The sequence below is a fragment of the Coturnix japonica genome, chromosome 31, assembly GCF_054131305.1.
Source record: "Coturnix japonica strain WE chromosome 31, WE-NBRP24, whole genome shotgun sequence".
NCBI lineage: Eukaryota > Metazoa > Chordata > Aves > Galliformes > Phasianidae > Coturnix > Coturnix japonica.
This window is the reverse complement of record NC_140693.1, coordinates 4,841,844-5,130,201: the sequence shown is the minus strand read 5'-3', so window position 1 is coordinate 5,130,201 and position 288,358 is coordinate 4,841,844. Positions and strand designations below refer to the sequence as shown.

General features: G+C 41.3%; 1 protein-coding gene across 1 annotated transcript; it reads right to left on the bottom strand.

The window, feature by feature from the left end:
• Positions 1 to 103,348: 103,348 nt before the first annotated feature.
• LOC146755678 (cytosolic carboxypeptidase 4-like) lies at positions 103,349 to 268,006 on the bottom strand. The gene is made up of 7 exons (XM_085525323.1): positions 267,709 to 268,006; positions 197,732 to 197,912; positions 164,205 to 164,334; positions 159,715 to 159,846; positions 156,396 to 156,572; positions 126,748 to 126,914; positions 103,349 to 103,849 (listed from the first exon to the last, which is right to left on the bottom strand). The coding sequence occupies exons 2-7, from the start codon at positions 197,887 to 197,889 to the stop codon at positions 103,846 to 103,848; spliced, it is 768 nt and encodes a 255-aa protein (XP_085381449.1). The 5' UTR covers positions 197,890 to 197,912; positions 267,709 to 268,006; the 3' UTR covers positions 103,349 to 103,845.
• Between the last annotated feature and the right edge of the window lie 20,352 nt (positions 268,007 to 288,358).

Below are 288,358 nucleotides of genomic sequence, written 5' to 3'. Positions count from 1 at the left end.
ATCCTCACTGCTTAGAATCCTCAATGCTTAGCAACCTCAATGCTTAGCATCCTCAATGCCTAGAATCCTCAATGCTTAGCTTAGAAACCTCAATGCTTAGAATCATCAATGCTTAGAATCCTCAATGCTTAGAATCCTCAATGCTTAGAATCCTCAATGCTTAGAATCCTCAATGCTTAACATCCTCAATGCTTAACTTAGAAAACTCAATGCTTATCTTCCTCAATGCTTAACAGCCTCTATGCTTAGCATCCTCAATGCTTAGCATCCTCAATGCTTAGCATCCTCATTGCTTAGAAACCTCAATGCACAGAGTCCTTAATGCTTAGAAACCTCAATACTTAGCATCCTCAGTGCTTATCTTAGAATCCTCACTTCTTAGAAACGTCAATGCTTAGAATCCTCAGTGCTTAGCATCCTCAACCCGTAGAATCCCCAATGCTTCGAAACCTCAATGCTTAGCATCCTCAATCCTTAGTATGCTCTATGCTTGGCTTAGAATCCTCAATGCTTAGAATCCTCAATGCTTAGCATCCTCAATGCTTAGCATCCTCAATGCTTAGCATCCTCATTGCTTAGCATCCTCATTGTTTGCTTAGAATCCTCAAAGCTCAGAATCCTCACTGCTTAGGAACCTCAATGCTTAGCATCCTCCATGCATTGCTTAGAAACCTCAATACGTAGAATCACCATTGCTTAGAAATTTTATTGCTCTGAAACCTCAATGCTTAGCATCCTCAATTCTTACAAACCTCAGTGCATAGAGGCCTTAATGTTTAGAACCCTCAAAGATTAGAAAACTCAATGCTTGGTTTAGAATCCCCAATGCTTAGAATCCTCAATGCCTCGCTTAGAATCCTCAATGCTTAGAATCCTCAATGCTTAGAATCCTCAGTGCTTAGCATCCTCAACGCGTAGAATCCCCAATGCTTCGAAACCTCAATGCTTAGCATCCTCAATCCTTAGTATGCTCTATGCTTAGCTTAGAATCCTCAATGCTTAGAATCCTCAATGCTTAGCATCCTCAATGCTTAGCATCCTCAATGCTTTGCTTAGAAACCTCAATGCTTAGAATCCTCAATGCTTAGAATCCTCAATGCCTAGCTTAGAATCCTCAATACTTAGAATCCTCAATGCTTAGCATCCTCAATGCTTAGCATCCTCAATGCTTAGCATCCTCAATGCTTAGAATCCTCCATGCTTAGCTTAGAAACCTCAATGCTTAGAATCCTCAATGCTTAGCATCCTCAATGCTTAGAATCCTCAATGCCTAGATTAGAATCCTCAATGCTTAGAATCCTCAATGCTTAGAAACCTCAATGCACAGAGTCCTTAATGCTTAGAAACCTCAATACTTAGCATCCTCAGTGCTTAGCTTAGAATCCTCACTGCTTAGAAACCTCAATGCTTAGAATCCTCAGTGCTTAGCATCCTCAACGCGTAGAATCCCCAATACTTAGAAACCTCAATGCTTAGCATCCTCAATCCTTAGTATGCTCTATGCTTAGCTTAGAATCCTCAATGCCTCTCTTAGAATCCTCAATGCTTAGAATCCTCAATGCTTAGAATCCTCAATGCTTAGAATCCTCAATGGTTAGAAACCTCAATGCACAGAGTCCTTAATGCTTAGAAACCTCAATACTTAGCATCCTCAGCGCTTAGCGTCGAATCCTCACTGCTTAGAAACCTGAATGCTTAGAATCCTCAATGCATAGATTACTCGATGCTTAGAATCCTCAATGCTTAGCTTAGAAACCTCAATGCTTAGAATCCTCAATGCTTAACATCCTCAATGCATATAATCCTCAATGCTTAGAATCCTCAATGCTTAGAATCCTCAATACTTAGAATCCTCAATGCACAGAGTCCTTAATGCTTAGAAACATCAATACTTATCATACTTAGTGCTTAGCTTAGAATCCTCAATGCTTAGAAACCTGAATGCTTAGAATCCTCAATGCTTAGAATCCTCAATGCACAGAGTCCTTAATGCTTACCATCCTCAATGCTTCGCATACAATCCTCAAAGCTCAGGATCCTCACTGCTTAGAAACCTCAATGCTTAGAATCCTCAGTGCTTAGCATCCTCAATGCGTAGAATCCCCAATACTTAGAAACCTCAATCCTTAGTATGCTCTATGCTTAGCTTAAAATCCTCAATGCTTAGAATCCTCAATGCTTAGCATCCTTAATGCTTAGCATACTCAATGCTTAGCATCCTCAATGCTTAGCATCCTCAATGCTTAGCATCCACAATGCCTAGCTTAGAATCCTTCATGCTTAGAATCCTCAATGCTTAGAATCCTCAATGCTTAGAATTCTCAATGCTTAGGAACCTCAATGCACAGAGTCCTTAATGCTTAGAAACCTCAATACTTAGCATCCTCAGTGCTTAGCTTAGAATCCTCCCTGCTTAGAATCTTCAATGCTTAGAATCCTCACTGCTTAGAAACCTCAATGCTTATAATCCTCAGTGCTTAGCATCCTCAATGCGTAGAATCCCCAATGCTTAGAAACCTCAATTCTTAGCATCCTCAATCCTTAGTATGCTCTATGCTTAGCTTAGAATCCTCAATGCTTAGAATCCTCAATGCTTACAAACCTCAATGCTGAGAAATTTTATTGTTTGAAACCTCATTGCTTAGCATCCCAAATGCTTACAAACCTCAATGCATAGAGGCCTTAATGCTTAGAAACCTCAAAGATTAGAAAACTCATTTCTTGGCTTAAAATCCTCAATGCTTATAATCCTCAATGCTTAGAATCCTCCATGCACAGCTTAGAATCCTCAATGCTTAGAATCCTCAATGCTTAGAATCCTCAATGCTTAGCAATCTCCATGCATTGCTTAGAATCCTCAATAGTTAGAATCCTCAATCCTTCGCATCCTCAATGCTTAGCTTAGAAACCTCAATGCTTAGAATCCTCAATGCTTAGCATCCTCATTGCTTAGCATCCTCATTGCTTAGCATCCTCATTGCTTAGCATCCTCTTTGATTAGCTTAGAATCCTCAAAGCTTAGAATCCTCACTGATTAGGAACCTCAATGCTTAGCATCCTCCATGCATTGCTTAGAAACCTCAATGATTAGAATCCTCATTGCTTAGAAATTTTATTGCTCGGAAACCTCAATGCTTAGCAACCCTAATGCTTACAAACCTCATTGCATAGAGGCCTTAATGTTTAGAAAAAACAAAGATTCGAAAACTCAATGCTGGGCTTAGAATCCTCAATGCTTAGAATCCTCAATGCTTAGCATCCTCAATGCTTAGCATCCTCAATGCTTAGAATCCTCAGTGCTTAGCATCCTCAATGCTTAGAATCCTCAATGCTTAGAATCTTCGATGCTTAGAATCCTCAAAGATTAGCATCCTCAATGCTTAGAATCCTCAATGCTTAGCTTAGAAACCTCAATGCTTAGAATCCTCAATGCTTAGAATCCTCAATGCCTAGCTTAGAATCCTCAATGCTTAGAATCCTCAATGCTTAGAAACCTGAATGCTTAGAATCCTCAATGCTTAGAATCCTCAATGCTAAGCTTAGAAACCTCAATGCTTAGAATCCTCAATGCTTAGCATCCTCAATGCTTAGAATCCTCAATGCCTATCTTAGAATCCTCAAAGCTAAGGATCCTCAATGCTTAGAAACCTCAATGCACAGAGTCCTTAATGCTTAGAAACCTCAATGCACAGAGTCCTTAATGCTTAGAAACCTCAATACTTAGCATCCTCAGTGCTTAGCTTAGAATCCTCACTGCTTAGAAACCTCAATGCTTAGAATCCTCAGTGCTTAGCATCCTCAACGCGTAGAATCCCCAATACTTAGAAACCTCAATGCTTAGCATCCTCAATCCTTAGTATGCTCTATGCTTAGCTTAGAATCCTCAATGCCTCTCTTAGAATCCTCAATGCTTAGAATCCTCAATGCTTAGAATCCTCAATGCTTAGAATCCTCAATGGTTAGAAACCTCAATGCACAGAGTCCTTAATGCTTAGAAACCTCAATACTTAGCATCCTCAGCGCTTAGCGTCGAATCCTCACTGCTTAGAAACCTGAATGCTTAGAATCCTCAATGCATAGATTACTCGATGCTTAGAATCCTCAATGCTTAGCTTAGAAACCTCAATGCTTAGAATCCTCAATGCTTAACATCCTCAATGCATATAATCCTCAATGCTTAGAATCCTCAATGCTTAGAATCCTCAATACTTAGAATCCTCAATGCACAGAGTCCTTAATGCTTAGAAACATCAATACTTATCATACTTAGTGCTTAGCTTAGAATCCTCAATGCTTAGAAACCTGAATGCTTAGAATCCTCAATGCTTAGATTCCTCGATGCTTAGAATTCTCAATGCTTAGCTTAGAAACCTCAGTGCTTAGAATCCTCAATGCTGAGAATCCTCAATGCTTAGAATCCTCAATGCTTAGAATCCTCAATGCTTAGAATCCTCAATGCTTAGAAACCTCAATGCACAGAGTCCTTAAAGCTTAGAAACCTCAATACTTAGCATCCTCAGTGCTTAGCTTAGAATCCTCACTTCTTAGAAACCTCAGTGCTTAGAATCCTCAATGCTTAGAATCCTCAATGCTTAGCATCCTTAATGCTTAGCATCCTCAATGCTTAGCATCCTCAATGCACAGAGTCCTTAATGCTTAGAAACCTCAATACATAGCATCCTCAGTGCTTAGCTTAGAATCCTCACTGCTTAGAAACCTGAATGCTTAGAATCCTCAATGCTTAGAATCCTCAATGCACAGAGTCCTTAATGCTTACCATCCTCAATGCTTCGCATACAATCCTCAAAGCTCAGGATCCTCACTGCTTAGAAACCTCAATGCTTAGAATCCTCAGTGCTTAGCATCCTCAATGCGTAGAATCCCCAATACTTAGAAACCTCAATCCTTAGTATGCTCTATGCTTAGCTTAAAATCCTCAATGCTTAGAATCCTCAATGCTTAGCATCCTTAATGCTTAGCATACTCAATGCTTAGCATCCTCAATGCTTAGCATCCTCAATGCTTAGCATCCACAATGCCTAGCTTAGAATCCTTCATGCTTAGAATCCTCAATGCTTAGAATCCTCAATGCTTAGAATTCTCAATGCTTAGGAACCTCAATGCACAGAGTCCTTAATGCTTAGAAACCTCAATACTTAGCATCCTCAGTGCTTAGCTTAGAATCCTCCCTGCTTAGAATCTTCAATGCTTAGAATCCTCACTGCTTAGAAACCTCAATGCTTATAATCCTCAGTGCTTAGCATCCTCAATGCGTAGAATCCCCAATGCTTAGAAACCTCAATTCTTAGCATCCTCAATCCTTAGTATGCTCTATGCTTAGCTTAGAATCCTCAATGCTTAGAATCCTCAATGCTTACAAACCTCAATGCTGAGAAATTTTATTGTTTGAAACCTCATTGCTTAGCATCCCAAATGCTTACAAACCTCAATGCATAGAGGCCTTAATGCTTAGAAACCTCAAAGATTAGAAAACTCATTTCTTGGCTTAAAATCCTCAATGCTTATAATCCTCAATGCTTAGAATCCTCCATGCACAGCTTAGAATCCTCAATGCTTAGAATCCTCAATGCTTAGAATCCTCAATGCTTAGCAATCTCCATGCATTGCTTAGAATCCTCAATAGTTAGAATCCTCAATCCTTCGCATCCTCAATGCTTAGCTTAGAAACCTCAATGCTTAGAATCCTCAATGCTTAGCATCCTCATTGCTTAGCATCCTCATTGCTTAGCATCCTCATTGCTTAGCATCCTCTTTGATTAGCTTAGAATCCTCAAAGCTTAGAATCCTCACTGATTAGGAACCTCAATGCTTAGCATCCTCCATGCATTGCTTAGAAACCTCAATGATTAGAATCCTCATTGCTTAGAAATTTTATTGCTCGGAAACCTCAATGCTTAGCAACCCTAATGCTTACAAACCTCATTGCATAGAGGCCTTAATGTTTAGAAAAAACAAAGATTCGAAAACTCAATGCTGGGCTTAGAATCCTCAATGCTTAGAATCCTCAATGCTTAGCATCCTCAATGCTTAGCATCCTCAATGCTTAGAATCCTCAGTGCTTAGCATCCTCAATGCTTAGAATCCTCAATGCTTAGAATCTTCGATGCTTAGAATCCTCAAAGATTAGCATCCTCAATGCTTAGAATCCTCAATGCTTAGCTTAGAAACCTCAATGCTTAGAATCCTCAATGCTTAGAATCCTCAATGCCTAGCTTAGAATCCTCAATGCTTAGAATCCTCAATGCTTAGAAACCTGAATGCTTAGAATCCTCAATGCTTAGAATCCTCAATGCTAAGCTTAGAAACCTCAATGCTTAGCATCCTCAATGCTTAGCATCCTCAATCCTTAGCATCCTCAATGCATATCTTAGAATCCTCAAAGCTAAGGATCCTCAATGCTTAGAAACCTCAATGCACAGAGTCCTTAATGCTTAGAAACCTCAATACATAGAATCCTCAGTGCTTAGCATCCTCAACGCGTAGAATGCCCAATGCTTAGAAACCTCAATGCTTAGCATCCTCAATCCTTAGTATGCTCTATGCTTAGCTTAGAATCCTCAATGCTTAGAATCCTCAATGCTGAGAAATTTTATTGTTTGAAACCTCATTGCTTAGCATCCCAAATGTTTACAAACCTCAATGCATAGAGGCCTTAATGCTTAGAAACCTCAAAGATTAGAAAACACAATGCCTGGCTTAGAATCCTCAATGCTTAGAATCCTCAATGCTTAGAATCTTCAATGCTTAGCATCCTCCATGCATTGCTTAGAATCCTAAATAGTTAGAATCCTCAATGCTTCGCATCCTCAATGCTTAGCTTAGAAACCTCAATGCTTAGAATCCTCAATGCTTAGAATCCTCAATGCTTACTTTAGAAACCTCAATGCTTAGAATCCTCACTGCTTAGAATCCTCAATGCTTAGAATCCTCAATGCCTAGATTAGAATCCTCAATGTTTAGAATCCTCAATGCTTAGAATCCTCAATGCTTAGAATCCTCAATTCTTAGAATCCTCAATGGTTAGCTTAGAAACCTCAATGCATAGAATTCTCAATGCTTAACATCCTCAATGCTTAGAATCCTCAATGCATAGCTTAGAATCCTCAATGCTTAGAATCCTCAATGCTTAGAATCCTCAATGCTTAGAATCCTCCATGCAAAGCTTAGAATCCTCAATGCTTAGAATCCTCAATGCTTAGAATCCTCAATGCTTAGAATCCTCCTTGCATTGCTTAGAATCCTCTATAGTTAGAATCCTCAATGATTCGCATCCTCAATGCTTAGCATAGAAACCTCAATACTTAGAATCCTCAATGCTTAGCATCCTCAAATCTTAGCATCCTCAATGCTTAGCATCCTCAATGCTTAGCATCCTCAATGCATAGCATCCTCAATGCTTAGCATCCTCAATGCTTAGTATGCTCTATGCTTAGAATCCTCAATGCTTAGCATCCTCAATGCTTACCATCCTAAATGCTTAGCATCCTCAATGCTTAGCGTCCTCAATCCTTAGCATCCTCAATGCTTAGAATCCTCAATGCTTAGAATCGTCAATGCTTAGAATCCTCAGTGCTTAGAATCCTCCATGCATTGCTTAGAATCCTCAATGCTTACCATCCTCAATGCTTAGCATCCTCAATGCTTAGCATCCTCAATGCTTAGCATCCTCAAAGCATAGAATCCTCAATGCTTACCATCCTCAATGCTTAGCATCCTCAATGCTTAGAATCCTCAATGCTTACCATTGTCAATGCTTAGCATCCTCAATGCTTAGCATCCTCAATGCTTAGAAACCTCAATGCTTTGCTTAGAAACCTCAATGCTTAGAATCCTCAATGCTTAGAATCCTCAATGCCTAGCTTAGAATCCTCAATGCTTAGAATCCTCAATGCTTAGCATCCTCAATGCTTAGCATCCTCAATGCTTAGCATCCCCAATACTTAGCATCCTCAATGCTTAGAATCCTCCATGCTTAGCTTAGAAACCTCAATGCTTAGAATCCACAATGCTTAGAATCCTCAATGCTTAGAATCCTCATAGCCTAGATTAGAATCCTCAATGCTTAGAATCCTCAATGCTTAGAATCCTCAATTCATAGCTTAGAATCCTAAATGCTTAGAATCCTCAATGCTTAGAATCCTCAATGCTTAGCATCCTCCATGCTTAGCATCCTCAATGCTTAGAATCCTCCATGCTTAGCTTAGAAACCTCAATGCTTAGAATCCTCAATGCTTAGAATCCTCAATGCTTAGAATCCTCAATGCCTAGATTAGAATCCTCAATGCTTAGAATCCTCAATGCTTAGAATCCTCAATGCTTAGAATCCTCAGTGCTAAGAATCCTCAATGCTTAGCATCCTCAATGCTTAGAATCCTCCATGCTTAGCTTAGAAACCTCAATGCTTAGAATCCTCAATGCTTAGAATCCTCAATGCTTAGAATCATCAATGCCTAGATTAGAATCCTCAATGCTTAGAATCCTCAATGCTTAGAATCCTCAATGCTTAGAATCCTCAATGCTTAGCATCCTCAATGCTTAGCTTAGAAAACTCAATGCTTAGAATCCTCAATGCTTAACATCCTCAATGCTTAGAATCCTCAATGCTTAGCATCCTCAATCCCTAGTATGCTCTATGCTTAGCTTAGAATCCTCAATGCTTAGAATCCTCAATGCTTTCAAACCTCAATGCTGAGAAATTTTATTGTTTGAAACCTCATTGCTTAGTATCCCTAATGCTTAGAAACCTAAATGCATAGAGGCCTTAATGCTTAGAAACCTCAAAGATTAGAAAATTCAATGCTTGGCTTAGAATCCTCATAGCTTAGAATCCTCAATGCTTAGAATCCCCCATGCTTAGAATCCTCAATGCTTAGAATCCTCAATGCTTAGCTTAGAAAACTCAATGCTTAGAATCCTCAATGCTTAGAAATCTCAATGCACAGAATCCTTAATGCTTAGAAACCTCAATACTTAGCATCCTAAGTGCTTAGCTTAGAATCCTCACTGCTTAGAAACCTGAATGCTTAGAATCCTCAATGCTTAGAATCCTCAATGCTTAGCTTAGAAACCTCAATGCTTAGAATTCTCAATGCTTAACATCCTCAATGTTTAGAATCCTCAATGCATAGCTTAGAATCCTCAATGCTTAGAATCCTCAATGCTTAGAATCCTCAATGCTTAGCATCCTCAATGCTTAGAATCCTCAATGCTTAGCATCCTCAAAGATTAGAAACCTCAATGCTTAGCATCCTCAATGCTTAGCATCCTCAATGCTTAGTATGCTCTATGCTTAGAATCCTCAATGCTTAGCATCCTCAATGCTTAGAATCCTCCTTGCATTGCTTAGAATCCTCTATAGTTAGAATCCTCAATGATTCGCATCCTCAATGCTTAGCATAGAAACCTCAATACTTAGAATCCTCAATGCTTAGCATCCTCAAATCGTAGAATCCTCAATGCTTAGCATCCTCAATGCTTAGCATCCTCAATGCATAGCATCCTCAATGCTTAGCATCCTCAATGCTTAGTATGCTCTATGCTTAGAATCCTCAATGCTTAGCATCCTCAATGCTTACCATCCTCAATGCTTAGCATCCTCAATGCTTAGCGTCCTCAATCCTTAGCATCCTCAATGCTTAGAATCCTCAATGCTTAGAATCGTCAATGCTTAGAATCCTCAATGCTTAGAATCCTCCATGCATTGCTTAGAATCCTCAATGCTTACCATCCTCAATGCTTAGCGTCCTCAATGCTTAGCATCCTCAATGCTTAGCATCCTCAAAGCATAGAATCCTCAATGCTTACCATCCTCAATGCTTAGCATCCTCAATGCTTAGCATCCTCAATGCTTACCATTGTCAATGCTTAGCATCCTCAATGCTTAGCATCCTCAATGCTTAGCATCCTCAATGCTTAGAAACCTCAATGCTTTGCTTAGAATCCTCAATGCTTAGAATCCTCAATGCTTAGAATCCTCAATGCCTAGCTTAGAATCCTCAATGCTTAGAATCCTCAATGCTTAGCATCCTCAATGCTTAGCATCCTCAATGCTTAGCATCCCCAATACTTAGCATCCTCAATGCTTAGAATCCTCTATGCTTAGCTTAGAAACCTCAATGCTTAGAATCCACAATGCTTAGAATCCTCAATGCTTAGAATCCTCATAGCCTAGATTAGAATCCTCAATGCTTAGAATCCTCAATGCTTAGAATCCTCAATTCATAGCTTAGAATCCTAAATGCTTAGAATCCTCAATGCTTAGAATCCTCAATGCTTAGCATCCTCCATGCTTAGCATCCTCAATGCTTAGAATCCTCCATGCTTAGCTTAGAAACCTCAATGCTTAGAATCCTCAATGCTTAGAATCCTCAATGCTTAGAATCCTCAATGCCTAGATTAGAATCCTCAATGCTTAGAATCCTCAATGCTTAGAATCCTCAATGCTTAGAATCCTCAGTGCTAAGAATCCTCAATGCTTAGCATCCTCAATGCTTAGCATCCTCAATGCTTTGCATCCTCAATACTTAGCATCCTCAATGCTTAGAATCCTCCATGCTTAGCTTAGAAACCTCAATGCTTAGAATCCTCAATGCTTAGAATCCTCAATGCTTAGAATCATCAATGCCTAGATTAGAATCCTCAATGCTTAGAATCCTCAATGCTTAGAATCCTCAATGCTTAGAATCCTCAATGCTTAGCATCCTCAATGCTTAACTTAGAAAACTCAATGCTTAGAATCCTCAATGCTTAACATCCTCAATGCTTAGAATCCTCAATGCTTAGCATCCTCAATCCCTAGTATGCTCTATGCTTAGCTTAGAATCCTCAATGCTTAGAATCCTCAATGCTTTCAAACCTCAATGCTGAGAAATTTTATTGTTTGAAACCTCATTGCTTAGTATCCCTAATGCTTAGAAACCTAAATGCATAGAGGCCTTAATGCTTAGAAACCTCAAAGATTAGAAAATTCAATGCTTGGCTTAGAATCCTCATAGCTTAGAATCCTCAATGCTTAGAATCCCCCATGCTTAGAATCCTCAATGCTTAGAATCCTCAATGCTTAGCTTAGAAAACTCAATGCTTAGAATCCTCAATGCTTAGAAATCTCAATGCACAGAATCCTTAATGCTTAGAAACCTCAATACTTAGCATCCTAAGTGCTTAGCTTAGAATCCTCACTGCTTAGAAACCTGAATGCTTAGAATCCTCAATGCTTAGAATCCTCAATGCTTAGCTTAGAAACCTCAATGCTTAGAATTCTCAGTGCTTAACATCCTCAATGTTTAGAATCCTCAATGCATAGCTTAGAATCCTCAATGCTTAGAATCCTCAATGCTTAGAATCCTCAATGCTTAGCATCCTCAATGCTTAGAATCCTCAATGCTTAGCATCCTCAAAGATTAGAAACCTCAATGCTTAGCATCCTCAATGCTTAGCATCCTCAATGCTTAGTATGCTCTATGCTTAGAATCCTCAATGCTTAGCATCCTCAATGCTTACCATCCTCAATGCTTAGCATCCTCAATGCTTAGCATCCTCAATGCTTAGAATCCTCAATGCTTAGCTTAGAAACCTCAATGCTTAGAATCCTCAATGCTTAGAATCCTCCATGCATTGCTTAGAATCCTCAATAGTTAGAATCCTCAATGCTTCGCATCCTCATTACATAGCTTGGAATCCTTAATGCTTAGAAACCTCAATACTTAGCATCCTCAGTGCTTAGCTTAGAATCCTCACTGCTTAGAAACCTGAATGCTTAGAATCCTCAATGATTAGAATCCTCAATGCTAAGCTTAGAAACCTCAATGCTTCGAATCCTCAATGCTAAGAATCCTCAATGCTTAGCATCCTCAATGCTTAGCATCCTCAATGCTTGGCATCCTCAATGCTTGGCATCCTCAATGCTTTGAACCCTGAATGTTTAGAAACCTCAATACTTAGAATCCTCAATGCTTAGAATCCTCAATGCATAGAATCCTGAATGCTTAGAATCCTCAATGCTTAGCTTAGAATCCTCAAAGCTACAGATCCCCAATGCTTAGAAACCTCAATGCACAGAGTCCTTAATGCTTAGAAACCTCAATACTTAGCATCCTCAGTGCTTACCTTAGAATCCTCACTGCTTAGAAACCTCAATGCTTAGAAACCTCAATGCTTAGCATCCTCAATCCTTAGTATGCTCTATGCTTAGCTTAGAATCCTCAATGCTTAGAATCCTCAATGCTTACAAACCTCAATGCTGAGAAATTTTATTGTTTGAAACCTCATTGCTTAGCATCCCAAATGCTTACAAACCTCAATGCATAGAGGCCTTAATGCTTAGAAACCTCAAAGATTAGAAAACTCATTGCTTGGCTTAAAATCCTCAATGCTTATAATCCTCAATGCTTAGAATCCTCCATGCATAGCTTAGAATCCTCAATGCTTAGAATCCTCAATGCTTAGAATCCTCAGTGCTTAGCAATCTCCATGCATTGCTTAGAATCCTCAATAGTTAGAATCCTCAATCCTTCGCATCCTCAATGCTTAGCTTAGAAACCTCAATGCTTAGAATCCTCAATGCTTAGCATCCTCAATGCTTAGCATCCTCATTGCTTAGCATCCTCATTGCTTAGCATCCTCTTTGATTAGCTTAGAATCCTCAAAGCTTAGAATCCTCACTGCTTAGGAACCTCAATGCTTAGCATTCTCCATGCATTGCTTAGAAACCTCAATGATTAGAATCCTCATTGCTTAGAAATTTTATTGCTCGGAAACCTCAATGCTTAGCAACCCTAATGCTTACAAACCTCATTCCATAGAGGCCTTAATGTTTAGAAACAACAAAGATTAGAAAACTCAATGCTTGGCTTAGAATCCTCAATGCTTAGAATCCTCAATGCTTAGCATCCTCAATGCTTAGCATTCTCAATGCTTAGAATCCTCAATGCTTAGCATCCTCAATGCTTAGAATCCTCAATGCTTAGAATCTTCGATGCTTAGAATCCTCAAAGATTAGCATCCTCAATGCTTAGCATCCTCAATGCTTAGCATCCTCAATGCTTAGAATCCTCAATGCTTAGCTTAGAAACCTCAATGCTTAGAATCCTCAATGCTTAGAATCCTCAATGCCTAGCTTAGAATCCTCAATGCTTAGAATCCTCAATGCTTAGAAACCTCAATGCACACAGTCCTTAATGCTTAGAAACCTCAATACTTAGCATCCTCAGTGCTTAGCTTAGAATCCTCACTGCTTAGAAACCTGAATGCTTAGAATCCTCAATGCTTAGAATCCTCAATGCTTAGCATCCTCAATGCTTACCATCCTCAATGCTTAGCATCCTCAATGCTTAGCATCCTCAATGCTTAGAATCCTCAATGCTTAGCTTAGAAACCTCAATGCTTAGAATCCTCAATGCTTAGAATCCTCCATGCATTGCTTAGAATCCTCAATAGTTAGAATCCTCAATGCTTCGCATCCTCATTACATAGCTTGGAATCCTTAATGCTTAGAAACCTCAATACTTAGCATCCTCAGTGCTTAGCTTAGAATCCTCACTGCTTAGAAACCTGAATGCTTAGAATCCTCAATGATTAGAATCCTCAATGCTAAGTTTAGAAACCTCAATGCTTCGAATCCTCAATGCTAAGAATCCTCAATGCTTAGCATCCTCAATGCTTAGCATCCTCAATGCTTGGCATCCTCAATGCTTGGCATCCTCAATGCTTTGAACCCTGAATGTTTAGAAACCTCAATACTTAGAATCCTCAATGCTTAGAATCCTCAATGCTTAGAATCCTGAATGCTTCGAATCCTCAATGCTTAGCTTAGAATCCTCAAAGCTACAGATCCCCAATGCTTAGAAACCTCAATGCACAGAGTCCTTAATGCTTAGAAACCTCAATACTTAGCATCCTCAGTGCTTACCTTAGAATCCTCACTGCTTAGAAACCTCAGTGCTTAGAAACCTCAATGCATAGCATCCTCAATCCTTAGTATGCTCTATGCTTAGCTTAGAAACCTCAATGCTTCGAATCCTCAATGCTAAGAATCCTCAATGCTTAGCATCCTCAATGCTTAGCATCCTCAATGCTTGGCATCCTCAATGCTTGGCATCCTCAATGCTTTGAACCCTGAATGTTTAGAAACCTCAATACTTAGAATCCTCAATGCTTAGAATCCTCAATGCTTAGAATCCTGAATGCTTAGAATCCTCAATGCTTAGCTTAGAATCCTCAAAGCTACAGATCCCCAATGCTTAGAAACCTCAATGCACAGAGTCCTTAATGCTTAGAAACCTCAATACTTAGCATCCTCAGTGCTTACCTTAGAATCCTCACTGCTTAGAAACCTGAATGCTTAGAAACCTCAATGCTTAGCATCCTCAATCCTTAGTATGCTCTATGCTTAGCTTAGAATCCTCAATGCTTAGAATCCTCAATGCTTACAAACCTCAATGCTGAGAAATTTTATTGTTTGAAACCTCATTGCTTAGCATCCCAAATGCTTACAAACCTCAATGCATAGAGGCCTTAATGCTTAGAAACCTCAAAGATTAGAAAACTCATTGCTTGGCTTAAAATCCTCAATGCTTATAATCCTCAATGCTTAGAATCCTCCATGCATAGCTTAGAATCCTCAATGCTTAGAATCCTCAATGCTTAGAATCCTCAATGCTTAGCAATCTCCATGCATTGCTTAGAATCCTCAATAGTTAGAATCCTCAATCCTTCGCATCCTCAATGCTTAGCTTAGAAACCTCAATGCTTAGAATCCTCAATGCTTAGCATCCTCAATGCTTAGCATCCTCATTGCTTAGCATCCTCATTGCTTAGCATCCTCTTTGATTAGCTTAGAATCCTCAAAGCTTAGAAACCTGAATGCTTAGAATCCTCAATGCTTAGAATCCTCAATGCTAAGCTTAGAAACCTCAATGCTTAGCATCCTCAATGCTTAGCATCCTCAATCCTTAGCATCCTCAATGCATATCTTAGAATCCTCAAAGCTAAGGATCCTCAATGCTTAGAAACCTCAATGCACAGAGTCCTTAAAGCTTAGAAACCTCAATACATAGAATCCTCAGTGCTTAGCATCCTCAACGCGTAGAATGCCCAATGCTTAGAAACCTCAATGCTTAGCATCCTCAATCCTTAGTATGCTCTATGCTTAGCTTAGAATCATCAATGCATAGAATCCTCAATGCTGAGAAATTTTATTGTTTGAAACCTCATTGCTTAGCATCCCAAATGTTTACAAACCTCAATGCATAGAGGCCTTAATGCTTAGAAACCTCAAAGATTAGAAAACTCAATGCTTGGCTTAGAATCCTCAATGCTTAGAATCCTCAATGCTTAGAATCCTCAATGCTTAGCATCCTCAATGCTTAGCTTAGAAACCTCAATGCTTAGAATCCTCAATGCTTAGAATCCTCAATGCTTACCTTAGAAACCTCAATGCTTAGAATCCTCACTGCTTAGAATCCTCAATGCTTAGAATCCTCAATGCCTAGATTAGAATCCTAAATATTTAGAATCCTCAATGCTTAGAATCCTCAATGCTTAGAATCCTCAATGCTTAGTATCCACAATGCTTAGCTTAGAAAACTCAATGCTTAGAATCCACAATGCTTAGAAACCTCAATGCACAGAATCCTTAATGCTTAGGAACCTCAATACTTAGCATCCTAAGTGCTTAGCTTAGAATCCTCACTGCTTAGAAACCTGAATGCTTAGAATCCTCAATGCTTAGAATCCTCAATGCTTAGCTTAGAAACCTCAATGCTTAGAATTCTCAATGCTTAACATCCTCAATGCTTAGAATCCTCAATGCATAGCTTAGAATACTCAATGCTTAGAATCCCCCATGCATAGCTTAGAATCCTCAATGCTTAGAATCCTCAGTGCTTAGAATCCTCAATGCTTAGAATCCTCAATGCCTAGATTAGAATCCTAAATATTTAGAATCCTCAATGCTTAGAATCCTCAATGCTTAGAATCCTCAATGCTTAGTATCCACAATGCTTAGCTTAGAAAACTCAATGCTTAGAATCCACAATGCTTAGAAACCTCAATGCACAGAATCCTTAATGCTTAGGAACCTAAATACTTAGCATCCTAAGTGCTTAGCTTAGAATCCTCACTGCTTAGAAACCTGAATGCTTAGAATCCTCAATGCTTAGAATCCTCAATGCTTAGCTTAGAAACCTCAATGCTTAGAATTCTCAATGCTTAACATCCTCAATGCTTAGAATCCTCAATGCATAGCTTAGAATACTCAATGCTTAGAATCCCCCATGCATAGCTTAGAATCCTCAATGCTTAGAATCCTCAATGCTTAGAATCCTCAATGCTTAGAATCCTCCTTGCATTGCTTAGAATCCTCAATAGTTAGAATCCTCAATGCTTCGCATCCTCAATGCTTAGCATAGAAACCTCAATACTTAGAATCCTCAATGCTTAGCATCCTCATTACATAGCTTAGAATCCTCAATGCTTAGAATCCTCAATGCTTAGCATCCTCAATGCTTAGCATCCTCAATGCTTAGCATCCTCAAAGCATAGAATCCTCAATGCTTACCATCCTCAATGCTTAGCATCCTCAATGCTTAGCATCCTCAATGCTTAGCATCCTCAATGCTTAGCATCCTCAATGCTTAGAAACCTCAATGCTTTGCTTAGAAACCTCAATGCTTAGAATCCTCAATGCTTAGAATCCTCAATGCCTAGCTTAGAATCCTCAATGCTTAGAATCCTCAATGCTTAGAATCCTCAATGCTTAGCATCCTCAATGCTTAGCATCCTCAATGCTTAGCATCCTCAATACTTAGCATCCTCAATGCTTAGAATCCTCCATGCTTAGCTTAGAAACCTCAATGCTTAGAATCCTCAATGCTTAGAATCCTCAATGCTTAGAATCCTCAATGCCTAGATTAGAATCCTCAATGCTTAGAATCCTCAATGCTTAGAATCCTCAATGCATAGCTTAGAATCCTCAATGCTTAGAATCCTCAATGCTTAGCATCCTCCATGCTTAGCATCCTCAATGCTTAGAATCCTCCATGCTTAGCTTAGAAACCTCAATGCTTAGAATCCTCAATGCTTAGAATCCTCAATGCTTAGAATCCTCAATGCCTAGATTAGAATCCTCAATGCTTAGAATCCTCAATGCTTAGAATCCTCAATGCTTAGAATCCTCAGTGCTTAGAATCCTCAATGCTTAGCATCCTCAATGCTTAGCATCCTCAATGATTTACATCCTCAATACTTAGCATCCTCAATACTTAGCATCCTCCATGCTTAGCTTAGAAACCTCAATGCTTAGAATCCTCAATGCTTAGAATCCTCAATGCTTAGAATCCTCAATGCCTAGATTAGAATCCTCCATGCTTAGAATCCTCAATGCTTAGAATCCTCAATGCTTAGAATCCTCAATGCTTAGCATCCTCAATGCTTAGCTTAGAAAACTCAATGCTTAGAATCCTCAATGCTTAACATCCTCACTGTTTAGAATCCTCAATGCATAGCTTAGAATCCTCAATGCTTAGAATCCTCCATGCTTAGCATCCTCAATCCCTAGTATGCTCTATGCTTAGCTTAGAATCCTCAATGCTTAGAATCCTCAATGCTTACAAACCTCAATGCTGAGAAATTTTATTGTTTGAAACCTCATTGCTTAGCATCCCAAATGCTTAGAAACCTAAATGCATAGAGGCCTTAATGCTTAGAAACCTCAAAGATTAGAAAATTCAATGCTTGGCTTAGAATCCTCATAGCTTAGAATCCTCAATGCTTAGAATCCTCCATGCTTAGAATCCTCAATGCTTAGAATCCTCAATGCTTAGCTTAGAAAACTCAATGCTTAGAATCCTCAATGCTTAGAAACCTCAATGCACAGAATCCTTAATGCTTAGAAACCTCAATACTTAGCATCCTAAGTGCTTAGCTTAGATTCCTCACTGCTTAGAAACCTGAATGCTTAGAATCCTCAATGCTTAGAATCCTCAATGCTAAGCTTAGAAACCTCAATGCTTAGCATCCTCAATGCTTAGCATCCTCAATCCTTAGCATCCTCAATGCATATCTTAGAATCCTCAAAGCTAAGGATCCTCAATGCTTAGAATCCTCAATGTCTAGCTTAGAATCCTCAATGCTTAGAATCCTCAATGCTTAGAAACCTCAATGCACAGAGTCCTTAATGCTTAGAAACCTCAATACTTAGCATCCTCAGTGCTTAGCTTAGAATCCTCACTGCTTAGAAACCTGAATGCTTAGAATCCTCAATGCTTAGAATCCTCAATGCTAAGCTTAGAAACCTCAATGCTTAGCATCCTCAATGCTTAGCATCCTCAATCCTTAGCATCCTCAATGCATATCTTAGAATCCTCAAAGCTAAGGATCCTCAATGCTTAGAAACCTCAATGCACAGAGTCCTTAATGCTTAGAAACCTCAATACATAGAATCCTCAGTGCTTAGCATCCTCAACGCGTAGAATGCCCAATGCTTAGAAACCTCAGTGCTTAGCATCCTCAATCCTTAGTATGCTCTATGCTTAGCTTAGAATCATCAATGCATAGAATCCTCAATGCTGAGAAATTTTATTGTTTGAAACCTCATCGCTTAGCATCCCAAATGTTTACAAACCTCAATGCATAGAGGCCTTAATGCTTAGAAACCTCAAAGATTAGAAAAATCAATGCTTGGCTTAGAATCCTCAATGCTTAGAATCCTCAATGCTTAGAATCTTCAATGCTTAGCATCCTCCATGCATTGCTTAGAATCCTCAATAGTTAGAATCCTCAATGCTTCGCATCCTCAATGCTTAGCTTAGAAACCTCAATGCTTAGAATCCTCAATGCTTACCTTAGAAACCTCAATGCTTAGAATCCTCACTGCTTAGAATCCTCAATGCTTAGAATCCTCAATGCCTAGATTAGAATCCTCAATGTTTAGAATCCTCAATGCTTAGAATCCTCAATGCTTAGAATCCTCAATGCTTAGCATCCTCAATGCTTAGCTTAGAAAACTCAATGCTTAGAATCCACAATGCTTAGAAACCTCAATGCACAGAATCCTTAATGCTTAGAAACCTCAATACTTAGCATCCTAAGTGCTTAGCTTAGAATCCTCACTGCTTACAAACCTGAATGCTTAGAATCCTCAATGCTTAGAATCCTCAATGCTTACCTTAGAAACCTCAATGCTTAGAATTCTCAATGCTTAACATCCTCAATGCTTAGAATCCTCAATGCATAGCTTAGAATCCTCAATGCTTAGAATCCTCAATGCTTAGAATCCTCAATGCTTAGAATCCTCCATGCATAGCTTAGAATCCTCAATGCTTAGAATCCTCAATGCTTAGAATCCTCAATGCTTAGAATCCTCCTTGCATTGCTTAGAATCCTCAATAGTTAGAATCCTCAATGCTTCGCATCCTCAATGCTTAGCATAGAATCCTCAGTGCTTAGCATCCTCAATGCTTAGCATCCTCATTACATAGCTTAGAATCCTCAATGCTTAGAATCCTCAGTGCTTAGCATCCTCAATGCTTAGCATCCTCAATGCTAAGCATCCTCAAAGCATAGAATCCTCAATGCTTAGCATCCTCAATGCTTAGCATCCTCAATGCTTAGCATCCTCAATGCTTAGAATCCTCAATGCTTAGCATCCTCAATGCTTAGCATCCTCAATGCTTAGCATCCTCAATGCTTAGAAACCTAAATGCTTTGCTTAGAAACCTCAATGCTTAGAATCCTCAATGCTTAGAATCCTCAATGCCTAGCTTAGAATCCTCAATGCTTAGAATCCTCAATGCTTAGAATCCTCAATGCTTAGCATCCTCAATGCTTAGCATCCTCAATGCTTAGCGTCCTCAATACTTAGCATCCTCAATGCTTAGAATCCTCCATGCTTAGCTTAGAAACCTCAATGCTTAGAATCCTTAATGCTTAGAATCCTCAATGCTTAGAATCCTCAATGCCTAGATTAGAATCCTCAATGCTTAGAATCCTCAATGCTTAGAATCCTCAATGCATAGCTTAGAATCCTCAATGCTTAGAATCCTCAATGCTTAGAATACTCAATGCTTAGCATCCTCAATGCTGAGCATCCTCAATGCTTAGAATCCTCCATGCTTAGCTTAGAAACCTCAATGCTTAGAATCCTCAATGCTTAGAATCCTCAATGCTTAGAATCCTCAATGCCTAGATTAGAATCCTCAATGCTTAGAATCCTCAGTGCTTAGAATCCTCAATGCTTAGAATCCTCAGTGCTTAGAATCCTCAATGCTTAGAATCCGCAATGCTTAGAATCCTCAATGCTTAGAATCCTCAATGCCTAGATTAGAATCCTCAATGCTTAGAATCCTCAATGCTTAGAATCCTCAATGCTTAGAATCCTCAATGCTTAGAATCCTCAATGCTTAGCATCCTCAATGCTTAGCTTAGAAAACTCAATGCTTAGAATCCTCAATGCTTAACATCCTCAATGTTTAGAATCCTCAATGCATAGCTTAGAATCCTCAATGCTTAGAATCCTCAATGCTTAGCATCCTCAATCCTTAGTATGCTCTATGCTTAGCTTAGAATCCTCAATGCTTAGAATCCTCAATGCTTACAAACCTCAATGCTGAGAAATTTTATTGTTTGAAACGTCATTGCTTAGCATCCCAAATGCTTACAAACCTCAATACATAGAGGCCTTAATGCTTAGAAACCTCAAAGATTAGAAAACTCAATGCTTGGCTTAGAATCCTCTATGCTTAGAATCCTCAATGCTTAGAATCTTCCATGCATAGCTTAGAATCCTCAATGCTTAGAATCCTCAATGCTTAGCATCCTCCATGCATTGCTTAGAATCCTCAATAGTTAGAATCCTCAATGCCTCGCATCCTCAATGCTTAGCTTAGAAACCTCAATGCTTAGAATCCTCAATGCTAAACATCCTCAATGCATAGCATCCTCATTGCTTAGCATCCTCAATGCTTAGCATCCTCAATGCTTAGCATCCTCAATGCTTAGAATCCTGAATGCTTTGCTTAGAAACCTCAATGCTTAGAATCCTCAATGCTTAGCATCCTCAATGCTTAGCATCCTCATTGCTTAGCATCCTCATTGCTTAGCATCCTCATTGCTTAGCTTAGAATCCTCAAAGCTCAGAATCCTCACTGCTTAGGAACCTCAATGCTTAGCATCCTCCATGCATTGCTTAGAATCCTCAATGCGCAGAATCCTCATTGCTTAGAAATTTTATTGCTCTGAAACCTCAATGCTTAGCAACCCAAATGCTTACAAACCTCATTGCATAGAGGCCTTAATGTTTAGAAACTACAAAGATTAGAAAACTCAATGCTTGGCTTAGAATCCTCAATGCTTAGCATCCTCAATGCTTAGCATCCTCAATGCTTAGCATCTTCAATGTTTAGAATCCTCAATGCATAGCTTAGAATCCTCAATGCTTAGAATCCTCAATGCTTAGAATCCTCAATGCTTAGCATCCTCAATGCTTAGAATCCTCAATGCTTAGCATCCTCAAAGATTAGAAACCTCAATGCTTAGCATCCTCAATGCTTAGCATCCTCAATGCTTAGTATGCTCTATGCTTAGAATCCTCAATGCTTAGCATCCTCAATGCTTACCATACTCAATGCTTAGCATCCTCAATGCTTAGCATCCTCAATGCTTAGAATCCTCAATGCTTAGCTTAGAAACCTCAATGCTTAGAATCCTCAATGCTTAGAATCCTCCATGCATTGCTTAGAATCCTCAATAGTTAGAATCCTCAATGCTTCGCATCCTCATTACATAGCTTGGAATCCTTAATGCTTAGAAACCTCAATACTTAGCATCCTCAGTGCTTAGCTTAGAATCCTCACTGCTTAGAAACCTGAATGCTTAGAATCCTCAATGATTAGAATCCTCAATGCTAAGTTTAGAAACCTCAATGCTTCGAATCCTCAATGCTAAGAATCCTCAATGCTTAGCATCCTCAATGCTTAGCATCCTCAATGCTTGGCATCCTCAATGCTTGGCATCCTCAATGCTTTGAACCCTGAATGTTTAGAAACCTCAATACTTAGAATCCTCAATGCTTAGAATCCTCAATGCTTAGAATCCTGAATGCTTAGAATCCTCAATGCTTAGCTTAGAATCCTCAAAGCTACAGATCCCCAATGCTTAGAAACCTCAATGCACAGAGTCCTTAATGCTTAGAAACCTCAATACTTAGCATCCTCAGTGCTTACCTTAGAATCCTCACTGCTTAGAAACCTCAGTGCTTAGAAACCTCAATGCATAGCATCCTCAATCCTTAGTATGCTCTATGCTTAGCTTAGAAACCTCAATGCTTCGAATCCTCAATGCTAAGAATCCTCAATGCTTAGCATCCTCAATGCTTAGCATCCTCAATGCTTGGCATCCTCAATGCTTGGCATCCTCAATGCTTTGAACCCTGAATGTTTAGAAACCTCAATACTTAGAATCCTCAATGCTTAGAATCCTCAATGCTTAGAATCCTGAATGCTTAGAATCCTCAATGCTTAGCTTAGAATCCTCAAAGCTACAGATCCCCAATGCTTAGAAACCTCAATGCACAGAGTCCTTAATGCTTAGAAACCTCAATACTTAGCATCCTCAGTGCTTACCTTAGAATCCTCACTGCTTAGAAACCTGAATGCTTAGAAACCTCAATGCTTAGCATCCTCAATCCTTAGTATGCTCTATGCTTAGCTTAGAATCCTCAATGCTTAGAATCCTCAATGCTTACAAACCTCAATGCTGAGAAATTTTATTGTTTGAAACCTCATTGCTTAGCATCCCAAATGCTTACAAACCTCAATGCATAGAGGCCTTAATGCTTAGAAACCTCAAAGATTAGAAAACTCATTGCTTGGCTTAAAATCCTCAATGCTTATAATCCTCAATGCTTAGAATCCTCCATGCATAGCTTAGAATCCTCAATGCTTAGAATCCTCAATGCTTAGAATCCTCAATGCTTAGCAATCTCCATGCATTGCTTAGAATCCTCAATAGTTAGAATCCTCAATCCTTCGCATCCTCAATGCTTAGCTTAGAAACCTCAATGCTTAGAATCCTCAATGCTTAGCATCCTCAATGCTTAGCATCCTCATTGCTTAGCATCCTCATTGCTTAGCATCCTCTTTGATTAGCTTAGAATCCTCAAAGCTTAGAAACCTGAATGCTTAGAATCCTCAATGCTTAGAATCCTCAATGCTAAGCTTAGAAACCTCAATGCTTAGCATCCTCAATGCTTAGCATCCTCAATCCTTAGCATCCTCAATGCATATCTTAGAATCCTCAAAGCTAAGGATCCTCAATGCTTAGAAACCTCAATGCACAGAGTCCTTAAAGCTTAGAAACCTCAATACATAGAATCCTCAGTGCTTAGCATCCTCAACGCGTAGAATGCCCAATGCTTAGAAACCTCAATGCTTAGCATCCTCAATCCTTAGTATGCTCTATGCTTAGCTTAGAATCATCAATGCATAGAATCCTCAATGCTGAGAAATTTTATTGTTTGAAACCTCATTGCTTAGCATCCCAAATGTTTACAAACCTCAATGCATAGAGGCCTTAATGCTTAGAAACCTCAAAGATTAGAAAACTCAATGCTTGGCTTAGAATCCTCAATGCTTAGAATCCTCAATGCTTAGAATCCTCAATGCTTAGCATCCTCAATGCTTAGCTTAGAAACCTCAATGCTTAGAATCCTCAATGCTTAGAATCCTCAATGCTTACCTTAGAAACCTCAATGCTTAGAATCCTCACTGCTTAGAATCCTCAATGCTTAGAATCCTCAATGCCTAGATTAGAATCCTAAATATTTAGAATCCTCAATGCTTAGAATCCTCAATGCTTAGAATCCTCAATGCTTAGTATCCACAATGCTTAGCTTAGAAAACTCAATGCTTAGAATCCACAATGCTTAGAAACCTCAATGCACAGAATCCTTAATGCTTAGGAACCTCAATACTTAGCATCCTAAGTGCTTAGCTTAGAATCCTCACTGCTTAGAAACATGAATGCTTAGAATCCTCAATGCTTAGAATCCTCAATGCTTAGCTTAGAAACCTCAATGCTTAGAATTCTCAATGCTTAACATCCTCAATGCTTAGAATCCTCAATGCATAGCTTAGAATACTCAATGCTTAGAATCCCCCATGCATAGCTTAGAATCCTCAATGCTTAGAATCCTCAATGCTTAGAATCCTCAATGCTTAGAATCCTCCTTGCATTGCTTAGAATCCTCAATAGATAGAATCCTCAATGCTTCGCATCCTCAATGCTTAGCATAGAAACCTCAATACTTAGAATCCTCAATGCTTAGCATCCTCATTACATAGCTTAGAATCCTCAATGCTTAGAATCCTCAATGCTTAGCATCCTCAATGCTTAGCATCCTCAATGCTTAGCATCCTCAAAGCATAGAATCCTCAATGCTTACCATCCTCAATGCTTAGCATCCTCAATGCTTAGCATCCTCAATGCTTAGCATCCTCAATGCTTAGCATCCTCAATGCTTAGAAACCTCAATGCTTTGCTTAGAAACCTCAATGCTTAGAATCCTCAATGCTTAGAATCCTCAATGCCTAGCTTAGAATCCTCAATGCTTAGAATCCTCAATGCTTAGAATCCTCAATGCTTAGCATCCTCAATGCTTAGCATCCTCAATGCTTAGCATCCTCAATACTTAGCATCCTCAATGCTTAGAATCCTCCATGCTTAGCTTAGAAACCTCAATGCTTAGAATCCTCAATGCTTAGAATCCTCAATGCTTAGAATCCTCAATGCCTAGATTAGAATCCTCAATGCTTAGAATCCTCAATGCTTAGAATCCTCAATGCATAGCTTAGAATCCTCAATGCTTAGAATCCTCAATGCTTAGCATCCTCCATGCTTAGCATCCTCAATGCTTAGAATCCTCCATGCTTAGCTTAGAAACCTCAATGCTTAGAATCCTCAATGCTTAGAATCCTCAATGCTTAGAATCCTCAATGCCTAGATTAGAATCCTCAATGCTTAGAATCCTCAATGCTTAGAATCCTCAATGCTTAGAATCCTCAGTGCTTAGAATCCTCAATGCTTAGCATCCTCAATGCTTAGCATCCTCAATGATTTACATCCTCAATACTTAGCATCCTCAATACTTAGCATCCTCCATGCTTAGCTTAGAAACCTCAATGCTTAGAATCCTCAATGCTTAGAATCCTCAATGCTTAGAATCCTCAATGCCTAGATTAGAATCCTCCATGCTTAGAATCCTCAATGCTTAGAATCCTCAATGCTTAGAATCCTCAATGCTTAGCATCCTCAATGCTTAGCTTAGAAAACTCAATGCTTAGAATCCTCAATGCTTAACATCCTCACTGTTTAGAATCCTCAATGCATAGCTTAGAATCCTCAATGCTTAGAATCCTCCATGCTTAGCATCCTCAATCCCTAGTATGCTCTATGCTTAGCTTAGAATCCTCAATGCTTAGAATCCTCAATGCTTACAAACCTCAATGCTGAGAAATTTTATTGTTTGAAACCTCATTGCTTAGCATCCCAAATGCTTAGAAACCTAAATGCATAGAGGCCTTAATGCTTAGAAACCTCAAAGATTAGAAAATTCAATGCTTGGCTTAGAATCCTCATAGCTTAGAATCCTCAATGCTTAGAATCCTCCATGCTTAGAATCCTCAATGCTTAGAATCCTCAATGCTTAGCTTAGAAAACTCAATGCTTAGAATCCTCAATGCTTAGAAACCTCAATGCACAGAATCCTTAATGCTTAGAAACCTCAATACTTAGCATCCTAAGTGCTTAGCTTAGATTCCTCACTGCTTAGAAACCTGAATGCTTAGAATCCTCAATGCTTAGAATCCTCAATGCTAAGCTTAGAAACCTCAATGCTTAGCATCCTCAATGCTTAGCATCCTCAATCCTTAGCATCCTCAATGCATATCTTAGAATCCTCAAAGCTAAGGATCCTCAATGCTTAGAATCCTCAATGTCTAGCTTAGAATCCTCAATGCTTAGAATCCTCAATGCTTAGAAACCTCAATGCACAGAGTCCTTAATGCTTAGAAACCTCAATACTTAGCATCCTCAGTGCTTAGCTTAGAATCCTCACTGCTTAGAAACCTGAATGCTTAGAATCCTCAATGCTTAGAATCCTCAATGCTAAGCTTAGAAACCTCAATGCTTAGCATCCTCAATGCTTAGCATCCTCAATCCTTAGCATCCTCAATGCATATCTTAGAATCCTCAAAGCTAAGGATCCTCAATGCTTAGAAACCTCAATGCACAGAGTCCTTAATGCTTAGAAACCTCAATACATAGAATCCTCAGTGCTTAGCATCCTCAACGCGTAGAATGCCCAATGCTTAGAAACCTCAGTGCTTAGCATCCTCAATCCTTAGTATGCTCTATGCTTAGCTTAGAATCATCAATGCATAGAATCCTCAATGCTGAGAAATTTTATTGTTTGAAACCTCATCGCTTAGCATCCCAAATGTTTACAAACCTCAATGCATAGAGGCCTTAATGCTTAGAAACCTCAAAGATTAGAAAAATCAATGCTTGGCTTAGAATCCTCAATGCTTAGAATCCTCAATGCTTAGAATCTTCAATGCTTAGCATCCTCCATGCATTGCTTAGAATCCTCAATAGTTAGAATCCTCAATGCTTCGCATCCTCAATGCTTAGCTTAGAAACCTCAATGCTTAGAATCCTCAATGCTTACCTTAGAAACCTCAATGCTTAGAATCCTCACTGCTTAGAATCCTCAATGCTTAGAATCCTCAATGCTTAGTATCCTCAATGCCTAGATTAGAATCCTCAATGTTTAGAATCCTCAATGCTTAGAATCCTCAATGCTTAGAATCCTCAATGCTTAGCATCCTCAATGCTTAGCTTAGAAAACTCAATGCTTAGAATCCACAATGCTTAGAAACCTCAATGCACAGAATCCTTAATGCTTAGAAACCTCAATACTTAGCATCCTAAGTGCTTAGCTTAGAATCCTCACTGCTTACAAACCTGAATGCTTAGAATCCTCAATGCTTAGAATCCTCAATGCTTACCTTAGAAACCTCAATGCTTAGAATTCTCAATGCTTAACATCCTCAATGCTTAGAATCCTCAATGCATAGCTTAGAATCCTCAATGCTTAGAATCCTCAATGCTTAGAATCCTCAATGCTTAGAATCCTCCATGCATAGCTTAGAATCCTCAATGCTTAGAATCCTCAATGCTTAGAATCCTCAATGCTTAGAATCCTCCTTGCATTGCTTAGAATCCTCAATAGTTAGAATCCTCAATGCTTCGCATCCTCAATGCTTAGCATAGAATCCTCAGTGCTTAGCATCCTCAATGCTTAGCATCCTCATTACATAGCTTAGAATCCTCAATGCTTAGAATCCTCAGTGCTTAGCATCCTCAATGCTTAGCATCCTCAATGCTAAGCATCCTCAAAGCATAGAATCCTCAATGCTTAGCATCCTCAATGCTTAGCATCCTCAATGCTTAGCATCCTCAATGCTTAGAATCCTCAATGCTTAGCATCCTCAATGCTTAGCATCCTCAATGCTTAGAAACCTAAATGCTTTGCTTAGAAACCTCAATGCTTAGAATCCTCAATGCTTAGAATCCTCAATGCCTAGCTTAGAATCCTCAATGCTTAGAATCCTCAATGCTTAGAATCCTCAATGCTTAGCATCCTCAATGCTTAGCATCCTCAATGCTTAGCGTCCTCAATACTTAGCATCCTCAATGCTTAGAATCCTCCATGCTTAGCTTAGAAACCTCAATGCTTAGAATCCTTAATGCTTAGAATCCTCAATGCTTAGAATCCTCAATGCCTAGATTAGAATCCTCAATGCTTAGAATCCTCAATGCTTAGAATCCTCAATGCATAGCTTAGAATCCTCAATGCTTAGAATCCTCAATGCTTAGAATACTCAATGCTTAGCATCCTCAATGCTGAGCATCCTCAATGCTTAGAATTCTCCATGCTTAGCTTAGAAACCTCAATGCTTAGAATCCTCAATGCTTAGAATCCTCAATGCCTAGATTAGAATCCTCAATGCTTAGAATCCTCAGTGCTTAGAATCCTCAATGCTTAGAATCCTCAGTGCTTAGAATCCTCAATGCTTAGAATCCGCAATGCTTAGAATCCTCAATGCTTAGAATCCTCAATGCCTAGATTAGAATCCTCAATGCTTAGAATCCTCAATGCTTAGAATCCTCAATGCTTAGAATCCTCAATGCTTAGCATCCTCAATGCTTAGCTTAGAAAACTCAATGCTTAGAATCCTCAATGCTTAACATCCTCAATGTTTAGAATCCTCAATGCATAGCTTAGAATCCTCAATGCTTAGAATCCTCAATGCTTAGCATCCTCAATCCTTAGTATGCTCTATGCTTAGCTTAGAATCCTCAATGCTTAGAATCCTCAATGCTTACAGACCTCAATGCTGAGAAATTTTATTGTTTGAAACCTCATTGCTTAGCATCCCAAATGCTTACAAACCTCAATGCATAGAGGCCTTAATGCTTAGAAACCTCAAAGATTAGAAAACTCAATGCTTGGCTTAGAATCCTCAATGCTTAGAATCCTCAATGCTTGGAATCCTCCATGCATAGCTTAGAATCCTCAATGCTTAGAATCCTCAATGCTTAGCATCCTCAAATCTTAGAATCCTCAATGCTTAGCATCCTCAATGCTTAGCATCCTCAATGCTTAGTATGCTCTATGCTTAGAATCCTCAATGCTTACCATCCTCAATGCTTAGCGTCCTCAATGCTTAGCATCCTCAATGCTTAGCATCCTCAATGCTTAGAATCCTCAATGCTTAGCATCCTCAATCCTTAGTATGCTCTATGCTTAGCTTAGAATCCTCAATGCTAAGAATCCTCAATGCTTACAAACCTCAATGCTGAGCAATTTTATTGTTTGAAACCTCATTGCTTAGCATCCCAAATGCTTAGAAACCTCAATTCATAGAGGCCTTAATGCTTAGAAACCTCAAAGATTAGAAAATTCAATGCTTCGCTTAGAATCCTCATAGCTTAGAATCCTCAATGCTTAGAATCCTCCATGCTTAGAATCCTCAATGCTTTGCATCCTCAATGCTAAGCTTAGAAAACTCAATGCTTAGAATCCTCAATGCTTAGAAACCTCAATGCACAGAATCCTTAATGCTTAGAAACCTCAATACTTAGCATCCTAAGTGCTTAGCTTAGAATCCTCACTGCTTAGAAACCTGAATGCTTAGAATCCTCAATGCTTAGAATCCTCAATGCCTAGCTTAGAATCCTCAGTGCTTAGAATCCTCAATGCTTAGAATCCTCAATGCTTAGCATCCTCAATGCTTAGCATCCTCAATGCTTAGAATCCTCCATGCTTAGCTTAGAAACCACAATGCTTAGAATCCTCAATGCTTAGAATCCTCAATGCTTAGAATCCTCAATGCCTAGATTAGAATCCTCAATGCTTAGAATCCTCAATGCTTAGAATCCTCAAGGCTTAGAATCCTCAATGCTTATCATCCTCAATGCTCAGCTTAGAAAACTCAATGCTTAGAATCCTCAATGCTTAACATCCTCAATGTTTAGAATCCTCAATGCATACCTTAGAATCCTCAATGCTTAGAATCCTCAATGCTTAGCATCCTCAATCCTTAGTATGCTCTATGCTTAGCTTAGAATCCTAAATGCTTAGAATCCTCAATGCTTACAAACCTCAATGCTGAGAAATTTTATTGTTTGAAACCTCATTGCTCAGCATCCCAAATGCTTACAAACCTCAATACTTAGAGGCCTTAATGCTTAGAAACCTCAAAGATTAGAAAACTCAATGCTTGCCTTAGAATCCTCAATGATTAGCATCCTCAATGCTTAGCATCCTCAATGCTTAGCATCCACAATGGTTACCATCCTCAATGCTTAGAATCCACAATGCTTAGAATCCTCAATGCTTAGCATCCTCAATGCTTAGCATCCTCAATGCTTAGCATCTTCAATGCCTAGAATCCTCAATGCTTAGCATCCTCAATGCTTAGCATCCTCAATGCTTAGCATCTTCAATGCCTAGAATCCTCAATGCTTAGCATCCTCAATGTATAGAATCCTCAATGCATAGCTTAGAATCCTCAATGCTTAGAATCCTCAATGCTTAGCATCCTCAATGCTTAGCATCCTCAATGCTTAGAATCCTCATTGCTTAGCATCCTCAAATCTTAGAATCCTCAATGCTTAGCATCCTCAATGCTTAGCATCCTCAATGCTTAGCATCTTCAATGCCTAGAATCCTCAATGCTTAGCATCCTCAATGCTTAGCATCCTCAATGCTTAGCATCTTCAATGCCTAGAATCCTCAATGCTTAACATCCTCAATGTATAGAATCCTCAATGCATAGCTTAGAATCCTCAATGCTTAGAATCCTCAATGCTTAGCATCCTCAATGCTTAGCATCCTCAATGCTTAGAATCCTCAATGCTTAGCATCCTCAAATCTTAGAATCCTCAATGCTTAGCATCCTCAATGCTTAGTATGCTCTATGCTTAGAATCCTCAATGCTTAGCATCCTCAATGCTTACCATCCTCAATGCTTAGCATCCTCAATACTTAGCATCCTCAATGCTTAGAATCCTCAATGCTTAGAATCCTCAATGCTTAGAATCCTCAATGCTTAGAATCCTCCATGCATTGCTTAGAATCCTCAATAGTTAGAATCCTCAATGCTTCGCATCCTCAATGCTTAGCATAGAAAACTCAATACTTAGAATCCTCAATGCTTAGCATCCTCATTACATAGCTTAGAATCCTCAATGCTTAGAATCCTCAATGCTTAGCATCCTCAATGCTTAGCATCCTCAATGCTTAGCGTCCTGAATGCTTAGCATCCTCAAAGCTTTGAATCCTCAATGCTTAGAATCCTCAATGCTTAGCATCCTCAATGCTTTGCTTAGAAACCTCAATGCTTCGAATCCACAATGCTTAGAATCCTCAATGCCTAGCTTAGAATCCTCAATGCTTAGAATCCTCAATGCTTAGAATCCTCAATGCTTAGCATCCTCAATGCTTAGCATCCTCAATGCTTAGAATCCTCCATGCTTAGCTTAGAAACCACAATGCTTAGAATCCTCAATGCTTAGAATCCTCAATGCCTAGATTAGAATCCTCAATGCTTAGAATCCTCAATGCTTAGAATCCTCAAGGCTTAGAATCCTCAATGCTTATCATCCTCAATGCTCAGCTTAGAAAACTCAATGCTTAGAATCCTCAATGCTTAACATCCTCAATGTTTAGAATCCTCAATGCATACCTTAGAATCCTCAGTGCTTAGAATCCTCAATGCTTAGCATCCTCAATCCTTAGTATGCTCTATGCTTAGCTTAGAATCCTCAATGCTTAGAATCCTCAATGCTTACAAACCTCAATGCTGAGAAATTTTATTGTTTGAAACCTCATTGCTCAGCATCCCAAATGCTTACAAACCTCAATACATAGAGGCCTTAATGCTTAGAAACCTCAAAGATTAGAAAACTCAATGCTTGCCTTAGAATCCTCAATGCTTAGCATCCTCAATGCTTAGCATCCACAATGGTTACCATCCTCAATGCTTAGAATCCACAATGCTTAGAATCCTCAATGCTTAGCATCCTCAATGCTTAGCATCCTCAATGCTTAGCATCTTCAATGCCTAGAATCCTCAATGCTTAGCATCCTCAATGCTTAGCATCCTCAATGCTTAGCATCTTCAATGCCTAGAATCCTCAATGCTTAGCATCCTCAATGCTTACCATCCTCAATGCTTAGCATCCTCAATGCTTAGCATCCTCAATGCTTAGCATCCTCAATGCTTAGAATCCTCAATGCTTAGCATCCTCAATGCTTAGCATCCTCAATGCTTAGAATCCTCAATGCTTAGAATCCTCAATGCTTAGAATCCTCAATGCTTAGAATCCTCCATGCATTGCTTAGAATCCTCAATAGTTAGAATCCTCAATGCTTCGCATCCTCAATGCTTAGCATAGAAACCTCAATACTTAGAATCCTCAATGCTTAGCATCCTCATTACATAGCTTAGAATCCTCAATGCTTAGAATCCTCAATGCTTAGCATCCTCAATGCTTAGCATCCTCAATGCTTAGCGTCCTGAATGCTTAGAATCCTCAAAGCTTAGAATCCTCAATGCTTAGAATCCTCCATGCTTAGCATCCTCAATGCTTTGCTTAGAAACCTCAATGCTTAGAATCCACAATGCTTAGAATCCTCAATGCCTAGCTTAGAATCCTCAATGCTTAGAATCCTCAATGCTTAGAATCCTCAATGCTTAGAATCCTCAATGCTTAGCATCCTCAATGCTTAGCATCCTCAGTGCTTAGAATCCTCAATGCTTAACATCCTCAATGTTTAGAATCCTCAATGCATAGCTTAGAATCCTCAATGCTTAGAATCCTCAATGCTTATAATCCTCAATGCTTATAATCCTCAATGCTTAGAATCCTCAATGCTTAGCATCCTCAATGCTTAGCTTAGAATCCTCAATGCTTAGAATCCTCAATGCTTAACATCCTCAATGTTTAGAATCCTCAATGCATAGCTTAGAATCCTCAATGCTTAGAATCCTCAATGCTTAGAATCCTCAATGCTTAGCATCCTCAATTCTTAGCATCCTCAATGCTTAGAATCCTCCATGCTTAGCTTAGAAACCACAATGCTTAGAATCCTCAATGCTTAGAATCCTCAATGCTTAGAATCCTCAATGCCTAGATTAGAATCCTCAATGCTTAGAATCCTCAAGGCTTAGAATCCTCAAGGCTTAGAATCCTCAATGCTTATCATCCTCAATGCTCAGCTTAGAAAACTCAATGCTTAGAATCCTCAATGCTTAACATCCTCAATGTTTAGAATCCTCAATGCATACCTTAGAATCCTCAATGCTTAGAATCCTCAATGCTTAGCATCCTCAATCCTTAGTATGCTCTATGCTTAGCTTAGAATCCTCAATGCTTAGAATCCTCAATGCTTACAAACCTCAATGCTGAGAAATTTTATTGTTTGAAACCTCATTGCTCAGCATCCCAAATGCTTACAAACCTCAATGCATAGAGGCCTTAATGCTTAGAAACCTCAAAGATTAGAAAACTCAATGCTTGGCTTAGAATCCTCTATGCTTAGAATCCTCAATGCTTAGAATCCTCCATGCATAGCTTAGAATCCTCAATGCTTAGAATCCTCAATGCTTAGCATCCTCAATGCTTAGCACCCTCATTGCTTAGCATCCTCAATGCTTAGCATCCTCAATGCTTAGCATCCTCAATGCTTAGCATCCTCAATGCTTAGAAACCTGAATGCTTTGCTTAGAAACCTCAATGCTTAGAATCCTCAATGCCTAGCTTAGTATCCTCAATACATAGAATCCTCAATGCTTAGCATCCTCAATGCTTAGCATCCTCAATGCTTAGCATCCTCAATGCTTAGCTTCCTCAATGCTTAGCATCATCAATACTTAGAATCCTCCATGCTCAGCTTAGAAACCTCAATGCTTAGAATCCTCAAGGCTTAGAATCCTCAATGCTTAGAATCCTCAATGCCTAGATTAGAATCCTAAATGCTTACAATCCTCAATGCTTAGAATCCTCAATGCTTAGAATACTCAATGCCTAGCTTAGAATCCTCAATGCTTAGAATCCTCAATGCTTAGCATCCTCAATGCTTAGAATCCTCAATGCTTAGCATCCTCAAATCTTAGAATCCTCAATGCTTAGCATCCTCAATGCTTAGCATCCTCAATGCTTAGTATGCTGTATGCTTAGCTTAGAATCCTCAATGCTTAGAATCCTCAATGCTTACAAACCTCAATGCTGAGAAATTTTATTGTATGAAACCTCATTGCTTAGCATCCCAAATGCTTAGAAACCTCAATGCATAGAGGCCTCAATGCTTAGAAACCTCAAAGATTAGAAAATTCAATGCTTGGCTTAGAATCCTCATAGCTTAGAATCCTCAATGCTTAGCATCCTCAATGCTTAGCTTAGAAAACTCAATGCTTACAATCCTCAATGCTTAGAAACCTCAATGCACAGAATCCTTAATGCTTAGAAACCTCAATACTTAGCATCCTAAGTGCTTAGCTTAGAATCCTCACTGCTTAGAAACCTGAATGCTTAGAATCCTCAATGCTTAGAATCCTCAATGCTTAGCTTAGAAACCTCAATGCTTAGAATTCTCAATGCTTAGAATCCTCAATGCTTAGCATCCTCAATGCTTAGAATCCTCAATGCTTAGCATCCTCAAATCTTAGAATCCTCAATGCTTAGCATCCTCAATGCTTAGCATCCTCAATGCTTAGTATGCTCTATGCTTAGAATCCTCAATGCTTAGCATCCTCAATGCTTACCATCCTCAATGCTTAGCATCCTCAATGCTTAGCATCCTCAATGCTTAGAATCCTCAATGCTTAGAATCCTCAATGCTTAGAATCCTCCATGCATTGCTTAGAATCCTCCATGCATTGCTTAGAATCCTCAATAGTTAGAATCCTCAATGCTTCGCATCCTCAATGCTTATCATAGAAACCTCAATACTTAGAATCCTCAATGCTTAGCATCCTCATTACATAGCTTAGAATCCTCAATGCTTAGAATCCTCAATGCTTAGCATCCTCAATGCTTAGCATCCTGAATGCTTAGCACCCTCAAAGCTTAGAATCCTCAATGCTTAGCATCCTCAATGCTTAGGATCCTCAATGCTTTGCTTAGAAACCTCACTGCTTAGAATACACAATGCTTAGAATCCTCAATGCCTAGCTTAGAATCCTCAATGCTTAGAATCCTCAATGCTTAGAATCCTTAATGCTTAGCATCCTCAATGCTTAGCATCCTCAATGCTTAGAATCCTCAATGCCTAGATTAGAATCCTCAATGCTTAGAATCCTCAATGCTTAGAATCCTCAATGCTTAGAATCCTCAATGCTTAGAATCCTCAATGCTTAGCATCCTCAATGCTTAGCTTAGAAAACTCAATGCTTAGAATCCTCAATGCTTAGCATCCTCAATCCTTAGTATGCTCTATGCTTAGCTTAGAATCCTCAATGCTTAGAATCCTCAATGCTTACAAACCTTAATCCTTAGTATGCTCTATGCTTAGCTTAGAATCCTCAATGCTTAGAATCCTCAATGCTTACAAACCTCAATGCTGAGAAATTTTATTGATTGAAACGTCATTGCTTAGCATCCCAAATGCTTACAAACCTCAATACATAGAGGCCTTAATGCTTAGAAACCTCAAAGATTAGAAAACTCAATGCTTGGCTTAGAATCCTCTATGCTTAGAATCCTCAATGCTTAGAATCTTCCATGCATAGCTTAGAATCCTCAATGCTTAGAATCCTCAATGCTTAGCATCCTCCATGCATTGCTTAGAATCCTCAATAGTTAGAATCCTCAATGCCTCGCATCCTCAATGCTTAGCTTAGAAACCTCAATGCTTAGAATCCTCAATGCTTAGCATCCTCAATGCTTAGCATCCTCATTGCTTAGCATCCTGAATGCTTAGCATCCTCAAAGCTTAGCATCCTCAATGCTTAGCATCCTCAATGCTTAGAAACCTGAATGCTTTGCTTAGAAACCTCAATGCTTAGAATCCTCAATGCCTAGCTTAGAATCCTCAATACTTAGAATCCTCAATGCTTAGAATCCACAATGCTTAGAATCCTCAATGCTTAGCATCCTCAATGCTTAGCATCCTCAATGCTTAGCATCCTCAATACTTAGAATCCTCCATGCTCAGCTTAGAAACCTCAATGCTTAGAATCCTCAATGCTTAGCATCCTCAATGCTTAGCATCCTCATTGCTTAGCATCCTGAATGCTTAGCATCCTCAAAGCTTAGCATCCTCAATGCTTAGCATCCTCAATGCTTAGAAACCTGAATGCTTTGCTTAGAAACCTCAATGCTTAGAATCCACAATGCTTAGCATCCTCAATGCTTAGCATCCTCAATGCTTAGCATCCTCAATGCTTAGCATCCTCAATACTTAGAATCCTCCATGCTCAGCTTAGAAACCTCAATGCTTAGAATCCTCAAGGCTTAGAATCCTCAATGCTTAGAATCCTCAATGCCTAGATTAGAATCCTAAATGCTTAGAATCCTAAATGCTTAGAATCCTCAATGCTTAGAATCCTCAATGCTTAGAATCCTCAATGCTTAGCATCCTCAATGCTTAGCATCCTCAATGCTTAGCTTAGAAAACTCAATGCTTAGAATCCTCAATGCGTAACATCCTCAATGTTTAGAATCCTCAATGCTTAGAATCCTGAATGCTTAGCATCCTAAATCCTTAGTATGCTCCATGCTTAGCTTAGAATCCTCAATGCTTTGAATCCTCAATGCTTACAGACCTCAATGCTGAGAAATTTTATTGTTTGAAACCTCACTGCTTAGCATCCCAAATGCTTACAAACCTCAATGCATAGAGGCCTTAATGCTTAGAAACCTCAAAGATTAGAAAACTCAATGTTTGGCTTAGAATCCTCAATGCTTAGAATCCTCAATGCTTAGAATCCTCCATGCATAGCTTAAAATCCTCAATGCTTAGAATCCTCAATGCTTAGAATCCTCAATGCTTAGAATCCTCCTTGCATTGCTTAGAATCCTCAATAGTTAGAATCCTCAATGCTTCGCATCCTCAATGCTTAGCATAGAAACCTCAATACTTAGAATCCTCAATGCTTAGCATCCTCAATGCTTAGAATCCTCAATGCTTAGCATCCTCAAATCTTAGAATCCTCAATGCTTAGAATCCTCAATGCTTAGCATCCTCAATGCTTAGCATACTCAATGCTTAGTATGCTCTATGCTTAGAATCCTCAATGCTTACCATCCTCAATGCTTAGCATCCTCAATGCTTATCATCCTCAATGCTTAGAATCCTCAATGCTTAGAATCCTCAATGCTTAGAATCCTCCATGCATTGCTTAGAATCCTCAATAGTTAGAATCCTCAATGCTTACCATCCTCAATGCTTAGCATAGAAACCTCAATACTTAGAATCCTCAATGCTTAGCATCCTCATTACATAGCTTAGAATCCTCAAAGCTTAGAATCCTCAATGCTTAGCATCCTCAATGCTTAGCATCCTCAATGCTTAGCATCCTCAATTCTTAGCATCCTCAAAGCTTAGAATACTCAATGCTTACCATCCTCAATGCTTAGCATCCTCAATGCTTAGCATCCTCAATGCTTAGAATCCTCAATGCTTAGCATCCTCAATGCTTAGAATCCTCAATGCTTAGCATCCTCAATGCTAAGAAACCTCAATGCTTTGCTTAGAAACCTCAATGCTTAGAATCCTCAATGCTTAGAATCCTCAATGCCTAGCTTAGAATCCTCAATGCTTAGAATCCTCAATGCTTAGCATCCTCAATGCTTAGAATCCTCAATGCTTAGCATCCTCAAATCTTAGAATCCTCAATGCTTAGCATCCTCAATGCTTAGCATCCTCAATGCTTAGCATCCTCAATGCTTAGTATGCTCTATGCTTAGCTTAGAATCCTCAATGCTTAGAATCCTCAATGCTTACAAACCTCAATGCTGAGAAATTTTGTTGTATGAAACCTCATTGCTTAGCATCCCAAATGCTTAGAAACCTCAATGCATAGAGGCCTTAATGCTTAGAAACCTCAAAGATTAGAAAATTCAATGCTTGGCTTAGAATCCTCATAGCTTAGAATCCTCAATGCTTAGAATCCTCAATGCTTAGAATCCTCAATGCCTAGCTTAGAATCCTCATTGCTTAGAATCCTCAATGCTTAGAATCCTCCATGCTTAGAATCTTCAATGCTTAGCATCCTCAATGCTTAGCTTAGAAAACTCAATGCTTAGAATCCTCAATGCTTAGAAACCTCAATGCACAGAATACTTAATGCTTAGAAACCTCAATACTTAGCATCCTAAGTGCTTAGCTTAGAATCCTCACTGCTTAGAAACCTGAATGCTTAGAATCCTCAATGCTTAGAATCCTCAATGCTTAGCTTAGAAACCTCAATGCTTAGAATTCTCAATGCTTAGAATCCTCAATGCTTAGCATCCTCAATGCTTAGAATCCTCAATGCTTAGCATCCTCAAATCTTAGAATCCTCAATGCTTAGCATCCTCAATGCTTAGCATCCTCAATGCTTAGCATCCTCAATGCTTAGTATGCTCTATGCTTAGAATCCTCAATGCTTAGCATCCTCAATGCTTACCATCCTCAATGCTTAGCATCCTCAATGCTTAGCATCCTCAATGCTTAGAATCCTCAATGCTTAGAATCCTCAATGCTTAGAATCCTCCATGCATTGCTTAGAATCCTCCATGCATTGCTTAGAATCCTCAATAGTTAGAATCCTCAATGCTTCGCATCCTCAATGCTTATCATAGAAACCTCAATACTTAGAATCCTCAATGCTTAGCATCCTCATTACATAGCTTAGAATCCTCAATGCTTAGAATCCTCAATGCTTAGCATCCTCAATGCTTAGCATCCTCAATGCTTAGCATCCTGAATGCTTAGCACCCTCAAAGCTTAGAATCCTCAATGCTTAGCATCCTCAATGCTTAGCATCCTCAATGCTTTGCATAGAAACCTCAATGCTTAGAATCCACAATGCTTAGAATCCTCAATGCCTAGCTTAGAATCCTCAATGCTTAGAATCCTCAATGCTTAGAATCCTTAATGCTTAGCATCCTCAATGCTTAGCATCCTCAATGCTTAGCATCCTCAATGCTTAGAATCCTCAATGCTTAGAATCCTCAATGCTTAGAATCCTCAATGCTTAGCATCCTCAATGCTTAGCTTAGAAAACTCAATGCTTAGAATCCTCAATGCTTAGCATCCTCAATCCTTAGTATGCTCTATGCTTAGCTTAGAATCCTCAATGCTTAGAATCCTCAATGCTTACAAACCTTAATCCTTAGTATGCTCTATGCTTAGCTTAGAATCCTCAATGCTTAGAATCCTCAATGCTTACAAACCTCAATGCTGAGAAATTTTATTGATTGAAACGTCATTGCTTAGCATCCCAAATGCTTACAAACCTCAATACATAGAGGCCTTAATGATTAGAAACCTCAAAGATTAGAAAACTCAATGCTTGGCTTAGAATCTTCTATGCTTAGATTCCTCAATGCTTAGAATCTTCCATGCATAGCTTAGAATCCTCAATGCTTAGAATCCTCAATGCTTAGCATCCTCCATGCATTGCTTAGAATCCTCAATAGTTAGAATCCTCAATGCCTCGCATCCTCAATGCTTAGCTTAGAAACCTCAATGCTTAGAATCCTCAATGCTTAGCATCCTCAATGCTTAGCATCCTCATTGCTTAGCATCCTGAATGCTTAGCATCCTCAAAGCTTAGCATCCTCAATGCTTAGCATCCTCAATGCTTAGAAACCTGAATGCTTTGCTTCGAAACCTCAATGCTTAGAATCCTCAATGCCTAGCTTAGAATCCTCAATACTTAGAATCCTCAATGCTTAGAATCCACAATGCTAAGAATCCTCAATGCTTAGCATCCTCAATGCTTAGCATCCTCAATGCTTAGCATCCTCAATGCTTAGCATCCTCAATACTTAGAATCCTCCATGCACAGCTTAGAAACCTCAATGCTTAGAATCCTCAAGGCTTAGAATCCTCAATGCTTAGAATCCTCAATGCCTAGATTAGAATCCTAAATGCTTAGAATCCTCAATGCTTAGAATCCTCAATGCTTAGAATCCTCAATTCTTAGAATCCTCAATGCTTAGCATCATCAATGCTTAGCATCCTCAATGCTTAGCTTAGAAAACTCAATGCTTAGAATCCTCAATGCGTAACATCCTCAATGTTTAGAATCCTCAATGCATAGCTTAGAATCCTCAATGCTTAGAATCCTGAATGCTTAGAATCCTAAATCCTTAGTATGCTCCATGCTTAGCTTAGAATCCTCAATGCTTTGAATCCTCAATGCTTACAGACCTCAATGCTGAGAAATTTTATTGTTTGAAACCTCACTGCTTAGCATCCCAAATGCTTACAAACCTCAATGCATAGAGGCCTTAATGCTTAGAAACCTCAAAGATTAGAAAACTCAATGCTTGGCTTAGAATCCTCAATGCTTAGAATCCTCAATGCTTAGAATCCTCCATGCATAGCTTAGAATCCTCAATGCTTAGAATCCTCAATGCTTAGAATCCTCAATGCTTAGAATCCTCCTTGCATTGCTTAGAATCCTCAATAGTTAGAATCCTCAATGCTTCGCATCCTCAATGCTTAGCATAGAAACCTCAATACTTAGAATCCTCAATGCTTAGCATCCTCAATGCTTAGAATCCTCAATGCTTAGCATCCTCAAATCTTAGAATCCTCAATGCTTAGCATCCTCAATGCTTAGCATCCTCAATGCTTAGCATCCTCAATGCTTAGTATGCTCTATGCTTAGAATCCTCAATGCTTACCATCCTCAATGCTTAGCATCCTCAATGCTTAGCATCCTCAATGCTTAGAATCGTCAATGCTTAGAATCCTCAATGCTTAGAATCCTCCATGCATTGCTTAGAATCCTCAATAGTTAGAATCCTCAATGCTTACCATCCTCAATGCTTAGCATAGAAACCTCAATACTTAGAATCCTCAATGCTTAGCATCCTCATTACATAGCTTAGAATCCTCAATGCTTAGAATCCTCAATGCTTAGCATCCTCAATGCTTAGCATCCTCAATTCTTAGCATCCTCAAAGCTTAGAATACTCAATGCTTACCATCCTCAATGCTTAGCATCCTCAATGCTTAGCATCCTCAATGCTTAGAATCCTCAATGCTTAGCATCCTCAATGCTTAGCATCCTCAATGCTTAGCATCCTCAATGCTAAGAAACCTCAATGCTTTGCTTAGAAACCTCAATGCTTAGAATCCTCAATGCTTAGAATCCTCAATGCCTAGCTTAGAATCCTCAATGCTTAGAATCCTCAATGCTTAGCATCCTCAATGCTTAGAATCCTCCATGCTTAGCATCCTCAAATCTTAGAATCCTCAATGCTTAGCATCCTCAATGCTTAGCATCCTCAATGCTTAGCATCCTCAATGCTTAGTATGCTCTATGCTTAGAATCCTCAATGCTTACCATCCTCAATGCTTAGCATCCTCAATGCTTAGCATCCTCAATGCTTAGAATCCTCAATGCTTAGAATCCTCAATGCTTAGAATCCTCCATGCATTGCTTAGAATCCTCAATAGTTAGAATCCTCAATGCTTACCATCCTCAATGCTTAGCATAGAAACCTCAATAATTAGAATCCTCAATGCTTAGCATCCTCATAACATAGCTTAGAATCCTCAATGCTTAGAATCCTCAATGCTTAGCATCCTCAATGCTTAGCATCCTCAATGCTTAGCATCCTCAATTCTTAGCATCCTCAAAGCGTAGAATACTCAATGCTTACCATCCTCAATGCTTAGCATCCTCAATGCTTAGCTTAGAAAACTCAATGCTTAGAATCCTCAATGCTTAGAAACCTCAATGCACAGAATACTTAATGCTTAGAAACCTCAATACTTAGCATCCTAAGTGCTTAGCTTAGAATCCTCACTGCTTAGAAACCTGAATGCTTAGAATCCTCAATGCTTAGAATCCTCAATGCTTAGCTTAGAAACCTCAATGCTTAGAATTCTCAATGCTTAGAATCCTCAATGCTTAGCATCCTCAATGCTTAGAATCCTCAATGCTTAGCATCCTCAAATCTTAGAATCCTCAATGCTTAGCATCCTCAATGCTTAGCATCCTCAATGCTTAGCATCCTCACTGCTTAGTATGCTCTATGCTTAGAATCCTCAATGCTTAGCATCCTCAATGCTTACCATCCTCAATGCTTAGTATCCTCAATGCTTAGCATCCTCAATGCTTAGAATCCTCAATGCTTAGAATCCTCAATGCTTAGAATCCTCCATGCATTGCTTAGAATCCTCCATGCATTGCTTAGAATCCTCAATAGTTAGAATCCTCAATGCTTCGCATCCTCAATGCTTATCATAGAAACCTCAATACTTAGAATCCTCAATGCTTAGCATCCTCATTACATAGCTTAGAATCCTCAATGCTTAGAATCCTCAATGCTTAGCATCCTCAATGCTTAGCATCCTCAATGCTTAGCATCCTGAATGCTTAGCACCCTCAAAGCTTAGAATCCTCAATGCTTAGCATCCTCAATGCTTAGCATCCTCAATGCTTTGCATAGAAACCTCAATGCTTAGAATCCACAATGCTTAGAATCCTCAATGCCTAGCTTAGAATCCTCAATGCTTAGAATCCTCAATGCTTAGAATCCTTAATGCTTAGCATCCTCAATGCTTAGCATCCTCAATGCTTAGCATCCTCAATGCTTAGAATCCTCAATGCTTAGAATCCTCAATGCTTAGAATCCTCAATGCTTAGCATCCTCAATGCTTAGCTTAGAAAACTCAATGCTTAGAATCCTCAATGCTTAGCATCCTCAATCCTTAGTATGCTCTATGCTTAGCTTAGAATCCTCAATGCTTAGAATCCTCAATGCTTACAAACCTTAATCCTTAGTATGCTCTATGCTTAGCTTAGAATCCTCAATGCTTAGAATCCTCAATGCTTACAAACCTCAATGCTGAGAAATTTTATTGATTGAAACGTCATTGCTTAGCATCCCAAATGCTTACAAACGTCAATACATAGAGGCCTTAATGATTAGAAACCTCAAAGATTAGAAAACTCAATGCTTGGCTTAGAATCTTCTATGCTTAGATTCCTCAATGCTTAGAATCTTCCATGCATAGCTTAGAATCCTCAATGCTTAGAATCCTCAATGCTTAGCATCCTCCATGCATTGCTTAGAATCCTCAATAGTTAGAATCCTCAATGCCTCGCATCCTCAATGCTTAGCTTAGAAACCTCAATGCTTAGAATCCTCAATGCTTAGCATCCTCAATGCTTAGCATCCTCATTGCTTAGCATCCTGAATGCTTAGCATCCTCAAAGCTTAGCATCCTCAATGCTTAGCATCCTCAATGCTTAGAAACCTGAATGCTTTGCTTCGAAACCTCAATGCTTAGAATCCTCAATGCCTAGCTTAGAATCCTCAATACTTAGAATCCTCAATGCTTAGAATCCACAATGCTTAGAATCCTCAATGCTTAGCATCCTCAATGCTTAGCATCCTCAATGCTTAGCATCCTCAATGCTTAGCATCCTCAATACTTAGAATCCTCCATGCACAGCTTAGAAACCTCAATGCTTAGAATCCTCAAGGCTTAGAATCCTCAATGCTTAGAATCCTCAATGCCTAGATTAGAATCCTAAATGCTTAGAATCCTCAATGCTTAGAATCCTCAATGCTTAGAATCCTCAATTCTTAGAATCCTCAATGCTTAGCATCATCAATGCTTAGCATCCTCAATGCTTAGCTTAGAAAACTCAATGCTTAGAATCCTCAATGCGTAACATCCTCAATGTTTAGAATCCTCAATGCATAGCTTAGAATCTTCAATGCTTAGAATCCTGAATGCTTAGCATCCTAAATCCTTAGTATGCTCCATGCTTAGCTTAGAATCCTCAATGCTTTGAATCCTCAATGCTTACAGACCTCAATGCTGAGAAATTTTATTGTTTGAAACCTCACTGCTTAGCATCCCAAATGCTTACAAACCTCAATGCATAGAGGCCTTAATGCTTAGAAACCTCAAAGATTAGAAAACTCAATGCTTGGCTTAGAATCCTCAATGCTTAGAATCCTCAATGCTTAGAATCCTCCATGCATAGCTTAGAATCCTCAATGCTTAGAATCCTCAATGCTTAGAATCCTCAATGCTTAGAATCCTCCTTGCATTGCTTAGAATCCTCAATAGTTAGAATCCTCAATGCTTCGCATCCTCAATGCTTAGCATAGAAACCTCAATACTTAGAATCCTCAATGCTTAGCATCCTCAATGCTTAGAATCCTCAATGCTTAGCATCCTCAAATCTTAGAATCCTCAATGCTTAGCATCCTCAATGCTTAGCATCCTCAATGCTTAGCATCCTCAATGCTTAGTATGCTCTATGCTTAGAATCCTCAATGCTTATCATCCTCAATGCTTAGCATCCTCAATGCTTAGCATCCTCAATGCTTAGAATCGTCAATGCTTAGAATCCTCAATGCTTAGAATCCTCCATGCATTGCTTAGAATCCTCAATAGTTAGAATCCTCAATGCTTACCATCCTCAATGCTTAGCATAGAAACCTCAATACTTAGAATCCTCAATGCTTAGCATCCTCATTACATAGCTTAGAATCCTCAATGCTTAGAATCCTCAATGCTTAGCATCCTCAATGCTTAGCATCCTCAATTCTTAGCATCCTCAAAGCTTAGAATACTCAATGCTTACCATCCTCAATGCTTAGCATCCTCAATGCTTAGCATCCTCAATGCTTAGAATCCTCAATGCTTAGCATCCTCAATGCTTAGCATCCTCAATGCTTAGCATCCTCAATGCTAAGAAACCTCAATGCTTTGCTTAGAAACCTCAATGCTTAGAATCCTCAATGCTTAGAATCCTCAATGCCTAGCTTAGAATCCTCAATGCTTAGAATCCTCAATGCTTAGCATCCTCAATGCTTAGAATCCTCAATGCTTAGCATCCTCAAATCTTAGAATCCTCAATGCTTAGCATCCTCAATGCTTAGCATCCTCAATGCTTAGCATCCTCAATGCTTAGTATGCTCTATGCTTAGAATCCTCAATGCTTACCATCCTCAATGCTTAGCATCCTCAATGCTTAGCATCCTCAATGCTTAGAATCCTCAATGCTTAGAATCCTCAATGCTTAGAATCCTCCATGCATTGCTTAGAATCCTCAATAGTTAGAATCCTCAATGCTTACCATCCTCAATGCTTAGCATAGAAACCTCAATACTTAGAATCCTCAATGCTTAGCATCCTCATTACATAGCTTAGAATCCTCAATGCTTAGAATCCTCAATGCTTAGCATCCTCAATGCTTAGCATCCTCAATGCTTAGCATCCTCAATGCTTAGAATCCTCAATGCTTAGCATCCTCAATGCTTAGCATCCTCAATGTTTAGCATCCTCAATGCTAAGAAACCTCAATGCTTTGCTTAGAAACCTCAATGCTTAGAATCCTCAATGCTTAGAATCCTCAATGCCTAGCTTAGAATCCTCAATGCTTAGAATCCTCAATGCTTAGCATCCTCAATGCTTAGCATCCTCAATGCTTAGCATCATCAATGCTTAGAATCCTCCATGCTTAGCTTAGAAACCTCAATGCTTAGAATCCTCAATGCTTAGAATCCTCAGTGCTTAGAATCCTCATTGCCTAGATTAGAATCCTCAGTGCTTAGAATCCTCAATGCTTAGAATCCTCAATGCTTAGAATCCTCAATGCATAGCTTAGAATCCTCAATGCTTAGAATCCGCAATGCTTAGCATCCTCAATCCTTAGTATGCTCTATGCTTAGCTTAGAATCCTCAATGCTTAGAATCCTCAATGCTTACAAACCTCAATGCTGAGAAATTTTATTGTTTGAAACCTCATTGCTTAGCATCCCAAATGCTTGCAAACCTCAATGCATAGAGGCCTTAATGCTTAGAAACCTCAAAGATTAGAAAACTCAATGCTTGGCTTAGAATCCTCAATGCTTAGAATCCTCAATGCTTAGAATCTTCCATGCATAGCTTAGAATCCTCAATGCTTAGAATCCTCAATGCTTAGCATCCTCCATGCATTGCTTAGAATCCTCAATAGTTAGAATCCTCAATGCTTCGCATCCTCAATGCTTAGCTTAGAAACCTCAATGCTTAGAATCCTCAATGCTTAGCATCCTCAATGCTTAGCATCCTCATTACTTAGCATCCTCATTGCTTAGCATCCTCATTGCTTAGCTTAGAATCCTCAAAGCTCAGAACCCTCACTGCTTAGGAACAACAATGCTTAGCATCCTCCATGCATTGCTTAGAAAACTCAATGCGCAGAATCCTCATTGCTTAGAAATTTTATTGCTCTGAAACCTCAATGCTTAGCAACCCTAATGCTTACAAACCTCATTGCATAGAGGCCTTAATGTTTAGAAACAACAAAGATTAGAAAACTCAATGCTTGGCTTAGAATCCTCAATGCTTAGCATCCTCAATGCTTAGCATCCTCAATGCTTAGCATCCTCAATGCTTAGCATCTTCAATGCCTAGAATCCTCAATGCTTAGAATCCTCAATGCTTAGCATCCTCAATGCTTAGCATCCTCAATGCTTAGTATCCTCAATGCTTAGGAACCTCAATGCTATGCTTAGAAACCTCAATGCTTAGAATCCTCAATGCTTAGAATCCTCAATGCTTAGAATCCTCAATGCTTAGCATCCTCAATGCTTAGCATCCTGAATGCTTAGCATCCTCAATACTTAGCATCCTCAATGCTTAGAATCCTCCATGCTTAGCTTAGAAACCTCAATGCTTAGAATCCTCAATGCTTAGCATCCTCAATGCTTAGAATCCTCCATGCTTAGCTTAGAATCCTCAATGCTTAGAATCCTCAATGCTTAGAATCCTCAATGCTTAGAATCCTCAATGCTTAGCATCCTCAATGCTTAGCTTAGAAAACTCAATGCTTAGAATCCTCAATGCTTAACATCCTCAATGTTTAGAATCCTCAATGCATAGCTTAGAATCCTCAATGCTTAGAATCCTCAATGCTTAGAATCCTCAATCCCTAGTATGCTCTATGCTTAGCTTAGAATCCTCAATGCTTAGAATCCTCAATGCTTACAAACCTCAATGCTGAGAAATTTTATTGTTTGAAACCTCATTGCTTAGCATCCCAAATGCTTAGAAACCTCAATGCATAGATGCCTTAATGCTTAGAAACCTCAAAGATTAGAAAATTCAATGCTTGGCTTAGAATCCTCTGTGCTTAGAATCCTCAATGCTTAGAATCCTCCATGCATAGCTTAGAATCCTCAATGCTTAGAATCCTCAATGCTTAGCATCCTCATTGCTTAGCATCCTCAATGCTTAGCATCCTCAATGCTTAGCATCCTCAATGCTTAGAAACCTGAATGCTTTGCTTAGAAACCTCAATGCTTAGAATCCTCAATGCCTAGCTTAGAATCCTCAATACTTAGAATCCTCAATGCTTAGAATCCTCAATGCTTAGCATCCTCAATGCTTAGCATCCTCAATCCTTAGCTTCCTCAATGCTTAGCATCCTCAATACTTAGAATCCTCCATGCTCAGCTTAGAAACCTCAATGCTTAGAATACACAAGGCTTAGAATCCTCAATGCTTAGAATCCTCAATGCCTAGATTAGAATCCTAAATGCTTAGAATCCTCAATGCTTAGAATCCTCCATGCTTAGAATCCTCAATGCTTAGCATCCTCAATGCTTAGCTTAGAAAACTCAATGCTTAGAATCCTCAATGCTTAACATCCTCAATGTTTAGAATCCTCAATGCATAGCTTAGAATCCTCAATGCTTAGAATCCTCAATGCTTAGCATCCTCAATCCTTAGTATGCTCTATGCTTAGCTTGGAATCCTCAATGCTTAGAATTCTCAATGCTTACAAACCTCAATGCTGAGAAATATTATTGTTTGAAACCTCATTGCTTAGCATCCCAAATGCTTACAATCCTCAATGCATAGAGGCTTTAATGCTTAGAAACCTCAAAGGTTAGAAAATTCAATGCTTGGCTTAGAATCCTCATAGCTTAGAATCCTCAATGCTTAGAATCCTCCATGCTTAGAATCCTCAATGCTTAGCATCCTCAATGCTTAGCTTAGAAAACTCAATGCTTAGAATCCTCAATGCTTAGAAACCTCAATGCACAGAATCCTTAATGCTTAGAAACCTCAATACTTAGCATCCTAAGTGCTTAGCTTAGAATCCTCACTGCTTAGAAACCTGAATGCTTAGAATCCTCAATGCTTAGAATCCTCAATGCTTAGCTTAGAAACCTCAATACTTAGAATTCTCAATGCTTAACATCCTCAATGTTTAGAATCCTCAATGCATAGCTTAGAATCCTCAATGCTTAGAATCCTCAATGCTTAGAATCCTCAATGCTTAGCATCCTCAATGCTTAGAATCCTCAATGCTTAGCATCCTCAAATCTTAGAATCCTCAATGCTTAGCATCCTCAATGCTTAGCATCCTCAATGCTTAGCATCCTCAATGCTTAGTATGCTCTATGCTTAGAATCCTCAATGCTTAGCATCCTCAATGCTTACCATCCTCAATGCTTAGAATCCTCAGTGCTTAGAATCCTCCATGCATTGCTTAGAATCCTCAATAGTTAGAATCCTCAATGCTTCGCATCCTCAATGCTTAGCATAGAAACCTCAATACTTAGAATCCTCAATGCTTAGCATCCTCATTACATAGCTTAGCATCCTCAATGCTTAGAATCCTCAATGCTTAGCATCCTCAATGCTTAGCATCCTCAATGCTTAGCATCCTGAATGCTTAGCATCCTCAAAGCTTAGAATCCTCAATGCTTACCATCCTCAATGCTTAGCATCCTCAATGCTTAGCATCCTCAATGCTTAGAATCCTCAATGCTTAGCATCCTCAATGCTTAGCATCCTCAATGTTTAGCATCCTCAATGCTTTGCTTAGAAACCTCAATGCTTAGAATCCACAATGCTTAGAATCCTCAATGCCTAGCTTAGAATCCTCAATGCTTAGAATCCTCAATGCTTAGAATCCTCAATGCTTAGCATCCTCAATGCTTAGCATCCTCCATGCTTAGCATCCTCAATACTTAGCATCCTCAATGCTTAGAATCCTCCATGCTTAGCTTAGAAACCTCAATGCTTAGAATCCTCAATGCTTAGAATCCTCAATGCTTAGAATCCTCAATGCCTAGATTAGAATCCTCAATGCTTAGAATCCTCAATGCTTAGAATCCTCAATGCTTAGAATCCTCACTGCTTAGAATCTTCAATGCTTAGAATCCTCAATGCTTAGCATCCTCAATGCTGAGCTTAAAAAACTCAATGCTTAGAATCCTCAATGCTTAACATCCTCAATGTTTAGAATCCTCAATGCATAGCTTAGAATCCTCAATGCTTAGAATCCTCAATGCTTAGCATCCTCAATCCTTAGTATGCTCTATGCTTAGCTTAGAATCTTCAATGCTTAGAATCCTCAATGCTTACAAACCTCAATGCTGAGAAATTTTATTGTTTGAAACGTCATTGCTTAGCATCCCAAATGCTTATAAACCTCAATACATAGAGGCTTAATGCTTAGAAACCTCAAAGATTAGAAAACTCAATGCTTGGCTTAGAATCCTCTATGCTTAGAATCCTCAATACTTAGAATCTTCCATGCATAGCTTAGAATCCTCAATGCTTAGAATCCTCAATGCTTAGCATCCTCAATGCTTAGCATCCTCAATGCTTAGCATCCTCAATGCTTAGCATCCTCAATGCTTAGAAACCTAAATGCTTTGCTTAGAAACCTCAATGCTTAGAATCCTCAATACTTAGAATCCTCAATGCTTAGAATCCTCAATGCTTAGAATCCTAAATGCTTAGCATCCTCAATGCTTAGCATCCTCAATGCTTAGCATCCTCAATCCTTAGTATGCTCTATGCTTAGCTTAGAATCCTCAATGCTTAGAATCCTCAATGCTTACAAACCTCAATGCTGAGAAATTTTATTGTTTGAAACCTCATTGCTTAGCATCCCAAATGCTTACAAACCTCAATGCATTGAGGCTTTAATGCTTAGAAACCTCAAAGATTAGAAAATTCAATGCTTGGCTTAGAATCCTCATAGCTTAGAATCCTCAATGCTTAGAATCCTCCATGCTTAGAATCCTCAATGCTTAGCATCCTCAATGCTTAGCTTAGAAAACTCAATGCTTAGAATCCTCAATACTTAGAAACCTCAATGCACAGAATCCTTAATGCTTAGAAACCTCAATACTTAGCATCCTAAGTGCTTAGCTTAGAATCCTCACTGCTTAGAAACCTGAATGCTTAGAATCCTCAATGCTTAGAATCCTCAATGCTTAGCTTAGAAACCTCAATGCTTAGAATTCTCAATGCTTAACATCCTCAATGTATAGAATCCTCAATGCATAGCTTAGAATCCTCAATGCTTAGAATCCTCAATGCTTAGAATCCTCAATGCTTAGCATCCTCAATGCTTAGAATCCTCAATGCTTAGCATCCTCAAATCTTAGAATCCTCAATGCTTAGCATCCTCAATGCTTAGTATGCTCTATGCTTAGAATCCTCAATGCTTACCATCCTCAATGCTTAGCATCCTCAATTCTTAGAATCCTCAATGCTTAGAATCCTCAATGCTTAGAATCCTCAATGCTTAGAATCCTCCATGCATTGCTTAGAATCCTCAATAGTTAGAATCCTCAATGCTTCGCATCCTCAATGCTTAGCATAGAAACCTCTATACTTAGAATCCTCAATGCTTAGCATCCTCATTACATAGCTTAGAATCCTCAATGCTTAGAATCCTCAATGCTTAGCATCCTCAATGCTTAGCATCCTCATTGCTTAGCATCCTCAATGCTTAGCATCCTCAATGCTTAGCATCCTCAATGCTTAGAAACCTAAATGCTTTGCTTAGAAACCTCAATGCTTAGAATCCTCAATACTTAGAATCCTCAATGCTTAGAATCCTCAATGCTTAGAATCCTAAATGCTTAGCATCCTCAATGCTTAGCATCCTCAATGCTTAGCATCCTCAATCCTTAGTATGCTCTATGCTTAGCTTAGAATCCTCAATGCTTAGAATCCTAAATGCTTACAAACCTCAATGCTGAGAAATTTTATTGTTTGAAACCTCATTGCTTAGCATCCCAAATGCTTACAAGCCTCAATGCATTGAGGCTTTAATGCTTAGAAACCTCAAAGATTAGAAAATTCAATGCTTGGCTTAGAATCCTCATAGCTTAGAATCCTCAATGCTTAGAATCCTCCATGCTTAGAATCCTCAATGCTTAGCATCCTCAATGCTTAGCTTAGAAAACTCAATGCTTAGAATCCTCAATACTTAGAAACCTCAATGCACAGAATCCTTAATGCTTAGAAACCTCAATACTTAGCATCCTAAGTGCTTAGCTTAGAATCCTCACTGCTTAGAAACCTGAATGCTTAGAATCCTCAATGCTTAGAATCCTCAATGCTTAGCTTAGAAACCTCAATGCTTAGAATTCTCAATGCTTAACATCCTCAATGTATAGAATCCTCAATGCATAGCTTAGAATCCTCAATGCTTAGAATCCTCAATGCTTAGAATCCTCAATGCTTAGCATCCTCAATGCTTAGAATCCTCAATGCTTAGCATCCTCAAATCTTAGAATCCTCAATGCTTAGCATCCTCATTGCTTAGTATGCTCTATGCTTAGAATCCTCCATGCATTGCTTAGAATCCTCAATAGTTAGAATCCTCAATGCTTCGCATCCTCAATGCTTAGCATAGAAACCTCTATACTTAGAATCCTCAATGCTTAGCATCCTCATTACATAGCTTAGAATCCTCAATGCTTAGAATCCTCAATGCTTAGCATCCTCAATGCTTAGCATCCTCGATGGTTAGCGTCCTGAATGCTTAGCATCCACAAAGCTTAGAATCCTCAATGCTTAGCATCCTCAATGTTTAGCATCCTCAATGCTTTGCTTAGAAACCTCAATGCTTAGAATCCACAATGCTTAGAATCCTCAATGCCTAGTTTAGAATCCTCAATGCTTAGAATCCTCAATGCTTAGCATCCTCATTACATAGCTTAGAATCCTCAATGCTTAGAATCCTCAATGCTTAGAATCCTCAATGCTTAGAATCCTCAATGCTTAGCTTAGAAACCACAATGCTTAGAATCCTCAATGCTTAGAATCCTCAATGCTTAGAATCCTCCATGCTTAGCTTAGAAACCACAATGCTTAGAATCCTCAATGCTTAGAATCCTCAATGCTTAGAATCCTCAATGCCTAGATTAGAATCCTCATTGCTTAGAATCCTCAATGCTTAGAATCCTCAATGCTTAGAATCCTCAATGCTTAGCATCCTCAATGCTTAGCTTAGAAAACTCAATGCTTAGAATCCTCAATGCTTAACATCCTCAATGTTTAGAATCCTCAATGCATAGCTTAGAATCCTCAATGCTTAGAATCCTCAATGCTTAGCATCCTCAATCCTTAGTATGCTCTATGCTTAGCTTAGAATCCTCAATGCTTAGAATCCTCAATGCTTACAAACCTCAATGCTGAGAAATTTTATTGTTTGAAACCTCATTGCTCAGCATCCCAAATGCTTACAAACCTCAATACATAGAGGCCTTAATGCTTAGAAACCTCAAAGATTAGAAAACTCAATGCTTGGCTTAGAATCCTCAATGCTTAGCATCCTCAATGCTTAGCATCCTCAATGCTTAGCATCTTCAATGCCTAGAATCCTCAATGCTTAGAATCCTCAATGCTTAGCATCCTCAATGCTTTGCATCCTCAATGCTTACCATCCTCAATGCTTAGAATCCTCAATGCTTAGAATCCTCAATGCTTAGCATCCTCAATGCTTAGCATCCTCAATGCTTAGCATCTTCAATGCCTAGAATCCTCAATGCTTAGCATCCTCAATGCTTAGCATCCTCAATGCTTAGCATCTTCAATGCCTAGAATCCACAATGCTTAGCATCCTCAATGCTTAGAATCCTCAAGGCTTAGAATCCACAATGCTTAGAATCCTCAATGCTTAGAATCCTCCATGCATTGCTTAGAATCCTCAATAGTTAGAATCCTCAATGCTTCGCATCCTCATTACATAGCTTAGAATCCTCAATGCTTAGAATCCTCAATGCTTAGCATCCTCAATGCTTAGCATCCTCAATGCTTAGCGTCCTGAATGCTTAGAATCCTCAAAGCTTAGAATCCTCAATGCTTAGCATCCTCAATGCTTAGCATCCTCAATGCTTTGCTTAGAAACCTCAATGCTTAGAATCCTCAATGCCTAGCTTAGAATCCTCAATGCTTAGAATCCTCAATGCTTAGAATCCTCAATGCTTAGAATCCTCAATGCTTAGCATCCTCAATGCTTAGCATCCTCAATGCTTAGAATCCTCAATGCTTAACATCCTCAATGTTTAGAATCCTCAATGCATAGCTTAGAATCCTCAATGCTTAGAATCCTCAATGCTTAGAATCCTCAATGCTTAGAATCCTCAATGCTTAGCATCCTCAATGCTTAGCTTAGAAAACTCAATGCTTAGAATCCTCAATGCTTAACATCCTCAATGTTTAGAATCCTCAATGCATAGCTTAGAATCCTCAATGCTTAGAATCCTCAATGCTTATCATCCTAAATCCTTAGTATGCTCTATGCTTAGCTTAGAATCCTCAATGCTTAGAATCCTCAATGCTTACCGACCTCAATGCTGAGAAATTTTATTGTTTGAAACCTCATTGCTTAGCATCCCAAATGCTTACAAACCTCATTGCATAGAGGCCTTAATGCTTAGAAACCTCAAAGATTAGAAAACTCAATGCTTGGCTTAGAATCCTCAATGCTTAGAATCCTCAATGCTTAGAATCCTCCAAGCATAGCTTAAAATCCTCAATGCTTAGAATCCTCAATGCTTAGCATCCTCAAATCTTAGAATCCTCAATGCATAGCATCCTCAATGCTTAGCATCCTCAATGCTTAGCATCCTCAATTCTTAGTATGCTCTATGCTTAGAATCCTCAATGCTTACCATCCTCAATGCTTAGCATCCTCAATGCTTAGCATCCTCAATGCTTAGAATCCTCAATGCTTAGAATCCTCAATGCTTAGCATCCTCCATGCATAGCTTAGAATCCTCAATGCTTAGAATCCTCAATGCTTAGCATCCTCCATGCATTGCTTACAATCCTCAATGCTTAGAATCCTCAATGCTTCGCATCCTCAATGCTTAGCATCCTCATTGCTTAGCATCCTCAATGCTTAGCATCCTCAATGCTTAGCATCCTCAATGCTTAGCATCCTCAATGCTTAGAAACCTGAATGCTTTGCTTAGAAACCTCAATGCTTAGAATCCACAATGCTTAGAATCCTCAATGCCTAGCTTAGAATCCTCAATGCTTAGAATCCTCAATGCTTAGAATCCTCAATGCTTAGCATCCTCAATGCTTAGCATCCTCAATGCTTAGCATCCTCAGTACTTAGCATCCTCAATGCTTAGAATCCTCCATGCTTAGCTTAGAAACCTCAATGCTTAGAATCCTCAATGCTTAGAATCCTCAATGCTTAGAATCCTCAATGCCTAGATTAGAATCCTCAATGCTTAGAATCCTCAATGCTTAGAATCCTCAATGCTTAGAATCCTCAATGCTTAGAATCTTCAATGCTTAGAATCCTCAATGCTTAGCATCCTCAATGCTTAGCTTAAAAAACTCAATGCTTAGAATCCTCAATGCTTAACATCCTCAATGTTTAGAATCCTCAATGCATAGCTTAGAATCCTCAATGCTTAGAATCCTCAATGCTTAGCATCCTCAATCCTTAGTATGCTCTATGCTTAGCTTAGAATCCTCAATGCTTAGAATCCTCAATGCTTACAAACCTCAATGCTGAGAAATTTTATTGTTTGAAACGTCATTGCTTAGCATCCCAAATGCTTACAAACCTCAATACATAGAGGCTTAATGCTTAGAAACCTCAAAGATTAGAAAACTCAATGCTTGGCTTAGAATCCTCTATGCTTAGAATCCTCAATGCTTAGAATCTTCCATGCATAGCTTAGAATCCTCAATGCTTAGAATCCTCAAAGCTTAGCATCCTCAATGCTTAGCATCCTCAATGCTTAGCATCCTCAATGCTTAGCATCCTCAATGCTTAGAAACCTAAATGCTTTGCTTAGAAACCTCAATGCTTAGAATCCTCAATACTTAGAATCCTCAATGCTTAGAATCCTCAATGCTTAGAATCCTAAATGCTTAGCATCCTCAATGCTTAGCATCCTCAATGCTTAGCATCCTCAATCCTTAGTATGCTCTATGCTTAGCTTAGAATCCTCAATGCTTAGAATCCTCAATGCTTACAAACCTCAATGCTGAGAAATTTTATTGTTTGAAACCTCATTGCTTAGCATCCCAAATGCTTACAAACCTCAATGCATTGAGGCTTTAATGCTTAGAAACCTCAAAAATTAGAAAATTCAATGCTTGGCTTAGAATCCTCATAGCTTAGAATCCTCAATGCTTAGAATCCTCCATGCTTAGAATCCTCAATGCTTAGCATCCTCAATGCTTAGCTTAGAAAACTCAATGCTTAGAATCCTCAATACTTAGAAACCTCAATGCACAGAATCCTTAATGCTTAGAAACCTCAATACTTAGCATCCTAAGTGCTTAGCTTAGAATCCTCACTGCTTAGAAACCTGAATGCTTAGAATCCTCAATGCTTAGAATCCTCAATGCTTAGCTTAGAAACCTCAATGCTTAGAATTCTCAATGCTTAAAATCCTCAATGTATAGAATCCTCAATGCATAGCTTAGAATCCTCAATGCTTAGAATCCTCAATGCTTAGAATCCTCAATGCTTAGCATCCTCAATGCTTAGAATCCTCAATGCTTAGCATCCTCAAATCTTAGAATCCTCAATGCTTAGCATCCTCAATGCTTAGTATGCTCTATGCTTAGAATCCTCAATGCTTACCATCCTCAATGCTTAGCATCCTCAATTCTTAGAATCCTCAATGCTTAGAATCCTCAATGCTTAGAATCCTCAATGCTTAGAATCCTCCATGCATTGCTTAGAATCCTCAATAGTTAGAATCCTCAATGCTTCGCATCCTCAATGCTTAGCATAGAAACCTCTATACTTAGAATCCTCAATGCTTAGCATCCTCATTACATAGCTTAGAATCCTCAATGCTTAGAATCCTCAATGCTTAGCATCCTCAATGCTTAGCATCCTCAATGCTTAGCATCCTCATTGCTTAGCATCTTCAATGCTTAGCATCCTCAATGCTTAGCATCCTCAATGCTTAGAAACCTAAATGCTTTGCTTAGAAACCTCAATGCTTAGAATCCTCAATGCTTAGAATCCTAAATGCTTAGCATCCTCAATGCTTAGCATCCTCAATGCTTAGCATCCTCAATCCTTAGTATGCTCTATGCTTAGCTTAGAATCCTCAATGCTTAGAATCCTCAATGCTTACAAACCTCAATGCTGAGAAATTTTATTGTTTGAAACCTCATTGCTTAGCATCCCAAATGCTTACAAACCTCAATGCATTGAGGCTTTAATGCTTAGAAACCTCAAAGATTAGAAAATTCAATGCTTGGCTTAGAATCCTCATAGCTTAGAATCCTCAATGCTTAGAATCCTCCATGCTTAGAATCCTCAATGCTTAGCATCCTCAATGCTTAGCTTAGAAAACTCAATGCTTAGAATCCTCAATACTTAGAAACCTCAATGCACAGAATCCTTAATGCTTAGAAACCTCAATACTTAGCATCCTAAGTGCTTAGCTTAGAATCCTCACTGCTTAGAAACCTGAATGCTTAGAATCCTCAATGCTTAGAATCCTCAATGCTTAGCTTAGAAACCTCAATGCTTAGAATTCTCAATGCTTAACATCCTCAATGTATAGAATCCTCAATGCATAGCTTAGAATCCTCAATGCTTAGAATCCTCAATGCTTAGAATCCTCAATGCTTAGCATCCTCAATGCTTAGAATCCTCAATGCTTAGCATCCTCAAATCTTAGAATCCTCAATGCTTAGCATCCTCAATGCTTAGTATGCTCTATGCTTAGAATCCTCAATGCTTACCATCCTCAATGCTTAGCATCCTCAATTCTTAGAATCCTCAATGCTTAGAATCCTCAATGCTTAGAATCCTCAATGCTTAGAATCCTCCATGCATTGCTTAGAATCCTCAATAGTTAGAATCCTCAATGCTTCGCATCCTCAATGCTTAGCATAGAAACCTCTATACTTAGAATCCTCAATGCTTAGCATCCTCATTACATAGCTTAGAATCCTCAATGCTTAGAATCCTCAATGCTTAGCATCCTCAATGCTTAGCATCCTCATTGCTTAGCATCCTCAATGCTTAGCATCCTCAATGCTTAGCATCCTCAATGCTTAGAAACCTAAATGCTTTGCTTAGAAACCTCAATGCTTAGAATCCTCAATACTTAGAATCCTCAATGCTTAGAATCCTCAATGCTTAGAATCCTAAATGCTTAGCATCCTCAATGCTTAGCATCCTCAATGCTTAGCATCCTCAATCCTTAGTATGCTCTATGCTTAGCTTAGAATCCTCAATGCTTAGAATCCTAAATGCTTACAAACCTCAATGCTGAGAAATTTTATTGTTTGAAACCTCATTGCTTAGCATCCCAAATGCTTACAAGCCTCAATGCATTGAGGCTTTAATGCTTAGAAACCTCAAAGATTAGAAAATTCAATGCTTGGCTTAGAATCCTCATAGCTTAGAATCCTCAATGCTTAGAATCCTCCATGCTTAGAATCCTCAATGCTTAGCATCCTCAATGCTTAGCTTAGAAAACTCAATGCTTAGAATCCTCAATACTTAGAAACCTCAATGCACAGAATCCTTAATGCTTAGAAACCTCAATACTTAGCATCCTAAGTGCTTAGCTTAGAATCCTCACTGCTTAGAAACCTGAATGCTTAGAATCCTCAATGCTTAGAATCCTCAATGCTTAGCTTAGAAACCTCAATGCTTAGAATTCTCAATGCTTAACATCCTCAATGTATAGAATCCTCAATGCATAGCTTAGAATCCTCAATGCTTAGAATCCTCAATGCTTAGAATCCTCAATGCTTAGCATCCTCAATGCTTAGAATCCTCAATGCTTAGCATCCTCAAATCTTAGAATCCTCAATGCTTAGCATCCTCATTGCTTAGTATGCTCTATGCTTAGAATCCTCAATGCTTACCATCCTCAATGCTTAGCATCCTCAATTCTTAGAATCCTCAATGCTTAGAATCCTCAATGCTTAGAATCCTCAATGCTTAGAATCCTCCATGCATTGCTTAGAATCCTCAATAGTTAGAATCCTCAATGCTTCGCATCCTCAATGCTTAGCATAGAAACCTCTATACTTAGAATCCTCAATGCTTAGCATCCTCATTACATAGCTTAGAATCCTCAATGCTTAGAATCCTCAATGCTTAGCATCCTCAATGCTTAGCATCCTCAATGCTTAGCGTCCTGAATGCTTAGCATCCACAAAGCTTAGAATCCTCAATGCTTAGCATCCTCAATGTTTAGCATCCTCAATGCTTTGCTTAGAAACCTCAATGCTTAGAATCCACAATGCTTAGAATCCTCAATGCCTAGCTTAGAATCCTCAATGCTTAGAATCCTCAATGCTTAGCATCCTCATTACATAGCTTAGAATCCTCAATGCTTAGAATCCTCAATGCTTAGAATCCTCAATGCTTAGAATCCTCAATGCTTAGCATCCTCAATGCTTAGCATCCTCAATGCTTAGAATCCTCCATGCTTAGCTTAGAAACCACAATGCTTAGAATCCTCAATGCTTAGAATCCTCAATGCTTAGAATCCTCAATGCCTAGATTAGAATCCTCATTGCTTAGAATCCTCAATGCTTAGAATCCTCAATGCTTAGAATCCTCAATGCTTAGCATCCTCAATGCTTAGCTTAGAAAACTCAATGCTTAGAATCCTCAATGCTTAACATCCTCAATGTTTAGAATCCTCAATGCATAGCTTAGAATCCTCAATGCTTAGAATCCTCAATGCTTAGCATCCTCAATCCTTAGTATGCTCTATGCTTAGCTTAGAATCCTCAATGCTTAGAATCCTCAATGCTTACAAACCTCAATGCTGAGAAATTTTATTGTTTGAAACCTCATTGCTCAGCATCCCAAATGCTTACAAACCTCAATACATAGAGGCCTTAATGCTTAGAAACCTCAAAGATTAGAAAACTCAATGCTTGGCTTAGAATCCTCAATGCTTAGCATCCTCAATGCTTAGCATCCTCAATGCTTAGCATCTTCAATGCCTAGAATCCTCAATGCTTAGAATCATCAATGCTTAGCATCCTCAATGCTTAGAATCCTCAATGCTTAGCATCCTCAATGCTTTGCATCCTCAATGCTTACCATCCTCAATGCTTAGAATCCTCAATGCTTAGAATCCTCAATGCTTAGCATCCTCAATGCTTAGCATCCTCAATGCTTAGCATCTTCAATGCCTAGAATCCTCAATGCTTAGCATCCTCAATGCTTAGCATCCTCAATGCTTAGCATCTTCAATGCCTAGAATCCACAATGCTTAGCATCCTCAATGCTTAGAATCCTCAAGGCTTAGAATCCACAATGCTTAGAATCCTCAATGCTTAGAATCCTCCATGCATTGCTTAGAATCCTCAATAGTTAGAATCCTCAATGCTTCGCATCCTCATTACATAGCTTAGAATCCTCAATGCTTAGAATCCTCAATGCTTAGCATCCTCAATGCTTAGCATCCTCAATGCTTAGCGTCCTGAATGCTTAGAATCCTCAAAGCTTAGAATCCTCAATGCTTAGCATCCTCAATGCTTAGCATCCTCAATGCTTTGCTTAGAAACCTCAATGCTTAGAATCCACAATGCTTAGAATCCTCAATGCCTAGCTTAGAATCCTCAATGCTTAGAATCCTCAATGCTTAGAATCCTCAATGCTTAGCATCCTCAATGCTTAGCATCCTCAATGCTTAGAATCCTCAATGCTTAACATCCTCAATGTTTAGAATCCTCAATGCAAAGCTTAGAATCCTCAATGCTTAGAATCCTCAATGCTTAGAATCCTCAATGCTTAGAATCCTCAATGCTTAGCATCCTCAATGCTTAGCTTAGAAAACTCAATGCTTAGAATCCTCAATGCTTAACATCCTCAATGTTTAGAATCCTCAATGCATAGCTTAGAATCCTCAATGCTTAGAATCCTCAATGCTTATCATCCTAAATCCTTAGTATGCTCTATGCTTAGCTTAGAATCCTCAATGCTTAGAATCCTCAATGCTTACCGATCTCAATGCTGAGAAATTTTATTGTTTGAAACCTCATTGCTTAGCATCCCAAATGCTTACAAACCTCATTGCATAGAGGCCTTAATGCTTAGAAACCTCAAAGATTAGAAAACTCAATGCTTGGCTTAGAATCCTCAATGCTTAGAATCCTCAATGCTTAGAATCCTCCATGCATAGCTTAAAATCCTCAATGCTTAGAATCCTCAATGCTTAGCATCCTCAAATCTTAGAATCCTCAATGCATAGCATCCTCAATGCTTAGCATCCTCAATGCTTAGCATCCTCAATTCTTAGTATGCTCTATGCTTAGAATCCTCAATGCTTACCATCCTCAATGCTTAGCATCCTCAATGCTTAGCATCCTCAATGCTTAGCATCCTCAATGCTTAGAATCCTCAATGCTTAGAATCCTCAATGCTTAGAATCCTCCATGCATAGCTTAGAATCCTCAATGCTTAGAATCCTCAATGCTTAGCATCCTCCATGCATTGCTTACAATCCTCAATGCTTAGAATCCTCAATGCTTCGCATCCTCAATGCTTAGCTTAGAAACCTCAATGCTTAGAAACCTCAATGCTTAGAATCCTCAATGCTTAGCATCCTCAATGCTTAGCATCCTCAATGCTTAGCATCCTCATTGCTTAGCATCCTCATTGCTTAGCTTAGAATCCTCAAAGCTCAGAATCCTCACTGCTTAGGAACCTCAATGCTTAGCATCCTCCATGCATTGCTTAGAAACCTCAATGCGCAGAATCCTCATTGCTTAGAAATTTTATTGCTCTGAAACCTAAATGCTTAGCAACCCTAATGCTTACAAACCTCATTGCATAGAGGCCTTAATGTTTAGAAACTACAAAGATTAGAAAACTCAATGCTTGGCTTAGAATCCTCAATGCTTAGCATCCTCAATGCTTAGCATCCTCAATGCTTAGCATCTTCAATGCCTAGAATCCTCAATGCTTAGAATCCTCAATGCTTAGCATCCTCAATGCTTAGCATCCTCAATGCTTAGCATCCTCAATGCTTAGAAACCTCAATGCTTTGCTTAGAAACCTCAATGCTTAGAATCCTCAATGCTTAGAATCCTCAATGCTTAGAATCCTAAATGCTTAGAATCCTCAATGCTTAGCATCCTCAATGCTTAGCATCCTCAATGCTTTGCATCCTCAATGCTTAGAATCCTCAATGCTTAGAATCCTCAATGCTTAGAATCCTAAATGCTTAGAATCCTCAATGCTTAGAATCCTCAATGCTTAGCATCCTCAATGCTTTGCATCCTCAATGCTTAGAATCCTCAATGCTTAGAATCCTCAATGCTTAGAATCCTCCATGCATTGCTTAGAATCCTCAATAGTTAGAATCCTCAATGCTTCGCATCCTCAATGCTTAGCATAGAAACCTCTATACTTAGAATCCTCAATGCTTAGCATCCTCATTACATAGCTTAGAATCCTCAATGCTTAGAATCCTCAATGCTTAGCATCCTCAATGCTTAGCATCCTCAATGCTTAGCGTCCTGAATGCTTAGCATCCACAAAGCTTAGAATCCTCAATGCTTAGCATCCTCAATGCTTAGCATCCTCAATGCTTTGCTTAGAAACCTCAATGCTTAGAATCCACAATGCTTAGAATCCTCAATGCTTAGAATCCTCAATGCTTAGCATCCTCATTACATAGCTTAGAATCCTCAATGCTTAGAATCCTCAATGCTTAGAATCCTCAATGCTTAGAATCCTCAATGCTTAGCATCCTCAATGCTCAGCATCCTCAATGCTTAGCATCCTCAATGCTTAGAATCCTCCATGCTTAGCTTAGAAACCACAATGCTTAGAATCCTCAATGCTTAGAATCCTCAATGCTTAGAATCCTCAATGCCTAGATTAGAATCCTCATTGCTTAGAATCCTCAATGCTTAGAATCCTCAATGCTTAGAATCCTCAATGCTTAGCATCCTCAATGCTTAGCTTAGAAAACTCAATGCTTAGAATCCTCAATGCTTAGCATCCTCAATGTTTAGAATCCTCAATGCATAGCTTAGAATCCTCAATGCTTAGAATCCTCAATGCTTAGCATCCTCAATCCTTAGTATGCTCTATGCTTAGCTTAGAATCCTCATTGCTTAGAATCCTCAATGCTTACAAACCTCAATGCTGAGAAATTTTATTGTTTGAAACCTCATTGCTCAGCATCCCAAATGCTTACAAACCTCAATACATAGAGGCCTTAATGCTTAGAAACCTCAAAGATTAGAAAACTCAATGCTTGGCTTAGAATCCTCAATGCTTAGCATCCTCAATGCTTAGCATTTTCAATGCTTAGCATCTTCAATGCCTAGAATCCTCAATGCTTAGAATCATCAATGCTTAGCATCCTCAATGCTTAGAATCCTCAATGCTTAGCATCCTCAATGCTTTGCATCCTCAATGCTTACCATCCTCAATGCTTAGAATCCTCAATGCTTAGAATCCTCAATGCTTAGCATCCTCAATGCTTAGCATCTTCAATGCCTAGAATCCTCAATGCTTAGCATCCTCAATGCTTAGCATCCTCAATGCTTAGCATCTTCAATGCCTAGAATCCACAATGCTTAGCATCCTCAATGCTTAGAATCCTCAAGGCTTAGAATCCACAATGCTTAGAATCCTCAATGCTTAGAATCCTCCATGCATTGCTTAGAATCCTCAATAGTTAGAATCCTCAATGCTTCGCATCCTCATTACATAGCTTAGAATCCTCAATGCTTAGAATCCTCAATGCTTAGCATCCTCAATGCTTAGCATCCTCAATGCTTAGCGTCCTGAATGCTTAGAATCCTCAAAGCTTAGAATCCTCAATGCTTAGCATCCTCAATGCTTAGCATCCTCAATGCTTTGCTTAGAAACCTCAATGCTTAGAATCAACAATGCTTAGAATCCTCAATGCCTAGCTTAGAATCCTCAATGCTTAGAATACTCAATGCTTAGCATCCTCAATGCTTAGAATCCTCAATGCTTAACATCCTCAATGTTTAGAATCCTCAATGCATAGCTTAGAATCCTCAATGCTTAGAATCCTCAATGCTTAGAATCCTCAATGCTTAGAATCCTCAATGCTTAGCATCCTCAATGCTTAGCTTAGAAAACTCAATGCTTAGAATCCTCAATGCTTAACATCCTCAATGTTTAGAATCCTCAATGCATAGCTTAGAATCCTCAATGCTTAGAATCCTCAATGCTTAGCATCCTAAATCCTTAGTATGCTCTATGCTTAGCTTAGAATCCTCAATGCTTAGAATCCTCAATGCTTACCGACCTCAATGCTGAGAAATTTTATTGTTTGAAACCTCATTGCTTAGCATCCCAAATGCTTACAAACCTCATTGCATAGAGGCCTTAATGCTTAGAAACCTCAAAGATTAGAAAACTCAATGCTTGGCTTAGAATCCTCAATGCTTAGAATCCTCCATGCATAGCTTAAAATCCTCAATGCTTAGAATCCTCAATGCTTAGCATCCTCAAATCTTAGAATCCTCAATGCATAGCATCCTCAATGCTTAGCATCCTCAATGCTTAGCATCCTCAATTCTTAGTATGCTCTATGCTTAGAATCCTCAATGCTTACCATCCTCAATGCTTAGCATCCTCAATGCTTAGCATCCTCAATGCTTAGAATCCTCAATGCTTAGAATCCTCAATGCTTAGAATCCTCCATGCATAGCTTAGAATCCTCAATGCTTAGAATCCTCAATGCTTAGCATCCTCCATGCATTGCTTACAATCCTCAATGCTTAGAATCCTCAATGCTTCGCATCCTCAATGCTTAGCTTAGAAACCTCAATGCTTAGAAACCTCAATGCTTAGAATCCTCAATGCTTAGCATCCTCAATGCTTAGCATCCTCAATGCTTAGCATCCTCATTGCTTAGCATCCTCATTGCTTAGCTTAGAATCCTCAAAGCTCAGAATCCTCACTGCTTAGGAACCTCAATGCTTAGCATCCTCCATGCATTGCTTAGAAACCTCAATGCGCAGAATCCTCATTGCTTAGAAATTTTATTGCTCTGAAACCTAAATGCTTAGCAACCCTAATGCTTACAAACCTCATTGCATAGAGGCCTTAATGTTTAGAAACTACAAAGATTAGAAAACTCAATGCTTGGCTTAGAATCCTCAATGCTTAGCATCCTCAATGCTTAGCATCCTCAATGCTTAGCATCTTCAATGCCTAGAATCCTCAATGCTTAGAATCCTCAATGCTTAGCATCCTCAATGCTTAGCATCCTCAATGCTTAGAAACCTCAATGCTTTGCTTAGAAACCTCAATGCTTAGAATCCTCAATGCTTAGAATCCTCAATGCTTAGAATCCTAAATGCTTAGAATCCTCAATGCTTAGCATCCTCAATGCTTAGCATCCTCAATGCTTTGCATCCTCAATACTTAGCATCCTCAATGCTTAGAATACTCCATGCTTAGCTTAGAAACCTCAATGCTTAGAATCCTCAATGCTTAGAATCCTCAATGCTTAGAATCCTCAATGCCTAGATTAGAATCCTCAATGCTTAGAATCCTCAATGCTTAGAATCCTCAATGCTTAGCATCCTCAATGCTTAGCTTAGAAAACTCAATGCTTAGAATCCTCAATGCTTAACATCCTCAATGTTTAGAATCATCAATGCATAGCTTAGAATCCTCAATGCTTAGAATCCTCAATGCTTAGCATCCTCAATCCCTAGTATGCTCTATGCTTAGCTTAGAATCCTCAATGCTTAGAATCCTCAATGCTTACAAACCTCAATGCTGAGAAATTTTATTGTTTGAAACCTCATTGCTTAGCATCCCAAATGCTTACAAACCTCAATGCATAGAGGCCTTAATGCTTAGAAACCTCAAAGATTAGAAAACTCAATGCTTGGCTTAGAATCCTCTATGCTTAGAATCCTCAATGCTTAGAATCCTCCATGCATAGCTTAGAATCCTCAATGCTTAGAATCCTCAATGCTTAGCATCCTCAATGCTTAGCACCCTCATTGCTTAGCATCCTCAATGCTTAGCATCCTCAATGCTTAGCATCCTCAATGCTTTGCATCCTCAATGCTTAGCATCCTCAATGCTTTGCATCCTCAATGCTTACCATCCTCAATGCTTAGAATCCTCAATGCTTAGAATCCTCAATGCTTACCATCCTCAATGCTTAGCATCTTCAATGCCTAGAATCCTCAATGCTTAGCATCCTCAATGCTTAGCATCCTCAATGCTTAGCATCTTCAATGCCTAGAATCCACAATGCTTAGCATCCGCAATGCTTAGAATCCTCAAGGCTTAGAATCCACAATGCTTAGAATCCTCAATGCTTAGAATCCTCCATGCATTGCTTAGAATCCTCAATAGTTAGAATCCTCAATGCTTCGCATCCTCATTACATAGCTTAGAATCCTCAATGCTTAGAATCCTCAATGCTTAGCATCCTCAATGCTTAGCATCCTCAATGCTTAGCGTCCTGAATGCTTAGAATCCTCAAAGCTTAGAATCCTCAATGCTTAGCATCCTCAATGCTTAGCATCCTCAATGCTTTGCTTAGAAACCTCAATGCTTAGAATCAACAATGCTTAGAATCCTCAATGCCTAGCTTAGAATCCTCAATGCTTAGAATACTCAATGCTTAGAATCCTCAATGCTTAGAATCCTCAGTGCTTAGCATCCTCAATGCTTAGCATCCTCAATGCTTAGAATCCTCAATGCTTAGCATCCTCAATGCTTAGCTTAGAAAACTCAATGCTTAGAATCCTCAATGCTTAACATCCTCAATGTTTAGAATCCTCAATGCATAGCTTAGAATCCTCAATGCTTAGAATCCTCAATGCTTAGAATCCTCAATGCTTAGAATCCTCAATGCTTAGCATCCTCAATGCTTAGCTTAGAAAACTCAATGCTTAGAATCCTCAATGCTTAACATCCTCAATGTTTAGAATCCTCAATGCATAGCTTAGAATCCTCAATGCTTAGAATCCTCAATGCTTAGCATCCTAAATCCTTAGTATGCTCTATGCTTAGCTTAGAATCCTCAATGCTTAGAATCCTCAATGCTTACCGACCTCAATGCTGAGAAATTTTATTGTTTGAAACCTCATTGCTTAGCATCCCAAATGCTTACAAACCTCATTGCATACAGGCCTTAATGCTTAGAAACCTCAAAGATTAGAAAACTCAATGCTTGGCTTAGAATCCTCAATGCTTAGAATCCTCCATGCATAGCTTAAAATCCTCAATGCTTAGAATCCTCAATGCTTAGCATCCTCAAATCTTAGAATCCTCAATGCATAGCATCCTCAATGCTTAGCATCCTCAATGCTTAGCATCCTCAATTCTTAGTATGCTCTATGCTTAGAATCCTCAATGCTTACCATCCTCAATGCTTAGCATCCTCAATGCTTAGCATCCTCAATGCTTAGAATCCTCAATGCTTAGAATCCTCAATGCTTAGAATCCTCCATGCATAGCTTAGAATCCTCAATGCTTAGAATCCTCAATGCTTAGCATCCTCCATGCATTGCTTACAATCCTCAATGCTTAGAATCCTCAATGCTTAGCATCCTCAATGCTTAGCATCCTCAATGCTTAGCATCCTCATTGCTTAGCATCCTCATTGCTTAGCTTAGAATCCTCAAAGCTCAGAATCCTCACTGCTTAGGAACCTCAATGCTTAGCATCCTCCATGCATTGCTTAGAAACCTCAATGCGCAGAATCCTCATTGCTTAGAAATTTTATTGCTCTGAAACCTAAATGCTTAGCAACCCTAATGCTTACAAACCTCATTGCATAGAGGCCTTAATGTTTAGAAACTACAAAGATTAGAAAACTCAATGCTTGGCTTAGAATCCTCAATGCTTAGCATCCTCAATGCTTAGCATCCTCAATGCTTAGCATCCTCAATGCTTAGCATCTTCAATGCCTAGAATCCTCAATGCTTAGAATCCTCAATGCTTAGCATCCTCAATGCTTAGCATCCTCAATGCTTAGCATCCTCAATGCTTAGAAACCTCAATGCTTTGCTTAGAAACCTCAATGCTTAGAATCCTCAATGCTTAGAATCCTCAATGCTTAGAATCCTAAATGCTTAGAATCCTCAATGCTTAGCATCCTCAATGCTTAGCATCCTCAATGCTTTGCATCCTCAATACTTAGCATCCTCAATGCTTAGAATACTCCATGCTTAGCTTAGAAACCTCAATGCTTAGAATCCTCAATGCTTAGAATCCTCAATGCTTAGAATCCTCAATGCCTAGATTAGAATCCTCAATGCTTAGAATCCTCAATGCTTAGAATCCTCAATGCTTAGCATCCTCAATGCTTAGCTTAGAAAACTCAATGCTTAGAATCCTCAATGCTTAACATCCTCAATGTTTAGAATCATCAATGCATAGCTTAGAATCCTCAATGCTTAGAATCCTCAATGCTTAGCATCCTCAATCCCTAGTATGCTCTATGCTTAGCTTAGAATCCTCAATGCTTAGAATCCTCAATGCTTACAAACCTCAATGCTGAGAAATTTTATTGTTTGAAACCTCATTGCTTAGCATCCCAAATGCTTACAAACCTCAATGCATAGAGGCCTTAATGCTTAGAAACCTCAAAGATTAGAAAACTCAATGCTTGGCTTAGAATCCTCTATGCTTAGAATCCTCAATGCTTAGAATCCTCCATGCATAGCTTTGAATCCTCAATGCTTAGAATCCTCAATGCTTAGCATCCTCAATGCTTAGCACCCTCATTGCTTAGCATCCTCAATGCTTAGCATCCTCAATGCTTAGCATCCTCAATGCTTAGCATCCTCAATGCTTAGAAACCTGAATGCTTTGCTTAGAAACCTCAATGCTTAGAATCCTCAATGCCTAGCTTAGTATCCTCAATACATAGAATCCTCAATGCTTAGCATCCTCAATGCTTAGCATCCTCAATGCTTAGCATCCTCAATGCTTAGCTTCCTCAATGCTTAGCATCCTCAATACTTAGAATCCTCCATGCTCAGCTTAGAAACCACAATGCTTAGAATCCTCAAGGCTTAGAATCCTCAATGCTTAGAATCCTCAATGCCTAGATTAGAATCCTAAATGCTTAGAATCCTCAGTGCTTAGAATCCTCAATGCTTAGAATCCTCAATGCTTAGCATCCTCAATGCTTAGCATCCTCAATGCTTAGCTTAGAAAACTCAATGCTTAGAATCCTCAATGCTTAACATCCTCAATGTTTAGAATCTTCAATGCATAGCTTAGAATCCTCAATGCTTAGAATCCTCAAGGCTTAGCATCCTCAATCCTTAGTATGCTCTATGCTTAGCTTAGAATCCTCAATGCTTAGAATCCTCAATGCTTACAAACCTCAATGCTGAGAAATTTTATTGTTTGAAACCTCATTGCTTAGCATCCCAAATGCTTAGAAACCTCAATGCATAGAGGCCTTAACGCTTAGAAACCTCAAAGATTAGAAAATTCAATGCTTGGCTTAGAATCCTCATAGCTTAGAATCCTCAATGCTTAGAATCCTCCATGCTTAGAATCCTCAATGCTTAGCATCCTCAATGCTTAGCTTAGAAAACTCAATGCTTAGAATCCTCAATGCTTAGAAACTTCAATGCACAGAATCCTTAATGCTTAGAAACCTCAATACTTAGCATCCTAAGTGCTTTGTTTAGAATCCTCACTGTTTAGAAACCTGAATGCTTAGAAACCTCAATGCTTAGAATTCTCAATGCTTAACATCCTCAATGTATAGACTTCTCAATGCATAGCTTAGAATCCTCAATGCTTAGAATCCTCAATGCTTAGAATCCTCAATGCTTAGCATCCTCAATGCTTACAATCCTCAATGCTTAGCATCCTCAAATCTTAGAATCCTCAATGCTTAGCATCCTCAATGCTTAGTATGCTCTATGCTTAGAATCCTCAATGCTTAGCATCCTCAATGCTTAGAATCCTCAATGCTTAGAATCCTCAATGCTTAGCATCCTCAATGCTTAGCATCCTCAATGCTTAGCATCCTGAATGTTAGCATCCTCAAAGCTCAGAATCCTCAATGCTTAGCATCCTCAATGCTTAGCATCCTCAATGCTTTGCTTAGAAACCTCAATGCTTAGAATCCACAATGCTTAGAATCCTCAATGCCTAGCTTAGAATCCTCAATGCTTAGAATCCTCAATGCTTAGCATCCTCATTACATAGCTTAGAATCCTCAATGCTTAGAATCCTCAATGCTTAGAATCCTCAATGCTTAGAATCCTCAATGCTTAGAATCCTCAATGCTTAGCATCCTCAATGCTTAGCATGCTCAATGCTTAGCATCCTCAATGCTTAGAATCATCCATGCTTAGCATAGAAACCACAATGCTTAGAATCCTCAATGCTTAGAATCCTCAATGCTTAGAATCCTCAATGCCTAGATTAGAATCCTCAATGCTTAGAATCCTCAATGCTTAGAATCCTCAATGCTTAGAATCCTCAATGCTTAGCATCCTCAATGCTTAGCTTAGAAAACTCAATGCTTAGAATCCTCAATGCTTAACATCCTCAATGTTTAGAATCCTCAATGCATAGCTTAGAATCCTCAATGCTTAGAATCCTCAATGCTTAGCATCCTCAATCCTTAGTATGCTCTATGCTTAGCTTAGAATCCTCAATGCTTAGAATCCTCAATGCTTACAAACCTCAATGCTGAGAAATTTTATTGTTTGAAACCTCATTGCTCAGCATCCCAAATGCTTACAAACCTCAATACATAGAGGCCTTAATGCTTAGAAACCTCAAAGATTAGAAAACTCAATGCTTGGCTTAGAATCCTCAATGCTTAGCATCCTCAATGATTAGCATCCTCAATGCTTAGCATCTTCAATGCCTAGAATCCTCAATGCTTAGAATCCTCAATGCTTAGCATCCTCAATGCTTAGAATCCTCAATGCTTAGCATCCTCAATGCTTAGCATCCTCAATGCTTACCATCCTCAATGCTTAGAATCCTCAATGCTTAGAATCCTCAATGCTTAGCATCCTCAATGCTTAGCATCCTCAATGCTTTGCATTTTCAATGCCTAGAATCCTCAATGCTTAGCATCCTCAATGCTTAGCATCCTCAATGCTTAGCATCTTCAATGCCTAGAATCCTCAATGCTTAGCATCCTCAATGCTTAGCATCCTCAATGCTTACCATCCTCAATGCTCAGCATCCTCAATGCTTACCATCCTCAGTGCTTAGCATCCTCAATGCTTAGAATCCTCAATGCTTAGAATCCTCAATGCTTAGCATCCTCAATGCTTAGAATCCTCAATGCTTAGAATCCTCAATGCTTAGAATCCTCCATGCATTGCTTAGAATCCTCAATAGTTAGAATCCTCAATGCTTCGCATCCTCAATGCTTAGCATAGAAACCTCAATACTTAGAATCCTCAATGCTTAGCATCCTCATTACATAGCTTAGAATCCTCAATGCTTAGAATCCTCAATGCTTAGCATCCTCAATGCTTAGCATCCTCAATGCTTAGCGTCCTGAATGCTTAGAATCCTCAAAGCTTAGAATCCTCAATGCTTAGCATCCTCAATGCTTAGCATCCTCAATGGTTTGCTTAGAAACCTCAATGCTTAGAATCCACAATGCTTAGAATCCTCAACGCCTAGCTTAGAATCCTCAATGCTTAGAATCCTCAATGCTTAGCATCCTCAATGCTTAGCATCCTCAATGCTTAGAATCCTCCATGCTTAACATCCTCAATGTTTAGAATCCACAATGCATAGCTTAGAATCCTCAATGCTTAGAATCCTCAATGCTTAGAATCCTCAATGCTTAACATCCTCAATGTTTAGAATCCTCAATGCATAGCTTAGAATCCTCAATACTTAGAATCCTCAATGCTTAGCATCCTAAATCCTTAGTATGCTCTATGCTTAGCTTAGAATCCTCAATGCTTAGAATCCTCAATGCTTACAGACCTCAATGCTGAGAAATTTTATTGTTTGAAACCTCATTGCTTAGCATCCCAAATGCTTACAAACCTCAATGCATAGAGGCCTTAATGCTTAGAAACCTCAAAGAATAGAAAACTCAATGCTTGGCTTAGAATCCTCAATGCTTAGAATCCTCAATGCTTAGAATCCTCCATGCATAGCTTAGAATCCTCAATGCTTAGAATCCTCAATGCTTAGCATCCTCAAATCTTAGAATCCTCAATGCTTAGCATCCTCAATGCTTAGCATCCTCAATGCTTAGTATGCTCTATGCTTAGAATCCTCAATGCTTACCATCCTCAATGCTTAGCATCCTCAATGCTTAGCATCCTCAATGCTTAGCATCCTCAATGCTTAGAATCCTCAATGCTTAGAATCCTCAATGCTTAGAATCCTCCATGCATAGCTTAGTGTCCTCAATGCTTAGAATCCTCAATGCTTAGCATCCTCCCTGCATTGCTTAGAATCCTCAATAGTTAGAATCCTCAATGCTTCGCATCCTCAATGCTTAGCTTAGAAACCTCAATGCTTAGAAACCTCAATGCTTAGAATCCTCAATGCTTAGCATCCTCAATGCTTAGCATCCTCATTGCTTAGCATCCTCATTGCTTAGCTTAGAATTTTCAAAGCTCAGAATCCTCACTGCTTAGGAACCTCAATGCTTAGCATCCTCCATGCATTGCTTAGAAACCTCAATGCGCAGAATCCTCATTGCTTAGAAATTTTATTGCTCTGAAACCTCAATGCTTAGCAACCCTAATGCTTACAAACCTCATTGCATAGAGGCCTTAATGTTTAGAAACAACAAAGATTAGAAAACTCAATGCTTGGCTTAGAATCCTCAATGCTTAGCATCCTCAATGCTTAGCATCCTCAATGCTTAGCATCTTCAATGCCTAGAATCCTCAATGCTTAGAATCCTCAATGCTTAGCATCCTCAATGCTTAGCATCCTCAATGCTTAGAAACCTCAATGCTTTGCTTAGAAACCTCAATGCTTAGAATCCTCAATGCTTAGAATCCTCAATGCTTAGAATCCTAAATGCTTAGAATCCTCAATGCTTAGCATCCTCAATGCTTAGCATCCTCAATGCTTTGCATCCTCAATACTTAGCATCCTCAATGCTTAGAATCCTCCATGCTTAGCTTAGAAACCTCAATGCTTAGAATCCTCAATGCTTAGAATCCTCAATGCTTAGAATCCTCAATGCCTAGATTAGAATCCTCAATGCTTAGAAATCTCAATGCTTAGAATCCTCAATGCTTAGCATCCTCAATGCTTAGCTTAGAAAACTCAATGCTTAGAATCCTCAATGCTTAGAAACCTCAATGCACAGAATCCTTAATGCTTAGAAACCTCAATACTTAGCATCCTAAGTGCTTAGCTTAGAATCCTCACTGCTTAGAAACCTGAATGCTTAGAATCCTCAATGCTTAGAATCCTCAATGCTTAGCTTAGAAACCTCAATGCTTAGAATTCTCAATGCTTAGAATCCTCAATGCTTAGCATCCTCAATGCTTAGAATCCTCAATGCTTAGCATCCTCAAATCTTAGAATCCTCAATGCTTAGAATCCTCAATGCTTAGCATCCTCAATGCTTAGCATCCTCTATGCTTAGTATGCTCTATGCTTAGAATCCTCAATGCTTAGCATCCTCAATGCTTAGCATCCTCAATGCTTAGAATCCTCAATGCTTAGAATCCTCAATGCTTAGAATCCTCAATGCTTAGAATCCTCCATGCATTGCTTAGAATCCTCAATAGTTAGAATCCTCAATGCTTCGCATCCTCAATGCTTATCATAGAAACCTCAATACTTAGAATCCTCAATGCTTAGCATCCTCATTACATAGCTTAGAATCCTCAATGCTTAGAATCCTCAATGCTTAGCATCCTCAATGCTTAGCATCCTGAATGCTTAGCACCCTCAAAGCTTAGAATCCTCAATGCTTAGCATCCTCAATGCTTAGCATCCTCAATGCTTTGCTTAGAAACCTCAATGCTTAGAATCCACAATGCTTAGAATCCTCAATGCCTAGCTTAGAATCCTCAATGCTTAGAATCCTCAATGCTTAGAATCCTTAATGCTTAGCATCCTCAATGCTTAGCATCCTCAATGCTTAGCATCCTCAATGCTTAGAATCCTCAATGCCTAGATTAGAATCCTCAATGCTTAGAATCCTCAATGCTTAGAATCCTCAATGCTTAGAATCCTCAATGCTTAGAATCCTCAATGCTTAGCATCCTCAATGCTTAGCTTAGAAAACTCAATGCTTAGAATCCTCAATGCTTAGCATCCTCAATCCTTAGTATGCTCTATGCTTAGCTTAGAATCCTCAATGCTTAGAATCCTCAATGCTTACAAACCTTAATCCTTAGTATGCTCTATGCTTAGCTTAGAATCCTCAATGCTTAGAATCCTCAATGCTTACAAACCTCAATGCTGAGAAATTTTATTGATTGAAACGTCATTGCTTAGCATCCCAAATGCTTACAAACCTCAATACATAGAAGCCTTAATGCTTAGAAACCTCATAGATTAGAAAACTCAATGCTTGGCTTAGAATCCTCTATGCTTAGAATCCTCAATGCTTAGAATCTTCCATGCATAGCTTAGAATCCTCAATGCTTAGAATCCTCAATGCTTAGCATCCTCCATGCATTGCTTAGAATCTTCAATAGTTAGAATCCTCAATGCCTCGCATCCTCAATGCTTAGCTTAGAAACCTCAATGCTTAGAATCCTCAATGCTTAGCATCCTCAATGCTTAGCATCCTCGTTGCTTAGCATCCTCAAAGCTTAGCATCCTCAATGCTTAGAAACCTGAATGCTTTGCTTAGAATCCTCAATGCTTAGAATCCTCAATGCCTAGCTTAGAATCCTCAATACTTAGAATCCTCAATGCTTAGCATCCTCGATGCTTAGCATCCTCAATGCTTAGCATCCTCGTTGCTTAGCATCCTCAATGCTTAGCATCCTCAAAGCTTAGCATCCTCAATGCTTAGCATCCTCAATGCTAAGAAACCTCAATGCTTTGCTTAGAAACCTCAATGCTTAGAATCCTCAATGCTTAGAATCCTCAATGCTTAGCATCCTCAATGCTTAGAATCCTCAATGCTTAGAATCCTCAATGCTTAGCATCCTCAATGCTTAGCATCCTCAATGCTTAGAATACTCCATGCTTAGCTTAGAAACCTCAATGCTTAGAATCCTCAATGCTTAGAATCCTCAATGCTTAGAATCCTCAGTGCTTAGAATCCTCATTGCCTAGATTAGAATCCTCAATGCTTAGAATCCTCAATGCTTAGAATCCTCAATGCTTAGAATCCTCAATGCATAGCTTAGAATCCTCAATGCATAGAATCCGCAATGCTTAGCATCCTCAATCCTTAGTATGCTCTATGTTTAGCTTAGAATCCTCAATGCTTAGAATCCTCAATGCTTAGCATCCTCAATGCTTAGCATCCTAAATCCTTAGTATGCTCCATGCTTAGCTTAGAATCCTCAATGCTTTGAATCCTCAATGCTTACAGACCTCAATGCTGAGAAATTTTATTGTTTGAAACCTCACTGCTTAGCATCCCAAATGCTTACAAACCTCAATGCATAGAGGCCTTAATGCTTAGAAACCTCAAAGATTAGAAAACTCAATGCTTGGCTTAGAATCCTCAATGCTTAGAATCCTCAATGCTTAGAATCCTCCATGCATAGCTTAGAATCCTCAATGCTTAGAATCCTCAATGCTTAGAATCCTCAATGCTTACAAACCTCAATGCTGAGAAATTTTATTGTTTGAAACCTCATTGCTTAGCATCCCAAATGCTTGCAAACCACAATGCATAGAGGCCTTAATGCTTAGAAACCTCAAAGATTAGAAAACTCAATGCTTGGCTTAGAATCCTCAATGCTTAGAATCTTCAATGCTTAGAATCCTCCATGCATAGCTTAGAATCCTCAATGCTTAGAATCCTCAATGCTTAGCATCCTCCATGCATTGCTTAGAATCCTCAATAGTTAGAATCCTCAATGCTTCGCATCCTCAATGCTTAGCTTAGAAACCTCAATGCTTAGAATCCTCAATGCTTAGCATCCTCATTGCTTAGCATCCTCATTGCTTAGCTTAGAATCCTCAAAGCTCAGAATCCTCACTGCCTAGGAACATCAATGCTTAGCAACCTCCATGCATTGCTTAGAAACCTCAATGCGCAGAATCCTCATTGCATAGAAATTTTATTGCTCTGAAACCTCAATTCTTAGCAACCCTAATGCTTACAAACCTCATTGCATAGAGGCCTTAATGTTTAGAAACAACAAAGATTAGAAAACTCAATGCTTGGCTTAGAATCCTCAATGCTTAGCATCCTCAATGCTTAGCATCCTCAATGCTTAGCATCCTCAATACTTAGCATCCTCAATGCTTAGAATCCTCCATGCTTAGCTTAGAAACCTCAATGCTTAGAATCCTCAATGCTTAGAATCCTCAATGCTTAGAATCCTCAATGCCTAGATTAGAATCCTCAATGCTTAGAATCCTCAATGCTTAGAATCCTCCATGCATAGCTTAGAATCCTCAATGCTTAGAATCCTCAATGCTTAGAATCCTCAATGCTTAGAATCCTCCTTGCATTGCTTAGAATCCTCAATAGTTAGAATCCTCAATGCTTCGCATCCTCAATGCTTAGCATAGAAACCTCAATACTTAGAATCCTCAATGCTTAGCATCCTCAATGCTTAGAATCCTCAATGCTTAGCATCCTCAAATCTTAGAATCCTCAATGCTTAGCATCCTCAATGCTTAGCATCCTCAATGCTTAGTATGCTCTATGCTTAGAATCCTCAATGCTTACCATCCTCAATGCTTAGCATCCTCAATGCTTAGCATCCTCAATGCTTAGAATCCTCAATGCTTAGAATCCTCAATGCTTAGAATCCTCAATGCTTAGAATCCTCAGTGCTTAGAATCCTCATTGCCTAGATTAGAATCCTCAATGCTTAGAATCCTCAATGCTTAGAATCCTCAATGCTTAGAATCCTCAATGCATAGCTTAGAATCCTCAATGCATAGAATCCGCAATGCTTAGCATCCTCAATCCTTAGTATGCTCTATGTTTAGCTTAGAATCCTCAATGCTTAGAATCCTCAATGCTTAGCATCCTCAATGCTTAGCATCCTAAATCCTTAGTATGCTCCATGCTTAGCTTAGAATCCTCAATGCTTTGAATCCTCAATGCTTACAGACCTCAATGCTGAGAAATTTTATTGTTTGAAACCTCACTGCTTAGCATCCCAAATGCTTACAAACCTCAATGCATAGAGGCCTTAATGCTTAGAAACCTCAAAGATTAGAAAACTCAATGCTTGGCTTAGAATCCTCAATGCTTAGAATCCTCAATGCTTAGAATCCTCCATGCATAGCTTAGAATCCTCAATGCTTAGAATCCTCAATGCTTAGAATCCTCAATGCTTAGAATCCTCAATGCTTACAAACCTCAATGCTGAGAAATTTTATTGTTTGAAACCTCATTGCTTAGCATCCCAAATGCTTGCAAACCACAATGCATAGAGGCCTTAATGCTTAGAAACCTCAAAGATTAGAAAACTCAATGCTTGGCTTAGAATCCTCAATGCTTAGAATCTTCAATGCTTAGAATCCTCCATGCATAGCTTAGAATCCTCAATGCTTAGAATCCTCAATGCTTAGCATCCTCCATGCATTGCTTAGAATCCTCAATAGTTAGAATCCTCAATGCTTCGCATCCTCAATGCTTAGCTTAGAAACCTCAATGCTTAGAATCCTCAATGCTTAGCATCCTCATTGCTTAGCATCCTCATTGCTTAGCTTAGAATCCTCAAAGCTCAGAATCCTCACTGCCTAGGAACATCAATGCTTAGCAACCTCCATGCATTGCTTAGAAACCTCAATGCGCAGAATCCTCATTGCATAGAAATTTTATTGCTCTGAAACCTCAATTCTTAGCAACCCTAATGCTTACAAACCTCATTGCATAGAGGCCTTAATGTTTAGAAACAACAAAGATTAGAAAACTCAATGCTTGGCTTAGAATCCTCAATGCTTAGCATCCTCAATGCTTAGCATCCTCAATGCTTAGCATCCTCAATACTTAGCATCCTCAATGCTTAGAATCCTCCATGCTTAGCTTAGAAACCTCAATGCTTAGAATCCTCAATGCTTAGAATCCTCAATGCTTAGAATCCTCAATGCCTAGATTAGAATCCTCAATGCTTAGAATCCTCAATGCTTAGAATCCTCCATGCATAGCTTAGAATCCTCAATGCTTAGAATCCTCAATGCTTAGAATCCTCAATGCTTAGAATCCTCCTTGCATTGCTTAGAATCCTCAATAGTTAGAATCCTCAATGCTTCGCATCCTCAATGCTTAGCATAGAAACCTCAATACTTAGAATCCTCAATGCTTAGCATCCTCAATGCTTAGAATCCTCAATGCTTAGCATCCTCAAATCTTAGAATCCTCAATGCTTAGCATCCTCAATGCTTAGCATCCTCAATGCTTAGTATGCTCTATGCTTAGAATCCTCAATGCTTACCATCCTCAATGCTTAGCATCCTCAATGCTTAGCATCCTCAATGCTTAGAATCCTCAATGCTTAGAATCCTCAATGCTTAGAATCCTCCATGCATTGCTTAGAATCCTCAATAGTTAGAATCCTCAATGCTTACCATCCTCAATGCTTAGCATAGAAACCTCAATACTTAGAATCCTCAATGCTTAGCATCCTCATTACATAGCTTAGAATCCTCAATGCTTAGAATCCTCAATGCTTAGCATCCTCAATGCTTAGCATCCTCAATGCTTAGCATCCTCAATTCTTAGCATCCTCAAAGCTTAGAATCCTCAATGCTTACCATCCTCAATGCTTAGCATCCTCAATGCTTAGCATCCTCAATGCTTAGAATCCTCAATGCTTAGCATCCTCAATGCTAAGAAACCTCAATGCTTTGCTTAGAAACCTCAATGCTTAGAATCCTCAATGCTTAGAATCCTCAATGCTTAGCATCCTCAATGCTTAGAATCCTCAATGCTTAGAATCCTCAATGCTTAGCATCCTCAATGCTTAGCATCCTCAATGCTTAGAATACTCCATGCTTAGCTTAGAAACCTCAATGCTTAGAATCCTCAATGCTTAGAATCCTCAATGCTTAGAATCCTCAGTGCTTAGAATCCTCATTGCCTAGATTAGAATCCTCAATGCTTAGAATCCTCAATGCTTAGAATCCTCAATGCTTAGAATCCTCAATGCATAGCTTAGAATCCTCAATGCTTAGAATCCGCAATGCTTAGCATCCTCAATCCTTAGTATGCTCTATGTTTAGCTTAGAATCCTCAATGCTTAGAATCCTCAATGCTTACAATCCTCAATGCTTAGCATCCTAAATCCTTAGTATGCTCCATGCTTAGCTTAGAATCCTCAATGCTTTGAATCCTCAATGCTTACAGACCTCAATGCTGAGAAATTTTATTGTTTGAAACCTCACTGCTTAGCATCCCTAATGCTTACAAACCTCAATGCATAGAGGCCTTAATGCTTAGAAACCTCAAAGATTAGAAAACTCAATGCTTGGCTTAGAATCCTCAATGCTTAGAATCCTCAATGCTTAGAATCCTCCATGCATAGCTTAGAATCCTCAATGCTTAGAATCCTCAATGCTTAGAATCCTCAATGCTTAGAATCCTCCTTGCATTGCTTAGAATCCTCAATAGTTAGAATCCTCAATGCTTCGCATCCTCAATGCTTAGCATAGAAACCTCAATACTTAGAATCCTCAATGCTTAGCATCCTCAATGCTTAGCATCCTCAATGCTTAGCATCCTCAATGCTTAGTATGCTCTATGCTTAGAATCCTCAATGCTTACCATCCTCAATGCTTAGCATCCTCAATGCTTATCATCCTCAATGCTTAGAATCCTCAATGCTTAGAATCCTCAATGCTTAGAATCCTCCATGCATTGCTTAGAATCCTCAATAGTTAGAATCCTCAATGCTTACCATCCTCAATGCTTAGCATAGAAACCTCAATACTTAGAATCCTCAATGCTTAACATCCTCATTACATAGCTTAGAATCCTCAATGCTTAGAATCCTCAATGTTTAGCATCCTCAATGCTTAGCATCCTCATTGCTTAGCATCCTCATTGCTTAGCTTAGAATCCTCAAAGCTCAGAATCCTCACTGCCTAGGAACATCAATGCTTAGCAACCTCCATGCATTGCTTAGAAACCTCAATGCGCAGAATCCTCATTGCTTAGAAATTTTATTGCTCTGAAACCTCAATGCTTAGCAGCCCTAATGCTTACAAACCTCATTGCATAGAGGCCTTAATGTTTAGAAACAACAAAGATTAGAAAACTCAATGCTTGGCTTAGAATCCTCAATGCTTAGCATCCTCAATGCTTAGCATCCTCAATGCTTAGCATCCTCAATACTTAGCATCCTCAATGCTTAGAAACCTCCATGCTTAGCTTAGAAACCTCAATGCTTAGAATCCTCAATGCTTAGAATCCTCAATGCTTAGAATCCTCAATGCCTAGATTAGAATCCTAAATGCTTAGAATCTTCAATGCTTAAAATCCTCAATGCTTAAAATCCTCAATGCTTAGCATCCTCAATGCTTAGCTTAGAAAACTCAATGCTTAGAATCCTCAATGCTTAACATCCTAAATGTTTAGAATCCTCAATGCATAGCTTAGAATCCTCAATGCTTAGAATCCTCAATGCTTAACATCCTAAATGTTTAGAATCCTCAATGCATAGCTTAGAATCCTCAATGCTTAGAATCCTCAATGCTTAGCATCCTCAATCCTTAGTATGCTCTATGCTTAGCTTAGAATCCTCAATGCTTAGAATCCTCAATGCTTACAAACCTCAATGCTAAGAAATTTTATTCTTTGAAACCTCATTGCTTAGCATCCCAAATGCTTACAAACCTCAATGCATAGAGGCTTTAATGCTTAGAAACCTCAAAGATTAGAAAATTCAATGCTTGGCTTAGAATCCTCATAGCTTAGAATCCTCAATGCTTAGAATCCTCCATGCTTAGAATCCTCAATGCTTAGCATCCTCAATGCTTAGCTTAGAAAACTCAATGCTTAGAATCCTCAATGCTTAACATCCTCAATGTTTAGAATCCTCAATGCATAGCTTAGAATCCTCAATGCTTAGAATCCTCAAGGCTTAGCATCCTCAATCCTTAGTATGCTCTATGCTTAGCTTAGAATCCTCAATGCTTAGAATCCTCAATGCTTACAAACCTCAATGCTGAGAAATTTTATTGTTTGAAACCTCATTGCTTAGCATCCCAAATGCTTAGAAACCTCAATGCATAGAGGCCTTAACGCTTAGAAACCTCAAAGATTAGAAAATTCAATGCTTGGCTTAGAATCCTCATAGCTTAGAATCCTCAATGCTTAGAATCCTCCATGCTTAGAATCCTCAATGCTTAGCATCCTCAATGCTTAGCTTAGAAAACTCAATGCTTAGAATCCTCAATGCTTAGAAACTTCAATGCACAGAATCCTTAATGCTTAGAAACCTCAATACTTAGCATCCTAAGTGCTTAGCTTAGAATCCTCATTGCTTAGAAACCTGAATGCTTAGAATCCTCAATGCTTAGAATCCTCAATGCTTAGCTTAGAAACCTCAATGCTTAGAATTCTCAATGCTTAACATCCTCAATGTTTACAATCCTCAATGCATAGCTTAGAATCCTCAATGCTTAGAATCCTCAATGCTTAGAATCCTCAATGCTTAGCATCCTCAATGCTTAGAATCCTCAATGCTTAGCATCCTCAATGCTTAGCATCCTCAATGCTTAGCATCCTCAATGCTTACCATCCTCAATGCTTAGCATCCTCAATGCTAAGAATCCTCAATGCTTAGAATCCTCAATGCTTAGAATCCTCAATGCTTAGAATCCTCCATGCATTGCTTAGAATCCTCAATAGTTAGAATCCTCAATGCTTCGCATCCTCAATGCTTAGCATAGAAACCTCAATACTTAGAATCCTCAATGCTTAGCATCCTCATTACATAGCTTAGAATCCTCAATGCTTAGAATCCTCAATGCTTAGAATCCTCAATGCTTAGCATCCTCAATGCTTAGCATCCTCAATGCTTTGCTTAGAAACCTCAATGATTAGAATCCACAATGCTTAGAATCCTCAATGCCTAGCTTAGAATCCTCAAAGCTTAGAATCCTCAATGCTTAGAATCCTCAATGCTTAGAATCCTCAATGCTTAGCATCCTCAATGCTTAGCATCCTCAATGCTTAGAATCCTCCATGCTTAGCTTAGAAACCACAATGCTTAGAATCCTCAATGCTTAGAATCCTCAATGCTTAGAATCCTCAATGCCTGGATTAGAATCCTCAATGCTTAGAATCCTCAATGCTTTGAATCCTCAATGCTTAGAATCCTCAATGCTTAGCATCCTCAATGCTTAGCTTAGAAAACTCAATGCTTAGAATCCTCAATGCTTAACATCCTCAATGTTTAGAATCCTCAATGCATAGCTTAGAATCCTCAATGCTTAGAATCCTCAATGCTTAGCATCCTCAATCCTTAGTATGCTCTATGCTTAGCTTAGAATCCTCAATGCTTAGAATCCTCAATGCTTACAAACCTCAATGCTGAGAAATTTTATTGTTTGAAACCTCATTGCTTAGCATCCCAAATGCTTACAAACCTCAATGCATAGAGGCCTTAATGCTTAGAAACCTCAAAGATTAGAAAACTCAATGCTTGGCTTAGAATCCTCTATGCTTAGAATCCTCAATGCTTAGAATCTTCCATGCATAGATTAGAATCCTCAATGCTTAGAATCCTCAATGCTTAGCATCCTCCATGCATTGCTTAGAATCCTCAATAGTTAGAATCCTCAATGCCTCGCATCGTCAATGCTTAGCTTAGAAACCTCAATGCTTAGCATCCTCATTGCTTAGCATCCTCAATGCTTAGCATCCTAAATGCTTAGCATCCTCAATGCTTAGAAACCTGAATGCTTTGCTTAGAAACCTCAATGCTTAGAATCCTCAATGCCTAGCTTAGAATCCTCAATACTTAGAATCCTCAATGCCTAGAATCCTCAATGCTTAGAATCCTCAATGCTTAGCATCCTCAATGCTTAGCATCCTCAATGCTTAGCATCCTCAATACTTAGAATCCTCCATGCTCAGCTTAGAAACCTCAATGCTTAGAATCCTCAAGGCTTAGAATCCTCAATGCTTAGAATCCTCAATGCCTAGATTAGAATCCTAAATGCTTAGAATCCTCAATGCTTAGAATCCTCAATGCTTAGAATCCTCAATGCTTCGCATCCTCAATGCTTAGCTTAGAAACCTCAATGCTTAGAATCCTCAATGCTTAACATCCTCAATGCTTAGCATCCTCATTGCTTAGCATCCTCATTGCTTAGCATCCTCATTGCTTAGCTTAGAATCCTCAAAGCTCAGAATCCTCACTGCATAGGAACCTCAATGCTTAGAATCCTCCATGCATTGCTTAGAAACCTCAATGCGCAGAATCCTCATTGCTTAGAAATTTTATTGCTCTGAAACCTCAATGCTTAGCAACCCTAATGCTTACAATCCTGATTGCAAAGAGGCCTTAATGTTTAGAAACAACAAAGATTAGAAAACTCAATGCTTGGCTTAGAATCCTCAATGCTTAGCATCCTCAATGCTTAGCATCCTCAATGCTTAGCATCCTCAATGCGAGAATCCTCAATGCCTACAATCGTCAATGCTTAGCATCCTCAATGCTTAGCATCCTCAATGCTTAGCATCCTCAATGCTTAGCATCCTCAATGCTTCGAATCCTCAATGCTTTGCTTAGAAACCTCAATGCTTAGAATCCTCAATGCTTCGAATCCTCAATGCCTAGATTAGAATCCTCAATGCTTAGAATCCTCAATGCTTAGCATCCACAATGCTTAGAATCCTCATTGCTTAGAATCCTCAATGCTTAGCATCCTCAATGGTTAGCATCCTCAATGCTTAGAATTCTCAATGCTTAGAATCCTCAAAGCTTTGCTTAGAAACCTCAATGCTTAGAATCCTCAATGCTTAGAATCCTCAATGCCTAGCTTACAATCCTCAATGCTTAGAATCCTCAATTCCTAGATTAGAATCCTCAATGCTTAGAATCCTCAATGCTTAGAATCCTCAATGCTTAGCATCCGCAATCCTTAGCTTACAAAACTCAATGCTTAGCATCCTCAATGCTTAACAGCCTCAATGCTTAGCATCCTCAATGCATATCTTAGAATCTTCAAAGCTCAGGATACTCAATGCTTAGAAACCTCAATGCATAGAATCCTTAATGCTTAGAAACCTCAATACTTAGCATCCTCAATTCTTAGCTTAGAATTCTAACTGCTTAGAAACCTCAATGCTTATAATCCTCAGTGCCTAGCATCCTCAATGCGTAGAATCGCCAATCCTTAGAAACCTCAATGCTTAGCATCCTCAATCCTTAGTATGCTAGATGCTTAGCTTAGAATCCTCAATGCTTAGAATCCTCAATGCTTACAAACCTCAATGCTGAGAAATTTTATTGTTTGAAACCTCATTGCTTAGCATCCCAAATGCTTACAAACCTCAATGCTTAGAATCCTCAATGCTTAGAATCCTCAATGCTTAGAATCCTCAATGCATAGATTAGAATCCTCAATGCTTAGAATCCTCAATGCTTAGCATCCTCAATCCTTAGTATGCTCTATGCTTAGCTTAGAATCCTCAATGCTTAGAATCCTCAATGCTTAGAATCCTCAATGCTTAGCATCCTCAATGCTTAGCATCCTCAATTCTTAGAATCCTCAAAGCTCAGGATCCTCAATGCTTAGAAACCTCAATGCACAGAGTCCTTAATGCTGAGAAACCTCAATACTTAGGATCCTCAGTGCTTACCATAGAATCCTCTCTGCTTACAAACCAGAAAGCTTATAATCCTCAGTGCTTAGCATCCTCAATGAGTAGAATCCCCAATGCTTAGAAACCTCAATGCTTAGCATCCACAATCCTTAGTATGCTCTATGCTTAGATTAGAATCCTCAATGCTTAGAATCCTCAATGCTTAGCATCCCCATTACATAGCTTAGAATCCTCAATGCTTAGCATCCTCATTGCTTAGCATCCTCATTGCTTAGCTTCGAATCCTCAAAGCTCAGAATCCTCACAGCTTAGGAACCTCAATGCTTAGCATCCTCCATGCATTGCTTAGAAACCTCAATGCGTAGAATCCTCATTGCTTAGAAATTTTATTGCTTTGAATCCTCAATGCTTAGCATCCCTAATGCTTACAAACCTGAGTGCATAGAGGCCTTAATGTTTAGAAACCTCAAAGATTAGAAAACTCAATGCTTGGCTTAGAATCCTCAATGCTTAGCATCCTCAATGCTTAGCATCCTCAATGCTTAGCATCCTCAATGCTTAGAATCCTCAATGCTTAGAATCCTCAATGCTTAGAAACCTCAATGCTTAGAAACCTCAATGCTTAGAAACCTCAATGCACAGAGTCCTTAATGCTTAGAAACCTCAATACTTAGCATCCTCAGTGCTTAGCTTAGAATCCTCACTGCTTAAAAACCTCAATGCTTATAATCCTCAGTGCTTAGCATCCTCAATGCGTAGAATCCCCAATACTTATAAACCTCAATGCTTAGCATCCTCAATCCTTAGTATGCTCTATGCTTAGCTTAGAATCCTCAATGCTTAGAATCCTCAATGGTTACAAACGTCAATGCTGAGAAATTTTATTGTTTGAAACCTCATTGCTTAGCATCCCAAATGCTTACAAACCTCAATGCATAGAGGCCTTAATGCTTAGAAACCTCAAAGATTAGAAAACTCAATGCTTGGCTTAGAATCCTCAATGCTTAGAATCCTCAATGCTTAGAATCCTCAATGCTTAGCATCCTCATTGCTTAGCATCCTCAATGCTTAGCATCCTCAATGCTTAGCATCCTCATTACATAGCTTAGAATCCTCAATGCTTAGAATCCTCATTGCTTCGCATCCTCAATGCTTAGCATCCTCATTGCTTTGCTTAGAATACTCAAAGCTCAGAATCCTCACTGCTTAGGAACCTCAATGCTTAGCATCCTCCATGCATTGCTTAGAAACCTCAATGCGCAGAATCCTCATTGCTTAACAATTTTATTGCTCTGAAACATCAATGCTTAGCATCCCTAATGCTTACAAACCTCAATGCATAGAGGCCTTAATGTTTAGAAACCTCAAAGATTAGAAAACTCAATGCTTGGCTTAGAATCCTCAATGCTTAGAATCCTCAATGCTTAGCATCCTCAATGCTTAGCATCCTCAATGCTTAGAATCCTCAATGCTTAGAATCCTCAATGCTTAGAATCGTCAATGCACAGAGTCCTTCATGCTTAGAAACCTCAATACTTAGCATCCTCAGTGCTTAGCTTAGAATCCTCACTGCTTCGAATCCTCAATGCTTAGAATCCTCAATGCTTAGAATCTTCAATGCATAGCTTAGAAACCTGAATGCTTAGAATCCTCAATGCTTAACATCCTCAATGTTTAGAATCCTCAATGCATAGCTTACAATCCTCAATTCTTAGAATACTCAATGCTTAGCATCCTCAATGCTTAGCGTCCTCAATGCTTAGCATCCTCAATGCTTAGCTTAGAATCCTCAAAGCTCAGGATCCTCAATGCTTAGAAACCTCAATGCACAGAGTCCTTAATGCTTAGAAACCTCAATACTTAGCATCCTCAGTGCTTAGCTTAGAATCCTCACTGCTTAGAAACCTCAATGCTTAGAATCCTCAGTGCTTAGCATCCTCAATGCGTAGAATACCCTATGCTTAGAAACCTCAATGCTTAGCATCCTCAATCCTTAGTATTCTCTATGCTTAGCTTAGAATCCTCAATGCTTAGAATCCTCCATGCTTAGAATCCTCAATGCACAGAGTCCTTAATGCTTAGAAACCTCAATACTTAGCATCCTCAATCCTTAGTATGCTCTATGCTTAGCTTAGAATCCTCAATGCTTAGTATCCTCAGTGCTTAGCATCCTCCATGCATTGCTTAGAAATCTCAATGCGTAGAATCCTCATACCTTAGAATCCTCTACGCTGAGAAATTTTATTGCTTGGAAACCTCAATGCTTAGCATCCCTAATGCTTACAAACCTCAATGCGTACAGTCCTTAATGCTTAGAAACCTCAATGCATAGCATCCTCAATTCATACCTTAGAATCCTCAATGCATAGAATCCTCAATGCTTAGAATCCTTAATCTTCGAATCCTCAATGCTTAGAATCCTCAACGCTTAGCATCCTCAATGCTCAACTTAGAACCTTCAATGCCTAGAATCCTCAATGCTTAGAATCCCCCCAACGATTAGAGCCCTTAAAGCTTAGAAACCTCAATACTTAGCATCGTCACTGCATAGCTTAGAATTCTCAATGCTTAGAAACCGTAATGCTTAGCATCCTCAATCCTTAGTATGCTCAATGCTTAGCTTAGAATACTCAATGATTAGAAACCTCATTGCTTAGCATCCTCCATTCTTTGCTTTGAAACCTCATTCCATAGAATCCTCAATGCGTAGAATCCTCAACGCTGAGAAAACTTATTGCTTTGAAACCTCAATGCTTAGCATCCCTAATGCTTAGAAACCTCAGTGCATAGCTTAGAATCCTCAATGCTTAGAATCCTCAATGCACAGCATCCTCAATGCTTAGCTTATAAACCTCAATGCATAGAATTCTCAATGCGTAGAATCCGCATTCTTTAGAATCTTCAACGCTGAGAAACTTTCTTGCTTTGAAACCTCAATCCTTAGCATCCTTAATGCTAAGAAACCTCACTGCATAGCGTCCTTAATGCTTAGAATCCTCAATGCTTAGAAAGCTCAGTACTTAGACTTCTTAAGGCTTAGAAACCTCAAAGCTTAGAATCCTCATTGCTTAGCATCCTCATTGCTCAGCACCCTCAATGCTTTGAAACCTCAATGCATTGAGTCGTTAATGCTTAGAATCCTCAATACTTGGAATCCACAATGCTATGCTCAGAATCCTCAATGCCTAAAATCCTCAATGCTTAGAATCCCCAAAGATTAGAGTCCTTAATGCTTAGAAACCTCAATGCTTAGAATCCTCAGTGCTTAGCATTCTCAAACCTTGCAATCCTCAATGCATAGAATCTTTATGTCTTAGAATCTGTAATGCTTAGCATCCTCAATGCTTAGCATCGTTAATGATTAGAAACCTCAATGCACAGAGTCCTTAATGCTTGAAACCTCAATTCATAGAACCCACAATGCTTAACCTAGTATCCTCAGTGCTTAGAATCGTCAATGCTTAGAACCCTCAATGTTTACCTTAGAATCTTCAATGCTTAGCATCTTGAATGCTTAGTATCCTCAATGCATAGAATCCCCAATGCTTAGAATCCTCAATGAAAAGAGTCCTTAATGCTTAGAAAGCTCAATGCTTAGAAACGTCAATGCATAGAGTCCTCAATGCTTAGAACCCTCAATGCTTAGAACCCTCAATGCTTAGAATCCTCAATGCTTAGAAAACTCAATGCTTAGAAACTTCAATGCATAGAGTCCTCAGTGCTTAGCTTAGAATCCTCAATGTGTACCATCCTCAATGCTTACAAACCTCAAAGCTTAGAAACCTCAATGCTTAGAAACCTCATTGCTTAGAATCCTCAACGATGAGAAACCTTATTGCATAGAAACCACAAAGATTAGAAACCACAATGCATAGAGTCCTTAATGCTTAGCAACCTCAATGCATAGAAAACTTAAAGCATAGAAACGTCAATGTTTAGAATCCTCAATGCTTAGAAACCTCACTGCTTAGAAAGCTCAATGCATAGAGTCGTTAATGCATAGAAACCTCAATGCTTAGAATCCTCAATGCTCAGCTTAGAAACCTCAATGCTTAGAAACCTCATGGCATAGCATGCTCAATGCATAGCATAGAATCATCAATGCTTAGAACCCTCAATGCTTAGAATCTTCATTGCTTTCCATTCTCAAAGCTCAGCATCCTCAATGCTTAGAATCCGCAATGCTTAGCATCCTCAATGCTTAGCATCCACAATGCTTAGATTAGAATCCTCAATGCTTAGAAACCTCAATGCTTAGAATCCTTAATCCTTAGCATCCTCAATGTTTAGTATCCTCAATGCTTTGGGTAGAATCCTCAATGCTTAGAAACCTTAAAGCTTTGAATCCTCAATGCTTTGCTTACAATCCTGAATGCTTAAACAACTCAATCCTTAGCATCCTCAATGCTTAGCATCCTCAATGCTTAGCTTAGAATACTCAATGCTTAGAATCCTCGGTGCTTAGCAACCTCAATGCACAGAGTCCTTAAAACTTAGAAATCTCAAAACTTAGCATCCTCAGTGCTTAGCTTAGAATCCTCACTGCTTAGAAACCTGAGTGCTTAGAATACTCAATGCTTAAAATCCTCAATGCTTAGAATCCTCAATGCTTAGCATCCTTAATGCTTAGCATCCTCAATGCTTAGATTAGAATCATCAATGCTTAGAATCCTCATGGCTTAGATACCTCAATGCTTAGTATCCTTAATGATTGGAAACGTCAATGCTTAGAGTCCTCAATGCTTAGCGTAGAATCCTCAAGGCGTAGAATCCTCAGGGCGTAGAATCCTCAGGGCGTAGAATCCCCAAGGCGTAGAATCCCCAAGGCGTAGAATCCTCAGGGCGTAGAATCCTCAAGGCGTAGAGCCCTTAAAGCATAGAAACCTCAATGCTTATAGTCCTTTATTTTTAGAAACCTCAATGCTTAGAAACCTGAACGCTTAGAATCCTCAATGCATAGAGTCCTTATTGCTTATCATCCTCAATGCTTAGAATCCTCAATGCTTAGCATCCTCAATGCTTAGAAACATCAATGCTTAGAAACCTTTGATGATTAGAATCCTCAATGCTTAGCGTCCTTAATGTTTAGAAATCTCAATGCATAAAGTCCTTAAAGCTTAGAAACCTCAATGCTTAGAAACCTGAATGCTTAGATTCCTCAATGCTTAGAAACCTCAATGCCTAGAATCGTCATTGCTTAGCTCAGAATCCACAATGCTCAGATTCCTCCATGCTTAGAAATCTCCTTGCTTACTCAGTGCTTAGAATCCTCAATGCTTAGCATACTCAAAGTTTAGAAACCTCAATGCTTAACATCCTCAATGCTTAGCTTAGAATCCTCAATGCTTAGAATCCTTAATGCTTAGAAAGCTCAATGCTTAGCATCCTGTTTTCTTAGCTAAAAAACCTCAATGCTTAGAAACTTCCCTGCTTAGAAACCGCAATGCTTTGCATCCTCAATGATTTGCATCCTCAATGCTTACAAACATTAATGCTTAGCATCCTCCTTGCTTAGAAACCTTAATTCTTAGAAACCTCAATGCTTAGAATCCTCATTGCTTAGAAACCTCAATGCTTAAAATCTTCAATGCTTTGCTTAGAATTCTCAATGCTTAGGAACCTCATTGCTTAGAAACCTATGTGGTTAAAATCCTCAATGGTTAGAAACCTTAATGATTAGAATACAGAATACTTAGAATCCTCAATGCTTAGCTTAGAATCTTCAGTGCTTTGCATCCTCAATGCTTAGCATCCTCAATGCTTAGCTTCAAATCCTCAATGCTTAGAAACCTCAACGCTTAGCATTCTCTATGCTTAGCTTAGAATCCTCAATGTTTAGAATCCTTAATGATTAGAATACTCAGTACTTAGATTCCTCAATGTTTAGCTTAGAATCCTCAACACTTAGAAACCTCAATACTTAGAATCCTCGATGCTTAGCATACTCAATGCTCAGCATACTCAATGCTTAACTTAGAATCCTCAATGCTTAGAAACCACAATGCGTAGAATCCTCAATGCTTAGCTTAGAATCCTCATTGGTTAGAAACCTCAATGCTTAGGAACCTCATTGCTGAGAAACCACAGTGCTTAAAGTCCTCAATGCTTTGAATACTGTTTAAGTTTTTAACTAACATCTCCATCTAAGCAGTTGCATCTGCATTAGTATAGCATGATATTACAACCACTGCATTTTGAACCAGATATGCAACTCAACATTCATTGGCATTCTTTATCTCACTCTGCCAGTCCTCTGAGCTATGCATATACAACTGAGTTTCAAAATTTAAACTGCATACCTATTATATTGCTGCTAATGTTAGCTTCACAGGTACTCATCACAAACTAACCTTGCATTTACTGTAGGGTAAGAACGTTCCCATCCACGATTGTATGCCACACATTCTCAGTCTAGCCTGGCGGCAATATCCAGAGACAGAGTATTGAGACAAATTCCATCGGAATCAAATTAAGACGGAGGACAGCTGGCTAGCAAGGATTACTGCCAAAAACAACTGGGGATTATACTGGATGAGCTGATGATGTAAATAAATTCCCAAAAATGACATTTCTCCTTCTGGGACACACTAACATCAATGTCTCAGCTAACACAAGTAATGCTGTTCTATTGGTCTTTTTTTCCCCACCTTGTTCAACCCAATGAACAAAAACAACTTGCTTAAGTATGGTGTCTACTGCTGGCCACCAAAGTTTAAAAATTTAAACTGGTGAAAAAGCCATTAAGGAACGATAACATGTTTGGTGTTAACAATGTATTAAGAAAATTAGGGAAAATGGATTTTAAGCTAGAAAAGGAAAGATGAACAGAGAAGAAACAACAGTGTTATTGTCTATCTGCTAAACCTATCTACAGTAACTTGACTGCATTCATGTGTGCCTCCATATTTACACTACCCTCCCGCTAGTCTTTGTCTATAAAAGTTCTGTATGAAGATACTCCACCACAGAGCTCAGAGTAGAATCAGTGCTAAGTCTATTATCACATAGGTCATCCTAGCTACAGGTTTAGAAATTAGGTCCAAGAATGCCCTCTATACCACTGAAACCAACTCTTGGATCCTGAGATTGGCTTGAGATTATTTTTTTTCCTGCAGCACCAGGTAATTTCAGGTATCCAAGTATTTCCTACTAGCATGTATTTTCTACTACTAATCATCAGTCCATATGTTTTTCAGTCTATGTGAGAAAAACATAGATTGCCTTGTAGAAACAGTAGAAGATGCAGTCAGCAGATGCAGAAGACACTGGAGATCCATAAAACAGACTGCAACAATATGCTCATTCAGGATGAGCAAAGCAGTGGAACCATTGCCCTAAACTGTCCCATACGTAAAATGAAGTATAGGCAGGACACGAGAGCAGCAGAGACCTGCAGGATAAGTGCTGCAAAGGCAAAGCAAAGAAATCCACAGAGCTATGAAATCCACTGGCTATTTTCTGAGAGAAGGATTTCATCTGAAATGAAATCAGGCAGGAGAAGCAGACTGAGAAAGTTTCCATTGTCATAAAAATATCTCCCTGGGTAATCCACGCTGATGGGAAAAGGAAACTCTGATAATTTATGTGACAGTTTAATGGGATTTTGGTGACACATGATACTTTAGAAAGAATTTGCCCAAATCGGACAGACAGGACTTTAATAAGGTTTCAGCCTCAAAACAGCAATATTTTCACCCTTTATTTTGCATTTTATCCTACACATACACTGCTCACTCATAGCCCATCTATCTCATTTGCAGGGCATATTTCTATATTGTGAGAACAACAACTCCTCTGCACTTTCTGGTGACATTCTCAGCTACAGAAACCTCTGCCTATCTGAGATCCCTAAAGGGATCAAGCTGACTTTGCATCTTCAGGGCAGAGCAGCAGAGCTTTGAATTCTGAGCCATAAGCTGCCCATGGGCCACATCCCCAGCTCTGTGGATGTCATTAATAGCTTCTCTGTAGAAATCAAGGGTAGCAGATGGACAGTCTGCAGTAGCGATCACAAACAATAGGATGCACCCAGGGCACACTCCAGGAGTAAACGTCTCTCACGCTGACTTACACCTCAGCCCATTTCTTCTCCTTATGAGAGACAGCCTTCACCCCAGTGCAGCATTCCCCTGCCCTTCATTGCCATCACTCAGAGAACAGGCACAGTACCAAAAGTAGTTGCTTAGAACACTCAACTATGGCGAAGCCAGGGTTAACAGGACGAAACTTTGCAGAAGTTGAATATCAGTGAATTATATGGAAGAGTTTCCCCCGTGGAGAAGTAGAAGTTAACATTAAATATACATTGCCCTGAGCACTAGAAGCCATTCTGTACATAACAGCCTCACAGAGGCTGGAGACAGAGATAACCCGACAGGCATTTGTTTTCTTACTCATTCCTATGGATCTACCCCTGAAGCCCTTATTTTTTTCTGGAAAAGCACCTTGTGGGAATCTGGGCAGGTGAGGAACGGTGTGCAAATGATTCAATGTTTTGCCCAGTGTTTCTTTACTCCATGAAGCTAAGATCAGCGTGGGACATGAAATGATACCTGTTGGCCCTACGATGGGCGTGGAAAACAGAGCACCTGTCACTATTTCTTTCACCATTGGGACTACCAGCCAAATTTAACAGGGAAACAAGCTGTGTTGTGTAGTCCCTCGAGCTCTTCTGCTCTACGTGAGACACATTCTGTAGTAAAGAGAAGAATTTAAACCCACCTAATCCCACCAGCAGCATAAAGCAGTGCTCATTCTTAAACATGGGTTGTGTCTTTAAGAGGTACAGATCCATCTCTGCCTCTGACTTGAGGTCTTCCTCAGGGAATGGCTCATAAGAAATGAGATATATTAAAAGGAAGTGAAATCAGAGCCTCCCATTATCAAAGGGATAAAATATCAATTTTTTGTCAAGATAAAAAGCATCGTAGATTGGCTCAGATGGGAAAAATTAAATTCTTGGTCTTCAGTTGATTTGATATTTATCACTCCACCGCTCTAGAAATATTCTGACAGGGAATGTTTCTTAAAATATTATCCTGCATTTCTCCTCAGTTAGCAAGCTGGGAGAGTATGAACTTGTGTGTCTTGTTACACCTAAAAAACTCATAGGAAAAGAGAAAAAGGAAAGAAAACAAAGTCTAGAAAATACACCTTCTAACACTTCATTTCACCAAGAGCTTCTCAATAAAGGACCTCAATTGGGGAATCACTGCTGTCCAAGTCTACCTACCCCATATTGTAGAATATCCCAAAAGCAATTCTCTCTTCCCATATAAAGAGACTAATAAGCAAGAACTGTCTCCCAGTTCATAACAATTAATCTTATCTTGACAGCAAGAGCTCAGATGAACTCAGAGAATTGAGTAAGAAATTGAAAGTAGGGGAATAACGTAGAAGGTCTTTCAGGGAGTCCTGCTGCCCACCCTCCAATGGTGAGGACTGATGTATCCTTCAGCCTGGACAAGCTTACTTCTAGATATACAGTGTTGTCTTGATAAAGAATTAAGTGGAATGAGCCAGTGTTTGTGTCTAAAACATGATTAATGGAACTTGATCACGCACGTAAAAAAAAAAAGTGTTTAGGAGAACTGTCAATTCAATGTTAGTGGCTGCTCCTAATCTGTATTCCCCTGGCTAAAGAGCGACTTGGAAACACTGCAGTGTTTTAACAGCTTGTGTTCAAACCCTCAAATCAAAGGCTCCTCAGTAGCTGTTTAGATCATGGACAGAACATCAGTTTTCCAAGAGAACACGGATGAACCTTGGAGCTCACAGGCAAGCTCAGAACTAAGCAATACTTACATATCATCAAGATGATCAGGCAACTGAGATCCTATGGCATAATCAGAATCTCAGCATACTTGGCAGAAAGATAGATAAAGCAAGATTCGCCATTGCAATAAAGTAGATAGCATGAGGAAATTTCAACCAGTGTGTGTATGCCAAGACACTGTGCAGCCACCATGAGATCAGGAAGATCTTCCATTCAGTGAAGAGATTTCTGATGAATCACACCTTTCTACATCAATCACTATTGGGAGTGGAACATCAAGCCAGGAAGACTACTGGGCAGAGGAAAACTGTCTCCTCTTAGGTCTACTAGTAGGAAGGTTGGACAAATGAAATATATATATATATATATATATATAATTTTTTGCCCCAGAAGTTGCTACAAAGCATGGAATAAAGGTATACCTGAATAAAGGAGTCAGGTTGTGAAACAGTCTTATCAGCTCCAGAAGGAAAACTAACAGAAGTGAACACAATGTCCAGCACCCAATTGCTTTTCCTTAATAACACGCTATGTATCATTAAAGTGGGAGTTTTCACACAAGAGATCAGTTTGTTCTTTAATTCCTATCTTCATAAGTGATATTCTGTTTTGAATACAATCTCCAGAAGGTTCTTTTTTGTCAAATAATTTAACAGCATGAATGATGGCTGCTGATCAGTTTGAATTTCTGATGCCTACTACAAACAATGCAGACTTACACTATATGTTTGTGAAGCTGATACTGCCTGATATGTTTCTCCAATTCTGGTGCCTCCTTGTATATTCAACCCAACATTTTCCTAGCAGAACTCTTCCAATTTATGTTGCCAAGGAATCCTTCCACTGCAGCTCAGCCATTCTTCACAGTCTGAACAAATCCTTACTTGAAATGAAGCACTTGCAATGAAACAGTTCTATTTCAGAGCATTCGCTGCCACTTCATCTTCCGCTCTGTAAACTATCGGAATGCTTTTAAAGGAAACACTTATTTAAATAAAAGAAAATCCCTGTAAATCACAGTCGTGACAAGCTAACAGCAAGCACTGCAAAGATGATTTATCTTCCTGCTACATCTAACAAAGCTTCGCACATCAACACATTGTTTGTAAAGACTTCTAACTCACGATTTCTAACTACAAGAATATACTAGTAACAAAAACCTTCTTATATCAGTAATCTCTCCCTGTCATCTAATATCCCATCAACCTCAAAATCTGAGAGTCTCCTTCAATTATTTCTGTTTACTGTCTTATCCAGCATGCCTTCTTCATGGATGAAGAAACCAACTATTTAGTCTCACTGCCTGCTTGTAATCCAAATTCATTTCAGAGCTTGCATGCATTAGCTGCATGCTTTAATTTGATTTATTTTATTTGACTTCTATTAAATTACATTTGAGACAGGTTAGCAGATGGCCTCATGGGGAGCATCTCGCCAGCATCACCCCCTGTGCAAACAGCAATTATTGTATCTTAGCTGAGCCCAATTTCAAGTTATATCTTGACAAGCTAACAAATAAGGTCACAGTATCTGCATTGCAAGTAATATCCCAACTGGTGGGAAAGACACTTGACAAGCTTGAAGGTGGGCCCAGAGAGCGTTCTGATTGCAAGGGGAAGATGTAAAGGAAATTAAGCAGCAAGTCACCACTTAAGAGCAGGGATGCTGTTTCAAGTCTATCCACATTCTGCATTGCTTGCAGGCCCACCACCTATGTTAGTACAGAGACTCCACGTCACTACGTGGATTGCTCATTCACAGTCTGTTAGTGCTAAACACGGGAGATGATGGATAGTGAGGGCACCACAGCCACCGAGGCCCCCTCTTTCTTCATATTTCTCACTCTTCTTTTGCCCCTGGCCAGTCGCTCTTTGTGAAAAACAATTCCTGCACGTTGCATTACCCTCCACGGTGACCCTCGAGCTGTTTTTTTTTTTTTTGCCCTTTCAAAACACTTGACAAAGCTGTCACAGAAGGAGTTCGGCATCTGGAAGCTGTGACAGACACGATATGACCTGATTCATAAAACATAACTAAACAGCTTGGGCTGCCAGAGGCCAGGATTTACAGGACTGCGTTTCAAGAACGGCCTTCAACGCCTGCTCTACCAAACACACTCCTACTCTGCCGCAATACAAATTCCCCAGCTCCGATGGGGTGACCTGCAACACTACAAAATGACAGAGCAGCTGAGACACTAATCTTGTTACAGTCCACCCTGTCTCCTGCTGGTCAAGAAGGGGAAGGGATGACCTTGGTGTTGGCTGCACCTTTTACACCAGGCTACAAGGGAAGGGAATGCTATAAAAATAAAAGACATCATTTTTTTTTTTTCAGAAATGACTCCAGCACAGCAAGTACAAAGGAAACAAATCAAGGCACTGATAGTTTCTGTTATATTATCCCTACAGCCTCACTTTTACAATAAAAGCCTCTCTGCATTTTTATTTCCTGAAGGTGCAACCTGACCGACAGTGTATTTAAGGACTTTCTGCCATCCTATCCATCAACCCTTTTTCCTTCATTTTCCCTTCAATCACTAGTTATAGTCTGTTAGGTGATTGCCATGGTACCAAAAGGCAAACATCATTAACAATTACACTTTCTTATACCATCAAAACAGTTTGTCAAACAGTACAGTTCTTCAGTTCACATAAACTCCCTTAATACAGTCTGTATTCTTCAGTTATAAACACTGTGCCACAGAACCAGCACTGATTGAACCACCTCCCTCACACACTTCCTCACAAGAAGTACATAGTATTACATAAATGGGTTGACATTCATTGGTCAGGTGGAATGTACACCTCTCCTCAGGACAATCTTACTAATCTACAGAGTACAAACTCCTGTCTTCTTACATACAAGCAGAAAGTACTTATGAGTGGACACACAACACAGTCTTTCACTTTGTCCGTGTCTGGCCATTTCCCTCACAGGAGGAAGGAAACACGGGTCGGGACTCGGCACTCACCCTGCAGCTGTTCTGTGTCTCACTCACACCACACTCACTCTGACATTTAGATCAAAAACCATGGTTAATTCATACTACACAATGCTGACAACGTTTTCTAGCTGGAATCTTAATAACACTCATACTCTGGTCGACCAGTTGCAAACGTTAATGTTTTTCCCAGAGTCGGCTTGACACACGGTACCAAACACTTAAAGCAGATGATAATATTGAACATACAACCTATAAGCCCCGTGATTACAACTTGGAGAACCCAGGCTACCATTTGACAGGCTATCCACTATATCCCATACCTGTAGGAGAGACCAACCTAGGCCCCTCCTATTGTCAACTACCTGGGAGAGAGTATTTGTTCTTGTTTCCATTCATATGACATACAGTTCCCTTTCATAGGAACTCACCCAAGGAGTCTTCCTACCCCAGCTGGCAACCAAAGCCATGAGCTCACCTCCCTGGGAGCAGCACGTATGGCTGTAAACTGTGTAGGATGTCTCCTCAAGACATATGGGCTCCACTTACCATACACATACCTGGTCCACCTATGGGTGGTCCTTGTCTGTCCCTGCAGTGATCAGGTGAGGAAGGGAGTCCTTCAGAGAAATCTCAGGGTGCGCCAAAAGTGTCTCCCTCTCAGCTGGTCCTGCAGCGAACAGAGCTGGTCCCACCTGGGCCGCCAAATTGACTACAGGAATTGAACTCTATAACCTCTATAACTGATACAGTCTCCCATGACATACTTATACCAGAGTTGAGGAAGTATGGGATAGGTGATTGGACAGTGAAGTGGGTCGAGAATTGGCTGACTGGCAGAGTGCAGAGGGTTGTCGTTGGCGGTGCAGTGTCTGGCTGCAGGGCTGTAACTAGCGGCGTCCCCCAGGGGTCTGTGCTGGGTCCGGTCTTGTTCAACATCTTCATCAATGACCACCCTCAGCAAGTTTGCTGATGACACGAAGTTGGGAGGATTGGCTGATGCACCTGAAGGCTGTGCTGCCATTCAGCGAGAGCTGGACAGGCTGGAGAGCTGGGCAGTAAGAAACCGGATGAGGTTTAACAAAAGCAAGTGTAGAGTCTTGCACCTGGGTAGAAATAATTGCATGCACCAGTACAGGCTGGGGGAAGAGCTGCTGGAGAGGAGCTCTGCTGAGAGGGACCTGGGCGTCCTGGTGGACGACAGATTAACCATGAGCCAGCAGTGTGCCCTTGTAGCCAAAAAAGCCAATGGCATACTGGGGTGCATTAAAAAGAGCGTGTCCAGCAGGTCGAAGGAGGTGATCCTCCCCCTCTACTCTGCCCTGGTGAGGCCTCATCTGGAATATTGTGTCCAGTTCTGGGCTCCCCAGTACAAAAAAGACAGGGATCTCTTGGAAAGAGTCCAGCGGAGGGCCACAAAGATGGTGAAGGGCCTGGAGCATCTCCCCTATGAGGAGAGACTGAGGGAACTGGGTCTGTTTAGCCTTGAAAAAAGAAGGCTGAGAGGGGACCTGATCCAGGTCTATAAATATTTGAGGTGTGGGGGGCAAAGTGGTGAGGCCAGACTCTTGTCAGCAGTGTGTGGAGGAGTGACAAGGGGAAACAGACAGAAACTGGACCATAGGAAATTCTGCACTAATGTGTGCAATAACTTCTTTATGGTGAGAGTGACAGAGCAGTGGAACAGGCTGCCCAGGGTGGTTGTGGAATCTCCTTCTCTGGAGATATTCAAGACCTGCCTGGATGCCGAGCTGTGCGACGTGGTGTAGGGAACCTGCTTTGGCAGGGGGCTGGACTCAGTGGTCTCTGGAGGTCCCTTCCAACCCCTACAATTCTGTGATTCTGTGAATATCATGGGGTGGTTTGGATGAGGAAAGACGACCCCTTTGAATGACCTTTTGTCAGGGCATGTCCTGGGATTCCTAGGATCCTCAAAATGCAGCACTGCTTCTGTCACTGAAAAATGGGGCCCTGTGTGGATTGGAGGGAGGGTCCATGAGTCCCTGGCCCACCTGACTGAGTATTTCCATGGTCTTAGCAAAGACATACGTACAACTTGAGAATGACAGTTAGCTGCGTTCATGGTGGCATGGCCACTGCTGATGGCCTTGAACTGTCTGAACATAACTGAAGAGGCTCAGGCTGATGCAAATCAGCTATTGAATGATAGTGTTGAAAAACTGGAAAGACAGGTGGCAGTTTTGATGGGAAAAAACCTAATTCAATCATTCTCCTATGGAAGATCAGGAACATCTTTCTGGAAGACCATGGGGAACCTGTACAAGGGAATCTGTATAAAATGGACTCTGTAAATGAAGGCACTAAAAGGTCAGATTTTGAGGTTCCATTTGGACTAGATCTATTTGAGATCTGACTGATTGTAACCCTAAAATGAAAAAAAAAAAATGCAGGATAGGCTGGTGGGAGTGCCTTGACCAGTGTCCACCCCCCAAACCCTGCTGCCCAAAATACAGCAGCTGAACTGATGGATATAGTACAGTGGTTTAGACAGAAACCAAGAGAGCATGCCAGCATAGCTGCTCTGGTTATGGGACATGGAGGCAGAAAGCCCTGTGGTGAACGGACTGGAAATTTCAAAACTGACATCCATTACTACTCACCCTGCCCTCAGGCAAAGACTGTATGTTCTGTCCAACATAATGAGGATAGCCATTTGATCAGTGAATGATTTTTGGCTGTGTGTCATATAACATGGCCAAATAAGAATGACATACCATTAAATATCAGCCTGTGGTCCTCTATGGAGGACTAACAAAATTATATTAGAGAATTAGGCATGAAAGAGGCAATCTATGAAGATGATTTTGAGAGCCCAGTCAATAAATTTTTCATCAGGAACGAGGGATCTCATCCTACAGCCATCACCTTTACATCAGGATGGGTCTATGTTATCCATACTGAACCCCCCAGTGGCTCTCAGGTGCTGTAATACAACAGGCTGCCCAATTGATGGGGAGACAAGAGTGCCTACGGCCGGATGCAGGCTCTGAATGGTGGTGGAAAGGTCAGAGAACCATCTGCTGCCATGACTTAGGCGTCCAGCCCCTAAGGTAATCCAGTCTGGACCCATTAGGGTCTTGAGACAACCAATGTTTAATGACCAGATTCGAGCAGGAGTTCAGTTTAAAAAGATCGATGGACAGCATAATCAGGAAAAAATATCTGTTAAACAGGCCCAAGCACTGAGTATTTATAGTCCAACCTTTTCAGCCAAACTAGATATGAATGTAACTCAAGAAGGGTCTGGATGGGGGCTCTGGAAGAGCCAGAGTTCTTTGTGAACCCCTATGAGGTTTTGGTCACAGGTTTGGCATGGAGCAGAATAAAGATACATCACAGTTGAAAAGCATTTATTGGCTACCTATTCTACACTACAGGTGGTAGAACCAGTAACTCAGATTTCAGAGGTTATCGTTAAACAACAAGGCCAGTCCAGGGGTGGGTAAAAGATCTAACACACATCTCTATGATGGGGGTGGCCCAATCACAAGCAGTGGTGCGCTCAGTTGTTCTGCTTACCTGCTCCTCAAGGAGTTAGGAGAAATCTATGCCTGTTGCGTGTTCGAGTGCATGCGCAATGCCATGTGGAGGGCTTATCGCAATAAAGATTGGCGGATTTGCTGCGTAGACCGGTCAGAACTCAGATCTGCGTTGTGCTTCCTGCGGCACCAAACGCCCAACAGTGGCAGTTCCGTGTATTGGCCAGCAGGTGGCAGCAGAGACCACGGAAAGAACGTCTGCGGGACAGACCCTGGGGATCCGTTCTCTTTTGATTATAGGGGAAGAACACAAAGATGGAAGAGGAGGGAAGGGGGAAAAAAAAAAAGAAAAAAAGAAAAAAACAAACCACAGCAAACAAATAAAAACTTCTCCAAACGTAGCAAACGTGAATGTCTGTCAATAAATAAATGAGTAATTGAATTGATTTCTGTTTCCACTCTCCCCCGCCCCCCTCAACTTCCGAGATGAAGAAACACCTGGTATCAATTGGACAGATGCACACAGTGAAGCCAGGGATGGTCTGAAACGCAAAGCAGCTGAGCAGCTTTTAGAAGAAAACAGAGTAGTAACAACTTCTGTACCTACATTCACCACTCTGAGATCCTGTCTGGGTCACCCAAGGCTTGTAAATAACCACTGGGTCGGTTCTGATGTCGAGTGATTTGTTGTCAGTTCTCTCATGGTTCTCCGGTCAGTTCTCCGGTGCCAGGATCTGCCACAGGGCATTCTGACCACGGGCATCATGTTTCTACGCTGCCGCCTGCATTGAACAGGCAATGGGACTGCCCAGCATGTGCAAGGCAGCACCTCTGTCACACCACCAGAATGTTTAAGGCTGTTGGGATTGTTGTTAGCGTCCCATTAACACTGAGGCTAGAGATACCCTTAGGATTGACATTACTATTAGCATTACTTTGATGGTGCCCTATCTGGGTCATTTCCAGGGGATGTCAGGAGTAAGGCATAGTGTCAGGAGAAAAAGAACAGACTCTGTTACTTTATAAAAGTGATAATAGAGAGAGTTCATTGGAAAAAATACAACTCTTAAATAATACAAAGCATGCTTCTGATTGGATGCAGGCATCATCTGGGCTCTGATTAATATTACTTTTAAGGTAAAGATTATTGTTACCTTAATGATTGTTTTTTGGATTATGATCAGGTTAAAGGTTCCTTTTGCTACAAACTTCTAGCATCATTTTTGTTGTTACATTTGGAGTTAGAGACGATTTTAGAATCAGGGTAAGGGTTAGGATTAGAGTTACATTGCGGGTTATTGCTGTTATCTTTACAGCTCCTGTGAGGGTTGGGGTCTGGGTCAGGTGTTTAAAAAATGAAATGAGAAAAGAATAAAAAAAATATATTGAAAGCTTCAGATTTCCTTAATCTTTGTGGGAATCATATAATGTGCAACTCAGATCTACCTCTTCGTGCAGTGACTGCCTGTAAATTTGCTGGAGCCTAATATAATATGGCCTTGTGCTTTCCGCTAACTCACCTTCATTTCATTTTCATTACATTTGCTTGGTAGTCAGATTTTGGTGTGTGGATATTTTAAAACAATCTAACTGACATTAGCAAAAAATTAAAAATAAATTAAAAAATGCACGACAGCATCAATTGTATCAATTTTTATAGATAAGAAGAGCTGTTTTCCTTAGTTTTCTGTGCCTCTTTACTTTCTTACCCCCTCCCCTTGTGTGAGAAACTCTCAAAGTCAAAGATTTCTAGTTAGGCAAAGATGGCAGCGATAGCAGCAGTGCTTATTCATTATTGCAATACTGCGCGCACATCCCCTGTTGGCAAGGGAGAAATTGCACACCAGTCAGTGAAATCAATTCTGTTCTATGCCCTAAACCCACTGCAGGTGATGCTCTCATGGCTCTCATTGGTTGAGCATCTCAGGCTCACACACTCCTCAAGACTGTTCCTAGGATTCATTTCCATATAAGGTCAATTACCAACCTCTTGTTTTTAGGTCTGCCTTGTACTTTTCTGCGGACAGAGAAGGGCAATGTTTCCAAAAGTCAGTACATTCATTCTGTCCTGTGCTGGGCTCTACCCACCCTGTGTATTTATCTTGTGCTTGTCTCAATTCTCCCCATGTCAGAATGCCCCCAGTCTGAACTTAACTCTATTCAGCAACTTTCTTGGTGGAAAAACTACTTATACAGCTGTTTTACAAGAGGGTTATACATTCAGTTAGGGCCTACACTATGGACTGAAAATACTGGAAACTTCCACTGCAAAAACACAATCTACCTCTCCCATCTGTGCAGCCTTGCAGACCCAGAGCATGCCAGGTTATTTCTGCTTTCATAGCATTTGCATGCTGTAGGGTGAGCACAAGGTTCTGCTGCTTGATTCTTCTGCAAGAGCTGCCTACCGGCAAATGGTTGCAGGGATGGAGGATGTGACAGAAAGCATTTGTCTCCACAAGAGCAGAGTTACATTCAGTGCAGAGTGTGAGAGTCAGGTTGGTGTGGAAAAGCACTGACACGCTGGGGATGATGCAGTGCTCACATGTCTAACACTCACAGACATTACTGTCAGAAGGATGGTGCTGTGTTGTGCTTCTACCTTTGGCAGCCCCTGGAGAAATGCTGTGGCACACAGAACACCTTTGTATTGCACTGACTGCTGCCATGCAGCATGGATTTCACACCAAATCCAGAGGAGCACGACTGCATCTAACTGCCCTGAGAAAAACTACTGTAGCTGAAGAGATGAGGAGGCAGCTGCTCATCTGCAGAACAAGCAGTACTGCCAGACATTGGGCCAGGTGAGCACCTCCTGCTGCAGCGTGATGATGACAGGGCTGGAGATGATCTGCAAAGCCAGCTTAAAAGTGGGAGACATGAGTCAACATGGCAGGAGGACAGAGGTGTTAGGGAGCAGCCAAGGCATCAAAGAGTATCAAAAGGCTTTGAAAGGTATCACAAAGTGACAGCCAGGAAGACTGGGATTATCATGAGCAGCAACCTGGATGCTAGAGATTATTTGCTCCCATACAAAATGGTAGAGATCTTGCTGCAGACATCCCAAAGCCAGGCAAAATGGGAACCCAGAGCTCTGCCTGCACGAACCCCACAGCCAGAGTGTTGCAAGCTGAGCTGCCTTGCTGTTTGTTGCATTCATCGCAATCACTGTGAATGAATACTCAGAATGCAGTCAAGGCGATAATTGAGCATGAGTGACTTTATTCAATAAAAGACAGGAGGGCTTGAGAGGTCAGGGGTGAAGATGGGACCCCTCTTGTCAAGATGAGAGTGGCTCAGAGCTTGTGCTGCTGCCTGGTGCCTGGGACTGGCAGCCTGACTCTAAGTCCCCATCTAAGATGCTCAGCTTCACCTCACTGATGCTGCCCTGCTCCTGCATGGTGGTGCTGCTGCTGGGGCACTCGGGCTGTGCTTGGGATGGGCAGCACTGCAAAGGCGCTGGGTCACAATCCAGGCAGGTGACTGTGGTGTCTGGCAGGCTCAGGTCAGGAGCTTCAGCAGAGCCAGGAGATATGAGAGCATGAACGTGGATGAGCCCCTTGTGTCCATCACTGTTACCATGTGGAAGGCTGTCATCCGAATTGCAGCGATTCGTGCTTAATAAGAACTCTCCATTGATGGAAACACACTGCACATCACTACTTGGTTTGGATCTTTGGGGTTGACAAGGGCTCGAATCACCTAGGAAGGCATAGAAACACAAGGGTTAGTGTCAAACGTTTGCAAGTTGAATCATGAAAGGTTGTTGATACTTGGTAATAGAGTGGCGGCAGGAAGAAGCAAATAGGCTTCAAGCAACAGAGCCACTGTCTTGAAAGTGATCCTCATTCAGGTCCAGCTCGTGTGTTGTTTCACTGTAATCTGCTTCTTTGGGTCTACCTAGTGGGCAGCAACACTCGAGTTGTTACTGATATCATTGAAAAGAACTGGAGACAATTGTTCTATTCCTAAGAGCTTCAAGGTGCCTAGAAGCACAAATAGAAACCAGCAGTATTTCATCACTTCACCAAAAGGAAGGTCAAACACCTGAGCTGTGAAGAGCAGTTACAGAACCTATGCATAAGATCACACCAGACATACTTTGTTCTAACAACAGTTATGGCACATAGTCCATTTCCTTCAATATTCCCAAAATGAAATGATGTGGAGCAATACAGGGAAAGAAACACTGCACACAGACACTATGACCCTGATTAGACTCAAGCAGCAGACTTAAAACAAGTCAGAGTTTTAGATTCCAGGATATTTCAGGACCTATCATGTGTGAAATTCAGTTACACAACAGTGCCGAGGTGCCTGCGTTTCAAGCAACTTTCAGATCACAGCCATGTAAAATAAAAACAAATTCAGTGCAGAAATAGCAATCCTGTACCTTAATACTCATGAGATTATCCATTTTTTATAGCACTCTGACTAAGTTCTAAAACTTGCTCATCCCAGTTCACTTCAACAATTTCCACCAATTCAAGCAATGCAGTTCTGAGATCCTGTGTATGTCAGGCAGATAGAATTGAACAGTGCAGGAATAATCTCTGACAGCTTTAAGAGCTCCGTTCTGCTTACAAACTCTCAGTCCAAAACTATTCACAGTTTTAAGGAAATGAACACCTGAAGCAGTTGGATCATCTGCCATTTGCCGCATTCTGCTTCTTGGCATCATGATTAGCACAAAGGGTTTTCTGCTGTCCTGCAGAGATGGACAAAGTCCTGCTTACAAATGGACCAAGTTTCAGTGTACAGCAGAGTTTGTACCAGACTAACAAGCCACGTCATTCAATTCATGTGCTCAGGTTGTTATGCACTCAGAAAGGAAACAGAACTGACTGTTGAATTCTGAAGTCAATCTGTGGGGTCCTACATTACCTCCTGATTCTGGAAGAGGAAATTCTAATAGCAAATGCAGAACTTTGACCTTTGTAGACATGAGAAGAGCTGGCATTTAGGAACATTCATTTCAGGGAAATCAAATGATGTGTCTATATTTTTACTACAGATAGTATAGGGAGCAGCCAGTTGAAGAACCAGATACAAAAAAATCCAGCCCATTGGCAAGAAAATACTTCTCCTTAAATTCTGTATGCTATCATGGTACAGAATTAGGCTACAGTGCCACATAGGCCAACCAAGCGTAGAACCAAATCCACAAAATACTGGTAGACAAAGCAGCAAAAACAGGGACAATATTCAGCAGACAGGCCTTTCTACCCACAGCTCAGCATGTTCTGCCATCCGAAAAGCAAGGCCTCTTGTCAAGCTCAGCTATTTCCCTTCTCAGTGTATTCTAGCACAACTGATACCCACTGGTATCCTCCTGTAGAGTGCCATCATATTGTCATCATCCAAAGGGAAAACCCACACAGCAGAGCATACAGCAGTACACCCATGCTCCAAATATCCACCTGAGAAACAAAAAGACAAGCTTACAAACCTGAAGCACCTCAAATGGCTTCCTGACAGACTGGATTGTCTGCCCTTGCCAAAGCCCACATATAGCCCATGAAAAGCTGGCTCTTTCCCTCAGGAAAAAAAAACCTTATCGTCCCAGAGAAAGCATATAACCCTCATTCAATTGCCCTTCCACTCAGCTTAGAGCACTACTAAAACCAGCATCTTCACCTTAGCTCATCACACTGCTGCAGTTCCTTTTACAAGGATTTCACTGGCAAAAATGAAATCAAAGCCGTCACAAGGGATTTAGCACAGTTACGTGTTACTGGCTACGAGAGCTGTCAGCACAGTCACCTGTCAGGCTTTGCTGCTGTTCTCTTTATGTAGAGGCACAACAAGGTTCAGACACCTCACAGTGCAATTCTCACTTGGACTGTAAAGAAAAAGGAGGCTTGAAAAGCAGTGTGTGGAAAACAAAGAAATAAGAATTAGAACAACAGTGGGGCCATGGCACTTGTAGGAATTGCTCCGCCTTTAACAGCAGAGCGATTCAAGAAGGATGAGGGCATCCCAAACCAGACCAGTTTGGACAGATTAACAACTGCAAGTAGTGGGTTCCAAAATTCCAGACATGAAATCAAAGCTGGAAAAACTCTTCACATTTTCATCTCTCAATTTTTAGTACATTGTGCATTACAACGGAAACAATTCTTCACATACAACTTGGAAGCTAAAGACAAGTCTGACAAAACAGACTGCACAGAAATGATGGATAATTAACAGAGCAAATTGCTCTTTCAAACACTTAGTAATAGAAAGAGATCTCTGAAGTTGCTGTTCTGTAGAGCCCCAAAGCAGTCGCTTGAGGCAGTTCAGGATTAGCCTGAGACAAACCAGCCAGCTGTGTGAACTGAGACCAATTGCACTTCTTCTATTTTACTTTCATTCTATGTGACCTCACTAAGCAAATATTGTCTAAGACCATGAGTATCACATAAATGTGCAGATCTCAAGCTGCTCACTTATCTAGTACCCTTGGCATGATGCTTTATTTTCCTCAGCTATTCATCTAGATTGTGCCTGTTGATTGTGCAACAACAGCCTGTTGGTCTCGATTACCTGTAAGAGGCTTTAAATTTGGCCAGGAAAAATCATTTGAGGATAAGTAATTATCTGGGACTCAGTAAGGCAGTCTTCCCATGCTTTCATAACAGCCGAGATACACACACACACAAACTCATGGAACCCCACTGCTTTGCACAATCCTGTGCACACTCACATGTGTCATGCACTGATTTCCCAGCCAGTCCTCATGGGGTCTATTACTTAGGACAGGAGTGCAGGGGAGCAGCCAGAAGCTGTTTGCATTCCCTGCTGTCTGCTGGGCAGCTTTGCTGGAGATGCTTGGGTTGCTTTGTTTTTCCTTGGGAGGTGGGAAGGAGCTTTGGGTTGGAGGCACATCCCGTGCCAGAGCATCCCAATGGCACGTGTGGGGCACTGATCTGCAGCAGATGAAGGGGAGGAGGTCCCAGCACAGCTCTGCACCATGCTCTGCCACACTGGGCAGCTTGTTCCTGGCTCAGCAGCGTCATCAGACAAGAAGCAGGGAAGGAAATCAAGGATGGGGGGTACCATCAAACGCAGTTAGTGCATGCCTGTGCAAGACAAACAGACCCAGAGCTTGCGGGTTGTTCCTGCTTTTGTAGCATTTGTGTGCTGTAGCTGAGCAAAAGGTTCTGCTGCTTGAATCTTCTTCTGCAAGAGCCGCCTACCGGTAAATGTCTGCAGGGATGGAGGATGTGACAGAAAGCATTTGTCTCCATGACAGCGTAGTTACACTTGGTCTAGAGAGTGAGAGAGGCAGGCAGCACTGCCTGATGTTGGTCAGGGCGAGCTCCTCCTGCTGCAGCGCGATGATGGCAGGGCTGGAGATGATCTGCAGGGACAGCTCACAGGTGGGAGCCAGGAATGGACACGGCGGGAGGACAGAGGTGTTAGGGAGCAGCCACGGCAACAAAGAGCATCAAAAGTCCCTGAAAAGCATCACAGAGCTACAGCCGGGAAGCTTGGGGTTTTCATGAGCAGCATCCAGGATGCTAGAGACTATTTGCTGCCATACACAACGGCAGCAGAGCTCTCGCTGCAGGCATCCCAAAGTCAGGCAAAATGGGAACACACCCAGAGCTCGGCCGCACAAACCCCACAGCCAGAGTGTTGTAAGCTGAGCTGCCTTGATGTTTCTTGCACTCATCCCAATCTCTGCGAATGAAAACTCGGAATTCAGTCAAGGCGTTGATTGAGCACGAGCGTGCCTTTATTCAATAGGAGAAAGGAGGGGGTGTGAGGTCTGGAGGAAAGATGGGACTCATCCTCTCTTGTAATCATGAGAGCTGCTCAGAGCCTGTGCTGTTGCCCAAAGCCTGGGACTCGTGTCCTGATTCTGTGCCCCCCTGCGAGATGCTCAGCTTCTCCTCGGTGATGCTGACCTGAGCCTGCATGGTGGTGCTGCTGTCGGGGCACTCGGGCTGTGCTTGGGCTGGGCTGCACTGCAGAGACATTGAGTCCAGGCTGGTGCCTGAGGTGTCTGGTGGGCTCAGGTCAGCAGCTTCAGTAGGGATGGGATGAATGAAGGCTTCAACCTGGAATTTATCTCCAATCTACTTTTAATACCTTCATTCGATCAAAATCTACTGTCAATACCTTCAAAGGAAAATGATGCTTTGGGAAACAGAACTTGCAGGCTGAGAGATAAAGCCAAGGTCTTTAGATAAAAATGAGAAAAGATTTTGCTTGTCATTTCGTAACTGTGATGAAATTCGTAATTTTTGTTTGAGCTACATTTTGATAGAATAATGTGGTCGTAATGTGCTTGACTACAAGCATGATTTCCACGTAAAGCTGACTCTTAGCAGGAACTCTGTTTCCTTTAGAAGCAGTGAACCCTGGTAGCGAACAGCTTTTCTTACTTCTAAAGACCCTGTCAACCCAGCACAGGACATGCAGTTTGCTAGCATTAAAGAACAAGTTTGTATTTTCCTTGTAAGCAATGTCGGAAGAGAAAGACAACACACATTTCAGAACCATTTTGGCCCCAGTAAAAGTGATGCCACGGAAGAGCTCCATCAAAACTTATGCAAAAACATAAGTTCAAGTGGGCAAGGCCTTATGAAAATCTTCCACACAACTCAATGGAGATTGGGGTGGGTGGGTTTATGAATAAGAACCCTTAAGAATTTTCTTCTAAGAGACTTAAGAACTGTCAATATATATATATAAAGAATATAAACACTAATTCTGTTACTACAAATAAATATATCCAAAGGGTTAGGAGACCAACCCGATCATATCACAAGCTCTTTGATGACTGTAAACGCAGTCATCAATACGCAGAAAAAGATTTAAATAGATTAATATGAATGAGTACAAATGTACAGAAAGAACAACTAGGAATAAAGGTGGAGAAATGAAGGCACAAAGTGAGACGAGTCTGGCAAAAATATCACACAGAAAAGGATGCAATTCTTTCAATTTATTAGTAGCAAAAAGCTGCATAATAAGTCCTAGTTTGCTCCTCATCAGAGAAGCAAATCCTATTGATAAGGTTGTGAGAAGAGATTTTGCATCAGTTTTCATAAAAAGGTCAACTGTGATGAATTAAGGTTGTTAAGAACTAACAAAGAAGTAAAAAAAAAAAAAAAGGCCTAGAATACAAAAGTAATAGGGTAGAGAAGATACATAGCTTAGATCTCTCCGAATGAGCTGAATCTGCTATATTCCTACTGCATTTCTAAGGGACTGACTCAATCAATCTCAAAGCTGTTAACGATTATGTTTTTAGAACTTAGGAAAGCCTGGTGATGAACCAGATAACTGATACAATGTACAGACTTCTTTTGAAGAGAGGAAAAAAAAAAGGGGGGGAGATGATGAAAAATGATAGACCTGTCAGCTTAACTCCAGGTCCTCAGAAGAAAGAAACAGTTTAGAACAACTTAGAAGAGATAGGTATCATTCAACACACCTTTGTCAGGAACAAATTACTATTAATGATTCTAATTTACCCCTGTGAGAAGGTGTCAGAGCAACACAGAGTGGACGAGATGCCAAGAGAGTTTCCAAAACTTTACTAAATTCTCAGGCCAGATAAGCAGCATGGTTTAGATGAGCTATAGAAGGATGAACATCTGTAGGTTGCTCCAAAAATAATGCCTCCTATTTATTTCCACAGACATCACAGTAGATACAAAGAGCACAATAACACTGCTTGATAGAGTAAATTCTCAGCTACTAAACACTATTTCTCAACTCAGATGCTAGCATTAGCTATGCATTTTCACCAGCAGTGAACAAGAGCCTGCAGGTCGCACTTAAAAAATCTGCATGGCCATCTGGAACACAGCTTGTCTTTCACATCACTGTCACCAGTGCTGAAATGTACCATTCACTGCCTCACTGTACTCACATCCACTGATTGGTCACTGTACATGTCCAGCAAACGTCAATGGATGCCATTTTTTCTGCACAGAGAAATTCAGTTCCATTCCTTTGCTTCATGTGCACTTCCATGACAGACGCTATTTTGCCTCTGCTGCCACTTATCACACAGCAACAAAACAGAAGGGGATCCTGGTGGGAAGGTTCAAACTCTACTGCCATACCACCAACATCTGCCTCTGACATCCTCAACCAACATAATAAAATAGGAGGCTTTACTTTCAGAGCAGCTCTTATAAAAATTGCTTAGAAAAAGTACTCTGAAAGTAGCTCTCAGTCTCGCTGTCAAAATGCATAGCTGTTCTAAATGATCTTCTGCAGGACCTGGTCACAGAATTGGTACAATCCAATATTTTTATTAAAGATTTAGATGAAATAGAAAGTATGTTAATTTGATTTGTGGATGAAACCAATGTAAGACAAGTTTGCATTGGAATTCAAAATCATTTTGACAAACTGGAAAAGCAGCCTGAAGTAAACAACTGCAATTCAATAGGGTCAACTACAAGCTACTACAGTCAGGCAGGAATAATCAATGCTACAGACACATGAACGAGGAGCAATGACAAGGTAGCATTTCTACTGGAAAACGACAACATTCTGCACTGCTGAAGACTGCAAGCTGCATGTGAGCCAGCCACTCATGTACCAAAGTGCAGATACAATTCTGGCTGGGTATTAAAAAAAACCTGTACGCTGGCAGGACACACAAATTAATCTGTTCTCTCTGCACTGTTAATCTCTCGGTTAGAATTCTGTTTCCAGACTCAGGAAGCAATTCACAGGGAGACTTGGCACAACTGAAAAAGGTCCAGAGGACATCACTGAAAAGCAAATAAGCTTCTTCCTATGGCTAGTCTAGGTAAGACAAAGAATATATATGGCAAGGACTTCCTATGGCAAGATAGGACTTAAGACAGACAGACAGTTCTAAACATGAGAGTTGTATGAGCTGGAACAGATTACTTACAGAGTCTGGTAATCCCAATATTAGAGATCTCTACAGAAAACTTAGACTAACCTATCAGAAATGATGCAGCTAAGTTGAAGAAAAAAGATGGCTGGTGGAGGTCACCGCCAGCCATTAGCTTCATTAATTTTATGCAACCACAACTAATATGTAGGAACAATAATTCCAACATTAACTGGCAGAGAAAAGGCAAAGGAGTAACAGGACATTTAGAGGACACTTCTGCTAGAACAGCACAGGACAACTTTGATTGGGAATGAGATGTGTTGGTAAGATACCCAAGACTGGAAAATCAATCGCTATTGGACACAGCAGTATTTAAAACCAAATCACTGTAAGGTCAGAAAACAAAAAGATGAGAAAGTATAATCCTGTATCAATATGCACCAATGGAATCAGGCAGTATAAAATGAAAGCTTGAATAAAACTTGCCTATGGTACTGTTAAACCTAGGAGGATTACAGGTCACTCCTTGCAACCTCACTCCTCCTCACAGAAACTCCAGAGAAGATCAAAATGAACAGAATTAGAATGAGCTTTCATTGATGAGCCGTTAGGAACAAATAGATTACTGAAAGCTGTGTACATTTTACCAGCAGCAACCAGGTTTGGCAGGGCTGTTATCGCTGGGTCTTAGTTTATAGAGGTATAGATGAAGGGGAGAGGCCATCTGGGCAGAGCTGCCAAGTGAATCATAACAGATCAGGAGCACAGGGCTTCCCTTCAGAAGGCTGAGCTGGGAACATCGTATTGGGAATTCTTTCTCTTACCAATTTCATCTGATCTCTTCTCTCTAAATCCCTTTTCTATTCCAGGCTTTGTTTCTCTGGGGCCACTTATAACACTCCTTTGTTGTGACTGAAGGAAGGAAACAAAAGAAGCAGGAAAGCATTTTGCTGTATTAAAAGCACAAAGATGGAATGTTTTGTTGACTGAATGTGCACTCTGCATTCTTAACTGTTCTGATCCAAAGCACAGTAAAGTCTTCAGTTGCCTTGGGTCACATTCACAGTACAAGTCAATATTTCATCAGTCTGGTATGGATTACAGAGGACTGAATTATCTCAGCATAAATTCTGGATTGCATTTTATATAGTCCATGGACCTGATATCTCCTTTCACTTTCCTACCTGCATTTTAGCAAAGGCTGCAGGTAGGTGTCATTCAGTAGGGTTTCAATAGACACGTTTCCAGGTCTCATACTGATAGGAAGGTTAGACTCTACAATACAAAGAACAGATTACAGCCATAAACTATGCCTTCTCTTCCACCCTCATCTCCACTCCCCAGTATGATACCTTATTTAACTTATAATTGCAGTACGATTTTTCTTTTGGGGTTGGGATTCTTATCAACTCCACCATTAAGCAAGTGGAATAAACTATATCAGGGCAAACTACAGGCAGGTAAAAATAACGTCTGCAATCTCTTTTCTAGAAATGAATTAGCTCTGGTGCTATAAAATCTCTAACAAGTTGGATTAAAAGACAGACTCCTCTTACATCTTTATTCCCAACAGAAATAGCACTGCTACTGCTGGGAGATTTATTCATGTCACAACCAAAGCACTTCACATTCCCAAGAAGACCAAGTCCTTTGGCTTATACCTCTTGTGACATCCTCAATACATTACCCTTTCCATCCACAGACCAGGGTATATTAGAGATTAATACAGCTCAGCAACTCAAAACACACAGATTGTCAGTCTCAGTAATCAGCCTGAAGAATTTAGAGGACAGTTGTTATTTACTGAAAGTGATAAGAGACCCAGCAGAACACTTAACTCTAAATAAACAATGTGGAAACTTCACTACCCAGAAAGTCCTAAGTGGCAAATACACAGCTCAGATGTTCCTGAATATGGTTTGATTGCATCCATGCTGTGAGGCAGCAAAAGCAAAGGGAGGGAAAGCTTAAGTCAGAAGGCAGGGGGCCCTTCTCACATGGATCTGCTCTCGGTGTTTAGCACTGGTTTGTTAGTTCATTAAGAGTGTGTTAGAAATCAGTCTCTCCATGCTTCTCACCAGCTCCATCGTGCAACAGCGTGGCATTTATTACAATGCACTACTCAGTAATGGGGCCTTCTGGCATGTGAGCAGCAAGGGGTCATACAGAGCCTGAAGGGAGCTGGCAGGGGCTTTGTGCAGCACAGAAGTAACTGCAGAGACAGTTCTTTGCTTCTCTCATAAGTTTCCCTGTAGAGAAGTGTCCCATTAGAACAGTAAGAAGACGGCAACCAAACCCCATCTCCTTAGAAACATGCAATGATTTACCTATTCTACCCTACCACAATGAAGTGCTTTAGCACTTTACCTATCTTAAGCTTGTATTGGTTTCTGCTCACCCTAACGCTGGAAATAAACCCATTCTCCAACAAGCTGTTGCTGCTCACACAAGGACTTGTGATGGAGCTCTAAAAATAGCCAAGTGGCACAACAGAGAGAGCTCCTGCATTCACGCCAACACCAGGATCCAGAGCCCAGGGAGCTGAAAGGGCTGATAATAGCCTCCATCGCTGGGCACTAAGTGGTTAGGCTTTGCCAGCTGCTGAATTCCTGCCAGCCATATGTCTGATATCCTATAATAACCAGCCAGATGTTGGGCTAAGGTAAAGCCTGACAGAGTTCAGAAGGAAAACGGTGTGCCTGCCTCTCATGATCAGCCCTTGCTGATCTTTGAACTCGGCTGTTATCTTGAAGGAAAGCCTCTTCTGAACTTCGGCATGAATCTAATTAATGAGTTAATTCCCTGCTAATCTATTCTCCTCTTTGTGTCCGTTTCATGATTAATTTAGTTCCAGTGAATTTCCTTTACTGACTGCAGAGTAGAAACACACTTCCTACCCTATTAATCTCCACTTCTGACCCATCAGTAGGGGACTAAACAAGGGTAAATGGCTCCATGCTTTTATTTTCTGAGCCAAGTGATTTCTAGCAACGGAAGGTGGAAGGAAGTAGGGAAATTCTGCAGGCACATCATGCCACTACTGTAAGAAAAGGTGGAATAAAGGCTGTCGATTAATTGAAAATTCTGCCCAGTTACATCAACCACACATCTAACAGAGAGGAAAGAACAGCAAGGCTACACACTGCATAGGAATGTCATTCGGATGTAAAGGATCAGATAAATAGCCAAGCCCAAACACCAAGAAGATAAAATCTGTTGAGGGAAACATAGCAGGGATCTGGGTTTTGTTATTCCTGAAGTTCCAAGGCTCCCTCATATATTTCCAAAGATATTTTACTGGTGTGGAAGAGAAGATCTTAACTGGAGAATGCACAGACTTCTCTGTCTACCTCTGCCTCCAGCACTCTTGGGAAATAGAAGGAAATTTGGCCTGTTTACCTGTCTGCTGAGGTAACAGTTACTCTTTCAGCATCTAAGTCTTAGAATGAAGTCCTCTTTGCTGAAAAACGAACATAATCTGCTGTTTAAACTAATAAAAGAACAACAAACCAAAATCAACCTGCATTACTGTTAGCAGCGTACAGACATGACAGAAAGCAGCAGTAAGGCTGACATTTTCTTAGTTAAGCTAAACGACTAATAACTACCTGGAATAACACGGGGAGTGAGCACAAGGCTGCAGCTTTATACCTCTGGATCCCATTCAGGGCCAGGCTGTTTATTTCCTTTAATGCTTTACATCTGTTAGCATTAAACCACACTATCAGCTCTGATGGATTTACATGTATCTTGCTGTTGCATGCATCTCTTGAGAGGCTGAGGGATGGGAAAGGTTACCTTCCCGCAATTGCGTTCCTACCCCCATAGCTCTCATGCAGCCTTCAGGGAAGCATTAAAAAAAGAAAAAGAAAAGTAAAGAGAAGCAAAACCCAAAGAGCTTCCTTCTCCCATGAAATAAAACAAAATGTTCTGAGGCTGTATAACATCCATAGGAGAAGAAACGCTGCCGGTGATCAGCATCGCAAACCTTCCTTCTGATGGCACAACGTGTCAAGGACATTTTTAATGAGGGATCAAGGACACTGCTTCTTGAGAGTCATCTTGTTTAAGCTGTGCTAACTGTGGCTTTCTTAGCATGCAAACCCAGCACCTCACAAGAGAGGCAGGAAAGCACCACAAGGCAAAGAAGTATCCTGCTTGCAAGGCTGTTCCTGTCATACCTGCAGGGGAAATAATCTCAGATGTTGCAGAGAGCATCTTTCTATTGATCCTTCCCCAACAGCCGTTAACTTAGAGCCACTCAGTAAGGAGATGGAAATGCCAGAAATGAGGAAAAATACACCAAAATAAGCAGAGACCTGTAGTGAGCCTATCCATTATCCACTTTCTGATAAACCCCAGTCCATATGACAGAAACTACACTTCTGAGAAGCCTAAGGAATCAGTGGATGCTGCATTACAGAAGAGTCTTTCAGATATCTGACACTGCTGGGAATAAACTCCTGATGGACCACGACCAAAAGAAGGACATGAGCTAGCAAAGAGAACAAAGATCAGAAGTTATGCAGGGATGCTGAGTACACTGCTCCCAGTTTCTCTCTATCTCCAGGTGCTGGGTCATGCATGACTAGATTTCCCAAGCAGTACCTGGTGTATGGCCAGCAGCAGCAGTATTAGAGGCTTAGCTTTCAGGCCTTGCTCTCCAGGGACTTCCTCCACTTGGAGCAGAGGCTTTGATCCTGAGTAGTACATTTGCACAAAAAGAACCTGGGTATGATTTTAAAGAGAGAGAGAGAGAAAAGTGAACACAAGCTTTGCTTCTGCATCTTATGTCTCCAATCTGCTCCTTGAAAATGGCAAAGACATCTCAGACATATTGTCAAAGGACCCAACTAATTTTTCAGCCTAATCCATTCTTTGTATCTCCATGAAAAAATAATATATATATATATATGTATATACAGAAAATTCTTGAAATTAAGGCAGTTTTTCACTTCCATGAAAGCAGGGAGGGATCTTAGGTCCCAGCTTCTTATGGGGACCCTCTATCTTATTCACTGCTCCTGTGCTGCCCACAAGCTGCCAGCATGACATCCTCATCCACTCAACTCTCTCTTTTCCATTTCATCCTTTCTGGACTAATTAGGTGAGAACCGTCTTCAAGTCAGACATAATGCTGAAATCTAAAAGATCTAAATATAAAAAGTGACATCATTTCTTACGGGCATGCATTCCCACCTGAGAGACTCTGGTTTCCTTCACAACCCCTCTTTGTGGCCAGCAATCTTCCAAGATTATTACTTAAAGATAAAATGGTTTCTCCAACACATTCATCAAATCAGGTGATGATAAGGCTGATTAATCCAGGAACCTCCATCCTTCCTGAAAACAATAAACTGCAAGGCCTACAGACAACAGGATGGAAAATATTACAAAACTTATTTTAAGAAATGCTCTGCTTTCTCTATCGAAGCCATCCTGAATTCCTGTCTTCCTACATGTTAAAGGATAACACATAGAATCACAGAACAACCCAATTTGGAAGGGACCCATAGAGATTACTGAGTCCATACTGGACCACCCAAAAATCAGATTGTATGTCTGAGTAGATAAATAAGGACGGTTCCAGAGAAGGTGATTAAAATCATTAGAGCAATAGGAAGGCTAAAAAATATGAGTGTCTTTCGTGACCAGATGCACAAGAGAGACAATCATTGTTTACAAAATAACTGGCAATTTGGGCACTCCCAATTATTCTCTCTTACAGCAGAGGACAAAAATGCATTTGCAAAGGTGAAAGCGCAGCTGAAGAGAGGAAACATCTTCTGAGCAACACACAGCTGATCTATGAAACTCAACTGATAGACTCAAAAAGCATTAACCACTCGTACAGAAAATAAGAACATTGGAACATTTCATTAGAAAGGATTATTGTTATTATAATTACTTGGAAAGGCTATAATTTCTCACATTTCCAAGTATAAATAAATAACTGTCTGAAGATAGAAAGGCATTCCCCCATATGGTGGGAATAGTTTGTAATTGTCCACGATGGCAATTTCTTGCATCTCTCTGAAATCTCTAATGCTGGGCACTGTCAGGAAGGACTCCTGACTGGCTGAACATCGTACAATGGATCCTGTCTCATGATTCACATCTTCACAGATGAAAATACAGGTTGTGTGTTACAATGAAAAATAAGTATTAATGCGATGGAAAGCCTGACAAGACAAATCCAGGTAGCAATACCCAAATTCTTGGCTGCCCCCTGCAGTTCAAAGGAGATCAAACACTGTTTTGTTGTTTGATACTGGGAGTTTGCTTGCTATTTGAATACCTTGGACTTTTATCTTTTAATGAGATGCTGATGCTTTATGGAAGATACTGTAGAATGGCATCTTCAGAAACAATTCCGAAGTACACAGTGTAATGTAAAAACTTGTTGAGCAGCCCAGACAGAACAAACAGATTACACAGGAATAGACAGAATAGACAGGAATAGATGCTTTCTATTCCTCCCTTTATTCCTTATTTCTAATGATACTGCCCTGATAGCTCTTCTTGAATTTAGTTTCTTCCATTGCTTACTCTCCCTCCAAGCTCCAATTCCTCTAACTCTTTTTTGAAAGAGGGATTTAAGGTAGTAACTAATTGTTAATGCTTAATAGGAAGCCATTATAGTTTAACAGGTAATAAGATACCATAAATAACACTGCTGGTAATGCACTTTTAAATGGTTAAGGATGTACTTGAAAGCGTAACCACACAAAGCCTGCTTCTGTTACTTTAAAAATGAAACTCATCCTTCCAGAAATTAGCTTCACATCCATCCGAAAAACACAAGTTTTACCAAGAAGAAATGGATGCAGGATTGAGAGACATATTCAGCAAGGGACTCCGACTGCATCAGGGGAGAAACATGGAAAGAACACGCTCTAATAGCTGGAAACAGCTGTTTTTTCTTCTATCCTCTTACAGTGTACAGACCCTGCTTCTCCTTCCTGCTCTGGTGGTGGCCAGTGCTTGGCATGTTGTCTTTGCTCAGCCTGAACTACTGTTATCTACAGACTGGCCGTGGCCAAAATGGCACAGGTCTTCATCTTGTGAGTGAACTCCCCCAGTATTCATGGGAATTGGATTTGAGATTTTAGGCTTTATTTTTGTGTGTGTGTGTTCTTCAGATGTTAAGTATTCACAGAACCATACTCAGGTTGAAAGGGACCTCAAGGATCATCAAGTTCCAACCCTCTGTGAAGATCCGTATGAAGTATTAACATCACATGATCTTATCATCACATCTTTGCAGGCCCAGCTCCAGCCAAATTCTCACAAATTCTTCCTGCTAATATCTCATTTAGCTTATACATCTTAATAAACCCCCACTGTTTCTGAGACGATATAATGAATCGCCACAGGCTACAGCAGCTGGCTTACATGTTTATGCCTCTATGCATATATGTCCATGTACATGTGTGTGCTGGGTCTAAAAACACCAACCTGCACGTATTTACCTCAGTCTCACACAATACTCCTGCCATGTCTGTCTCTCTAATATCTCATATGGCAGCAAGCAGCAGGGGCTGCGCATGAGTCACAGCCACAATACACTGCACAGCCAGAGCCTCTGACAGAATATACAATAGAGCTGAGATGTCAGTGGAGGTGGCTTTGGAGTACTTTAAAAATGCTGTTCAAGTGCCAACTTTCACCTCCAAATACGACACTTTGTTCGCCCACCCACTTTCGTTCCAAGTTAAATGTTCCTTTTACTGCAACTCGACAGCTTTAATTATGAATTTATCTGTCTTTTTCTATCCCTATAACTGTTCAGTCTCTCATTTGTCTTGCTAAGATTTTTGATATGCTCCTAGATAGCAGCTGTATACTGTCACCACAGTACAAGTGGCCTGGTCAGACTCTCATTTGCAGGCTGGGCATCAGACCAAAACCTGCAATAAGCTGTTTGCCTCGAAAGCACAAATCTCATGTGTTCCCTCTGCAGAGAAAGAACAGAGAGATGGGGACACAGTGTGCTGATGAGCATCACTGTATCAGAACCACAATGCTTTCCTTTGCTCTTATTGCCTGAGAAACTTAAATACATATAAAATTCTGACCTGAGGAAAACGTGGATCCCACTGATGGTTTCACTGAGGATGCAGCTCCTTCTATCATATTTTGCCCACGACAGAAGACATCCATTTTAAACACTAATGTTTTAAACAGTAGCAGCACACGTAACCCTGCCGCCATCAATGCTGTGCAGGACTGATGTGTGGTAAAGCCTTCACCACCTAGCTCTGCAATAATGTTATATGGAGTGTCCTAACACTGCCTCTTAAACACCTGATCCATGGTCAACCCAAAATTGTCGCATCTGGCTGCATTCAAAATGACTGTAAGTCTAAACATATCAATCCTCTCATTATCCTTTGTGACTTCTAGGAAAGACTCTATCCCGTTCCAGTGTCAGCACTATCCTGGTCTATAAAGATCACCTCAGACGGAAGTGCATATCCCTCATAATCCAGTCTTTTGGGAGATATTTCATAACTTCATAAATTAATGTTGATTGCTTTAGAAGTAAATTTTTATCCCAGCATGTGAAGGGACCCAATGACTTCCACATTTCAAGTACGATTTTAAGGGAAAAGGACTGTACCACAGAAATACAGATGCTCCTAATCAATACGAAAATGTCTAATACCAGGCAGTAGCAATGTGCCTCACAGAAAGGGCAATGCAGAGCCCATTTGTTCTGCTGGATATATACAAGTTCATTATCGGTACTCCAGTCAGATCTGTACGTGCACAGTAATTTGAATAACCTTCGATATGATAGCATGCAGTCCTTCTGTGATTCCTTTTTCTGCCATTTGCTCTTTTCATCTCATCCCTTCCTACTGCTGTTTAAATTGCTATTATTAGCTATTAAATGATAAATGAATTACCTCTGAAGTAAGCATGAATAATTGTTCCCAGCCTGAGATAGGCTTGGACTGGTATTTGGTAACAGTCAACAAGATCTGTGTGGCTCCCAAGGTTATTTCATAATAATAATAAAAATCAATAGGAAGAAAACAGGGACAGCTCCAGAAAGTGTTAATGAAAAGTTGCTGAATTACAGTGGCTCACCTGTGCACAGCTACATAAAAGCCTTCTGAATACCAAATACATTAATTATAGACTGCATTGCTCGGCTGAACCTCCACAGAATTCATTGGGCTTATATTCTCACACTAACAAAGGAGAGACGCTGAAGAGTGCTGGATGAGAAGGATGAAGGGAGGGAGGGATGGAAGAAAGTTCATGTTCTTATTTACAAAACACAATTATCAATATATATGTACTGAGAGTAAAATCTGAATCCAGTAATAGATCTAAATCCAAAGTTGGAGGTGTTTCCTCTCATGAGCAGGCACATCAAGGTTTTACGTCAGACCCTGGACAGAAAGAAGATACTCCCCTTTTGCAGCATCTGTATGAAAGAGCACTGTAGAGTATATATGTATTTAAGCAATACCTCCTGGTAGTCATAAACTGATTCTGACTCCTTACAGTAATGTGAGTCTACCCCAGAACTCTGCAGCTGCTCTCACAGCTGACACACTCCTTTACTGTTAAAAGTTAGGCGGTGCCCTTGAAGAGTTATATGAAATACATTAGCAGCTCCTTTTGCTCCATGTTCTACACCACTAACATGACACAGTATGGCAAACACGAAACTTGGATTTACCTAATAAGCTATCACCATCACCATGCCCTTTTTGCTCAGGCATCCAAACACAGGAATATCACATTCATAGATGTTCACAAAGCAGTAGAAACTTCAAATTCCTCTAACAGCTACATAACCTGTGACCAAGCTAAAAAATGGAATCAATAAATAACCTCTCCTTCTGAAAGCTGCCCCAAGATATTTAATGTCTACAGATGATCAAGGTTAAAAATGTTCCAAATCTTTACTTAAAGAAAAATGAACGTTCAATCAAACAGAAATCTGAATCAAAACTACCAGATGATTCCTGCTGATGTTTTCCAGGGAATTAGATTCACAAAATGATGAAAGAGCCCTTTCATCTCCATGCATGTGTCAGAGGACTCCCCAGAGTCCAACCGTACAGACTGCCCCAGTGGATCAGGTACTCAGCCTGTTGGAACCATGAGGAGATGGGGCATTTGGGAGGGTGAAGCACTGTCTTGCACTCAAACACTTCAGCCAAAATTAGTTCCAGTTCATATAATTTAAACGAACAAACAAAAAACTGTAACAACAAATGAAACCCACATTCACCTGTAAGCAGAGGAAGACACAAACCAGGAAGCAAGGGAGCCATTTGCCATCACTGCACAGAACTATCATGTCGTAATTCTGCTGTTTAAATATGTGTTAAAGATGCATGAATTGAAACCAACACGCCTCGTTCCTTCTTTGTTCTTTTGCTCTTTGAACTTCCCACCTTTGGGTCTGCTTCACTCTATTTTGATCTGAATGGCATTTTGGCCACATAGCTTAAAAGATGAGCAGAATTGCTTGCACAGCCATAATCAGGCGAGGATGCATTACAGAGAAGAGATGGGAAATCCAACAGTTCAATACTATCTAGGATTGTGATGGTGCATCAATGAAGTATAGGAGAAGAGCAAGCACAGTTCCAAATGATCTACAAATCCTTCTTGTATATTATTGGATTTGCCATCCACTCACTGACCATTTTAACTGCTCACTGTATGGAAGATGAATAGATTGCACCTGGACAAAGGGCCATGGTAGTGATTAAACATTCTGCTTCTGATTAATATCACAGTAAGGTATATTTACCATCTGGGGAGGAGAGAAATTTATCTCTGTTCAAGAAACATAAGAAATGATAAAGAAACACAAGAGATGAATAATATCTGAGTCAGCAGAAAACACTTAATGACTTTGCAAGGGTCTGCCTCAGTATGTAAGAAACACCTCCCAAACAAAGGGCTACAACTGCTGCAGTGTTTGCAAAACACTCAAAGGCACAAATGCAAAAAGAGAATGAACAGAAGTGCCATCCGTTCAAAACATGAGGAAAAAGGGGAAAACACCCTTAACAAGGTAATGCTTTCTGAAACCTGCTCTTAGTGAGAAGTCACTTCTCATCCTCTTTGTGGTCATGAAAAATGTGAAGTTACCTGGGCAGCACTGACTTAAAACCCAATTGTTTCATAGCAAATGAGGCATGAAACTTATTATCAAAAAACATGATGTCTGAAGTACATGCTGTCATTTTGTTTTCCCAGAAGACAGCTTCCGAATGCCTGAACTGACTGCAAGACATGGCTGGAAATACAAGAATTAGTGGCTCTTCTTGAGCAAAAGCAGAGTTGTGAAGCCAACATCTACAGCACTGTATCTTTGTGAGATAAGAGAGTAAAATGCCTCTACAATCAACTGATACATTACCTTGTTTTTCAGAAGATGGCTGCAAAATGCACATATTTGACATTTGACTTGGCAGAATGGTCCTTAAAACTGGCCTGCTGGTAGAGGAATAGCCTTTTGATGCAGAAAAACACCTATAAAAAGTTTCTGAAAAGAAAAACCCACAAACTACTAAGTTCTTTAGTAGGTCTTGTGCAATATGAGGGTGACGGCACCTAAACAAGTGTGAGAGTTAAGGAGAAATGCCCCAGGGGCACAGGATGCTAACTAAAAGCTGGCTGATACCTTGAACAATTTAACCACTAGACAGGCAGTTATGAGAATTGTATTAGGATGATCAAGAGTTTGTTCCATCCCCAGATGCATCTATGCTTCTGAAGTTTGCAGGATGTTCTCTGGATGATATTCTTTTTGGAAACATTTAAAGAATCACTTGTTTTTGTCTTCAACTAATAATCATGGGAAGCAATATATTAGGTACCAACAACCTTTGGAGTACTGGTTCCAGGACTCTGCTAGCACATCATTTACATACCATTTAAACAGAGCTAAAACAAAAGTCCCCTTACTAGACTTTCCCCAGTTTTAGAAAGGTACAGCATTGAGTAGAGCATTGAGTAGGAAGTAAATAGGAGGTTTTTGTGGAGAGAGAATATCTGAGTAAGGAACTTGCAGTGTACTGTAGAGATTTCAGAGTTAAACTATTTCCACACAGTCAAGCACTTTCAGGTAATCCAGAATCCTATGATCTCACTGCATCTCATGGCAATAATCTCAGTAGTTACCTGTTGGTCTTTAAGACAGCTGCCCTTAGAGAACCAGAGATGAAGAGTTGTTATGTGAATTTCATGTTCTCCAAGGATTTCCAGGTTCTGGGGGAAATACTCTACTGTTCTATTAGTAATGTAGCCCCAGAGACAAAAATTCAACTCCCTTTTTGCTTATTTTCAGATATAGCTACTTTGTTACCCTGCCTCTGCTGGGAACTTACTACACAGTTAATGCTCCTGAATGACTTCATATACTGTATGTGCTAGACTGAGGTCAAGAAGGAATTCTTGCCTGTGTTCCAAAATACATTTTGTTAGGACCACTAAAGGTTTAGCACACCTTTCTTCGGCTCACTGGAGACTGTACACTGAACACTATGAAATCAGGTGGGAGAAATCCCCCATTCACACAAGATGCCTCCATTAGACCAGTCATTTCCCCAGTAGCTATTACCTTGCTTCGATCTACCGCTCACTGACTCTGACAGAGCAAATAGTTTATTCTAGAGAAGTAGCCAGTGTCCAGCCTGCTCCTTCATCCTCCTCACAGCAGTAGCGGAAAAGTAAGGCTGCAAAATGCCCTGAGCAGAGAGAGCTCTAAGAGGAAAATTAAAAGACACATCCAGTTATAAACGTTGACAGGTGAAAATGTTCGCTGTTGGAGGGAGATGCTGAGATGCCAAGTCAATGCCACGCACACCAGACACCATGACAAAAAAAAAGACACAAACGCAGAACATGAACCGTAGGAGTTTCGTAACATAAAAGACCTCTGGCTTGTGATCTATGTACCTTTGCCATGAGACATATCACCTGGAAGTCAGATCTGTCCAGTACTGGATTAACTTCTCTTTCCATGGCTTGACCTGTCACCCGGAGTACTATAGAGACGGGCACTCAGAAATGCACATTTAGAAAATTAGATAGATGTATTGAACATAAGCACTGTGCAATTAATCTCACTGATCACAGCTGGAGTGGTCAGAGCAATTTCAGCATGTTTTCTGCAAAATAGAACCTTATCAACTAAATAAAGATCGTATTTTCATCAAGGTCGAGTGACAGTCATCGTTTTCTTCTGACACTGTTAATCCTGCTCTGATAGGAAACATCCATATGTGTATCTTTCTCTAGGTGAGAAAGTCAGTCAAGACAGTCTTCTGCAACACGCTCTACCAAAAACAAACTTAAGCTGCAGTCAGACCCATTGGCTCCCACTTAAACACCCACTATTCATTACACAGTACAGAGGTCTGGAAAAGGGATTGCCTGCAAGGTGTTTAAACCACCTCTGCTCACAGTGTAAAGCACACAAGAAAGACATCCCACAGTGTAACCATTTAGGTCGCTCCTGTGTAGCACCTGCAGGCCCCGAGTTCAACTCTGCTTTGGCAAAGGTACAAAAATAATTTGGGTTATTTCCATCCTCACAAGAGGAAAGCATAGAAAGTGTTCAAGTGTTTTTTGTGGTAACTACAGAAGACAACAGCACTGGTTCTAAGCTATAAACACTTCCTGCTCCTTAAACCATGAAAGACAGCTCTAGTCTTGGCAAAAGTAGACTATAATTACCATTGATGTAGTGACACACCACCAGTAAGCAGAAAGACTCTGCTGAGCTCCCTGTGCTACCTAAATGGAGAAAGACTGGATTTCATCTTTACAGAGTAAGATTAGACCGAGTGGAACCCCACACTGCAACCTCCAGTTCTGATGGATAATCAGTTTTTTATTTCATAGTCTATGCATTATTTTATTTCAAAGTCTGAGCTGGGGGAGAGGCCTGGATACAGCTGCTCTCCTGCCCATAGCAGTGTGCTCTCTTTATTCTGCATTCTTCCTTTGGTTGCTTTAGGCCTCTTATTCCCTCTAAAATCAAATTATGCAGTTCTCTTGGCGAGACTCAAAGAAACCCAGAAGCAAAATATTAATTTTCTGAATCAGAATCAATAAGCTGCACAATCCTTTTCAATGAATTATTTATCATAAAATAGAATACACTTACAAGCCAAGCCCCTTGGTCCCCACATCTCCCTTTTCCTGATCTTTTGCAAAAAGCTCCTGTAATATGGCAAATCTTTAGACAGGAGCAAACAATGTAATGTTTACTTGTACTACAAATGCCAACTAATTGCACCTAACCCATCAGAACTCCATAAATCTGCAATTCCACCCACTGGAGTGAAAATGAACAAGTAACCATCACACTGCCTTCAGCAGTGACATCCCATCCCCAGATGACACAGAACCTTGAAGGGACAGAGCGCTTTGCTTTTGACCACCACAAACAGATATGGAATGGCATGGGAGCTGTACAAGGTAAGGGATTTTTCTTTAATTCTTAACTTCTTTAAAAGTATTTGTCATTAGAGAGCTGCTATATTGGTAAAGGTTCATCGCCCACACAACATCAGGAAAAATGAAATGAATGCTCACTAACATGAAACCAACCAAAGAAAAAGGTAATGGAAAACCACACAAATGAGAGAAAGTGCTCATGGAGTTGGTATGACCAGATGGCTTATTTTCAGTGTCTGGGACAAGTCAGAGTTCAATATTTTCCTTCCCTGAAGTTACTTTCATGCAAAAACTCCTCCAGCTCTAATTCAGAATTGGAAAATCTGATTTATATCTCAAATTCATCCACCTGGCCAGGCTTCAGTAGCTCTCTCTAATGAGACACCAACGATTTCTCGGATGGCTGTCCCCAGTACTGAAACCATTTAGGATACATGTTAATTGCTTCATTTATGTGTTCATATGTACAAGTGAGCACAGCTATACAAAAGGAATGTCTCTATATTTTAGTTCTCTTTTTTTCATTGTTCCCCATAAACATTAAAAACCACGAACAAGCTTGTAAGAATGGTTTCAGGCATGAGGAACAGGTGGTGCGAATGTCAGTTAAGTATTCCTGCAGGGGGAAGACTGGAAGTTTGCTGTAAATTATGGGGGCATTTCTGCAACAGAAAAAATTGGCTTTTCATTGATGAAGCTGGAAGCACTCTTTGATAACAAACCCACTGGGAACTTCAAATCATATCACATCACTCAGTTATTTTTTCCTCCATTTGTCTTGGAAAAACAATATTGCAAGAGTAAGTGCTTGCATGTAGAACTAGGAATAGCATGGTTTAGAAAGAGCACATACATTTCTGCTTCATCACAGCTGAAGCATCCCATATTCTGACCTTTACCCAGGCCAAATTCCCCACATATGAGGCAACCTCACTTGCATACATCCCATTGAACACAGGAAGCTAAGAAATGAATTTTGCAATTAGGAAAAAACACCTCCCATATGGTTGTTTGGATAATGACTTCATCACACGCACCAAAAATCACAAACCTATGCTTCATATGTCTGTAGGATACAATGCTGTGAGGAAAAGAGGAATGACTGTGCGAATCCTTGCAGAATCAGGCATACTGTTTCTAAATCATACCATCAAAGTCCTTCACCTAGAGAACATCTTCCCTGTAGGAGATTGACTCCACAGAGGAGATCTGAGGTGGACAGAGTATCACCTGAAACTTCAGTTTCCTGTTGATGAATTCACTGAGACAGTGCCATCCATATGCTCAAGTAATATTTTGAGAGGAAAATGAAATTTGTAAGGAAACTGTCACTGACCTTTGTGCCCGGTCTGTTATTGTTATCTCTTCCTCCAGATCTAGGAGTAGCGCTGCCTGAGCCATCACCTTCTTGCTGCAGGGCAAGGATTTGAGGTGCAGAATGAGCAGAGCAAGGCAAAACTTGCTTCCCATCTCCTCCAGCTCTTGAGTTCCCAGCTGCAGGCCCTGGTGGAAAAAAGGAGGAAGTTTCATTGCTGAGTGTACAAAGCGCAGGTGTTGGGAGACTGTTTTTCAGAAGGACAGCTCTTAGTATTACAGTATCACCTCATTCAGGTTCCCATACAGTCAATCATGAATTCAATGATAGCATTTGTTCTACAGGATCTATTCTAAAATAGCTTCTATGTTACAGAGGCAACAGAGGCAAGTAGTGTAACTGCTCTGGTTACTTACACTGAAGTTGTCACTGTACAAATTAGACTCATACCCCAAGAGGATCTGACTAAATACACTCTTACAAATCATTAGGTCTCATCTTTTTTCTCTCTCTAGAAGCGTCATCTCCCTAAGCAATGGGAAACAAATAGGTTTTATGACTGTAAATACTGGACAGTGGCAGAGATTAGAGAAAAAACAGTGAAGAGGGGAAGGAGGGAACATCTTTAACAAGTTATGAATTGCTTTTTAAGAAAATCAATTACAAAGTAATTGCAAAATAACAAATAACTCTGAGGAATTTCTCAGTGTATTAAAAGCCTATGTCTCTAGTAGGGACGTGCAGGCAAAGAAATGCAAAAACAGGACTGGGATTATCAACATCACCTTTCCAAGAGGACTCCTTCAAGCTGTGGATCCTCACATGGAAGAGCCCTGACTTTGAATTGTCTGTGCATGCTTTTTCACTACTTAAAAAAATAAAGACCCAACAAAAAAGTAACACATCAAGGGCCTACATAGGAGTAATCCGGTGTAATTACTGGTAGTTTCTCACAAGCAGTGAGATGGCAAGAGACCAAAAAAAACCTCCAAAACCACAAAAGAGTCACCGAAAATAACCCAAAGAAACTGCAAAATCCCTCATCTTTGGCATTTAGTGATCACATCATGTGTTACTCCTTAATGCTATCACACCAGGGGTTGAATCAATTGCTGAACAATTGCAGCCTTTGTCAGTATCAGCCCCGTGTGCTTTTGAAGCACAAACCATTTCTGCAGCCAACCTTCTGACAAGAACTCCAATCCCATTTCCAAGACTGTTTCCTTAGCAACTGCCATAAGTCCGTGCTCACAGCCCTGGCACCAGCCACAAGCACAGTGTGTGCTCCACACCAGCATGGCCTGCTCTTGACCCTTCACTCGGTGTTTGTTAGTGCACATCTTACAGGTAACAGAGCCCATATATTATATATATTATATACTATATATATATAATATACCAGTAACTGATAACAGGGGGCTGAGCTCCAGTCTCCTGTTTCTTAGTAGTTAGTTTTGTTTTGCCTTCTTTAATTTGTTTATGTTTCCTATGTAAGGTTGCACTTATAATTTCTCTAGGATCTTCTGCACAGCTGAGAGAAATTGGGAGCCATCAGCATGGAGGTAGATGGAAAAAAGAGGCTTCCCAAGTGACCATCTACAGCTCCCTTGTAATGCTTTTTTTTGGTTCATGTTTGTTAGAGGCCACAAAATGTCTTACAAGGCGAATGCCTTCACTTCAACTCCAGCAAGTCCAGCATGTACAAATAAAATCTAACATTAAAGCAGCCCTATCTGATAACAAACACATTTTCCTATAGTAACCACATTGAAATTCTGCTTGTTTTCTCAAACTATATGAATAAATATGAATAGGTAATTATAATAATGAATAATGAACAAATAATGCATTATTTTGAGCTTGTACATATACTGAGTGGTTGGACAGCTAGATAAGCAGAGGACGTGCCTAGAAGAGCACACAAACAATATGAGAAAACAGAGCCTCCCTGCCAGGCGTAGACAAAGGACTCTGGAGATCTGACTTCTGCTCTCAGAAAGTCTCTTAAATATCTTTAAAGCAGTCAGCAAATCTCTAACACCATTTCTTCTCCCATCCTAATCACTGCAAGCTTTGCTAAGTAAGAGCCAGGTGCAATGAACTATAGTAATTATTAATAATGGGAAGAAAATAGATGAAGAGGCTTAGAGGAACCAATGGTCATTAATACAAAACAACGAGGGCCTAGCAGCTCTACATAGATTCCTCACTTCCATTATTTTACTTCAGAAGACATTTTAGTGTGGCAGTTACAATTGGCAGGTGGAAATGGTGACATTTCTGAGCAAAAATAAGTCACTTCCACAGCAAAGGAATTATTCTCTCAGGGGTAAAAAATACAAGGAACATCTTGGGGCTTTCCCTGGGGTGTATCTTAGGGTCCTGTTTCCAGGATCCAGGCAGCACACTAAATACCTATCAATCCAGGAGATGCGAATAGTGACAGTGCTAAAACTCAGCCTGTGGGCTTACAATTCCCCAGGGTTTTATTCAGGATATGAAGAGGCCTTAGGAAACTATGAACAGAGAAATAATAATAATAAAAGTATAATACACCTGAGAAGCCTCAGACAGTAAGTGCTCATGCTCTGAAGTTAGCTGCTTTATGATGGACCCATATTGCTTCGAGAACAGACAGCTCGGGAATAACAGCTGGAAACCTCAGCTAGAACATTACAAGTTAACACATTTAATTCACTTCAAACACAGGCAGTCTTTTATTTTCCAACTCAGACAATGCTCTCCCTCTTCTTCCTCAGCTCTCAGCAGAGGCAGGAGCTGGAGCTGCATTGGTGACTACCATTAAAGTGAAGATGCTGACAGAACTGATGCATCAAACTAACAGCATTAATGATATCTGCCAGCAGTGCCAAGAGCTGGTGCTCTGGGTAGAAACCAGCCCCTCCTGCCTTGCTTGAAATTCTTGAAATTCTACAAGAGATAAAGAAAGAGAAGTGGTGAACTTTTGATTTTGGTTAAGAAGCTCCACAGCAGTCAAGCTGGATTGTTTCTACTCACAGTGACAATATATAACCCGTTTGCCACTACCATGCAGGAGGAAGCTGTTCTACCTGCCATCAGGTCCTCTGCAATGTCCTGAACTCTCAGAGACCCTATCTTTCCCCATCACAATCCTACATGGCTCCATCCTCCTCTGGAGGCATCTGTATGAGAAGCGGAGTGCAGTGCAGTCTTCCAAGCCAGCAAAATCTAAGCAAAGTCTGAATCAGAAAACTGTACCAGAAAGCTGCAGACAAGATCATCAGTCTTAATTAGTTTAGCCTCATGGATATGCTAACAAAGGTATTCTTCTTTGATGATCAGCTCATATCTTTGCATAGTTTCTGCTCTTCATAACATGAAAGTGCCAGTCTGGATCAGCATTGGCTCAATACACACATTGCTGCGCAATACAAATATGCCCACTGGTCCCCTGGGCCCCCTCATGCATGTCTTTTGAAGACATAATGTTAAAGGATAACAGGTTTATAGTTTCCTGGCTGTTATAAAGAATAATGGAACTAGACATTATTTGCTAATCTCTTCTCATTTTTTCATACCACAGCAGACAGTATGGTAAGAGACATCACCATGCTCTAATATCTGGATGTATCTGTATATATGATTTGGTGGGAAGAAACATTCCAGAGGAACTCAACATGGCTAATCAGATGAATTAAATGAACACAACCTATTAGCTCTTGGTCTAGTTAAACCAGTACATTTGTTCTCTGCCCAAACTGTTTTTATCATAACAGGGCAGTGAGGTGTTCATCTGCATCTCCTAAATGACACTGTGTCACAGTAATAGGAAACACGGAAGGAGGGGGAAAAATAAGAAAGCTATTCCGTGATTTATCATTTGGCCAAGATAATGGCAATAAAAATTCTCCTAATGAAAGTTGATGAAATTATACCGGAAAAAGAGTTCATTCGCATTCAGCACTGATGCATCAACTATATATTCACAACTAAATGCTTCCAACGTCTCTCAATTTACCTAAAAACACATCACAGGCTAAGAGACAATGTAATGGGAAAACTTCGTTATTCATTACTCATATGCTTTAAACAACCCCACAAGCCAAAGGCAGCGATAGTTTCATAACACAGATATTGTTGAAGGTGGAAGGACTCCAGAAGTTAAATTAGAATTTTCTCTCTCCACCAGGGTAACAAGAGCTGCAGTTAAACTGGAGTTGAAAGATATTAATAAACACAAGTAGACAACAGATTTCAGAGCCATCATTTTTCTCTTGCGTTCAGAGAAAAGGGATCTTTGGCACACAGTACGGTCACTTTTGGGCACTGTTCAATCCTTGAGGCAATATTTTTCCCTGCAAACTTACTTCCAGTCAACACATACACACACACATGCAGAGTATACTCTGCATTTCAACAGCTTTACACATGCACAATGGTTATGCCCTAAGGCTGGGTATAAATAAATTGGCAGTCTGGTTTCCCACTAATTCCATCAGTGAGCTCTCCATTGGAATACTAATAGAAACTACTTCGAGGCTGCACAGGACAAACCACACAGCTGAATGAAACATTTGGTGCCTGCAGATGAAATTTTAGCCTGGGCCAGCCCCAAAAGATAGTGTCCTTTAAACCCCTGTGAAAGAAAACATGCTGATGCACAATGGGGAACCAGCTATTGAGATGAGGACAGTAGGGAACAAGCCAGTTTTTCTCATGGCCCAGAGATCCCTAAGCAGTAGGTATGACATTCTAAACAGACAAAGTTTAGGGGATAGAAATTTGGGCCAAAAGATTTCAAAGGGATTAAGCAAGCAGAAAAGGCTGAAGATGGAGAAAAAAAATTGGGTAGCTTGAATTTCTAGAAAGATGAGAGGGGTTGAGTTAAAGACAGAAGATAAAAGGACTGGAGAGATAAAAGGATGAGAAAGAGGGAGGGGTGGTTGAGGTCAGTGGATGCTGATGTGGAGGAATGATAACAAGAGGAAAACTAATGGAAACCTCAATCCCCATCTCACTGTTGGAGAGGTGTGCTTCGTTATGAATGCCCATCCTCGCTTTCCTCAGTACTTTGGCTACTAGGTGAGGAAACAAGGCCCAGCTTGCTGTCAACCCTCCCTGAAAATCTGCTGAATTTAGCTGATGCTCTGATTCAGCTGGGACTGAGCAAACTTCTTTGTTTCGTCACAAGATGGGTTATTGATTTGTCATTCAAACGGACTCTTTCCCTGGCTAAAGATGCTACAGGCTAGATTGTTCAAGGGATGGAGGAAAGCAGATCAGAGAGCAGAAAGAGGCCTGAAAGGCCTGTTTGTAAGAGAACTGAGGATTTAGCAAATGGTAAAACTGGTTGTCAAGTTCTACTTATTCAGATAGCATAGATAGCCAACCAAAGTAAGCATAAAGATGGGGATATATTCTCATCACCCTCCCCCAGAGACTGCACACTCACACAGAGCAGTAGTGGTTGGGTATGGAATGCTTCCATACTTGCTGGATGCTGGTGCACCTCTTTCGCATTGCTTCCTGAGATGGAAGGTAGTACATGGTACCAGAAGGTCCAGTTTTGCCAGATCACTTCTTGGGTATCACTGGGACCAATGCATACATTTATGTGGGGCATAACTGTGAAAAGTGGCTGAATCAGGAATAAAAGATGGACAAAAATAGAAAGCAAAACCAACGTAGATGAGCCATAAAGAAGGTCCAGAGGGCAAAGAACAAAAGTAGTGGGAATTGTCAGTATGTTTTTGTTGTTGTCATTGTTTGTTTGTCAGGAAAAACAACAACAACAACAAAACAGAAAATAAATAGAAAAAATAAGTGCTAATTCTTGAAAGAAAACAAATAGTGCTCCAGATAATTAACTCTCCTACTTGGCAGACAAGAAGAAGAAATGGGGAAACTGTTCAAGGTCATACAGTGATTCTGGGGCAGTGTAAGAAAAGAAAACTACTTTACACTGGTGACAACCAAGTGCTTTGTTCAAGAACATTTCTGTCTTTAATGCAGGTTCCAGTACTGGCAACAGGTTAACTGCTGTTACCCCATCTGACTGTGCCTTCAACATTCATCTGTAGTCTACCCACGGCTTTCTCTCACTCGTACACCTTCTGCTGTGTGAACTCTATGGAACCTGGAACAAGTCACAGCCAGGTTATAGCCTGAGGTGCCTGAAGATTAAATGTGAGGTGGAGCTCTAAGTACATCTGAGAGTCTGTGTCAAATGAATTAGCTCATAAAAGCAGTCTGGGAAAGCAAGAAGTTGAATTTTTGCAAGTCCTAAATTGGCAGTTTAATCCCTGGATCACTTTTCCTCCCTCTCTACTTCCACTTCTCTGCTTGTATGAATAACTTCAGCATACAGAAAAGTGAGCAGACTCCAGGCCCACCCAAGCATTTTCAGCTATGAGTTTAACTCATTTGGCCATATTTCACCGTGGGAGTTAAATAACTTCCTAATCCTGGCTGGTGATCACCACATGCTTGGCAACAAAAGGATTTATGATGTTTATTCTGGCTAACGTAAATACAGATGCTATTCAGAAAGCGTCTAACCTGTTTTGAACATTCTTAGTACAGTATTTGTCTCCATAATGTCATTCACTATCAGGTTCTCCTGGTTAATTATGTGTTATATAAAGAACCAATTGTATCTTTTCATGAAATGCCCTCCATATTGTTCTATGTTACACAACACCTTGTTATTTTTCTGTGTGGCTTTAAAGCAGAGCAAGTATTTATAGTTACTGGGAAATTACAAAGTAGATTTTATTTTGAAATTCACTATACTATAATCTGCAATATAGAAAGCTTTGAAGCCTTTCCCTCTTACTCTGATAAAACATATGCCATTCTGCCCATCCCAGAGGTGATGAAAATATGTATTGACCAAAATGACACAGCAACACTAGTACGCTTTTCTTCCCCATACAAAATAAGACCCCATGATGGATCATGGTATCACTTTTGCACCAACATAATGATTTAGGCACTAGAGTGCATTTAGAAAGAAGCCAGCACAGCATGACCCAGACATCACAGCATGCTCCAGCCTGATAGCTGTCTGCCCCACAGGATCTCTGGTGCTCTGTTCCCATGCTAGCACATTACAGACACAAGCAGACCGGCAAAGCTGCATGTTGGCCTGATAGCAACGTTACATGGAGTGGAATTTAATGGGGTGGCGAGTTTGCTTCCTGCTATGCTGCCACCAAATATCCACATCACTGTGAAGCCTCTCCCCAGCACAGTGCTGAGTGTTACTGCTGAGCTCTCTGCACTCTTTCCCTTTCTCTCTCAATAGCTCAAGTATCACTAATACTCTCCCATATCGAATCTGCCTTCCAGGCCACTGTGTGCTTCCTCTAGCCCCCCCTTTCATTATCTCTTTTGCCTTACAAAGAAAATAACTCATAACAGACAAAGCAGTCCAAAGGAGGTACTACCATTCACGTCTATAGGGATATTATAGCATCTTCCAAGCCTACATTTTCTCACATACACAAGCATCTTACTCACTTTCTTCTTTATTGTTGCTGCTGCACATGGCACAGATATCTTTATTGAGCTGTCTTTCTAATCGCTACTTATGTTTTCCTGAACAGTCAGAGCTAATTCAGAACCCAACCATGTGTTTGAATGCTTTAAACTATTCCTTCAAACATGCTTTACCCCGCCACCGTCTGTATTTTATCTTCCATTCCCGTAACCACAGTCTTGCTGTCCTCCTTCCTACTGTATAATTCATATCAGCTGCAAACAGTAAATCTTAGCATTTTACTGTTCTCCTCATTTCTCAGTCATTAAAGAAATACAGACCAAAACAGAGTGGTAGCTGGAGTCACCTTACTATCCATTTCTTCCCACCCCAGTGATGATTAATACATCCCACCTATTTTTCCAGACTTTTAAGTAGATTTTCACTATACAAATGACCCTTTTGTGCCTCACCCCAAAACTCCAATCCCTTTGGGATTTCTTTTGGGTGAGGGAAACTCTCTTCTCCTTAGTTCTGACTTAACTAGGATGTCCACCAATGCTGCTCACTTAAATATGAGTCTTAACAAATGACAAACTTTGTATACTGCATCTCCCTTCACTCATGCCATCAAGGCAATTAACTCAGTCACTGTGCTTCCCTGCCCTTGTGTTTCTCGTAGGTTTTTTCTTTTTTTGGTGGTTCTCAACCTCTGGAGTAAATTTTAAAACATAAGGAATCAGAATGAGCACATTGTTTAGCATGTTTGAGGTGTCTGCTATCTACCCCACTGGCCATTATTAATGATTTTACCAGTTTGAATCTTCAGTTCCTTTGTTCCCTTATAACTCTTACAGCAATAAAACCTGAGGTTTACCTGATTCTGTGTGTTGTAGCCTTGGTTGAATATAAAATAACACCGACAGATAACGTGCAGACATTGTCTTCCTGCATAAAACAGCCAGAGTGGTCCCACAGCATTCTGCTCTGTGCCTGTCCTGGCTGCCTACCAGCTCTGCCAACATGCCTGTGGCCCCAGGACAGCATAAATAGCTCCAGCATGCATCCAAATCTCAGCCTTCACAATTCCTTATTATTCCAGTCCTGAGGGTCCACTGTTTCCTTCCAGAGCCTTTTGATTATGCCTTGGAGCATGCTTCTTTTTTCCAGATCTAAGTCTGTTCTATACTAAATCCCTCATTTTCTCTGACTCCTGCTTCCATTGGCACCAGAGCAAAACTTCTACCCGATGGCAGTCCCCTTGCCTGGGCCACGCCACACGCCAGCTCCTGCAGTTAAATTGCCATGCACATATTCACAGATCAGCCCAAGACCTTCTCTTTGTTGGTCTCCTTAAACATTTACTTTAAACACGTCTTCATAAAGAGACTCATGAGTGAGAGGTAAGGGCACAGAGCCATCTGCAGCTCTGAGCCTTCCTTTCTCGTTTCTCAAATTTCACATATATTGTATGGCTGTCCCCTTACACTGCGCCTTTTCCCCTATATTATGAAGGATTCCTCATGTCAATTTTCTATCTTTTTTCATTTCACAAGTTCTCTTTGGTTATCTTCAGCCAGCTGCCAAAGCTGGTTTCCCCACCTAACACACTTCCAAGTGATCAGTGACAGTAAGCAACTACAATTCCAGAATTCATTGTATTAGCACTTCTAAAGCAACAAAGGAACCATTGATTTCCCAAGCCAAGGATACACAGGAAAGCACAAAAGGCATACGTGCCCAGTTCAGATCAGAGAGGAAAGAGACAGACTGTTTGGTGAGGAATCCAGCCTGGTAACTGCTCCCTTTGAAGGTGAAGGATGGGAGTACAAAGAAGGGGCTTGTTGGCTGTGTTCTAATGGGTGTTAGCATAATTATTCTGATACAGGATGCTTCTTGCAGCTTGAATATGTCAGAAAGTTACCTTAACAGACGTATTTTACCAAAAGGCCCAGGGAGAAAGAATGATCTTTTTACAAGAAGGTTGGGTTAGGAGGGACATCCTGTGAAGGGTCTTGGGAATACAGACCACACAACCAGATGCCAGACATCAAGATAAGTTCCTCCAGGTGAAACAGTTGCCACCAGCTGCTAACCAGGATTTATAGGTCTGCGGAGTCCAAAGGCTCACTTTATTGCCAACCCAGATGTCCGCTGGTACAAGTAGTCTGATGGCTGATGGGGTTTTTTTAAACCACTCTTTTGGCTGAGAATACGATTAGTATCAAAAGAAAGGAACCAGCAAACAAAAACAACAGAGATCAAAACTGAATATTCTACATTATTACAGCAGATATGAGCCCCTGTTGCTTGCCCACAAGGAACCTACCAGCAGCATGAGCTCAGACGTTTGGACTTGTTTACCAAGGATGAGTGTCAATTAGACACAAACTTCTTCAAACCACCTATAAGCCTTTACTGCTCTTATAATCCCACCAGCAAAGGCTTACTTTAACTTCTCCACTTACTGTGCTTTTGGAAAGAAAGAGAAAAAGAAATCAGGTGTTTGAAGGCTGTAAGGAACAGACTGAAGAAAGGGAAACAAGATCAGAGAGACAGAAGTAGGGTGAGGGGGAGGCAACTATCTCTATCAAGTGGGATAACTGATGTGACTCACACAAAAGCAGCTTATATTTCCTCTTGTTCTGCAATGAATATTTCCACTTTGTCTTTTTCAGAGGAGACCAGCCAGAAGCAAATGCACAGCAGCTGAGTAATGCCTCAACCTCCAGAGCATCATGCAAAAAGAGAAAGACATGTAGGCCTCAGAAGAATAAACTAAGTTTCTCTGAGTCTTTGGAGACCTACTGACCGTTCACAGTGTGACGCAGGCAAACCTGTATTAACAGAGAAGATGCTGACTCCAGATTATAGGCTTTCAAGACTTCTTATCTTGCAGCTGTACTACCTGAGAAAATTTGCATAAGAACAAGCTGCCTCTTTCTTAGAAGTCTTTTTCAACCTGTTTTTATGATTTCCACTTAAAACGATAATCCTCTGTTTGTGACACTGCAATCATTTCTACTACAATCAAGTGTTCCATCCAGAAGGAGGATTACTGTCTCGGTTTGGGGAAGTAATATGGACCTCAGAAAGAACAAAGCAGCCAGTTTACAAGCAAATGACCTTGATAATAAAGAAAAAAAGAAAACAAGAGCGTGTATGATCAGATCTGCCTCTTCCAAGAGACATCTGATGCACTTCAGGCTCACAAGAACTGGTATTTCCTCAATATGTTCATACAATGGAGCTGGAAAAATTGGCAATGCCTACCTTCACTGTGCCAACCCAACATACACTCAGATTTTTCCTTAGACAACCTACCAACGTTTTAAATGTGAACACTGGAGACACGTATACAATAAACCTAGCACAGTACACAACGCCATGCATTTAGCACCATGTCTTTTGAGGAGGAGCATCGCCTCACATGGTGCCGAGTGTCAAACAACTGTTCTAAATCATTGCCACTGGCAGCTGCTCTGAAATCCAAAGAACAAACGGTTAAAATAAATGAAAGCAAAAGCCTTTTTCTTTCTCCCCCCAAGAAGATAATTTAGCATGACTTTCCACAGAACAATTTGCATGGGATTACCCACAATACACTGCATTATGGTAATACTCGACAATCTCTGATGCATATTAGACTGGCAGTGTTAAAAATCTGTCAAAGGAAAAATAAACGATACGGGAAAATGATGATGTAAGACAGGACAGTAAACACTCTGCACTTGTGTAATCTGCCAAAATTCACTCCAAAATTGGCCTGGGAAAGAGAATGAGAGAGTATTGCGCACTCGGAACAGCTTTAGGGAACATTCCCAACTCAAGCAGAAAACAATACCTGACTGAGACACGGACGTAATCACAGAGGAGTGGAAAATACAACAGATCCGAATGAGGAGCTGAATAGGAAACACGGAGTGATTTTCTTCATTTCTTTGATTTCCCACTGGGCAGTAACCTGGAGGGAATCTTCCCTCTTGTTCATCCAAAGCAGGTTCGGTTCACTACCCTTCACTACACACGTTCACTCAGTCTGCCTTCTGCTCCTCTCCAAGCCCCTCTGTATCTTCTTCTGATGCTGCTGGTGATCCTTAATGGACTCTGCACAGTCTCTGTGTTCAAAAGTGTTTGTCCCAAAACAATGAGCCCCAGAGCTGTATTAGTCGCAGAATCCAAACTACCAGCACCTCCTGCCCTCAGCCATGGTTGGCTGCTCAGCCCTTCAATACACTTCACCCAGAGAACAGGGACGCTAAGGATTTCTTGCACCGACCTCGTACTTTCCTACATAAAAAAAGCTGCAGGAAAATAGTATCAAATGAACTGATTTTGCCAGTTCCATGCATCATGTTCCTAGTAATTCAAGTAATTGTCTATCACTCCTCAAATCCCTAAGAATCGTGGAATTATAGATTCTTAGCTTAGGTTGGAAGGGTCCTTAAAGATCACAGAGTTCCAACTGTCTGCCATGGGCTGGTTGCCCCCACCAGCTAAGGCTGCCCAGGACACTAAGACACATTCCCCCAGGACACTAAGGGGGAATGAGGCATAGGTTTGGCCAAGAGGTGGGAAAGAGAGAAGTAGCATTTTCCATGTGGGTTTATTCAGTAATTCTCTCACCACTAAGTTGCAGAAAATGGAAGGAAAAAAAACCACAACAACCAACAAACAAGCAAGGGATGAGGCCAAATTATATTGCTGAAGAGGAGTTATAGAGATTAGTGTAGTAATTAATCAAGACAACCATGTCAGCAAGGGTCTGACCTTTATTCCTGCCCTAGTAACAGCTTTGTCCCCGATGACTTTTGGCTTGCATGCTAAAGCGATTTAGATACATCCCTCAATTAATCGCAGGATATCCTCTGGGAGATAGGAGAGCAGTACTGCAAGCTGCCAACAGGGATGCTGAATCAGAGGAGGAGTGACCTAGTGAAGGGCACCTAGTGAAGGACATCAGCAGAGATGGGGAGGTAACCCACAGTTCTCTTTACCTCCTACACTTCACCCCTCACTGCTGGAAGCAAAATTGTTTGAAGCATCTAATTCGAGATCCTGCCATATTTTAAAAGATTAAGATTTCCAAAAAATAAGAAAAATAATAAGAGTGTCTTAAAATAACTTGCGTCTTTTTCTGTAAAGAAGCAACAGCACCACATCAAACTCACTCAGGCAGGATGACAGGCAGCTGCAGAGATCACGGCAGCAGTTGCTTCCCTCTTCTCTCTTTTCTTGTGAGATAAAGACCTTCTATCAGGCAGATGTGCTGCCAATCCCACACTCGTAGAGAGTGTGGAGTCCCTTGCTCAGTGTTTTGGGTCACCTGCAGCTTCTAGAGTAACTAGCAAGCACTACTCTCTGACAAAGAACCTCAAAGCTCTGCAGATGCAGTTGTGCCCCTGAACATATGGGAGGGGAGTACCTTCTATCCTGCCCACTAGGGACAGACAAGTGGAATCTGAGCTCTCTCAGAAAGGCAGTGTACAACTACAGACCTTCAGTAAATAGAAGGACTAAAAAGCTACACATTCAGGAGAGTGGTGAAGCTCAAGATTGGCAAGAGATAGAAATAACACTAGGAGACGTCTGCTTCTATTAGAATAGCTATTATCACAGCAACTGAATACCTGAATCAGTTTTTGTCTCCTAAGAAAAATAACAAACGCATTTGCCCATCAAGTTTGTCCATTATGGCAGTTAGAAGCAGAGACTGTCAGAGCTTTATGCCTGTGAATTAAAGTCCCTGTCAGGATCTTAGCTAGTCAGAGTGAACAGAAGCCTTAAATTAATAGCTTAAGTTACAAAACTCAGAACAGCTAACACACATGTTGAGTACACCCAGCTGGTTGTGAGGTTTTCAGATACTTGTCTGAATGAACCCCAGATCTCCTGCTCAACACAGACAGGGTCTCGTATAAAGTCTGGAATAGATTTTCTAAGGTTTATTTTTAGCAGCTGTTCCACAGTTCTGATACAGAACAGAGACAACCCAGACATGATACTCTGATGGTGAAATGAATCATTCTTTCAGAGCTCTGAAAGCACTAACAGGCCATAAAGGTCCTCAGCCAGACCCGCCTGGGGCCTTTACCCATACCCTCTACCTATTCTAAGAGCCCCACTTCAGCTTAGGGCTCTGCTGTAAAACTGCAGGTCTGTAGCTCCTGTAGCAACGCTTACATGCTTTTACCTGAGCACACCCTATGGTGTGTATATGGTGTACCCTATGGTGAGACTCTGACTCACAGAACTGACTTCCCAGCATCACCTTGTCACTGTGGACCTGCCAAGTGGTTTCTGAGCTGTTTGATCCCACAAACATCACCCTGAATTACTAACGTGTGTTTTCACTTTGGATCTGCTACACTACCATGGACTTGCCTAATAATGTGGACTCGTGGCTGAATCCAAGTACTCTTCAGAAGCCTGGTCTGCTTACCTTGCTTGGAGACAGTGAGACTTGGCCTTGGCTGCCAAACAGAGACTATCTGGTATTATCTCAATTTCTCCTACTGCTAGCACTGACCCTAATTCTTTTCTCAGAAGAGGCACACATACTATTTTTCTCCCATATACCTCAATACAGAGATTACAACATCCTAAACCACAATTAGATTAGGCCACCAGAACTATCTCACACTACAATCCAGATACAAAAATAGATTCCCTTTCCTTAGCTATTGTTGGCAAACACGGGTTCTAGTGAGAGAAGTTATTTCTGGACTTTTACTGGCAAGCCTTCTTTTCAGAGACTAAAAGGAAGAGCTGGTGCTGGTGGAAAAATTGTTAGACATGACTTTGAAGAAATGGCAGTTTCTGCCAAGCTCTTATGTGTGTTTCTCTGTGGGGGGAAAAAGGCTTTATTAGCTTTTCTTTCCAGAGGTCACATCTGTGAGGGTAAGTGAAAGAAAAAGGCACGTATGGAAAGTCCTCCGTCTCAGATTGACAATCAGCTGCACAGTCAGTGCCACAAAAGCCCTTTTGCACTTGTGCCTCTTCTTTCATGAAGGAAAATCCCCATTTTCTTAGAACAAAATGATGGCTGAATGTGAATGCACTGGAGTTTCCCGCTGATTTTGGTACACTGTGTTATCTCCTACTTGGAAACCCTGAGCACTTCTCATCAGGCATTTATATAGATCTGTGCATACACACACATTTACATGATCACAGATGTACAGGGACACATTTCTAAGACTCTAGCATTACAACAAACAACAACCATCCATAAAGACACAATTAAAGTTACACATTCATCAGACACACTGGTGCACACTTGAACATGCATTGGACTGTCTTCCACACCCACGTGTATCCACATTCATGTTTATATTGTAGTCTTCCACAGTCTGTAGTTTGCACCCACGAATACTAACTGCACAAACCCAGCCCAGCGGAACAAACACTCATTTAATGTGTAATTCAAAAACCATAGGCATGTACTCTCCATGCACTCTGCTGCTGGCTTTCCCCTCTAAACAGGATGCAAATCCTACACAGTCCTATAGGCTGAGTTCTCTCTATACAACAAGTAGCTGAGCTGTGGCACACAAAAGTGCCAACGTGCCATTGCAAGAATTAAAGGTTTTATGAGTCTTTTCTCCACTTCCACAGTCTCCCCCTTCCAGTTAATGTCAAGCGTGTATATATAAATGAGATGTATTTGGGGCTTGTGCCAAGTCTCTGTAACACGGACACAGAAATAATATGGGTAAAACATGATTTGTATTGGGACTGCTCTGGTTGTCTTAAAAAGAAGGTCTTCAGTGACTGATTTGGCCTTTCTGGAAGCTTCTTACTGTTTAAATTGTAGAGTTATGAGACCTCACATTCAGTTCAGCTTATCACAGCTGTACATCCTCATGTGAAATCAGGGGAACTGACTGAGAAGAGTAGGGTACTTGATGAAGCACCTTGGGGATTGAAATGTGTGTTATTAAATGTACATGAAATAAACAAAATTTCACTCCCATTTATTCCAGCCAGTCAGAATCTCAAGCAAAGGCAACCTGGCCTTAAGTGGACTGCATTTATATATCTGGAGTGAGCCCAGAAGTGTCAGGTGCTACTCATTCTTATGATGCATGTCAGCATGTAACACACCAGATCTTATCAGTATGAAACCAACACCTCTTTGGGCTGTCCCTCATCTCTGAATGTTTTCACACAGACTCAGAAATCTAAGGTTTTCTCTTCCAGAGAGCATCACTAAAGATTATTCCAAAAAGACACAGAAAATTCTGCTAATATTCCTCCTCCTCTCTACCAATGAATTCACAGAAGACATCATTCATGCTACACCAACTAAGGGCAGACACTAAAACGTTACCTGAATACCCTGAGATCAAATGTCTGTCCAGAAGCAGTGAGTATCAAAAACATGACAAACAATTCACCATTTACACACTGTATCTCTGAATCAAGAGGTTGAAGGTATTTAAATGGAAGCTGACTTGACTTCTGTCTGTTATCTTTTCTGCTTTCTGTCAGCAGCTTCTCTAACACCCACTGCTGTGGCAAACCTTGCTTATCCTGTCTTCCTATGCCACAAAACGTAACCAGATTGGTTTAATTTCTGCAACACCTACGCTGAGAAAGATATTACTAAAAAGCTGTAGAAGAGTCAAGGAACATGTGCTGCGTTCCTTCCAACACCTTGATGAACACTGGATGAACAGAAGTGAAAATACTTTACAAGGAATAAGGCACTTCCCCTCACTTTACGATGCAGTAGGTCACACCAGCTTAGACAGCCTGTACTGACAGCAATTGCCTGCTTTGTTTTGCTTTCCACCACCTTAGCACCCTTTGTGTCAATACATATAAGAACTGAGCTGCGCAGTGTGAGGAGCCCACCTTACCCTTCTGCTCCAATCTCAGCTAGAAGAGGAGATGCGAAACAGCCTTAGAAGACATCCATCTCCTCTGCACGTGGAAGCCCACAGGACAGCAAGGCACACATCCATAGACCCCAGCACTGCGAGTGTGCTGCCTGACATCAGGCTTCATTGCAATCCTATACACCACACTCCACACCTTTAATTAGTTACAAATGCAAAGGAACTGAAGGACAGATTTCCCACCTAGCTTTGCATTTATTAAAAGGTCACCAAGGAAACATGATTTTTTTCCTGTGAACAGACATCAAAAGCTAATGAAACCTGAACTTCATCATTGCTGTGTACCTTTTCTTTTCAGTTTTCATTTAGAAATGAACTTCCTTTCCCCTTCACGAGATAATCCAGGTTCCCACAAGTGCTTTGCAAGAATGGTTTGGCCAAAAGGGTGAGTTATGCATCCCTTCCTTTTTCTCTTTCCACTGACAGCCATGAAACAGTGTCATACGACAGAGGAATGACACACAGCACAACATAATTCTAGCTGTACGTAGAAAATATAGACCTTAAGGTAGCCACATGTGCTATGCATAGATGCACAAAATACAGACATGTATTTAAAGCAATAAATATGCATGTCAGTTGCACACCTTTTGTGTTCTGCCTAAAACCAGAAATAAATGCATGCATACAAACATCTTTGGGCACAACTTCTTCCAAGTGCAGCACACAAACACATCCTCTAGTGTGCATACAGATGTTCCCCTAGCTACTGCACTGAAAAGAACAATTATGCACATCCCATAACTCAGTGGCAGTAACATGCCATTGCCACTTGTGTGCTCGTGTCTGTATTCTAACACATACCCTACCTCTATGCATGCGAGAAGGCTGGGAATCAATAACCACTTACAGCCCTTCAATCCAACACTGTCAACTTTGTTCCCCTCTGTTTATAGTGACAGACAAGAAGAGTGAAGACAGGGGACACATCAGTATGCAGCGTAGGAGAAGTGGACACTATCAGCATAAGCAACAGACAGGAGCTACTGAATTCAGTAGTGGCTGCTCTTGCCTCCTGCAACAAGCAGAGCTGCCACTGTCCCAGAAATCTGGTTTATTCCCAGGAAATTGATGCAACCAGATAGAAGAAACCAGAGCAATAACCGAGGGCCATTTTCCTAAAACAACATAATTGTACAAAAAAAAAGATTCGGAAAAAAAATTCAATTCTTATTTGTTTCCTAGGTCTGAGCAATGATCTTGTCTACATAACGATGCACAACATGCTCGGTATAACACCAGAACAACTCGATATCATATCCTGCAGAGAAGACAGCATGAAACTAAATATACTTCAGACACAGCAGGCTACCTTTAAAAATTGTCAAGTTGCTTCGTTGACCTTTTAAAGGGAATGAACATACAAATGCATTACATTTAAGAGCAAGTCAATACCTCAATGAATTTCAACCAATCCTGCAGCATGTGGAATAACCAAAAAGCTGTTGGTCTGACACGAGTTCTAATCATGTACCTCCATCAAAGCTCACAGCCTCACCCACCCAAAATGCTGTCCAAGCATCTCAGAGCTACTCGGTCTCAGCCTACAACATGGCCTTGGTTTTACAGTCCTGAGTTTCTCACTGTATCTATATTCAGAGATCTTCTGCATTATGAACACGTCCCATTACGCCAGGCCTGAATCTCTCCTGGGCAGAGATTGGCATTAATATAAATATAATTATGGTCATTTAATAAATGTATGATGCATGTCACTCTATCTCATTAAATTAACAACAGGAGTGAATTTCGTATTAGTCGTGACAAGGCCCATTTTCAAAGCTGACATTTAATATCACTCCCCAGCATAATCATACATCAGGCTTCACAAATTAAAGGATTTGATGTGAGCGAGGGATGATCAAATACATGAAACCACAGAACCAGTGCTGTAGCTTGCTGCAGATATTCAGCCTATGTAATACATTTACCTACAACTGATGAACCAGCAGAAATTCCAGCCATTTCAGTGCACACGGGGGCTCATGAAAGCATTCCTGATTTAGAAAAACTTCAGCACTTTGACCTCTGGAAGCCCTTCCAATCACCAAAGACAATGGCTTGATCAGAAAAGCGACCTTTCGGTCACTATTTCAGAGCCAGTCTGAGCTGTTTTCAGACTCCATTTACTTCATTCTCCCTCACTAGAAAAGACAAGAGGGCTGCTCGCAAAAGGTCACTGGGAAAATGGTGTCCAGCTGCCTGCTGCAAACTTCCTATGCGCCATCAGACTGCAGGGAACATAAAGCCCATCACATAGCTCATCCAGTGCTTTCATCTTTGGTGGAAAGCAGTAGTATTGGCCACGGTGTTGACTTTAGGTGCCTGTTCACCCAGGTGCAGGACATCTGAAGGTTGTGAGCAAGGTATTGTGTTGCTCAAGCGTGTTTATGCTGCGTTACAGAGCTGTCTCCCTTTTTCCCATCACTGCCAATTGGCGATGCATGCATGCATGCCCTGGGCCATCACAACATGGCTGTACAGCCCATTCTCCCCAACCCAGATGACAAGTCAGATCCAACTCTATTACTTCTCAATGCTGGGAAAAAGAACACAAGACAGACAATAATACAATGGAATTGAAGGCATAATATAACAGAAAAAGAAAGCGGCAGAGGAAATATCTTAACAAGTGCTGGTCCTCCATTGTTTTCACACAGAATTAGCATTTCAAATCAAATAAACTACTTAATTCAATTCTCAGCTCCCTCACAAGCTAACAGCATTTTATATTTATCTCCAAGTCAGAACAAGTCTTTCCACTTGTAGCCTGCTGGCCATCAGCTTTTAAAGGAATACTTCCCACTGAGATGCTAACCGTCCTTCTGATCATGTGGCAAAAACATACACATACTTAAAACCCTACTTAGTAAAAGAAGTCATCTCTACCAGGAATAAGCTACTGCAAAATGGACAGTGTTTCAGGGCTTTTTATTCCCATTGTATGTAGCTGTACTCCTCTCACAGACTCATTTGCAATATCGTTTTCAAACTCATTGAAAATCGCCTTTCTCATTTTGTTTCTGAGTGAATCTCTGATTCAATATTCTTGTGTAAGTTCACCTGCTACTTCCAGCACCACCAAAGGAAACTTTTCGCAATAGCCAAGAAGAGGTGGCACGCAGTAAGAGATTTGGTTAGGAATACTTTGGGAAAAACTTATTTAATCCAAGGCAGAACTTAATTGTGAAGTACACCAGGCTTCAGGCGGCTCTTCTCAGAAAGAACTCCTTGGGTTTTAGGTTACATTTCTGATCAGACGTCATAAGAAGAATAGCTTTTTCTTTTCCAGTCATTGCATTGAATTCTTTTTTACTGTCTTTAGTAGCAATTGCCATGAATTTTCAGTTACTTTCTTAGCTTCCCACATCTAATTCCTACATTACTTTGGCTGATACCCTTTTTCCCCTTTTTCTTTTGTTCACAGAGAATTAACCTATGCATTTTTCACCTCAGAATATCTTGATCATGATTAGGTAAATGGCCTCTACCACTGTTTACTCGTATCTGTCAGAATCTCTAGTAAACAATTAGTACTGGCAAAAAGGAAACAGACTAAAAGAAGTGAAATCCACCTCTTGACAATCCATCTATTACATAGATTCTTCATCAGTGTTATGATTCACTGTCCTCTATGCTCTAATTATCACCTTCTCTTTACTATTATACCAAGATGGGTTTTAACTAAATGTGTTCTCAATTCTTGATTAAGCTTTTTTTGGGATATGTAACAGAATCTATTTTAAAAACATTGGTTTTAAAATTTATAATACCTCCGTAATCTTTTTTTTCTTCCTCTTGTGGTCTGCTTTATTTATAATACATCCTCAGTCCTGGACTATTATCCCATATTAAGGGAAAAACATACATGAACACATGTTAATAGAAATGATGCGCTCTGCCCTTATTAAACGTAATTGGGTCATGATCACTGGTGTCTAGGTAACCACCAACTCTCACACCGAAGATTATTTCACCCTTTCCTATCATAGTGTGGTCCAGAATAGAGCTATATTGGATACAACATCTTTTGTACTAGAAAATAATCATCTGTAATGTTCGGAATCTGTAATAGAATTTACTGCTGCCTACACAAAATCCCAGGTACATAACACCTAGACAGAAGTCTCTATGACCACTCTCCTCTATGACCACTGGAAAGCAGTTCGGTTTATCCATCATTTACACAACCATTACCTTTCCATCTTTTCTTCCTTCTCTCAATTTCAGCTCTAAAAAGTTGTTAGATAATAACAATAATACATCTTTCCTTTTCACCAAGAACCGTACGTATCCCATGACACACAACTGCACTCATTTCCACATGCATCATCTAAGCTCCTCTTGGTATCATATTTGTTTGCTTTAAGAAGAAAGTGTGACGCCAAATCACACTTACACTTGTTTATTCCTTTGTCCATTTTTCTAAGTGGAACTTGCTTATGATAATTACTTGGTTGAAAATATTTTAACGATTCCTTGTCTCACTTCAGCAGCTATTCATCAAAGATTAATATTCTATACTCCAGAAGCTGCCTGTCTTGAGTGTCTGAGAGTAAAAGAAATACTGCAAAACATCAGCACTTGGATGTCTCCAAATTCTCCTTCTCTCACAACTATGAGTAGCCAACAACTTCTTTGATCTCTACTGTCTTCAGCTCGTTCACCTCTCATCTGTCCCCACTTATAGTATGTATGTGAATCACTTTTTAATTGTCCCTAATGTCTGCATTTCCATAGGCTGTGTGCTGTAATTTCTCTTTTCTGACCATGCATCTTCACTTGCAGATAGCCACCATCTGGCATCACATGCATCAAAAATTTCTTCCTTGGACAAAAATTAGAATATAGCAGGTTTCTCTTTGTCATCCATATGTGGTATACAACAGAGCCTCTTACCTAAAGATAAGCCATGAAGCTCCAGAAATATCATGTCTAAACATATTGCCTTCTCTGCCTCATAGATTACCCAGCACAAGCAACCTCTTTCATCTGTAAGTTTATCACATTCAGAAACACATATTTCTCCTCCGTTATTCAGAATTAAAGTGTTTGCAATTCAGTTTGGTTTAATTTACTTTGGAAATGAGTTAAGCCAAATTTAATTAAGGCCACCTTAATTCTGCTTCAGAGTGTTGACATGTGGCTTAATGTGGTTTAGCACAGGACTTTCCACTTGCTCCTTTAGCTAATTCAGAGGTACTTACCTGCACATTCTCATACAAACTATTATAGAATTCAGCCTGTTTTAATTAATTATCAAAACAGAAAGGTAACTTGGTTGCATTGTAAGTATTTTTAAGAGAAGAACCTGCAAGTTACTAAATCTCTCTTTAAACCAACAGAGAAAAAACTAGAGTACATCTGAAAATAGCAGGCAGACGAATTCAAATTCGTACAAGGAAATAATATTTAGCACTTTCTGATCCCTGGAACAAAATATCAGGGGACCAGATGGATTTCCAATCATGTGATGCTCTCAAATCCAGTCTGAATTCTTTCTTCTATGAAAAATCTTACACAAACACGAGGGTTTGGTACAAAGCTGCCTATGTAGTATAGGAGGTCAAAACCAGAAGAGCTGATGGTTCTTTCTGGGACCATAAGCTGAAATAAGTGTTGTGGAAGAAGGGAAAGAGGAAAGACAATGCTATCAGTACAGGAGCTTAGCACATATGAAAAAAAAATATAAATCTCAATTGGGAACATAAAAAAGGAAAGACCAAAGAGACAAGAACTGGATGAGAAAAAAAAAGAAGAAGAAAGGATGCACCTACAGATTTCAAAGTTGGCAAGAATGAATAGAGTTAGTTTGATTTCTTTTTGACAAGACCAAGGGACCTACGATTGGATCATCCATGAATAAAGACAACAGTGGATGTGGCAGAGAACAGCAGATTAAAGAACCTGGGAGCTACAGCAGCTGTGAGAAGTACAGTGCAGAAATCAGTGGAGGGACAGAATGGAGGAGGAAGTGAGATTAAATTTCAATATATAGTTTACATTCAATATTGGACAGCATATCCAATACCACTAATATCACTAGTATGAACTAGTGGAGTTCACTGCTGCAGGAAATCCCGTGTGGGAAAATATTACGAAAGGGGACAGAAAAGTGCCATAATTATCAACAGAGAAAGTTGCTCATTATCATTACCACACCCTCGAAATAATCAGGCCTCATGCTGCAGCATATGAAGCAGAAAGGAGGCAGGTCAGGTGGGCCGGTAGGATTATTTCTTCTTTTCCATGTCTTAGTGTAATTGAATCAGTTGCACTACAGCCTGGTTTTGTTCTCTTAGGAGCCACGAGGAACCAAACACTGTATGAGACAGGATACCTGATCATATGGACCAATGGTCTGATCCAGCATGGCAAATGTTATGATGCTAAGAGGGGTAAAAATCAATCTTCGCAGAAAATCCTGTGTATAAAAGACTTTGAAATTTAGATGCTTCTAAAATCCATGCAGAGTAAAAGACAAACGTGGCTCCTCTAGCCTGTGCTTTTGCAACCTCCCATTCTTATTTGCCATGCCTGAGGAGTTCATGATTAGACTATGAGCTTCATCAAAGGGCAATTTTCAGCTGCCAAATAGATTTGTACAATAAATCCACATGGGACCAGATTAACAAGCAAGAGAGACATCAGAAATCAAAAACCTAGCCGCTGTAATTCCACTGAAAACTTGAAAGGATGATGTGCAATGATATTTAGACTTTTAAAGAGACACTGCCAGAATACTACAGCTAGTTTTCATTAGGAATTTTGCTTTTCTGTCTCACATCCTTCCCAAGAGTTCTTTTCATTAGCAGACTTAAATCCCACTTATATTCAAGGCTGCACCGTTCAGAACTGTTCAGTGGGCTTCAGAAAGAGTAACATTTCATCCAAAGTGCAGCATCTTTTCCATGCAACCATAAATTAATTAATTGCAAATGAATTTTTTGATTCTAACATCTAAGTTGTCTGGGTTTGCAATGTCAGCACCTGGGAATCTTCGATCTAATCCCATCCACAACTCCCAGAAAATGGGTATGACTGAATACTTGCATTTCTGATTCCATGTAGTCTGGCTTTTTATTTCCTAGGGAAATAAAAAAAAAAGCTTCTAGGGAAGCAGCTCGATAACTCTTTCCAATCTGTACCTACTACCACCTTTCTTCCCAAGAGTATGGGAAGACTGGGCTGCAACCAAGCATCTAGAAAGGTTTAGAAGTAGTTGAGGGAGAAAACAAACAAACAAAACAGGTATCAGCTGTTTATGGTATATTGGAAGGGGAAAAAAGAGAAATATCAGCATTCAGAAATGTACAGAATCAAGGTAACATCTGTTTTCCTTTCCTGGGTCCCACAGAATCTGCTGTGTTCCTTGGTTTAACAAATAAACCAGCTGCTAACTAGGAGATGCTCACATCATTTGCAAGTAAAAGGAAAGAAACGCAGGGATTTGTTGGAACAAGCCCTTTAAGACTAAGCCCCAAACAGAAGTGGTAAACATCAGAGCTACAGCAACTGATCGATTATATACAGTAGTGGAAAAGAGTTGAGAGAAAGAGGGGAGCACATGATGGCTCTGCTTTGCTGTTCCAAATACATCCATGTCTAGTGTACCTCCACAGAACTAGATGCTTCCAACTCTGCAAAGTCAGATCTACAATGACCTCATCCCATCATTACTTTCTGTTGTGCTGAAGAAAAAAAACAAAACAAAACCTAAAAAACACCACTAACAACAAAACACAAAGCAATTACAAACCACAACAAGGGAGGGAACCTGTTCTCCAGTTACACTGACAGACAGCCCTCGATAATCTATCAACAACAGAGACAAAGGAACTGATTTAAGATGCTATTACTTCCAAAGGGCTCAGATTGTGCTACTCTGTTTATTTAGGAGTTGGAGAAGTCGAGATCCTATTTGATCAGCTTTGAAATTGGTTCCAAAAGGCTGAGAAGTCAGCTGATTTTTCATTTCTCTGTAGTTCAAGGCCATATACATTTCTCCTTTTGTTTATATCAACAAAATCCGAGTTAGGATATAACACTCATTTTTTCTGCCAAGTCCGTGGAGAGTTCTCATCCAAGACTTTGCTCATCTGACTCAATCCAGCCTAAGAGGACCAGAAAATACAGGTTTGTGGCTGCAAGCCACAAGCCCTGGTGCTGTGCTTGCAGACTAATCATTATGTTGCTCTGGCCATCCAAGGAAGATGAATGCTCACCGTCTCCTGGTTGGTTTGCTCTTTCCCATGTGCCTTTGCTCATTTCCTAAATGCCATTAACCTTTATATCGTTGCATTAAGTGAAATCGTCAAGACTAAAAGGTACCATTAGAATATCTTGAAAACTGAATCACAATTTACTGAAAAGGATTGGTGGGCACAAAAGGAGCATGAAAATACGGAAAACAGGATGCAAACGTTTGCAATGGGCAACAACTAAAGAAAACACAATGAGCAGAAAACCTTAATTTAATCCTTCACTCCTTAGATTACTACAAGATAACTATTTGTTTTTCTCTTATACTTCTCTTACAATTACAGCTGCTTCCAATTTGAATCACTTTGGACCAGAACTGGAAGCAGAACTATTTAGAAAAAAAAATACAAAAAAACATTCTTCTATATTTCTTAGCATCTGCTTTTGAATGACGTGCCCAGGCCTCAGAGGGTTCACTAGATGCACGTTTTAGAGATGATTTTTTGGATAGAAACTTCTGGATGCTTGTGAAACTTACTCATACTTAGGAAAAGTGTAAAACGTGGGAGACAATGGAAACCAGAAATAGGAAAAGCCTCAGATTTCAAAGATGATGTAAACAATTTACTGGAATGCTCATCAGAAAGCCCAGAATAAACTCCATCTCTTTTCATTTCCCTTCTGCAAGTACTTATCAAATACGCTCTGTGGCAAGAACATTGCTGCAACCATTTCTGTTGGTGCCTGAATACTGGCATGAGTCCAAATTAAAATTATTTGCAAGTTTGTGCACTAGGCATCCAATTACAAGAATGATATACAAGAATATCATTGCTTCTGTATGCCAGTAAGACAACGTTATGCGACTGCAAACTCCCTCAAAACAACCCAATTTCTGACTATCGACTGTAATAAACTGCTTATGAATAAGGCATACATAAAAATTCCACAGAAATATAATATGTGATACGCAATAATAAGGAAGATAAAGAAAATCTTTCATTGCCTATAGATAACTATAAAGAAACAGAACTGCAATTTCAGGGACAAATGATGTATTAGTAACAATTTGGTTATTTTGGACAGAAATGGGTCAAACCAGAGCAGTCCACCTCTGAAAGAGTAGCAAGAGGAAAGGCTTTCATCTTGGCATACTGCTTTATTTCTGCCACACTTTCACGGCAATTCACTGGTTCATTACTTGTATAAAATAATTCAGTAAATGCTAGCCAGGTTACAGGGGATGGATAATGGCAGCTCTTCCCATTTATTAGACTCTCATCTCTGCAGTTACTGTATAAGGGGCCAGGATGCAGAGCTTTTCATCCAGTTCTGCTACCCGTTTATCAGCAGCTCCGTCCTTTTATCCCTCAGCATTTAAGTACTTCCATCTCCGAAATACAAACTATTGGCTCTTATCTAACAAGAAAGTTATCTTGGTTTTATGCCAGTATAGCATAGGAAAAACAAAAAGATGCAATTTATTAACCTTCTAAACAGAACGAGACAGACTTCAGCAAGATGGCACATGATTTGTGGAACACACGTTACATGACTAATGTCACATCCTCGCTCACACGAAGATGGCTCACAGAACCTTCAGGGACATTCACTCTCACAATTTATCTGGGGTGAGTTTTGTAGAGATGGGGGCTTCTAATTGTTAGACAGGCCATGACTTTTGACAGTTACTCTGGCCAGGCTCCACCTGCCAATTGCTGCCGTTACATCAGGCACAATTTTACCTCTAATTTCTCCTACTGTAAATGACTGGAGAGAATGCAAGCAAAATCAAATCAAACCAACCAACCAACCAACAAAACAACATCAGTTTTTCCTCACCTCTAGCTTGCTTTACCAGTTCAGTGAATTGAGTAGTTGGACTCAAAAGAAGAAAAACTTTTCCAACATGAAGATGGGTTCTATGGAAGAGAGCGTTCCTGAAATTCCCCAAATCCTCCTTTCAAAGGTGTTTTGAACAACTATCAACAATTTCTTATGAACGTATGGCCACTCTGCTCGGTGCTGCTCTCCCTGATTCCATCATCTCTGCAAATGGATGGCTTTTCCCTCTCATCAAGTCGGATAATAAAAGTTGGGGCATTCAATTCCCCTCATTCAGAAGCATTAGACTGGACAGAATTAATTTTTTCTCTTGACTCTCCCAAAGACTTTCTTCAAAAAGGGATCCACGTCACCAGTAAAATCTCCTTCAAAGGGTACTGTCAAAATATCTGGAATAATTTAAAAACTCATTTGTTACTCCTTGTTGCGTGTATCCCTTTGAAGCAAGAAGCTGAAGTCTATTTACATCAGTACTTCATCTCCTCTACCAGGCACAACATGTCAAGGAAAATGCCTTTCCAACACCACATGTACTGAGAGAGCACGGAGCTGAGTTTTGAGATTTGCCATGTTTCTACTATATCTGTTTTGGAACGCAAATGTATACATGGCTCAAAATACATCAAACTCGTAGGATGGTGAATACAGTTAGTAATCTGAACATCCCAGTGCAGTACGTTACTACAGGCGTCTTAACTAGTCAGCCAAGAATCAAGAAGAATAAAGTGTAGTACAATAGGATATGGTAAAACAAAGAGCTATGCCAGTTTAAAAATGAATCACACTGAAGAAACTTAGGAGAATATCCATATGCGTCAGTGCAGATTTGATTCTTTTGGGCCAATATTTGCTCCCGATTGTACTGAATAGAGCTTTCTATGGCACAGCCTTATATTCAGTATTCTACAAACCAAATAAGACAAGATGGCTCAACAAAATCCTGCAAAAGGAGGACAGTAATACAAACCTGGAGGGCAATAGGTCCAGTGAGGGAGTTAATACAGACTGCATTCACACTGGGAGAGAAATGATAGGCAGTTTCTGATTACTTTTTGATTGTGAGATTGTAAACTGGTAGAAGTAGGAAGGAGAATTCCTTGTTGAAATGGACTGCTTTGTTTTAGGCAGCTTTCAAATGGAGACACTGCTGTTCTAAGACTCAATTGGACAATCCAGACAAAATCAAAGAGAGTCTGGATTTTTTTTCCCCTTCTTTTCTTCTTCTTTATGTTGAATAAAACCTTAGATAAGATCAATAGTTTCTTTAGTTTTATGTTTCTCTTCCTTAAGGGTAGATGGCTTATTGCATTTCCATTGATCACACAGACAGGGAGATTCAACAGAGACAAGTCATCTTTTCTTTTGCTCTCATTTCTGCCCTCCCCCCATACCCATTTGAAATCAAATGACTTTTAATCGAGGCTGGGGTCACAACTGTTTCTCATTTACATATCACTAGTAACAAATTCATGCCTTATTTTTCACTCACTAAACTGCTTTAGAAATGAAAGTCACATTTCTATACATGATATGCCACACACCGTGCAATCGAAAAACTTTAGGAACTTCTTTTCTGGGCCTCTCTATCAGACAGGTTACCTCAGCCCTCCTACAACATTGCTCTGTGGTGAGAGGGGGCTTACCTGACAGCCCTGTGTATTTAATATTTAAGCTTCTTACAGTCTCTACAAAGCCTTCCTCTGTTTTTTCCTAAATCCTTTGCAAACTCCCTATCAGATATGTGCAACTTCAAGCACAAGAAGTTTGTATCTCAGTTTACAGTCAGCAAAGCAGCTACATTCACCATTATTTTCACCATTTTCAAGAAGGAAGAAAGTCAAAGATCAGGATCCAGAACTGCTACCAACACCATTAGAAGCCTGACCACCAGCTTACTGAGTGGTGGTGCACTTGGGAGAACGTTGCATAAAACATTTTAGATCTGCTGGCACAACTTATGCAAACTTGGGTTGAAAATACTGAAGGAAGTAGAGAACAAATCATTAGACACTGATATAACCTGATGTCCAACTGCTTTTAGATGTTACTCAGATTATCTAGGAAATGAGTTAAATTCTCCATGGAGATCACTAGGAGTTTTGCCACTGACATTAGTCAAGGTAGAATTTCTCCCCACTGTCTGAAGGAAATTTAAAACCCCACCACAACCTGTGGTACCTATTGCACCCCATCAGCACTTCTCAGAGTAGGGAGCACTAGGTGTAATGCTCAGGGCAGTTATATTCTCTTTCTTTAAACCATCTTCTGATATTTCTTCTGCCTTTTCTATCTAAGAAATGATGTGAGTATAGTAGAGCACTGTTAAAACAGTAGCTGAGTACTTGCTGGCCACATTCTATGGAATGTAAAAGGATTAACATAGAACTTGCAAAGAATAATTTGAACGTCTTATTAATTGTTATTTGTAACAATGGCTTTTTCCTTAAGGGTCTTTTCGAATCCTTAACCACATATTAATGCTGTATAGATAAGGATTGCTCCCTAGTGGGAGAAATAAGGTGGAGCACAGAATCCCTTCCATGGAAAGCAACAGGTTTGGGAAAGGAACAAAAAGAATTCACCAACTGAGCAAGTGGAGAATTATGTACAGCTAAATACAATTACCAGAGCTCAAACCATGTACTTAAAAAGTGCCAAGAGGCTCCTGTCTCTGATGCACTCAGCACAAGTACAGCCCTTCCCACAGTATCTGGAACATCATTTGGTAAGAAATTTAGCTCCATTTAGTTCACAGTTAAAGCTGTGGCTTCAGCTCATAGATGAGCTACCTTTGGCTGTCAGTAACAAACTCCAAGTGCAGAATTCTCAGTGCAGGCTCTTAAGTTTAGCCAAGCAAATGCCCAGATAGACTGCAACAGGAAGTGTACGACTCCTAATATTCATGTTAATTACCTCAGATCTACTGTGAATACCATTATAAAGACACAGTCTGTATCATCTCAAAAACACTCCTTCATTCAGCTCAATATTTTTGGCATTAGACTGGAATTTCTTTTTATTTCACTGTCAAATGAAACCTCGTAGCAAGGAACCTACTTCCCTGGCATGGAAGATTAAAAGTGAAGGATCGTGGAAGGATTTAACTGAGAAGAAACTCAGTAGAATGGCTACACTTATATTATAGAAGGAAGCTGGCAATACCAAACAGCATAAAAACAGCACTCTCTATTCTCCCAAGCTCATTAGACACACATTAGAAGGAGTGTGCCATGTAGTTCTTTGGAAGAGGTACTTACTTTGTAGAGACCATGGCTGCAGCCGCAGTACGTGCTCTCCATGGTGTAGCTCCTCAGCACACCCATTTCTTGCCATACCACCACCCGGGCTGTTGACTCGCGGGACTTTTCTACAAGGAAGCTGCAGCTGTTCATGACAAATGCAGGGGCCACTTTGTCCAGGATTTTAGGAAGAGTCTATAAGAAAGTATCAGCAATGAGAAAATGAATCAAACAGATGTACATGCATTTATATCACAAATACATCTACAAGAGGCCTATGCTGTTTAAAGCGCGTATCACCAAAGCTACCTGTAGAAACTGTCACTGTGATAGTTCCAGTTAGTGCCAAACTGGACTCATCTTCATCCCAAGTGAAATCTTCATATTCTAATGTTTTGTTGTGTTTGTTTGTTTTTTTGTCCCCAGTCACAGACAAAAATGCTGTAAGTACATTTGGTACATCCCATCCAAAATGATGTCTTTGCACATCCTATAGTTTTGGACTGCTGAAGTCACTTATGAAGCTTTATTTTTTAAGCTGCTTCAACATTAACTACATTTTCCTGTTCTGCCTAGAGGGCTGCAGTCATAGCTCAGCACACAATGTTTCCATTCTTTCCTTTCCAGCTCCTCCTCACAATTTGACAAGGGATTCAGCTATAGGAGGAATTTTGTTTGAACACAGCACACAGCAAAGAAGGGGAATGCATAATCCCACTGAAGGTCACAGATAATTATAGGAAAATAGAGCTTAGCATTTAACTATCTTGCATTGTGAAATAAACCAAACTATTCTCATCTGGGATCAAATGGTACATTGAATGCACTCTGTATAGAAAGCGGCAATAAAGAGTAAATATGAAAATTCAGTAAAATTACCTCTTAGCTCTGAGTGATTTTCTTATTCTAGAAATCATTTTTCTCAACAGCAGCCTATAAACACTGCTAATACACAGCGCTATCAAATATTTCTATCAGTGTGGATGCAACACTTCTTCATGCTAACTGTAAAAGTATATACTAGATACCTTAACACTAGGTGTACTCGGTGTAGAAATTGGGCATTTACATACAAAAGCACATATGTGCATATAAACCTTTGTGCTTGCATCCCAGTACATGCCCAAAGACCATCCAGTGAAGAGCTTGTAAAATAAGAACGTTCATTATTTCTTTGATGACAGCTTTCTTAAACTTCTGAATGGAATGGAATCATACAGAAGGAGTTTCTGCTCATTGCTAATGGCATTGACCCTCAAATTTCATTCAGTTTGGGCAGTGAAAGCCAACCAGCTAATTTCACTTTCCAATAACAATCAGTGAAACTGATTGATTCTAAGCAATTCTAGTTCCACTCTGTTGAGCTTTACATCACAGTTCTGTACAGGACTGCTTGGTTTCATCAAAATTGAGAAAATAACATTTAATAGCTGGTCTTCTCTTAAAGGATGACTGACGCAGAAGATAAAATCTTTGGCCTAAACTGTTCTGCAATATCCACTGCAAACATCATAATCATACATACCTCTGTAATAAGAAAGTAAATGTTATTTTCAGCATATCCAATCTATAGCTATGAATGGACCCTACCAGTTCTGTAAGGTACAGACATAAAGATCTATAAGGTCCATTCATCAGCAGAAAAAAACCTTGTGAACAGATAACTGGAACAAAGTGAGAGATTACATTTCAAACCTGAGACCAGCATGAGCCTAACTCTTAAGTCAAGATCTACAGTGTGCTATTAAGAACTACAGCATTCCTTTTCCTGGGAGAATACCGAACAGAGGAATCTTTAAAATTGATTACTTGCTCTGAACTAAACATCCACTGCTTCTGAATTGCCCTCAAAGTACAATTTGCTGCAAAATATTATGATTCCGAGCAACACATCCAGGTTTTCCTGGAGCTGGGTTAAAAATAAAGCACAGTCACCCAAACAATTATAATCCTGAACACAATCATGAGATCCAGCTAAACTGCGTGTGAAGGTTCAGATAGTTTTCATTCTGTCCTTATCTGAAACAGCACACAGATTTTTGTAAATATATGCTATGAAGTACCATAATCAGATCTCTAATCCAGTTTAGTTTTTAAAACAATTGAAATTATATGCATAATCAGTCTTCTATATTTGATTAAATAAAAACGCTGGCAGGTAACAGTAATGTCTCTGTAGTCAGGACTCATTTAGAAGCATTATCAAATCTGAATTTAATATTCCTTTCATTTTACCAGCTTTCACTGGATTTCACACTAATAGTTCTTTCCCCTCTGCTTTTCTCATTAATTACCTTTCAATTGTATTTCTGGGAGGGTGAAAACGCATCTTTTCAAAGGATTCTTTTATGACAACACATTACTTTAACCATGCTCCCTGTCTCTCATACAGCTGGATTTAGCATGCACAAAAACGGGGGTGCTGCCCATGTCCATAAACCTCCGTTCCCATTTGGTCAGAATGGAATTAGGATTCTTTACTGAGGTCCCTTCAGAGATTACTGTCAAAGGGGCCTGGAATGGTGATTAAAAGGAGAAATCCTGAAGTTGGGTTTTCCAATGTCAATGCTACGCATGTCATCTGAGGCCAAGTATTAGGAAGTAACAATGCCTCTTTCTCCCACGAATCAAGGGCTACAGCAAAGGCTGTTCAAAAATCACAATTTTCTTGAGGTATTTTGCTCATGTTTTTGGGAAGTAAATACATGGAGAGCAGGATCGTCCCCAATTACTCATGGGAGGAAGGAGAGAAACTTCCCATATTTTGCAATCACAAAGCCTTTCATCTAGGCCACTGCAGATTCTTGGACACCCTTGGAGGCTTGCTCTTGGTTTCTTCATTGCAGATTCAAGACAGGCACCAGATGCTGAAAGCAGCATTTGAATTCTGTTTGTGTAACAGTGAACTATCCTCAGCCTTTTCAAGCCCACTGATTTCAAATACAACAAGCGATGTTCTGACTGTAAGCACCCTTCCTGCTTTTCCTTGTGAAACAAGTGTTTCCACGGGGACTTCTCGTGAGTTGAGGGTGAGAGAAGCACATGTATACTTGGAACTTATAAAACACAAAAATACAACATTTCTATTAGTCAGCGGCAGTGACAACAAAACAGCATCTTAATGAAATGAATTAGAGATCCACCTATTGACAATATTCTCGCAGATATCTGGTGCATGAAGATAGTAGGAATCATTTAAACTTTTCTGGATCTCTACTCCTCTGCTGCAAGACAAGTTTGCACCTACCAACAGAACTTGTGATCTGACCTCATCTTAAAGAGGGATGTAGGTGCACATATATGCCAACAACTGTAGAAAGGAACAAAGCAGACCTACCCTGTAGCCAACATCTTCTGTGATAACTGCTGTGTCGACCACGCAACCTGCTTGCCACAAGGTCTCTTTGATACTGCAACCATAGAGGAACACATTCTTTTTCTGGGAGTGTCCATGGTAGTCACAGAACACCTAGGGAGGAAAGAAAGGCAAAATCTGTAATACTGAAGTAAGCTTTGTGGTTCTTCACAACAGACACTATAAATACTAGAGGATTGTATGTGAGGAATTACACCTTTGTCAGTGCTCTTCAGACAAACTCAGAGCAGAGCTCTGGGCCAAGCCTATAATCAGTGTCAAACTTTGTTAGTCAGCCGTACCTCGTTTTACCTATTGGAACTGACATGATCTCATGAATTCAGTGTCAACACCGGTGCATTTCTGTCCACAGCAGAAATAAACATGACATCTGTGCAAGATTCCATGCCAACCGAGGAACCTGAGAGTTCATGGTAACTTATGATACAACGGAGCAATTTGTTGGGCTCCTCTGACTTCTCAACTCTAGCATTAGCCTCAGGAGATTTTAAAACTGCACCTTTTGCCAGCAATTAATCACCTTGGCTTCTTTAAACACAAAAACTGTGCTACACAATGTTTAGGAAAATGTAATTGTGCAGTTGTGTAAAAATGTATTGTATGTGGTCAGATACTTACATGAATTCCTGGACATAAAGCACGGGACATTATCTTTGTCAGACAAATAATCTGATTCCACACAACGTAATGTATCTATTTAATCCATCTCTCATGTCAGCTATCATATAAACTAGGTACAAGGTACATTCCAGGTTTTAATGGAAGTTTTGATTGCCTTCATAGGCACATATCAACTTTGATAAAAATGAAAATCACGATTTAATGACCCAAGAGGAAAATATTGACCCAAGTGTTAAATAATAATCAATCTCATTGCCCTCCGGAATATGAAGTCAATATAGACACTGCTGTTACATATATTCTCCATGTCTTTATCAGAAACATTCAGAAATCCAGCAGTGAAAAGACAAGGATTTCTAAAGAGAAGAAATTGGTTTGTTTTAAGGCAATATTCATTGCCGATTAGAAAGGAACATCGTGATATCATTTAAATAGTTTTCTGAGGCATCTATCAGAGACAAAGGGACAGGTGTCATAAGGTAGGGAAGCACTGTGGATCAATTAAAAAGATGAGGAAGAAAGATACATATTCTTATATAAACATAGACAGGAGGAGAGAAACAGATGGAATAGATCAACTTCTTCCACCAACTGTTAAGGCAAGTTTTACCCTAGTATGCTTGTTTAGTAGTTATACAGTAACTCAGTTTAGCTGCAGCCAGTCAGGAAGTTTAATTACCTAAGGAACTGAGCATTTAAATTCCTCCAGCTGCTCTGACAAGCTGCACGTTGATTGGAGATGCTAAGACACTCACACGCAGATTCATCCCACAAGTCCTAGTTAACAGGACTGCTATAGCCACAGAACATCCTGAGTTGGACAGGACCTGTAAAAGGATCACCCAGTCCAACACATGGGGCTTATGCAGTCCTACACTTCAAGCAACTGCCTGAAAAACAGGGAATTATCCCATAAAGCCCCCTTCTAAACAGCTGCATTTATTGGTTCTTTTAATGACAGGCATTTTTCCAGTTAGCGTTCCATCTATGCTTCCAGCAATACAGTCATAGATTAGTTTAACCACAGGTACCAACTAGAATTTACTCCTATGAATATCAAAGAAGGTTTTATAGCTGTGGTTCTATTTTGAGGCAGAGATCCCAGCTCAACCAGGTATCAATTACCTGCCAATTTACAGAATTACTAACATGCAAGATGCATATATTATTACCTAAAAGATTACTTATCAGAAACCACACAGGGATGATCAGCTGCTCAGATAGCTGTGCTGCCTGATAAGCAGGAGGTCCATAATTCTGCATCTCAAGAGTGAATCCTTAAGTGACAAGTCTGGAACAAGCCTTCCATATTAGTAAAGCATTGTAAAAGCCAGGCTCTGTAACACCACTGTTTCATGCCATGGGATGAATCCATGACTGCCACCCACCTCCACAGCAGAGAAGTCAACACTACTGGAAATGTTTCCATTCCATTTGTGTATCATATATACCTACATTTTAATTAATTTTACTGAGCACTGCAGTTATTCTCAATGTTTATGACAAATCGTTTTGTTTTTGTTTTTACAATGCATTCTTCTGCTCTATTTTTATTCTACAGAGTAGCTCAAGCCTCACCACTCAGCCAAGACAAAACTGTATTTTATAGTTGCAGCACCCAATGAAGAACTTTCCTTGGGTTAAGCCTGGGCAACCACAAGGTAAACTTGAGACCTACCCACCCCTTTTTTCTCTCTATCCTTCTTGTACAGCTGTGACACCAACACACAGTCAAATTCCAAGTCTGGTGTTCACTGGGGTATGACTCAAGACACACATGCAAATTTTTATCTATTTAAAGTAATGTGCCAGCACTGAGCACCACAAAGGTAAGGACTGCTTTCAAACTCAAAAACAATCCCCCTCATGACTCACAGAATCAGGAAGCTTTTAAAACAAAGGAAAAGCAAGACAGAAAATGGATGCAAATACTCTTTTTTTTCCTTAGTAGCTTCGTGAGAGGACCCAATCTCAGACTGCTGAGGTAGACACGTTTAGGATGCTTTGCTCACAAAAAGCTATGTACTTGCAGTCAGATTCTGTTTCCAACCTTGATAGAATATCTCAAAAAGCAAACACCGCTTTGTGTCTCCTGGTCCCTAACAGCATCTTCCTGTCCCCTCCAAAAGTAACTTGCTCTTTGCTGCAGCTTGATCCCTCTGTAAGAGCTACACTTTTCCTGTTGCATCCTGCAAGTGCACTGTCAACTGTAATTCACAAACTGCACATTTCCTCACCACGAATGCTCAAGGGGAAAAAGCAACATCTCTTTCCCCTTCAGTCCTAGCTGCTCCCAAGCTTAGCTCTCTGATACTCCCGCTGCTCTCAGTTGAAAAGAAACCACCCTCAGTGGAGAGTTGCAATACTACAGCGTATCCAGCCCCTTCTTTTACTAGGGTTTCCAAAACCAACAAGAGAAGCAAAAATAAATAAACAAATAAAGCACTTAGATGGCTGTTTTCTATGGCTGAAGTTACCAATTAAAATGGGTTTGGTTTGAAAGGCCGCTAACTTTAAAGTTATTTCCTTTTCACTTTCAAGAAGCTTTCCTTTCCTTTGAAGAAACTGCTTGCGCATCCCCAAGATAAATTAAACTAATTCACTCCACAGAAATCATTTGGCTATCAGTGAAATTGCCTTCATGGCATCTTGGCAGTGAGTGCAGGGCAGAAGAAATCCAGCTTCTTCTGGAGTTGGGAAAAGACATTTGCGAGCATGTATAAACCAAAATCAATGTACTCTTCAAAGGCAAAGAAAAAATCAGTTTACCACGTCTGACATACTGCCTGTGAGTGAGAGACATGATACGATCAATAGTCTTACTTCACTCAGCAAGATGAAAACTTCCACTGGGCGCATGTTCAACTTCATGCATCTGGATGTGACAGGGATGGTTATGATAAATTTAAATTAAAAAGGCCCAATACGATTAGCACAATAAAACAAAACTGATCAGATGTAGCTCAAAACCCAAAGAAAATGTAGGTGGAATAAACTCTCAGATACAAGCTGAACTTCCAGTAGATTCCTTGGAGTGCAGAGCTCGATGTCAGGGCTGTCATTTAGGCCAAAAATAGCATATTTCCACAAATATTCACTTAAAGAAACTCACAGACATTTTCACCTTGTCTGAGGATTTTCTCATCAAGACCAGAGTGAACAGTGCATCTTAGGACATTTCCTGCCTAACTGGGGCTATAAGAAGCCAACTTGCTGTTCCATCCACTTCCATTCTGTTCATCAACATTTGAAACCATCAGTGTTTTTTTTTTATCCTGAGGTCTCAGAACTATTCATTCTGTTGGGCATCAAGACCGAACAGATGGGGACAGATCCCAGACATATGCCAGTAGTATCACCCCTCATGAACTTCCGGTAGTTCCCCCAAAAAGTCATTTTCTTCTCACTGAAGCAGCAGAAAAGTTCAACCATTTTGAAAGCTAACTTGTGTTTCTCTGATTGCACAGATTGCTCCAGTTTGGGCTTTTGCATGATCCATTCAGACTATGTCTTCACAGAATTTCTCCTGTCATTGCCAGAAAGATAACAATAACTTACTAACAATATCTAGTTTAGCTGAAGTACTTTGAGGATACTAAGGAGCTGTAAGGAATTTGTATTCACTCTGCAGGTGCACGAAGACTCTGAAGTTTGGAGTTGGTTAGAAGATTCAGTAGATAACCCAAGACTTTCAAAAACACCCCACAATGATGAAAGTATAGCGGTATAGTATGCTTTCCACATCTCTAACCATAAAACAGGGCTGTTGACACAACTGCAATAATCCATCTGCGTGCAATAACCCATAGAAGATACAGGGAGTTACTCACCACAGGGGCCCGGTTGATGCTGCGCAGATAATACAGAAGACCTTTGGTGTGGTAAATTGTTGGATGGAGCTGAGAACTGGGAGTCAGCCACTGCCTGTTCAGATCATCTCCACTCAAGGAACAACGGTGGCTGAAATCACAAAGCAACACATCACAAACAAAAGTTGATTCCAAAGAGTTCCTGATTCTGGCAAGACCTGGCACAAAGATGGGGAATGCCAATTAAAACACAGATCAAAGACTTTTAACACTGGGTTGGAATGAATCAACAGTCGGTACATTTCAGAGGTGCATACCACCATGCAGATTTTATCATCCCCTTTCCTTCCAGAATTCAGACAGTTACAGCCCTGAAAATAAATGCAGATTTTCCTTTACTTAAGTACATACACAATCAGGACCACTTACAAACAAAATTACCTTCGGAAACGCTCTAAATTCTGCGCTATCTACAAAACTCACCCAGCTTACGTGCACAGCAAAGGCTTCTCAAAACCTCCACAGCAAATAAGTACATCCAACTCCTACTCATTCTAATTGAAGACAGGTGCTTGAAACTCTTCGACCAGCCTGAAATATGTATGCACTTAAATGAGATGAGCTGGATATCTCATTTAAGCTCCTCCGCTCATGAGAAATGTAGCTATCTGAAGCACATCAAGAAGATCTTGATGCATGCTACATCATTATGTGGAACAATTACCTAGATTCACTGCAAAGACTGGATAAAAAGCTAAATAAGGATCCTAGATTTGCACTGAGAAAGTGTTTTCATTAGTTGGATTGAAAATATTCTGCTCCTGACTCAGTGATCAGTGAAAAAATCTGCAGGATATTTGATTGTAAGGAGCAGCACATCATTGTACAATTTTGCAGAATCTGACTAATTTCCCTCATTAGTGATTGTGTGCACTGCAGAGCCTAATTATTGTAAGTACTGGACAAATTTCTAGCTACAGAGTTACATCCAGCTTTGCTGTTCCAGCCTCCTAGTCACAGAATAAGTACAGATGTATTCCTGGGGACACAATCTGGCGGTCTGAAGATAGAATCTCGCATTGCAACTGGGGTGCATTGCATCCAGCGTTATCAGTGAGCCTTGCAAATAATGCTTGCAGAAAAAAGGTCTTAAGGCTGGAATACTTCAAAAAATACTAGATACAATGGAGAACTGGTTAAGAAAGGAAAACAAAGAAACAATAAAATCCACTAAAAATGTCATACGTTTCTAATGGAGAAAAACAAGGTCTCTGATGCCATCTTGGGGTTTCTGGCAACATCACAAGACTCATTCTGACTTTACTCTAGTTTCAGTGTTACCTGAATTCCCTTTTTTCCTCATAACCCACAGCTGCTACATTGCTCATTCTGAAAGCTGAAAAATATTGCCAGTAACAAAAGCATGAGAAGTCACTGAATGCTTCTACCAAATATTCTATGTAAAAACATGACCGTTTCTGTTATGTTTCTTAATAGCCCTTCAGGCAAAGTTACCTGCAGGCTCACCTTTCCTGACCTGCAAGAGAACAGATGCTCAGCTGAGATTTACAAGTGTATTTCTGCCAAGAACTTGTGTGCATACACAGTTTCCTTCCAGCAGGCGTAACTCCATTCTAAAAGTCACTAAAAAAAAAGCCAGTTTGTAAATATATATATAAATTATTCTTCTTTCTGAACACAAGAAGAAATTAGATGTTCTCTTAGAAAAGGAGGCAAGAAAAACTAATCGATCCTGTTGCATTGCAGTGTTTCTCATTGCAGCATTAGATTCTGCTATGGACTGTGGTCTGGAATGTAGGGCTGGTTCACAAGCACATCTTGTACACAGCATGCTGACATGTTCATAGGTCACAGTACCCTCACTCTTCAGTCTTTACTCTGCCCATGTTGCAATTTACCAATTCCATCATTCTGATACAAAAGGAGGTTCTTCCTAGAGGAGACTCTATGACAGTTCAATTGCCCCATGACATTCACAGGCTAATTTATAATGGAAGGAAGGTAAAATCTCACCAAGAAGGCAAGAACTGGGAGGCAGAGTTCAGTTTTGTCCTCCAGTGATTAGTATCTTTGCTCATTCGAATGACCTTTAGAAATTAGCCCTCTGCCTGGCAGCCTGTAGCCATAGCTCTGAAGGAGATGCAGAACTTTAATTAAATTATGAGACACTGATTTTTCCAACCTCGCTCACTCCCTCTGACCATACTGTTATAGGCTGTTTATTTTTGGAGATCCCCACCAGCTCTGTTCCCTTGCTCCTTTCCTCCTTCTCTTCCTCTCCTAATAGCGATGACATTCGCAGATAATGGTTTTGTCCGTTATGCTCTGCATCCAAGGGTGAAGGTAAAATATTAAGCTGATCTCAAGTGCTGATAGCAAATAAAGAGACTGGAAAGCTGAGACTGGCTTTCTACATTTGGCAAGATTTAATGAAATTCACTTCTCAAACCAAAGGCATTTCTCACAACGTAGTTCCAAGCTACTGTATTTGCTTTAAGTGCTTTATGTCTTCTCTCCTTTGCAGCATTAGTGAGACTACGTGACAGCCTGGATGGGACTCCCAGCAGCTCAAACCAAGTGATGAAAATGTTTGCCACAAGGAATTCCAATAGAGTAAAGGAAACCCCACCTCTACCTCTAAACAGATTACCCGTAATTAAATTGTATTTCTCTTGCTCACAAGTCTGATGCTTTGGATTGAACTTCTGTTATAGCTCTACCTCCTTTTCTACCTTTAAACAGTTCTTTGACGGGGGTCAGCATGTGGGACAGCTGTTAGCTGCCTCCTGGGGTACTGCTTGACTACCAGAGCACAGAAAAAAGGAAACTATTTGCTCCTTTGTTCTACATAAGAACTGAAGTGGCTCCATTAAACGTTCGGCCACAACCTTTGAGATACACGATCCATTAGTGCTACTGTAGAAAGGATCAGTTCCACAATTTGAAGTAGTTTGTGTAAATATCACACATCTCTCCCACCAATCAAGACCAAACACTTTTGACCTTCTCCTCCAAGCAGACTCTGGGGCTGTAACGTTTCTGTAAGTAGTTCTAGAATAACTCAGGAAAAGCCACAGAGCTGGTAGAAGATGGGACCCTCAAAGCATAACTAAGGTGTTCTAAAAACGTACGTAGCCAGAAAACACTGCCACAGTGATCCACAGCAAAGCACCCAGCACTCACAACTGTCTGAGGAAAGAAACGCTTGGGTTGTCTGCCTTTCAGATATACTAGTGCCATGCAGCCCTGGAAAATGAACAGAAAGTAGTCAAGCCCACACCCTGAAGCAAAGATTTGATGGAACACGCTCAGCTCTCCTGTGACTGGCTGTGAGCAAAGAAAACTCAACCACAGGTGAATTTGTTGATGACTGTTGGTTTCAAATATCAGTACACATCATCAGTAATACTCCTGCACCTCTGCAAGCCGCACCTCTAAAGATGTATAAAGGCAGGTAGTCATTCTGAACTGCAAATGGGAGAACTACTCTAAAAAAGCCAGATCCTTAACATCTCAAATTGATACACCACAGTCATAAAGATGAGGTTGAGTTTTCTCTTCTGAATACACAGGCAGTAAATGCACTTCTAAGAGAAGCATTAGACCTTGCTCTGAAGGCAGGGACACCTCACAGAGAGTTAATGAGAAAGAGGTTAAGTTGCTAAAGCACGGACCTATTCAGTTAAAAACAGAATGATATTTTAAGTCTGTTTGCAATTTTAAGACCTTGCTTTTAATCTTGTACCTCGAAGTCTGACATCAAGTTTTAATGAAGATTCATCCTCTTTTTTTCTCTCACCCTTAGGTCTGCTTGGTTTAAGAGCAAAGCAAAAGATCCCTGAGCGCCTCAGCTTCCAACTGTACTGAATTCTGAAATGTCTTTGGACTGGGAGACATGAACTAGTCCTAACCCAAGGCTGATATTGTCAACAGAACCCTTCAGTTGGCTGCTGTAAGACTGGTTCGATGCCCTGCATGGAAAGAAAAATGAGAGGGGAAAAAGAGAGAAGGGAACACATGGGGAGGAGAGGGGAAAAAAGAAAACAAACACCAAAAAACAAAACAAACCAAAACAAAAAAAAAACACTAAAACAAAAGGGAAAAGGAAATATGAAATAAAGACATGGGGGGGATAAATGTAATGCACAAGATATTAGACCAGGAAGAAAGCGAGAAGTGGAAAGAGAGGAAAGTCACTTTTTAAAGAAAAGATGTTGCTGTGCTTGGAAGATAAAATGATTCAAAATCTCCTGTCCATTACAGATAAATGGAAAGACAGGGCCCATCATATCAAATGAATGATGTCAGGACTGATAATAACAGCACCTGGGGCACAGTGAACTATGAAATCTAAAGGGATGCATTGTGTTTGATATGTAGAGAGCAACATCACCATTCACTGTGCATCTTAAAAGCAGACAGCAGTACCAGCACAGGATAAGAATATCTATAAAGGAAAGTAGGCACAAGTAAACATCAGGATGCCGTTGAACAGCGTGTGGCAGCCTCAGACAGACACAGCATGCTGGACTTATAAATAACTACTGCTTACCCAGGATGGAAGCAAGAGGAATATTTGCATTAAGGTGTTTTGGTCTTGCAATTAAGAAAGCTCAGATCAACCTGAGATGTGAGTACATGTGGAGAGGGCAGGTGGAATCGTGAATTTTCTTGATTGTTAACCTTTTCAGAGAACAAGGCAGTGATGTTGGAAAGCAGCAGAACCAGTAAAGCCCTCCCTCATAATTAAAAGGAAGATGTGACAGAAATAGAATTATTTTTTTACAGCCTGAAGTCCATGCGCTGGAACTGACTACATTCACCATACATTTATTCCATGGAGATGCTCATCCAATGCCATCTAGTCGTTGCATTACAGCATTGCCCTGCGATGTCTATGGTCATTCTAGAAACAGGAAGCCCCCACAACAACAGCAATATTGGAGGCTTTAAACTGTGTGCAATCCAATGAAACACCAGCTTATGGCAACTAACAGTCTTCCATTTTCTGAAATATCTGCCTTAATTGCATTAGAGAAATGTTGAAGTACTGAGTACTGCTTCGTAGAGCTCTTCATATAATCCATTTCATTTTAGAGCAGATAAATATACAGATAAGCACTACAGGACTCTACAGCTGGAATCAAAGATGGGGAAAAAGAGGGCAAGGTGTTTTCCTACTGTGCTCTGGGCTGCATCATTAATTTCATAGTGAAACTTCTTTCCCATCATTTAAGTGAGCTGCTTAAAGTTCCCTCTGGGATACCTCACTTGGGCATCTTGGCAAGCCACGGGGTTTCACTGAAGAAATGTGATCCCTTCCCCATTTACTTCAAGAAACAAAGGGGGCAATGTTCTTTCTTTGTTCAGGGATTGAAGTTACCAGATTTTCATTTGTTCACAGTGAAATATAGGTGAATATCTGCAAGGCATATATACAGGCACCAATGACCAAAGCAGTTTCCATCCACATTACTGCAGCTAACAATTCACTACTGATCATAGCTTATCTCTTAGATGACACTCATACTATCTGGCTGCCAACCAACTGAACAAGGCCACTGGAAAGATCCTGACCACTTTAGACCACTGCTGCTCAAAGACTTTTCCATTTCAGCACAGATTAATGAATCCATGATGTGTTGTACTTCCTCTTGAGCAAATGGTGTTCTAAAGCACCACTCCATCAGCTTCTTCTTGCCTACCCACATCAGAGCATTGATGCTAATTAGCATAACGAGCCTTCAGAGTTTCACCTTCTACATCTGACTGATTTTTTTTACAGTGGACAATTCTTCCTTCCCAAGATAAATGATTTAGTCTGTGCTTTCTCCTTTTGGTCCGTGTAACTGTGTCTCTGTCCTTGTTCTGATAGGAGAGTTCCTTTTCTCTCAGCGGACACATTTCATTAAGCCGCACTTTGTCACAAACCAGTTAGACACAGAATGAGATCTGCATCATTCCCAGCTAACACTGTCAATGTCATAATCAAATGAGACAAGAAGTTCACATGACCTACTGAAAAGGTGAGTTAACAGCCTTATCACAGCTAAACTACCTCCTCAGTTCCACATGAAAGGACGCTCATCAGATTTCTACTATTTTAGCTGCAACAACAGTAACTATCAAATATGAGAACAAATTCACCTGCAGTTGGTGACACTTTGCACTGTCATTTATGAGGAAAATGCAAGTTATGATGATCTGTACTGTTTTGTGGAGGAGTAAATAAGGATTCAGGAAGCACCTAAAAACTGAAAGTTTCTTGACACCTACCATGAGATTGAGTCATCTTTAGACCCTTTTTGCAACAACTTCAAATACTTTCTCACTGGTAAGAAAGCCCAAAACAGAATTTTTAGTCACTAGTTCTGACTGGAAAAAGTAATTTTCAACTCAAGATTTTTCTTTTAACAAGTACCTGCTTCCTGCTGGAAATCATAGCTTTTCCTCAGCTCATTCTCTTCAAAACTTGGAGTTTTCCATCAAAACTTCAAATTGGCCAGTTCAGAATGTTAAACTGTTTAAGAGATGCCCTCAGCATATGGCAGAATATGTGCACTTAAGGATTCTAAGGTACTCATTCTTCTCTGCCAAAGCGCCTCTTTGTCTGGGCCACGTGTCCTACAACACAACTTAAAGCGCTGACAACACTAATTCAGTAAGATGCACAAATTAAGATGCAGCAGGGGAGGCAGGTGAAGCCAGGACAACGGGACAGCCAAGCAACTCCCAGATGGCACTGCAATGACATTTCCAAATGGAAATGATGTTTTTAAATGGGAAGATTTGGCTCCAATTTTGACTATTACTCATTGAAAAGCTTAAGTTTACCATGGGGAGAAAACAGTTCTTTAAGACAGCCTCATCCTCCTACAAACTCTTTCAGCAGATCCTAATTTTGCAGGCACAAATATTGAAAAGTGAAGACACTCATGCAACAAGGTAGCAAATCAGTGAAAAATTAAGACCAGAACCAGAGGTTTCAAGACAAAGGACTGAATAACTAACATTTTACTTTTGAAGTAATGTCCTTCAGCCTGCTTCTAAGTCTTGCATTGTTCACTTTCTTAATTTAAATATGGTTTACATTCATATACCTGAAGAAAGGTTCTTAACTGACTTAAGCTAATTGCTCACATATGGATTGCATTAATTGAGTTGATTTAAATATCGGGTAGTTATATCAGTGCAATCTCCATATACAAATGAACACTAAGAAATACATTTTCCAGATGACTGTTCTAAAATTTAAACCCAACTAAGTGACACATAAGAGCAAAGTGTGGCATCATAGATCAATAATAAGAACTACAAGCAGAGCCTTGCGTAGAGGCCAAGAATAAAAAATAAATAGAATGTGCAGAGATACCTTCAGATCTGTTCAATTTTCCTAGGATCCTTATGCAGCCCCATAGTCCAGTAGGTAGCACTCATTCCTACAGGCAAGAGCGAACTGAAGATGTTAATTAGAATGGGAGGAAAAGACCTCAGAACAGATGCTACGAATCAGAAATATTCTGCTAATAAGTTATAGAATAATTGGAGTAATCCAAAAACATTGTCAGTGAGTGCTGAAGAACCGTTGCACTTTTGTTTTAGTAATGAGAGTAATGAAACAAACACTGCACAAGGACTGTGGTCCAAGATATTATGATACAGTTCCCTTCTGGACCATCACTAACATCATCCTGGTCTAATCATGTTCAGCATCATCTAAAAGGTTTTGTCCAGCTTGTAACATCCCGCTTCCTGCTAGTCATTGATCAGGACATTGTGCGCCTACCTCAGAAGACAAACCAATTTTGGAAACCTAGAGTCCCTTTTCAGTTTGGGGCCTGCAAAGATCTGTGTATCAGACTTGTTTCAGCAAACTGACAGCAGCACGAGCAGAGATCTCAGTACATGAGACTGTGATGTGATTTATGCTGGAACTGACTGCAGGTTGACATATATGAAGACATACTATACTTCCTCCGTCAGTAAATTAGAGTACTGACAAAGCACCATTACCAGAAATATGCTGAGCGGTAGCTTATGAAATAACACAAACCCAAGAACACAGTTTGTCAACCACCCTCTCCATGGCAGGCACAGTTAAAGAAAGTAACACTAGACTTTGCTAATCACTCACATTGGAGGAGCTTTCCCTTCTTTCTTCCTACTTTTCTCCCTTTCTTTTTACAGTCACGCCTTAAAACCAATATGATTGTGATCATATTGCTACTGATGCCTACAGCTCCACTGGAAATGCCCGCTATAACAGGATATATACACTGTTGTGTGACGATGCCTACTAACTTCACAGGCTACTTGCATGACAAATACAATCTCCCCGCAATGAAGTAATAATTCCTCACAGGTTACTCAGCAATCATATACATGAATGCAAGCTTTTCCCCTTTCTGAACACAGAATTTCCAGCTCTGCCTGCCTAGTCCACTGAACAGTCACGAATTCCTATGAAACAATTTGATTTCTTTGCAATAAGTGTTCCTTTCTGTAGAGATAAGCAATAGTTACAGATCAGGTCTGTTTGCAATACAGTTTCCATGTCAAAATAGGAAAAAAAGCCAGAGCAAAACACTGAAAAAACAACAAAAGACTTATTTTCAAGTTATGCATTCCACCTGACTCTGAAGGGAAATGCATGTCTTCTATTGAACTAGACACGCATTCCATGCATCCTCAGAGATCAGGCAACCGCTGCTCTACCATCACTAGAAAAGCATCTGAGGGACTGATCTGTCACTGAGCAGAGTGAGCAGGCACAGATAAGTAAATCAGTTTGGGGTTATATCTGCAGATGCACTAAGTTGTTTTATTTACTTTCCCCCTATGCTTATGCACTACATGACTTCAAAGCTCAACTGAATGCTAATTCTGATACGAAAAGATGCACTAAAACAAATTGCACTTACGTAACTGCTCATCCAAGCACAGTGTCTCTGGGCACTGCACAATAGTAAAGTTAAACGAAGCATTCAGTACCCACTTATTAAAATAAAGTATTCACTGGAGAAACCTGATGGGCTTGTAAATGTCTGCAAAACATTCAGGAAAAAAAAAAAAAATTAAAATATCCATATAAAATGCAGTAACTGATAAAATCGCTATAAAACAAAACAAAACAGACCCAATTCTCCAGGGAAACTCACATAATGGTGAGATTGGGCCAAGTGTTTAAGAGATGCCACGCAAGTGGTAAGTAAAGCTGGCACAGAAAAGTGAGGGCGCATAGAGAAAAATGAAGACTCCTAAGAAAAAGGATTTGAATTTGAGGGGAGATCTGCCTTAGAAACCAGGGCAAACACATTAAGTGCAGCAGTTTTGCTGGAAGATTCTAGTGGAAAAAAACAAAAGTCAAAGAAAAACTAGGACAGTAGATAGGAACAAATGTAAGCGGTTCTTATATACTTATGTGAGCAGAAATCTAAGCTGTTTTTTTTTTTTCCATAGCAATTGGCAAATTTTAATTGGGGGCTCGTACGATCAAAAAAAAATCCCTCTTGAAACAGATTTGTAAAGTGAAGTTACTTGAATTCTGAAATAAATGACCTGATTTTTCAAAATATGGAGCTACTCATCACTGCCTATTGAAGTTCAATAGAATTGCAAGCACTCAGCATCTTCCAAAGTCAGGAAATTCTTAACTAGCTTCCTAAAACATATTGGATCAGGGCAACTAATTTATGGTCCTTACTATTCGTTTTTATCTCTGTTCTTCAATTGAATCAGGAAGCTTTACGTATCAGAATATATCAGCAATATTCTAGAATGGAGGACACAGAACTTTTCCAAGTATTTTGGTGAGTTTCTGCATAGCTCTTCCTTCCCTTCCCTTGTTTTTAATGTATTGAAGTAGAGGAAAAATCTCTTGAAGGGTAATGAATTAAGGATATTTGGGCATCAATGGGTTTGAAGACACTTATGAAGAAAATCAATGATCGGCATCCAATTCTGGTAATAAAGCACTTAAAAAACTTTCAGATTAGAAGCACTGTCCTGCGTCAGTGAGTCAAAACCTCAGGTTCTGATCAAAAGCTGAAATAACTCACGACATAGCAAAGGGCAGCACAGTAAGCTCTCTCATTTAGACATGGAGAAAAGGGTACAAGATAAGAACACTAATAGGACCACTGGATCATTATAGCTCTTCTACTTCAAAGGTCCATGTTTAAAAGCTGATACAGTGCCACTAAACAACATGTGTCTGCTGGCTGCTCTACATGCTCAGTCACTAAACAAGGAGTAGGACCATACTGTCTACCTTTACTTAAGTTAACGACCGAGCACTACAGTTTTCTTCTCTCTAATACGAGAAACAGTTTTCATCACCTCATGGGTAAAGCAGGGTTTGCCCATGATTCTATGTTTTAATTCTTGATGGACCTTCCAGACCTAACAGGTGAATAACAGTACTGATTTATTGCTAAGTGCATCATACAGGGCAATACTACTTATGCCACGAAGGAGAAATTGTGCTAAGCACCAACTTTAAACCAAAAGAGCTTCAAAACTGCCTTCTAAAGACCAATATTTCATCACTGCAAAGAAACAACCTTAGACGCAACTTCCAACCATATTTTTCAGTGGAGGGCATCCATAGCATTTCTATCCACAGAATGACATGGAAGGGAAGTACAGGGGAATAAAATTCTCTGTTTGAAGATGGATTTGAAACAGAAACACGCCATGTGCTTAGAATCATAAATAGAGGCAGGAAGGCTAACGAGGCTCTGGAATATTTCTGATGTTATCTGATAGTGTTTTTCTTTTCTGAATTTCTCCAGGACTCCTTGTACTTTGAGCTATCCCGCCCCTCTCAGACCCAGGAGAGATTAAAGACTCAGCTGCATAACATTTAATCAATACCGATAAGCTCATAGAAATATCCTCTACAAAAATCAATGTGCAAATTCAAGTAGGCCATTCTGATCAACTGGAATAAATGTTGCAAATTATTTTGACCGTGGCTGTAAAAACACTGAGGAATAAACACCAACAAAGGAAAGACCTTAAGATCTAAGTTATCTTTCTCCTATATATATAAACAACGTAGTTCAGCTGTTACTGTTTGAATATAGGTAAATTAGTGCTTTCTCAGCTTCTTATCTTTATAGTGTATTTGTAAGCAAAGTCATTGATTGCCTGAAGCAGAAGACCTAGAAAAAAACTTCAGCCTTCCACCTTTCTTGAACAACTTAATTCCAAATATATATAATTAATAGTGCTATATAGTGCTGTGAAATGCTAAATATCTTTAATTCTTCTTAAGGTGTAACACTTTTTTAACCTCCTCACAGTCTGAGCAGCAGTTCCTTAGTGGTGGATAGCGTGATAGACGCTTATCTCTAGCCCTGAGTGCTGCAAAATACCAGGAACAGAAAGCTAACAGAGATAGCAACAAGGTAAAAAGAAAGAGGAAGAACTAGGCCTTATAGAGCTCGTTTCTCACACAGCAAATCTGTTGGCCCCAAAATTATGCTCATTGAATGGCAGCACTGAATGTATTTCTCATGGTATGACTCCACAGCTGCAAAATCCCAGCTGCAATTAAGGAACTGCGGGGCTGGATGTTCCATCATTTTTATATGTGCAGGCACTCCAGCGGTGGCTGTGGCAGGCTGCAGCTGCCTGCTCTCAGCCCCCAGCTGCTGCCTCGCAAAAAAGGCAGTAACTGCAATTGTGTGCAAACGTTAGGAAAACACAAATTTTGTGGGTGTTGGAATGGTTCAAAATTGCTGAGCATTATTTCATTCTAGCGCTTCCCAGCTCAGTCAGGTGAATAGGACTTGCTTGGAAGATATCACAAGAACGTGGTTTTACGCCACTGGAAGAGGTGATGAGGTGACCTCCTAAGCATAATGGTTTCAAACAGAAAGATAATAGCTGAATTTCAGAGTAGACACATCTCAGAGGAAATCCTCATGACTCCAACTTTGAGCAAGTTTCCAATGATTACAGAACAAGCAGGTGCCTTTTTCTCTTGTTTATCTGTTAGGGTTTTCCTGTCTATGTGGCATTGAGTACTGATTGCTGTCTAAAAGAGTAGCTGTGTTGGATGGTTCACAGATACTAGGGACAAATTAACAGCCTGACAGTTACATGCAAAAGTACAGACTTATGTCTTCTTCCTCAATATTATGTCATACTTGATGAGAAATACTTCTGAATATACCCTTTAGGGTGCATGCACCTCCTTCATCTAGCTTACGTCTAAGATAATTCCATCTGAAGATGCTGGCAAAGGTGGAAGAAGCTAAGATACTTTTGCATGATCACATATTCAATAGCTTTGCTTCACTGTGGCATCTGGCTGAGCCCTTCCCAACTCTCCCATACTTTCCCTTCACTAAGTCCATCGGTGGTTCAGATGCATTGCCATTTTGAGTTCAGGGAAATGATTTAGCAGAGGGTTGTTAGAAGAACTGAAGCACTGCCATTGCTTCAAATAACATTCCTGCTGAGGTCATAGATGTGACTGAAAGTTGGCAAAGGGAAGAGCAAGGAGAAGAACCCTTGAGGCACTCGAAGCAATGATACCACTGACAAGCTCTCTGAAGAGAGAGCTTTGCTGCAGCAGTAATATGGGAGATGCCATTTGAACAAAGGAATAATAGAAATCAGTACAGTCAAATCATGTGTCTTTTAAGTTGTAGTTTAGTCAACTACGTTTTCAAAGTATTATTTACACGCACATCCCAGGATTTCATCAAATGCAAAGTATATCCACTGATTGAATGGCCACAATCCCTTAATGGCAATCAAAGAAGAGAGATGTTTGAATTTTAGTTTCTTACTGATTTATTATTATTATCTAGCTCTCTGCTTGCAACTGCAAATATCCCTTTGCTGCTCCATTAACCTGATCACTTATCTATGTTTCAAACTACACTCAGAATGTCCACACAGAAAATATCCACACTACATTTGGAGAAGATGTGCCTTGCATTTATGCATGAGATCATGGGCTACATTTTAATGGATACTTAACCTGGGCTAAAAATCAGCTAGCACTGTAAGGAAGGACTCTGGTCACATCCCACCAAGTACTGAATACCAGTAGATGACTCATGCACAACCAAAACCATAGTGCCATAGAGTGGAAGGGTCAGTTCATCTGCCATTTACCCTGAGTCAAAAAAGCATCAGCACAAACAAAAAATGGAGCAGGGAAACTCACCCCAGGCTTGGGCTAAGCCAGATTATCAGAGAAGGTTTCCTGAACAGCAAATATATATCCTCTAATATCCTCTAACAGAGCACACTTGTGTACACATCAGGTCCTAGCAAAAGTTGGAATGGCAAGAAAGCATCGGTACATCCCTCATTTCTGTTGTTCCCAAAGGAAATGGTCCCTTATCATCACTATCCTCACATACACAACATTTGCTACTTGTTTTTAGCAGCGATGAAGTTTTTGTTTTATCTGCTAGCAGTTGTTTCAGCCAGATGTTTCACTGAGAGATTCTGACTGGTTGACAAATAAAGTTTACAGTTTCTTAAGGAAGATAAAAAAGGAAATGGGGGAATTTACACACCACAATTGGGTTACACTACCAGTAACGCTACCAGCCTGCAAACTAATTTCACTTACTACAGCAGAGCAATGGTAGATCTACAGCAGAATGCAGGGGAAGCAGAATGCAACCATAAGCCACTGCCCCTTTATTGACCAATTTCCCCATCATGCTGATGGCACTAGAGATGCTTCACAGAATGCGACTCAAAAGGCCATCAGTTGGTTTTCCTTAATCATTTCCTGTAACAACGCAAACAAGAAAGTTCACCAACTCAGTATCTTCCTATTTTGTCTGATTTTCCAGCAGAACACGCATTTCCAGTACATTTGTAGGCTCAGAATCTGCCAAAGATATCACTGTTGTCATTCAATGCATTATGGTGCATGTTAAAAGAAGTGATTTCTATTAATAAGAGGAGCAAATGAAAATAAATTACTTAGAGCCAAGTCGTAGAGATTCTTATTCCTTCAGTTTCTGGATATAAGATGATCTCAGTAAACAGATCAAAAATGTCATTCTCCCTTACCACTCATAGCCATTATAACGACTGCCCAGAGCTCCATATTGACACTCAGTGTCGCCTATTGAATATGACTGTAGCAAATGTCAACTTTTGACCTGTTAGAGTACAACTGTCATGTGATAGATAGAGCTGCCTGTCAATTCCTCACTGTGCTTTTCTACCTTCCTTTCAACTTCCATTACATTGTACGTTTTTAAAGAAAAGATGCCTTCTTTCCAACAACAATAACCATCTTCAGTACACTTCAAAGCCACAGTGAAGAAACGCTTATGGACTGTGAAAAGTATTGCTCAAAGAGAAGCCTCACATTTAGGGGGTTGATCCATCAATGACCTTCAAACACCTGGATGTACCACAGATAGGACACACATCATTCTACATAAACACAATCATCTCTTTCTTAAATGTGCCCCATTAAGAAATATAACCGAAAAATATATGGAAACAATTCATCTTCCCTACCAGACGTTTATCTTTTTAACCACCAGATAGGACTGTATATGAAAAGCAACTTCCTTCTCAAATCCCTACTGGAAGCAATAGGAACACTGCGTTACAATCAGCTCCACACAGGCAAATGTTTTATTCATATTGCACGACTGGAAGAAAAAATAGAAAGAAAGAGGGGAAAAAAAAAAGGCATATACTGGTTAATTTTATCTAAATAAACCCCACAGTGTGGCTTTTAAATGATATCAAGATCTTTTCCTACCCCACTGAGGTACGTTTTACCTATTTGGGATGAGTGGCATCAAATGCAGTTGCCAAGAGTGAAACCCCACAGCTCTTTACAGTAAGTCATGGAATCCAGAGGCCTTTCCACACATCCCGCAGATAAATGGATTATTTAACGTGATTTTTCAAACAAGCGATCAAACCCAATCCCACTTCACTTAACCAAATGAGTTTCAAGGAGGAGAAACAAAGAAATCTACTGCCGTTTTCAAGACTGACAGTTTCTCTTCTCTTCTAGTTCTTCCTCCCACCACCACCTGTTTTGCACAACATGTTACTAATATCGTAATCACTGAATTATTAGACAGAGAATTTACAAGCACCACTTGTTTTTTCCTTGCTGATGAAGGGAAACTGCCACAGCAATGAAAACTACAGATTATATCTTCTAAACTCGGGTCTGAGGAGAGCATAAGCTACACTAACGATTTCTGAACACTAATAACAAAACCACTTAACGCTCTCTATTATTTAATATAAAACAGTCCTACATAAGTAATAGGGAAAATATTGTAACAGAATAGGCCAATGGGGAACAAAGCTACTCAAGAAATACGATACAGTCCATTGCATTGAATAGGAATGAAGATGAATTATTTTCCAAATATTAAAGAACTACTAGGACAGAGATTCTATAGTTGACAGCATGGATGGATTCCATAGAGATGAAACTGTTACCATAGGCCAATATCGAGCTATATTTGGCAAAGAACAAAGTAAAGGGTTGGAAAGAGTTCTGGACAGTACCTACCAGTAACGACATGTGATGCTTCAATAATCTCAGTGGATTAGCAAAACAAAAAATGAGTAAAAAAGGAAGAGCAGGAAAGCAGCACACAAAGGGCAGAAGCTGAAGTGCAAACAGAAAGAAAGACTTCTGCTAAGAAATAAAAGACAAAAATAAAAGAGACTCTGAACTGCAAAGAAATTGGGATTTCACTCCCTTTGGGGGCACCTCAAGGAAAGAAAATGTATGCTGAGATAGTGAAGAAAACAATCAAAGATAGGGTAAATATTTACGTTTCTATTCACATAACTGAGAAGGTATAAATCATAAGAAAAACCAACAGCTTGGACCTTGGGGGATTTCTCAGTGCAGTGTTTACACATAGAGAGCCAGCACTTTGCTTAGAGCTTCTTCCATCAGCTTCACTGCAGGGTTACAAACAAGGAATCGGGTCTTTCAGTGGAAAAGATATTCACACTGCACTCCTATGGCTGTGAAGTTTCTGCAGCATGGTGGTTCTGGCTTAAAGTTCATGCTGTAAATCCAAGTAGTGCCACATGCTTATCCGAGTACAATCCAAGAGAAAATGCCAGACAAACTCTCGTTCACCTCAAAGCCCCAGAAAGATAAGAAAAACAGCACACACTTGTCCTTTGACAATACTTCTTTCTCTGTCTTCTGCAAAGTGACACAAATATTGAAAAGAATCTCATTTTCAGTATGCTCCTTGCTACCAAGTATTCTAACACAATTTATGGACTATAATTATAACTCAGGCAGTGAAACATCCAACTACTGAAGACAACAGCTGGTCTCAAATTCATGGCTAACAATACAACCTTATCAGCCCAAAAAAAGCAATTACAGACTACAGGACCTTTAAACCAGAAAAAAAAAAATGAAAATCAAAGACCATGGCAGATAAAGGCAGTGTCAGTTTCCAGCCTGGGCTGCCAGCCAATCATTTCTGATTGTAAACCATTGACAACCTGCTCTGCCAGGTTATAAGATACTGGGATCACTCGCCTATTACTGAAGTGCAGTTAAAACATTCAAACGTGACAACAGTAACAGCTCTACATCATGGTGAAAAGGAACTGAGTTTCAAATGATTGAACCAATGCTAATACTGCAAGGAAGGGAACAGCAGCAATGCCTGATACATTATCAAGCATCACTGCCCTTTCTAACAAGGTTTACCTGGTTACAGGTAATAACCGTAAACAGTGATTGCCAGTAGTAGCACGGACCGTAAGTTCTGAAACAGAAGATGCTAAGTGACAGTCCTGCCATCTCCTCTTCTGTGAACCCAATGCATTGGGGCTCAGAACTCTGTGCATCTGAGATGTCAAAGAATTCAATGCCTGGGTCAGAAGAGCACAGTATGTGTTTCACCTGGACTAAACCCTCTCAGATCCGCTCTGGATTTCATTTTTTTAACCTGCTTTATCTTAAATATATAAACTGAAAATCTAATACAACGCTTGCGTGCTGCTGACACCTCAGTGAGTATGAAAGCTAAAGGAACATGGATGGACAGGTGCATGGAGGGTGATGCTCTGCCTCACTCCACGAACTGATTGCCATGGCTGTACATTCTATATGAAACTGAATTTAACATTTCTCCCTGCTTTGCTTGTTCATCTTTTCTCCCAGCTTGATTTTTCTTACTCTTAGGATTTCTTACCCCTTGCTCTACCGTTCCAAGCACTTCTTTTCTCTGTACTCAGCCAGGTCTTCCTCACTGTGACTTCAGCTGTATGCATTAGCAAAATCGGCTGCTTTGATTAGAAACACAGGAGTGGAAGGTAGATAATAGCCCGGTTCTCTACACCTGATCTCCCAGTGAGGGGTCACTGATAGGGGTCAACAGCTGAAATAAGCGTCTCATCACATGAAGAGTTGGTGAAGAAAAAGCTGTACTGTCAAATAAAACAGAGCACAGCAGTGCTAGGAGTTGGAGGGGGTGAAGTTATCTATATATTTAGGCTGGTTTGTGTTTTGCAGATTTTGTTCTGAAGAAGCAGAGCTTTCAGCTCAACAGCAACAGAGCCTGAAGTCCTGTATTTAACTACAGGGCAGAGTCAACTGAGGAAGTTGCAACTCCATCCTCTCAGGAAACAGGCTTGTTAGAGGAGCTATGGAAGGAGCCACTCTGCTACCAAGCCTGCTCCCAAGGAAGCACCGCTCTCATCTTCTAAACAATACGGCTGTGACAATAATCCTGAAGGATTGTTTTTTAAGGCCAGTTCACTGATGGGCTCTGATTAAATTATCTCCAGAGTGATCCATCTGTTGATTGACACTTTTAAAATACCGACCGTCCCAGATCATTTGACACTGGCTACTGATGAATCATCAAGTTAAAGCCTTTACTTTAAATACTACTGTTACGAATGAAATGTCAAATAGTGACATTTGATATTCTGCACCAATTACTACCGCTCATGTGGGCACATAAACACCACTTAAGCGGAGTCAAAATCAGGCTATTAGGGTGCAGGGATCAAAAGAGACAGGCTACTTGTCTTGTCTGGGTTTATAGACTACATAGCTATTGAGGGTCCATTAATCAAGCAGGGAAAAAAACAGCTATTATGGGTACTGCAAAAAGAGATGGTCTAAAGGAGGTTGAAAAGGATGAGTGCCTGTGCCGTGCCATACATTCCTCGCTTCTCTTGAACAGCCCCCAGTTCGTGCGTCATTCTGACATAGATTATACAAACAAGGAGGCACTGTTGGGTTAAGGGTGATGAGAGAGAGGAAAATGTTGACAGACTCTCCACCAGTGTGAGGCACAGAGCTGTGAAAGCCTGCTCTGATTCTTAACTTGTATGGTCAAGAAGGGTGGAAGGCGCCTTACAGAGGATATTTCTGTATCAGGTCACGAGAGACAAAGTCTTGTTCCGTCAGCAGTACTTTTTATCCCTTGTATTTATAAGGGCAACAGTACTTACATGTCTCCTGCATATAGGAAAGCGCAGATCACAACTTTTACTCCACTGCATTTCAGAGTCAAAGCAGTCAACAGAGGTTAAAAAAACGCAATAAGAGAACTCTGGGGATTTATTAGCAGCCAGAATAATGCCATCAGTCCAGAACTTGATAATAAATAGCTTTCTTTTTTTTTCCTAAGAAAGCTTAGCTTCTCAACACTGAAAACTTGGTGGGTTTTTGAAGCCTTCTGAATACGTGACCGAGCTTTGAGAAAGCTTCTTTTGAAGGTAGGGCTCATCCTTGACACAAATGTACAGTGGGGATACCTCAGATATTTGAATTAAATTTGACTTGAAAATTCTGAACTCAAAGCTCCAGAGTCATCAATTCCCACGCAAACATGTACTTGCCAGCTTTCTTATTTTCTCTGGAGCATACCACTGACCCTATTACAGCATCCCCCAGTTGTACGTGCAGCTACTTCTCTTTTCAATGAGACCGTGTTCAGAGGAAGCCAGCATGATGGATAATAGAAGTCCTTTGACATACTGTGTCATTTATCACATAACAGCCTCAATCCTCCTAACAGGGCCTTCTCCATATGTCACTGTCAGCTCTTGTGCCACCCCAATGCATCAAAAAGAAAAGTTTGAATATGAAGCATTGTAATTCCTAAGTCACAGCTCATTGCAGCTTTCCAGACATGAAGAACCATTCTATCTATCTGCCAGCTTGTTTGTTTAATTTTCACTCTGTCTCACACATGTGAGAAATTAAGCCTTCAGTGTAGAAGAAAACCAGAAAAATGTCAGGTCTGGCAGAAAAGAGGAAGATAAAAATCTCCAGTTCCATCAGGAATCCAATGTGACATTTTAAAGTGTAAAAAGAGCAGCCTATGAGCATCAGGTATTAGAAAAATACTGGCAGATCTAAAGAATTCCTTCTCCTTTCCAACCCAGGAAAGAGGTTCTCTAATGGGCTGATGCGAAACTAGAAAGCTTAAAGCAATGCAGATAAGCTCCTGAACTCGGCTGCTTAATGGAGGCATATCTCAGCTCTTCAAGGGCAAGGAATGGAGTTAAAACACCCAGGAAAGCCTCTAGAGATTACCCAGTAGGCCCTGTTTTGGGCTACCTACAGTAATCAGAAATCACTCTATAATGAAAAATTTCACTGAGTCAGTTCCCAGGTGATTTGTGAAAACATAAGAGGAGACTGGAGCCACTGCTGGGGCCTCAGCTCTGCACTCTGTAACACTCACATACATTCATCACTCTTTGCGCTCCCTCTCAAGTGTTAAGAGATGACAATCAGACCATGATCCATCCAGGCTCTTTTGCCATTACTCTGTAGGAATGCAGCCCCATCTCGGTACTGGCTGCATTCACTGACAGTATCATGTTTGTGCTACCCAAGCACAGACTCTCCATAGCATTCATTCAAGAAGATGAGGGCTTCCTTTCAGATCTTCTCTATTTCATTTTCTTTCAGCAACACACAGAACTGGTCCAAGCTTGCATGAACCATTTCACAGACTCATTTTGTACTCGTTAGCATTTCCTGGGTTAGAAAAAGCTCCATCTTACTTTCAATGATTCAGAACCTCTCAGTGTGAATGGTCTTCAATTCCAAGAATTAAGATGCCATTTGGAATCACAAGTGATTTTAAAATATGATTTGCCACTTCATTAGGTTATTGTTGTGCAGTCTATGTAAATTTCCATTTCATTAAAAAATTTTCAAAAGAATCACAGGCAAATTACAGCTCGAAAATTAGTCAGTAAAACTTCATTAAGCCAACCCTTAATAGGATTATTAATGTGAAAGAACCAAAGATTAATTTCTTCCTCAATGAACATTAACTGACAAAATTCTTACCCTTTGTGGCACTCACAATGCTGCTCTCATGTCTTGATGCCTACTCTAACAGTAGAATCATGGAAGGTATATTAAACAACAGTGTATATTATTATGCTACAATGGATCATAAGTCAGCTGACTCAAAGGTTCCAAATTTCATTGCAAATTTCAGTATCCTCAAGGTTTTGGGGCAGCAACTTAGCATCAGCTCGAACTGTTCTTTTCATCAACTGATCTGATCTTTTCATCCCCCTTATTAAGTATTCACAGTAGATAACTTTATGTGGAGACATTAAAGTTGTGATACAGCAGAGTCTAGCAAGCCCCCAGGAAGCCCATAGGCCAAGTCACTAATAAGCCCTTCAAAGGCCTTCATCCCCCTGTAAGCAGTTTTTTCTCTGAAGCTTCCAGGATGGAGCTCTGAACCAACAATATCAATTCTGTATTCCCATGTATTTCACAGTTCGGTACACAGACAGACTTTTTTTGTGTGGGTATGAAGGGAAAGAAGATAAAAGAAGGATAAATCAGCTAGGGGCAAGTCTTGGTCACTACTCAACCACAAGGCAAAGCAGGGATGAATTCCAACTCACCATGAGAGTATCCTAAATAAGAGTTAGATGGAAATATGAGCTTATGCTACAGGAACAATTAAAGGAGTCAGTCACTAGGAAAAGGAAAACACTGCTGTACTGCTGCTTTGTAGCCACCACCTCACATTCTTCAGATTACAGCAGAAATATCAAGAGAGGGAAAAAAAAACCTGATAAATCAATACGAGTTTATTACCAAATACAGCAAAATGCTGACAGTACAGCACACAAAACGTATGCTTATTTTCATGCCTAATTTGCACAAGCTCATTCCCAAAGGATGAGCATAATATTCAAAAGTGAGAGCACAAACGGCCATTTAAATGCCTAAACCCCAACTTAACTAATTGCATATAAAAACGTATACGTAACCTCCAAGCAAAACTGCAGCCTTTCAATCCTGATAGCCTGTGTCAAAATGGTCTCCATTACTCTATGGCTGCATACACATTTACACACAAAGAACGCTTCTTGGCAAACCTCAAAGCAAACTCCTTATTTAAGCTCACATCAGGCTTAAGCAAGAAACCATGCCCTGCAGGTAGTTTGTGGAGACATAGTGCTTGGTAGACACATGCTGTTTAGGGACCAGCCATTCCACTTGAGATCATGCAAGTACAATTGTGGTTTCAGAGCTGCCAGGTGTTTCTCAAAGATGGATAAAATGCTGGGGGAAAACAAAAACAGAATACGGACACTGTCTGATTGCATCTAAGGGATTTCTTTCAGTCACTCTGTAGCTCACAATAACTGCTGCACACCCAGTTGCTGTGACTTTTGCCCGATGGCTTAAATCCAGCAACGTCCTGTATTCATAGGCAACAGGTTCAGAGGTTATAAAGAACTACTCTGTAGCAGCCCAAAGGTAGCACACTAAGCAATGCCTGACATTAAAGTACATACAGTTTTGTTATGGCTCTTTGACACCCTTTGGGACAAAAGATATAAGAAATAAATTGCTGTCATAGCAGTACACACAGTCAGAATTGACACATGGCAACAAAAAAAAGGGAAAGGCACGAACACTGGCCAAACCAGTTCATTATAAGTAACAGCCCCGAGCTGGGCTTTTGTTTCTGTAAGAAACCACATAATGGAAAGATAGACTTGATTCTGATTATTTCTGCTTACAGCAACAGAGACTTTTTCTTAACATTCTCCTTTTTATTTAGATTCCCAGTTGTATTAGTATTATGAGTTGGGAGGCTCAAAGCCACTGCCTCTGAACAGACTACATGCTTGATGAGATCCTGTGCTGCTCGAATCAGTCTAAAGATAGACAGAGAACTAGAACAGTTCAAGGGTGCCCTCACCTGCACATCACAGAAAGAGACAAATTACAGCTAATTCAGTTAGTGCAGTTCTTTGGTGCTCTTCACTTGAAAACTAGCACACACACAAAAACATGCAATGCATCACCCAGGCATGGAGGTCTTCCAAAGCAAGCTTTCTTCCCTGACATGTTTTGGAGGGGGTGGGGAACAGTCACCCCTCTGCTGCCTTCAGCAGTGAGCTTTCTACACTGAATGTTAATATATGTTTATAGTGAGACACTAAACAGGTCAACTAGAAAGAGGTTTGGGTATTCCTTGCAAATGGTTTAACCCACAGAGTATGGCCTGTCTTTCCAGCCTTGACTCCCCAGATATCTCAGCCTAAATCCAAGGAGCTTACCTTGAATCACCTAAAAAAGTTCAAATAAAATGTAACAGCCATAATCTCCTATAACTCTTGACTTCACTTTCAGGCTCTGCTTTACAGCTCTGCTACCACAAATATAATCCAGAACTGCTTTGCTTAACATTACATCCACTGGAGCATAGAATTCACCGTGAGCTCAAATGTGGTACTAGAGATTTCTGTGACAGAATAACATCTATAAGGGACTTGGATGAAAGACCACCACGTTTTTTTCCACGTCACTGGAGCAAGGATTTAAAACCCCAATCGTGCTCTGTAGAAGTGACAGACGAGTGCAATAAACTTCATTAATACCCAAACCTCTTTTCCTGCTTCTTCTCATTTTTAAGTGGTATTAAAATAGTTTATGATTGTTCAGCTGCTCTGCACTTTACATCCTCTTATGTGTCATAACCATTTGGGGGATGACAGAAAAATAGACACTTTTTTTTAAATCTTTTTTTTTTTTTTTAATATAATTTAAAATTTTAATGTATATTTTAAATTACATTAAAAAAAATACAAAAGCCTTTAAACTACCAGACAATGAATATGCAAAATGTTCCTCAAAGTTTACATTACTGTTATCATTGTTATCTACTGGTAGAAACGTCACAGACCAGAGATAGACCTGGGAAGCAAGTTTTGCTTTAGATGGTGCTCAGTGGGACCAGGTGCCCCTTAAATGGAGGATAGATTTTTTTTAATCAAAAGCTGAGCTTCTGAACATGTAGGGGAGGAAAATTAGAGATATGGGAGATAAAGAAACATTACCATCTGAGATGCCATGTGATATACATAGAAAGAACCCCTGTACTCACCCAGAACGTTGTCACTGCATAATAACTTTACAGGAGTAGGAGTAATAGGACTTCTTCAACTATAATAACTATACCTTAAGTACTTATCATTTTTGGAGACAAATCAAAGCGACCCAAAAGGTGGTTTAGGATCTAGACTGTATTGTCCACTACCACTTCCTCACTGTGCTCTACTTCCTCAAGCAAACAACGCAGAAGAGGCTCTATCGAATGTAATGGAATATTTAAGCACCTCGTACAGGGACACATCCACCTGTGGAATTTACAAGCCAGTTCTAACAGTACAAGGAAGAGTGGCTGAGCTCTGAACACAGCAAGATCTCTACAGCAACTTAATGCCAAAATAATCACTATTCCCATGCAATGAAGTATCACCGTGCTAATCTGAAGGTTCCTAACAGGATCACAACATCACCGAGCTGGGGTGTGTTCAAATACCAACTTCGTAGTTCTACAGTGCATACAGACACAAGGTCATCATTACTGAAGCCCCCTTTGCTGCCCATCTCACCCTCTTCTTTTTGTTTCATATTGTTTCCTCCAGCTCAAATTCTGGGCCAGATGACTTCAAAAAGCTCTTCATTTTTCTATCCCTTTAAGACTCCAACGCTTTACAGCATTAGAAGTGTGGCTGACTTTTTTTTCCCTGACTCCCAGCAGTGCTGTCTTTCAGGTCACAGGAGAGGTTTTGATTTCCCACTCTTTGTCATTCCAGCATCAACTTAATTTTCTGTTTTTCATTCTCTTGCTGCTTCCCTGGGACATGCAGCTGGTTTCAGAAATTAAGGTGACAATTTGCTCAAACTACTGGGGTAAAATTTGCCCGTGTAATTACCCTAATTGCATGTGCAATCATATGAACCATGTACACAGGTGAACTATTCAACCTCAGCTGGTCCTCTGTGGGTGCATTTTTGAACAAGCAATTTTGAAAATACAGGCTTCCAGATGAAGCTTATTTTTGTTGTTATGCCTCTTTGTCCCATTTTTTAAAACACCATTTTCCAATTGCCAGCCCATTTCTCCAACCCAAGGCAGTCACATATCTGCTCTCCTACCACTGTACTTTGCCAGCTGTTATTCAATTGAATCTGTTATTCAAATGAAACAGAGGGCAGGGAAGAGCGGAAAAGAAACACAGAAACAGAGATGTTAAAGAACAGTAGTAGCTAAAATACCGAGCTAACTAAACAGAGACATTTAAAAGCCAACACGCAGTAAGGCAGCTCTACCTTTGCATAACTAAGCTCCAAGTTTTTTTATTCATATGCTTTTAGAAAGAACTTCTGTGCATATATCACAAAAAATGATGTGTTTTAATACTTAAAAGGGACTGAATGGTCGTATAAAATTTGAAATGTCACTTGGAACTCCAGGGATGTCCAGTTTGCAGGGTGAAAGAAATACTGCTCGATTTATTACACAGTAATATATGAAGGTATATTATGAGAGACAATAATCTTCATTCCCAGGCAATTTCAGCTTTCCAGGTAGTGTGGATATTGCAGTAAAGTATTGGACATTCTTCATTGCATCTATAAAAGTGAAGTTTTTACAATTTCATTTTGTGGACTTTTTTCCCATCCCATGAATAACAACTCCAAGTCTGAATCTGTAGCTTCCAAAAGGCATTAACTTGGGTAAGATGAGTTGGTCTTGAGATAAGTGATCAAAACTAGCCCTTGCACTCATGACATGAGCTTCTACCCAGTACATTCAGCATTTATGTCGGTACTCCATGCCTACCACAACCAGGAATCAGATGCAAAATCCAAGTTCGTTAGTATCTGTGTGACATCTCATTGTAGTGTTTAACTATGGGGTGAACTGGGTTCAGGGTTTGCAGGTGCATCCTGACAATTTCAAGAAAGCATAAAGAAATCCCTCATCTTACAGCGTTCTCCAGTCCCTTCACTGATGATACTGAACCTCACAAATCTTCCTTGGGTGGCTGAAGAAGTCACGGCAGTGAGATTCTCCCCCCCATCCTAAGAAGAAACAGTGAAGGAAAGCAGTAACTACAAAAGCTTCCACCTCCATAAAGTACATCATGAGAAAATGGATTAGCCTTCACAACAGATCCATTAGCCAGCACCCCAGTATCCTCTTTGTTCTTGCCAATTCTAAAGCACGCTGTGCCAGTATTGGATCAGCTCCTAACAAGAGACAAGCTGGTCCTTGCCTGTCTGCACAGAGCCTAGCACAGGCACAATTGCTATGGGAATAATATATTACCAAATGGACTTAAATGAGCATAATAACAAACAAAAGATAATCATACACACTCAAACTAATGCAAATAAGAATATAATTCAATCAACTCATTAACTTTACTAAAAGCTAGCTTTGTACATCAGCCTCCTGGCTCTTAGAACTGTCAAAGGAGCGCAGACATCTGATTATGAACTCCCGTTGTCAGTCAGGAGACTAGACATGAATGCTGAACAAAAATAATTCCTTTCTGAGCCCACGGAACATCGTGTTCATATCTAATATTCATGCTACCTTGAAAATACAAGGTAGTAGCCATATAAAATGGAATAATTTCTGAGGCTTAAAGCTGAATTGTTTAGTAGTCCAAGACATTAATATCACTGAGCTCATATCAAGTAATCTTCAAGTGCAGTGAAATTCCCAAGTGACCTTGACTAATCTGAACAGATTGGGTATGAAAGCATCGAGGGAGCTGCAGGCACCTCATGGGGGGAACCTTTACTGTTTCAGAGCAAACACTGTGCGTGCTTTTGGGACTGGAAGACCAAAGAAACAAGAGACAATGCATTTGGTCCCCCCTGTTCTTAAAATGACCATTAACTAATTCGTTTTTGTGGATGTTTAGACATGATACTGTTTTCTCCAAAGGCAAACAATAGTACAGCACTTCCATAGGATATTGACAAGCAAGAGAACAAGATCATAGACATTACATATTAAGAAACCCTTGGCCCTATCTATGCCAGACCTCCTCTGTGAGGTCTTTTTTGGTCTCTACCAAGGCATACAAACAGTGGCACAGCCCTCTGGGCAATTTACCAGAATCTAGCATTGTGTTGGCCTGTTATAATAACAGGCCTCTGGACTCTGGGACAAGCTCTTATAATTCAAGAGACTGAGCGTATTCTCCTGCCCGACCTCCTGAAAGCGCATGGAAAGTGCTGGAAAATAAAAGGAAAGGCAGCAAAGCACCCAAAGTCTCAGCTACTCAGCTTTCAGAAAACAGAAGCACCAAGCAATAAAACCAACTGCTGACATGAGACTGGTGCCGAGTCCCACAGACAACGATAGCAGACAGACTCCTATTTTAGAGACTTGACGAAACAATAAATTAGGTGAGGGTGTGTTAGAACAACAGCTGGTTGCTAATTAGTCGCAGCCCCCTCAGCAGGGTATCAATAAAGCAGCAAAGAACATCTCGAGTAAATTAAATTTTAAAAACCCCTACTGCAATCACTCCCCTGACAGACCCTTCCTTCATCTCCCTTCTCAGCTTTTTATTTATTGTAATTACTTTAGTAATAAGATTTGTTTCCTTGTTATTATATGTATTACTATGCAGGGCGGCAACAACAACAATAACAACAATAGCTAGGAAGAGTTATGTTGCTTATTTATCTCTGTGGCTGTTATTGGGCCACTGGGTGGATAGAGCAATGAGGAGGTGGGTGCCTGGGAAAAGCAGTAAATAGAAAAGAAAGCATATTCCTCAGGAGCAGAGACATATGGGGACATATTTACAAAGGAGGAAACACTGACAATGAGCGAATAGATCTAATAACTCAGGGGAGCCCAACAGCTCCAGCTGATAAAGGAAGGAATAAACAATACTGCATTAGAAGTGCTGTCAGGACTCCTGGGGTGTAGCTGCGTGCCAACAGAGGTTTACCATAGGAGAGCCAAGGATGGACTGCCATGTTAGCACAGGGCAAAGGCTTTGTCTGAAATAGGGTCATCTCCCACAGCATACTGATGTACTGAGAAGAGTTTGGTGGAGGATCAGACTCTGGTTCTGGGTCCACCAAGGGAGAAGCTGCAAAGACTTAAAGAATCACATACCCATATTTTATCTTATGTTGTTCATGTACTAGCCAGATTTCATAGCATCATAGACTCATTAAGGTTGGAAAGACCATTTAGCCAAGCTATCAGCCCATCCCCACCATGCCCAGTGACATCCCTCAGCGCCACATCTCCACGGTTCCTGCACACCTCAAGGGACAGTGACTCCACCACCTCCCTGGGCAGCTGTTCCAACACACCACCATTCCTTCTAAAAAGAAATTTTGCCTAATATCCAACCTGAACCTACCCTGGTGCAAATTGAGGCCATTACCTCACATCCTATAGATCTAACCTTCCAAATCATGGGCTTCTGCTATAGGGAATCTGCTGAGACTATCAGGAACAATAAGGCTGCTTGCCTTGAAGAAGTATAAGTGGTCTTAGACCCTCTTCACTAGAACTAAAGAACAAGCACCCAAAATTCTCAGGACGGCCTGCTGAGAAGACCGTGATGGCCAACAAGAAGCACATTTTCACCAGTTATGCCTCACCACCAGTGCAAGATCACTGTCCTCTTTATGGGGACAGCTGAGGCAACACCAGAGGCAAGAGAGCAGCACTTAGATAAGAACCATCTACTGCACTCAAAGAAAGTTCACCCACAGTTCATAGCACTTCCCTGAGCCACATTCCAGATGCAGTACAAGCATTCCTCAGACATGGCATTTTCATCTGCTCTGAGGTCCCGAGTCAGCGCTTGCAAATAGACCACCTTATAACACAGAGCTCAGAGCACAGCCATTCTAAATGAGTAAGGACTGAATCTTATGCAAAAATGTTCTTCCACACGCATCTACCCAACTACCGTTGGCACTATCCTTAAAGAAATGCACGCATCACACATCAGCTAGTCTGGAGAGACCCCTTAAATTGTGCTTGCAAAGTGCATGGCATCCATTTAGATATGCAAGACTAGATTCTGAGAATTCAACTCCTCTTTAACCCTCTGATCAGAGAGAAGCAAACAAGAGAAGGGAAGGGAGAGTAGGAGGGATGTCTACAGCCACATGGCTTTGTGTGCCTCTACTTCAAGATTTAATCCTCAAGGATGCAGTTCTGGGTCATCAAGTGAGTCCTCAAGTGCGGCCCTTAGCTTGTTTGCTGTCTATGTACAGCTCTGCCTCTGACTACGTGGAGAACAAAATGTCTCAGTGCAGGAGAGTGCACAATAATATAGGAGGAAATAGAAGTTATATACACAGATAATGCTTTTGGGTAGAAGAACTAGCTTGCTTCTGTTCTTCCTACAAGTATCCTTCAAAAAAAAAAGAAAAGAAAAAAAAAAAGGCCCTTGTTTCAAAAAGTAAGTGGGAAACATTAATAGTTAATAGTTTCCCTTCTGAGAGCATGCAATAGAAATGTGTTCTGAAAGGGCTTTCAGAGGACGTTTCTATCTCTCCATTTCTGTAATTGTCAGAGTTAAAGCTTTTCTCTGCTGGATTCCAGGGCGCAATAAACAAAGCCCTGTAAGTAAAACAGGATGGAACAAACAGCCTGACTAAAGTGAGAGTGAATATCAATAAAGAGAAACAAACAAAAAGCCCAGCTCACCTGCCTTACCTATAAGCAGCAGCAAAGCTTACTCAGCCTGTGTTGTGGGAAGGCAGGTGCAGAAGGGAACAGGGTGTTTTTAAACCAGATAAAGAATAGTCCATGGCTATAATCCAAAATGCAAATCAGGATTTCCTCTTCCTAACAGCTACTATGGTTACCCCATGCCTTCGAAGAAGTCACACTGCTTCCAAAAAAATTAATCTTCCTTTACCAAAATAGACTCACCGGCTCCCATCTCCACTGATTGGTTCAATTCATTTACAAAAACACATCAAGTTCCTCTCATTGAAAAGCTTCTTTGATTCAACAGTAGGGAAAGGAAAGCGAGAAAAGGGCAGACAGAAGGGAAGAAAGAGGAAACATGAAAGGGAGTAAAGAAAAAGGAAGAAGGTGGCAATGGAGGAGAGAGACATGAACTTGGAAGAGAGAGATTGGGCAGTTCAAGACCTGTGGATGCTCATAATAGACAGTGCATGGGCAGTCTGAAGATGAAATATTCTTTAAAACAAAAGCACTTATCTAGGAGTTCCACCTCTTGTTTGATCAATCATATCGCAAGGCCGAATCATTTTTAATTTAATACTTCTGGGAAGTGGGGGGGAAGCACTCATTAAACACGGGCACGGTTGGCAAGCACTGCGCGTTAGCATTTGGCACTATTTATTATTGCTGTTTATGGTGATATAAATTAGGTTATACTGATATAATTAATAACCCTAAATTCAGGGGTAATAAATAGCAATATTTATATGAAACTGCAGACTCTGAAGAAGTCCAGCCAAAAAAATCCCCACAAAATGCTGACTACCACGTTGTGACTGCTAACATACACATGGGAGCACCAGGTACGTGGGTGCAGAAGATATGCAGGTGTGAGCAGACACTGAGGAATGGCTGCATACACAAGCTGTTGACAGAAGGGTATGTAGCATGTGCACAGAGAAGACAGCCTAAAAGCAGGTCACAAGATGGTACACAACTGCATGGAGAAGTGTTGGTGCACAGGCAACTTGTTGCTCCACTGTGTGGTAATGAGCTTATGTGGAACAGTGTGAACAGCCAACAGTGCTGGGTATTTCTTTGTAACAGAACTGTTTGTGCTGTCATAAGCTTTTACAAGTTCCTTTCCTGACCCTGGTTTTAGTGGATGAATCAGAAGAACTAGATTGAAGAGAAAATGCTCCTGGTACACATATTTCACTCATTTCAAGCTGTGTGAAGGTTGTGGTGTGTCATTATTTCATCCTCCCAGGAAGAAAACTCAGGGGAAAGAAAAAAAAAGGAGGGGGAAATGCTCAAGGTCACATACTTCATCAACAGCAGAGCCAGGAACAAAGCACGGGTCTCTCACTCACCCAGTATAACTCAGCAGTTTCCTAATCAAAGTGCTGTGCTCCTTCATGGATTCTCCACCGCTGTGTAGAATGGAATTCCTTCTCTAGCTTTCCTGTTAATCTGTGATTTAATTTAAAAAGACGATAAAGGGATGAGAGAAAACAGTCAGCTGAACACCAACCAATACCTTGGGTTTTCACAGAACAGCCTTCGCAAGATAATCAGCCTACAAGGACACTTTCCCTTTAGTAATTTAATGCCTGTCACTTTGGACCATCTTATAGCACCGTTCTTGGAGATTAAGACTACTTTTACTTGTAAAGAAGAAAAAAAACACACAAATAGCTATATCAGGTCAGACCATACATCTATCAGAGGCAGCATCCCATTTCCAGCAGTGGTCAAACACTACTGTGTGACAACACACAGGATGCACTTAATAAAAAGTAGTGTCTAACATTAAAATATATAGCCACTACCAGATCAGCTGAAATTTATTTGACAAACCCTACATCTGACTGCTATTCAGGACAGAGCAAAGGCTGCCCAGGGAGGTGGAGTCACCATCCGTTGGAGACCTTAAAGAAACATGGAGATGTGGTACTTCAGGACACGGTTTACTGGGCAATACTGGTTGTAGGCGGACGGTTGGACCAGATGACAGACTTCTTTTCCAACCTTAATGATTCCATGAGAACAGTCGCACAGAACACAACTGCTCATCAGTACTCTCTGGATTGAACAAACTCAAATTATATGTGATATTGGGTAGTGATTTTTATTTTTATGTGATGACAGCCTTACTCATACAGACATGCTTGCATCACCACTACCTTCATTTAGCATCAGCAACAGGACTCAACTCTCTCCATCACTGACAGACAGGAATAAATCCTCATAGTACTGACTGATGTGAAAGGGAGTGAAAGGGAAGGCTGTTTCCTAGCTCAGCCACACACAGTCAGAGCATAATCACATTACTGCCATCATATCTGTGACAGAGGAACATTCTCTGCATGCAACTTTCAGATCACATTAACCAAAGCAAATACCAAGGCCCTGATCGTCTTGTTGCTGCACAAGGCTCTCGAAGTGTGATTGCACGGTATCCTGCTGGGATGAGCACTCTTCCACTGAGCTGTGCCTGCAGCAGGGAGTCAGCTGGGGAAGGGGCACAGCTGGGCTGCTGGAAGAAATCCTTTGTAACCGTGCGATGGCATTCATCTTTGTGACGGGCAGGGAAGCATTATGCACACCCCAGCACACAGGACTGGGGAGGAGGGAGAGAGTGAGGAGCTTCAAAAGAACTGCCAACAGAAAAGAATTCAACCCTTTTTTAAATATAAAGATACCGAGGTAACGAGACTAGAGCAGGATTAATACCAGATAACAGAAGGATGGATGGGTAGTACAGAAGATGCACTTTCAAAGCATGAAGATTCGAAATGAGTGATGATTCAAAATAAACAGTGGATTTGACACATTCAGTCGTGATTGTAAATCTCAAGGCAAACAAGTGGCTTCCTGAAATGTGCTACAGAGACCTAAAAGTAAGTAGTATGGACCTGTTTACAGCTACTCAGTCAATAATGGCCTACAGACCCTTTTCCTGGAAAAAGAGCTTCCCTTTGTGGCAGTGATTTGAATGACAACAGAGTTTAATACAGCACTTAAACCTAGATGAAGTAGAACATTAATGGACAAAGAAACCTGCATGTGCTTCCACATGCAGCAAGGGACTAAAAGTCATCTCCAAAAAGCTGCCAATAAACTCTAGGCCAAGAAAAGAAGCTTTTCTTTCTGTGCAGGAACACCTCAGTCCACTGAAAAAGCACATGGGAAGAAGCAAGAGCAACAGAGCCATGGGAGGCCCCACAGCACAGCATTTAAATTGGAGCATGATGGAATGGTTCTCTCCCTTCCCCAGGCTTCATGCTTAGCTACAGAGCCATAGCCAAGTCCTTGGACCTCTGCTCCTATCCCACACCAAACTTTCCTACTCATCACCAGGTTGAACTACAGTGGAAGCTCCACACGTTCCTGTGTGATATGAGCTCAGACAGTACCCTTCATTCCAGGTGTCACCAAAAGCCACACTGTCCCTCCTGAGGACCCTTCCTCTGCTATGCTCACTCCTGACAGCTGGAGAAAAAAGGTCAGACATTCCCTCCAGCCCTCCATCTGCTGGAAACTTTAATTAAGCAGAGTGAAAGGAAAAACAGAAAGCCACAATCTTTCATTTTTGCTTCTGCTGTCTGGAAGAATCAAGGAAACATTTGGTGCCAGCAGAAGCTTCCAATACTCGGGGGCAGCATCCAGCTCCCCTGAACAGCCTAAACTACAACACACTCATGTCCTGGGGAGAACAGGAACACAAAAAACTATGCTCATAGTCGCAGACCAGAGGCTAAGAACACTCCAAGCTGCCCTCTGCTGAAGCCCAGACCACAACAGAAAGGAATTAGATTAGGACCAAATAAGCTCAAGATTTGCTTAAGGTCTTTACCCTGTTTCTTCAGCACCGGATCAGCACAACCTGACCTGAAACCAGATGAATGGTTGTAGTGATGATGTGGGTAGGAGCAATGTAAAGGCAGCTCTGAAGAATGCAAAAAGAAACTGGTATATTCATAAGCTCAGAAAGACTTGGAATCTCTTCAGAAGCATGTGGGAGGAAACAGAGTAAAGGAGATAGGAGAAGGAGGGAGTTTCATTATACGGAAACATTTCCATAAAGATACGAGCATTTAATAGATCCTTACATCTTTCCCCCATTCAGGTTATATAAAGCATTAATTAAAGCCAGTTATTCCCAGATATATCAGCTTGCAGATAAAGTTTGCCCTGCTGATTTGGCAGAATAGATAACTTTCCATTCAGCAAGTAAGATTCAGTTTGTCTGCTATCGCTAATACTTCACCCAGTCAGTTGGGACACCTTACGGCCCCACACAGTACAGAACCATGAATATCTGATGCACACGAGACAGCACACTGGGCTGTATCCAGGACTTACATTCTCCTTACAGGACTGATCACAGGATGAATAAAACACAAGGCAAAAGGCAACAGGAATTCTGGCCCAAAACACTGAAGACTAGGCCTGCTAAGTATACAGCAGTAAAGCCTGCAGGTAAACCCAGTGAAAATTCACAATAAGTATGTTACTACAACGCACTTGCCATTGATGACTCCATCAGGGTTGAGCATGGGGACAATCTTGAAAATGAAACATTTCCTCAGGAGATCAGCAATGGGATCACTGCTCACAAGGAACTCCAGGGTCCCCTTCATCACCCAGCTGGCGTTGCTTTCACCAGGATGAACACGGGCCATCAGAAAGACATAAGGACGACTGTCTGTAAAACAAAGCAAAGGCATGGAGATGTTATGCACAGAAGCTGCAGAGATACGATGCCAACTTTTTTTTTTAAGAGAGAATCTTACTAAACAGTTCATGGACAGAGCCTAATGAGCCCCTGTTGCAAAGCAGACTAGCAATTTGGCAGAGAAAATTGTCTTGCTATCAGATACGTTATTTGCCATTCCCATGAAAAAGCACCCTCATTTGGCCTAGTTACACGTCTCCAAAAGCTCTCTGTATACACATGCTCAGAAGAGACCAAATTTGACAGCAGATTGTTTGAAAATCCCATCTGTGTTGAGCAAAATCCACAGATGGGCCAAGGGAAGAAGACAGAGGTAGACACCTGCCAAGCATAGAGAATAAAAGAAAAGGACAAAGCAATGATGTGTCTTAAAATTATCCTTCTGTGAATGTTCACAATCTCAGGCTGCTGTCACAAATCAACCTGACACATTTGCTTTAGTGGAAGCCACTATCTGACAGGGAATCACAACGATGCCATGATGTTTTTTGCAGCTCTGTCAGAGCACAGGCTCTCTAGTAAAGGGACAGAAAACAATCAAAGGTATCATCTGAGCATCCTTGTAAGCAAACGCTGATTTAGCAAGTTATGCTTCTATGTCCTCAGCTCCCAAAGCTGTACTAAAGTCCTTCAGTTTTCTAACAGCTTTACAAATCATTACTCAATTAATGTGAAACACAGAGGTGGAATCACAGAACCTTTTGAGTTGGAAAGGATCCTTAAAGGTCACTTGGTCCAACTCCTCTGCAAGGATGTAGACAGGTCTGGAAACAATCCCACATTCACCCCTTCCCATTCATAGGCATTTGATGGGCATGACCAGAGTCTCCACTCGAATTCATACAGAGCAATCATACTGTGGTCCAGTAAAGCAACCAGAACTCTGCTATTCAATAGCCGTGTACTAATCTTTATTTTTCCTTTATCATTCTTGCACCTTACCCTGAGATTAGTATATTTTCACTGCTGTGTATACATTAGTGCCCAAGGCGCTAATGGACTGTAAAAGATCCCTTCAGCCAATAGAGACATACTAGGAGTTCTGCTTACTTTTTATTACAAAAACATATATATATTAGAAAACAACCTCTATTCAGCTCCAGCTAGATGCTGTGCATTACAGTCTACCTTAGTAATGCTTTAAAACAGCAACAAGCAAAAACTACTTTTCACAAAGGCATCAGTTGCATTTTGCTATTTCCAAACATTTTCTTCTTTCTCCCATCATCATGATTTAGTGCTGTTTTGCAGGCTCATTGCTGAGCTAAACTTATGGGACTGTGTTGTTGTAGTTGAGAATGAGGCTCTTGAGGACTCCTAATGGACAACAGCTGTAAATAGCACAAAGCAAAATAAAACATGCTCCCTTGCAACTGATGAAAACGGCTTTAACTCCTGTCTCTTCTATACATTGGGAAAGCATGCAGCATGTTAATTGAGCGATTCTTTCTTCAGTTACTCTATGAGAAAACGAAACCACAAGAAAGGGTCTTCACATCTCAGAAATGGAAGGTTTGCCACAATTCAGCTAATTGAGGATACTGTGAGACTGGCAGAGATGTGAATTCTGCTCTCCTCAAGACTGATAAACCTCTGTCTAACATTCAACGTGACAAAAGCTTCTAGAGAGTCCTGATTTTAAACCCCAGGAAATAGTGGATCCATAGGATCCAGGTGGGGAAACATCTCTATTCCACTTAAAACTCCCTTTCTAAGCTTCACTCCCCTCCTGACAGGTATATTTGCAATGCCAAAATCACATCTCCGGGCACCAACTGGCCGGCAATAGTCAAGATTTCTGCACTTAGCTGAGCTGCTACACTTCATTCTTGATTCACTATGCCCCATAACAGCAGTGCTGATGAAGCCACCCCAGTGCTGCTGATCTGCTCTGGGACACACCTACTGTTCTGAAGTGTAATTTTGGTCCAGAGCCCCTTGATACCACCTTGTGCTACACTGCACCTCCTCAGGACACCGAGACACATGTTCTTCTATGTTTCCTTCAGGGCCCAGAACTGAGTTTGATGCTTCAAAATCCCCAAGTCAGTCCTTACACTGAATCCTCCCCAAGTCCTGGGGAAGCTGCCAGAAAGCTCAGGTTACCCATTTATCTCTGCAAAGCCCACATGACACATAACCTTCACTGGGAATGTAAATAATAAAAAGAGTGAGCAGAGGAACCTTTTCGTGCTACATAAAGCCCCATCCAACAGATCTTGTCTCATTACTCTGTGCTACATTCTGACATGGCCAGGATATAACGTGCCACTAACAAAACCAGAGATGAGAGATTAAAGGCACTGATGCCTCTTGCAAAACATGGAGCAAAAACCCTTTGAGTAATAAATCTAACGTATCAACCACCTCCCACCTTCCCTTCTCTTTATTCATTTTAACTGTGGATATATGCATGAAAATAAGAGCTTTGTTCCTACAGTACTGCTAACTTGTTGCTTAATCTCCTGCCTATTGCAGGGATCTTCCTCTTGATTTTATCTGATTTGGAAGTTAGAAATCATGACATCAGTTGGGGAAAGATCAATCTGAAATAAAAGAATGAAACCCCGTTAACAAATCAATGTCTCGCCTCATAAAAAGAGGCACAGAAGGGAAATGAAGTGCACTTCCAGATGCCCTGACATGGGTTAAAATTCTATGCATTGTCAAGCTGCTATTTGGGCCACAGCGTTTGAAAGGGAACAAGGTTTTGAAATGACACAAGACTGGGATTTCATTAGGAGTCAAAGGGAATCATAAAGAGCGTGTGACAAATTCAACCTAGATCCAGGTCTTGACTGGAATGATTCTGGCTGTGCCTCTGCATACCTCTCATCCTATCAGCCCCAAGCCAGAGCCCACAAAACATAGGCCTTCCCTCCACTCCCCCTTATTCCTAAATACAACATGACTTTATCATGAGAGCTGCACAGATCAAAGGTTCAAGTTTACCCCCTGGACATAAGAGATAAACAAAGAAAGCCAACATTCCCACCCAACTTCATTATGTGTGACCTCTACAGCATATTCTGAGAGTCAAATGATGTGTAAAAAAGAGCATCAAACGCAGTTCTGCTGCGTGTATCACGGCTGCATCCTGCCTTGGATACATCTGAACTGCCCAAGACTGCCTAGTTAAACAAAGTCTGACAAAGACAGGATATGGTGTGATGTACATCAAATATATTCAAGGAGAAGGAAAAAAAAAAACAACTTCAAATACTGAGATCACAGAAAACTTGAGACTGCTCTGAGGCAGAACCTGTGTTGGTCACTTTCCTCCGCTCCCCACCCAAAATCTTTCCCCAAGTTGTCACATTTTCAGTTACTCCACGATGTAATACTATGCTCCTCCATTTACCCCACCTCCTCCTTATTTCCTGACCCTGCATTTGGCAAAATCCTACTCAAAGAGACACATCTTAATGCAGAGGCAGCTTACCTAGTCTGACAGGGCCCACTGCTGTTTTCCAGAATTATCAGAGAGATAACCCTCCCTTAAATACACTTACACGATATGCGTTATCAATGGTCCTCATGGCAAAGAAGTGAATGTTACAAATCACCTTGGTTAACTGCTTTCTACCATCAAAGCTGGGTGAAGGTATTCCAGGCTCCAAGTTGCTTGGAAACATCCCTTAGTGGATGAGTTTTATGAATTCACTCACCAATGAATCAGAATGATTAGAAATGACTGCAGAGACCAATACATGTACAAAGCATCCAGACATAGTACAGTTTAACATCCTACTAAAGATGGATATTCTCGTTATTCTTTTTCTGGGTTATTCCCCCAGCCCCTTAACTCCAAGAAATTAGAATGTCAGGTTCTATAAATCATTTTGGGGCAGATCCCAAAATCCCAAATTCTGAAGGCAGATGGAAATTCTACACACATTTGACTAATATTCCATATGATGCAACTAAAAAACAACCAAGTGAACTAATACCTGATGAAACAAAAGCATACCTATAGCGAAGGATAGGGAAACAAGTCTGCAAAGAATCCTCAATGATGAGAAGCCTCAATGCTTTACTTAGAATCCTCAATGCTTAGAACACTCAATGTTTAGATCCCTCAATGGCTTAGAACAATCAATGCATAGAATCCTCAATGCTTAGAATTCCAATGCTTAACAGAGAATCCTCAATGCTTAGAAACCTCAATGCTTAGAAACCTCAATGCTTAGAAACATCAATGCTTAGCATCCTCAATGCACAGCTTAGAATCCTCAATGCTTAGAAAACTCTATGCATAGAGTCCTTAATGCTTAGACACCCCAATGCTTAGCTTACTCAATGTTAAGCAACCTCAATGCTTAGCTTAGAATTCTCATTGCTTAGAATTCTCATTGCTTAGAAACCTCAATGCTTAGTTTAGAATCTTCAATGCTTAGAATCCTCAGTGCTTAGAATCGTCAATGCTTAGAATCCTCAATGCTTAGAGAGCTCATTGCTTTGCATTCTCAAAGCATAAAATCCTCAATGCTTAGCATCATCAATGCTTAAAAATCTCAATGCATAGAGTCCTTAATGCTTAGAAACCTCAATGCTTATCACCCTCACTGCGTAGCTTTGTATCCCCAATGCTTAGAATCCTCAGTGCCTAGAATCCTCAATGCTTAGCATCCTCAATGCTTAGCTTAGCATCCTCAATGATTAGAATCCTCAATGCTTAGAAACCTAAATGCTTAGAAACCTCAAAGCATAGAGTCCTTAGTGCTTAGAAACCTCAATGCATAGAGTCCTTAATGCTTAGAATCATCAATGCTTAGAAACATCGATGCTTAGAAACCTCAAAGCATAGAGTCCTCAGTGCTTAGAAACTTCAATGCTTAGAATCCTCAATGCTTTGCATCCTCAATGCTCAGCATCCTCAATGTTTAGCTTAGAAACCTCAATGCGCAGAATCCTCAATGCTTAGAATCCTCATTGCTTAGAATCCTCAATGCTGAGAAACCTTATTGCTTTGAAACCTCAATGCTTAGCACCCTTAAAGCTTAGAAACCTCAATGCATAGAGTCCTTAATGCTTAGAATGATCAATGCTTAGAATCCTCAATGCTTAAAGTTCTTAATGCTTAGAAACCTCAATGCTGAGAATCCTCAATGATGAGAATCCTCAGTGCTTAGCATCCTCAATGCTGAGAATCCTCATTGCTTAGCACCCTCAATGCTTAGCTTAGAATCCTCAATGCTCAGAATCTGAAATACTCAGAAACCTCAATGCATAGCATCCTCAATGCTAAGAATCCTCAAAGCATAGAATCCTCAATGCCTAGAAACCTCAATGCTTACCAACCGCAATGCTTAGCTTAAAGTCCTCAAAGCTTAGAACACTCAATGCTTAGAAACCTCAATCCTTAGCATCCTCAATGCATAAAATACTCAATGCATGGAGTCCTTAATGCGTAGAAACCTCAATGCTTAGTATCCTCAATGATTAGAAACCTCATAGCTTAGAGACCTTAATTTTTAGTAACCTAAATGCTTAGAAACCTCAGTGCTTTGCACTCTCAATGCTCAGCATCCTCAGTTTAGAACCCTCAATGCATAAAATCCTCAATGCATAGAATCCTCATTGCTTAGAATCCTCAACACTGAGAAACCTCAATACTTAGAATCCTACATGCTTAGCTTAGAATCCTCAATGCTGGGAATCCTCAATGATTAGCATCCTCAATGCTAAGAATCCTCAATGCCTAGAAACCTCAATGCTTACCAACCGCAATGCTTAGCTTGAAATCCTCAAACCTTAGAACACTCAATGCTTAGAAACCTCAATCCTTAGCATCCTCAATGCTTAGCTTAGATTCCGCAATGCTTAGAATCCACAATGCTTATAATACTCAAAGCTTAGAATCCTCAATGCTTAGCATCCACAATGCATAAAAAACTCAATGCATAGAGTCCTTAATTTTTAGTAACCTCAATGCTTAGTATCCTCAATGATTAGAAACTTTATAGCTTAGAGACCTTAATTTTTAGTAACCTCAATGCTTAGAAACCTCAACGCTTTGCACCCTCAATGCTCAGAATCCTCAGTGCTTAGTTTAGAACCCTAAATGCATAAAATCCTCAATGCATACAATCCTCATTGCTTAGAATCCTCAACACTGAGAAACCTCAATACTTAGAATACTCAATGCCAAGCTTAGAAACCTCAATGCTTGGAATCCTTGATGCTTAGAAACCTCATTGCTTAGAAACCTAAATGCTCAACGTAGAATCTTCAATGCTTAGAAATCTCAATGATAAGAGCCCTAAATGCTTAGAAACCTCAACGTGTTGCATCCTCACATCAGAGCTTAGAATCGTCAATACTTAGAATCCTCATTGCTTAGAATACTCAATGCATAGCTTAGAATCCTGAATGCTTAGCATCCTCAATGCTTAGCATCCTCAATGCTTAGCTTAGAATCCTCAAAGCTCAGGATCCTCAATGCTTAAAAACCTCAATGCACAGAGTCCTTAATGCTTAGAAACCTCAATACTAAGCATCCTCAGAGCTTAGCTTAGAATCCTCACTGCTTAGAAACCTCAACGCTTATAATCCTCAGTGCTTAGCATCCTCAATGCGTAGAATCCCCAATGCTTAGAAACCTCAATGCTTAGCATCCTCAATCCTTAGTATGCTCTATGCTTAGCTTAGAATCCTCAATGCTTAGAATCCTCAATGCTTAGCATCCTCCATGCACTGCTTAGAAACCTCAATGCCTAGAATCCTCATAGCTTAGAATCCTCAACGCTGAGAAATTTTATTGCTTGGAAACCTCAATACTTAGCATCCCTAATGCTTAGAAACCTCAATGCATAGAGGCCTTAATGCTTAGAAACCTCAAAGATTAGAAAACTCAATGCTTGGCTTAGAATCCTCAATGCTTAGAAACCTCAATGCATATAGACCTTAAAGCTTAGAAACCTCAATGCTTAGAGTCCTTAATGCATAGAATCCTCAATACATAGAATCCACAATGCTTAGATCCTCATTGCTTAGCATCCTCAATGCATACCTTAGAATCCTCAATGCTTAGAAACCTAAACACGTAAAATCTTCAATGTGTAGAATGCTCATTTCTTAGAATCCTCAATGCTGAGAAACCTTATTGCTTAGAAACCTCAATGCTTAAAGTACTAAATGCTAAGAATCCTCAATGCATACCTTAGAATCCTCAATGCTTAGAATCCTCAATGCATAGCTCAGAATCCTCAATGCTTAGAACCCTCAATGCTTAAAATAGAATCCTCAATAGTTAGAATCCTCAATGCTTCACATTCTCAATGCTTAGCTTAGATACCTCAACGCGTAAAATCTTCAATGTGTAGAATGGTCATTTCTTAGAATCCTCAATGCTGAGAAACCTTATTGCATAGAAACTTCAATGCTTAAAGTCCTAAATGCTTAGAATCCTCAATGCATAGCTTAGAATCCTCAATGCTTAGAATCCTCAATGCTTAGCTTAGAATCCTCAATGCTTAGAAACCTCAATGCACAGAGTCCTTAATGCTTAGAAACCTCAATACATAGCATCCTCAGTGCTTAGCTTAGAATCCTCAATGCTTAGAAACCTCAATGCTTAGAATCCTCAGTGCATAGCATCCTCAACGCGTAGAATCCCCAATGCTTAGAAACCTCAATGCTTAGCATCCACAATCCTTAATATGCTCTATGCTTAGCTTAGAATACTCAATGCTTAGAATCCACAATGCTTAGCATCATCCATGCATTTCTTAGAACCCTCAATGCCTAGAATCCTCATTCCTTAGAATCCTCAACGCTGAGAAATTTCATTGCTTTGAAACCCCAATGCTTAGCATCCCAAATGCTTACAAACCTCAATGCATAGAGGCCTTAATGCTTAGAAACCTCAAAGATTAGAAAACTCAGTGCTTGGCTTAGAAACCTAAATGCTTAGAATCCTAAACGCTCAGCTTAGAATCATCAATGCTTAGAATCCTCAATGCTTAGAATCCTCAATTCTTAGCATCCTCAATGCTTAGCATCTTCAATGCTTAGCATCCTCAATGCTTAGCTTAGAATCCTAAAAGCTCAGGATCCTTAATGCTTAGAAACCTCAATACTTAGCATCCTCAGTGCTTAGCTTAGAATCCTCACTGCTTAGAAACCTCAACGCTTATAATCCTCAGTGCTTAGCATCCTCAACGCGTAGAATCCCCAATGCTTAGAAACCTCAATGCTTAGCATCCTCAATCCTTAGCATGCTCTATGCTTAGCTTAGAATCCTCAATGCTTAGAATCCTCAATGCTTACAAACATCAATGCTGAGAAATTTTATTGTTTGAAACCTCATTGCTTAGCATCCCAAATGCTTACAAACCTCAATGCATAGAGGACTTAATGCTTAGAAACCTCAAAGATTAGAAAACTCAATGCTTGGCTTAGAATCCTCAATGCTTAGAATCCTCAATGCTTAGAATCTTCAATGCTTAGAATCCACCATGCATAGCTTAGAATCCTCAATGCTTAGAATCCTCATTACATAGCTTAGAATCCTCAATGCTTAGAATCGTCAATGCATAGCAACCTCAATGCTTAGCATCCTCAATGCTTAGCATCCTCAATGCTTAGCATCCTCAATGCATAGAATCCTCAATGCTTAGAATCCTCAATGCTTAGAATCCTCAATGATTAGAATCCTCAATGCTTAGAATCCTCACTGCTTAGAAACCTGAATGCTTAGAATCCTCAATGCTTAGAATCCTCAATGCTTAGCTTAGAAACCTCAATGCTTAGAATCCTCAATGCTTAGAATCCTCAATGCTTAGAATCCTCAATGCTTAGAATCCTCATTGCTTAGAATCCTCAATGCTTAGAATCCTCAATGCTTAGAATCCTCAATGCCTAGCTTAGAATCCTCGATGCTTAGAATCCTCGATGCTTAGAATCCTCAATGCTTAGAATCCTCAGTGCTTAGAATCCTCAATGCTTAGAATCCTCAATGCTTAGCATCCTCAATGCTTAGCTTAGAATCCTCAAAGCTCAGGATCCTCAATGCTTAGAAACCTCAATTCACAGAGTCCTTAATGCTTAGAAACCTCAATACTTAGCATCCTCAGTGCTTAGCTTAGAATCCTCACTGCTTAGAAACCTCAGTGCTTAGAATCCTCAGTGCTTAGCATCCTCAGCGCGTAGAATCCCCAATGCTTAGAAACCTCAATGCTTAGCATCCTCAATCCTTAGTATGCTCTATGCTTAGCTTAGAATCCTCAATGCTTAGAATCCTCAATGCTTACAAACCTCAATGCTGAGAAATTTTATTATTTGAAACCTCATTGCTTAGCATCCCAAATGCTTACAAACCTCAATGCATAGAGGCCTAAATGCTTAGAAACCTCAAAGATTAGAAAACTCAATGCTTGGCTTAGAATCCTCAATGCTTAGAATCCTCAATGCTTAGAATCCTCAATGCTTAGAATCCACCATGCATAGCTTAGAATCCTCAATGCTTAGAATCCTCAATGCTTAGCATCCTCATTACATAGCTTAGAATCCTCAATGCTTAGAATCCTCAATGCTTAGCATCCTCATTGCTTAGCTTAGAATCCTCAAAGCTCAGAATCCTCACTGCTTAGGAACATCAATGCTTAGCATCCTCCATGCATTGCTTAGAAACCTCAATGTGCAGAATCCTCATTGATCAGAAATTTTATTGATCTGAAACCTCAATGCTTAGCATCCCTAATGCTTACAAACCTCAATGCATAGAGGCCTTAATGCTTAGAAACCTCAAAGATTATAAAACTCAATGCTTGGCTTAGAATCCTCAATGCTTAGAATCCTCAATGCTTAGAATCCTCAATGCTTAGGAACCTCAATGCACAGAGTCCTTAATGCTTAGAAACCTCAACACTTAGCATCCTCAGTGCTTAGCTTAGAATCTTCACTGCTTAGAAACTTCAACGCTTAGAATCCTCACTGCTTAGAAACCTCAATGCTTATAATCCTCAGTGCTTAGCATCCTCAATGCGTAGAATCCCCAATGGTTAGAAACCTCAATGCTTAGCATCCTCAATCCTTAGTATGCTCTATGCTTAGCTTAGAATCCTCAATGCTTAGAATCCCCAATGCTTAGCATCCTCAATGCTTTGTATCCCCATTACATAGCTTAGAATCCTCAATGCTTAGCATCCTCAATGCTTAGCATCCTCATTGCTTAGCTTCGAATCCTCAAAGCTCAGAATCCTCACTGCTTAGGAACCTCAATGCTTAGCATCCTCCATGCATTGCTTAGAAACCTCAATGCGTAGAATCCTCATTGCTTAGAAATTTTATTGCTCTGAAACCTCAATGCTTAGCATCCCTAATGCTTACAAACCTCAGTGCATAGAGGCCTTAATGTTTAGAAACCTCAAAGATAAGAAAACTCAATGCTTGGCTTAGAATCCTCAATGCTTATAAACCTGAATGCTTAGAATCCTCAATGCTAAGCTTAGAAACCTCAATGCTTAGCATCCTCAATCCTTAGCATCCTCAATGCATATCTTAGAATCCTCAAAGCTCAGGATCCTCAATGCTTAGAAACCTCAATGCACAGAGTCCTTAATGCTTAGAAACCTCAATGCTTAGCTTAGAATCCTCAAAGCTACAGATCCCCAATGCATAGAAACCTCAATGCACAGAGTCCTTAATGCTTAGAAACCTCAATACTTAGCATCCTCAGTGCTTACCTTAGAATCCTCACTGCTTAGAAACCTCAGTGCTTAGAATCCTCAGTGCTTAGCATCCTCAACGCGTAGAATCCCCAATGCTTAGAAACCTCAATGCTTAGCATCCTCAATCCTTAGTATGCTCTATGCTTAGCTTAGAATCCTCAATGCTTAGAATCCTCAATGCTTACAAACCTCAATGCTGAGAAATTTTATTGTTTGAAACCTCATTGCTTAGCATCCCAAATGCTTTACAAACCTCAATGCATAGAGGCCTTAATGCTTAGAAACCTCAAAGATTAGAAAACTCAATGCTTGGCTTAGAATCCTCAATGCTTAGAATCCTCAATGCTTAGAATCCTCCATGCATAGCTAGGAATCCTCAATGCTTAGAATCCTCAATGCTTAGCATCCTCCATGCATTGCTTAGAATCCTCAATAGTTAGAATCCTCAATGCTTCGCATCCTCAATGCTTAGCTTAGAAACCTCAATGCTTAGAATCCTTAATGCTTAGCATCCTCAATGCTTAGCATCCTCATTGCTTAGCATCCTCATTGCTTAGCTTAGAATCCTCAAAGCTCAGAATCCTCACTGCTTAGGAACCTCAATGCTTAGCATCCTCCATGCATTGCTTAGAAACCTCAATGCGCAGAATCCTCATTGGTTAGAAATTTTATTGCTCTGAAACCTCAAAGCTTAGCAACCCTAATGCTAACAAACCTCATTGCATAGAGGCCTTAATGTTTAGAAACAACAAAGATTAGAAAACTCAATGCTTGGCTTAGAATCCTCAATGCTTAGCATCCTCAATGCTTAGCATCCTCAATGCTTAGCATCTTCAATGCCTAGAATCCTCAATGCTTAGAATCCTCAATGCTTAGCATCCTCAATGCTTACCATCCTCAATGCTTAGCATCCTCAATGCTTAGAAACCTCAATGCTTTGCTTAGAAACCTCAATGCTTAGAATCCTCAATGCTTAGAATCCTCAATGCTTAGAATCCTCAATGCTTAACATCCTCAATGCTTAGCATCCTCAATGCTTTGCATCCTCAATACTTAGCATCCTCAATGCTTAGAATCCTCCATGCTTAGCTTAGAAACCTCAATGCTTAGAATCCTCAATGCTTAGAATCCTCAATGCTTAGAATCCTCAATGCCTAGATTAGAATCCTCAATGCTTAGAATCCTCAATGCTTAGAATCCTCAATGCTTAGAATCCTCAATGCTTAGAATCCTCAATGCTTAGCATCCTCATTGCTTAGCTTAGAAAACTCAATGATAAGAATCCTCAATGCTTAACATCCTCAATGTTTAGAATCCTCAATGCATAGCTTAGAATCCTCAATGCTTAGAATCCTCAATGCTTAGCATCCTCAATCCCTAGTATGCTCTATGCTTAGCTTAGAATCCTCAATGCTTAGAATCCTCAATGCTTACAAACCTCAATGCTCAGAAATTTTATTGTTTGAAACCTCATTGCTTAGCATCCCAAATGCTTACAAACCTCAATGCATAGAGGCCTTAATGCTTAGAAACCTCAAAGATTAGAAAACTCAATGCTTGGCTTTGAATCCTCTATGCTTAGAATCCTCAATGCTTAGAATCCTCCATGCATAGCTTAGAATCCTCAATGCTTAGAATCCTCAATGCTTAGCATCCTCAATGCTTAGCATCCTCATTGCTTAGCATCCTCAATGCTTAGCATCCTCAATGCTTAGAAACGTGAATGCTTTGCTTAGAAACCTCAATGCTTAGAATCCTCAATGCTTAGAATCCTCAATGCTTAGAATCCTCAATGCTTAGAATCCTCAATGCTTAGCATCCTCAATGCTTAGCATCCTCAATCCTTAGCTTCCTCAATGCTTAGCATCCTCAATACTTACAATCCTCCATGCTCAGCTTAGAAACCTCAATGCTTAGAATCCTCAAGGCTTAGAATCCTCAATGCTTAGAATCCTCAATGCCTAGATTAGAATCCTAAATGCTTAGAATCCTCAATGCTTAGAATCCTCAATGCTTAAAATCCTCAATGCTTAGCATCCTCAATTCTTAGCTTAGAAAACTCAATGCTTAGAATCCTCAATGCTTAACATACTCAATGTTTAGAATCCTCAATGCATAGCTTAGAATCCTCAATGCTTAGAATCCTCAATGCTTAGAATCCTCAATGCTTACAAACCTCAATGCTGAGAAATTTTATTGTTTGAAACCTCATTGCTTAGCATCCCAAATGCTTACAAACCTCAATGCATAGAGGCCTTAATGCTTAGAAACCTCAAAGATTAGAAAATTCAATGCTTGGCTTAGAATCCTCATAGCTTAGAATCCTCAATGCTTAGAATCCTCCATGCTTAGAATCCTCAATGCTTAGCATCCTCAATGCTTAGCTTAGAATACTCAATGGTTAGAATCCTCAATGCTTAGAAACCTCAATGCACAGAATCCTTAATGCTTAGAAACCTCAATACTTAGCATCCTAAGTGCTTAGCTTAGAATCTTCAATGCTTAGAAACCTGAATGCTTAGAATCCTCAATGCTTAGAATCCTCAATGCTTAGCTTAGAAACCTCAATGCTTAGAATTCTCAATGCTTAAGATCCTCAATGTTTAGAATCCTCAATGCATAGCTTAGAATCCTCAATGCTTAGAATCCTCAATGCTTAGAATCCACAATGCTTAGCATCCTCAATGCTTAGAATCCTCAATGCTTAGCATCCTCAAATCTTAGAATCCTCAATGCTTAGCATCCTCTATGCTTAGCATCCTCAATGCTTAGCATCCTCAATGCTTAGTATGCTCTATGCTTAGAATCCTCAATGCTTAGCATCCTCAATGCTTACCATCCTCAATGCTTAGCATCCTCAATGCTTAGCATCCTCAATGCTTAGAATCCTCAATGCTTAGAATCCTCAATGCTTAGAATCCTCAATGCTTAGAATCCTCCATGCATTGCTTAGAATCCTCAATAGTTAGAATCCTCAATGCTTCGCATCCTCAATGCTTAGCATAGAAACCTCAATACTTAGAATCCTCAATGCTTAGCATCCTCCTTACATAGCTTAGAATCCTCAATGCTTAGAATCCTCAATGCTTAGCATCCTCAATGCTTAGCATCCTCAATGCTTAGCATCATGAATGCTTAGCATCCTCAAAGCTTAGAATCCTCAATGCTTAGCATCGTCAATGCTTAGCATCCTCAATGCTTTGCTTAGAAACCTCAATGCTTAGAATCCTCAATGCTTATCATCCTCAATGCTTAGCATCCTCAATGCTTAGAATCCTCCATGCTTAGCTTAGAAACCACAATGCTTAGAATCCTCAATGCTTAGAATCCTCAATGCTTAGAATCCTCAATGCCTAGATTAGAATCCTCAATGCTTAGAATTCTCAATGCTTAGAATCCTCAATGCTTAGCATCCTCAATGCTTAGCTTAGAAAACTCAATGCTTAGAATCCTCAATGCTTAACATCCTCAATGTTTAGAATCCTCAATGCATAGCTTAGAATCCTCAATGCTTAGAATCCTCAATGCTTAGCATCCACAATCCTTAGTATGCTCTATGCTTAGCTTAGAATCCTCAATGCTTACAATCCTCAATGCTTACAAACCTCAATGCTGAGAAATTTTATTGTTTGAAACGTCATTGCTTAGCATCCCAAATGCTTACAAACCTCAATACATAGAGGCCTTAATGCTTAGAAACCTCAAAGATTAGAAAACTCAATGCTTGGCTTAGAATCCTCTATGCTTAGAATCCTCAATGCTTAGAATCTTCCATGCATAGCTTAGAATCCTCAATGCTTAGAATGCTTAGCATCCTCAATGCTTAGCATCCTCAATGCTTAGCATCCTCAATGCTTATAAACCTGAATGCTTTGCTTAGAAACCTCAATGCTTAGAATCCTCAATGCCTAGCTTAGAATCCTCAATACTTAGAATCCTCAATGCTTAGAATCCTCAATGCTTAGCATCCTCAATGCTTAGCATCCTCAATGCTTAGCATCCTCAATACTTAGAATCCTCCATGCTCAGCTTAGAAACCTCAATGCTTAGAATCCTCAAGGCTTAGAATCCTCAATGCTTAGAATCCTCAATGCCTAGATTAGAATCCTAAATGCTTAGAATCCTCAATGCTTAGAATCCTCAATGCTTAAAATCCTCAATGCTTAGCATCCTCAATGCTTAGCTTAGAAAACTCAATGCTTAGAATCCTCAATGCTTAACATCCTCAATGTTTAGAATCCACAATGCATAGCTTAGAATCCTCAATGCTTAGAATCCTCAATGCTTAGCATCCTCAATCCTTAGTATGCTCTATGCTTAGCTTAGAATCCTCAATGCTTAGAATCCTCAATGCTTACAAACCTCAATGCTGAGAAATTTTATTGTTTGAAACCTCATTGCTTAGCATCCTAAATGCTTACAAACCTCAATGCATAGAGGCCTTAATGCTTAGAAACCTCAAAGATTAGAAAATTCAATGCTTGGCTTAGAATCCTCATAGCTTAGAATCCTCAATGCTTAGAATCCTCCATGCTTAGAATCCTCAATGCTTAGCATCCTCAATGCTTAGCTTAGAATACTCAATGGTTAGAATCCTCAATGCTTAGAAACCTCAATGCACAGAATCCTTAATGCTTAGAAACCTCAATACTTAGCATCCTAAGTGCTTAGCTTAGAATCTTCAATGCTTAGAAACCTGAATGCTTAGAATCCTCAATGCTTAGAATCCTCAATGCTTAGCTTAGAAACCTCAATGCTTAGAATTCTCAATGCTTAACATCCTCAATGTTTAGAATCCTCAATGCATAGCTTAGAATCCTCAATGCTTAGAATCCTCAATGCTTAGAATCCTCAATGCTTAGCATCCTCAATCCTTAATATGCTCTATGCTTAGCTTAGAATCCTCAGTGCTTAGAATCCTCAATGCTTACAAACCTCAATGCTGAGAAATTTTATTGTTTGAAACCTCATTGCTTAGCATCCCAAATGCTTACAAACCTCAATGCATAGAGGCCTTAATGCTTAGAAACCTCAAAGATTAGAAAATTCAATGCTTGGCTTAGAATCCTCATAGATTAGAATCCTCAATGCTTAGAATCTTCCATGCTTAGAATCCTCAATGCTTAGCATCCTCAATGCTTAGCTTAGAATACTCAATGGTTAGAATCCTCAATGCTTAGAAACCTCAATGCACAGAATCCTTAATGCTTAGAAACCTCAATACTTAGCATCCTAAGTGCTTAGCTTAGAATCCTCACTGCTTAGAAACCTGAATGCTTAGAATCCTCAATGCTTAGAATCCTCAATGCTTAGCTTAGAAACCTCAATGCTTAGAATTCTCAATGCTTAACATCCTCAATGTTTAGAATCCTCAATGCATAGCTTAGAATCCTCAATGCTTAGAATCCTCAATGCTTAGAATCCACAATGCTTAGCATCCTCAATGCTTAGAATCCTCAATGCTTAGCATCCTCAAATCTTAGAATCCTCAATGCTTAGCATCCTCAATGCTTAGCATCCTCAATGCTTAGTATGCTCTATGCTTAGAATCCTCAATGCTTAGCATCCTCAATGCTTAGCATCCTCAATGCTTAGAATCCTCAATGCTTAGAATCCTGAATGCTTAGAATCCTCCATGCATTGCTTAGAATCCTCAATAGTTAGAATCCTCAATGCTTCGCATCCTCAATGCTTAGCATAGAAACCTCAATACTTAGAATCCTCAATGCTTAGCATCCTCCTTACATAGCTTAGAATCCTCAATGCTTAGAATCCTCAATGCTTAGCATCCTCAATGCTTAGCATCCTCAATGCTTAGCATCATGAATGCTTAGCATCCTCAAAGCTTAGAATCCTCAATGCTTAGCATCGTCAATGCTTAGCATCCTCAATGCTTTGCTTAGAAACCTCAATGCTTAGAATCCTCAATGCTTATCATCCTCAATGCTTAGCATCCTCGATGCTTAGAATCCTCCATGCTTAGCTTAGAAACCACAATGCTTAGAATCCTCAATGCTTAGAATCCTCAATGCTTAGAATCCTCAATGCCTAGATTAGAATCCTCAATGCTTAGAATCCTCAATGCTTAGAATCCTCAATGCTTAGAATCCTCAATGCTTAGCATCCTCAATGCTTAGCTTAGAAAACTCAATGCTTAGAATCCTCAATGCTTAACATCCTCAATGTTTAGAATCCTCAATGCATAGCTTAGAATCCTCAATGCTTAGAATCCTCAATGCTTAGCATCCACAATCCTTAGTATGCTCTATGCTTAGCTTAGAATCCTCAATGCTTACAAACCTCAATGCTGAGAAATTTTATTGTTTGAAACGTCATTGCTTAGCATCCCAAATGCTTACAAACCTCAATACATAGAGGCCTTAATGCTTAGAAACCTCAAAGATTAGAAAACTCAATGCTTGGCTTAGAATCCTCTACGCTTAGAATCCTCAATGCTTAGAATCTTCCATGCATAGCTTAGAATCCTCAATGCTTAGAATCCTCAATGCTTAGAATCCTCAATGCTTAGCATCCTCCATGCATTGCTTAGAATCCTCAATAGTTAGAATCCTCAATGCTTCGCATCCTCAATGCTTAGCATAGAAACCTCAATACTTAGAATCCTCAATGCTTAGCATCCTCAATGCTTAGCATCCTCATTGCTTAGCATCCTCAATGCTTAGCATCCTCAATGCTTAGCATCCTCAATACTTAGAATCCTCCATGCTCAGCTTAGAAACCTCAATGCTTAGAATCCTCAAGGCTTAGAATCCTCAATGCTTAGCATCCTCAATGCTTAGCATCCTCAATGCTTAGTATGCTCTATGCTTAGAATCCTCAATGCTTAGCATCCTCAATGCTTACCATCTTCAATGCTTAGCATCCTCAATGCTTAGCATCCTCAATGCTTAGAATCCTCAATGCTTAGAATCCTCAATGCTTAGAATCTTGAATGCTTAGAATCCTCCATGCATTGCTTAGAATCCTCAATAGTTAGAATCCTCAATGCTTCGCATCCTCAATGCTTAGCATAGAAACCTCAATACTTAGAATCCTCAATGCTTAGCATCCTCCTTACATAGCTTAGAATCCTCAATGCTTAGAATCCTCAATGCTTAGCATCCTCAATGCTTAGCATCCTCAATGCTTAGCATCATGAATGCTTAGCATCCTCAATGCTTAGAATCCTCAATGCTCATCATCCTCAATGCTTAGCATCCTCAATGCTTTGCTTAGAAACCTCAATGCTTAGAATCCTCAATGCTTAGCATCCTCAATGCTTAGCATCCTCAATGCTTAGAATCCTCCATGCTTAGCTTAGAAACCACAATGCTTAGAATCCTCAATGCTTAGAATCCTCAATGATTAGAATCCTCAATGCCTAGATTAGAATCCTCAATGCTTAGAATCCTCAATGCTTAGAATCCTCAATGCTTAGAATCCTCAATGCTTAGCATCCTCAATGCTTAGCTTAGAAAACTCAATGCTTAGAATCCTCAATGCTTAACATCCTCAATGTTTAGAATCCTCAATGCATAGCTTAGAATCCTCAATGCTTAGAATCCTCAATGCTTAGCATCCACAATCCTTAGTATGCTCTATGCTTAGCTTAGAATCCTCAATGCTTAGAATCCTCAATGCTTACAAACCTCAATGCTGAGAAATTTTATTGTTTGAAACGTCATTGCTTAGCATCCCAAATGCTTACAAACCTCAATACATAGAGGCCTTAATGCTTAGAAACCTCAAAGATTAGAAAACTCAATGCTTGGCTTAGAATCCTCTATGCTTAGAATCCTCAATGCTTAGAATCTTCCATGCATAGCTTAGAATCCTCAATGCTTAGAATCCTCAATGCTTAGCATCCTCCATGCATTGCTTAGAATCCTCAATCGTTAGAATCCTCAATGCCTCGCATCCTCAATGCTTAGCTTAGAAACCTCAATGCTTAGAATCCTCAATGCTTAGCATCCTCAATGCTTAGCATCCTCATTGCTTACCATCCTCAATGCTTAGCATCCTCAATGCTTAGCATCCTCAATACTTAGAATCCTCCATGCTCAGCTTAGAAACCTCAATGCTTAGAATCCTCAAGGCTTAGAATCCTCAATGCTTAGAATCCTCAATGCTTAGAATCCTCAGTGCTTAGAATCCTCATTGCCTAGATTAGAATCCTCAATGCTTAGAATCCTCAATGCTTAGAATCCTCAATGCTTAGAATCCTCAATGCATAGCTTAGAATCCTCAATGCTTAGAATCCGCAATGCTTAGCATCCTCAATCCTTAGTATGCTCTATGCTTAGCTTAGAATACTCAGTGCTTAGAATCCTCAATGCTTACAAACCTCAATGCTGAAAAATTTTATTGTTTGAAACCCCATTTCTTAGCATCCCAAATGCTTGCAAACCTCAATGCATAGAGGCCTTAATGCTTAGAAACCTCAAAGATTAGAAAACTCAATGCTTGGCTTAGAATCCTCAATGCTTAGAATCCTCAATGCTTAGAATCCTCCATGCATAGCTTAGAATCCTCAATGCTTAGAATCCTCAATGCTTAGCATCCTCCATGCATTGCTTAGAATCCTCAATAGTTAGAATCCTCAATGCTTCGCATCCTCAATGCTTAGCTTAGAAAACTCAATGCTTAGAATCCTCAATGCTTAGCATCCTCATTGCTTAGCATCCTCATTGCTTAGCATCCTCATTGCTTAGCTTAGAATCCTCAAAGCTCAGAATCCTCACTGCTTAGGAACCTCAATGCTTTGCATCCTCCATGCATTGCTTAGAAACCTCAATGCGCAGAATCCTCATTGCTTAGAAATTTTATTGCTCTGAAACCTCAATGCTTAGCAACCCTAATGCTTACAAACCTCATTGCATAGAGGCCTTAATGTTTAGAAACAACAAAGATTAGAAAACTCAATGCTTGGTTTAGAATCCTCAATGCTTAGCATCCTCAATGCTTAGCATCCTCAATGCTTAGCATCTTCAATGCCTAGAATCCTCAATGCTTAGAATCCTCAATGCTTAGCATCCTCAATGCTTAGCATCCTCAATGCTTAGTATCCTCAATGCTTAGAAACCTCAATGCTATGCTTAGAAACGTCAATGCTTAGAATCCTCAATGCTTAGAATCCTCAATGCTTAGAATCCTCAATGCTTAGAATCCTCAATGCCTAGATTAGAATCCTCAATGCTTAGAATCCTCAATGCTTAGAATCCTCAATGCTTAGAATCCTCAATGCTTAGCATCCTCAATGCTTAGCTTAGAAAACTCAATGCTTAGAATCCTCAATGCTTAACATCCTCAATGTTTAGAATCCTCAATGCATAGCTTAGAATCCTCAATGCTTAGAATCCTCAATGCTTAGCATCCACAATCCTTAGTATGCTCTATGCTTAGCTTAGAATCCTCAATGCTTAGAATCCTCAATGCTTACAAACCTCAATGCTGAGAAATTTTATTGCTTGAAACGTCATTGCTTAGCATCCCAAATGCTTACAAACCTCAATACATAGAGGCCTTAATGCTTAGAAACCTCAAAGATTAGAAAACTCAATGCTTGGCTTAGAATCCTCTATGCTTAGAATCCTCAATGCTTAGAATCTTCCATGCATAGCTTAGAATCCTCAATGCTTAGAATCCTCAATGCTTAGCATCCTCCATGCATTGCTTAGAATCCTCAATCGTTAGAATCCTCAATGCCTCGCATCCTCAATGCTTAGCTTAGAAACCTCAATGCTTAGAATCCTCAATGCTTAGCATCCTCAATGCTTAGCATCCTCATTGCTTAGCATCCTCAATGCTTAGCATCCTCAATGCTTAGCATCCTCAATACTTAGAATCCTCCATGCTCAGCTTAGAAACCTCAATGCTTAGAATCCTCAAGGCTTAGAATCCTCAATGCTTAGAATCCTCAATGCTTAGAATCCTCAGGGCTTAGAATCCTCATTGCCTAGATTAGAATCCTCAATGCTTAGAATCCTCAATGCTTAGAATCCTCAATGCTTAGAATCCTCAATGCATAGCTTAGAATCCTCAATGCTTAGAATCCGCAATGCTTAGCATCCTCAATCCTTAGTATGCTCTATGCTTAGCTTAGAATACTCAGTGCTTAGAATCCTCAATGCTTACAAACCTCAATGCTGAAAAATTTTATTGTTTGAAACCCCATTTCTTAGCATCCCAAATGCTTGCAAACCTCAATGCATAGAGGCCTTAATGCTTAGAAACCTCAAAGATTAGAAAACTCAATGCTTGGCTTAGAATCCTCAATGCTTAGAATCCTCAATGCTTAGAATCCTCCATGCATAGCTTAGAATCCTCAATGCTTAGAATCCTCAATGCTTAGCATCCTCCATGCATTGCTTAGAATCCTCAATAGTTAGAATCCTCAATGCTTCGCATCCTCAATGCTTAGCTTAGAAAACTCAATGCTTAGAATCCTCAATGCTTAGCATCCTCATTGCTTAGCATCCTCATTGCTTAGCATCCTCATTGCTTAGCTTAGAATCCTCAAAGCTCAGAATCCTCACTGCTTAGGAACCTCAATGCTTTGCATCCTCCATGCATTGCTTAGAAACCTCAATGCGCAGAATCCTCATTGCTTAGAAATTTTATTGCTCTGAAACCTCAATGCTTAGCAACCCTAATGCTTACAAACCTCATTGCATAGAGGCCTTAATGTTTAGAAACAACAAAGATTAGAAAACTCAATGCTTGGTTTAGAATCCTCAATGCTTAGCATCCTCAATGCTTAGCATCCTCAATGCTTAGCATCTTCAATGCCTAGAATCCTCAATGCTTAGAATCCTCAATGCTTAGCATCCTCAATGCTTAGCATCCTCAATGCTTAGTATCCTCAATGCTTAGAAACCTCAATGCTATGCTTAGAAACGTCAATGCTTAGAATCCTCAATGCTTAGAATCCTCAATGCTTAGAATCCTCAATGCTTAGCATCCTCAATGCTTAGCATCCTCAATACTTAGCATCCTCAATGCTTAGAATCCTCCATGCTTAGCTTAGAAACCTCAATGCTTAGAATCCTCAATGCTTAGAATCCTCAATGCTTAGAATCCTCAATGCCTAGATTAGAATCCTCAATGCTTAGAATCCTCAATGCTTAGAATCCTCAATGCTTAGAATCCTCAATGCTTAGCATCCTCAATGCTTAGCTTAGAAAACTCAATGATAAGAATCCTTAATGCTTAACATCCTCAATGTTTAGAATCCTCAATGCATAGCTTAGAATCCTCAATGCTTAGAATCCTCAATGCTTAGCATCCTCAATCCCTAGTATGCTCTATGCTTAGCTTAGAATCCTCAATGCTTAGAATCCTCACTGCTTACAAACCTCAATGCTGAGAAATTTTATTGTTTGAAACGTCATTGCTTAGCATCCCAAATGCTTACAAACCTCAATGCATAGAGGCCTTAATGCTTAGAAACCTCAAAGATTAGAAAACTCAATGCTTGGCTTAGAATCCTCTATGCTTAGAATCCTCAATGCTTAGACTCCTCCATGCATAGCATAGAATCCTCAATGCTTAGAATCCTCAATGCTTAGCATCCTCAATGCTTAGCTTCCTCATTGCTTAGCATCCTCAATGCTTAGCATCCTCAATGCTTAGCATCCTCAATGCTTAGAAACCTGAATGCTTTGCTTAGAAACCTCAATGCTTAGAATCCTCAATGCCTAGCTTAGAATCCTCAATACTTAGAATCCTCAATGCTTAGAATCCTCAATGCTTAGCATCCTCAATGCTTAGCATCCTCAATCCTTAGCTTCCTCAATGCTTAGCATCCTCAATACTTAGAATCCTCCATGCTCAGCTTAGAAACCTCAATGCTTAGAATCCTCAAGGCTTAGAATCCTCAATGCTTAGAATCCTCAATGCCTAGATTAGAATCCTAAATGCTTAGAATCCTCAATGCTTAGAATCCTCAATGCTTAAAATCCTCAATGCTTAGCATCCTCAATGCTTAGCTTAGAAAACTCAATGCTTAGAATCCTCAATGCTTAACATCCTCAATGGTTAGAATCCTCAATGCATAGCTTAGAATCCTCAATGCTTAGAATCCTCAATGCTTAGAATCCTCCATGCTTAGAATCCTCAATGCTTAGCATCCCCAATGCTTAGCTTAGAAAACTCAATGCTTAGAATTCTCAATGCTTAGAAACCTCAATGCTCAGAATCCTTAATGCTTAGAAACCTCAATACTTAGCATCCTAAGTGCTTAGCTTAGAATCCTCACTGCTTAGAAACCTGAATGCTTAGAATCCTCAATGCTTAGCATCCTCAATGCTTAGAATCCTCAATGCATAGCTTAGAATCCTCAATGCTTAGAATCCTCAATGCTTAGAATCCTCAATGCTTAGCATCCTCAAATCTTAGAATCCTCAATGCTTAGCATCCTCAATGCTTAGCATCCTCAATGCTTAGCATCCTCAATGCTTAGTATGCTCTATGCTTAGAATCCTCAATGCTTAGCATCCTCAATGCTTACCATCCTCAATGCTTAGCATCCTCAATGCATAGCATCCTCAATGCTTAGAATCCTCAATGCTTAGAATCCTCAATGCTTAGAATCCTCAATGCTTAGAATCCTCCATGCATTGCTTAGAATCCTCAATAGTTAGAATCCTCAATGCTTCGCATCCTCAATGCTTAGCATAGAAACCTCAATACTTAGAATCCTCAATGCTTAGCATCCTTCTTACATAGCTTATAATCCTCAATGCTTAGAATCCTCAATGCTTAGCATCCTCAATGCTTAGCATCCTCAATGCTTAGCATCCTGAATGCTTAGCATCCTCAAAGCTTAGAATCCTCAATGCTTAGCATCCTCAATGCTTAGCATCCTCAATGCTTTGCTTAGAAACCTAAATGCTTAGAATCCACAATGCTTAGAATCCTCAATGCCTAGCTTAGAATCCTCAATGCTTAGAATCCTCAATGCTTAGAATCCTCATTGCTTAGCATCCTCAATGCTTAGCATCCTCAATGCTTAGCATCCTCAATGCTTAGAATCCTCCATGCTTAGCTTAGAAACCACAATGCTTAGAATCCTCAATGCTTAGAATCCTCAATGGTTAGAATCCTCAATGCCTAGATTAGAATCCTCAATGCTTAGAATCCTCAATGCTTAGAATCCTCAATGCTTAGAATCCTCAATGCTTACAATCCTCAATGCTTAGAATCCTCAATGCTTAGCATCCTCAATGCTTAGCTTAGAAAACTCAATGCTTAGAATCCTCAATGCTTAGAAACCTCAATGCACAGAATCCTTAATGCTTAGAAAACTCAATACTTAGCATCCTAAGTGCTTAGCTTAGAATCCTCACTGCTTAGAAACCTGAATGCTTAGAATCCTCAATGCTTAGAATCCTCAATGCTTAGCTTAGAAACCTCAGTGCTTAGAATTCTCAATGCTTAACATCCTCAATCTTTAGAATCCTCAATGCATAGCTTAGCATCCTCAACGCTTAGAATCCTCAATGCTTAGCATCCTCAAATCTTAGAATCCTCAATGCTTAGCATCCTCAGTGCTTAGCATCCTCAATGCTTAGCATCCTCAATGCTTAGTATGCTCTATGCTTAGAATCCTCAATGCTTAGCATCCTCAATTATTACCATCCTCAATGCTTAGAATCCTCAATGCTTAGAATCCTGAATGCTTAGAATCCTCCATGCATTGCTTAGAATCCTCAATAGTTAGAATCCTCAATGCTTCGCATCCTCAATGCTTAGCATAGAAACCTCAATACTTAGAATCCTCAATGCTTAGCATCCTCCTTACATAGCTTAGAATCCTCAATGCTTAGAATCCTCAATGCTTAGCATCCTCAATGCTTAGCATCCTCAATGCTTAGCATCATGAATGCTTAGCATCCTCAAAGCTTAGAATCCTCAATGCTTAGCATCCTCAATGCTTAGCATCCTCAATGCTTTGCTTAGAAACCTCAATGCTTAGAATCCACAATGCTTAGAACCCTCAATGCTAGCCTTAGAATCCTCAATGCTTAGAATCCTCAATGCTTAGAATCCTCAATGCTTAGCATCCTCAATGCTTAGCATCCTCAATGCTTAGAATCCTCAATGCTTAGAATCCTCAATGCCTAGATTAGAATCCTCAATGCTTAGAATCCTCAATGCTTAGAAACCTCAATGCTTAGAATCCTCAATGCTTAGCATCCTCAATGCTTAGCATCCTCAATGCTTAGAATCCTCAATGCTTAGCATCCTCAATGCTTAGAAACCTGAATGCTTTGCTTAGAAACCTCAATGCTTAGAATCCTCAATGCCTAGCTTAGAATCCTCAATGCTTAGAATCCTCAATGCTTAGAATCCTCAATGCTTAGAATCCTCAATGCTTAGCATCCTCAATGCTTAGCATCCTCAATGCTTAGCATCCTCAATGCTTATCATCCTCAATACTTTGAATCCTCCATGCTCAGCATAGAAACCTCAATGCTTAGAATCGTCAAGGCTTAGAATCCTCAATGCTTAGAATCCTCAATGCTTAGAATCCTCAATGCTTAGCATCCTCATTGCCTAGATTAGAATCCTCAATGCTTAGAATCCTCAATGCTTAGAATCCTCAATGCTTAGAATCCTCAATGCATAGCTTAGAATCCTCAATGCTTAGAATCCGCAATGCTTAGCATCCTCAATCCTTAGTATGCTCTATGCTTAGCTAAGAATCCTCAATGCTTAGAATCCTCAATGCTTACAAACCTCAATGCTGAGAAATTTTATTGTTTGAAACCTCATTTCTTAGCATCCCAAATGCTTGCAAACCTCAATGCATAGAGGCCTTAATGCTTAGAAACCTCAAAGATTAGAAAACTCAATGCTTGGCTTAGAATCCTCAATGCTTAGAATCCTCAATGCTTAGAATCCTCAATGCTTAGAATCCTCAATGCTTAGAATCCTCAATGCCTAGATTAGAATCCTCCATGCTTAGAATCCTCAATGCTTAGAATCCTCAATGCTTAGAATCCTCAATGCTTAGCATCCTCAATGCTAAGCTTAGAAAACTCAATGCTTAGAATCCTCAATGCTTAACATCCTCAATGTTTAGAATCCTCAATGCATAGCTTAGAATCCTCAATGCTTAGAATCCTCAATGCTTAGCATCCTCAATCCTTAGTATGCTCTATGCTTAGCTTAGAATCCTCAATGCTTAGAATCCTCAATGCTTACAAACCTCAATGCTGAGAAATTTTATTGTTTGAAACGTCATTGCTTAGCATCCCAAATGCTTACAAACCTCAATACATAGAGGCCTTAATGCTTAGAAACCTCAAAGATTAGAAAACTCAATGCTTGGCTTAGAATCCTCTATGCTTAGAATCCTCAATGCTTAGCATCCTCCATGCATTGCTTAGAATCCTCAATAGTTAGAATCCTCAATGCCTCGCATCCTCAATGCTTAGCTTAGAAACCTCAATGCTTAGAATCCTCAATGCTTAGCATCCTCAATGCTTAGCATCCTCATTGCTTAGCATCCTCAATGCTTAGCATCCTCAATGCTTAGAATCCTCAATGCTTAGCATCCTCAATGCTTAGAAACCTGAATGCTTTGCTTAGAAACCTCAATGCTTAGAATCCTCAATGCCTAGCTTAGAATCCTCAATACTTAGAATCCTCAATGCTTAGAATCCTCAATGCTTAGCATCCTCAATGCTTAGCATCCTCAATGCTTAGCATGCTCAATGCTTAGCATCCTCAATGCTTAGCATCCTCAATACTTTGAATCATCCATGCTCAGCATAGAAACCTCAATGCTTAGAATCCTCAATGCTTAGAATCCTCAGTGCTTAGAATCCTCATTGCCTAGATTAGAATCCTCAATGCTTAGAATCCTCAATGCTTAGAATCCTCAATGCTTAGAATCCTCAATCCTTAGTATGCTCTATGCTTAGCTTAGAATCCTCAATGCTTAGAATCCTCAATGCTTACAAACCTCAATGCTGAGAAATTTTATTGTTTGAAACCTCATTTCATAGCATCCCAAATGCTTGCAAACCTCAATGCATAGAGGCCTTAATGCTTAGAAACCTCAAAGATTAGAAAACTCAATGCTTGGCTTAGAATCCTCAATGCTTAGAATCCTCAATGCTTAGAATCCTCCATGCATAGCTTAGAATCCTCAATGCTTAGAATCCTCAATGCTTCGCATCCTCAATGCTTAGCTTAAAAACCTGAATGCTTAGAATCCTCAATGCTTAGCATCCTCAATGCTTAGCATCCTCATTTCTTAGCATCCTCATTGCTTAGCATCCTCATTGCTTAGCTTAGAATCCTCAAAGCTCAGAATCCTCACTGCTTAGGAACCTCAATGCTTAGCATCCTCCATGCATTGCTTAGAAACCTCAATGCGCAGTATCCTCATTGCTTAGAAATTTTATTGCTCTGAAACCTCAATGCTTAGCAACCCTAATGCTTACAAACCTCATTGCATAGAGGCATTAATGTTTAGAAACAACAAAGATTAGAAAACTCAATGCTTGGCTTAGAATCCTCAATGTTTAGAATCCTCCATGCTTAGAATCCTCAATGCTTAGAATCCTCCATGCTTAGAATCCTCAATGCTTAGCATCCTCAATGCTTAGCTTAGAAAACTCAATGCTTAGAATCCTCAATGCTTAGAAACCTCAATGCACAGAATCCTTAATGCTTAGAAAACTCAATACTTAGCATCCTAACTGCTTAGCTTAGAATCCTCACTGCTTAGAAACCTGAATGCTTAGAATCCTCAATGCTTAGAATCCTCAATGCTTAGCTTAGAAACCTCAATGCTTAGAATTCTCAATGCTTAACATCCTCAATGTTTAGAATCCTCAATGCATAGCTTAGAATCCTCAATGCTTAGAATCCTCAATGCTTAGAATCCTCAATGCTTAGCATCCTCAATGCTTAGAATCCTCAATGCTAAGCATCCTCAAATCTTAGAATCCTCAATGCTTAGCATCCTCAATGCTTAGCATCCTCAATGCTTAGTATGCTCTATGCTTAGAATCCTCAATGCTTAGCATCCTCAATGCTTACCATCCTCAATGCTTAGCATCCTCAATGCATAGCATCCTCAGTGCTTAGAATCCTCAATGCTTAGAATCCTCAATGCTTAGAATCCTCAATGCTTAGAATCCTCCATGCCTTGCTTAGAATCCTCAATAGTTAGAATCCTCAATGCTTCGCATCCTCAATGCTTAGCATAGAAACCTCAATACTTAGAATCCTCAATGCTTAGCATCCTCCTTACATAGCTTAGAATCCTCAATGCTTAGAATCCTCAATGCTTAGCATCCTCAATGCTTAGCATCCTCAATGCTTAGCATCCTGAATGCTTAGTATCCTCAAAGCTTAGAATCCTCAATGCTTAGCATCCACAATGCTTAGCATCCTCAATGCTTTGCTTAGAAACCTCAATGCTTAGAATCCACAATGCTTAGAATCCTCAATGCCTAGCTTAGAATCCTCAATGCTTAGAATCCTCAATGCTTAGAATCCTCAGTGCTTAGCATCCTCAATGCTTAGCATCCTCAATGCTTAGAATCCTCCATGCTTAGCTTAGAAACCACAATGCTTAGAATCCTCAATGCTTAGAATCCTCAATGCTTAGAATCCTAAATGCCTAGATTAGAATCCTCAATGCTTAGAATCCTCAATGCTTAGAATCCTCAATGCTTAGAATCCTCAATGCTTTGCATCCTCAATGCTTAGCTTAGAAAACTCAATGCTTAGAATCCTCAATGCTTAACATCCTCAATGTTTAGAATCCTCAATGCATAGCTTAGAATCCTCAATGCTTAGAATCCTCAATGCTTAGAATCCTCAATCCTTAGTATGCTCTATGCTTAGCTTAGAATCCTCAATGCTTAGAATCCTCAATGCTTACAAACCTCAGTGCTGAGAAATTTTATTGTTTGAAACTTAATTGCTTAGCATCCCAAATGCTTACAAACCTCAATACATAGAGGCCTTAATGCTTAGAAACCTCAAAGATTAGAAAACTCAATGCTTGGCTTAGAATCCTCTATGCTTAGAATCCTCAATGCTTAGATTCCTCAATGCTTAGAATCCTCCATGCATTGCTTAGAATCCTCAATAGTTAGAATCCTCAATGCTTCGCATCCTCAATGCTTAGCATAGAAACCTCAATACTTAGAATCCTCAATGCTTAGCATCCTCCTTACATAGCTAAGAATCCTCAATGCTTAGAATCCTCAATGCTTAGCATCCTCAATGCTTAGCATCCTCAATGCTTAGCATCCTGAATGCTTAGCATCCTCAAAGCTTAGAATCCTCAATGCTTAGCATCCTCAATGCTTAGCATCCTCAATGCTTTGCTTAGAAACCTCAATGCTTAGAATCCACAATGCTTAGAATCCTCAATGCCTAGCTTAGAATCCTCAATGCTTAGAATCCTCAATGCTTAGAATCCTCAGTGCTTAGCATCCTCAATGCTTAGCATCCTCAATGCTTAGAATCCTCCATGCTTAGCTTAGAAACCACAATGCTTAGAATCCTCAATGCTTAGAATCCTCAATGCTTAGAATCCTCAATGCCTAGATTAGAATCCTCAATGCTTAGAATCCTCAATGCTTAGAATCCTCAATGCTTAGAATCCTCAATGCTTTGCATCCTCAATGCTTAGCTTAGAAAACTCAATGCTTAGAATCCTCAATGCTTAACATCCTCAATGTTTAGAATCCTCAATGCATAGCTTAGAATCCTCAATGCTTAGAATCCTCAATGCTTAGAATCCTCAATCCTTAGTATGCTCTATGCTTAGCTTAGAATCCTCAATGCTTAGAATCCTCAATGCTTAGAAACCTCAGTGCTGAGAAATTTTATTGTTTGAAACGTCATTGCTTAGCATCCCAAATGCTTACAAACCTCAATACATAGAGGCCTTAATGCTTAGAAACCTCAAAGATTAGAAAACTCAATGCTTGGCTTAGAATCCTCTATGCTTAGAATCCTCAATGCTTAGAATCTTCCATGCATAGCTTAGAATCCTCAATGCTTAGAATCCTCAATGCTTAGCATCCTCCATGCATTGCTTAGAATCCTCAATAGTTAGAATCCTCAATGCCTCGCATCCTCAATGCTTAGCTTAGAAACCTCAATGCTTAGAATCCTCAATGCTTAGCATCCTCAATGCTTAGCATCCTCATTGCTTAGCATCCTCAATGCTTAGCATCCTAAATGCTTAGAAACCTGAATGCTTTGCTTAGAAACCTCAATGCTTGGAATCCTCAATGCCTAGCTTAGAATCCTCAATACTTAGAATCCTCAATGCTTAGAATCCTCAATGCTTAGCATCCTCAATGCTTACCATCCTCAATGCTTAGCATCCTCAATGCTTAGAATCCTCAATGCTTAGAATCCTCAATGCTTAGAATCCTCCATGCATTGCTTAGAATCCTCAATAGTTAGAATCCTCAATGCTTCGCATCCTCAATGCTTAGCATAGAAACCTCAATACTTAGAATCCTCAATGCTTAGCATCCTCAATCCTTAGTATGCTCTATGCTTAGCTTAGAATCCTCAATGCTTAGAATCCTCAATGCTTAGCATCCTCAATCCTTAGCTTCCTCAATGCTTAGCATCCTCAATACTTAGAATCCTCCATGCTCAGCTTAGAAACCTCAATGCTTAGAATCCTCAAGGCTTAGAATCCTCAATGCTTAGAATCCTCAATGCCTAGATTAGAATCCTAAATGCTTAGAATCCTCAATGCTTAGAATCCTCAATGCTTAGAATCCTCATTGCTTAGCATCCTCAATGCTTAGCTTAGAAAACTCAATGCTTAGAATCCTCAATGCTTAACATCCTCAATGTTTAGAATCCTGAATGCATAGCTTAGAATCCTCAATGCTTAGAATCCTCAATGCTTACAAACCTCAATGCTGAGAAATTTTATTGTTTGAAACCTCATTGCTTAGCATCCCAAATGCTTAGAAACCTCAATGCATAGAGGCCTTAATGCTTAGAAACCTCAAAGATTAGAAAATTCAATGCTTGGCTTAGAATCCTCATAGCTTAGAATCCTCAATGCTTAAAATCCTCCATGCTTAGAATCCTCAATGCTTAGCATCCTCAATGCTTAGCTTAGAAAACTCAATGCTTAGAATCCTCACTGCTTAGAAACCTGAATGCTTAGAATCCTCAATGCTTAGAATCCTCAATGCTTAGAATCCTCAATGCTTAGCATCCTCAATGCTTAGAATCCTCAATGCTTAGAATCCTCAATGCTTAGCATCCTCAATGCTTAGCATCCTCAATGCTTAGAATCCTCAATGCTTAGCATCCTCAATGCTTAGCATCCTCAATGCTTACCATCCTCAATGCTTAGCATCCTCAATGCTTAGAATCCTCAATGCTTAGAATCCTCAATGCTTAGAATCCTCCATGCATTGCTTAGAATCCTCAATAGTTAGAATCCTCAATGCTTCGCATCCTCAATGCTTAGCATAGAAACCTCAATACTTAGAATCCTCAATGCTTAGCATCCTCAATCCTTAGTATGCTCTATGCTTAGCTTAGAATCCTCAATGCTTAGAATCCTCAATGCTTACAAACCTCAATGCTGAGAAATTTTATTGTTTGAAACCTCATTGCTTAGCATCCCAAATGCTTACAAACCTCAATGCATAGAGGCCTTAATGCTTAGAAACCTCAAAGTTTAGAAAACTCAATGCTTGGCTTAGAATCCTCAATGCTTAGAATCCTCAATGCTTAGAATCCTCCATGCTTAGAATCCTCAATGCTTAGAATCCTCAATGCTTAGCATCCTCCATGCATTGCTTAGAATCCTCAATAGTTAGAATCCTCAATGCCTCGCATCCTCAATGCTTAGCTTAGAAACCTCAATGCTTAGAATCCTCAATGCTTAGCATCCTCAAAGCATAACATCCTCATTGCTTAGCATCCTCAATGCTTAGCATCATCAATGCTTAGCATCCTCAATGCTTAGCATCCTCAATGCTTAGAAACCTGAATGCTTTGCTTAGAAACCTCAATGCTTAGAATCCTCAATGCCTTGCTTAGAATCCTCCATACTTAGAATCCTCAATGCTTAGAATCCTCAATGCTTACAAACCTCAATGCTGAGAAATTTTATTGTTTGAAACCTCATTGCTTAGCATCCCAAATGCTTAGAAACCTCAATGCATAGAAGCCTTAATGCTTAGAAACCTCAAAGATTAGAAAATTCAATGCTTGGCTTAGAATCCTCATAGCTTAGAATCCTCAATGCTTAGAATCCTCCATGCTTAGAATCCTCAATGCTTAGCATCCTCAATGCTTAGCTTAGAAAACTCAATGCTTAGAATCCTCAATGCTTAGAAACCTCAATGCACAGAATCCTTAATGCTTAGAAACCTCAATACTTAGCATCCTAAGTGCTTAGCTTAGAATCCTCACTGCTTAGAAACCTGAATGCTTAGAATCCTCAATGCTTAGAATCCTCAATGCTTAGCTTAGAAACCTCAATGCTTAGAATTCTCAATGCTTAACATCCTCAATGTTTAGTATCCTCAATGCATAGCTTAGAATCCTCAATGCTTAGAATCCTCAATGCTTAGAATCCTCAATGCTTAGCATCCTCAAATCTTAGAATCCTCAATGCTTAGCATCCTCAATGCTTAGCATCCTCAATGCTTAGCATCCTCAATGCTTAGTATGCTCTATGCTTAGAATCCTCAATGCTTAGAATCCTCAATGCTTACCATCCTCAATGCTTAGCATCCTCAATGCTTAGCATCCTCAATGCTTACAATCCTCAATGCTTAGAATCCTCAATGCTTAGAATCCTCAATGCTTAGAATCCTCCAAGCATTGCTTAGAATCCTCAATAGTTAGAATCCTCAATGCTTCGCATCCTCAATGCTTAGCATAGAAACCTCAATACATAGAATCCTCAATGCTTAGCATCCTCATTACATAGCTTAGAATCCTCAATGCTTAGCATCCTCAATGCTTTGCTTAGAAACCTCAATGCTTGGAATCCACAATGCTTAGAATCCTCAATACCTAGCTTAGAATCCTCAATGCTTAGAATACTCAATGCTTAGAATCCTCAATGCTTAGAATCCTCAATGCTTAGAATCCTCAATGCTTAGAATCCTCCATGCATTGCTTAGAATCCTCAATAGTTAGAATCCTCAATGCCTCGCATCCTCAATGCTTAGCTTAGAAACCTCAATGCTTAGAATCCTCAATGCTTAGCATACTCAATGCTTAGCATCCTCATTGCTTAGCATCCTCAATGCTTAGCATCCTCAATGCCTCGCATCCTCAATGCTTTGCTTAGAAACCTCAATGCTTAGAATCCTCAATGCCAAGCTTAGAATCCTCAATACTTAGAATCCTCAATGCTTAGAATCCGCAATGCTTAGAATCCTCAATGCTTAGCATCCTCAATGCTTCGCATCCTCAATGCCTAGCATCCTCAATACTTAGAATCCTCCATGGTCAGCTTAGAAACCTCAATGCTTAGAATCCTCAAGGCTTAGAATCCTCAATGCTTAGAATCCTCAATGCCTAGATTAGAATCCTAAATGCTTAGAATCCTCAATGCTTAGAATCCTCAATGCTTAGAATCCTCAATGCTTAGAATCCTAAATGCTTAGCATCCTCAATGCTTAGCATCCTCAATGCTTAGCTTAGAAAACTCAATGCTTAGAATCCTCAATGCTTAACATCCTCATTGTTTAGAATCCTCAATGCATAGCTTAGAATCCTCAATGCTTAGAATCCTCAATGCTTAGCATCCTCAATCCCTAGTATGCTCTATGCTTAGCTTAGAATCCTCAATGCTTAGAATCCTCAATGCTTACAAACCTCAATGCTGAGAAATTTTATTGTTTGAAACCTCATTGCTTAGCATCCCAAATGCTTACAAACCTCAATGCATAGAGGCCTTAATGCTTAGAATCCTCAATGCTTAGAATCCTCCATGCATAGCTTAGAATCCTCAATGCTTAGAATCCTCAATGCTTAGAATCCTCCATGCATAGCTTAGAATCCTCAATGCTTAGAATCCTCAATGCTTAGCATCCTCAATGCTTAGCACCCTCATTGCTTAGCATCCTCAATGCTTAGCATCCTCAATGCTTAGCATCCTCAATGCTTAGAAACCTGAATGCTTTGCTTAGAAACCTCAATGCTTAGAATCCTCAATGCTTAGCATCCTCAATGCTTAGCTTCCTCAATGCTTACCATCCTCAATACTTAGAATCCTCCATGCTCAGCTTAGAAACCTCAATGCTTAGAATCCTCAAGGCTTAGAATCCTCAATGCTTAGAATCCTCAATGCCTAGATTAGAATCCTAAATGCTTAGAATCCTCAATGCTTAGAATCCTCAATGCTTAGAATCCTCATTGCTTAGCATCCTCAATGCTTAGCTTAGAAAACTCAATGCTTAGAATCCTCAATGCTTAACATCCTCAATGTTTAGAATCCTCAATGCATAGCTTAGAATCCTCAATGCTTAGAATCCTCAATGCTTAGAATCCTCAATGCTTAGAATCCTCAATGCTTAGCATCCTCAATGCTTAGCATCCTCAATGCTTAGCATCCTCAATGCTTAGCATCCTCAATGCTTAGAATCCTCAATGCTTAGCATCCTCAATGCTTAGCATCCTCAATGCTTACCATCCTCAATGCTTAGCATCCTCAATGCTTAGCATCCTCAATGCTTAGAATCCTCAATGCTTAGAATCCTCAATGCTTAGAATCCTCCATGCATTGCTTAGAATCCTCAATAGTTAGAATCCTCAATGCTTCGCATCCTCAATGCTTAGCATAGAAACCTCAATACTTAGAATCCTCAATGCTTAGCATCCTCAATCCTTAGTATGCTCTATGCTTAGCTTAGAATCCTCAATGCTTAGAATCCTCAATGCTTACAAACCTCAATGCTGAGAAATTTTATTGTTTGAAACCTCATTGCTTAGCATCCCAAATGCTTACAAACCTCAGTGCATAGAGGCCTTAATGCTTAGAAACCTCAAAGTTTAGAAAACTCAATGCTTGGCTTAGAATCCTCAATGCTTAGAATCCTCAATGCTTAGAATCCTCCATGCTTAGAATCCTCAATGCTTAGAATCCTCAATGCTTAGCATCCTCCATGCATTGCTTAGAATCCTCAATAGTTAGAATCCTCAATGCCTCGCATCCTCAATGCTTAGCTTAGAAACCTCAATGCTTAGAATCCTCAATGCTTAGCATCCTCAAAGCATAGCATCCTCATTGCTTAGCATCCTCAATGCTTAGCATCATCAATGCTTAGCATCCTCAATGCTTAGCATCCTCAATGCTTAGAAACCTGAATGCTTTGCTTAGAAACCTCAATGCTTAGAAACCTCAATGCCTTGCTTAGAATCCTCCATACTTAGAATCCTCAATGCTTAGAATCCTCAATGCTTAGAATCCTCAAGGCTTAGAATCCTCAATGCTTAGAATCCTCAATGCCTAGATTAGAATCCTAAATGCTTAGAATCCTCAATGCTTAGAATCCTCAATGCTTAGAATCCTCCATGCTTAGCTTAGAAACCTCAATGCTTAGAATCCTCAATGCTTAGAATCCTCAATGCCTAGCTTAGAATCCTCAATGCTTAGAATCCTCAATGCTTAGAATCCTCAATGCTTAGAATCCTCAGTGCTTAGCATCCTCAATGCTTAGCATCCTCAATGCTTAGCATCCTCAATACTTAGCATCCTCAATGCTTAGAATCCTCCATGCTTAGCTTAGAAACCTCAATGCTTAGAATCCTCAATGCTTAGACTCCTCAATGCTTAGAATCCTCAGTGCTTAGAATCCTCAATGCCTAGATTAGAATCCTCAATGCTTAGAATCCTCAATGCTTAGAATCCTCAATGCTTAGAATCCTCAATGCATAGCTTAGAATCCTCAATGCTTAGAATCCTCAATGCATACAAACCTCAATGCTGAGAAATTTTATTGTTTGAAACCTCATTGCTTAGCATCCCAAATGCTTACAAACCTCAAGGCATAGAGGCCTTAATGCTTAGAAACCTCAAAGATTAGAAAACTCAATGCTTGGCTTAGAATCCTCAATGCTTAGAATCCTCAATGCTTAGAATCCTCCATGCATAGCTTAGAATCCTCAATGCTTAGAGTCCTCAATGCTTAGCATCCTCAATGCTTAGCATCCTCATTGCTTAGCATCCTCATTGCTTAGCTTAGAATCCTCAAAGATCAGAATCCTCACTGCTTAGGAACCTCAATGCTTAGCATCCTCCATGCATTGCTTAGAAACCTCAATGCGCAGAATCCTCATTGCTTAGAAATTTTATTGCTCTGAAACCTCAATGCTTAGCAACCCTAATGCTTACAAACCTCATTGCATAGAGGCCTTAATGTTTAGAAACAACAAAGATTAGAAAACTCAATGCTTGGCTTAGAATCCTCAATGCTTAGCATCCTCAATGCTTAGCATCCTCAATGCTTAGCATCTTCAATGCCTAGAATCCTCAATGCTTAGAATCCTCAATGCTTAGCATCCTCAATGCTTAGCATCCTCAATGCTTAGAATCCTCAATGCTTAGCATCCTCAATGCTTAGCATCCTCAATGCTTAGAAACCTCAATGCTTTGCTTAGAAACCTCAATGCTTAGAATCCTCAATGCTTAGAATCCTCAATGCTTAGAATCCTCAATGCTTAGCATCCTCAATGCTTAGCATCCTCAATGCTTAGCATCCTCAATGCTTTGCATCCTCAATACTTAGCATCCTCAATGCTTAGAATCCTCCATGCTTAGCTTAGAAACCTCAATGCTTAGAATCCTCAATGCTTAGAATCCTCAATGCTTAGAATCCTCAATGCCTAGATTAGAATCCTCAATGCCTAGATTAGAATCCTCAATGCTTAGAATCCTCAATGCTTAGAATCCTCAATGCTTAGCATCCCAAATGCTTAGCTTAGAAAACTCAATGCTTAGAATCCTCAATGCTTAACATCCTCAATGTTTAGAATCCTCAATGCTTAACATCCTCAATGTTTAGAATCCTCAATGCATAGCTTAGAATCCTCAATGCTTAGAATCCTCAATGCTTAGCATCCTCAATCCTTAGTATGCTCTATGCTTAGCTTAGAATCCTCAATGCTTAGAATCCTCAATGCTTACAAACCTCAATGCTGAGAAATTTTATTGTTTGAAACCTCATTGCTTAGCATCCCAAATGCTTAGAAACCTCAATGCATAGAGGCCTTAATGCTTAGAAACCTCAAAGATTAGAAAACTCAATGCATGGCTTAGAATCCTCATAGCTTAGAATCCTCAATGCTTAGAATCCTCCATGCTTAGAATCCTCAATGCTTAGCATCCTCAATGCTTAGCTTAGAAAACTCAATGCTTAGAATCCTCAATGCTTAGCATCCTCAATCCTTAGTATGCTCTATGCTTAGCTTAGAATCCTCAATGCTTAGAATCCTCAATGCTTACAAACCTCAATGCTGAGAAATTTTATTGTTTGAAACCTCATTGCTTAGCATCCCAAATGCTTGCAAACCTCAATGCATAGACGCCTTAATGCTTAGAAACCTCAAAGATTAGAAAACTCAATGCTTGGCTTAGAATCCTCAATGCTTAGAATCCTCAATGCTTAGAATCCTCCATGCATAGCTTAGAATCCTCAATGCTTAGAATCCTCAATGCTTAGCATCCTCCATGCATTGCTTAGAATCCTCAATAGTTAGAATCCTCAATGCTTCGCATCCTCAATGCTTAGCATAGAAACCTCAATACTTAGAATCCTCAATGCTTAGCATCCTCATTACATAGCTTAGAATCCTCAATGCTTAGAATCCTCAATGCTTAGCATCCTCAATGCTTAGCATCCTCAAAGCTTAGAATCCTCAATGCTTACCATCCTCAATGCTTAGCATCCTCAATGCTTAGCATCCTCAATGCTTAGAATCCTCAATGCTTAGCATCCTCAATGCTTAGCATCCTCAATGCTTAGAATCCTCAATGCTTAGAATCCTCAAAGCTTTGCTTAGAAACCTCAATGCTTAGAATCCTCAATGCTTAGAATCCTCAATGCCTAGCTTACAATCCTCAATGCTTAGAATCCTCAATGCCTAGATTAGAATCCTCAATGCTTAGAATCCTCAATGCTTAGAATCCTCAATGCTTAGAATCCTCAATGCTTAGCATCCTCAATGCTTAGCTTACAAAACTCAATGCTTAGCATCCTCAATGCTTAACAGCCTCAATGCTTAGAATCCTCAATGCATATCTTAGAATCCTCAAAGCTCAGGATCCTCAATGCTTAGAAACCTCAATGCACAGAATCCTTAATGCTTAGAAACCTCAATACTTATCATCCTCAATGCTTAGCTTAGAATCCTAACTGCTTAGAAACCTCAATGCTTAGAATCCTCAGTGCTTAGCATCCTCAATGCGTAGAATCGCAAATCCTTAGAAACCTCAATGTTTAGCATCCTCAATCCTTAGTATGCTCTATGCTTAGCTTAGAATCCTCAATGCTTAGAATCCTCAATGCTTACAAACCTCAATGCTGAGAAATTTTATTGTTTGAAACCTCATTGCTTAGCATCCCAAATGCTTACAAACCTCAATGCTTAGAATCCTCAATGCTTAGAATCCTCAATGCTTAGAATCCTCAATGCATAGATTAGAATCCTCAATGCTTAGAATCCTCAATGCTTAGCATCCTCAATTCTTAGAATCCTCAAAGCTCAGGATCCTCAATGCTTAGAAACCTCAATGCACAGAGTCCTTAATGCTTAGAAACCTCAATACTTAGCATCCTCAGTGCTTACCATAGAATCCTCACTGCTTACAAACCAGAAAGCTTATAATCCTCAGTGCTTAGCATCCTCAATGAGTAGAATCCCCAATGCTTAGAAACCTCAATGCTTAGCATCCACAATCCTTAGTATGCTCTATGCTTAGATTAGAATCCTCAATGCTTAGAATCCTCAATGCTTAGCATCCCCTTTACATAGCTTAGAATCCTCAATGCTTAGCATCCTCATTGCTTAGCATCCTCATTGCTTAGCTTCGAATCTTCAAAGCTCAGAATCCTCACAGCTTAGGAACCTCAATGCTTAGCATCCTCCATGCATTGCTTAGAAACCTCAATGCGTAGAATCCTCATTGCTTAGAAATTTTATTGCTTTGAATCCTCAATGCTTAGCATCCCTAATGCTTACAAACCTGAGTGCATAGAGGCCTTAATGTTTAGAAACCTCAAAGATTAGAAAACTCAATGCTTGGCTTAGAATCCTCAATGCTTAGCATCCTCAATGCTTAGCATCCTCAATGCTTAGCATCCTCAATGCTTAGAATCCTCAATGCTTAGAATCCTCAATGTCTAGCTTAGAATCCTCAATGCTTAGAATCCTCAATGCCTAGAATCCTCAATGCTTAGAAACCTCAATGCCTCGAAACCTCAATGCTTAGAAACCTCAATGCTTAGAAACCTCAATGCACAGAGTCCTTAATGCTTAGAAACCTCAATACTTAGCATCCTCAGTGCTTAGCTTAGAATCCTCACTGCTTAAAAACCTCAATGATAATAATCCTCAATGCTTAGAATCCTCAATGCTTAGAATCCTCAATGTCTGGCTTAGAATCCTCAATGCTTAGAATCCTCAATGCCTAGAATCCTCAATGCCTAGAATCCTCAATGCTTAGAAACCTCAATGCACACAGTCATTAATGCTTAGAAACCTCAATACTTAGCATCCTCAGTGCTTAGCTTAGAATCCTCACTGCTTAAAAACCTCAATACTTATAATCCTCAGTGCTTAGCATCCTCAATGCGTACAATCCCCAATACTTAGAAACCTCAATGCTTAGCATCCTCAATCCTTAGTATGCTCTATGCTTAGCTTAGAATCCTCAATGCTTAGAATCCTCAATGCTTACAAACCTCAATGCTGAGAAATTTTATTGTTTGAAACCTCATTGCTTAGCATCCCAAATGCTTACAAACCTCAATGCATAGAGGCCTTAATGCTTAGAAACCTCAAAGATTAGAAAACTCAATGCTTGCCTTAGAATCCTCAATGCTTAGAATCCTCAATGCTTAGAATCCTCCATGCATAGCTTAGAAAACTCAATGCTTAGAATCCTCAATGCTTAGAATCCTCAATGCTTAGCATCCTCATTGCTTAGCATCCTCAATGCTTAGCATCCTCAATGCTTAGCATCCTCATTACATAGCTTAGAATCCTCAATGCTTAGAATCCTCATTGCTTCGCATCCTCAATGCTTAGCATCCTCATTGCTTTGCTTAGAATACTCAAAGCTCAGAATCCTCACTGCTTAGGAACCTCAATGCTTAGCATCCTCCATGCATTGCTTAGAAGCCTCAATGCGCAGAATCCTCATTGCTTAGAAATTTTATTGCTCTGAAACCTCAATGCTTAGCATCCCTAATGCTTACAAACCTCAATGCATAGAGGCCTTAATGTTTTGAAACCTCAAAGATTAGAAAACTCAATGCTTGGCTTATAATCCTCAATGCTTAGAATCCTCAATGCTTAGCATCCTCAATGCTTAGCATCCTCAATGCTTAGAATCCTCAATGCTTAGAATCCTCAATGCTTAGAATCTTCAATGCTTAGAATCCTCAATACTTAGCATCCTCAGTGCTTAGCTTAGAATCCTCACTGCTTCGAAACCTGAATGCTTAGAATCCTCAATGCTTAGAATCCTCAATGCATAGCTTAGAAACCTGAATGCTTAGAATCCTCAATGTTTAGAATCCTCAATGCATAGCTTACAATCCTCAATGCTTAGAATACTCAATGCTTAGCATCCTCAATGCTTAGCGTCCTCAATGCTTAGCATCCTCAATGCTTAGCTTAGAATCCTCAAAGCTCAGGAACCTCAATGCATAGAAACCTCAATGCACAGAGTCCTTAATGCTTAGAAACCTCAATACTTAGCATCCTCAGTTCTTAGCTTAGAATCCTCACTGCTTAGAAACCTCAATGCTTAGAATCCTCAGTGCTTAGCATCGTCAATGCGTAGAATACCCAATGCTTAGAAACCTCAATGCTTAGCATCCTCAATCCTTAGTATGCTCTATGCTTAGCTTAGAATCCTCAATGCTTAGAATCCTCAATGCTTAGAATCCTCAATGCACAGAGTCCTTAATGCTTAGAAACCTCAATACTTAGCATCCTCAATCCTTAGTATGCTCTATGCTTAGCTTAGAATCCTCAATGCTTAGAATCCTCAGTCTTAGCATCCTCCATGCATTGCTTAGAAATCTCAATGCGTAGAATCCTCATACCTTAGAATCCTCTACGCTGAGAAATTTTATTGCTTGGAAACCTCAATGCTTAGCATCCCTAATGCTTACAAACCTCAATGCGTACAGTCCTTAATGCTTAGAAACCTCAATGCATAGCATCCTCAATTCATACCTTAGAATCCTCAATGCATAGAATCCTCAATGCTTAGAATCCTTAATCTTCGAATCCTCAATGCTTAGAATCCTCAACGCTTAGCATCCTCAATGCTCAACTTAGAACCTTCAATGCCTAGAATCCTCAATGCTTAGAATCCCCCCTATGATTAGAGCCCTTAAAGCTTAGAAACCTCAATACTTAGCATCGTCACTGCATAGCTTAGAATCCTCAATGCTTAGCAACCGTAATGCTTAGCATCCTCAATCCTTAGTATGCTCAATGCTTAGCTTAGAATACTCAATGATTAGAAACCTCATTGCTTAGCATCCTACATTCTTTGCTTTGAAACCTCATTCCATAGAATCCTCAATGCGTAGAATCCTCAACGCTGAGAAAACTTATTGCTTTGAAACCTCAATGCTTAGCATCCCTAATGCTTAGAAACCTCAGTGCATAGCTTAGAATCCTCAATGCTTAGAATCCTCAATGCACAGCATCCTCAATGCTTAGCTTATAAACCTCAATGCATAGAATTCTCAATGCGTAGAATCCGCATTCCTTAGAATCTTCAACGCTGAGAAACTTTCTTGCTTTGAAACCTCAATCCTTAGCATCCTTAATGCTAAGAAACCTCACTGCATAGCGTCCTTAATGCTTAGAATCCTCAATGCTTAGAAAGCTCAGTACTTAGACTTCTTAAGGCTTAGAAACCTCAAAGCTTAGAATCCTCATTGCTTAGCATCCTCATTGCTCAGCACCCTCAATGCTTTGAAACCTCAATGCATTGAGACGTTAATGCTTAGAATCCTCAATACTTGGAATCCACAATGCTATGCTCAGAATCCTCAATGCCTAAAATCCTCAATGCTTAGAATCCCCAAAGATTAGAGTCCTTAATGCTTAGAAACCTCAATGCTTAGAATCCTCAGTGCTTAGCATTCTCAAACCTTGCAATCCTCAATGCATAGAATCTTTATGTCTTAGAATCCGTAATGCTTAGCATCCTCAATGCTTAGCATCCTTAATGATTAGAAACCTCAATGCACAGAGTCCTTAATGCTTGAAACATTTATGCTTAGAAACCTCAATTCATAGAACCCACAATGCTTAACCTAGTATCCTCAGTGCTTAGAATCGTCAATGCTTAGAACCCTCAATGTTTACCTTAGAATCCTCAATGCTTAGCATCTTGAATGCTTAGTATCCTCAATGCATAGAATCCCCAATGCTTAGAATCCTCAATGAAAAGAGTCCTTAATGCTTAGAAAGCTCAATGCTTAGAAACGTCAATGCATACAGTCCTCAATGCTTAGAACCCTCAATGCTTAGAACCCTCAATGCTTAGAATCCTCAATGCTTAGAAAACTCAATGCTTAGAAACTTCAATGCAGAGTCCTCAGTGCTTAGCTTAGAATCCTCAATGTGTACCATCCTCAATGCTTACAAACCTCAAAGCTTAGAAACCTCAATGCTTAGAAACCTCATTGCTTAGAATCCTCAACGATGAGAAACCTTATTGCATAGAAACCACAAAGCTTAGAAACCACAATGCATAGAGTCCTTAATGCTTAGCAACCTCAATGCATAGAAAACTTAAAGCATAGAAACGTCAATGTTTAGAATCCTCAATGCTTAGAAACCTCACTGCTTAGAAAGCTCAATGCATAGAGTCGTTAATGCATAGAAACCTCAATGCTTAGAATCCTCAATGCTCAGCTTAGAAACCTCAATGCTTAGAAACCTCATGGCATAGCATGCTCAATGCATAGCATAGAATCATCAATGCTTGGAACCCTCAATGCTTAGAATCTTCATTGCTTTCCATTCTCAAAGCTCAGCAGCCTCAATACTTAGCATCCTCAATGCTTAGAATCCGCAATGCTTAGCATCCTCAATGCTTAGCATCCACAATGCTTAGATTAGAATCCTCAATGCTTAGAAACCTCAATGCTTAGAATCCTTAATCCTTAGCATCCTCAATGTTTAGCATCCTCAATGCTTTGGGTAGAATCCTCAATGCTTAGAAACCTTAAAGCTTTGAATCCTCAATGCTTTGCTTACAATCCTCAATGCTTAAACAACTCAATCCTTAGCATCCTCAATGCTTAGCATCCTCAATGCTTAGCTTAGAATACTCAATGCTTAGAATCCTCGGTGCTTAGCAACCTCAATGCACAGAGTCCTTAAAACTTAGAAACCTCAAAACTTAGCATCCTCAGTGCTTAGCTTAGAATCCTCACTGCTTAGAAACCTGAGTGCTTAGAATACTCAATGCTTAGAATCCTCAATGTTTAGAATCCTCAATGCTTAGCATCCTTAATGCTTAGCATCCTCAATGCTTAGATTAGAATCATCAATGCTTAGAATCCTCATGGCTTAGATACCTCAATGCTTAGTATCCTTAATGATTGGAAACGTCAATGCTTAGAGTCCTCAATGCTTAGCGTAGAATCCTCAAGGCGTAGAATCCTCAGGGCGTAGAATCCTCAGGGCGTAGAATCCCCAAGGCGTAGAATCCTCAGGGCGTAGAATCCTCAAGGCGTAGAATCCCCAAGGCGTAGAATCCTCAGGGCGTAGAATCCTCAAGGCGTAGAGCCCTTAAAGCATAGAAACCTCAATGCTTATAGTCCTTTATTTTTAGAAACCTCAATGCTTAGAAACCTGAACGCTTAGAATCCTCAATGCATAGAGTCCTTATTGCTTATCATCCTCAATGCTTAGAATCCTCAATGCTTAGCATCCTCAATGCTTAGAAACATCAATGCTTAGAAACCTTTGATGATTAGAATCCTCAATGCTTAGCGTCCTTAATGTTTAGAAATCTCAATGCATAAAGTCCTTAAAGCTTAGAAACCTCAATGCTTAGAAACCTGAATGCTTAGATTCCTCAATGCTTAGAAACCTCAATGCCTAGAATCGTCATTGCTTAGCTCAGAATCCACAATGCTCAGATTCCTCCATGCTTAGAAATCTCCTTGCTTACTCAGTGCTTAGAATCCTCAATGCTTAGCATACTCAAAGTTTAGAAACCTCAATGCTTAACATCCTCAATGCTTAGCTTAGAATCCTCAATGCTTAGAATCCTTAATGCTTAGAAAGCTCAATGCTTAGCATCCTGTTTTCTTAGCTAAAAAACCTCAATGCATAGAAACTTCCCTGCTTAGAAACCGCAATGCTTTGCATCCTCAATGATTTGCATCCTCAATGCTTACAAACATTAATGCTTAGCATCCTCCTTGCTTAGAAACCTTAATTCTTAGAAACCTCAATGCTTAGAATCCTCATTGCTTAGAAACCTCAATGCTTAAAATCTTCAATGCTTTGCTTAGAATTCTCAATGCTTAGGAACCTCATTGCTTAGAAACCTATGTGGTTAAAATCCTCAATGGTTAGAAACCTTAATGATTAGAATACAGAATACTTAGAATCCTCAATGCTTAGCTTAGAATCTTCAGTGCTTTGCATCCTCAATGCTTAGCATCCTCAATGCTTAGCTTCAAATCCTCAATGCTTAGAAACCTCAACGCTTAGCATTCTCTATGCTTAGCTTAGAATCCTCAATGTTTAGAATCCTTAATGATTAGAATACTCAGTACTTAGATTCCTCAATGTTTAGCTTAGAATCCTCAACACCTAGAAACCTCAATACTTAGAATCCTCAATGCTTAGCATACTCAATGCTCAGCATACTCAATGCTTAACTTAGAATCCTCAATGCTTAGAAACCACAATGCGTAGAATCCTCAATGCGTAGCTTAGAATCCTCATTGGTTAGAAACCTCAATGCTTAGGAACCTCATTGCTGAGAAACCACAGTGCTTAAAGTCCTCAATGCTTTGAATACTGTTTAAGTTTTTAACTAACATCTCCATCTAAGCAGTTGCATCTGCATTAGTATAGCATGATATTACAACCACTGCATTTTGAACCAGATATGCAACTCAACATTCATTGGCATTCTTTATCTCACTCTGCCAGTCCTCTGAGCTATGCATATACAACTGAGTTTCAAAATTTAAACTGCATACCTATTATATTGCTGCTAATGTTAGCTTCACAGGTACTCATCACAAACTAACCTTGCATTTACTGTAGGGTAAGAACGTTCCCATCCACGATTGTATGCCACACATTCTCAGTCTAGCCTGGCGGCAATATCCAGAGACAGAGTATTGAGACAAATTCCATCGGAATCAAATTAAGACGGAGGACAGCTGGCTAGCAAGGATTACTGCCAAAAACAACTGGGGATTATACTGGATGAGCTGATGATGTAAATAAATTCCCAAAAATGACATTTCTCCTTCTGGGACACACTAACATCAATGTCTCAGCTAACACAAGTAATGCTGTTCTATTGGTCTTTTTTTCCCCACCTTGTTCAACCCAATGAACAAAAACAACTTGCTTAAGTATGGTGTCTACTGCTGGCCACCAAAGTTTAAAAATTTAAACTGGTGAAAAAGCCATTAAGGAACGATAACATGTTTGGTGTTAACAATGTATTAAGAAAATTAGGGAAAATGGATTTTAAGCTAGAAAAGGAAAGATGAACAGAGAAGAAACAACAGTGTTATTGTCTATCTGCTAAACCTATCTACAGTAACTTGACTGCATTCATGTGTGCCTCCATATTTACACTACCCTCCCGCTAGTCTTTGTCTATAAAAGTTCTGTATGAAGATACTCCACCACAGAGCTCAGAGTAGAATCAGTGCTAAGTCTATTATCACATAGGTCATCCTAGCTACAGGTTTAGAAATTAGGTCCAAGAATGCCCTCTATACCACTGAAACCAACTCTTGGATCCTGAGATTGGCTTGAGATTATTTTTTTTCCTGCAGCACCAGGTAATTTCAGGTATCCAAGTATTTCCTACTAGCATGTATTTTCTACTACTAATCATCAGTCCATATGTTTTTCAGTCTATGTGAGAAAAACATAGATTGCCTTGTAGAAACAGTAGAAGATGCAGTCAGCAGATGCAGAAGACACTGGAGATCCATAAAACAGACTGCAACAATATGCTCATTCAGGATGAGCAAAGCAGTGGAACCATTGCCCTAAACTGTCCCATACGTAAAATGAAGTATAGGCAGGACACGAGAGCAGCAGAGACCTGCAGGATAAGTGCTGCAAAGGCAAAGCAAAGAAATCCACAGAGCTATGAAATCCACTGGCTATTTTCTGAGAGAAGGATTTCATCTGAAATGAAATCAGGCAGGAGAAGCAGACTGAGAAAGTTTCCATTGTCATAAAAATATCTCCCTGGGTAATCCACGCTGATGGGAAAAGGAAACTCTGATAATTTATGTGACAGTTTAATGGGATTTTGGTGACACATGATACTTTAGAAAGAATTTGCCCAAATCGGACAGACAGGACTTTAATAAGGTTTCAGCCTCAAAACAGCAATATTTTCACCCTTTATTTTGCATTTTATCCTACACATACACTGCTCACTCATAGCCCATCTATCTCATTTGCAGGGCATATTTATATATTGTGAGAACAACAACTCCTCTGCACTTTCTGGTGACATTCTCAGCTAGAGAAACCTCTGCCTATCTGAGATCCCTAAAGGGATCAAGCTGACTTTGCATCTTCAGGGCAGAGCAGCAGAGCTTTGAATTCTGAGCCATAAGCTGCCCATGGGCCACATCCCCAGCTCTGTGGATGTCATTAATAGCTTCTCTGTAGAAATCAAGGGTAGCAGATGGACAGTCTGCAGTAGCGATCACAAACAATAGGATGCACCCAGGGCACACTCCAGGAGTAAACGTCTCTCACGCTGACTTACACCTCAACCCATTTCTTCTCCTTATGAGAGACAGCCTTCACCCCAGTGCAGCATTCCCCTGCCCTTCATTGCCATCACTCAGAGAACAGGCACAGTACCAAAAGTAGTTGCTTAGAACACTCAACTATGGCGAAGCCAGGGTTAACAGGACGAAACTTTGCAGAAGTTGAATATCAGTGAATTATATGGAAGAGTTTCCCCCGTGGAGAAGTAGAAGTTAACATTAAATATACATTGCCCTGAGCACTAGAAGCCATTCTGTACATAACAGCCTCACAGAGGCTGGAGACAGAGATAACCCGACAGGCATTTGTTTTCTTACTCATTCCTATGGATCTACCCCTGAAGCCCTTATTTTTTTCTGGAAAAGCACCTTGTGGGAATCTGGGCAGGTGAGGAACGGTGTGCAAATGATTCAATGTTTTGCCCAGTGTTTCTTTACTCCATGAAGCTAAGATCAGCGTGGGACATGAAATGATACCTGTTGGCCCTACGATGGGCGTGGAAAACAGAGCACCTGTCACTATTTCTTTCACCATTGGGACTACCAGCCAAATTTAACAGGGAAACAAGCTGTGTTGTGTAGTCCCTCGAGCTCTTCTGCTCTACGTGAGACACATTCTGTAGTAAAGAGAAGAATTTAAACCCACCTAATCCCACCAGCAGCATAAAGCAGTGCTCATTCTTAAACATGGGTTGTGTCTTTAAGAGGTACAGATCCATCTCTGCCTCTGACTTGAGGTCTTCCTCAGGGAATGGCTCATAAGAAATGAGATATATTAAAAGGAAGTGAAATCAGAGCCTCCCATTATCAAAGGGATAAAATATCAATTTTTTGTCAAGATAAAAAGCATCGTAGATTGGCTCAGATGGGAAAAATTAAATTCTTGGTCTTCAGTTGATTTGATATTTATCACTCCACCGCTCTAGAAATATTCTGACAGGGAATGTTTCTTAAAATATTATCCTGCATTTCTCCTCAGTTAGCAAGCTGGGAGAGTATGAACTTGTGTGTCTTGTTACACCTAAAAAACTCATAGGAAAAGAGAAAAAGGAAAGAAAACAAAGTCTAGAAAATACACCTTCTAACACTTCATTTCACCAAGAGCTTCTCAATAAAGGACCTCAATTGGGGAATCACTGCTGTCCAAGTCTACCTACCCCATATTGTAGAATATCCCAAAAGCAATTCTCTCTTCCCATATAAAGAGACTAATAAGCAAGAACTGTCTCCCAGTTCATAACAATTAATCTTATCTTGACAGCAAGAGCTCAGATGAACTCAGAGAATTGAGTAAGAAACTGAAAGTAGGGGAATAACGTAGAAGGTCTTTCAGGGAGTCCTGCTGCCCACCCTCCAATGGTGAGGACTGATGTATCCTTCAGCCTGGACAAGCTTACTTCTAGATATACAGTGTTGTCTTGATAAAGAATTAAGTGGAATGAGCCAGTGTTTGTGTCTAAAACATGATTAATGGAACTTGATCACGCACGTAAAAAAAAAAAGTGTTTAGGAGAACTGTCAATTCAATGTTAGTGGCTGCTCCTAATCTGTATTCCCCTGGCTAAAGAGCGACTTGGAAACACTGCAGTGTTTTAACAGCTTGTGTTCAAACCCTCAAATCAAAGGCTCCTCAGTAGCTGTTTAGATCATGGACAGAACATCAGTTTTCCAAGAGAACACGGATGAACCTTGGAGCTCACAGGCAAGCTCAGAACTAAGCAATACTTACATATCATCAAGATGATCAGGCAACTGAGATCCTATGGCATAATCAGAATCTCAGCATACTTGGCAGAAAGATAGATAAAGCAAGATTCGCCATTGCAATAAAGTAGATAGCATGAGGAAATTTCAACCAGTGTGTGTATGCCAAGACACTGTGCAGCCACCATGAGATCAGGAAGATCTTCCATTCAGTGAAGAGATTTCTGATGAATCACACCTTTCTACATCAATCACTATTGGGAGTGGAACATCAAGCCAGGAAGACTACTGGGCAGAGGAAAACTGTCTCCTCTTAGGTCTACTAGTAGGAAGGTTGGACAAATGAAATATATATATATATATATATAATTTTTTGCCCCAGAAGTTGCTACAAAGCATGGAATAAAGGTATACCTGAATAAAGGAGTCAGGTTGTGAAACAGCTCCAGAAGGAAAACTAACAGAAGTGAACACAATGTCCAGCACCCAATTGCTTTTCCTTAATAACACGCTATGTATCATTAAAGTGGGAGTTTTCACACAAGAGATCAGTTTGTTCTTTAATTCCTATCTTCATAAGTGATATTCTGTTTTGAATACAATCTCCAGAAGGTTCTTTTTTGTCAAATAATTTAACAGCATGAATGATGGCTGCTGATCAGTTTGAATTTCTGATGCCTACTACAAACAATGCAGACTTACACTATATGTTTGTGAAGCTGATACTGCCTGATATGTTTCTCCAATTCTGGTGCCTCCTTGTATATTCAACCCAACATTTTCCTAGCAGAACTCTTCCAATTTATGTTGCCAAGGAATCCTTCCACTGCAGCTCAGCCATTCTTCACAGTCTGAACAAATCCTTACTTGAAATGAAGCACTTGCAATGAAACAGTTCTATTTCAGAGCATTCGCTGCCACTTCATCTTCCGCTCTGTAAACTATCGGAATGCTTTTAAAGGAAACACTTATTTAAATAAAAGAAAATCCCTGTAAATCACAGTCGTGACAAGCTAACAGCAAGCACTGCAAAGATGATTTATCTTCCTGCTACATCTAACAAAGCTTCGCACATCAACACATTGTTTGTAAAGACTTCTAACTCACGATTTCTAACTACAAGAATATACTAGTAACAAAAACCTTCTTATATCAGTAATCTCTCCCTGTCATCTAATATCCCATCAACCTCAAAATCTGAGAGTCTCCTTCAATTATTTCTGTTTACTGTCTTATCCAGCATGCCTTCTTCATGGATGAAGAAACCAACTATTTAGTCTCACTGCCTGCTTGTAATCCAAATTCATTTCAGAGCTTGCATGCATTAGCTGCATGCTTTAATTTGATTTATTTTATTTGACTTCTATTAAATTACATTTGAGACAGGTTAGCAGATGGCCTCATGGGGAGCATCTCGCCAGCATCACCCCCTGTGCAAACAGCAATTATTGTATCTTAGCTGAGCCCAATTTCAAGTTATATCTTGACAAGCTAACAAATAAGGTCACAGTATCTGCATTGCAAGTAATATCCCAACTGGTGGGAAAGACACTTGACAAGCTTGAAGGTGGGCCCAGAGAGCGTTCTGATTGCAAGGGGAAGATGTAAAGGAAATTAAGCAGCAAGTCACCACTTAAGAGCAGGGATGCTGTTTCAAGTCTATCCACATTCTGCATTGCTTGCAGGCCCGCCACCTATGTTAGTACAGAGACTCCACGTCACTACGTGGATTGCTCATTCACAGTCTGTTAGTGCTAAACACAGGAGATGATGGATAGTGAGGGCACCACAGCCACCGAGGCCCCCTCTTTCTTCATATTTCTCACTCTTCTTTTGCCCCTGGCCAGTCGCTCTTTGTGAAAAACAATTCCTGCACGTTGCATTACCCTCCACGGTGACCCTCGAGCTGTTTTTTTTTTTTTTGCCCTTTCAAAACACTTGACAAAGCTGTCACAGAAGGAGTTCGGCATCTGGAAGCTGTGACAGACACGATATGACCTGATTCATAAAACATAACTAAACAGCTTGGGCTGCCAGAGGCCAGGATTTACAGGACTGCGTTTCAAGAACGGCCTTCAACGCCTGCTCTACCAAACACACTCCTACTCTGCCGCAATACAAATTCCCCAGCTCCGATGGGGTGACCTGCAACACTACAAAATGACAGAGCAGCTGAGACACTAATCTTGTTACAGTCTACCCTGTCTCCTGCTGGTCAAGAAGGGGAAGGGATGACCTTGGTGTTGGCTGCACCTTTTACACCAGGCTACAAGGGAAGGGAATGCTATAAAAATAAAAGACATCATTTTTTTTTTTTCAGAAATGACTCCAGCACAGCAAGTACAAAGGAAACAAATCAAGGCACTGATAGTTTCTGTTATATTATCCCTACAGCCTCACTTTTACAATAAAAGCCTCTCTGCATTTTTATTTCCTGAAGGTGCAACCTGACCGACAGTGTATTTAAGGACTTTCTGCCATCCTATCCATCAACCCTTTTTCCTTCATTTTCCCTTCAATCACTAGTTATAGTCTGTTAGGTGATTGCCATGGTACCAAAAGGCAAACATCATTAACAATTACACTTTCTTATACCATCAAAACAGTTTGTCAAACAGTACAGTTCTTCAGTTCACATAAACTCCCTTAATACAGTCTGTATTCTTCAGTTATAAACACTGTGCCACAGAACCAGCACTGATTGAACCACCTCCCTCACACACTTCCTCACAAGCAGTACATAGTATTACATAAATGGGTTGACATTCATTGGTCAGGTGGAATGTACACCTCTCCTCAGGACAATCTTACTAATCTACAGAGTACAAACTCCTGTCTTCTTACATACAAGCAGAAAGTACTTATGAGTGGACAGACAACACAGTCTTTCACTTTGTCCGTGTCCGGCCATTTCCCTCACAGGAGGAAGGAAACATGGATCGGGACTCGGCACTCACCCTGCAGCTGTTCTGTGTCTCACTCACACCACACTCACTCTGACATTTAGATCAAAAACCATGGTTAATTCATACTACACAATGCTGACAACGTTTTCTAGCTGGAATCTTAATAACACTCATACTCTGGTCGACCAGTTGCAAACGTTAATGTTTTTCCCAGAGTCGGCTTGACACACGGTACCAAACACTTAAAGCAGATGATAATATTGAACATACAACCTATAAGCCCCGTGATTACAACTTGGAGAACCCAGGCTACCATTTGACAGGCTATCCACTATATCCCATACCTGTAGGAGAGACCAACCTAGGCCCCTCCTATTGTCAACTACCTGGGAGAGAGTATTTGTTCTTGTTTCCATTCATATGACATACAGTTCCCTTTCATAGGAACTCACCCAAGGAGTCTTCCTACCCCAGCTGGCAACCAAAGCCATGAGCTCACCTCCCTGGGAGCAGCACGTATGGCTGTAAACTGTGTAGGATGTCTCCTCAAGACATATGGGCTCCACTTACCATACACATACCTGGTCCACCTATGGGTGGTCCTTGTCTGTCCCTGCAGTGATCAGGTGAGGAAGGGAGTCCTTCAGAGAAATCTCAGGGTGCGCCAAAAGTGTCTCCCTCTCAGCTGGTCCTGCAGCGAACAGAGCTGGTCCCACCTGGGCCGCCAAATTGACTACAGGAATTGAACTCTATAACCTCTATAACTGATACAGTCTCCCATGACATACTTATAACAAAGCTGAGGAAGTATGGGATAGGTGAGTGGACAGTGAAGTGGGTCGAGAATTGGCTGACTGGCAGAGTGCAGAGGGTTGTCGTTGGCGGTGCAGTGTCTGGCTGAAGGCCTGTAACTAGCGGCGTCTCCCAGGGGTCTGTGCTGGGTCCGGTCTTGTTCAACATCTTCATCAATGACCACCCTCAGCAAGTTTGCTGATGACACGAAGTTGGGAGGATTGGCTGACACGCCTGAAGGCTGTGCTGCCATTCAGCGAGACCTGGACAGGCTGGAGAGCTGGGCAGTAAGAAACCGGATGAGGTTTAACAAAAGCAAGTGTAGAGTCTTGCACCTGGGTAGAAATAATTGCATGCACCAGTACAGGCTGGGGGAAGAGCTGCTGGGGAGGAGCTCTGCTGAGAGGGACCTGGGCGTCCTGGTGGACGACAGATTAACCATGAGCCAGTAGTGTGCCCTTGTAGCCAAAAAAGCCAATGGCATCCTGGGGTGCATTAAAAAGAGCGTGTCCAGCAGGTCGAAGGAGGTGATCCTCCCCCTCTACTCTGCCCTGGTGAGGCCTCATCTGGAATATTGTGTCCAGTTCTGGGCTCCCCAGTAAAAAAAGACAGGGATCTCTTGGAAAGAGTCCAGCGGAGGACCACAAAGATGGTGAAGGGCCTGGAGCATCTCCCCAAAGAGGAGAGACTGAGGGAACTGGGTCTGTTTAGCCTTGAGAAAAGAAGGCTGAGAGGGGACAGGATCCAGGTCTATAAATATTTGAGGTGTGAGGGGCAAAGTGGTGAGGCCAGACTCTTGTCAGCAGTGTGTGGAGGAGTGACAACGGGAAACAGACAGAAACTGGACCATAGGAAATTCTGCACTAATGTGTGCAATAACTTCTTTATGGTGAGAGTGACAGAGCACTGGAACAGGCTGCCCAGGGTGGTTGTGGAATCTCCTTCTCTGGAGATATTCAAGACCTGCCTGGATGCCGAGCTGTGCGACGTGGTGTAGGGAACCTGCTTTGGCAGGGGGGTTGGACTCAATGGTCTCTGGAGGTCCCTTCCAACCCCTACAATTCTGTGATTCTGTGAATATCATGGAGTTGTTTGGATGGGGAAAGACTACCCCTTTGAATGACCTTTTGTCAGGGCATGTCCTGGGATTCCTAGGATCCTCAAAATGCAGCACTGCTTCTGTCACTGAAAAATGGGGCCCTGTGTGGGACGGAGGGAGGGTCCATGAGTCCCTGGCCCACCTGACTGAGTATTTCCATGGTCTTAGCAAAGACATACGTACAACTTGAGAATGACAGTTAGCTGCGTTCATGGTGGCATGGCCACTTTTAATGGCCTTGAACTGTCTGAACATAACTGAAGAGGCTCAGGCTGATGCAAATCAGCTATTGAATGATAGTGTTGAAAAACTGGAAAGACAGGTGGCAGTTTTGATGGGGAAAAAACCTAATTCAATCATTCTCCTATGGAAGATCAGGAACATCTCTCTGGAAGACCATGGGGAACCTGTACAAGGGAATCTGTATAAAATGGACTCTGTAAATGAAGGCACTAAAAGGTCAGATTTTGAGGTTCCATTTGGACTAGATCTATTTGAGATCTGTCTGATTGTAACCCTAAAATGAAAAAAAAAAAATGCAGGATAGGCTGGTGGGAGTGCCCTGACCAGTGTCCAACCCCCCAAACCCTGCTGCCCATAATACAGCAGCTGAACTGATGGATATAGTACAGTGGTTTAGACAGAAACCAAGAGAGCATGCCAGCATAGCTGCTCTGGTTATGGGACATGGAGGCAGAAAGCGCTGTGGTGAACGGACTGGAAATTTCAAAACTGACATCCATTACTACTCACCCTGCCCTCAGGCAAAGACTGTATGCTCTGTCCAACATAATGAGGATAGCCATTTGATCAGTGAATGATTTATGGTTGTGTGTCATATAACATGGCCAAATAAGAATGACATACCATTAAATATCAGCCTGTGGTCCTCTATGGAGGACTAACAAAATTATATTAGAGAATTAGGCATGAAAGAGGCAATCTATGAAGATGATTTTGAGAGCCCAGTCAATAAATTTTTCATCAGGAACGAGGGATCTCATCCTACAGCCATCACCTTTACATCAGGATGGGTCTATGTTATCCATACTGAACCCCCCAGTGGCCCTCAGGTGCTGTAATACAACAGGCTGCCCAATTGATGGGGAGACAAGAGTGCCTGCAGCCAGATGCAGTCTCTGAATGGTGGTGGAAAGGTCAGAGAACCATCTGCTGCCATGACTTAGGCGTCCAGCCCCTAAGGTAATCCAGTCTGGACCCATTAGGGTCTTGAGACAACAAATGTTTAAAGACCAGATTAGAGCAGGAGTTCAGTTTAAAAAGATCGATGGACAGCATAATCAGGAAAAAATATCTGTTAAACAGGCCCAAGCACTGAGTATTTATAGTCCAACCTTTTCAGCCAAACTAGATATGAATGTAACTCAAGAAGGGTCTGGATGGGGGCTCTGGCAGAGCCAGAGTTCTTTGTGAACCCCTATGAGGTTTTGGTCACAGGTTTGGCATGGAGCAGAATAAAGATACATCACAGTTGAAAAGCATTTATTGGCTACCTATTCTACACTACAGGTGGTAGAACCAGTAACTCAGATTTCAGAGGTTATCATTAAACAACAAGGCCAGTCCAGGGGTGGGTAAAAGATCTAACACACATCTCTATGATGGGGGTGGCCCAATCACAAGCAGTGGTGCGCTCAGTTGTTCTGCTTGCCTGCTCCTCACGGAGTTAGGAGAAATCTATGCCTGCTGCGTGTTCGAGTGCATGCGCAATGCCATGTGGAGGGCTTATCGCAATAAAGATTGGCGGATTTGCTGCGTAGACCGGTCAGAACTCAGATCTGCGTTGTGCTTCCTGTGGCACCAAACACCCAACAGTGGCAGTTCCGTGTATTGGCCAGCAGGTGGCAGCAGAGACCACGGAAAGAACGTCTGCGGGACAGACCCTGGGGATCCGTTCTCTTTTGATTATAGGGGAAGAACACAAAGATGGAAGAGGAGGGAAGGGGGAAAAAAAAAAAGAAAAAAAGAAAAAAACAAACCACAGCAAACAAATAAAAACTTCTCCAAACGTAGCAAACGTGAATGTCTGTCAATAAATAAATGAGTAATTGAATTGATTTCTGTTTCCACGCCCCCCCCCCCCCCCCCCAACTTCTGAGATGAAAAAAAAACACTTCTTTTAGAAGAAAACAGAGTAGTAACAACTTCTGTACCTACATTCACCACTCTGAGATCCTGTCTGGGTCTCCCAAGGCTTGTAAATAACCACTGGGTCGGTTCTGATGTCGCGTGATTTGTTGTCAGTTCTCTCATGGTTCTCCGGTCAGTTCTCCGGTGCCAGGATCTGCCACAGGGCATTCTGACCACGGGCATCATGTTTCTACGCTGCCGCCTGCATTTAACAGGCAATGGGACTGCCCAGCATGTGCAAGGCAGCACCTCTTTCACACCACCAGAATGTTTAAGGCTGTTGGGATTGTTGTTAGCGTCCCATTAACACTGAGGCTAGAGATACCCTTAGGATTGACATTACTATTAGCATTACTTTGATGGTGCCCTATCTGGGTCATTTCCAGGGGATGTAAGGAGTAAGGCATAGTGTCAGGAGAAAAAGAACAGACTCTGTTACTTTATAAAAGTGATAATAGAGAGAGTTCATTGGAAAAAATACAACTCTTAAATAATACAAAGCATGCTTCTGATTGGATGCAGGCATCATCTGGGCTCTGATTAATATTACTTTTAAGGTAAAGATTATTGTTACCTTAATGATTGTTTTTTGGATTATGATCAGGTTAAAGGTTCCTTTTGCTACAAACTTCTAGCATCATTTTTGTTGTTACATTTGGAGTTAGAGACGATTTTAGAATCAGGGTAAGGGTTAGGATTAGAGTTACATTGCGGGTTAATGCTGTTATCTTTACAGCTCCTGTGAGGGTTGGGGTCTGGGTCAGGTGTTTAAAAAATGAAATGAGAAAAGAATAAAAAAAATATATTGAAAGCTTCAGATTTCCTTAATCTTTGTGGGAATCATATAATGTGCAACTCAGATCTACCTCTTTGTGCAGTGAGTGCCTGTAAATTTGCTAGAGCCTAATATAATATGGCCTTGTGCTTTCCGCTAACTCACCTTCATTTCATTTTCATTACATTTGCTTGGTAGTCAGATTTTGGTGTGTGGATATTTTAAAACAATCTAACTGACATTGGCAAAAAATTAAAAATAAATTAAAAAATGCACGACAGCATCGTATCAATTTTTATAGATAAGATACAGAAGAGCTGTTTCCCTTAGTTTTCTGTGCCTCTTTACTTTCTTACCCCCTCCCCTTGTGTGAGAAACTCTCAAAGTCAAAGATTTCTAGTTAGGCAAAGATGGCAGCGATAGCAGCAGTGCTTATTCATTATTGCAATACTGCGCGCACATCCCCTGTTGGCAAGGGAGAAACTGCACACCAGTCAGTGAAATCAATTCTGTTCTATGCCGTAAACCCAATGCAGGTGATGCTCTCATGGCTCTCATTGGTTGAGCATCTCAGGCTCACAGACTCCTCGAGACTGTGGCTAGGATTCATTTCCATATAAGGTCAATTACCAACCTCTTGTTTTTAGGTCTGCCTTGTACTTTTCTGCGGAGAGAGAAGGGCAATGTTTCCAAAAGTCAGTACATTCATTCTGTCCTGTGCTGGGCTCTACCCACCCTGTGTATTTATCTTGTGCTTGTCTCAATTCTCCCCATGTCAGAATGCCCCCAGTCTGAACTTAACTCTGTTCAGCAACTTTCTTGGTGGAAAAACTACTTATACAGCTGTTTTACAAGAGGGTTATACATTCAGTTAGGGCCTACACTATGTACTGAAAATACTGGAAACTTCCACTGCAAAAACACAATCTACCTCTCCCATCTGTGCAGCCTTGCAGACCCAGAGCATGCCAGGTTATTTCTGCTTTCATAGCATTTGCATGCTGTAGGGTGAGCACAAGGTTCTGCTGCTTGATTCTTCTGCAAGAGCTGCCTACCGGCAAATGGTTGCAGGGATGGAGGATGTGACAGAAATCATTTGTCTCCACAAGAGCAGAGTTACATTCAGTGCAGAGTGTGAGAGTCAGGTTGGTGTGGAAAAGCACTGACACGCTGGGGATGATGCAGTGCTCACATGTCTAACACTCACAGACATTACTGTCAGAAGGATGGTGCTGTGTTGTGCTTCTACCTTTGGCAGCCCCTGGAGAAATGCTGTGGCACACAGAACACCTTTGTATTGCACTGACTGCTGCCATGCAGCATGGATTTAACACACCAAATCCAGAGGAGCATGACTGCATCTAACTGCCCTGAGAAAAACTACTGTAGCTGAAGAGATGAGGAGGCAGCTGCTCATCTGCAGAACAAGCAGTACTGCCAGACACTGGGCCAGGTGAGCACCTCCTGCTGCAGCGTGATGATGACAGGGCTGGAGATGATCTGCAAAGCCAGCTTAAAAGTGGGAGACATGAGTCAACATGGCAGGAGGACAGAGGTGTTAGGGAGCAGCCAAGGCATCAAAGAGTATCAGAAGGCTTTGAAAAGTATCACAAAGTGACAGCCAGGAAGACTGGGATTATCATGAGCAGCAACCTGGATGCTAGAGATTATTTGCTCCCATACAAAATGGTAGAGATCTTGCTGCAGACATCCCAAAGCCAGGCAAAATGGGAACCCAGAGCTCTGCCTGCACGAACCCCACAGCCAGAGTGTTGCAACCTGAGCTGCCTTGCTGTTTGTTGCATTCATCGCAATCACTGTGAATGAATACTCAGAATGCAGTCAAGGCGATAATTGAGCATGAGTGACTTTATTCAATAAAAGACAGGAGGGCTTGAGAGGTCAGGGGTGAAGATGGGACCCCTCTTGTCAAGATGAGAGTGGCTCAGAGCTGGTGCTGCTGCCTGGTGCCTGGGACTGGCAGCCTGACTCTAAGTCCCCATCTAAGATGCTCAGCTTCACCTCACTGATGCTGACCTGCTCCTGCATGGTGGTGCTGCTGCTGGGGCACTCGGGCTGTGCTTGGGATGGGCAGCACTGCAAAGGCACTTGTTATGGTTTTGCAATTTGGTTGGTGTTGGTATTCCACATCAGAACACCATGCTAATAATGGGAGTAAAGGGGACAAGTTTTTTTTTCTGTGAACTGCCTTAATGATCATGTGGGGAGGGGCACCGGAAGGGAAGTGAGGAAGGGGACGGCGTTGCTGGACCGGCTCCCTGCGAGGAGACAACGTGGTCAGAGCTTCCTGCCTTCCACAGCTCCATAGGTGAGATTTGGGACTTGGTATTCTCTTTGTTGATACTCTCTTGTTGTTTGTTTAGCATTATTAGGTTATTAAACTGCCATTCGTTCTCAGATCACCTTTTTCCTCCCTCATTTTTGGTTAGACCTAATCGCAATCTCCCTTCCTTCCCCGTCTCCCTAAACGCACGTGGCCAGGCCGCGCCGGGCCGCCCCGCATTGCCGCTAGAGAAAAGGGGGAGGGCTTTTGTTCCTGCTGCCCCGGGTTGTGCCCACTGTCCCGGAGTGAGCTCTAGAGAGAACTCCGTGACATTTTTGGTGGAGAATGCGGGCACAGCTCAGGGCAATGTTTTGGGCAGTAATTAGGTGGTCTTTTTCAGTAGCCCTGTATGTAGGACTGATAGTCCCTAGGTTCCTGTGGTCCTGGCTTAAGGACTTCCTGATGTTGGGGGTAGGGGTAGATTTATTAAGCCGATGGCTGGCAGGGATAGAGATATCTGCCTGGCTCCCTTCCAGACTAACGAACATTACAGGCACCGTGCTTGAACTGGCTCACGAATGCTCTGAATTCCTTAAGTATGACTGGGGTGTCAATTGGAATACTGTGTTGTTAGTCTCTCTAATTGTAGTAGTTTACTATAAATTGCAGAGAGACTTGCAAAGAATAGTGCAGAGAGACTCAGGAAAAGGGCCAGAAGCATCGGGACCCCCAGTATCAGGTAATCTCACCCCTGAACACCAGAGGGACCTTGGGAAATTAATAGAACCCCTGAGTGAGTGTGGGAGATCAGGGGGATCTCAGAACGAATGGCTTATGAAAAAGATAGAGAGTCTCGAGAATGAGATCCAAATACTAAGGGGAAGGCAACAAGTTAATCCCAGCCGACCACAGGAAGCACCAGCATCAGTGTCAGTCGCCCCAGTGGAAGGCCAGAGATGGGAACGTGTGTCCTCACGTCTGGAACGGATGGAGGAAGTAGAGGAAGATCCGGGCGAGGGACCCTCCCCAAAACCACCAAGGAAGGCAACTCAGAAGACTAACAGACATGGAGAAGATAGTGACGATGAAGGCCAGAGATGGGAGCGTGTGCCCTCACGTCTGGAACGGATGGAGGAAGTAGAGGAAGATCCTGATGAGGGACCCTCCCCAAAACCACTGAGAAAGGCAACCCAGAAGACTAACAGACGCGGAGAAGATAGTGATGATGAGGGAAAAGTCACTGCTTCCTCTACTCGTAAACCTCTGAAAATTACTGAAATCCAAAGTGCGAGAAAGGAGTTTGCCCGACTCCCAGGTGAACGCCTTGTCACTTGGCTGCTCCGGTGTTGGGACAATGGGGCCTCCTGCATGTCTCTAAGCTGCGATGAGGCTCGTCAATTAGGAAACATTGCTCGAGACTCATCTATTGATAGAGGGATCAGCAGATGTCTCGATGGAGTCGCCAATCTCTGGGAGAGGATTCTATCAGCTGTAAAGGCAACCTGTCTTCTCAAAAGTGATTTGGAGCCTGTACTGGAAAAATGGAGTACAGCTGAGGAAGGTATCCAGTACCTGAGAGAAATGGCTGTGGCAGAAATGCTGTTCGATCCCACGTTTGTCCCTGGGGACCCAGAGGATTACCATGACCCAGAAAAGGTGAGCGGTACTCCGGAAATATGCAAGAAACTCATACGGTCAGCACCAGTGAAGTATTCCAGTGTACTATTAACGAATTCTAACAGGTATGATGAGCTGGATAGGAGACCTGAAATTTTTGAGCTCATCCTTTCACTGCAAAATATCGAATACTCACTACTGCCACACCGTACCACCATCGCAGCCATCTGTAAAATGGTGGATAGAATGGACCGAATGGAGAAAAGACAGGACAACATGCAGAAGAGCTGGTCTGCGGCAAGGAACCACAGTGAACCTGTGGCAGTCTCAGCTGTCAGACGCAAATGCACACCTGTCCGAGTGAAGGACCGCAGTGAGCCTATGTCACGTGGTGCCATGTGGAACTACCTGCGTGACCATGGAGAGGATATGAAGAAGTGGCATGACGAACCCAATTTTGTACTGCGAGCTCGGGTAAGAAAATTACAAAAGAGGTCAGCCACTACTGAGGTTGCCTCTACCGCTGTAGACAACCAATAGAGGGGCCCTGCCCTCAGCCAGGGGGGGGAGAGGGATAATAGAGTGTATTGGACTGTGTGGATTCGGTGGCCTGGCACATCAGAACCACAAAAATATAAAGCACTGGTGGATACCGGTGCCCAGTGCACTCTGATACCCTCAGGTTTCGAAGGGACAGAACGGATACATATACATGGGGTGACTGGGGGTTCGCAGGAACTGTCTGTATTGGAGGCCGAGATAAGCCTCACTGGTAGAGACTGGCAGAAACATCGCATAGTGACTGGCCAGGGGGCTCCTTGCATACTTGGAATAGATTACCTAAGAAGGGGACATTTCAAGGACCCCAAAGGATACAGATGGGCTTTTGGAATAGCTGCTATAGAAACAGACAATATTAAGCAGCTGTCTGATTTGCCTGGCCTATCAGGGGACCCGTCTGCTGTGGGGTTACTACGGGTGGAAGAACAACGGGTACCAATTGCCACGAGAACAGTACACAGACGACAGTACCGTACTAATAGGGATTCCTTGCTCCCTATCCATAAGCTCATTCAACAACTAGAAAGTCAGGGAGTAATTAGTAAGACCCATTCACCCTTCAATAGCCCCATATGGCCAGTGCGCAAAGCCAGTGGAGAATGGAGGCTGACAGTAGACTATCGTGGCCTTAATGAGGTCACACCCCCATTGAGTGCTGCAGTGCCAGACATGTTGGAACTCCAGTATGAACTGGAATCAAAAGAGGCAAAATGGTATGCCACCATTGATATTGCCAATGCATTCTTCTCTGTCCCTTTGGCCACAGAGTGTAGGCCACAGTTTGCTTTTACTTGGAGGGGTGTTCAGTACACTTGGAATCGTTTGCCCCAGGGGTGGAAACACAGCCCGACCATCTGCCATGGGCTGATCCAAGCCACATTGGAACAGGGCGGTGCTCCAGAGCACCTGCAGTATATAGATGATATCGTTGTGTGGGGTGATACAGCGACGGAGGTTTTTAAAAAAGGAGAACGGATAATCCAGATCCTCCTGTCTGCTGGTTTCGCTATTAAGCGAGACAAAGTGAAGGGCCCTGCCCAAGAAATCCAGTTTCTTGGGGTGAAATGGCAAGATGGGCGTCGCCACATCCCAATAGACGTGATCAACAAAATTACTGCAATGTCTGCGCCCACTGACAAAAAAGAGACACAGTCCTTCCTGGGTGTGGTAGGCTTCTGGAGGATGCACATCCCAAATTATAGCCTCATTGTGAGCCCCCTCTATCAGGTGACCCGAAAGAAGAATAGCTTCGCGTGGGGCCCTGAACAGCAGCAGGCCTTTGAGCAAATCAAGCAAGAGATAGCCCGTGCTGTGGCCCTGGGGCCAGTACGGATGGGACAGGATGTGAAGAACATCCTTTACACGGCTGCTGGGGAGAAAGGTCCCACTTGGAGCTTGTGGCAGAGAACCTCAGATGAGACCCGAGGCCGACCCCTAGGATTCTGGAGTAGAGCATATAGGGGGTCGGAAGAGGGCTACACTCCAACTGAGAAGGAGATCTTAGCCGCATATGAAGGGGTCCGGGCTGCCTCTGAGGTAATTGGCACCGAAACGCAGCTTCTCCTGGCACCTCGACTTCCAGTGCTGAATTGGATGTTTAAAGGGCAGGTTCCCTCCACTCACCATGCCACAGATGCCACATGGAGTAAGTGGGTTGCACTAATCACACAGCGGGCCCGGATGGGGAACCTCAGCCGTCCAGGGATCCTAGAAGTGATCATGGACTGGCCCGAAGGTAAAAAGTTTGAAGCACCACCAGCAGAAGAGGTGTCACGCGCCAAAGAGGCTCCCCCATACAATGAACTTCTGGAAAATGAAAAGAAGTTCGCCCTGTTCACTGATGGATCGTGCCGCATTGTTGGGAAACATCGCAGATGGAAGGCTGCAGTGTGGAGCCCCACACGACAAGTTGCAGAGGCCACGGAAGGAAGAGGAGAATCGAGTCAATTTGCGGAGGTAAAGGCTGTCCAGCTGGCCCTAGACATTGCTGAGCGGGAGAAATGGCCAGTGCTTTACCTCTATACTGACTCATGGATGGTGGCCAATGCCTTATGGGGGTGGTTGCAGCAATGGGAACAAAACAACTTGCAGCGGAAAGGTAAACCTATTTGGGCCGCTGAACTATGGAAGAACATTGCTGCCCGAATAAAGAACATGGTCCTAAAGGTGCGTCACGTAGATGCCCACGTGCCCAAGAGTCGAGCAACAGAGGAGCAACAAAATAACCACCAGGTAGATCGAGCTGCCAGAATTGAGGTGGCTGAGATAGACCTGGATTGGCAGAATAAGGGAGAGTTATTCCTAGCTCGGTGGGCCCATGAGACCTCAGGCCATCAAGGCAGAGATGGAACACATAAGTGGGCTAGAGACCGAGGGGTGGACATAACTATGGATGCTATTGCGCAGATCATCCATGATTGTGACACCTGTGCCATGATCAAACAGGCCAAGAGGATGAGACCTCTCTGGGGGGAAGGGCGATGGGAAAAGTATAAATATGGGGAGGCATGGCAGATTGATTATATCACCCTGCCAAAGACTCGTAATGGTAAGCATTATGTACTCACCATGGTGGAGGTAACCACTGGGTGGCTTGAGACATATGCGGTACCCCATGCCACTGCCAGAAACACCATATTAGGCCTAGAGACACAAATCCTGTGGCGACATGGCACCCCAGAGAGGATCGAATCAGACAATGGGACTCATTTCAAAAATTCACTGGTGAGCACTTGGGCCAAAGAACATGGCATCGAGTGGATCTATCACATCCCCTATCACGCACCAGCCGCTGGTAAGATCGAGCGCCACAACGGTTTGCTGAAAACCACGCTGAAAGCGATGGGTGGTGGAACATTTAAGAACTGGGAGAAACATCTAGTAGAAGCCACCTGGCTGGTAAACACCCGAGGATCAGCCAACTGAGACAGCCCTACACAGTCCAACTCCCTGCGTACCGTGGAGGGAGACAAGGTTCCTGTGGTGCATGTAAAGAATATGCTGGGAAAAGCGGTTTGGGTCCTTCCAGCCTCTGGAAAAGGGGAGGCCCCTCCGTGGAACTGTCTTTGCACAGGGACCTGGGTGCACCTGGTGGGTGATGCAGAAGGATGGGGATGTTCAGTGTGTGCCACAGGGAAATCTGATGCTGGGGGAGTGCAGCCTGTGATTCCATGTGTGTATATATATATACATATATCTGTATGTACATATGTAATGCATGTTAACTACTGTTCTGTTTATATGTTGATAAAAGTTAGGCATGATGTGATGATGTGTAATAAGGGGTGGAATGTTATGGTTTTGCAATTTGGTTGGTGTTGGTATTCCACATCAGAACACCATGCTAATAATGGGAGTAAAGGGGACAAGTTTTTTTTTCTGTGAACTGCCTTAATGAGCATGTGGGGTGGGGCACCGGAAGGGAAGGGAGGAAGGGGACGGCGTTGCTGGACCGGCTCCCTGCGAGGAGACAACGTGGTCAGACCTTCCTGCCTTCCACAGCTCCATCGGTGAGATCTGGGACTTGGTATTCTCTTTGTTGAAACTCTCTTGTTGCTGTTTAGCATTATTGGGTTATTAAACTGCCAGTCGTTCTCAGATCACCTTTTTTTTCTCCCTTACTTTTTGTTAGACCTAATCGCAATCTCCCTTCCCTTCCCCGTCTCCCTAAACGCACGTGGCCGGGCCGCGCTGCATTGCCGCTAGAGAAAAGGGGGGGGGGGCTTTTGTTCCTGCTGCCCCGGGTTGTGCCCACTGTCCCGGAGTGAGCTCTAGAGAGAACTCCGTGACAATGAGGAATTATAAACTGGAATACCAGATACCTGGCAACGTAACAATGCTTTGGCAATGAAAACAGCTTTATTCATCTCTGTAATAAACCAAACCAAACCAAAACAAAAACAACAATCCAACATGACATTGACAGAGAAACTTGAACAACAACAACAAAAAACTTCAAGGGAAAAAACAGGCATTCAACTTTCAAGTCAGCTAATCGTGTGTTCTCATGGAAATGATCTTATAGGAGTTCTTGTTGAGAAACTCAGCAGGAAGAGCAACCTCAAAAATAAAGCATGAGACATGGTTTTGCAGCACTGGGAACCAGATACAAGCACTCAGTTTGCCAGTCCCATGCTATGCAATTAAAGAGGCCTTTACTGAGGTTTCCCATTAGCCACTGAATTAGCCATTTGACAAATCACCTTTTGCATTATTCAGCCTGCTCAGGACAAACATTATCTGTAGAGTGATTTAACCCACAAGAACATGAGAACTGCTACACTGGCTTAGGCCAGCAGAACAGCTCCAGCCCCAAGCCACAGGCAGCAGGCAGCCAGCAAGGCAGGCACGGGGGAATGGAGCCCTGTGGCCAGCGCTGCCACCCTCCTCTGCACCAGGCACTACGTCAATGTGCACTCAGACACAGACCTTCCCCTAGGTCTTACTCCCTTTAGGCATCACAGACTTCACTACACCCTTCTAAATGACAGGACTATTTGGCAGCTAGGACAGCTGTCACTGAAATCCATGACCCCAGTTCATGGCAGGGCAATGGACTCCTCTGACTAACAGTCTGGATCTCAGATTGTCCACCTATGATTGTAGTAAGGGCACTGCACAGGGTGTTCAGAGAAGCTATGGATGCCCCATCCCTGGAGTTGTTCAAGGCCAGGCTGGATGGGGCTTTGGGTAACCTGATCTAGAGAAAGATGTAAGCATTAGAACTAGATGATGACTAAGAGCTTTTCCAACCCATACCATCCTATGATTCAAGGAGCTGAAGATGGCACAGTACCTGTCCCTGAGCATCAGGGGACCAAATACCAGACTTGAGACCTTTTCTGAGAACCATAAATTTAACTTCTCTGTGGCCCGTCTCAACATCCTACAGATACCAATTGCTCTCAATTCCTCTACAGGTTTTCTTACTTCAAGAACCATAAGCAAGAGATGCCACAGAAAATTACTATTATTACCATTCCATCATAGTCTGAAGGCCAGTCAGACACAGAATCACCAACGCAACCACTTTTGCAGCAGGGTTAACTGGGAACATTTATGAAAGCTTGGAACTAGAGTATCATCTTTTACCCCTGGATCTGTACTGCCAGTTCCAAAACACTACCTGGACAGCAATTACTATTGCACCACAGCATGCAGTGAGATCAGCCCCTCCACCTGCAATTACTTCCTGGTGTGTCCCTTTGGGGCAGCATACAGCACAGCTCCCACTCACCCAGAGCTCAGGAGCTGACAGATCAGTTAACCTGGTCAGGAGAACCTCATGCTCCTCTCTGTCAGCTCCCCTGCTGCCAAGCACAGGTGGGTACCCACATTAGCGCTGTTGTGGATGAGGGGTGGCCCCAGCAGGAGCACCACTGAAGAACATTGGCTGGCTGCCTGGGCCTCATGCACACCTACAACAGACAAGAAGGTGCTTCTTCCAGGATTTGTTTCCAAAATGATGTCTCAAACTTCACAGTATTCAGCATGCAGGAACCATGTAGTCAGAAGGTATATCTGACTAATCAGAAGCAAATCTTCCCATTGTATCACAAAGTAAACAATTATTTTATATATATTTATGGAGGGAATGGCTCACTTTTAAGCAACAAAAGCCTGTAGTTGTTTGGATTTGGCCTTAGAGGCTTGAGTATGTCTCCAGTACTGCTTCAATTCAACCGTATTTCTTTTTGCTCTCCATCTGCACCATAACACGCTTTCACTTCCAAAGCATTTCAGGTAACAACTTGAAGAACAATTTTTATTTTAAACATACACACACATCTCTTAGCATAAAACTCATCAAGTAGTGTCAGCAAGCACATTTTAATAGCATAATATCGAAAAGTAATTTTACTACTATCTAAGAGTCTGAAGTCTGCAGAGGATATATTTAGATGCATATAAATAGACAACAGTCGGTGATGTCTGGTCAAAGGAGTACAAATCTTTCCTAATGCATGGAATTTGCCTGGCCCCAAACACTGCAACAGCACTTAGACAAGCCTTTTCTACTTGGCTCAAATTCTGCCAGGCCTGTTAATAACAAAGCTATTAGCATGATTTTCTGGATGGGTTGCTTGCTTAGAGAATATTCAAAGATTGTTCTAATAAACTAAACCCGTTACCACATCTGAAAGCATAGGAAATATTGATCAACAATGGAAAGCCATTATCCTTTCAGCATTTAACATATCCCCATGCGCCCCAACAGACCGACAAGCTCTCCAGGTACCTTCGGACGCTCCATCTCCCCACTGCTTGCAGGCACCTTTGCTTGCCCAGACCACACCAGCGGGAACACCATCCCCATCTTCTGAAATTTTTGGAAAAAAATGTACACCAAGGCAGCTGCGTGGGGAGCTCAGTTACAGATTGGCCTGGGGAAGCTCCGTTTCCCTCTTTCTGTGCTGTTCTGACACATTTGTTTTTGGGTTCCCACCTGTTTTGCCCCACATACCTCATCAGTCCCATTCTTAGGTTGGACAACACCTTACCTTCTTCCTCTACCTCATGGTCAACATCTACCAATGTTCATAATGATGCAGCCAAATACAAATCTCTTCAGGCAAAAGATTTGTACAACAAATTCAAAGACAGCACCCAAGAAACCATCTGAATAACACTGCACCTCCTTGAGCATAAACCAAAGATGAGATTGATGAGTGCAAGGAGTCCATTCCTGGACTTGTGTAGGTTTTAGTAAGCCACAAAACTGGTAGACCAGCTCAGCTTCTAACTCATGCGAGACTCTTCAAATAGCCAGGATTTATTTCCACTGACTGCATTGCCATGAGAAAACTGGTAACTGCTTTTTCTGAAAGAAGAAATGCAAGCTAATATACCATGGGAAGCTTCTTAGTAAGCTTTGTGACTGGAGGCCTAGCTGGCAAGCTTGGGTGTGCATTTTGATACAGCCTTAATGCATTAAAATGCATTTATTATGCATTTAAACAAATGCATAATCCCTTGAGAACAGCTTATATTTAGAAATGTAGATCAGAAAGGTGTTTGGGCACTGAGAGCATTCAGTTTCTGGTATGGTTCTTCCTGCAGAATTGAACCTGACTCTCAGACCAACAGAGAGGAATCGCTGCTCCACGTTTTGGAGCACAGCGGCTCCACCCCACCAGGACAGATTCCAGCAGTAAAACACAGCAGTGGGCTGACACCAAGGGGAGACCCACACACAGCCCACGGCTCCAGGGGATGACTCCAAGCTAATGGAACCAGGCAGAGGCCCCACCACACCACGAGGCACACACTGCCCCAACAGCCCTGGGCACTCTGCTCCTGCCGATGGCTGCAGGTAGGATGGGTGCTGCCAGAACCAGCCCAGCCCTCCCAAGGAAGTAGAAACCCTTTGACACACAGTTATCACCAAAAGGCTCCAACAACCCAGGGAGGATCCATCCATCCCACTGCTTTGTTGTCTGTCGACCTTCACTTGAAAAGGGCTGGACATGCAGCATTCAGACAAGGATTCTCAGAAGGAATGAGCAGACACCACCTTACTCTGGGGACATGTAAACGTGAATGGGAAAGATCAGTAACCAGCAACATGACGAGAAAGGCATAGGTATCCTGGGCTGTCAAGCTCTGTAGGAGACAGCCAGAGACCGTGCAGGGACAGCCCCAGCTAAAGGCTCCCAGCTTTCCCCTCCTTGGTTTGGCGGCTGGTCAGATGATGTTCACACCAGCAGCTAAGGCCAACACACCCTCCTGTTCCAGTTGCTCAATGCAATGAAAATTGCCTGCCCTGGAGACATGACAGACCAGGCTAGAGAGAGAAGACAACAGCACAGGAGAGGAAATACTGCTGCCCTGTATCACAGAAGAAAATGACAGAGGGCAGTGGCCGTGATCTGCAGATGCCATGCTGATGCCAAGCCAGCGCCTGGCAAGCAGCAACAGCAGGAAGGGCTGTGACAGCTCCTCGCCCACCTCTGCCCGTGCTCCCCAGGTGTGGCAGCACTGAACTGCCCCTCCGTGTAGCCGCCCTCCGTGGCCCCCTCCTCAGCTGCAGCCGATCCCTGCAGGGAGGTTTGTTTGTTCCTGACATCAACATGGCTGCAAGGTTTCGGCTGGCTCCTCAACAACTGCCGTGCTGTCTCCCCTAACGGGAACCTTCCATCAGAAAAAAAAATAAATAAATAAAAAAAAGGTTGATTGTGTCCTACATTTGCTTTCCCGCAGACGAGGAGCGCTCACTACACACAAAAAGGAGGGGAGGGGAAGGGACGGCACTTAACACAAATCCTGGGATCCCGGGGACAAGCGACAGCCTCCCAGGACAGAGGTGCAATGAGAGGCGTGTGCCGGGCGAGGGCAGCGGGACGGCGCGGCTGACGGGAGCCTCCCGCGGTGAGGGCAGGCGGCAGGAGGGAGCCGGGAGCCGCCATCTCCGCACACCCGGTGCGTTCCCTGCGGAGGAGCTCAGGAACCCCCCGCAGCCAGAGGAGCCGAGCCGTGCCCCCGAGCGAGCGCCCGGCAGGACCGCGGGCACGGCCGCGACCCCGGCAGCGCAGGGCTCGGGCGGCACCGCGCAGCCCCGGCCCGGCCCGGCGGTGCCGGCGCTCCCCAGGCGGCGGCAGCACCGCGCCAAGGAGCGGAGGGGGCGGCGGCCGCCGCGGTATCCGCGGCCCTGCAGCATCTCCAGCCGCGGGCGGCCGCCGGCGCCGTCCCGCGGGCAGCGATGGGAGCGCGGCCCGGCCCGGCCCGGCTCGTGGCGCCCACCCCACCCTCGCCCCGCGCGGCCCCGCGGCCGCCGCCCCCCCGGGAGGGGAGTCCCAGGCGCCGGCGGACACCCCGTCCCGTCCCGTCCCGGTGCGATGCGGGGCGAGCCCTGCACGGAGCCGGGCGGGACCCCGCCGCTGGCGCCCTCCCGCGCCCCTTCCCCCATGAATAAGTAACGGCGGCTGCAATGCGGCGGGAGCCGGGCGACGGCCGCCAGCTCCGCGATTACCTGGTGCCTCTCGGGGAAAGACGGCGTCCGGAGCGCTTCCCCTGCAGCGGCGGCCGCGGCCGGGCTCCGGCGGGGCTTCAGACTCTCGCAGCAGGCAGGCTGGCCGCCTCTCTGCCCTGTGCCATGGCTCAGCAGCCGCATCCTAGACCGGCTCCGCGGTGGCGGCTGCCGGCGGCCGCGGAGGGAAGGGCAGCCCGCACGGACGGCCCCATGGAGCGCGGCGGCTCGGCTCCGGCTCCGGCTCCGGCTCCGGCTCCGGCTCCGGCGCGGGCAGCGGCAGCGCACATGCACACACGCACACACCGCGCCGGGCGGGCGGGAGGCGGGGGGACGGCGCGGGCGCGGGGCACGCAGCTGCGCAGCCCTCCGAGCCCGCTCGCATCGCCCCGCCGCGGGCAGCCCGCGCCGCTCCGCTCCGCGCCCGCCGACCTCGCGGTGGAGCCGAGCCGGGTGAATCCTCGCCGAGCGCTGCGTGTCCGCGCTTCGCTGCGGAACGACGGAGCTTGGAAGGGGGGGGGGGGGTGCGGAGCCTCCCCGGGGGCACCTACGGCGCGGCGGGCGGCAGGGCCATGCGGCTCCGCGCTCAGGCGGAGCAGCCGCGGCGCCGCGCGGTGCGGTGGGGCAGGGCGGGGTGCTCGGCCCGGCCCTTCGCTGCGCCCATCCTCCGCACCCAGCGCTGCCGCCCGGCCCCGGCCCCCGCCAGCGGCGCCGCGCGATGCAGCACGGAGGCGGCCGCCGCCTCCCCCGCGCCGCGCCGCCGCGCCGGGGCGGGCACGGGATGCGGGCGCTCCCCGCCCCGCACGCACGGCTGAGCCGCAGCCGCCCGACCGCGCGCAGACGTGTCGCGGGCCGGGCAGCCGCGCACCGGGCGGGGCAGCGCCGACAGGGAGCACGGAGCCACGAGTCTGACCAACGCTCGGGTCGGGATGCGGGAGGGACGCGGGACCCCGGGCCCCGTGGGGAGGCGGGTGCGTGAGGAGCGGAGCGGAGAGGAGAGGAAAGGAGAGGAGAGGAATGCTGCTGCCACCGCTCAGGAGCGTTTTCGGCTTTCGAGCGGCTTTTCCGCTGAGGGAACCGGCAGAAACGGCTGCGGCGCCAGGAGGAGCCACGCACGGATTCGAGGCGGCGTTGGAAGCCGAGCGCGGAGCTGCGCGGAGCGGAACCGTCTCCTGCCGGCCCGGCCCCGGCCCCGACACGCGGCTGGGTGGAGGAGATGAGCCCGGCGCGGAAATGAGAGGTTACGTTGTCTCCGGGGTCAATAAATTCTGTAGGCGTCAGGGTTTTAGAGGTTGTTACCTGTCTCCAGGACTCCTCGCAGTGTGCAGCTCTGACATTTTGAAACCTTGGTCCGGTTTTCTCAGAAAATGACAGCGATGTTACAGCACGGCGAGCAGAGCACCGCGACAAACACTGCCTGCCCGGAGAGGAGCCGCCGTACCTTGCCGACATGCAGCAACCCTGCGCCTGGAAAGAGGCCCCCACCACTGTCCATGAACCCTGGCCCCTCGGCCACCCTCCCGTGGGGACAGCAGTGGTGCCGCTTGGCTGGGGCTGTCCCCACTCTCATGCTGCCTGCAGCTGGAGGAGCGTGGGGCCAGGGTTACTGTGGAGCATGTGGGTACAGCCCATCGTTGTGCCGGGATGGATGCAATGCTTCTGGATACCTTGTGCTGGGCGTTGTGCTGGGTGCGCACGTGGGGGGGCACAGCCCCAGAAGAAGAAGAAAGCTGCAGCGCTGCACCTCACACCTTCCTCCTGGAAACCTTCCTGCCCTGGGATCCAGCGCCTGGGGTCAGTGTGAGCAAGGAAAGGGAATGCGGCTTTGCTCCCAGACCCATCTCTGTGCAGCCTGAGGACACAGTTCTTGCAACCTCTAAGGGGGAAAAGGAGCATTGTTAAGAGATCAGCACCACAGCTTGTGCCTGTGGACCATCAAAACTGCCCTTCCCAGAGCAGTGGCCACCTCTGCCCTATCAGCAACTGCTGCCTGGGGCTGGGAACTGAGGATTGGCACTGAGGGCAGCTCTCCTCTATCCATTTTCAAGCCCTCTGCTCCATGGATCAGGATCAGGCTGTTACAAGGGCAGAGAGGCCCAAGTGATGAAGGAAGGGAGCGACTGATTCCTCTGCTCCCCTAAGAGAAAAGCCATGTCAGAAAGTTGGCTTTGCCAGGGTTTTCTTGTGCATCCCTAATTTTCAGTTCTATCACTGCTGTCTTTTAGAACTGGAGGGAGTGTGTTTGGTGCTCCTCAGTCCCATGCTTGGCCCTGCTCAGCATTAGCAGTGTGCTCCCTGGAGGGAGCAGACAGACAGGAAGGCGCTCTGTGGTAATGCATCTGCAGTCTTGGCTGACCTCTGCCACATGGAGCAGCCTCCTCAGGCCTCTCATTCCCAGCATTTGCTGCCTTGGCACTCCGTTCTGGCCCAGGAGCAGCAGGGCGGGCACAGCAGCGGTGCCAGCTGTGTTCTGGTGCGAGGAAAGGAAGCAAATGTTTGGGTATGACTTTCTTGGTGACAGGAGAAGCTTGTTCCAAGTCAGGCTCATAGTGGAGGCTGCACTGCTTTGCTACCATCCAACACAAACACCAGGTCTGGGTCAGAATCACTCTGAACAGGTACTGTGACAGCACCTCCCAGCAGCTGCCTCCTCACAGGCAGGTTCAGGAACATCCTGCACCCTCTGCTCTCAGGGCTGTGCAGGGGCTACTGCCAGCTCAAAATTCATGCTGGGCATGGGCCTGAAATGGCCCTGCTGCTTTGGTAACATCCCCAGGGAAAAATGCTCTTTTCCAGAGGGTCTGGGAGCGCTGAGAGGCAGGTGGCCATGGGGAGCACCCGCTGTGCCACAGCTCAGCCACTGTACCTGCACTCCCACCCTTCCCCACGAGCCCTTGAGGGAGCTTTGTTTTACTGCAGCCTTCAGGAACAGGATAAATGCCTTCTTTCTGACAGAAGACCACTTGTTACCCTATATTCTCCCTTCATAGGTATCATTCAAGAATTGTTTGATAGAATCACTGAGTGGCTTGAGTTGAAAGGAACCATTGAAAGTCATCCCATCCACCTCCCCTACAATGCACAGAGACACCCACAGCTCTGTCAGGAGCTCAGAACCCATTTCCTGACCTTAAGGGCCTGCAGGGATGGGGCACCACCACCTCTTTGGGCAAATTGTGCAGTGCCAACACCGCCCTTATTGTAAAAACTTATGTCCAATTTAAATATCCCATCTTTCAGTTTGAAACCATTTAACCATTTTCCTCTGGATGAACACACCATCAGGTCTGTGTCTCCCCTGAACTGAGGACTCCACATATGGAGCAGTGCTCCAGGTGAGGTCTCACAGAGCAGAGCAGAGGGGTGGGATCACCTCCCTCAGTCTCTGACCACCCTGTTTTTTGTGCAGCCCAGGGTACAGTTGGACTCAATGATCTCTAGAGGTCCCTTCCAACCCCTACAGTTCTATGATTCTGTGATACAGTTGTCTTTCTGGGCTGTGAGGGCACATTGCTGGCTCACAGACATCACTTTGGTCTCTTTTGGCTGAAATAAAGATGGAAGGCTGCAGCTACGTGCTGTACCTGTCATGCTGCCCAAGTGCTTCCTGCCCCCCAGAGCCATGTGCCCCACTCAGCCCTAGGCACAGTGGCTGCTTGTCCCCACCTGCTTCACACCATAACCCCTTGCTGGCCTTGCAGCTGGGGAAGATGCCATCAGTTAGAAGTGCTGCCCAGCAGCTGGGCACGCAGGCGTTTTTCTTGGGGAAAGGAAGGAGAAATACTTTCCTAAGGTGTTGTGTGCAAACCTGGGGAAGTGACAGATTAGGGAGACAGTCTGGATTGAGCAAAATGCTTAAAAACAAACCAAAACCACCTCTGAGTGCTAATGCAGTGTGCTATGTACACACCCTAAAGGAGACCAACAGCAGTGCAGGGAGGTAGAACAGCAATGGATGGGTGGCTGCAAGGTTTAGCATCCCTGTTGGAACATTGAAGCAAGAGGGAGTAAATGCTTCTTTTTATGGTAGTCTGTTGTGGCTAATCAAGAAGCGTTTGGGAACTGCGGTTTTTACTCATTTTTACAAGAAGCTCAATGCCTCAGTGACGGAAATGTCGGGGCAGCGCTGCATGCAGTGTGTCCTCCCCTGAGGGCCGGGCAATGGGAGCACTGCGGTTATCGGGCACAGGGGACGCTCTGTCCGGAGGCAGCAGCGCGGTACGTCAGGTTCATCGCTGTTGGTTTCCCACGGTTTAAATTATTTTAGTTTCAGTTCTGCGGTCTGTAAGATGGGGGAGCTGTTGCATTGCACAAGAACCGCGCAGGCTGCTCCTCCCGGTTCCACGCGGTGAGAGCCTCCCGGGCCGGGCTCACCTGATCCATCACCAGCGATGACTCCGCGGGAGCCTGGCCCACGGAAGGGATTGCTGGATAAGCCTCTTCCTTACTTTAATAGCTCTAACGCTATGTAAAGTGGACTGGCGTTGCATTGAAGCCCACAGTACACGTGTTCGCGAGCAGCAGCACGGACTCATTTATTGCCCCTGGATGTGCTTCACTGCTGGGTGATGGTGAAGCAGGCTGGTCATCAGGTCAGCTTGGTTCCCTGGCTGAAACTAAGCCAGGTGAAATAGATGCTTGGTTGCTGATGTGCACCTTGGGATTCTTAGTTTATGGGTTTGTTGGTTTGTTTGATTGTGGGTTGTTTTGGGCCTTTTTGTTGTTGTTTTGTTTTGTTTTTTAATCTTTTACAAATCTTTTCAGCCTAGATTTACATTCATGATTACAGTATTATACTGTTTGTTCTCTAACAGCCTCGCTTTCTGAGAAAGAAGTAAAACAAAGCACTGACACCTTTTGGGTTGATTTCTAAATCTCGTCTGCGATAAAATGAAGATTTCTACCAATTGGCACCTGACTTTCAAAATGGTGGTTTATATCTCTCAGCACTTTTTATCTAACAAATGCCACCCAGCAGATCACTACCAGCACAAGGCCTGTTGGACAGCAGCGTGGCCCCAGCACCAGGCTGCATGGGGGACGGGGAGGATGGGGAGGAACACAGAGCACCACTCCAAGTGCCTCCGTCAGCACTGTCCACCTTTCCAGCCTGCTCACCACAGGGTCAGTGCACTCCCACTGCATTCAGGCAGGCAGAGCTGCTGGGTGAGGAGTGCATGGGATGGGACGGGCTGCACCCAGCTGTAGTGAAGTGCCTCTGTCCCACACACTGCAGCCACCCCCGTGCTCATGAAATAAAACCAAGCATCTGGGTTAAGGATGTGCTCCATTGCCCATCTCCTTTTCCCTTCTTCTGGCAGTACTTAGGTGTGCCCTTGGCAGTTATTAATGAGCTCCCTTAACACTTGCACTCTTTTCATGTTGCTGTTTGCTTGGTTGTTTTTATTTTTTTAATGCTTTCTTATTCACATTATTCCTTATGTGACTTATCCTTGTGGAGATGACATCTCTATAGGAAGTAGCAAAGTCAGCATCATCAGCCTGCATGAATTGCCTGAGCATCCTTGCTGCTTCTGAAGCAGCCAGGTGAAGGGCTGGTTTACAGCATGAACTGAAAATGGTTTGCTTGTCTCCCAGCTGCTGATTCAAGCATTTACCTTAGGCCAAGACTTAAGTGGAGAAGAGTAATTTGAGCCGCTTGCTCCATCTTCCTTCTGCATGTCCTATCTATTATACCCACCCAATCAGCTGAAGGCTCTCAATTAGCTGATGAGTGGGAGGATGAAGAACCATTTATGCACACAAGTTTAAAAAAAATAAATAATAATCACTCGGTTTACAGTCTTTGTGGTCACAGCTTAAAGCAGAATTTCGTTAGAGAATTTCATCACTGGCATAACCACACTTCAGTGACAAAGTTGCATCAAAGCAAATCAATTGTTACTCCAAAATTTTACTCACAGGTACTGGCAGGGTCTAATTCTGTCTGATGATTTTCTGACCAGAGAAGGAATATTCCACTGGGCAGGAAAAGGAGTTAGATAGAATGACTTAGGCAGAAACATCCCAAACAAGTAGAAATGGAAAGATGCTGGGGTAACTAATATTGTCAGGAATTTGCCAATGGGGAAAAAAAAATAATGCAGAGGCACATGGGCAAAAGAAGTCTTGTAATAATTCTTCAAAAGAGAGGGAGCTGGAATCTGGCATGGATCCCCATAGCTTCCAAGCTTGTTCAATTAAAATCAGCACTGAGTGGGTTTTCTTTCACTTCCATTACTCAAGCTGCATTCTTCAAAGGGATAGCAAATGAGTGATATGCATATGAAAGAACCATGGAGTATGAAATTACAAAATGATACAAGGTTTGGATATTTGCACTTTGAGATATTAAATCTTCTGAAGAAAAATATTTGAGCAAATTCTGAATAAAGGACCCTACAGAGGAGGAAGGAAGAGCTGTGAGATAAATCTAATAAAGATGATACTATGCAATTTCCGAACACTCTTGAATTACTGAGTTTAGCTGTGGCAGTGTTTCCAATGGAGGATTCACTCCCACGTAGTCAGGCAGCAAGCACATTTTAAAGCCCATTTGGAACTATTTTCTACTCATGGCTGCCATGGGGCAGTCTATGGGGAATACGTATGTCACAAAATCAGAACCACAGGGGTGGAAAGGGACGTGTGAAGCTCCCTCAGCCCACCCTCTTGCTAAAACCCAGGTGACTTTATTATTTTTATTGTTAAAAGTGGACATCAGAAATTCACTTTTTTCTGCTGTAGCAGCACCAGCCCTTTGGTGCTGACCTGAAACATGTTCCCTAGCCCTCTTCCACTCCTGCTTTGCTGTTCCACTTCTCTCATAGTACTTCACACGCTCCATCAAAACCTCTTCTTACTTTTCTTTTAGAAACCTTTGTTTCCTCTGTGATTTTTATTGAATCCTGGATGCATTTCCCTATGGTCAATAAGCTTTTTTTCCCCAGTTCTTGCAAGTTTTCTCATTTCTTATGGCCTCTTTAAAACATTCATCCATTTGAGGCACCATCACTCAAATTTTCCCTTTTGTGGAGGAGCCTAAATGCGCTGCACACAGCTACATGTTAGTAGGAAGGGATTTTTTTAAAATCAAAGTGGGGCTGTTTATGTACAGTAAAGAAATAAGTACTACTGTCTCCATTTAGTCCATTCTCTTATGACTCCGCTCTCAGATTTCAGGCTGGATAGCAAAAGGGTGTGCTGCCAGAAAAGCTTTTCACCTCCTGGAGAAGTGCAGATACTCATGGACAAGATGTTCTCAGTCAGCACACCCAAAAATGTGTGTCCTGTGTAGTTGGTTCAGAGCCCATCCCCAAGGCTCTGTGCATGTGGGCCCCACTCACTGCAGGCAAAGCCCTTCCTGCTCCCTGCTGCAGAGCCACACATCACCCAGGGACTGATCCACACAGCTGTTTGCTTTCTCAAAAACAAACAACAACAAGAGAAGAAAGAAGTATCTTTAACCACATTCCGAGAGATTTTATTAGCTCTATCCGATTTTAGAATCATTTTTAAAAATAAATTTACCATGGCAATTCGGTAAGCCTGTGTATATTTCCAGCAGAAAAGCAGAGGAGAGTTTTGCCATTCCTGGTTTTATCTTCAAACATGATGGGCACCAAAACACACAAAAGAGAACCCACACAAAACACCTGGTCTCATTTCTGATATAGTTCCATACCAAACATGGATTTCACACAAAACATGTACAGGTGCCCTGCTGGGAGACATGCGGCTGCCCCATCCTGCTGTGCAGCACAGACTGTGCGTGAGTGGGCTGAGAAAGAGGAGGGTGAGGAAGGATTCTTAGTTCAGCACGGATCCACTTCATCTTGACTTCACCTGCAGAGTCCGCTGGGATGCTGAGCCGTGCTCTTCCGCAGCTCTGGTGTTATTACAAGCCTGCATTATGTTGAAAGCCAGTAATTAGATATGTTCTTTAAATTGCTCAAGTGTTTGTGTAGTAAGCAATTACCAAATTCTACATCACAATTCTACAATTAGCAATTCTACATTGTTAATAATGAATTTAAGGCTTGTGCAATAGCTCTCAAGTGCTTGGATTCCTCCTGGAAGGATCATGTCTGCTCTCTAAGCACAGGCTGCACACCAGCCTGCCATCAGCAACCAGGTTGTTTGGACAGCGTTGGTCCCTCTGCCCAGCCCAAGGGCCAAGCAGGTAAAGTCCAGGAAACAGCAGCTCCAGCTGCAGCTGTGAAAGTGGGGGCAAAGGGGAAGCTGTGTGAGTCTCTGGTACCTGAGTACGGCCAGGAGGATAGAATGTCCTTCTGTAGGGGAGGGATGTGGGGAGATGCTGCAGAAAACAAGCAGCCTCAGGAGTTTCCTATCCTCCCTGCTCTCCATCTGACTCATATGAGGGGAATGTGCCCCTTTCCATAGTCCCCAGCACCCAATTCCCAGACAGAGCTGGCACTGCTTGCTGAGTGTGGCATCAACATTCTGGGAGGTGGTGAGAACACCTGAAGTCATTTTCTGGTTGTTTTCTCAGATACAGTTTGAAAAATCTTCAAGGTTGAAAAAGCCAGTCACAAGTGGCATCCCTCAGGGGTCAGTCCTGGGACTGGTGCTCTTCAACACCTCAATGACAGACGGTGGCATCAAGTGCAACCTCAGCAAGTTTGCAGATGATACCAAGCTGAGTGGTGCCATCGATACATTGGAAGGAAAGGAAGCCATCCAGAAGGACCTGGACAGGCTGGAGAAGTGGGCCTGTGTAAAATTAATGAAGTTCAATAAGGCCAAGTGCAGGGTGCTGCACTTGGGTCAGGGCAGCCCCAGGTATTTATACAAACTGAGGTAAAATCTCCTTGAGAGCAGCCCTGCGGAGAGGGACCTGGGGGTCCCACCAGGAGGTGGATGAGAAGCTGGATATGAGCCATCAGTGTGCACTTGCAGCCCAGAAGGCCAGCTGTATTTTGGGATGCATTATAAAAGGGGTGGCCAGCAGGGAGAGGGAGGTGATTGTCCCCCCTCTGCTTGGCACTTGTGAGGCCCCATCTGGAGTGCTGAGTCCAGGCCTGGGGCCCTCAATACAGGAAGGACATGGAGCTCTTGGAGCAGGTCCAGAGGAGGCCACTAAGATAGTCAAAGGGCTGGAGCACCTCTTCTATGAGAAAAGGCTGGGGGAACTGGGCTTGTTTAGCTTAGAGAAGAGAAGGCTCCAGGGAGACCTCATTGCAGTCTTCCAGTACTAGAAGGGAGCACTTAGGAGGGGGAATGCCTGTTTATGAGGATGAATAGGGATAGGGCAAGAGGGAATGTTTTTAAACTAAGACAGGGGAGGTTTAGATTAGAGATTAGGAGAAAGTTTTTCACCTAGAGGGTGGTGATGCACTGGAACAGGTTGCCCATGGAAGTCGTGGATGCCCCATCCCTGGATGTGGCTCTGGGCAGCCTGGTTTAGAGGCTGGCGGCTCTGCATGTGGTGGGGAGATTGAAACTAGATGATCATTATGGTCCTTTCAAACCCAGGCCTTTCTGTGACTTTGTTATTTTACGATTCAGACTCAGCTCACAGTGGATAGATGTTAGTGGGCTTTTGATTAGAACCAATTGCATCATCTGCTGCATCTCGCAACACATAAAATGTGATTAGTTTTCCATGTTGCAGAGGTAAAGCAATGGCAGCCCTCATCTAAACACTAAAGATGGTAAAGGATGTGTTGATAGATTTTATTTCTTAATAGAACCACTGATATGGTTGGTGAAGTTTCAGATCTGAAGAGCTTTTGTTTCTGAAACATTGCCAGTGTTCTTCCAGTGCATTAGGCAGCAAAGCACAGGATCCTGCCTCTGCTGTGAACATTCAGTGCTGCTGTCCTGATAGCACCACAGCCCCAGTGCTGTGCTTCACATGGGCAGCGGTGCTTCTGTCCTGAGGAAGGGCACAGCCAGTGGGGAATCCCAGTCAGTGGTTTCTACAACTGCCTCACAAAGCTGACTCTTCTGCAAGTGTCAATTTGATTAAAAAATATAATAATAATAAAAATCCTTTGTAAGACAGAAACATTTGTGTTCTCTTGCTTTAGAATTGCAAAACAATGCATCCAGGAAGAAGTTCCTTTCACCCTGAGCTGAGCTGCTGATAATGCATCTAAGCCTTAAACATGTAAGGGATTGCTCTGGCTAATTACGTGCTTCATTTTAATTGCAAGCCAGAATGAAAAGTAAAAAGGCCAAAAATACAAAATGTTCCTGTGATTTTCAGAACAGCTCCATAAGCAGAGCTTTGCTGTGCTCTAACATAGGGTGTGCCAAATGAAAGCAGCAGCACATTGCACACAGAATGGCAGAGTGGCTGTGGGTGAAGCTCAGGGAGCATCATGGCCCAGGAACCAACACTTACTGCTGCACAGGTGTTAATTCAAGCTTTCGGTTGTGGGTACAGTTAATAATGCATCAAAGAAGATCTGATGTATTACAGACATCGCATAAACTATTACTGAAAACTTGTCCTCCATATTTTCCCAAGGCTCACAATCCACTTTATGAGCCTCCAAGTTGTGTGTTTTTCCCATTCGGGTGTCCCCTTTGTGCTTTATTTATTTTCCCAATTTGTATGCATTTATTCAGTCTGCACTGTATAGCAGTTACTATTTATCACTGCTCCACATGCCATGAACTCTGCTTGGCAGCACTGAGCAGTCTGGAGGCCCCATTTGTCTCATGATTGCCTTGAAAGTCCTAAGCCACCACGGCCACTCAGAAAGACACACTATTTTTTTTCCTGCAGGATAAATAAATAATTCAGCAAAATGAAGCATAAACATATTTTTTTTTTTCCCCTCAAATTTTGCTTAAATAAGAATCAAGAGTTTGGGAAGAATTTTCTCTTTTTTTGGAAAATGTTTCAGTTCTAATCCCCTTCTCATCTGCAATTTCAGGTCACCATTGCCTGCTTCTCCCAGTTCATTTCCATCTTTCCATAATGGAAAAGGGATGAAAAGAAAATGGAAGGAACACAACACAGAACAAAAATATTGATTGATTTAAGCTTTCTTTTACTAGAAGTGGAAACTCACTGAGGAATCCCTTCCTCCAACTTTCTCTTCCTCTTCTCTTCTCTTCTCTTCTCTTCTCTTCTCTTCTCTTCTCTTCTCTTCTCTTTTTCTCTTCTCTTCTCTTCTTAGTATTTATCGTAGGAATGTGGTGTAGTGGGCATGGTGTGATGGGTTGACAGTTGACTTGATGACCTTAAAGGTCTTTTCCAACCTTAATGATTCTGTGCGTCTATTTTTTATACAACATAATGTCCTGATGATGGCTATCTCAAGCTGGTTCTGCCACTGCCGTCCACCTGGACGAACCCCTGTGTGCTGATGCCCCTTCCCATCATCACCCAATCCCCTGGACCATAACCCATTTCCTCTCTCCCTGACCTCACAGAAGTTACACTAGCTTCACCGAGTGTCACCATCTCTCCATTTCTGCCTTTTTTAGGACAGAAGGGTCTGGCCCAAAGATAGCATGGGTGTCTGTTTTACAGTGTAACTGCCCTGAGTAAAACTGAAAAGAATTATTTCCTTTCATTATGCTGCATTGTCAGGTGGGAATCATCATCTGTTGATTGTCATTTAAGAGCACTTTCTTACAGCTGTCATGAAAGCAGTAAAGGTAGACAGCTGATCAGCCAGAAATTGCTAGTGAGCTGTCCTCCATTAGTAAAAGAGCAAAAGAGCATTATAGTTCTGTGTCCTGTCAGAATTAAGGCACTAACTGAACTGAGAAACTGTTCATCATTGCTGAAACAGAAAGACACAAAGATGGCATGATGTTTTCACCCCTGAGTTTTGTGGGATTTAGATATGATGTTTCCTGAGTACTAAGTGCAGTAAGTGTATGTAGCCTGAGCCATCCCTGGGGCAAGGCTGCTCTTTCCAGGGCTCTTAGGGTCACACAAGTTACTGGAGCCCAGCTGTGCGCTGTACTTACATGGGCACACCTCATATATAACCAAAACCATGGCATTACCGAGCATTATTGAAATCTTAGGAATCAGATTCATGATAATCCAGATCTCATGGCTGCAGCAGGCGCTCACCTGCTCATTCCCACTACTCATGGGAAAAGGCAGGATGCCCACTGCAGCTACATGTGCAAAAACATTGCTGGGAACCATAAGACTACAGCAAACAAATAACATTATCTCATACACAAGTTGTATTACTTCAATAATACTTGTTGCTGTAGTGGAAATGCTGTAGTGGCCTGAAGCAATGATGGAGCACATGGTGGGAAGGCAGAGCCAACCCAGGGGAGCTCTGACTGAAAGAGGTGGAACTAGGATCCTCCCCTTCCCAGACCTCATTAACGGGCTGGCAGTGGAGGTGAGTATTTCTTGTTGGAGATCGCTGTGTAGTTGAGGCTTTGAAAGAGTAGGCAGATTCTTACCTTTTTTTTTTTTTTTCTGTGTACATAGCTGCTCTGTTTGAGCATATCTCTGTTACAGCCTACAGTGCTGTTATTACTGCACTTTCTATTGTGTTTCTGTTGTAACACAAACCATGATTTTCTCCTCTGAAGTTGGTACTCACATGTGGAGTGTTCTTCATTTTGAAAGGTGGCAATTAAACTCAGTTTTTAAGTGTAACACTTAATGGACTTTACACAGTTCTGATCGTTGTGATGCAGTTCCCCACAGAAATGTTGCCCATTTCCACGTGGTGCTTCCCCCACCCTGTGCTGCTGCTGCCCAGGGAAACCCTTGCTACTTGGGATCCCACCCAATCTAATGCCATCCCCTGACCCCATGGACAACACCTGCTCCTGCAAGTTGCAGCTATAAAACCCTTAATTGTTGCTGTTACTTAATTATGTTATATTATAATGTTACCTTAATTGTTACTCTCCTCTCTGCTTAGCTGGTGCTTCGGGATCTGTGTACTTTCTGCTCTCCACTCTTCATTGTCCTGTGCTTTGGGTCTGGGTTCTTCCCTGCGGTCTGTTCGTAGCAAACGGTGCTGCTTGCTCCCAGCTGTGTCTTAGCAGTGTCCTAGCATCACTCCTTCCCCTAGGCTGCGCCCTGTAGCACAGTCAGTGTTTTGCTGTGGGTGAGGTGTGTTGGGAGCTGCAGGAAGCAGCACTGCTGTCTCTTACCTTTACTGATTAAAAAAATAATAATAATAAAAAATGTTCACAGAGATGCCTAATTCCTGCAGCATATTTGGATTTCCTTAAGTTTTTTATAAAGTTCTCACCAAATGTTCTCTGCAAAGTAACAGTGCTGTGGGATGTGTGGAGAGAGCATTTGTTGTCTTTTGTTTCTACGTAATATATTCAGTATATATTGTTCATAGATGTTGGGAAAATTTCAGCTCCAAACATTTTGCTCAGTTGTCTTTTAATCCCAGAAAGAGACTGAAGAGAGCCTTCATCTTTCTGTATTTGTATCCCTGTGGGGCCTCAAGATTCTGGGGAGCACAGTCCCCTGAGCCCCGACACTAATGAGCCCTTCCCCTTTCTCCATTGGCTGAGCTACTCAGGGTTCACGTTCTCCTTGATTCACCAGTTTGTTGCTTTGCCCAACTAGAACCATGTTTGTATCCTGTAAAGTCTCGCTTTTGCAAACAAGATTTACTTGCAGGTGCTAAGCTAGCATCTCCTGCCATATATTTACAAGATAAGATTGCTTAACCAGATCCTTGGGGCTGAAATTCTTCTTTTCAGCTTTTTCTATGTCTTGTTTTGAGGGGACCCCATATCCTTCCCAAATTTTATTTTGCAAGGACACTTCATTCTTGTTTCTCCTTCAATAGATAACCTGGAAAACTCAGTACATAGTGGGAACACAAAGCCTGCAGATGATTCAGCCTATGCTGAAAAACTTCCATTGCTAGTGGACTTCATCACTTTCTCTCTTGATACTTAGTTGTGTGAGGTCCTTCTTTCATGCCTTTGGTGTCGGCTTTAAATAATCAGGTATAAAATCACTGATGAAGTTTATACTGCTGAAACAAAAGGCAGAGGTTTATAGTGAACTGTACACAGTGCATAACTAGGTATCTGGTATTTCTGCAAGAAGCAAATGAAATGTCATCACTGCAAATATTTGATACTGAATCAGGTCTTGGAGACAGCAAGAGGCAAATTGAATACTCAGAGTTTGAGGCAGCGCTGTCTGGTTTGGCCTCTGCCCTGCTCTGTGCAGCCATGATCCTGCCAAGCTGGAAAATGTGGTGGTGAACTTCACAAAGGACATAACCAAATGTAATGGAGTTCTTCAGCACAAGGAAGAGGTGTCTATGCAAAAGATAAGGTATGGGAAGAGGGAAGGAAAACAATTGAGAAACATTCTGCACTGCATCTTGCAGCACATGAACAAAGCAGACCAGCAGCAGCACTTCTTGAAGCAGTCTCTGCTGCTTGCCTGGAAATTCACTGTTAGAAATACAGATTGCTCCTCTTCTGGGCAGGGCTGATAAACAATCTCAGTGCGGATTCCTTTTCTCTCATTAGGCCTCGTTCCTTCTGCTATATTATTTATGACTTATCTGAAAGAACAATAATTGCAGGATTGTTCAGTGATTTATGTGTCACGAGTAGTGCACATTTACTGTTTCCTTTGTACTTCCCCTTGCTTCACTGGGAGAGCAAGATATTTATTGCATTTAAAATGGAAAGGACGCTGTGCAGCAGCACAGCGCATAGAGGCCTGTTGGCTGAGCATGTCCCGATGTCACTCCAGGACAGCAGCCCCCAGCCTTGCAAAACTCATCTGAGCACTGAAACACCTGGTGGGGCAACCCAAGGACTCCTGTGGAACTTTTCTGCAGAGGCAACGGGGGGAGGGGGTGAAGGTTGAGTTGGGGTCCTGTGGCACAAGCGGGGGGACTGGGGGTAGACCTCTGCCTTCCCTGAGCTGCCTTGTTCCTTCTCCTAGACCTTGTAGGGGGTTGGGGCTGGGCAGTGCTGGGGGCTGCCCTTCCTGCCACCTCCCACTGCTTCTCTGTGAGCGTTCTGTGGTGCAGTCCAGAGGTGATCAGCTTAATGAAGGAGATGCGTGTTGCTCTTGGCAGGTACCACTAAGCAGTTACTAGGAACCCAAACCTGCCATTATGGTGGGTCTTTTTATTTGGTTGGTTAGTTTTTTGTTTTGTTTTTAATTTATTTTTATCTCACATCTTTCTCACTGAAAGACTGAGCCTGGGCTGAGAATACGATGATTTCCCTGTGATTAACTGCCTTCAGGCAATGGGACCTCAGCCCCTGGCCTGGTCCTGGCTCCCATTTCCCACCCCTCAAATGACCCTCTGGTTCAGTGCTGATTCCCAACTCCAGTGCAGTCACTCTCCATTGGTGATTTCATTTTTTTTTTCTATTTCAGAGACTTCATAAAGATGGACTGAGGCTTTTGTAGCATGACAAAGACAGAAATAAATGTGGGTAATAGGAAATAGGAGCGTGTGAATGGAGAAAGCTTGATTTCACAAACTTTGAGATAATTAGAGAATGCATGAATAAAGTCTTAGGCCCAGAATGCGGTTTGCAACTAAATTCATTTTTCCTGAAAAAGAGGCAAAATTGGATGACTTTTCTCTGTGTGGCATCATTAATACTTGAATGTTACACAAGTCTGTAAGCATCATCCTCTAATAATGGCTTTTCAATTGCTGTAGCAATGCAACAAACTGCCTGTCACTGAGAAGTGGGTCTCTGACTGTGCTTTCCCATCCCATCAGCTGTGTGTTGTTTCGGCACTGGCTTTGTGCATTCAGCTCCCACAGCCCGTTAGTGTCTGTCACACCCTCCCCACCACCTCGCAGCCCCATCTGTGTGCTGGCAGCACTTACTCCCTTCCACTGTTGTGTAACTGCAGACCTCTGCGTTCAGAGGTGAAGAAGTCACAGAGTCACCCGCACAGAGTGCAATTGGTTTTCATAAATACCATTCATTATGCAAATTCTGTATTTACAGACAGCATTAAGGTAAAGTGAATGTGAGGAGCAGAGTAATAGAAACTGTGCTTTTGACATCAGGCAAGAATATTTGACAGAAATGGATTAGTAAATGAGTACAAAGATGTTTAGAGAATGGTTGCATGGCCCTTTTTGGCTGAGAAGTGCCACAGCCTGAGCAGAGCAGAGTGGCAGTGGGTGGGTGTGCAGGTTCTGCTGAGGAGGGTCTGTCCCCCCCCACTCCACTGCTGAGCTGCAGGATCCAGATCTTCCTTCATCCTTCCGGAGTCACACATGTCAGTACCCACCTCTCACTGGAGCAAATGTATGAACCATTCAACTAATGTCATTGCAAGCATCCTGTAGCTTCATAGTCTAGAATCTTAACCATGGTCTCCATTCTTTAAAGCAAACAAATCTACTGCTCTGGCTGTGCATATTTGTTTTGATTTTGTTTGTCTCCTTATCTGCTCCTTCCTGTGGAGGAATCAAACATACCAATTTACTCAGTGTAAAGGGATCAGCTGGAGCCTTGTAAAAGTGAGGCAAACGCTCCATTTCCCTCTCTTCATGGCTGCATTAGGTATGGCTCTGCGTCCCATGGCACCTGTACCTCTACACACTGTTGGTGTTAGGGCAGGATGTGATACAGATGTGGTGCAGGTGCTTGGTGGTCAGTGCAGGGGGTCCCACAGAGCCATGTCAGTGGGGTTCTTGTCCTGGCAGCCCCCCAAAGGGCCATCAGTGAAGGAGAGATGTCAGAGCCATCCCTCCCACAAAGAAGTGCCTCCACTCCAGGCCCTCCCCATGGGACACTGCAGCCCTGGCCAGAGCTCTGGGCCAGAATGGGGTGGGGGCCCCGATGCTCCAGTTGTGCCCCAGGGGGCTGCCAGGGCTCTGCTCCCCACTCTCGGAAACCATGTGGAGCTGCCCATAAATCCTGCTATGGCTGCAATGGTGCTGCACCATCACCTTCAAGCCTCTGTGGCCTCGAAGGACCGTGGCTGGTGATTAAAGCTACATAGAAATCTGCTTCCCGTGCTCACGTATTTTTTGCCTGCAATTATAACTTCAGGCCTGACGTATAAATTACTTTTTACTGCTGGAGCAGAAAATGTCTCCATTAATTTTGATATAGTATAAGTGCAGGCAAGGCGGATGTGATTTAAAAAATGTGATTTTGTCTATGAGGTTTAAAACTATAGTGTCACCTCTGGGTTTTATTTAGCAGCACTGAAGTCAGAGTGTGATGGAGGTGAGCATTATCTTTTCCTCTATCAGCGATTGTGCAGCCTATGAGTGCATTCCTTATCAACCTTACCTAATTTTATTTTAGGAATCCAAAAATACCAAACTGAAAGTACCATTAGAAATAACAGTAGTTTTAAAATGAGAGTAGGGTTATTCTCTTCACAGTTACTGACCTTATTTCTTGCTGACACCTGACAAAGGTGGGACTAAGAGAATCTTCTCATCACCTTTGTGGGGGATGTAGGAGTTGAGAGCATATAGAATCTTCCGTCCTTCTGACATTGAAACTGCCTCCAGTTTAATAAAACTATTAGAAGTTACACCAGAAATCATAAAATTTCCCTTCTCCTTTGCGTTATTGACCTGGCTTTATCAATCTCCAGAAGAGGGTTCTGGGCTTTAGCATCTGCCAGGCTCTGCCTCAACCCCCACCACTGTGCAGGATCTGTACCAACATCCGAGGTGACAGTGTTTTTGTATGGAACCATCATGGTCTTTGGTCAGACAGGAAGATGTGAAATGACTGATGACTCAGAAATGTACATGCTCATCATGCAAAATTACCTCGCAGCCACCTGTGTAGGGCACATTTCCTTTTCCCTGGGGCTCTACATGTAATATCCTATTACAAGGAAGCAGTAAGAGAACAGAGCATGCTATCTATAAAATCTCTAAATATAGTTCAGCAATAATGCTGCTGCTTTCTGCAGATTAAAAAATGGACTGTTCAATCTGTAACACTAATACAATCAAGCACAATCATGAGCAGCATCATTCACACTGACTTGATTAGTGAAAAACAAAGCAGAGTGCTAATGAAGGCTCTGACAGCATTTGTCTCTGTGTTAGGATGGGATGATGTGTCTCTTCTGCAAGGCTGTTTAACTCTTATGGACTTCCTGATCTTAGGAAAATTTTCTTCTCTTTGTTTGAAGAACAGTGGAAAGATGTTATGAGCAGCCCGAAAGACTTCTGCAGATCAAAACATGGAACAGTTTAAGGGAATCCTGTTCTGCTTTATGGTTCTGGAGCAGGGTGGATTTGGGACAGTTTGGGAGGATTGGGTGGGATGGCTGCATGTGTGATCCATGAGCACCCTGGAAACAGCTTGCACTGATAAAACTGGTAAACAAATCCAACTGTGAGAAAAAAAAAATTAAAAAGTTAAAATCATAGAATCATGGAACCACCAAGGCTGGAAAAGACCTCCAAGATCATCCAGCCCAAACATCCATCCACCACCAATATTTCCCCACCGAACTATGTCCATTAGTGATGCACTACATGTTGCCTCCAGGCAAGGTAACTCCATCACCGTGGCAGTCAATTCCAGTGCCACTCATTCAGAGAATATTTTTTTCCTGACATCCAACCTGAACCTGCCCTGGTGCAACTTGAGGCCAGCCCCTCTTGTCCTATTGCTAGTTATGTGGGAGAAGAGGCCAACCCTCACCTGAATCAACTAAGTTAGTTGATAAATCAATTAAGTCAATTGACAAGATGTACTAGAACATGACAATGAGTAGTTACCCCCAGAAATAATGCACCTGCTGTAACAAGCCCAGCAAAGGAAGTACCTGCTTGGGACTGATGACAAAAAGGCCAAGACAGACCTCTCCCCAACCTGCAGAGCACTGCCTGCACAGCTCTGCTGTAGGGCACAGCTCCTTGGGTCGCTCCTGCACAGTGCCATTCCCACTCACTGCTCTGCCCACTCAATGCCAGGATCACACCATGCACCACCACTGTCACAGCAGAGTCAGGCTTCAGGACTGGTTTTGTGGTGAGGAAGCACATCACTGTGATGATGACTCCTTGCACATATGAGTGGCATTTCCCTGTGCATTCAGTGCCTCAAGACATGGCTGTTATCCTTTCCCCGGCTCCCTGAAATGTGTTTGCTCACCTGGCTACAAGAGGTGAGTTCCTTCATGGCTCACAGCTGTTGGCTGCTGAGGGCACAGCACTGCCTCACATCTGACGTGCCTTCCCCTCAGCAGTTTGTGAGCAATAATGTGAGTGCTGTATCAGCCCAGCTGTGTGCTTGACATAAGCAATGAGATACGGGGGGGCCACAGCTGAGGGTGCAAACTGCGTAACCTTTGTGTGTTTTCCAGAAAAAACAGCTGTCCTGTGCAAGATCTGCACATGTTGCTCACGATGCTCTGAGCTGGAACTGGGCCCTGAGCAGTGCAACGTGGGCATGCCCTGTAACCAGCTGACACTGCCCGGCTCCATGCGTGGTGTTTGTCCTGGCAGAGCTCATCTCTAAACTCTCACCAGTGCCTGGTCCTCAGCTGAGGGTGGTTCTGTTTACCCACCTACAAACTTCATCTTAAGCCCAGTCTGAGCACACATCAAGCTGCCAACAGCCCTCACATTGGCTTCGGACTGTTTATTGGACCAGGTGTGATTTTTTTCCCTTTTCTGTAGTATCCACCCAATTTTGTCTGCCCAAAGTCTTGATACTAGTGCAGATCAGGGGCACACTCTTTCCCCGTTGGAGAGGTTTTTGCCTAGATACATACATCAGGATCAGTTCTTTTTGTCCCATCGTGTGTTGTATTTTTCAGTTCTCAGAGAATTTACTATTTCTCCTGGCTTGTTTGAAATATTCAGTTTGTGCTGTTTTCCCTTCACTTGATTGTGCTCCTCTGGTGCTGCCTTTGCTCCATTATCTGTCTGATGCAGAGACACAAGGCACTGGACAGTGGTTTACACATGATCCAGAACTTCCCTCAGCCTTTGAACCCTTCACTCAAATACCCGTCTGCGTTTGTCAGACACCTCCATCGCTCCACTCACAGGTGCAGTAATAACAGTCTGGATCCTTTCAAGTATCAAAACTGACTCCCACTGGAAATCAGTCATCAGACAGACAAGAGACAGGCAGGATAGCAGAGAGCTGCCTGCCAACATTTTTTTCTATAAAAGCTCATGGAAGCAGGCAAAATATAAATGACTTGTCAAAGACAGCTTAAGGAGAGATACTGAGAATATAATTATGGCCACACAAATTGCAAAGATTGCTGCTGGGTGCTCAGAGAAGGATGTGTCTGAGGTACATGCTGGGGGTCAGAGCTCTGCTTTGCTCCCATGTCATGCCCACAGTACTATCTTTTCATTTATACATGAATGACTGAAGTCTTTCCTTATTAATATTTTAATTAACATTTATTATATATATGTATATATATATTAATCATCTTTTTCTCCCAATCTTAGGCTATCTTCATAAGGTGTTTGACTACCTATTTCCTTTCCTGTGACTTGCATGAAGAGAGGAAAAAACACGTGGGGATGTCCTCAGAACAGCCACTGCTGGAAAACAGGGCACTGACATTTCCTCAAAGTACTCCTACACTGGTGACTTCTGCCACCACTAAGTTCGCTGTTGGGAAGCTTAGTGCACTTTGTCCTGTCTTGCTGCAGCGCCTCCCATCTCTTATAGCCATCTCTTGCCTGAGGGACTCAGATCTCTTCCC

Bases quoted from the DNA above. Each gene is read 5' to 3' on its own strand.
- LOC146755678 (XM_085525323.1), bottom strand. From the start codon at position 197,889: ATGGCCCGTGTTCATCCTGGTGAAAGCAACGCCAGCTGGGTGATGAAG. The intron at 164,335-197,731 runs GTGCGTTGTAGT...TTGTGATTTCAG, and splicing joins GATGGAGTCATCAATGGCAA to CCACCGTTGTTCCTTGAGTG. The intron at 126,915-156,395 runs GTAAGTACCTCT...TTTTTCCACCAG, and splicing joins GCAGCCATGGTCTCTACAAA to GGCCTGCAGCTGGGAACTCA.